Consider the following 240,821-nt stretch of genomic DNA (forward strand, 5'->3'; position numbering starts at 1 on the left):
TAGACTGCCGGAAAGCTGGTCCAAAGTAGTAAAGCCATTGGCTTGATATACTTTTTTATCTACCCAACTTGTTACTTGATCAGCTACATTACTTGTTACTTTAACATATACTGGTGCTAATTGACCACAAAAACACATATGATAGACAGTGCAATAACCGATAGCTTATAAACAAACCATCTTCCCACAACTCTATAATAGATTACTTCCAGCGAGTAAGATAAATACTTTCTAAAGTGCAGCACAAAATAAACATTTAGCAGCACAAAATAAACATTTAGAGCGACCACACTCTAAATTATTAGAGATACTTCACTGGTTTCAATAAAACCAGTTTGTACGAATTACTCACAAAAAAGTTACTACACTCTAGATTACTTAGAGACACTTAAGTGACAATTGATTTCACCCTAGATTACCTGGGATGTGTAAACTAACCAATTGACTTCTCTCTAAACTACACAGAGCACATAAGTAACAACTAATCCAAAATATATAAATTGGAGTCAGCCAAGTGATCAGCAATTGATGATAATTGCTGTCTATAAGGGATACATTGATTACTTGCTTAACTGCTGGGTAGATACATATTTAACATGTTTAACATGATGTAAGTAACTAGGAGTTTTTTGTACAAGTTTTTTAAAGGAATTTTTACTCTTTTTGGAACAAACTTAATAATATTTCATGGAAACATTTAGTTTTGGGAAAAAGCAGACTTAAGTGAAATTTATTTTCTGTGTTTTTTTTTTTGTTTTTTGTTTTTAAGCATACGCAAGTAATGAGTTTTGGTTAACTTGGTTTCGGTTTGGAATTGCTGAAAAAACAAGATTGTTTTTGTTTGAAATGCAAGAAAGTAGTTGTTATCAATGTTTTTAAATGCTAGAGAAAAAGATGTTCTTTTTTAGTTGTTAACCGGAACTTTATTTTGGGAAAAATTTTTTGAATTTGTTTAAAAAACTTTTAAATGAGAAAAAAGTATACAAAAATTAAGCTTTTTTATCGTAAATGGGAAGAGGTTATACACATCCTAATTTGTTGTTGTTGACACATATCGTGAATATATTTAAAAACCTGAATTAGCCCCTGCCTGTTATTTGATTTTTATACTCGGGTACTTGAATCAGAATGACGATATAACTATGCTCTCAAAAAACAACTAAAACTTTAGACTACATGTTTTTAATGTTACTGAAAACGCTACACACAGAAAACAGATTCGTGATAGCAACCGAATTTGTTGCCAATCGAATGATTCGGTTGCACACATAGCATTTTTCAGTTCTAACAAAAGAAAGTCAGTTTATAAGAAAGAATTTCAGTTGAGGCAACCAAACTTTAGTTACCCATTCCATAATATTGTAGCCACAACTGTAAAATTCGGTCACTAAGATAAAATCATTCGATTAGCAACAAATTCGGTTGCTATCACGAATCTGTTTTCTCTGTGTAGATTAATTTTATTCGTTCTGAAAAGGTTTCTCCTAGCATCTGTAGCACCTTTTTAGCATGATACATTTTCAGGTGGTCAACTCTATCATTTTGATGATCATGTAATTTTACAAAATTTAGAACGTAGACATTTATTTGTTGAAATTGCGGGCATTAGTTGTAAATTAGTTATCCATTGAAAGATCTTTTAAACAAAATTATAAGAAAACTTGAACAAATCTGAAATAACTCACTTTTTGTTTATTGTCCAATACACACATTTTTATGAAATGTTTCTTATATACATTAGGATGGCCCACAAAAAAAACTGTGGATTTCCCAACTAATATAAAACCTTTAATTGATTATCATAATTGTTGTTCTGAGTTAAGCATTTGGTGAGCAGGATCAAAAATAAAAATGTCCTTTTTAAGGTTTTTTTTGATTTTGTTCATATTTTTCTCACAACTAAAACATATTGTTACAAAAATGCTTTATTAATTTGAATAAATTGGTATGTAATCATGTTTATAAACATTTCCATCAATAAAAGCTTCTACTAATTAACAAATTGAACAAATCTGTGTTTTGTTTTTGTTACAATTGGGGTCTGCTATTAGTGATATTTTCATATATGTCCTAATATATTATAATAGTTGTTGTTGTTTTTTTTAATCAAACAAAAGTATTATTTTATGACAAAAGAATAAACATTGTTCAAATAGTCGTATTCCAGTAAGCACCAAAGCCCCAAAAATTCAAGCACTTGAACATTTTGTTGGAATTTGACTTGAATGCAAATGTAATTATACTTTAAACATGAAAAATATTTGAAAATTTATTTATTTTTCAAACAAAAAACATATGGCTTGAATTTATGTTTCCTTTTTACTGGAGAATGCTATTGAAATAAAGTGTAATACAACTGTAATTCAATTGCTTGACTATAATTCAAGGCTTGAATTACACTTGCTTTCAACTTGAATTCCAGTAAAAATGCTTATTGGGATTAGTTTAAAACTTTTTTGTTTGAAACACAACAAAAATTTTATTAAACTGTCATAATATATTAGGACATTATGACAATATGACCAAATAACAAAACACATGTAAAACACTCAAAGTACATGCTTGTACGCACATAAAATTTTCTGAAAATAAGCGAATTCACTTAATTGTGAATAAATCCGAAAACAATCAATAGATTTGTATGATCCATATCTCATTTTGTTCCTATTACATGTGGCTTTGCGATAAAGCAATATATACAATTTCTGCCGTTTTCGATTTTTCATGATTTTTTAAAAACAAAAAAAAAATTGATATTTTCACATAAACAATATATTTTTTGCTTCAATTTGTTATTATAACTCCGAAACTACTGAGCCGATTAAAAAGCAATATATATATATGAAAATTTGTAAATAGCATGGGGAAAATGTTTTCAACATTCAATCAATCGAAAGAAGAACATTAACGACTTAATTTTATGTATATCAAACAAAAAATTAAAATTTTGTAAAAATGATCCAATTCATTTAATTGTGAATAAATTCGAAAAAAATCAATCGATTTTAATCTACAATATCTCATTTTGTTTATATTATATGCGGCTTTGACAAGGTAATAAACCTGAACAATTTCTGCCGTTTTCGATTTTTCATGAGTTTTATACAACACAAAAATTTGCTATTTTCACGTAAAAAATATATTTTTTACTTCAATTTGTTATTATAACTCCGAAACTACTGAACCGATTAAAAGGCAATATATAAACAGCTTGAAGATTATGTAAATTTTAAATTTTCTAGGTTTACTGCAACAATATCGGACTAACGCCTTTTTAGTTATCATAAATTATGTGGCAAAACATCTAAAAAAATTCACAATTTTAGAAAAAAAAAGTTTAAAAAAAAATCTATCCAGAGAATTAAAAAATTTTACCATTTTTGTACTTAGGTAACCATGATGTATCAAATCTACATAGTGGTTAGTGAAGCCTTTTTTTACTGTTGGCTTGTATTATTCATGAGCAGGGAAACCGGAAATATGTTCTTAAAAAAGCGTTTTAGGCGCTTTAAATATGCAGTAAAAACTTTAAAATATGCTCTTAAAATTTAAAAAATATGCTCTTAAAAAAACAAACTTTTACATAATTTTTAACCAAAAAAAATTTACTTAAATTTTCAAATAAAAATCGTTGTCTATTGGATCTGAAAACATTTTTATACATAGAAAATGTTCTTTCGAAATCAACTGATGTTACAGGAGCAAATTTAAAAGACAATATTTCTTTAACACTTAGAACGGTTAAGTTTGAATTAGAACTAAAATTTGATATTTAGATGGACCTATTATTGCCGAATCTTATATACCCGTCACCTAATTATACTTCAAAATAAAAAATTTTAATATTTTTAGATGAACAAAAATTTTTTTTCAGTTTTTTAATTTTTTGGAAAAAAAAAATTTTTTTTTTAGGTGATAATTTTTTTCAGTTTTTTAATTTTTTGGAATTGTTATTTTAAATTTTAAAAAAAAATTTCTGTTTTTTAATTTTTTTTTATTGGTGAAAAGCCATCTATTTTTCAATTTTGAATTTTAAACAAAGGAAGTAAAACCTGTAACACAAGAGCGAAAAATAAGTAAGACAAAATTTGTTTTTGATAAACTCAAAATATGCTATTAAACAGTAAAATATGCTCTAAAAACGCAAAATATGACATAAATATGTTCTTAAAACAAATATATGCAAAAATATGTATTTAAGGGTAAAATATGCAAAAATATGCACTAACAAATCGATGCCAAAATTCTTAAATAGTTCTGAAACGTGTAAATATCTTATCCATGTGCTCATTAGACTCACCAGAAAAAACATGCATTTGCATATTTTGGTTTCCCTGTTCATGAGACTTCTAGAACATGGCGCTGTGTATGTAAATCGTAACAGCTCGCTGCATCACACTTATTTTATAAAGTGTGTATTAAAAGAGAGTGACTATTTAAATTGTTGTGTTAATTTACTGATCTACTACTGATCGCTATTAAATAATACGAATAAATTATTTACTTTAAAGACGAACAACATGATATTTTACACGAAACATTCACCGTATTTTCCCTCCATATAAAACGGGCCACCCTAATATACATTGATTTATTACCATTACTTACATAAACATTTAGCAGCACAATTTTTTTCCAACATTAAAAAAACTACAAAGTTAACAATGTCCTTTGGAAAAAAGCAAACAAGTGCAGCTACAAACAGCAACATTGCTAAAAGGAAAGATAAAAACTCAACAGAATTAATAACTGTCATAGTAACCATATATTTTTTCGCGCAGGAATTATAAATGGAGTTTTTTATCACTTTTTTTAATTTTATAATGTTTAAACCGTTTTGCTTGTTTGGATTTTGTAACGTTTATTGCACTTACTCGTTACCTAATGAATAACAAAAAAACAAACACAATAAAAAGGTGTTAGTTGGGTAAAGTAGAATATGAGGAACCTTAATAAGTTTTTAATTTAAAATATACAATTGGTCAGTTCACAATGTTTAAACATTGCACTTCCTATCATCTTATATTGTCATAATGTCCTAATATTTGAAAATGATTTATTGTCTTTCAAGCAAAAATTAACTTATAATATGACCTGAGCCGAACGCCTAAGAGTCGGTTAATCCGAGCCGCCGAGTCTTAAAATATTAGGACGTTATGACAATATGACTGATAGGAGACCCTGTAAATTGACCAAATGTACTTCTTTCAGGAACTAGATTATAATAAAATGTAATACACTTTATTTTTCTGTTGTACTCTAACAAGCTTATTGATTATGTTTTTACACGTTACAATCATCAGCACTAACCCAATAAACCCTCTCCAATAAGATGGTGTAGGGTATAAAAATATCGTATATACAATACTTCAATCCATTTGCTGTGTAAAATTTTTCACGATCGCGAAAATGTGAAGTCGCTGTTCTTAGTTTTTTCATGCCCCATGTACGTGTTGCAAATACAATAACAAAATCAATGTTTAAACATTGCACTTCATGGTAAAAAATATCTTTTATTAAATAAATAAGTAACAAAAAAACGGTGTTTGTAAACAACAATCACTTTGTTGGTTGTAGTTTCCTTGTACTTTTATTTTTTATCAGTATGGATTCGCACAATGATGACAACATGCGGATATCCGCTGGCATTTGCAACAAAAACGTATAAAATTTATAATAAAAAAATGTGTTCTATTAAATGGACTTAGTTCACACTGGCCATTTCAAGGAAACAATTTAATAAATTAAATCATGTTAGCATGATGAAATATTTCATTTGTTACAACTCAGTCTAAATTTAACAATTTGGTTATTCATCCTCGGATGATGAAGAAGACGATGATGAAGTCACTACTATTTTGGGTTTTATATCATTTTCATCTTTTATATCTTTCATAATTACAGCCTTGGAAAACTGAATATCCAGATTGAGTGGCTTTGGATCCTCTATTTCTATAACATTAGTTTTATCTATAATTTTTGCTACAGTTTTTCGCCTTTCAAAGACATTGCTTTCGGGTTTGGCCGATATAACTTCATACATCGGTGTCTGCAGATGTGTATCAGTGAAATCATAGCCCGGATCTTTGGCATCTTTTTCCCTCTCACGCTGCCTCATTAGTTTAATGAACTCTGATTTTTTCTTTAACTGCTTGGCTTGAGAACGTTTCAGGCGATAAAAATCCTCTCTTTCTAACTCATCCAATTCATCGCGTATATAGGTGACAGTATTTTGATAACGTGGCAATACAACATATTCCAGACCATTAACACGCATATTATTTTGTTTTACGGCTGCTTGTATAGCAGAAACCGAATATTGCAAAGAGGCTATGGCCACCAAAATCTTAAGAGCTGCTTGAAATTTCTCTCTTACTACTTGCACCTGTCGACCTCCTCCGGCTAGACCAGTAAAATTCAAAGCATTCGTCTGTCTTAACATCAATTCCCAGCTGGGCACTTGCATTCCCACAATTTTGGTATTTTTTACACGCAAATAAGCATCAGCTCTGTCGGGATTTATAACAGTGGCTGGCTTGAAATCTGTACATAAAAATTTTGCTTTTGCTAGAGAAAATATGGCTTCCTGCATTACGGTATTTAGTTGTTCACGATTTGCTTTTAATTCAATTGAAAGTTTTCTTAAATGAATTTCGAGGGCATCACGTTTTCGCTTTAGGAGACTCAAACCTTTTTGAGCGCTAACAATGCGCTGCTTCAGTAGGACAAAATTTGCTCTTGAAGGAAAGATTACAATACGATCGCGACCGGACATTTGATAAATTAGTTTAGTTCTTTGTTTGTAAATAAAAATTATGTGTATACAAAATGAATTTGATATTTTTATTACGTTTTGCTTCAAAAACATGATAAGCCAGTTTGAAAAAAAAAATGTATACAAATTTAGTTAATTACTCGTCGAGCCAGTGTTAGATATCCATCAATGGACCTCTATTTCTTTTATAATTATTACACGATATACCCATATTCCATAAGTTATTTCGTTCCCTTATTAAAACAATAGTGTATAACTTTTTTGCCATTTCGAAATATTTGAGTTTAAAATTTTTGTGTTAGTAGACATCTAGAACAAAAGTAATATTTCAATTGATCTTTTGACCAACTTTGTTATAGAAATAGAGGATCCAAAACCACTCAATCTGGACGTTCAGTTTTCCAAGGCTGTAATTATGAAAGATATAAAATATGAAAATGATATAAAACCCAAAATAGTAGTGACTTCATCATCATCTTCTTCATCATCCGAGGATGAATAGATTCAGTTTTATCAAATGAAATATTTCATAATGCTGACATGTTTTCCACAAAGTTGGTCATCAAATTTTGACCACATACAGAATCAGTTATGCAGATTCTTATCATGCAATAAAAAAATAATGGTGTATATGCTTATATACTATTGTTTTATTGAGGGGACGCGTCCTCTTCTGGCAACATATGGATTCCGAGCCAAAAGAACTGCTCTTCTTTTGAGGCCAAGACCAAATCCAGCTAATTTCGGATACTGTGTTCAAAGTGGAGCATATCCCAGAGAGAGCGTTCTGCATCGATCGAACTGGGCAAAGTCTGGACCATTAGGCGGGTGAGGCGAAACTTTTTTAAAGGTAGTGCAACATGTGGCCTAGCGTTGTCATGATGGAATATTACAGTTTCATTTGTGGGCGCATATTCTGAGCGTTTATCGTCAAAGACTCTCTTCAAACGAATCAGTTGCGTTCGGTACAGGTTCCATCTGATAGTCTGGCCAGATTTCAGCAGCTCCTAATAGATAGGACCATTTTGCTCCCACCAAATACAAAGCATTAACTTCGGCTGGTTGGCCGGGCTTCTCTTACGCTTCGGGTTAGCATAACGGATCCAATTTCCATCGCAAGTAATGATTCGGTGCAAAAATTATTTTTTTCTATATAGTTCAAACATCATTTCGGACATGTAAAATCGTCTTTAATGATCTCTTGACTTCAATTTGTATTATACCAAATTTTCTTACTTTTAGATGAAACCTGCTACTCGCAAACGTTTTGAAATTGCTGCTTGTGTAGCTCCCAATGATTTTGCATACTCTTGTTGAGTTTGAGAACAATCTTCATGGAGTAATGCCTCCAATTCTTATTGTTCAAACTAGTTTGGCTGGCCTGGGCGATCTATGTCTTCCGTGTCAAAATCACCACTTCTGAACCGAACAAACAATCTTTCGCACCTATGGCCAAAAATCATTAAAATACCGTTTCCGAAATAATACCAATTAGCGTTACCGGTACCTTTTTACCATTTTCGAATCGGTAGCCAACCTTGATATAAATTATAATAGAACTAGCTGATCGCCCCGGCTTCGCCCGGTAGCATTTACTAATGTTAGTTCTTCAAGTTTCTCCAACCCACGCACATCAGCCTGTTCTTATTTATTTGCAAATAAAATATCTAAATTTGAACTGCATACTTTAGGAAGCTATTTTATTACAGTTGACTGGACTCACAAAAAAAGATTTTCCGAGTTTTACAATCTCCTGAAAATTTCGAATCGAATAAAAAAAAATTCAGCCAGGAGATGACATTACATACATGGACCATTTCATTTTTATATATATAGATTTCAAAAAATTAACTGTATGTTGAAATCAACTGTCCGTAGCCCCCAAATAACTTACAGGCATGATTGATGCATCAATATATCGGGAATTCTCACGGCTCAATTTAATTAAAATCGAGAAAATAGGAAAAAACCGGAACAACCTCGATTTTTGGGCTACTAAGTCATTACTATAGACAATGTGGATATCTAATGATAGATATTTCAAAGTCCATTGTAACGATGTATATAAGGCTATAGTAAGTTGGACCTACAATGGGTCAAAATCGGAAAAAAAAATTTTAAACCGAATTTTTTTTCAGCAAATTTTTTTTTTGTAGTACATTTTATTTCACTAATAAATTTAAAAAAAAAAATAATTTCAACAATTAAAAAAAAAACAAGTAAGAGAGCTATATTCGGCTGTGCCGAATCTTATATACCCTTCACCAAATTATACTTTAAAATAATTTTTTTTTAAACATTTTTAGGTAAACTAAATTAAATTTTTTTTAAAATTGTTTTTCAAACATTTTTTTTTTAAATTGTTTTTTAATTTTTTTTAAAAAAAGTTTTTTCCAAAAATTTTTTTGTAAATTTTTTTTTTCCGTTTTTAAATTTTTTTTTTGATGAAAAAAAAATTCGGGTTAAAAAGTATTTTTCCCTATTTTGACCAATTGTAGGTCCAACTTACTACAGCCTTATATACATCGTTGCAATGGACTTTGAAATATCTATTATTAGATATCCATATTAATGACTTAGTAATCCAGATATAGATCAAAAATATGTCAAAAATCGAGGTTGTCCCGGTTTTTTGCTCATATCTCCGTTACTTATGGACCGATTTTGCTGATTTTAAATAGCAAACTTCTCGAAAGAATGTCTGACAGAATTATTGAAGATTTGGATTCCGAAGATATCTGGGGTCTTCAGAAAATTGATTTCAACAGACAGACAGACGGACATGGCTTAATCGACTCCGCCATCTATAAGGATCCAAAATATATATACTTTATAGGGTCGGAAATGAAAAATGTAGAAATTACAAACGGAATGACAAACTTATATATACCCTCTCACGAAGGTGAAGGGTATAAAAATGAAATTTTGTTTACCTAAAAATATTTAAAATTTGTATTTGAAAGTATAATTTGGTGAAGGGTATATAAGATTCAGCACAGGTCTCTTACTTGTTGAAATTATTTTTTTTTCATAATTTACAATTATTTCGTTAACGGTAAAGTAAATTTTCTCAGTATTTTAATTTTGTGTCAAGGAACTGCACTAAGCCCTTTAATAGCATAATCATACAGTGAGATAAGTGTTTTTAGGTCAGCTAATCTGTGTTTCAATTGGTAACAATTAAAACGTTTTGATAATTAATCTTTCTAATAAATAGACAGCATATTTAAAAGGATTTCCCAATTTGTATTACTTTCCACGAATGTAATGAATGACAACACTGCGTATAATTAATATTAATTCGGTTCAATTAGACGTATAATTAATGTGTTTAAAATCACAGTAATTAATAAACAATTACACTATTTTCATTGATTTATTATAGCAATTATTACATTTCTTTCTATATTATTGTACATATGTATATAAAGCAGAGTATGAGTATGCAGAATATATTACTGTGAATTTAATAAATATTTACTTTTACTTTAATCAAACCAATTTTCTCTTGCCCTTGTTGCTGCTGTACAATTTACAAAGAATGAAATCAATAATGACTTTTTAGTTGTTGCCGCTGCTGCTGTGTTGTTGTTGTAGTACATTTTATGGATTTAACCTTAAATGAAAAATTAAAAATTATAGTCTGTTAACAGTGATGGCGGTAGTTTGGTTTTGGCATGACCTTGACATTTTGACATCTTTACCTTGTTTTGGTTTAATCTGCTTCGTCTTCTCTTCAGTTTTTCACTGTTTGCTATTAGTATTATTTGTCTACAAAATATTGTACGAGTGTGTGTATGTTTGTGTCCTCGAATTTTTTTACTACTACAGCCACTACTAAACACAACAGAGAAAAAATTGGAAAAAATATAATAAAAAAAAAAGAAAACTTTGAAAAACTAATGTCATGTGTTTATTCGTTCAGTTGTTCGTTCATTCATTCATTCCTTCATTATGAACACGGTGAAAATAAAGAACAAATAATAATACAAAATGTATAAAAGTTTTGCTTAAACCTAGAGACGCGATAGGTGGAGGACGTATAAGGATCTGTGCTTCACGAAGAGACATGACAAAAGCAAGGAAAGAACGGGAATAAACATGTACAAAACATATTTTTACGTTTACCACTTGCAATCATCTCATCTCTCTCCCACTGCTACAAGCCTGAAACAATGGCAGCCAACTCGATTTTGTTGTATGCACACGACTAAAACAGCAACAATAAGAAATTTAACGTTTTTTTTTTTTTTGACAAAAGAAAAAAAAACAACAAAGAAATAATGTACGATTATTTTACCAACAATGCATATGAAAACAATGCAAAACAGGAGAAAGAGAGGGCAGGGAGGGATGTCTAAGAGAAAGAATAAGAAAAAGCGTTACTCGTATGTGTGAATTTATGTATGTATGTCTGCAGTAGTGTACACTGTGTATTCATTTCATTACACAGTGGGGCAGAATCAAAATTTTTTCGAAATAAATCTGGCATTTCTAAACCGCTGGACCGCTCGGGATAAAATTTGACGTGTGCGTAGCCAAGGAGTATTTGAGGTTAAGTTATTAAAATTAACTCTACATATTCTCTAAGCGCGGCGCTATGAGGACTCTAAGTAGGGTACCCTACTTTCCAAAAATATAAAAATCTTTGAAATCGGATGGGAAACAAACACGTAAGAGAGCTATTAAATTTTAAGTTTTTTTTTTTAATTAAAATTTTTTTTTTATTTTTTAAATTTTTTTTTGGTAAAAAAAAAATCGGGTTAAAAAATATTTTTCCCGATTTTGAGCCATTGTAGGTCCAACTTACTATGGTCTTATATACGTCGTTGCAAATATCTTTGAAATATCTACCATTAGATATCCATATTGTCTATATTAATGACTAGTAATCCAGATATAGGTCAAAAATATGTAAAAAATCGAGGTTGTCCTTGTTTTTTCCTGATATCTCAGCCATTTGTGGACCGATTTTGCTGATTTTAAATAAGAAACTACTCGAAAGCATGTCTGATTGAATTATTGAAGATTTGGATCTCGCAGATATCTGGGGTCTTCAGAAAATTGATTTCAACAGACAGACGGACATGGCTTAATCGACTCCGCTATATATAAGGATCCAAAATATATATACTTTATAGGTTCGGAAAATTATATTGCGGAAATTACACACGGAATGACAAACTTATATATACCCTTCTCACGAAGGTGAAGGTTATAAAAATGCCACATGTTAAACAATTTTACATATCGAAGATACCCTACTTTGAACTCCCATAGCGCTGCCCTCGAAGAATTTGTAGTGTCCATTTTAATAACTTAAACTCAGATACCTTGTCTACGGCCGCGTTAAATTTTATCCCGATCGGGCCAGCCATTTGGAAATGCCAGATTTATTTCAAAAAAATATTTATTCTGCCCCACTGTGCATTGTATGTTAGTATGAAAACCGAAGTATCACTACTAGTCTATTGTTAATAGTTGAAGCATAACTTGTTAGTTAGTTGTTGCAAAAATCTATGTAAATAATTGTGGTATTTCTATATAATATACATAAGTAAGTATATACATTTATTTGTGTACATGTGGCTGCATTAATAGTAGTTGTAGTAGCAGCAGTACTAGGTAGTGTTAGTCATAAAGATTTAACTAGCAACATTTGTTGGCTTACAAATTTATTTAAAGTTTAGTTTTGAATGTGCACACAATTTCACACACACCACACACACACACATAAATATAATAAAATATTTAAAATCAAATCTGCATTAAAGTAACCAAATTATATACTTTGCACTCAATAAAATTTCATGTTTAATTCAAACCAAATGTAGCAAATATTTTTTCCAAAAAACCATATTAATTAACCACAATATTATACGAATGTAGATGATGGTTTTTCATGAAATTTAAATGGAAAAATGCATTCATTAGTAAAGTTAAAAAATAAAATGCAACAGAATTTATTTAACCAACTTATTTAATTTTAATGTATAATTAGCCGAAAAATAATAATGATGAACAAATTGTTCATTATAAAAAAATAACTAAATATGTAATTTAGAAGGCTTACATTTATATATATTTCTAATGCTATTTTATAAATTGATTCTAATATTTGAAATTAATAAACTCATCTATACTTTTGAATGCAGTAAGAATCAACTATTTGTGGAAAGTCACTTATTCAAGACCGTATAATTAAATTACATACATGATCATGTTGTTTCTACGTTCATTATTATAGATATTTCAAAGGTACGAAACAGCTTTACCATGTCTATCTTTTATATATTCCAACTTTTTCAGGACAAAATGTGTTTGATTTCCTGCTCTAAAATATATTATTATAAACAAGAAAGAGAGCTATATTCGGCTGTGCCGAATCTTATATTCCCTATAGTGTTTATAAACCGGTTAACCGGTTAACCGAAAAACCGGTTTTTCTTCGAAATCTCAGTTTTTTGCGAACCGGTTAATTTAAAATGTTGATTTTCGGTTAACCGGTTTATCCGGTTTTTATCACTCGGTTAACCGGTTTTTAAACTTAAGGTCTAAAATTAGGAAATCTCATGGTTTTGTGCACTTTTTATATTCATTGTACATACATAATTGGTCTGATTTGAAACCTAAACTGCTGATTTACAATACAAACCTATTTAGATTGATATTTTTATAAATTACAATGATTCAAAATAGTAGAGAATGATGAGTTTATTAAAAACATTTTCAGAATAAATTGCACATAATGAAACTATTAAAAATTAAATTCCGCATAATTCTAGAAGTTAAGCTAAATCTTAATAATGATTCATTATAAACTTAGTGATGATTTTACCAAACGTTAATTTGAATTTGATGTGCATACCTTCCTTCAATCAATTCGTTAGCTTAGTGTACGAAGTCCTTTTCAGAAATATTACAGAAGAGACAAAAAATGTTCTAAAATCCGTGATTTTAAATATTTATGAAATCTGATATGATATGATTCATAATGACAAATAAGCACAGCTAAGAAGAAGTGCGTCTGCATCTTATAGGTCCTTTTTTGTGATTTGTAATATTTTCTGTTTCATATCAGAAAGTCGAGGTGATAATAAATTTCAAAATTGTCGAATATTTAATTAAAAAATTAATTTACATTTTTTGGTTGAAATTTAATGAATAAACCAATAATTAAAACAACTATTATATAGTTAGTAACATATTTATACTCAATTTCATTTGACTGAGATAATAATTTTGAAATTTTTACAAAATACAATGGACTTAGCACTTAGTATAATCATAGTTATTTAATATTAACCATTTCTGACTACTAAAAACTAAAAATGTTAAAGCCGCATGTACTTTATTGAACATTTTATGTTATCTACACATATATGACGGTTAACCGGTTTAAACGGTTTTTTCGATGTCGGTTAACCGAAAAACCGGTTTTCTTAAAAATGCCAATTTTCGGTTAACCGACAAACCGGTTTTGTAAAAAGTCGGTTTTTTATAAACACTAATTCCCTATACGAAATTATACATTAAAACTAATTTTTAAATATTTTTAGGTAAACAAAATTAAAAATTTTTTTTTTTTTCAAAATGTTTTTTTTTATTTTCGAAATTGTTTTTAATTTATTTTAAAAAAGTTTTTTCAAAATTTATTTTTTAATTTTTAAAATTCTTTTTTTTAAATTTATTGAAAAAAAAATTATAACAAAAACAAGTAAGAAAGTATGGTCCGTCAAGCACGACCATATAATACCCTACACTAAGTAAAATAGCAAAAACATTTTTCTTTTAAAATATCAATAATTTATATTGGTGACTGATTTTTTGAAGTAGGCCTTATATGGGAGCTATGATCAATTATGGACCGATCACCATGAAATTAGGTCGCGTGATTTATGTCTGTTTAAAGTTATTTATGTTGAATTTGGTGTATATACCGACTTTTTTAAGCGATTTATGCACGTTAAAGTGATTTTCGGAAGCGGGTCTATATGGGAGCTATGACTAATTATGAACCGATTGTAACAAAATTAGGTGACATGAATTTTGTATATATAAAACTTATTTGGAGCGGAATTTGTGGAGATACATTTATAAATTAAATATTTATGACCGATAAAGTACAATTTCGGAAGGACATTTGTATGGGGGCTAGGTGAAATAATGGACCGATTTCAACCAGTTTCAATATCTTCAAAATTGCGAGCTGTACTCTGCGTACAAGGTTTACATGGACAGCCAGCCAGCCGACCATCGATGTCCAAACGGACGGACATCGAAAAAGTGATTCTAAGTCGATCGGTATACTTTAAGGTGGGTGTTTTACCAATATTTTTGGGCGTTACGAACATCTGCACAAACGCATTATAACCTACCCACTATGGTGGTGTAGGGTATAAAAATTCGGGTTAAAAAAAGGAAAAATGTAGAAATTACCACTCATGTTGAAGGGTATTAAAATTAAAAAGGTAGGAAAACAAGTACCATTATACAACTTATTTTTGATTCACCAAGAAGCATGCCTGCAATATTTGTTGTTGGTAAGATGAATTAATTAAAATATTAATATATCAGAAAAGTACCAATAGTAGACCAAAAGTACCAATATAGTGCCTTCCAAAAATATATTTTCTTTTAATGAGTTTCGCATTTGTCGATGAATCTGAAATTTCTCTTCAAAATTTTCAAAGTAGCTGCACAGTGGAGGAATCGTAAAAAGTGGAAATAAATCTGTTACTTTTAAACGTATAGCGATTTTAACAAATTTTCCCATGGCAATAGAACAGGTGTTGATAAGTTTAAACTTTGAATTATGTAATTATAAAACCAAAGCGGGACCCAGCCACAATGCCCCAAAGTGAGGCACCTAGGGTATATCAAAATTTAAAAATAATGCCAAATTTTTTAAGCGGATAAGAAAAGTTATACAGATTATATATCAGCGTTAATTTTTAAAATACAATAAAAGTTTTCATTATAAATCCTTTTTAATGAAATTTTACACTTCCAAATCCAAAATTGTACAAGATATTTCTGTATTGTTAATGACAATCCCACATTTCCCAAAAAACTTTTCAAAAAATCCAAAATTGGGATTTATTTGATTTTTGGATCTATTGATGGCACCAAGCTCAGCGCTATGAAATCTCTTCGCACAATATTGAAGAACATATTTGGACATACAAAATAGGTCTTAATTTTTGGAAAGCAGCTATGCGTTTAGAGAAAATTTTGTCTAGATTTGATATTTACATAAAAAATTAGGTCTACTTCGGAAGGATCTGGACCACGAAATAATAAGAATTTGGATATTATTTTACTTTTATAATATTTCCCGAAATGTTATCTTTCAAAAAAATATTAATACTTTATATAAGTTTTTCCTATTTTCTGTATAATTTAAAATTAATGTAAGTACTTTTTTCGAAAAAAAAAATGCGAGAAACGAATGTTTTAATGCACTTAACTTTTGACTCAGTAGAGTTTTTAAACAATTATTTCTGGCTATCTATATATATAAAAATGAAATAGTCCATGTATGTAATGTCATCACGTGAGAACAGCTGGAGCGATTTAGCTGATTTTTTTTTATTCGATTCGAAATTTTCAGGAAATGGTTTGTAAAGAAAAAAATCAACAATTCCGGTTAAAACTCGGAAATTCTTTTTTTTGTGAGTCCAGTCAACTGTAATAAAAAAGCTCCCTAAAGTATGCAGTACAAATTTAGATATTTTATTTGCAAATAAATAAGAACAGGCTGCTGTGCGTGGGTTGGAGAAACTTGAAGAGCGAACATTAGTAAATGCTACCGGGCGAAGCCGGGGCGATCAACTAGTTATTAATAAATTTGTAGTTAATTCAAAGAAATGTTTCGAGAAATTCGGTTAATAATTGGATCCGTTATTAGCAAAAAAGCAGACCAAATAAAACTTTACTTTTCAAATGCGAGTAACTTGAAAACTATAAGAGATAATATAGTAGAGCCCATATATATATATGGGGCATTTCATGTCAAGTGAACCAACTTTTGAAATCGATGTCTTCCGATCGGGATGAAATTTGCACCAAGGTTAGCTCTATTGGATAGTAACTCAGACACAATTTTTCAACAACATCGGTCGAGAACTCTCTGAGATATAGGGGGTAAAATTTTGACAATTTGGTCAAACAGGGGTTTTTTCTTATCCATGTAACTTATTACCTATTGTTCTTAGCAAAATGTGTCCCAAATAGTATAGATAGCTATTTCTTCGATCTTTCGAAAAAAAATATTTAAAAAAAAAATAAAAAAAAATTTTTAATATTTTTTTTCCGAAATCAAAAACTTTTTTGACTTTTTATTAAAATACGTCCTTTTTTTTTTTTTCTTAAAATAAAGTTTAGATATTTTCCTTGAACACCTACTTGGTCGCTTAGTGGGATGCGAGTGGGATATCTATCAAAATAAATATTTTGTAACTCAAAACATACAATTTTTGACTTTTTTTGCAAAATCAAAAACTTTCTTGACTTTTTTTTTTCAAAATGGACAATTTTTTAATTTTTTTTTTTAGGTCAAACAAAAGCTTAGATATTATCCTTGAAGACCCTTTTGGTCGCTTAGTGGGATGCCAGTGGGATATCTATCAAAATAAATATTTTTTAACTCAAGACTTACAATTTTTGACTTTTTTTTTTGCAAATACGATTTTTTTTCCAAATGGGCCCTTTTTTTAAAATTTTTTTTGTAGTCAAAAGAAAGCTTAGGTCCATTCCTTTAAGATATTTTTAGTTCCTTAGTGGGATGCGAGTGGGATATCTATCAAAATAAATATTTTGTAACGCAAGACATACAATTTTTTAATTTTTTTTTGCAAAATCAAAATTTTTTTCCAATATGGGCCCTTTTTTAATTTTTTTTTTTTGCTCAAAAGAAAGCCTAGGTCCATTCCTTTAAGATATTTTTAGTCCCTTAGTGGGATGCGAGTGGGATATCTATCAAAATAAATGTTTTAACACAAAAATTGTATGTCTTGAGTTACAAAACATTTATTTTGATATATATCCCACTCGCATCCCACTAAGCGATCAAAACCATCTTAAAGGAATAGGCCTAAGCTTTCTTTATAGCAAAAAAAAAAAATTACAAAAAGGGCCCATTTTAAAAAAAAGTCAAAAAAGTTTTTGATTTTGCCAAAAAATCAAAAATTGTATATCTTGAGTTACAAAATATTTATTTTGATAGATATCCCACTCGTATCCCACTAAGGGACCTAAAATATCTTAAAGGAATGGACCTAAGCTTTCTTTTGACTAAAAAAAAATTTTTAAAAAAGGGCCCATTTTGAAAAAAAAATCGAATTTGCAAAAAAAAAGTCAATAATTGAATGTCTTGAGTTACAACATTTTTATTTTAATAGATATCCTACTCACATCTTCCTAAGTGACAAAATAGGTCTTAAAGGAAAAGACCTAAGCTTTCTTTTGAGCAAAAAAAAATTTTTAAAAAAAAGTCCCATATTGGAAAAAAATTTCGATTTTGCAAAAAAAAATTAAAAAATTGTATGTCTTGCGTTACAAAATATTTATTTTGATAGATATCCCACTCGCATCCCACTAAGGGACTAAAAATATCTTAAAGGAATGGACCTAGGCTTTCTTTTGAGCAAAAAAAAATTAAAAAAGGGCCCATATTGGAAAAAAATTTTGATTTTGCAAAAAAAAAATAAAAAATTGTATGTCTTGCGTTACAAAATATTTATTTTGATAGATATCCCACTCGCATCCCACTAAGGGACTAAAAATATCTTAAAGGAATGGACCTAAGCTTTCTTTTGACTACAAAAAAAATTTTAAAAAAAGGGCCCATTTGGAAAAAAAATCGTATTTGCAAAAAAAAAAGTCAAAAATTGTAAGTCTTGAGTTAAAAAATATTTATTTTGATAGATATCCCACTCGCATCCCACTAAGCGACCAAAAGGGTCTTCAAGGATAATATCTAAGCTTTTGTTTGACCTAAAAAAAAAAATTAAAAAAGGGTCCATTTTGAAAAAAAAAAGTCAAGAAAGTTTTTGATTTTGCAAAAAAAGTCAAAAATTGTATGTTTTGAGTTACAAAATATTTATTTTGATAGATATCCCACTCGCATCCCACTAAGCGACCAAGTAGGTGTTCAAGGAAAATATCTAAACTTTATTTTAAGAAAAAAAAAAAAAAAAAAAAAGGACGTATTTTAAAAAAAAGTCAAAAAAGTTTTTGATTTCGGAAAAAAAATATTAAAAATTTTTTATTTTTTTTTTTAAATATTTTTTTTCGAAAGATCGAAGAAATAGCTATCTATACTATTTGGGACACATTTTGCTAAGAACAATAGGTAATAAGTTACATGGATAAGAAAAAACCCCTGTTTGACCAAATTGTCAAAATTTTACCCCCTATATCTCAGAGAGTTCTCGACCGATGTTGTTGAAAAATTGTGTCTGAGTTACTATCCAATAGAGCTAACCTTGGTGCAAATTTCATCCCGATCGGAAGACATCGATTTCAAAAGTTGGTTCACTTGTCATGAAATGCCCCATATATATATAAATCTATAAAATCGGATCGCAAACAAAATTTTGGTGTTATAAGTTCAGATTCATAACTTAAACTTATCAACAAAACCTAAACTGATGCAATGTGTATCATGAGGAATTTTTTTTTAATTATTTGTTCCAATTTTAATGTTAATTTTATTATTTTCTTTCTTAATATACATACATATATTCCAAATGTTTGACGTCCTGGATTTTGTTCAATATTTTCCCCAAAGCTAGACGGACTAAACTAACAAACCAATATATGTTTCACATTATGAATACAACCCTTGTAAAATATTGAGAAGAAATTGTAAATATTCTCACATAATGGACTCAAAATTAAGCTCTATAGTAATTTCCATACTACTGCTTTATTTTCTTTTGATGATATGTAGGTGTTGTTACTACTAAAAGCATACGAGTCATATACAAATGTGTCAAAGATTTATAACAAAATTTCCAGGAAAAAATTCAGACTTACATTTAAACATGAAAACTTTTTGGTGTTTGGTATCATTGTTGTTAAACGAAGTAAATGTCAAACAATAAGACAAAGGAAAACTGACATCAAATCTGAAAAAATTGAATAACAAAGAACCCATATGTAAGTATACACCTGTAAAAATATATGTTTCATAGATACATGTATCCCATTTCCCATATGAATGCAAGTGTCTGTCTACGTGCACCAATTTTAACATTTGTATATGTCTAGATACACATAGATTTAATTTAATTTTATTTCTCTTGTATTTCTCTAAAAGACAGAGTGAAAAGTTTGTTACAATAATGCAATAAACGTTTACTACAAAAATGCATTTTGCAATAAATATATGTATGAGTTTTGTTTGTTTGTTTGCTGATATATTTGCTACAGCTGTGTGCAAGTAAAGGTAAAATGCTTGAAGAGAGAATAAAGCCTTCTGGCATCTTTTATATTTTAGAATATGCTTCGAGCTTTAATGACATTTACCATTTGCCACACTTAAATGCAACAAATCTGTGTTAGATCTGACTCTTACCAATCCAACAAGCATGCAAGTGATTCATTCAACCATTCAACCAACTACTATGAAGTACATCTACGTCTACTCAAACATTCAGTCATACATAACTATTTTTCACATACATTTTTATGTACATTAGGATGGCTGAGTTGCTGATGTTCCCCACTAAAATAAAATTTAAATTTTAATGTCAAAATTTAAAACTTAAAATTTTGGTTCAAAAATTACAAAAGTTCGATTATTTCGAAATAGCATTAAAATCGTCTCTTAAACACCTTTTACATGATACCAATATTTCACATGAGAGAAATATGACAAAATCATAAAAACCTTCAAAAAGGACACTTTAATCCTTTGATTCAGCTCACCAAACACTCAACACAGGACTAACATTTTAAGAAATGATCTTCTCCAACAAAATAAACTTTAATTTTAGTTGGTAATATCGACACCTTCTTTTTCCTTAATGCAAACGGAGCCACCCTAATGTACATAGGTATGTATGAATATGTACACAAATACAATAGTAAACAATTTATCATGTGTTTCAATTTAAATTTCTAGCTCGTTTTTCTGCAGTACAACTCAAGTGTATGCATACATATGTATGTGTTCGTGTTTGTGTTTGAGTCGGCATTTGATGATACAAATATAATTTCAACTTCTTTCTAATGTCGGCTACGAAACCCATTGCACTTTCAATACTTTTAAACAAGAATGTCTCTGGCTTAAAGCATCACCTTTTGCAGTTGTACTCGAATCACTGTTGTTAGTGGTATTAGTGTTTGTTGGTTTTTCACTACGTGTGTGTATGTAAAAAGAAGAGTCTATGTGTGTCTCTTTGAGTGCTTGCTCATGCTTACAGTCATAGAAAAACCATACATGATGTTGGCTTTTGAAGCTGACATTAAGTATCACATGTGTAGTTGTTGTGTTTTATGTTTCCACTATGTATTCTCCACACATACAGTTATAGATAGATAGATATGTATGCAGGAGTAGGTTACCAAGTAAAATTGTTACTTCTTCATGTTGGGATTTAAAGTGTATCCTTTTAATTCAAAGTACGAGTCCTAAATGTATGTTTACAAGTAAATACGTACATATGTATGCAAGTATTAGGGTGGCCTTTATTTTGCACTTTTTGTATTTTCGTTCTCCGTCATCTAAAAACAAATTGCTGAACAAATGAGTAAATTAGGATAAAAAAAATTTAAAAATTAAAAGTTATAGTTTTTCAATATTCAATAGCCTAAATACTAGGGAATTCATTCGAGTAATGATAGTTCGATTAATCGAATAATTTCTTACGAATAATTATTCGAACAATTAAAAAATAGCCATTTTCGAATAACGAATAATTCGAACAATTTTATGTAGAATAATCGAATAAAACGAATAAATGTTCATATATATTTAAATTTATTAAATTGCTTAAAATTCTTCATAATTCTTAATTTAAATAAGTAATAACGACTCACAAAAATTGTATTGTTTCTGAAATTCTACAAATAACTAAAGACAAATGGACATTCGATCACTGTAGATGAGTGTTCCGATAGCTCCTTCTATAAATATATAAATAATACTGCAAGAAGTTACAATTCTAAAAACAAGTCTTTCAAAATTTTTAACTTAGGACTTGAACCAATGAAAGTAAAAGGTACGGAATAAAATATTGTTATTTAGCTGGCGAAATATTAGAAGAATCGCAATTAATAATCAAAATTTTAACTTAGATTAAAGTGGAGTTCAATGTGATGGAGAATGTGATTTTGAAACGGTCGTCAAAAGTGATATTGAGGATGACATTTATAATGATTACATTGAAATAGATGAAGGCCATGATCTTAAAATATATGTATATAAGTGATGTTATTAACCGCGTACGTAAGTGTTTCAAAATATTTAATAAAACGAATGATAAACACAAATATTGCAACACAGAAAAAATTATATTTCAATTCAAACATTTATCCCATATTGAACTGGTTTCAATTATTTCATAATTAAATCATGTATTCATTTGCTCAAAAACAAAATTTCTTGATATTTTCTAATTGAAACACAAAAAATAACAAAAATGTGTTTTCAATTACGAAAATTATCTATTCAATAATTTTTGTATTTGAAATTCAACCAATAACGAAAATTGTATATTCAATTGTCAAAATAATCAAATTCAAAACTTAAAATTCAATAGAACATATCAAGAAATTTTGTTTTTGAGCAAATGAATACTTGATTTAATTATGAAATAATTGAAACGAGTTCAATATGTGACAAATATTTGAACTGAAACGGTTTATGAAATAGTTTTTTCTGTGAAACTAACGTTTTATTGCAAGAAAAGCATGGAGTTCGTCTTATACATGATTTCGAACATCTTTAACATGGTAATAAACTTTTTGCGTATTTGTAAATGCGTCAATCATGCACTGCCTGACTTCAAATTAGCCATGTTCACTGACAATGATATCAAACTATTGACAGATTCCCTTTATTATGTAATTCCCCAAGACCACTTTATTAAGCAAAGATTCTGCAACTTTGATAGAGCTTGATGTATAATACAATTTGTTATAAATAATTTAGAAATAGTGAATAATTAATTTACTAAAGAATTATTTACTCAATTTAAAAATCGAATTAATGAACGACATAACAAAGCTCTTAATACGTTTATATTGTATTTGAATTCAGGATCATGTCCAACTAACTCAAATTTTTTAAAGCATAAACGTTAACTAAAGTTTTTTGCTAGTCAATTGTTTTGTAGATTGTTCGGTAGCTAATCTGATCAGAATATTTCTGTTTTTTAACATTATCAATACTTGAATTGTTAACTTTAACGTAATTTTTTTTTGTTTTTCTTTAACAATAAAATATTAAAAAAAAACCAGTAAAAATGCTATATTCGGGTGTGCCGAATCTTATATACCCTTCACCAAATTATACTTCAAACTTTTAAATATTTTTAGGTAAACAAAATTTAATTTTTTTCCAGTTGTTTTTTTCAGTTTTTTCGATTGTTATTTAAAATTTTTTAAATTTTATTTTTTTTTTTTTTAAATTTTAAAATTCTTTTTTTGTTTTTTCAATTTTTTTTTGTGAAAAAAAAAATTCGGGTTAAAATTTTTTTTCCGATTTTGACCCATTGTAGGTCCATCTTACTATGGTCTTATATACGTCGTTGCAAATGTCTTTGAAATATCTATCATTAGATATCCATATTGTCTATATTAATGTCTTAGTAATCCATATATAGGTCAAAAATAGGTCAAAAATCGAGGTTGTCTTGGGTTTTTCCTCATATCTCAGCCATTTGTGGACCGATTTTGCTGATTTTGCTCGAAAGCATGTCTGACAGAATTATTGAAGATTTGGACCCCGAAGATATCTGGGGTCTTCAGAAAATTGATTTCAACAGACGGACAGACAGACAGACGGACATGGCTTAATCGACTCCGCTATCTATAAGGATCCAGAATATATATACTTTATAGGGTCGGAAATGAAAAATGTAGAAATTACAAACGGAATGACAAACTTATACATACCCTTCGAATAAATCGATTAATTTTAAAAGTCTGATCGAATTATTCGAACAATTTAAAATCTCTTATTCGAATTATTCGTTTTATTCGAACAAGAGAAAAATCGAATAATTCGAATACCCTAGTTTTTATATAAAAAATTTATGTTTGGTCTGAAATATGAGTGATCACAGATCGAGGTCTTTTCTTGAAACGCTTATTGGCCAAATTATTAGCGAATTTAGATATTTTGAGTTTTTATATAAAAAATCGAATTTTGGTCAGAAATATGAGTGATCACAGATCGAGCTCTTTTTCTTGATTAAACGCTTATTGAGCAAGTTATTAGCGAATTTAGATATTTTGAGTTTTTATATAAAAAATCCAATTTTGTTAAGAAATATGAGTGATTACACATCGTGCTGCTTTTCTTGATTAAACGCTTATTGGCCAAGTTATTAGCGAATTTAGATATATTGAGTTCTCATATAAAAAATCGAATTTTGTTATGAAATATGAGTGATCACAGATCGAGCTCTTTTTCTTGATTCAACGCTTATTGGCCAAGTTATTATCGATTTAAGCTATTGTATGTTTTAATATAACTAATCAAATTTCGGTCTGAAATATGATTCATCACAGACCGATGTATTTTGCAGATGTATTTAATAAGTGGGCGTATTAGTGGACGTGGACAATTTTTATTTATATAAAAACTTTTGCGGACTATGTATTGCGAACATTAAAAAAAATTTGTTAAATCGGTCCAGGCGTCCTGCGACCTTGTAAAAACATAAATTGGATTTCTATGATCATTCAAAAAATTAGCCAAATCGATGTAGCCGTTTTCCGATTTTAGATAAATAGAAAATAGAGGGTATAAAAGTGGGCGTGGCCAATTTTTCATTCCGTAAAAACCTAAGTTGGGCTATGACCAACATTTAAAAAAAAATTTTCTAAATCGGTCCGGCCGTTCTCTACTGATGTAATTACCAACAAACGACATTTGGTTTTTATTTATATAGAAGATAGATATTTGTCTAAATCGGTCCGGCCGTTCTCTACTGATGCAATTACCAACGAACGACATTTGATTTTTATTTATATAGAAGATAGATGGAAGAAGATTTATGGATAACAATTATTTTTAATTGAAATATTTTTTCAACTTTTGACTCAAATTATGAAATTTCAAATAAACAATGCAACCTGTAAACGTTCTCCGATTTTGTTACAGTTTTTCAGTATTTTGCAAAGTAATATATGCCATCCTAGTAAGTATGCACTTGATACTTGCAGTTATTCATGTGACTGTTTTGTTCATTTATCACATACATTTTTAAAATATTACTATCATTGTACAAAAGCATCATGTTCAATCGTCTTTAATATTTGTTTGTTTTCCTAGCATTTTTTTATACTATTTTCTTAAAACACGATTGACTTATATTGATATTATAAATCATTGTAACGTATGCCTTACTATATAAACCAAGTATGTACAGTGGAGTTTGGTTAAAACTAATTATGAATTATAACAAACACCGGTTATTGCCAAACCTTGCTTATACGAAGTACTTGCAAAATATATGATTATTTGCTTGGTAAATATGATTTTGTAAAGTTGCACTTAGGCTAAGTCACTTAGCCATACTCCACTCTATTTTTAATTATATTTTATATTTGAATTATTTTATAACAACTGAGAAACTTGATATTTTTTTTATAAATTATAAATTCTAAGTAATTTGATTGAACTACATAAAATGGACTGAGTAATAGCATATTGAATACAAAAATGTCTGTTAAAATAGAGCTAGATTGAACTTGTCATTAAACTTTCACTTAAATACTCAATTTGTCACACGTCTAACAAATACACAACAAGGATAGAAACAGTTAGACAGGCGAAACGAATCAACAAAAAACAAAAAATAACCACAGAAAACTCATTTAAAAAATCCAATAACCTTAATTTAAAAAGAATTTTTCTTTTCAGTTTCATAATAATTTTACACAACAAATGGACAAAGGAACTGGCAGATTTTCTCTAGAAGTGACAGGCAAAAATTTACACACACGCTCAGGTCCTTTTACATAAATAAGAAATAATAAGAATAAGTTTTAAAAAAGTAAAATATACATTATTTAAAATAATATATGAAATACTTTAAAAATACAGACTTAAAATTATTAAACTGTATATAAAGTAAATTTAAAATATATTAAAACAAAAAACAAAGTAACAATCTGTCACAGACAATATGCGCTACATTTACAAGTATGATGGATATTGTGTCACCATGTTTTCATTCTCGTAATTTTAAATTTGAGGTTTCACATTTTCTCTTTTAATTTTGTTGTAACTTAAGAATATATGAGCCAGTGCAGACAGTAGGATGATATTATGTTTGTTGCTATGAAATGAAACTCAACACTTAAAAAAGTTTTCCATATTTTTTTTCATCTACTTTCGCAAAACATCATCTTAAAATGAGAAATCTTTTTATAGTTATAACTTACAACTTTTTCTGTGCAACTAACTACATACATATTCGTACTAAAAATCCATCCACCAAATACCCCAAAAAACATTTTTGTTGAAGAAGTTGTAGAAAGAAAACAGTAAAATGCTGCAATTAAAAATAAGTTTATTTTCGTTTTTCTCGCAAAAACTTTTAGTTTATAACCTAAAAGTATGCTGTTGTAAATTGTTTGTACTCTTTAAAATTGAAAGAATGTGTTTTTGAAAATGTCTTTTCATTGTATGTATTTAATATGTATTGTAGCTGTAATTGAGAATGTGTGTTCTGGTGTCAGTGGTTGTGTTAGTGGCTGAGTGACTGGCGGACGGATGGAAAAAATGAAATTTATGAGAAATGAAGCAACTAAATGCATGGAAAACGTCTGTTTTGCTATAAAAGCTTGAGCACATATTTTTTCTATACTCTATGCAACCCAACAGTTCTGGGTGACTGTCCCATACTAGAGATTTTAACTACAATTTCGAATCAACACTGCACAGTGGGGCAGAATCGAAATTTTTTGGAAATAAATCTGGCATTTCTAAACGGCTGGTCCGATCGGGATAAAATTTTACGTGGGCGTAGCCAAGGAGCATTCGAGTTCAAGTTATTAAAATGCTCCAGGGGCGTCGATATAGGGGCTCAAGTTGGGTACCTTCGACATGTAAACTTTTTAAACACGTGCCATTTTTTTGTTTCCCATCCGATTTCAAAGATTTTAATATTTTTGAAAAGCGCTCGCCCATGCTTGCATGTGCTATTTATCTCCTCTAATTTTCTAGTTATAGGCATTTAAATATTTAAATTTGAAAATTCTTTTAAAAATATAGGGCGTAATTTTGAACCGAATGGACTCGATTTTTTTTTTTTGTTAGTTAGACAATTAAATTAGTAATAATATACAAACGATTTGAGGTCAATTTCCATTATGGATACAAAAATAAACGATTTTCAATTTAAATATTAAAAAAATAGTATATTGCTGTTTTTTGGGCGAAAAGGTGACTTAACTCTTTTTTTATTACAAATAAACTTTCTTTAAGAACATATAACAATGATATGTTTTTCTCTAAGGTATCTTTACGGAGAACATTTTGGTATAAAAAACATGTAAAATTTTTGAAATATGTCGCCCATACGCCCTTCGGAATTTGACCTATTTTTTATCAAAAATTCAAATTTGCGCCACATGTTCTGAAATCCCAAAGCTGGGATCAGAAAACAAAAAGCAGCTTTGGAAACCTGGATATGTTCCCTATTTATCGCCAAAGTATTTTCCCAGCCCCGAACGAAATGTGTACCCTATAGGCAAAATTGTAAAAAATACCATTTTTGGGATTTTCGCTCCAATTTTTAGGAATTGCGGGATTACTCTGAGCTATATTTTTTTGTTTAGATAAGTTAATTTTTGGTCTTTCAAGTCAATATCTCAATTAGATTAAAAAATATGCCACTTTAAAATTAAGTCTATCAAAAATTATGCACTTTTTCATACTAAAAAATTTTAATAAATTTTCATTTGTATGGCCCATTTTAATATCTTAAACTCGAATACTCCTTGGCTACGCCCGATTGGTCCAGCCGTTTAGAAATGCTAGATTTATTTCTAAAAAATTTTGATTCTGCCTCAATGTGCACTGGTTAGAGGCAAGTTATTTTAATACTTGGATGTCAATTGTGAATTACAATGATAATTCACAATAATTCAGGGTTGTAATGTACACTTAAAAACTAAAATTCAATTTACTTACCAGCATAGACAGATGTCAATTGACCCTACGTAGATTACAAAGAGAGTGTTCATAAATCTGCAAAATCGTGGGTAAAATAACCACTTTCTAAATTGCAGTACAAACAAATTTAAAGTTGCTAGACTACATTCTAGATTACTTAGAGACACTAAAGTGACAATCGATTTCAATCTAGATTACCTGGGATGTAGAAAGTAACCAATCGACTTCTCTTTCTATTACAAAGAGCGCCTAGGTGTTTAATCAGCCCAAAATATATAAATTGGAGTCAAATAAGTCCAAGCGATACATAGACTATTTGTAAAACTGCTGGGAAATTTTCAACTGAGATTATTTGGTTGTATTTGTGTATGTTTTATGCGGTTAAGTTTTCATGCATTAATTCATGAAGAATAAGTACAGAAGAGTGTCAAAAAAGAAAACTAGGTAAAGGAACTCAAATGACACAGATGACATGACTGCAGGAATTGTTTAACTTTAAGTGGTCTCAAGTAATTTAACATAAGTTTACGAAAACACTGTGAACTAGAAACATTATACAGTTAATAGATTTACTAATTAAAAATTATATTTATATTTTAGTTTAAATTATAAAAATGTATTTAGAAATGTTATTATAACAACTCAAAGAGATTTTTGTTTTTCATTATCCGGCAAGGTTTTTTTGAAATTAGTGTCTATTTTCCTATTTCCTTAACTCTTTAATTAACATAAAATGTAATTGTATATGTATACAACATTCTATACATCCTTTTAAAACAAATCTCCATTTTTGGCAAGATTTCAATATAAATATTTTCAACATAACTTTACCCTAACGACTTAATTTTACTGCAAATTTAACTAATTTTCCCTTAAAATAAGGAATGAAAACCCTCTTCAAAGGATGTTTCTATGTCTTACTTATTTAATGATGTTGTTTTATTTGCAGTAATTATTTGCAGAGCAAAAGTAAAATTAAAAAAATAAGCAAAGAAAACCAATAAAGAAGCAAACGTCATCAACATTTTACAACTCAAATCATTAACACTAACAACATTATCATTCTCAGCATTAGCTATACGAACATGAATAACAAATAGAAACCAGCAGACATTGATGAGATGGAAATAATGAAACCAGCTAGAACAATGAAGCAATATGTACTTATGTACGCATTTTCGATGCTCTAACTTTAAGAGCTAACTTTGAAAAGTTAACAGAAAAGAGAATTCAAATTCATCACTGTCTAAACGAATATCATTGTAAATTAATCACTCATAAATATATACAAAACCTAATAAAGAGAATAATGCAATTATCAAATATTAAATTTGATTTTAAATGCCTACTTTTTTATTTAAATGTCTGAAGATAAAAATATAAAAAAAGTATGAAAACTGGGTTTTCTCTCGTTTTATCCACTTATTTTTTCCATAAATTCAGATTAAGTTTGATTTTTGGTGCTTGTTTTGTTAGTACCGGAGATGCAGAGATACCGATTTTACCCGTTTTTACCCTCCCTAAAAATAAGGAGGTGCCTATATACAAAATTTCAAGAATTTACATAAATTCAATTTGGTAAAAATGTTTCTATGGGAAATTCGAAAGTTGTTCTTTTCTAAAATAGTAGTATTTCTACTACTTATTAAAAAAGTAGTATTTCTACTACTATTTTAAAATAGTAGTATTTCTAATAAAAAGTAGTATTTCTTTTGTTTTAAAAAGGAGTAGAAATACTACTTTTTTAAAAAAAGGAATAGAAATACTACTTTTATAAAAAAGAAGTAGTATGTATTTCTACACCTTTTTTTAAAGTAGTATTTCTACTCCTTTTTAAAAAAAGTAGTATTTTTACTACATTTTTACTACTTTTTTAAAAAAAGTAGTATTTCTACTCATTTTTTTTAAAAAAATTGTATTTTTACTCCTTTTCTACTCCTTTTTAATAAAACAAAAAACAGTATTTTTACTTCTTTTTTCAGAAAAAGTAGTAATTCTACTCCTTTTTTAAAAAAAAGTAGTAATTCTACTTTTTTAAAAAGAAGTAGTATTTATACTCCTTTTTTAAAAAAAAATTGTATTTTTACTTCTTTTTTTAAAAAAAGTAGTATTTCTACTTCTTTTTATACTTTAAAACAAAACAGTACTTTTACTTCTTTTTTTAGAAAAAGTAGTATTTCTACTCCTTTTTTAAAAAAGTAGTATTTTTACTTATTTTTTATAAAAAAAAAAAAGTAAATACTTTTTTAAAAAGTAGTATCTACTTAATAAGTATACTACTTATTTTTTTTGATAATTTCAGATTATGTTGGATTTTTGGTGCTAGCTTTATTAGTTGCGGAGATGTAGAGATACCGATTTTACCTGTTTTTATCCATTTGTATACCCTTAAAATTCGAACTGCCAAAAATCCCATCTTAGTGGATCTACACATTTGGGGAGGTTCCTATATACAAAATTTTATGACATACGCATTTAAAATGTTCAAAATTGGGAAAAATTGTTGTATGGGAAAATTTGAAAATAGGCTTCATGAATGGACTGCATGGACCTAATGCAGTGTTTTAGATGTCTCAAACCATCTCCACAAAATTTTCTTTCCAATGAAACCGGTTTGAAGCTAATCTGTAGAAACATTTTTTGTGTTTTATATATAGATAGATAGATGTATGATTTTTTATAGGTATGCATAAATAAGTTTTATATAAAAGGAAATCAAAGGAAATTGTTCAAAGATCCCATATTAGGATCACTTCCGAAAATCAATTTTAGGAGCATACATTTTTTAAAAATGTTTTTATCAACATACTTTTTAACAAAAACAAATTTCATATAGAAAGAAATCAAGCGGCCTGACTTATTGACGATCGGTCCATTATTGGTCATAGTTGCGATATAAGGACCACTTCCAAACATCACTCACGAAAAACTAATATTGAAATTTAAAAAAAAAAATATTTCCTCATATATTCAGTGTAGGGTATTTTATGGACCATAATTTCTTATTTGTTATATTTTATGTAAGTCGGCTCTTCCTTTGCCTACATGTTCATTCTTCAAGTATAGTATGTTGTAGATGTTTTAATTTGCGTATTTTTATTTTATTTTATTTCGTTTTATTTTTTGCATTTTATATATTTCTCTAGTTTCTGTTGGTTGTTTATTTTTTGTGTTCTTGCTTCTTCTTATGGTAATTAGCTTTTTCATATGTATGGCTCTCGTTTTTTTTTTCATTAAAAGAAACCGTACTTTTATATTAAAAGACATCTTAACAAACATATAAATTGGCAGTCATGGTTGTAAAGATAGCGCAGTTTTACCATTCATGAATTAATCTTATCAATCGAAAAGACATTGCAGTTTCAGGAACACCTTCAAGAAGCCACTGGAGGAGGCGGTAATTTATTCAGCTTTTAGACACTCTGTGACAAGTACCGATCCAAAAAATAAACTAGTTCTGTTTTGGATATTATATTTTGTCACATTTTGTCACAAGTTAAATTAAATTTTTAATTGAATTTACTTGACTAATCGGTATTACAAACAAGACGGAAAAATATGTCACGTTACAAATCGTACTAAAATTTGTAAAACAAAAACCAATGCAAACATTTCAACAAAACAATTTTCAATTGATATTTGGGGTATTCAAACTGTCTCCTATTAGGTCGTATTCTCATAATGTCATAAAATATTTTTTTAGTTTAAATAAATTTTTGTTGGGTTTCAAACAAAAAAGTTATAAACTAATAAGACTTTTAGAACTATGTTTATTGGTTTATCATAAAATAACACTTTTTTTTTTGCAGCACAACAAGAATTTGTTTAAACTAAAATAATATTTTACGTCATTATGACAATAAGACGTAATAGCAGACCGTTTGAATCCCCCCATTTTATTCTATTTCGCTGATTTTTCGAAGTATTGAGTATATTTTTTGTCTAATTTGGGAGGTCATGTTTATTGCTAATATTTTGGAGAACACTTATCGCCGAAACCTAGCTTTTGCACTAAGCGTATTGAATATTGCTATGTAAATAAGACAACTAATTTATTCAGATTTCTTTATTTTTTTCACTCCAAAGTCGTATGAATGTCGCGTTCGGGACACTGAAAATTTCCATATTTAATTTCAGATTATATCTTTGGGTAACTTATTTACGATTTTGCAGTTTTAAATTTCTACGACATTATTAACCCTTTCATATCTGGGGTCAAAATTATCCAAGACTTTTATAATTATAATTATAATCATTATAATTATTTTTTTATTTACTTTTATGGCAAGCTAGTTCAATTGTTCGAAGGAAATATCGATAGATGTCGGATAAAAAGTAAGTGTTTAAGAAAATAAAAAAAAAAATATTTTTATAGGAATATTTCTCAAAATAATTTGTTTGTTAGTTTGTTACTTTGACCCAAAACTCATAACTTCAAATAAAATGTCCAACTTCTAAACCTCATACGATTTCCAAAATTTTGTTCTTAGATGACGGAGAACTATATGGACATTTCCATTTCCATTATGACATGACGTGACATTTGTTCGACAAAATGTTAAAAAAAATAATGAAAAAGTAAAATTTGTAAAAAGTTTTTTATATTTGGGAAGTAATTTAGTACCACTTTATTCAGACAAAATATTGCACCAATTGACCCTAAGGAGTTGAAGATATCAGCAAAAATATGCGATTGCGTGACGTTAACAAAAACAGAAGAGCTTTTTGCCTTGCTTTACAAAATTTCATAAATCAGCGAATTGGGCATTATATCAATAATTTATTTTCGGAACTTGACGTTATATGGAAGCTATGACCAATTATGGAACGATCGCCATGAAATTAGCTGGCGTAATTTATGTCTATATGAAACTTATTTATGTTGAATTTTATGTTGACTAACACGCAACTCTATAACTTTAGTTATAGATTTGCTAACATTTCCCTCGAAGATCGAAATGCATTCTGACTTTTAGTTTTTGTTCTGTCTACTGTTTTGTGAGTGATGTCATAATTTTAGCACGTGAAATTTTGTGTGTAATTTTTTTTTTTTTTTTTTGGATCAAAGTTTTACTAAAAAAAATTATTCGACAAGTTTGCGGGATGGAGGGTTAAATGATTTTCGGAAGCTGGACTTATATGCGAGCAATGAATAATTATGTACCGATCATCATAAAATTACGTGATATGACTTTCTTATATATTATTACGTTTTAACATTTTCAAAACGTTGGTTTATTTCCTTTAAATAAACCGGATACTTTTTATTGCAAATAAAAGCCGTTTAGTAGTTTAAAAATTGTAACAACTCTTTATTTATTTAAAATGTACAACAACCGAATTAAATAGTCACTCAGCATTTTTTATACACGTTTATAAATTCGCAGAAATACTGATACTCTTTATAATGTACACGAATTATCTTGAAAATACAGCACACTTTGAGTGCCTTAAAGTGTGCTGTATTTTCAATGTTGTTGATGTATATTCGAATAGCGTCTCTGATAAACTCACTCACGACTGCAACCTCTGCCGCTATTTATAACACTGCCATCGGCACTCTAGATGGTTCCTTAACTATCAAAGCTCGTATATTCGAATTCTAGAGCTTTCGATGTCACTTAGTTTTGCCATACTTACAATCAATGATCAACTCAAAGCTTTTATTCAATGTTAATAATACCCACAGATATGTTACAGTTTAAGTTTAAGTGTTATAAATAGCACTGCTGTTTGAAATCAGCCGTTAAAATCGTTATATTTGAATTCAAGTACAATTTCGTAACACTATAAAACTTATATGGAGCGAAATTTGAATTGATTAACTTTTAATTTTGTCGATCTGGTTGGACTTTTCGGTGGAAATACCCATATGCTATTTATTTATTCCTGGCTGTATGTATGTTTTCTTTCTCAGTCTTTTGAGATGTTAATGTTTTGTTGTTGTTTTGTTAAGCAAATGAACAAAAATCCTAACGTTTAGACGCTCATAGAACAACCATACATTTATTTATTTATACATGATTGTATATGTATTCATATCTAAGTAAAGTATTTGTGTGTGTTGTTTATGAAAAACCTTAATGGCTGTAATATATGTACATAATTACATGCAATTAGTTAGTAACTAAATAAATACAAAAACACTCACTTACACTTGCACATTTACTCATACATTTATAATAATTGTCCACAAAAAGGTTAAAGTTAAACAGGATAAATAATTTAATTTATTATATTAATTATACTTAATACATTCACACACACACACATTTATATTTGTGTTAGTGTCTGTGTATGTGTATCGACCCAATGTCAATACGTTTGTATGTGTAATTTTGTGGAGGTTAAATGTTTCTGCTACTGAATTCTCAAAAACTTTCATCAGTTTTAATTGTTGTTTTGTAAAGTTTGTATTTCTAATGCTGCCAAGCAGCCATGACTGACTGCTTGTTGTTAAACTAATCTAGACGTTAAAGAATGTATTTTGTTGTTTTCTGGTAGAATTTTTTTGACATTCTAATTAATTAAAATTAAATCTTTCATAAAAACAGTGAATAACGACTAGATTTTTCTCATTTATGGCAAAATTTGTTTAAATGTTAATTTTAATTTGTATTCAAGAGCAAATTATGAAAATAAATACACTTTGAAAAATGGTAGTGGGAAAGTACACAAATCTACTTTAGATCACTTTCGTCCGTCTGGCTGGCTGTCCATGTAAACTTGTGCGCAATTTTGAAGCTATTTCAATAAAATTTGCCACATGTATTATTTTCGGTCCATGAACAAAGCCTACTGTAACTGGAAAAAATCTGTACATTATTTAACCCAGCCCCCATACAATTGTCCTCCCGAAATGAAACTTTAGCAGTCATAAATGCTTGTAAGTTTCATATACATATAAATCACAGCTAAAATTTTGTGGGGACCGATTCATAATTAACCATTACTCTCATTTAATGACCACTTCCGACAATTACTTTAAGGAGCATTAAACTCTTCAAAATGTTGATATTGTTACGAAATTGTACTTGAATTCGAATATAACGATTTTAACGGCTGATTTAAAGTTGCATAATGTTATTCGAAAGCAGTGCCTCTCAAACTGTAACATATCTGTGGGCATTACTACCATTAAATAAAAGCTTTGAGTTGATCATTGATCGTAACTAAGGCAGCGCTGAATGTTTGCTAGCTTTGACAGTTACAGAACATTGTAGAAAAATAACCAGAGATGGCGTATGTTCTAAGCTTCGAAAATACGAGCTTTGACAGTTAAAGAACAATCTAGAGCGCAGATGGCAATGTAATAAATAGTGGCAGAGGTTGCAGTCATTAGTGAGTTTTATCAGAGACGCTATTCGAATAAACAACAACTGAGTGCCTTAAAGTGTGCTGTATTTTTCAAGTGAATTCTTGTACATTATAAAGAGTGTCTATATTTCTGCGAATTTATAAACGTGTATAAAAAAACATGGAGTGACTCTTTAATTCTGTGGTTGTTGTACATTTTAAATAAATAAAGAGTTGTTACAATTTTTAAACTACTAAACGGCTTTTATTTGCAATCAAAAGTATCCGGTTTATTTAAACGAAATAAACCAACGTTTTGAAAAGGTTAAAACGTAACAATATGCTGAAAAATGTCCACAAAAAATAAGTTTCAAATAGAAAGAAATCATGCTGCCTTATTTCATGGCGAAAACTCATAAAAAATATTCATTATAATAAATTTTGGAATTAAAAATGAACAATAGAAAAACTATTGGGTGAATGACTTAATAATGCTGAACTTTTCCTATCTTTCTGGCAACATATGGATTTCGAGCCGAAAGAACTGCTCACCTTTTGAGGCCATGAACGAATCAAGCTAATTTCGGATACTCTGTTCTGAAGTGAGACATATCCCAGAGTGAGCGTTCTTCATCGATCGAAACAAATAGTAGTCGGAGCGTGAGACAAAAGTTCTCAACTACTTCATTCTCAATGCTTTTTAGCAGGTATTACAACATGTGGCCGAGTGTTTTGATGATGGAATATTACGGTTTCATATCTGGCCGCATATTCTGGGCGGTTTTCCGCCAATGCACGCTTCAAATGAATCAGTTGCGTTCGGTACAGGTTTCCTGTGATGGTCTAGTCAGATTTCAGCAGGTCGTAATAAACCCTTTTGCTCCCACCATATACAGAGAATTGCCTTAGCGCCATGAATATTTGGCTTTGGTGACAATTCGGCTGGATGGCCGGGCTGCACAATGGATCCATTTTTCATCGCAAGGAATGATTCGTTGCAAAAATGATTTTCTTATATAGCATTCAAGCATCATTTCGGATGCTTGAAGGTCTCTCGACTTCAATTCGTATAGTACCAAGTTTCCCTGCTTTTGGATGAATCCAGCTGCTTTCAAATGTTTTGAAATTCTTGATTGAGTAGTTTCCATTGATTTTGCAAGCCCTTGTTGAGTTTGGCAACCGTCTTTATGGTTCCAGTTCTTGGTCTTCAAACTCTTTTGACTTGTATGAGTAATCTTTCTCTTCCGTATCAAAATCAGCACTTCTGAACCGTAGAAGCCATCTCTCGCTCGTTGCACAGTGGTTTAGAATTTTTTTTTTGAAATAATTCAGTATCTCGGGAACTATTGGATATAGTGTTACGAAATTTCATATGGTTGGAGCTGAGGTGTTTTCGAGTTGACTTACGTTTGTTCAGCTTTCTAGCACTAATGGGGGCCAGGGCGTGTTGGTCACATCGGGTCTCAAATTTTTTAAAAAATCGCCAAAAATCCATTTATGATCCGAATGAGCTGAAACTAAAAATATAAATAGTCCTTGAGAATATGAAAAAATACCCTTACATGTGTAGGTTATCTCTATTAGTTGAAGAGATATTTAGGTTAATTGATTTATTTATGGTATTTTAGATGTGTAGGGCCTACTGAGGATCGACATTTTTATTTTAAATATCACCTGTATTGGCGATAAAATTCTAAATGAATTAAAAATAATTTGCTGACATTTATCTCCTCCCTATAAAAAGTTATACGCATCCAAAGTTACAACATGTAAAAATGGCCGTATTTTTACGTTTTTTTCCACAAAAAAGCCCATATATTTTTTCTTTTGTAATTTGGTGTAATTAATTGCAAACAGTGACTTAGCATAGTTTAATTTACTCAACTTTAATAAGTAATTTAAATAAGTTTCTTAAACTAAAGTTATCCTTTTGTATACTTGATTCATATGATACATTTCTTTAATTTCATCTTAATTAAAAGTTAAACTGACTTTAGTTTTTTAAATACAAATTAAACATGACATAGCTTGATAAAATGACTTGAAAATTTACACAAATTCCTTTTAAACTGTTGCCAACAATGAAGAAATTTCTTTCGAAAAGGAAAATGAACTAAAAAAAACAGGAAACTTTGATTATTTACCTGAAATGAATTAATCATGAATGACTTGACACTCATACCTTAAATAAAAACGTTCATATTTCTAGCTAAAGAAATATATATGAATGTTTTTTTTTGTGTAATTTTTTTTCAAAGTGTATTCGAGTGTAAATGAAGAAAAGATGAAATTAATGATTTTACATCATTTTCTTGTTCATATGAATTTTTATTGAAATTTATAATACGGCGATAGCATTATTTTTATTTAGCAAGAAGAGCAAAAAGAAGTTTTGTTATTGCAGTTGTTGTAAACTGTTTTATTTTATTCATATTTACATACTTGTATTTCGTTCGTTTTCGAAATTGCCATAAAAATACAAAATTTATCAGGTGATCTATAGAAACAAATGACAAGAACGTGACTTTCAATTTGTATTCAAATGCATAGATATACCACACATATATAGCAAACAATCCACACATACATATATTTTAGATACTAAGGACTTTAAATGCTTGAGTAAATGTAGAAAATGTACTATGTAAGTACATATTTATTTTTCTATGAAGGTAAGTAGAAGCATAAATAAAATACAAATTTCCCGTACAGGAGGGGTATGAGTATATGTATATGTGCTCGTGAGTGCAAAGTGTTTGGAAATGTTTTTTTATTTCCACCCATAACAAGTACTTAAGTACGTAGAATATTGTTTTTGTCATTTTGTTTGTAACATATTAAAGTACTGGCACCAGACCACTATCGATTGTATCCTTACAAAAATGCTAAGTAATGCAAACATATGGACATGTACACCATCAAGAACGCGACATTTGATAATAAAGATATAAGTCACTTCTTCTTTAAATTTTAGCACTACGGTTAGTGCAAAAGATAGGTTTTGTAGAGTTGTTGTTTCCAATATATTAGAAATTATCATGGCATCAAAAACGGTACAAACAATATAACTAGTTTTCGACTGCCTCTAGACAATTTGTTAATGCGATTTTGTTTAAACTAAATCAGAATAATGTAAATTTTAGCTAATAGTTATCATGTTGATTTAAAATCAATTTACAACATATTTTTACAACCTTTAGTATGATTTATCACGCGACATATTTTCCACTCACGTTTGTAATAAGTATTAGTTCAAGTAATTCCAACTAAAGGTTCAAATTTATTATTTATTGTTATGACATACTTTTTATACAAAAATGACAATCCCACAATTCCCAAACAAATATTCAAAAATCCCAAAAAAAAAATGGTATTTTTTAGTTTTTTTTTTTTTGACTCTGTTGACGGTACTAAGGTCCGGGCTATAAATTCCCTTTGCAAAATATTTAAGAACATATTGGGATATAGAAGAGAGATTTCAATTTGTTGAAAGCAGCTATGTGATTAGTAGGGTATTCAATCGATTAACAGATTAATTTTGATCGGTTAACTGTTCGAATAATTCAAAATTTTTTCAGTTCCCCCACTGTGGAATGTTTGCTTGCATCTACAAAGCAGAAACTGCTCTTTTTCATTAACACACTTCTTGATCTTTATTTATTGTGCCTTACTATTTGTTTTTGCCAAATTATTCGAATTCTTTATTCGTAAGAAGTGATTCGCTTAATCGAACAATCATTAATAGCATGGATATAAACCAATGGTGCTCATTTCGTATTCTCTTTTGTTTAGTCGTCACTGAGACAGCGACGAATGCACATGCTAAGCTATTTTTTATTTTTTTCATGAATATATTTCGAACTTTAAATAATCATTGATGTATTGTCTGGTTTTTTACCTCAATTTACTTCTGTGAACAATTTTTTCAGATATGAAATTAATTTAATCAAAACAACATAATAAAATAAGCAAACAAAAATATTCCATTAACACGAATTTGCCAAAAATTATCAATATCGAATTCTCTCAATTAATGAGCTATGATAATATGTCATATATGTCAATAATGAACATATTTTTCTTCTTTCGCTCACCAACACAACTGCAGTTTTAGCTTAGGACATCCCTGATATAAACTAAAGTGAAGGGGATATATGATTCGTCAACGCCGAATAAAGTACTTTAACTTATTTCATATCCACTACATACATATGTAATTTGTGTAGCCTAAATAAAAATTCAACTACAAAATTGGCAACGTTGTTTTAACTTAATTCAAATTTCATTTTGGTTTTATTTTTTTTTTCTAGTTTTATCTTTTTTTTGGAGAAAATTGTGGTGTCACATCAGTCTGAGGTTTTAGAATAGAAGATACGTGATAATTTTACTTAAAAATATGATGATTTTCATATGATTGTAGTAGTTTAATACCAAACTCGCTACATGTCACTCACTATCTTAATAAAACACGCAGACACACTCATACAGTTATTTAAAGATATTTACAAACAGTTGTGGCCAAATATATAGTCATACAATGTTATTATTAATTTTAAACTAATCCTGATAATCTGAACTTTATGACAATGACAAAATTATAAACAAAATCAGCCTAACCACAAAAGCCTTAAAGTCGATTTTAATTCCCTAAAAAAGTTCTATTTTAAAATAAGTTATTTAAAAATATTTACAAACAGTTGTGGGCAAATAAATCCAGATAATCTGAACCTTATTATCCAAAAAAAAGACAAAATTATAAAAAAAATCAGCCTAACCACAAAAGTCTTACAGTCGATTTTAAGTTCCTAAAGTTGACTATTATTTTAAAAAGTTCTATTTTAAAATAAAGTCGACTTTAACAAAAATTAACTTTAAAATTTTTTATAGTTAGGCTGAATGTTTTTAATTTAAATTTCAGCATTTTCAGTTTAGTTAAAATTTTATTATATATAGCGGAGTATATATAAATCTATTGCAAATTGCCAAATATTTTCTACTATTTTCCTTAACATTGTTTATGCTACGTACATCTCTGTCATAATGTTTGTAGTAACTGTCAGTTGTAGACATTTAATATGCGTAAAACAAATCTAAAACAAAAACCTTTTTTACAGCCTGATATAAATACATTACAAAAACAAGTAAGAAAGTATGGTTGGTCAAGCCCGACCATATAATAGCCTACACTAAGTAAAAGAGCAAAAACATTTTTCTTTTAAAATTTCAATAATTTATATTTTTGAGTGATTTTCGGAAGTGGGCCTTATATGGGAGCTATGACCAATTATGGACCGATCACCATGAAATTAGGTCGTGTGATTTATGTCTATATGAAAGTTTACTATGTTCAATTTTGTGTTTATACCAACATTTTTAAGAGATTTATGCACGTTAAAGTGATTTTCGGAAGCGGTTCTATATGGGAGCTATGACTAATTATGGACCGATCGCAACAAAATTTGGTGACATGAATTTTGTATATATAAAACTTATTTGGAGCGAAATTTGCGTAGATACATAGATAAATTAAACATTTATGACCGATAAAGTCCAATTTCGAGGGGACATTTGTATGGGGGCTAGGTGAAATAATGGACCGATTTCAGCCAGTTTCAATAGGCTTGGTCCTTGGGCCGAAAAAGTAATATGTACCATATTTGATCGAAATATCTTCAAAATTGCGACCTGTACTCTGCGCACAAGGTTTAATGGACAACCAGCCGACCAGCCAACCAGCCAACCAGCCAGACGGACGGACATCGTTTAATCGACTCAGAAAGTGATTCTAAGTCGATCGGTATACTTTAAGGTGGTGTTAGACTAATATTTTTGGGCGTTACAAACATCTGCACAAACGCATAATACCCTCCCCACTATGGTGGTGTAGGGTATAAAAAATCAAATAAAATAAGAAAACAACATATAAAAACTTCCACATTTACAATATTTGTAAAACATACGCATACAATTTTAAATTTGCGTAGAATTTCGTTTTCTCTTTCAGCTTAAAAAACTAAATTGTTTCTTCCTGTTTCCTTTCTTCTTTTTTTTAAAAAAAAATTGTGGTATAAAATTATCGTTATGTGAATCATGTACATAGAACAGTAAATGTTAACAAACAATAAGTAGTTAGTAGTAGGTGGGTATGTGTTAACAAGGGAACAGGAAATATACCTACACTCTCACTTATATACATACACATACATATATTTATGTTATAACAAAAATGAACACTTCATTTCCTTAACTTCCTGGTTTCAATTATTGTACATGAAATCACTTGCCTTATATCTTTTATTTTAGTATGCCTTATATCTTTTATATAAGTATTTGTTAATGACTCTAGAAATAAGGAAATGAGTGACAGATTTATATAAAAGTTTAATTCTATCAACAGAATGAATTGGTACAAACATATTATTTATTGTGGTAATTTTGTTTTTTAGAAAAGCCTTAAGGTATGCTTTACATTTGTGATATTTATTAATGTTTGACTATGTATTGGTTGGGAGTGAACGTGTTTTCGTTAAATAACTAGCAAATAGTGAATTAATTATTAGCGCCTCATTATGTAACTTGACAAGAAAAACATTTAAAAAAGGTATTTATGGAACTTATATTATAATAAAAACTACGGAATTATCTAGTTCATAATTAAAAACAAAAACTAATCTAACTTCTTCTAGAAACTAACGTAATAATTGCTTTGGAGACGCAGCTTTGAAATAAAATTTATGCAATAAAAAAAACACAACAAAAATAAAAAATAATACATACAGTGTCGATCAAAATATACAGGGAAAAATGCATTACGGGGAAAACAAATCTGAAACCTGAGAAAATAAAAAGTTACAATTCAAGTGATTATCTTTAAATATTGTTACGTTTTAAACTTTTCAAAACTTTGGTTTATTTCCTTTAAATAAACCGGATACTTTTGATTGCAAATAAAAGCCGTTTAGTAGTTTAAAAATTGTAACAACTCTTTATTTATTCAAAATGTACAACAACCACAGAATTAAATAGCCACTCAATGATTTTTATACACGTTTATAAATTCTCAGAAATACAGACACAATTTATAATGTACACGAATTTACTTGAAAAACACAACACACTTTAAGGCACACAGTTGATGGTTATTCGAAAAGCGTCTCTGATAAACTCTCTTACGACTGCAACCTCTGCCACTATTTATAACACTGCCATCTGCACTCCAGATTGTTCTTAAACCGTCAAAATTCGAATACAGAGTTGCCAACTTACGATCAAATCAACTGAAAGCTTTTATTTAATAATGCCCACAGATATGTTACAGTTTGCTATTACAGCACTGTTATTTGAAAGCATTATGCTACTTATAAATCAGCCCTTAAAATCGTTATATTTGAATTCAAGTACAATTTCGTAACAATATTGTAAAAAAATATAGAAAAACTAAAATAAATTAATTTTAGACCGATATAATTAAAATTGCAGGAACAGGTGTTAAAAATAAAGGATATCTGAACCGATCTACTTTCACTTATCATGATGTAATCCACTATTTTTTATCTTTATTTAATTATTGTTAAATTGTTTAATAATATTTTAGGAAATACTGAAATTAAATTTTATTTTAGATTGAATTTGTTGATTCTTTACTTTCTTTGGAATTGTAAAAACCACGTTATAATGCGAATTTTGTGCAATATGTTTTGACTGATACTGTAAATATGCAATTGTACAAATGATAAGGCTGTGGAAATTCCCTAAGCAATACAACATTCAAATATTTATTAGTCTCGGGCGTAATAAACAAACAGACACATAAATGAACGAAACAATAAACAAAAAATGACAAAGATGTGAATAAAATAAAACTAATTTCCATCACCTTTTTTATTATTGTACAAGTATGAAACAAATAAACAAACAAACAGGACACAACATCCTTGGGTACTTGTTTTATTAACTTTATATTTTTTTATATTTACATACACACACACTTTTAACACATGCATACATTTGCTATAAATTCCCTGGTTTCTTAAAGTTTTATTAAAAAAACACACAAATAAATTTCCTATTTTATACACATTCAATAAAGGACACACACAAACTAAAACACCTTTACATCTTTACTTGTATTTAGTTACAAACACTCTGCAATGAGCTTCAACTAAACTCAACTCAATTCTCTGGTAGTTGCTAACAAACTTTATGATTTTGTTGTTATTTTCTTTTTTATTTTTTTTTTGTTCTTATTTGGAATTTCGTTTAGAATTTTTGTTGTGTGTTTTTGTAAATTTTTATGTGCCATCTGCAACGTCATTACACATTTTTCTGTTTAAAATTTTAGTTCGATATTTTTGTTGTTGTTTTGTATTTTACATTTGTTTTTTTATTACCTACATACACCATTCATCCAAATAACCATCCATCCAGTCGTCGTTTGGTCCATTTTTCCTCATCCATCGCACGAAACAACCAAACAACCAACCAACCATACATCCATCTGCAATGGATGAACCTTGTCAGCAGCAACCACCGTGTTACTACAGAGCCAGCAGCAGCAACAACCATGTGCTGCGGCTGCTAATGCTGCTTCTTTTGCTTTAACAGTCCAAAACGAATGTACGAATGTGTTTTACATGTTTGCGGTGGTAGTGGTAACAGTGGTATCACTGCTACAAAAGAAACAACTAAACAAACGAACGAACAAGCCAAAAAAACAAAAAAACAAACGAAATAACGAATGTACGAACAAACAAACAGTTGAAATATTCACTCGTATATCGTCACATCATCCACAACATATGTTTTGTTGTTGTTGCTGTTATTTTATATATTGTATTGTGCATGTTATTGTTATTGCATGTTGTTAACCCAATTTTTGTCGTCATTGGTGTACGAAAGCAGAAAATTAACATTTGTTGTTGGTTTAACACTTTTAACATGGGTTTTTTTAGGTTCCATTGACTGTTATCTATTTAACAGAAAGCTTTTTCTTTGTAACCAGTGCTTTTCAAACTGTCTTCAACAGTGTTAAGTGTAAATTTCACATTTAAATTGAACCAGGGACCGTAATAATTATGAATTTATAATAAAAATCACAACTTAATTGTTATTTTCGGATTTTTTTTTTTTTTGTCAAAAATAATTGCTATTTTTTTATTTTTATTTTTTTGTCAAAAATATATGTCAGATTTCTACTTTTATTTTTTTTTTTGTCAGGAATATTTGTCAGACTTTGAAATTTGATATTTTTTTTTCAGACTATTTGTCAAACTATGATTTTTATTTATTTTTTGGCAGATATAAAAATGAATTATTTATTTTTATTTAGATATTTGTCAGACTCTTACAAATGTATATCTAAATAAAAATCAATAATTATTTTTATATCTGCCAAAAAAATAAAAATCATATTTTGAAAAATATGTCTGACAAAAAAATAACTATTACTTCTGACAAAAAAAAATAAAAATCAAAGACAAATATTCTTGACAAAAAAGATAAAAATCAAAGTTTGAAAAATATTTGTGATTTTATGAAATATATGTATGTAGTTGAAAGGGATTAATATGGTATGCATGACTTGACTCTCCGATATATTCTTGTGATGCCTTTTTTCCTTTGAAATTTCAAGAATAATTATTATTTTGGGTCCCTGAATTGAACAGTAAAATAAACTATGTAGATTTGGAATCTGTATAGTAAAATAATGCATTAAAATAAAAATATAATTTTAAAAAATAAATTGAACATATTAAATGCGTAATAATAGAGATCTATTTAATAGTTTTAATAAGTTTTAGTGTATATGTCCAACTTTTATTGAGAGTATGACTTAAAAAAGCGGGATTTACAACAGAGGGCGAATCGAGTTTTTCTTTTCCCGAACTTTTTATTACCCACGAAATCGGGATTCATTTTTAAATTTCCCGGGGATTCCTGCCTAGAACAGGAATGGTTTTAAAATGTAAAAAAACTAAAAAAAAAATATTTAATATAAACAGATAAACTGAATCGATTTCTAATTTTGGTTGTATAAAAGCCTACCACAATTTATCATTTGTATCGGAATGGCTGCAATTTCCATTAGATTTGGTACTACCTTACTAGATTTAAATTAATTCTGTTAATTCGCAAAAAATAAATGTTTTATTTTTTTTTATTTTGAATGTTTTGCTTATCAAAAAATAGGTAAAGATGTTAATTAAAACTTGAAGAAAACCCAATTAAATAATTTTCAATTCTACTTTCGATCGGAAACAAATTCTGTGACAGCCCTTGACATTCATGAGATTTTGGAATAATTTGAATAATAAACAGTTATTGGTCTATTTGGTTTAAATCTTTTTTGCTGTATGAATCTTCATCATTTATTTTGGAGCTTTAAGCATCTCTAAGAGAAAATCAAGTTCAAAAAACATCACATAAAACTAATGAAAATAATTCCCTGGAATTCTCGCTCATTTTCCCGGGATTTGAAGATTTGGAAAAACTCTAATGGCAATTTTGAAGGTTATATATCTTTTATTTATTCTCACTTAGTTATTGAACATTATAGTGTAAATAACTAAGTTTTTTTGCTTCGAAAATGTCGAATTATGTGCCAACAAAGCGTCAAATGCGGGAAGTTTAAATTTACTTTTTTAATTTAAATAAAAGTGACGTTTAAGCATACCGATTACTGATCAAAGCTTATGGTGAATGTGTTTCAGCGGTTCGGTTCAGATGTGGTGATTTTGACATGGAAGATAAAGATCGCCCAGGCCAGCCAAAAAAGTTTAAAGACCAAAAATTGGAGGCATTACTCCATGAAGATTGGCGTCAAACCCAACTTGAACCTTAAAATTATTGGGAGCTACTCAATCGTCAATTTTAAAACATTTGGAGGAAGCATCCAAATGTAGGGAAATTGGCTTTGAAAAACGATTTTATATGTACGAAATGCTGTTTAAAAACTATAAAAGAAAACCGAATCATTACTTGTGATGAAAAATGGACACATTACGATAACCCGAAGCATAAGAAATCGTATGTAAAACCCGGCCAACCAGCCGAATCGAAACCAAAGCCAAATATCCATGGCGTTAAAGAGTCCTCTTTTTTATGAGCTGCTGCAATATGCCAGGCCGAATATAACTCGTACACAGAGAAAACAGATTCGTTATCGCAACCGAATTTGTCGCCAATCGAATTTTGTCGGTTGCAGGTACTATCATACAATTCGATTGCGATTACTGAATATATTGGTACTCACAACTGTTCATAAAAAAATAATTCGGTTGGTGTAGTTATTAATTATACATGTGTTTAGGCGTTAGGCTTTCCCAATTAAAATACAGATATTTTTAAGATATTTGTTTATTATTCTTAGATTTTACATAAAATAACTCTAAAAGAAAATACATGGAAAATAATGTACATATATATAATGGAGTCTCAAATTCAATCATCTTGATGTTGGAAAACATGATATCCTTGATAGCAAAGTTGAAAAATTATAACTAACATCAATGTTTCATACAAAGATTTCGAAAAGTATTTGGTGTTCTTGAACAGTTTTGATCGAACAGTTTTGATATATCTATAACGAATGCTACAGGTCGATTGTTCTCGAGATCTAGAATTTTTACAATTTTTAAATGTAAATAATTTAATGATTTTATATGATTTTTTGACAAATTTCTTACCGTTATCGTTTGCATATAAAGGCTGGGAGTATATCAAATCTACAATCATGGGGCAAAGGGACTTATTTCGATATTTGGCAGCATAAATTGTATCTTCTAGTAATCTTATGAAACCTGCAATCATTCGAGGTCTTTCTGCATTTGAATATCACATAAGCACAAGACCAGTTAACATCGGTCACCAAATGCTAAATTCAACATCGGATTATTTCATGAAATGCCTGCCTTTCGTTTCCATCACAGTCCAAGTCTGTTGATAAAATGAATAAGTTTTCTTTAAATTTTTGCAAAAGTTTATATCTACAATGTGAACAATGCACATTTCTCCATCAATTGCTTACTTACCTTTACTAATACTGTTGATTCACTATCGTCGTTTATAAAAATTCACAAATATTTTTGAAATTTTTTATCTCGTTTCTGTATAAATTTTCTAAATTTAAATATTGGTTTTTATTTTATAATTATTTTTTCAAAAATGTCAAAAAACATTTTTTGATTAACATAATTATCAGTCGGTTGAGAACACCGTATTATAAGTTGTATGTATTAAAATATGAATTCAGTTAGGTTGCAATTGTAGAATCTATAAAATTTATTTTAATCAGACACAAATTGATTATGCTAACTATTCTAACAATGCTGCGAACCAAATTTCCATTATAAGAATGCTTTTACTGCTGTAATTCAAGAATATTTGTTAGAGTTATACATTTTCGATAATTAATATAGAATTTTGGATAACTGTACTATATTTTCGTAATTATAACCATTTCTCAACCAATCCTTTTTCTGTGTGTAGATAAACATAATTAAAATTTTTTTTATTTTTTATTTATTTTTTTTTTATAACAAAAAAATTTTCGGTGAAAAAAAATTTGGTTTAAAATTTTAATATTTTTCCCGATTTTGACTCACTGTAGGTCCAACTTACTATACATCGTTGCAATATATATCATTGGATATCCATATTGTCTATATTAATGACATAGTAAATTGATACATATATAGATCAAAAATAGGCATAAAATCGAGGTTATCCCGGTTTTTTCTTTATATCTCAGCCATTTATGGACCGATTTTGTCGATCGAGAGTTCCCAATATATTGATGTATGAATAGAGTGATCAAATATTCGACATATACAAAAAACCGGTTTTCGAATAATTCGAAAATGCGTAATTTTTAAAAACCGGTTTACGGTTTTTTCTATCAAAAACCGGTTCGAGTAACCGGTTTTTAGCTTTTTTTTGTCACTTTATGAATTGAGGTATAAACTTATTTTATTAAAACTTAAATAATTTTTTTTTTATTAAAACTAATTAAATCTTTTAAAAATTAATTTAACATAACTTAAATTTCTTAACATAACTCTAAATTTATTCCAAATTTTTGACATACGAATACTCAGAATGTTAAATCCAAAGTAATGATATATGAGGAGCCGCAGAACAAAAAGTACTTTTTCGATTTTTTTTTACAAATTGATTTTTTGATAATATTTGGGTTGAAATCTTCTAGAAAAAATCAATTTCCCAATATTTTTAAATTTTCAAAAAAGTACCTTTTGTTCTGCGGCTCCTCAAATATATTATTAATACATACTTTTATATAATACTAATAGTTAGTTGTATTTTTTAAAATAATATTTAAATAATATAGATAATCAGAATTCAAAAAGACACGACGCAAAATTGTCGAATGAAATAATATGAACACGAGCCTTAAGAAATAATGACAATGATACGCGAGTTGTTAATCAACCCAGACCTACTTTGCGATTCCGCCTTGGTCTTGATGTATAACTTGTTAATTCTTAAAAGTAATCGCATAATATTAAAATAAATAAAAAAATTATTCGATTTTGTCGAATAATTCGAGACAAAAAACCCGGTTTGTCGAATAACTCGAAAACCGTCCTTTTATATAAACCGGTTTAGAAATACCGGAAAATTGGAAAAAACCCGGTTTTTCGAATAATTCGAAAACCGGTTTCACCACTCTATGTATGAACCATTTATGTAAGTTATTTGGGGCCTACGGAATGTTGATTTCAACATACAAATGGACAGACGGACATCGCTATATCGACTTCTCTATCTATAACGATCCAGAATATATATACTTTGTGGGGTCGCAAATGAAAAATGTAGAAATTACAAACGGAATGGCAAACTTATATATACCCTTTGCACTCATGGTGAATAAAAGCTAAACATTTTATAAAATCCCGCATTTTTAAGCCATACACCCAATAGTTACATTTCATAGGTACATATTTTTCGTCGCATAGTGTAATTTATAGAATAATGGTAGACAAACTTAAAATTCCCCATTTTAATTCAGGATAACTTAAGAAGTAGTGTAAGTATACTTACTTTGCAATTGAAATATCACTCATACGCCACATAAAAACAGGAATTGTTCTACTTTACTAATTAAAAAACAAGTATACGCTCTGTTGCTCCAAGTAAAGATTTCTTGCAAATAATTTGAACATTTAAAATTTTGTACAAAATTCTTTATTTTAAATAATGATCTTTTAAATTATATACACAAAATTTTTAAATTAATTTAGACTAATTTTATTTTTTTCGCAACCAACATAAGTAGAAACAAACAAGGATTGAATTTATTAAAAGTAAATAAAAGTTTTGCATTAAACAGAGAAAATAGTTGGCAACTATTTTCCTCAATCCTAAACGTGGCTAAGTACAAACTTTTTACCATCTTACTACCTGGGAAGTTGGTGAAAGTTTAGATATTTATTTATTTATTTTCTTTAGTCTGGCAAATGATAACAACAAATAAACTCAATTAAAATAGTTTTTTTTTTGTTTCCATTTTCCGCTTTCCTGTCTTTGCTTCTCGTTGCAGAGTTCTTCGAAACTTTGAGGGCGAAGCAAAACAAACGATTCATTGCAACTAAAAGATGCAATTGGGAACAAAATAAAGAAATTAAATCTAGATTTCATGATGACGTGGATTTTTCATTCTTCACTCATACTACTTTGAAAAAGTTTTTTGTTTTTCTTTTCATTGCACAAAAATTTGCTTTATTCGGAGGTACAACCGGGGGTGCCATAAAGCAAATTGTCCAATTTTGATTTTCTATTTGTTTGCACTGGTGGTGCCCCATGGCCGGGACGACCCCAGAATGTATCAAATACCATGAAATGTTGATTACACTCATCCCTGTCGAGCTGTTGAGCCAAGCTAATCGAACGTCTTTTTTGTGCAACTTGACAATTGAGGTCATGCAAGTAACGCATATCAGTTGTTGCAACATCCGCAGCTGCAGCTGTGTGAAGTCTATTTATACAGATGCAATTCAATACAATAATAGTTGTAGTTGTAGTAGTTTTTATTGTTGTTGTTGTTTTGGGTGTTGTTGTTGGTTTTTGTAGTGGGTGTTTTTTTTTTTTTTTGTTTGTTTGAAGATTAGTACAAGTTGTTTAAAAAATACATAAATGTTGGTTAGTTTAGTTTAGTTTAGTTTTCTTTTCATATTATTGATTAATAAAAATTAAACTTAATGCAAGAAGAATTTTCATTTGCTTAAAGTAAATACTTATGCACTTGTGGGGCAGTAGTTTTGTTTTTTAGTTTCAAGTAGTTTGCAGTTGTTGAAACTTGTTGTAATTGCAACTAATTCTTTTGCAATTGTAATTTAATTACAATTGTTACTGTTCTGCTTGTATTATTAGAAATAAACATAAAACACGCACACAAATAGATAGTTACAGAGATACACACAAATACATGTACATATAGAAAAAGATTTACACAAGAAAAATAGAGGAAAAAAAAGAAGTAACAAAATACACACATAAATAAGTTTTAAAATTGATTTTATACGATTTAAATGGACAGACAAAAAGTGCATGCAGAACAATAATTGTGGTGATTAAGATAATGAGAAAAATAGATACATGAAATGATTTTGATTTTTATTTTGGAATTTATTGCTATTTATTTGGCTAATTATCGTTGCTGTCGATTAAGAATTTTGTAATTCGCTTTAAGTTTTTAAACAATTCTAAAATATGTACAGAAATTTCTTTTATGTTTGCAGTACGAAAACGAATAAGCAAACTAACTACTCGTTTATAAAAATTTTAATTTGAATATTTCCTTTTTCAAGCTTAATATTTATACCATATACCAGAGTGGCCTTTACTTTCCACTTTTTATATTATTTTAACTTGATACAAAAAACATCATAAAATGGCATGAATTAAATCTCAGATTTTATTAGGTGGTATGTCTTAAAAATTCAGGATTTACAGTAGATGGTTTGTTTTTTGAACGCGGGTTTTGTTTTATGACAATTTTAAGAGTACATATCTGTCACTTATTCTCACTTAGGCCTCTGATACTCGGTTGTCAGATCTTACAACGTTGTCAGAAAAATTTCTGATACTCGGTTGTCAGATCATACAACGTTGTCAGAAAAATTGTCAATAAATGGTTAACAACCATATGTTTCAACATAAGTTCACATGGTTATGTTAACCATTTTCTGAGCATTTTTCTGACAACGTTGTAAAATCTGACAACCTTGTACAGTGTACAATATAAAATGAAGTCTAGTATTTACAATAACAGTACAAAAATGGAAATTAACCCTTAATAGCACTTGGGGTCCAAATGACCCTGAAGTCATCACAGTCATTTTGACCCCAAGTGCTCTTAAGGGTTAATTTCCATTTTTGTGCTGTTATTGTAAATACTAGACTTCATTTTATATTTTTCTTAAGTTTCATCAAAATCGGCACAAATATATATAACATTTCGCTATCTCTCCATGAAAAATTCAAATATTGAAAAATTTGACCTTTGACCCTCAAGATTAAAGGCTCAGCATTTTCCGATTTAAGTAAAACTTTCAGACTATATTTAAAATTACCTGGAATATAATATTCTGAATAGCTTTTGCTTAAAAATCATAACAGTAAAGAAATTCGGCTCATTCGCCAAAATATGGCCAAAAACATAGTTTTTCTCGAAAATCTCAAAATTGAAATCGCAGGTACGGAAAAACTATAGGAGGTATTTTCATACTTTTTTCATATTTTTATTCCCTATTATGTTATCAATAAATCCCAATGTGATGATCAGCAAATTTTGAAATTTGTTTAACAAAATTTTTAAAAATTTGAAATTGGAGTTTTGAAAATGCCTTTAAAAAAATTTAATTTTTTTGGTCATACCTGCGAATAGGTTAACGGTATCCTACGAAGACAAAAACTCATATACAAGTAAATATGGATATATTTTAAGTAAAAATGTGCTTTTATTTTAATATTTCTCAAAATATGTTAATTTTGTTTCTACATTTCTTATTCTAGTGGCCTGAGACACGTAAATGGCCTGGCGATTTTTTAATAACTTTAACATTTTTTAACCAATTTTTGTCCTTTATATCTCATTAGAACGACAATATCGTACACATTTCGATTCTTTTAAATTAAATTGCAAAAGTAATTACTTAATAGCAAAATTTTTAAAAAACTGAAAAAATGCATTTTTTCCCCTTGTAAATGCACCTCAAAACTAAATCGATAATTGGCACGGGTTACCCTTCTTACAACAAGCTAAACATTTTTTTGGTGGTATTTTAGGTCATTACGAAAGTTTTCAGCGGGTACCTTTTCAACATTTCAAAAAATTAAATTCTAAGAGACACTGTAGTGTACACGTAGTTTTAGTTATTGAACATTATAGTGTAAACAATAAAGTTTTTTTACTACGAAAATGTCCAATTTTGTACCAACTAAGCGTCATATGCAAGAAGTTTTGTTTTACTTCTTTAAGTTGAAAAAAGTGCCACTAAAGCACACCGATCGCTTTCAATGTGCGAAAGATGGTTTGTGCGGTTCAGAAGTGGTGATTTGATGCGGAAGACAAAGATGCCAGCCAAAAATCCATAAAGATTATAATCATACTCAACAAGATCTTGCAAAGTAATTGGGAGCTACTCATTCAGCAATTTCAAAACGTTTGGGAGCAGCAGGATTCATCCAAAAGCTGGGAAATAGGGTACCATACGAATTGAAGTCGAGTGACCTTGAAAGATGTTGTATGTCCGAAATGATTCTTGGAAGCTATAAGAGAAAATAATTTTTTCAACGAATCATTACTTGTGATGAAAAATGGATCCACTACAAATACCCGAAGCGTAAGAGATCGTATGCGAAGCCCTTCTAACTAGCCGAATCGACACCAAACCCAAATGTCCATGGCGATAAGGTAATGCTTTGTATTTGGTGGAAGCAAAAGACGATCGTACATGAAGTCCGGTCATCGGGCTGAATCGACACGAAACCCAAATTTTTACTTATTTTTCATAATAATTGAACCATAATTAAAGTAAAAATGCAGTTATTTTGAATATAATCTTATACACATAAAACTGTGGCTGTAAGAATTAACGAGTATTTATAATGAAGTAGTTTTGAAGTTTTGTCTCACCCGCTTTATAGTCCAGACCGTACCCCGCCCGACTATTTGTTTCGATCGTTGTAGAACTCTCTCTCTAGGATACGCTTCACTTCAGAACAGGGTAGCTGAAATAGGCTTGATTCGTACTTGGCCCCAAAAGATGAGCAGTTACTTTGGCTCGGAATCCAAATGTTGCCAGAAAGATGGGAAAATGTCATAGCAAACAATGGCCAATAGTTAGAACAAATTTTTATTGTACAAATGTTGCATAATAGAAGCTAAACAATTTATAAAATACCGCATTTTTAAGTCATACATCTAAAAGATTTTCTTGATTTAAACAAAAATTTATATTTAAATCGTGAATTAATCAAGAGTTTTTCAAAATTAAATGAATAAAAATGGAAGTGAATAGTTTAACTCTCAAAACAATTGCATTTTTACTTTAATCAAGGTTAGTTTATTATAAAAAGTAAGAAAAAATTAATCAAAACATGAAAAAACCACTCCATTCCAAGGCTTTTTGTGGAGTGAAGTTACCGCACACTGTGGTAAATCACAAATCTAGCTGAACAAAATTAAAAAATAAATGTCTGGCAACATTCCTTCTGTTCATTTAATGAGCTTCTCAATACAATAGGGAACTGTAATTCATGTTTTGTTTTTTTGGTTTTTAGCTCCGATTAGGAAAAACTAAGTCAGTTGTTGTCAACAGGTACATTAAGATTTCAAAGAGAAGTGTATTTTTTGTGTGACTTTGGTTTATGATTAAAAAGGCTACGGTGATTTTATTGTCATCATTTTTTTATATTATTATTAAGTTCTATTTCAAGGAAATATGCAACAATTTTCATTTAATTATTTCCATTGTAGCTATTAAAAAAAAACTATTTTTTGTGAGAAGATCAGAAATTGGAAAAAATAAAATATTTCCTTTTTTCAAGTAGTGTTAAAGCTGTTTATTCCGCATAGTTCCGCTGTAAAACTATATTTGAGTTAATCTGTCAAGTGTTCACTTTAAGGTAAATCAAAAACATCTTGCGCATTTTTGCGACCGCCATACATTTTTTTCACTTTTCCAGTATGAACTACACAAAGAAAAAATAAAATATTCCATTTTTTCAAGTAGAGTTTAAGCTGTTTATTCCTCATAGTTCCGCTGTAAAACTATATTTGGGTTAATCTGTCAAGTGTTCACTTCAAGGTAAATCAAAAACATCTTGCGCATTCTTGCGACCGCCATAAATTTTTTCACTTTTCCAGTATGACTTCTACTTTTTCACGAAAGAAAATTTTTGAAGAATGGATAAAAACTCCCAAAATACATTGCGAAAAAAAAAGTTGGTTTTTTATAATCGTTTATATATTTGAACTCATTTTTAATATGATTCATAAGTGAGAAGTGAACCCAACGTGATTTATTAATTTTGTCCAGTTAGATTTGCGATCTACCACACTGTGCACCGTGGCGGTTGGCATTAAAAATTACTTATGGTAAAATTTTTTGTTTTGTATACATTTTTTTGAAATCGAATATTTTAGAAATTTTTTTCAGTAACACTGAATTCGATGAATAATTACACTCTGTGTTTTTTTATTGTATGCGCGAAAGTTTCTTAAAAACTGATTTTTACAATATTTTCATATTAATAAATTTATCTAACCAGAGCACCCTGACGGCAAAGCTTTGCAAAAAATCATAAACGATGACTTCAAAATATATAATTGTTTAGCAAAATGGCTATAGATGACAATAAACTATGTTTTAAAGACTATAGAAAATGTGGTTAGTAAACTAACCACCAAACCGCTAAGAGATAAAATCGGAAGACCCAAAGTTAATAGCATGTGGTTTGTCTGTGCTATTTGGTGGAATTCATATTATACCTCGATTATAACAAAATATCCTTAATTAAATAGCCTTAATTAAACTATCAAAAATTATGTATATTTCCAAAATATATCGCTATTTCTCTACACAACTAAAAGCAAACCCACTGTGCTACAGTAATATCCATATTTACATAAAATTCTTCTAATTGTTTGCATAACTAAATGCGTTAAAAGGCAGCTGCTTTAAATAACCATGAATTTGTCTAAAGAACTTATTAAACTTTTATAATAATGCAGCCAATTTCATAGATGAGCTAATTATGTAGCTAATAATAATAATAATAATCTATTCAAATACATTCTAAACTATGAAATGCTGTTATGATGTGCTAATTTTGCAGCCAAAAACTTTGGCATCACTTAAGTATTTTGTTTTTAATCCGAATTTTTGTTAAATGTTGGTATGTGTCTGTATGAGATTGTGAGGATGTGTTGGAGGGGGGGGGGGGGTTGTTATCGAAAATGTGTTGGATACATTTGTATCTAACGGATATGCAATGTGAATTTTTTCAAGCAACATGTAGTGCCATTTGTATTATTAATGTTGTTATTGTTATTGTTGTTGTTAAAGTTTTTATTGTATTTATTGTTGCTGTTATGGATGTTGTTGTTGTTACTATGCATGTTCAATTTGGATGCGTACCTATCATTTGATGCTGTACGTTTGGTTACATCCGTTGTCGATAAACTAATGGGACGTTCAAAGGCACGTCTACGTGCCAACAGCGGCACCAATTCAACGCCATGATTATCAGCCATTGCTGCCGCTTTCATGATACCACCACAACCACCCCTCATATTGGCACTGTTGTCTGTGGTCGTATCAATCGTTTTGTTGTGGCGCAACAAACGTGGGCATATTTTTGGTTTTTGCTCTTTGTTTGCATGTAAATTTGTTTGCTTTTGTATCGGTTTAAGTGGACTGGAATTTAAGATCATGGCTGGACATGTGCAAGTGCATACATCGCAACATCTTGTGGTTTTACGGGAAGCACGTGATTTACGAAATGTTGGCTTCTCTGCCGGTGTGGCGGGATTATCTTGATCCAGGTCTTTAAGCATTTGTTTGTTCGTCCAACCCTAATAAGAAACGAAGGGAGAATAAAATAGTTTTGAAAGACAATTCAAATGATATTAAAATAAATATTAAATAGCGAAACTATACTTAAATTTCATATATTAAGGTTCGATAGTTCGATGTTTCCTCCAAATTATCAACTAAGTATTCAACTTACCAACGACTTCATAAATGAACTTCCTACTGCCTTAGGACTACGCCACGGCTTGCCACCAGGGCCTGGCTTACCCCAAGGATCCTTGCTGGGCTATTTCATTTCAAAAAAACCAAAAAAAAAAACAATTTTCCAATAAAGTTTTAATTCTTCACACAAATAACTAGCATCTCACCGGCTTTTCAATTTTATCCAATGTTTTCTTTGGTCTTGTTGTCAATATTTTAGCTTCTACCTTGGCATTTTTGTGCTCCAACAACAAAGGACACTTGTCACTTTCGGTGACCACAATTTTTTCCAACATTGGTTTACCTTTTGTGGCAGCATTGGGTTTATAACGCACCTCTATGTCAACATGCCCCTTGTTGCGAAATGACATGGATGGATGATCTTTTAAGGTAATTTGCAAACTTTCAGCATTCAGTTTATTGGCATCGCTCTTAACACCAGCCGCCCCAATTGTAGTGGTTCCAGCTGCACCACCGCTACTAGTAGCTACAGTAGCCACATCACGTTCACATAGTGTTAAAGTGCTACTGGCTTGTATGGGACGTGCATTATCACCACTTATATGTTGCACTGCATGATGTGTGTGTGCGGTGACACGAGGCACCGAATGGTGCTGCTGCTGTTGCTGGTGGTGGTGATGATGATGATAATGAGAATGGGGATGATATGCCGCTACTGGATCTAAGCAACGTTTGTGTTTAGCAAAATAATCACTAAAACGACATGGCTGCAATGATGTCAAACGATGAGTGGTGGTCTAAACACAAACACAAACAAGCCAACAATAAATAACAATTAAAATTTCTTAATTACCAAATATTGTTACATCATACTCAGTAAGTTTAAGTGCTTTTTATACTAACAATTGGTGCAGTTGAGTGTAGACCCACAGCTGTTATATCCTTGCGCCTGACATCTATGTTGGGGGCACCGCCACCCGGTCTACCCCAAGGGCAGTGTTTAACAAATAATTCATAATACTGAAAAGTAAAAGGAAAAAATAATTAATTTTAATTTAAATTTCTATGTAATAAGAAAATTAGAATTTATTAATTTATTCATGTCTATAAGAATATTTTCCATTTTATTATTTTCATAATTTATTACAATGAACCATTGAGTTTGATGTTGTACTGTTTGCCAAACACGTGCAGACACCAATTATCCACATAAACATTGATTTTCAGACGGTCTACCTCTACTTTTTTTTTCTCATTTTGGGTTTATTTTTCCGAAATGTTCCTCAGCTGCCATGTTGTCAATTGTTGCAAAAGTTTTCTAAATTTAGCCAGTTATTGATTTGAATTTATAGGTTGTTGTTATAGTTGCAACTCATAATCACACACACAGACATATACATACATATGTTTATGTAAAGTACACACATACCAATATAGCCATGCAAATACAGACACAAATTTCGTCTGACTTTGCCAAAGTAGAATTCATAACAATCGTAGTCACGCAATTTGCCAAAAAAAAAATAAACAAATTTGATAAAATGGTAATTTTTTGCTAGTTTGTAAAAACAGGGTGATCTGTTAAATTATGTAAAAATATTCGTGCTAAAATGTCTGTAACAAAAGGCTGTCAAAAAATATTGATAACGAAAGGTTGGTAGGTTCAATTCCTGATGATGCAATAGACTAATCAACAGCTCCTTTCACAGTATCGTGTAAATAATAATTTCCAGATTTCAATTGTACTTTCCAAACATAAAAAATACGATCTACGTAGCACTTTTTATGAATTCTTACATATTTTTAAAAATTTGTAATAACATTTCTTATAAAAACACCCTGTATACTTGTATTTTATATGTCTGTGTATCTCATTTATTCAAATTTCGTTAAGAAAATAATGTTATTTCTATCTACTTTGATAAATTATCGATGTTGTCTTTTATAAAACATACATTTTAAATTAATTTTGTGACAAATTCATTCACATTTGCCAAAAAAGGTTATTAAACTCTAATAAAAACATGGGGAAGTACGCAAATACATCATTCTTTCGTTGTTTCCATATTAATATTAAAACGAAACACAACTATAACTGACATAATGACTGACAATACTTTTAAAAACTTTGGTTTTTAAGCAGTGAAATAAACAATTTTAGAAATAAATCGTTTAATTGACATGTAATTTTATAATATCGTATTCTAGCATATGTTTTAACAATTAATCTTACAGACCTATCTTTTTATACCCTACACCACCATAGTGGGTAGGGTATAATGCGTTTGTGCAGATGTTTGTAACGCTCAACAATATTAGTCTAACACCCACCTTAAAGTATACCGATCGACTTAGAATCACTTTCTGTGTCGATTAAACGATGTCCGTCCGTCTGGCTGTCCATGTAAACCTTGTGCGCAGAGTACAGGTCGAAATTTTGAAGATAATTCGATCATATTTACACTTAAGAAAAATATAATATAAACTACAGGGTTTATAATAACAGCACAAGAATGGAAATTAACCCTTAATGGCACTTGGGGTTAAAATCACCCCAAACTTTTAAAATCATAATTTTTTATGGTTTTAGAACTTTGGAGTCTTTTTAACCCCAAGTTTATATAGGGTTAATTTAAATTTTTCAGCTGTTTTTGTAAATACTAGGCTTTGTGTTATATTTTTGTTAAGTTTTATCAAAATCGGCCCAAAAATATACAACATTTCGCTATCTTTCCAAAAGAAATTCCAAATATTGAAAAATTTGACTTTTGACCTTCACGATTTAAGGTTTAACGTTTTCCAATTTTAGTAAAACTTTCAGAGTATATTTAGAATTATCTTGACTATAATATTCTGCATAGGTTTTACTAAAAATTCATAAAAGTAAGGAAATAGAGCTCATTCGCCAAAAAATGGCCAAATAATTGGTTTTTCTCGAAAATTTCAAAATTTAAATCACAGGTACGGAAAAACTATAAGAGATATTTTCATAATTTTTTCACATATTTATTCCCTATTATATCTCAATAAATTCCAATGAGATGATCAAAAAATTCTGAAATTTGTTTAACAAACTTTTTTAAAAATTTGAAATTGGAGTTTTGAAAATGCCTTTAAAAAAATTTTATTTTTTTGGTCATACCTGCGAATAGGTTAACGGTATCCTACGAAGACAAAAACTCATATACAAGTAAATATTGTTACGTTTTAACCTTTTCAAAACGTTAGTTTATTTCCTTTAAATAAACCGGATACTTTTGATTGCAAATAAAAGCCGTTTAGCAGTTTAAAAATTGTAACAACTCTTTATTTATTCAAAATGTACAACAACCACAGAATTAAATAGCCACTCAATGTTTTTTATACGCGTTTATAAATTCTCAGAAATACAAACACAATTTATAATGTACACGAATTCACTTGAAAAACACAACACACTTTAAGGCACTCAGTTGATGTTTATTCGAAAAGCGTCTCTGATAAACTCACTCACGACTGCAACCTCTGCCACTATTTATAACACTGCCATCTGCACTCGAATCTTACTAATACATACGCCATCTGTGGTGTACTTTCTACAATGTTCCTTAACTGAATATTCGAATTCGAATACAGCGTTGCCAACTTACGATCAAATCAACTGAAAGCTTTTATTTAATAATGCCCACAGATATGTTACAGTTTGCTATTACAGCACTGTTATTTGAAAGCATTATGCTACTTTTAAATCAGCTCTTAAAATCGTTATATTTGAATTCAAATACAATTTCGTAACAATACGGATATATTTTAAGTAAAAATGAGCTTTTATTTTAAAATTTATCAAAATATGTTAATTTTGTTCCTACATTTCTGGTTCTAGTTGCCTGAGACAAGTTAATGGCCTGGCGAATTTTTAATAACTTTAACATTTTTTGACCAATTTCTGGTTTTTATGTCTCATTAGAACGACAATTACGTATACATTTCTATTATTTTAAATAAAATTGTAAAAATTGAGAATGGCCAAAATCCAATTTTCGTTTTTTAAGGGCCACCCTAATGTATATGTGAAAATTTGTGCATACACGCAGAGGAAAAATATTGTTGTCCATGGTTACTGTAACCATTTAAATGGTTTTTGAACAATATTATAGTCCCAGTAACTATTTACATGATTGTGGTAACCATAATATGATTAATTTACGGTTCACATGTTTGATTTATCATAAATTATGTGGAGAAAAATAAAAAAAAAAATTTTAAATGTGGACCATATTTGTACTACTGGAACCACAATACATCAAAAATGTGTAGTGGTTTAATAAGCCTCCACCATTTTTTCGATTTTGTTGCCCTGTGTAATTGGTATTAATATTTGAAAATGTTTTCGTATATATGGACACCGCAGCAGTTCTTGACGAAGCTCATTTTGAACGTCCAATTTTGGGCCACTCATTTACTAGCCGACGAAAACCGAAGCAATTAATACATTAGATTTTATTAATTAGCTAGCCATAACTTATAGAGCCAACGAATTCATCTCCTTAGATTGCATCCGTTGCATTTACTCTCCCATAATACGCCGACCATAAACGATTCGACTCAAGGTCGGCGTATTATGGGAGAGTAAATGCAACGGATGCAATCTAAGGAGATGAATTCGTTGGCTCTATAAGTCAGGGCATCATTTCAATGAATCAACAAATTTTATTATTTTATATAAGTTTGTAATTCCGATTATTATTTCTACATTTTTCATTTACGACTCCAGAATGAATATATATTCCGGATCGTTATAGATAGCGTAGTCGATATAGCAATGTCAACTTTCCGTAGCCTCCAAATAACTTTCATACATGATTCATACATAAATATATCAGCTATAGACCCGGTTCAGTTGCTATTTAAAATCGAGAACATCAGCTCATAAATGGCTAATGTAGAAGGAAAACATCAGGACAGAATATTTGTATATTTTATATTTAAACATACATATCGATGGCTTAATATAAAAAAAGGCGTAACTATTTTTTTTTTAAATATCAATGAAAAAATGGTTATATTAAATAACTAATGAAAATAAAAAAATATTTTTTAAATGAGAAATAAAATGTGAAGATAGCTAAAAAACCTGGGCCCCGGATTGAAACAAAAACTGCATCACAAATATATATATATATATGTATGTCTATTTTGGATCCTTATATGTTGGGAAGTCGATGTCAAGATGTTCGTGTGACCATCATTGTGTGTTTTGGTATTGAAAATCGAAATTATCGGTACATAAAAATTACGATTACCTCGATAACTCGGGACTAAATTGTTTACAAATAACATATTTTTCTCAAACGGTTTTTAAATTTAAAAAAAACAAGTAAGAGTGCTATATTCGGCTGTGCGGAATCTTATATACCCTTCACCAAGTTATACTTCAAAATTTTAAATATTTTTAGGTAAACAAAATTTAATTTTTTTTCAAGTTGTTTTTTTAATTTTTTGGAAAAAAAAATTTTCGATTGTTATTTTAATTTTTTGTTTTTTTAAATTTTAAAATTTTTTTTTTTTAAATTTTAAAATTTTTTTTTTTTTTTTAAATTTTTTTGGTGAAAAAAAAAATTCGGGTTAAAAATTGTTTTTTTCCGATTTTGACCCATTGTAGGTCCAACTTATGGTCTTATATACGTCGTTGCAAATTTCTTTGAAATATCTATCATTAGATATCCATATTGTCTATATTAATGTCTTAGTAATCCAGGTATAGGTCAAAAATCGAGGTTGTCTTGATTTTTTCCTCATATCTCAGCCATTTGTGGACCGATTTTGCTGATTTTAAAATTCTCGAAAGCATGTCTGACAGAATTATTGATTTGATGATTTTGATCCCGAAGATATCTGGGGTCTTCAGAAAATTTATTTCAACAGACAGACAGACAGCTTAATCGACTCCGCTATCTATAAGGATCCAGAATATATATACTTTATAGGGTCGGAAATGAAAAATGTAGAAATTACAAACGGAATGACAAACTTATATATACCCTTCTCACGAAGGTGAAGGGTATAATAAAATTTGGAAAAAATATTTTTTTTTCCTCAAAAAACAGAATTAAAATAAATCGAAACAACACAGTTTTAAAACTATTTTCAAATGAAATTTCAAAGAAAAATTTAAACATTATTTAAAGAATTTGTTATAATTATTTTTTAAGCCAATAGTCTGTAAGGATATTTTGTAAATCCAAAGACTTTTATAAATAAAATGAATAAATAAATAAAATTAATAAAAAATGATTTAAATCTACAGTATTTAACTTATGGCGATTTCTTTTCTGGCATAAATGATGCCTTTATTCTGCCTTTTGCCCTTTTCTGTGTTCTTTTCTAAAACAAATGTAGTTTGGTAAGGGTATAACGTGTTCTTTTCAAATAATGTTGCCCTAAAACCCCGAAGATATGCTACACGTTTCACCCTCAATTTTATCAAAGGCTTAGAAATGCAGCACTTTTTAAACAACAAAATGTATAGTTTTACAACATTTAGAAGGTACGTAAAAGAAAATTGCATAAATGGTAATGGTTTTTGTTCTATTGAGATAGTTAAAAATGTAAAACATTATGAGGGTATGGGTAACTTTTAATAAATGGTACAAAATATGTTGGCAACATTTTGTATCAGAAAAGAAAACGCCATTAATGTTTTGTGTAATTATTTAATTTTGAAACAATTTAAATCATTTGATAGTTAATTTTAGACAAACAACCAAACTTTATTTATATATGTACTCGTAATAACCAGACTCCATTGCTCTTATTATTTATTTTAAATATAACATAATTTAAAATTTTTTCTAAGGTATGCAATACTTACTTCCTGTTTATCTTTTTCTTTACGTGCCATTTCTTCGGCCTTTCTGCGCCTCCACATCCTTAAACTTTCCTCGGCATTTCTACGTTCCACTAGACGCCTTTTCTCATCACACCACATCAGCGGATGTTGAATGTGGTCATGGCAAAATGCGGCCGCTTCATCACTTGTCGTCATTGTGTCTGCAATAAAATCTCACTCACATCACACTGGTTTTTCGTCTTGTCTTTCCCGCTCAATGGTCTAAAGACACCAATCGAAACCAAAATCAAAGAAGCGAAACAGCATTTAAATGAACTTTATGTTTAGCGAAATCTTTTGCTACGAATAACAACAACAACTATAATAATAAGAATAGCAATGAAATTTTCTTTAATTTTTGTCTATTGTTAAACTCGCAATAGTCTTTGTCAAGGATAATTTAACCGGAAATGGAAGTGGTGCGTTCAAGTAATAGTTTCAAACTAAAGTCTCGTGCAATATCTCCTACCAACAAAAAACTAAATTCCATCGAAAAGAAAACTATAGGATTTTGTTTTATTTATTTTTTTTTTGTTCGCCTCAAAGCAGACATAAAACCGTTTAAAGGCACCTTGTAGGTACCAGTTGGTAACTGGTAAATAACAAAAATTTTGTAATGCGCGCGCTTTATTCTCAGAAGGAAGTTGTTGGGTGGTGCTAAGGGAACATAGGAGCAAAATGCCAGTAAATATTTAGTTCCTTGTTATGAATCCTTTTATATAAAGCACGTGTAGTTATTGTTGGGGTTTTCTTATATACAGACAAACAGACAGACTATTGGCAGTGGCAAAATTAAAAAAAAAACAATAGACAACAGATTATAACATTTTGCTTATTTTGTTCATTCTTTTTGCATGATTTTTCGACAACAAATTCCTTAACAATACATGCATGCATGCAATGTCCTTGTAGATAAAATTATTATTCATAAACACCCAAATTGTTTATACCAAAATTAAACAAACACAATTACACACCTGGTATAAATGAATCTGGTTTCTAGCTGAAAATCTGCATTTTATTGGGGAGCTCTAAAAACAAAACAAGGGAAAGTTTAATACTTTTGCCCATTTATTATTGCCAGAACTTGTTATCCATAATACTGACCCTATTAGGAAAACTAAACAACAACGAAAAACACACACAAAATGTTAAAACATCAATATCAAGTTGAAAGTTTGATTGGCAGCATAAATTCAAAGCAAATATTTGACATAGTTATTATATGTACGAAACAGGTATTGGGTTAAATTTAAGCACTTCTGTCTGTTTATATAATACAGTGCACAGTGGGGCAGAATGATAGAATTTTAAAAATAAATAAGTAGTTTCTAACAGGACGTAGTAGAGAAATTCGAACATGCTGTTGAAAATTCAAGATTTATTTCCAAAATATTGTTACGTTTTAACCTTTTCAAAACGTTTGGTTTATTTCCTTTAAATAAACCGGATACTTTTGATTGCAAATAAAAGCCGTTTAGTAGTTTAAAAATTGTAACAACTCTTTATTTATTCAAAATGTACAACAACCACAGAATTAAATAGCCACTCAATGTTTTTTATACACGTTTATAACTTCTCAGAAATACAGACACAATTTATAATGTACATGAATTTACTTGAAAAACACAACACACTTTAAGGCACTCAGTTGATGTTTATTCGAAAAGCGTCTCTGATAAACTCACTAACGACTGCATCCTCTGCCACTATTTATAACACTGCATTACCATCTAGAAAGCTCTTTAATTGTCAAAGTTCGAATATTCTAGATCATACGCCATCTGTGGTGTACTTTCTACAATGTTCTTTAACTGAATATTCGAATTCAAACAAACTTACGATCAATGGTCAACTGAAAGCTTTTTTTTAATAATGCCCACAGATATGTTACAGTTTGCTATTACAGCACCGTTATTTGAAAGCATTATGCTACATTTAAATCAGCCCTTAAAATCGTTATACCTGAATTCAAGTACAATTTCGTAACAATATTTTGATTCTGCCCCACTGCAGTGATGGTGATAACCGATATGTGGCTCAGGATAGTTTTTCATCAGCCAAAACTCTGTAACTTTTGTACCGATAGAGATATTTTAGCATTTTTTTTGATGGACACGCAATTTCTTGAATTTTTCTCCAGTTTTAATTTCATTAAAATGATTTTCGGAAGAGGCCATTATATGGGAGCTATGACTAATTATGGACCGATCGCCATGAAATTAGGTCTTGTGATTTATGTCTATAGAGAAGTTATTACTGTTGAAATTTATATTTATACCTGTATTTTTAAGATATTTATGCTCGTTATAGTGTTTTTTCGGAAGCGGGCCTTATACGAAAGTTATGACTTCTTATGGACCGATCGCCATGAAATTAGGCTACGTGATCTATATCCATATGAAGTTTACTTTTGTTGAACTATAGGTTTATACCAGTATTTTTAAGATATTAATGCTCATTAAAGGGATTTTTGGAAGTGGGCCTTATATGGGAGTTATGACTAATTATGGACCGATCATCATAATATTAGGTAACATATATTCAGTTTATACAAAACTTATTTGGTGCAAAATTTGTGTATATACCTATATAAAATTTCAGCCAGTTTCAATAAGTTTCGTCCTCGTGCTGAAAAAAATGTATGTACCAAATTTTATCACAACATCTTCAAAATTGCGACTTGAACTTTGCCCCAGTTATATATGAACAAGTGTTCAACAAAGAGGTCATAAAAGGTCAACAAGTACATACATATGTTCTTAAAGAGGACACTTTGGCATTTCTCCTGGTAGTAAAATAAGTTTAATCCCTTTTGACACTGACTAAAAAAATTAAAAAAAAAATCATCCCATTATCGATAACAAAAATCAAATTTTTTATAAAATAACATAAAATATTTGACTTTAACAGTATACCACGCCCACAATTGCCAATATTTTTATATAATTTTTTTACTACTTTAGTTTCAATATATTTACTATTGAATGGCATTAAAAATTTTGAAATCGGAGTTAACAAAAAGTTAGACTTTAAGTTCTGAGCCACCATGAACCGGACTTTGCAAATTTGGCAAACATGCAAGGAGACTTGGTCTACCCTATAATGACTTCTGAAGAAGCTGTCAGATGAAGTAAAGGATGAGATCATTTGTCATATTCTTTGTCACTGCCCGGCAATATAAGATCTACGCATTAGTCTTTCAATAGTCTTTCTGAACTCATCTTAAGTAAATTATTTTTGGAAAATTTTGTTTTCATAAAAATTATAAACTAAAATAAACTGATCACAGTAAGCACCAAACCCCCAAAAATTCAAGTACTTGAACATTTTGTTGGAATTTGACTTGAATACAAATAAGGGACTTAGAGCACAAGGGGTTCAAGTGCCTTTTTTCTCAAATTGAGTTAACATATGGAGTTAGTAGGTGGAGCTCAGAGAAGTTCATAGCACAAGAGTTGAATGTGGGATTCTCATCCGTTAGCAAGATATGGCGACCAATTCTAGCACTTGTCAATAAAATACCTGTTTCGGTTGGAGCACAAGGGGTACATGAGCAATTAAACCCTTTGCGCTCTAAGCAAATATTAAAATTCATTTTTCACATGGACTGATTTATTGAATTCAGATGAGTGATCAGCTAAAATCTAGCGATTAATTCCATCACTTGTTATCAAAACACCTATTTGAAATACCTTTGTGGATCATTTCCCAAAAAAGAATCGAGTATATTAATAATTGTTGATTTTTATTATTTTTGATACATAAAATAAGTGAATCTGAAAATAGTATTGACGAATTTTCTGAATCTGATCATCTCATACCAAGATAATCTTATGAATGTGCAAGAAAACTTCACCAAAACAATAATATTTCAGAAATTCAAGAACCTACAGGATCTTCATCGCTATATACCACCAATTTACCATGAATGGTTTAAAGCACTTCCTCACGATAGAATGGAAGAAATTTCGGAAAGAATCGAAAGTCAAAGTCAGGATGAAGATGACCCTGATGATGTCATGGAATTTGATTATGACGACTAAAAAATGTATCAAAGAACCATAAAAGCTTTTCTTAATAAAATATTAATAAAACAAATTGAGTCTATGTGGTTTTCGTATTAGGTAATTCAGAACTTTAAAAAAAAATTAAAGCACAAGGGGTATAAGTGCGACTTTCCTCACTTCAAAAGTAATTTTTTGGTATTTGTATATGTAAAATATGGTATTTTTTATCGTGTTAGATTAAAATCTATCATCTAACATTTTTTTATTGTAAATTAACTTTAACCTCATTTTTCTCATTATTAAACATTAGTCACTTGAACCCCTTGTGCTCTAAGCCCCTCAAATGTAATTATGTTTTAGCTTGAAAAATATTTGAAAAATTATATATTTTTATACTTATAAACAAAAAAAAATATGGCTTGAATTTATGTTTCCTTTTTACTGGAGAATGCTATTGAAATAAAGTGTAATACAACTGTAATTCAATTGCTTGACTATAATTCAAGGCTTGAATTACACTTGCTTTCAACTTGAATTCCAGTAAAAATGTTTATTGAGATGAGAAAAAAATTGCCAAAAAATGGAAATGAGATAAATTCAAGTTTATAGTTTTTACGATAAAAATGTTTTTTTGAGTAATACATTACAATAAATCACTTTCAAGGATTAAGTTTATACAAATTGTACCAAAATATAAACAAAACGTAAATCCATTTTTTCAAATAAATCTCTAAATTTCATATTTGAGGTAAATAATCTTTGGAAAATTGAAGATAACTTTTTTGAGATATCCTTTGTTCAATATTGATTTTCTAGGCTATATACTGTGTTGATGATAAACGGATTTATAGGAAAGAACATTTAAATCCACGATCCATTAGCTTTAATATGAAATAAAAAATTAAAAAAATTCTGAGTAACTGTTGTAAAGTGATAAACAGTCTGGAGAACTTTTAATTGGCCATAGATAGCATACTATCGAATTTTTAAGAGTTAAGGTTCAAAAATAAATTTTTGTGATCGAAAGTTTCCATCTATAGGGACGATACACAACATTTTTTATAGATAAGAATGTTATTCATAAAAATTATTTAAGAAAATTTGTCCCGGGAGTACCACCGTACTTTTGATCATGAAATAGTATCAAAAAAAGTACATTTGTATGAACTCTTTCATACCTCTATACCATGTTTAAAAGTAGGATTTTAAACTTAGTTTTATTCATTTTTTTAATATTGCATCAATATCATTTTAAACAATATTTCAAAGCCTTTTTCGTTTCGAGTTTTATCAAATACAACAACAAAACGAATTAAAAAACAAGTAAGAGTGCTATATTCAGCTGTGCCGAATCTTAAATACCCTTCAGCAAATTATACTTCAAAATTTTAAATATTTTTAGGTAAACAAAATTAAATTTTTTTTCCAGATGTTTTTTTTATTTTTTGGAAAAAAAATTGTTTCGATTGTTATTTTAAATATTTTTATTTTTTAAATTTTAAATTTTTTTTTTTGGTTTTTCAATTTTTTTTTGGTGAAAAAAAAATTCGAGTTAAAAATTTTTTTTCCGATTTTGACCCATTGTAGGTTCAACTTACTATAGTCTTTGAAATATCTATCATTAGATATCGATATTGTCTATATTAATGTCTTAGTAATCCAGATATAGGTCAAAAATCGAGGTTGTCTTGGTTTTTTCCTTATATCTCAGCCATTTGTGTACCGATTTTGCGGATTCAGAATTATTGAAGATTTGGATCCCGAAGATATCTGGGGTCTTCAGAAAATTGATTTCAACAGACGGACAGGCAGACGGACATGGCTTAATCGACTCCGCTATCTATAAGGATCCAGAATATATATACTTTATAGGGTCGGAAATGAAAAATGTAGAAATTACAAACGGAATGACAAACTTATATATACCCTTCTCACGAAGGTAAAGGGTATAAAAATATATATTTTTTATAATTTTTATGTGAGATTTTGAAATTTTATTTTAAAAATACTCCAATCCAATAAAGGATATATGTATGTGTTTTAACCTCCATTATTTCCCAAAAAGTTGCATAATACATTTAGCATATAATTTGCAACATACATACATATGTATGTAGTATACAGTTTCCCCACAAACATTTATCAAATTTTGAATTTGAATTTGAATTTGAATTTGAACATGATAGGAGTAGGAAACAGCAACAAAAACTAAACATTAATTTCATTTTGATGTTTTGTAAACATGACAAAAACTCAAGTCAAAATGAATTTGCTTCAGTTTTTATTTCTGCCAATCAAAACAAAAACAACAAATAAATACATAGTTGATACAAAAACAAACGGAAACATAAAAAACATAAACATGACTACGACAATTTATAAAATGTTGTAGCATAAAGTGGTGGGCGAGTCCTTGCACAACTTTTTCTTTAAATGTTGAATATTTATTTGGCCCACTTTTCAATACAAACAAAATACTTGTGCATAATTTTGTGCTGGCAGAGAGATACTGGTATTATTAATAAAACATAAAATAAAAACAAACATAAATATAAATACAAACAACGCATGTTTAAAACGTGCTAAAATACTGTTTATATTTATTATAGTTTATTAGGGAGATCGGATTGGTTTTATTCGAAATTTTAACTGTCAATAACCGGTAAGTTTTACAAATATGTTTTTATTTTCAAATACATTCCTAATCAAACAAAAATTAAATTCACTGATTTACAAACCTGGGGACTAAATCTCGCATTCGTTACCAGCGTTCTGGTAAAAACTCTATACATTTTATTCGATATCGAATAAGAGAATCCCAAAAATACAACAACTCGAACGTTCGTATAAGTATTCGCTCGTATACGAATACGACAATTAACCTCCTGTCTTAATATACAAAATCGTAAGATTTCCAAAACATCTATTTGTCAATAACTTTTTTTTGAAAATCGTTCGTTTTTCAAATAACTCGATCCACGGAATAGGATAAATAAATTATTTCAATTTACAACAAATTAATCATTAAATAAAATATTAGATGGTTATGTAGCCTATTTGAATTTAATTAATCTGTGTGTTTACAAAAGAAAACAGCCTCTTTTTCACATACTGACATATTAAAAAAACCGAAACCCGGGTTTTGAAAAAAATCGAATAATCGTTCACCCTATTGTTAATACAGTAACTAAATATATTCTGATACTTTAATAATGTATCGGTTGAATCATGAACCAACATTCTTAAAACAATTGTGACCTGATTGATTCGAAAAATAAATTCAAATTAAATTTAATCCATGAAACAATACTTTTAGAATTACTTTAAAATGTTAGTTTGTTTATAATTTAGTTTACTAATAAAAATTCCTATTCAAATTCAATGTTGAAAATGGGAAAAACTCCCGCAAATTTTTTATTCATAATTGGGCTAAATATTTACTTATTGTATTTATTTATTGGAAGGTTTTCAAATATGCCTTGCCTCTCATACGAAAGACTGTATCGTTACCTTAATATAGAAAGGCCCTAACTCATGGTACAGAAGTACAAAAATAGTCTTAGTTTTTCTCGATCACTTCGTTTTAGTGAAATATCGGTATTCTAAAATGTGCAACTTAACTTCAAAGCATCATAAATATTTTCTTTTGAAACTAATTGTCTTTTAAACAGAAAACTATTTGTCAAAACCAGAAAAATTTCAGAAAATTTCAATTGTATTTCAAAAATTTCCATTCTAATTGCAATACCAATTGAAATTTCTAAAATACAATTGGAAAATTCTGAAATACAAATGGAAAGTTCTGAAATATAATTGGAATATTCTGAAATACAATTGAAAATTTCTGAAATTCGATTGGAAATTTCTAAAATTCAATTGAAAATTTCTGAAATACAATTGGAAATGGTGTAGTATATCTATCTATATATACAGTCGTTGACAATGGAAACTTTTCCAAATAGCCCAAAATTTAAAATATTTTTTTAAAATAAAAATTTTTTTTTTAGTATTTTACTTGTATAGTTTTATTTATATAAATTAACTGAAAAAACAAACAACATAATTAATTATATTCTGAAAAAAGGGAACAAAATTAAAAATATTCACTATTTCGCTACTGACAAAACAATGGAAACTTTTAAACTTCTGCAAGAAAGAAGTGTAAAACGAAAATAATATTTAAAAGAACGATGTAAAAAGCATCCTGTTTACAGTTATTTTATTTTATTTTTAAATTCTGGTAATTTTTCACAATTTCTTTTTCTAAGTTTTTCGCATAATTGCTTTTTTTCAAAGTTAACGTAAATGGCTAAAGTTAAAATTTGTGAAAACTTAAAAAATAAAATAATTAACGATTAAAGCTGGTTTAAAACAAAAAAGTATCTGTGACAAATATTCAATAAATAAATCAGCAGTTTCAAAAATTATAAAGAAATTTCGTGAGACCGGTTCTGTAAAAACTCAACATTTAGGTGGAAGACCTCGTAAGACTACTCCTAGACAAGATAATTTAATAGCGAGAGAGTTCAATAAATTCCCAAAAATAACTCCTCAAGAGGTTGTTAATAGCCTAAAATTAGAAATAAGTACCCGAACAGTTAGTCGCAGGGCAAATGATGCCGGTCTTGGTTGCTATCGTCCTGTAAAAAAACCACTCATTTCTAAAAAGAACCGTTCTGCTCGTCTACAATTTGCCAGGGATCATTTAAACTGGTCGATACAGAAATGGAATACTGTCCTCATTTCCGACGAATCCAAATACAATTTAAGGGGCAGTGATGGGAGAACATTTGTAAGGCGACCAAAGGGAAAAAGATTAGATCCAAAGTACACAAATAAGACTGTAAAGTTTGGCGGTGGCAATATTAAGGTATGGGGATGTTTTTCAGGGCAAGGTATGGGCCCAATTCATATTATAAAAGATACCATGACAGGTATAGGATACAGAACCATATTAGACGATGTTATGTATCCATACGCTGAGGAAAATATGCCCCTAGTTTTAGATTCCAACACGACAACGACCCAAAACACAACTCTAGGGTTGTTACCGAGTGGTTACAATCCAACGAGGTACGTGTTTTGAAGTGGCCTGCCCAATCGCCAGATCTCAATCCCATAGAAAATCTATGGGAAATTGTAGATCGTAAAATAAGGACCCAAAATTACACCAGGAAGGAAGATTTATGGGAGGCGGTTATAAATGAATGGCAAACTATTATTGAAAATTAAAATTGACTCTTTAATTGGTTCAATGCATCGTCGATGTGTAGCAGTTATAAAAAATAAGGGAAACCCAACAAAATATTGAGTTATTGCAAAGTTTAGACCATATTTGTTAAAACAATACCTAAGTTTCCATTGTTTTGTCAATGCCGTAATAAAGAAATCTTTTAATTTTGTTTTCTCTCAAAAATTCCATTGTTTTGTCAATAAAAATGAAATGGTCTATGTATGTAATGTCATTACGTGAACGGCTAGAGCGATTTGGCTGATTTTTATACCCTACACCACCATAGTGGGGAGGGTATTATGCGTTTGTGCAGATGTTTGTAACGCCCAAAAATATTAGTCTAACACCCACCTTAAAGTATACCGATCGACTTAGAATCACTTTCTGAGTCGATTAAACGATGTCCGTCCGTCCGTCCGTCTGGTTGGCTGGCTGGCTGGCTGGCTGGCTGGCTGGCTGTCCATGTAAACCTTGTGCGCAGAGTACAGGTCGCAATTTTGAAGATATTTCGATCAAATTTGGTACATATTACTTTTTCGGCACAAGGACCAAGCCTATTGAAACTGGCTGAAATCGGTCCATTATTTCACGTAGCCCCCATACAAATGTCCCCTCGAAATTGGACTTTATCGGTCATAAATGTTTAATTTATCTATGTATCTACACAAATTTCGCTCCAAATAAGTTTTATATATACAAAATTCATGTCACTAAATTTTGTTACGATCGGTCCATAATTAGTCATAGCTCCCATATAGACCCGCTTCCGAAAATCACTTTAACGTGCATAAATCGCTTAAAAATGTTGGTATACACACAAAATTCAACATAGTTAACTTTAATATAGACATAAATCACACGACCTAATTTTATGGTGATCGGTCCATAATTGGTCATAGCTCCCATATAAGGCCCACGGCTAGAGCGATTTGGCTGATTTTTATACCCTACACCACCATAGTGGGGAGGGTATTATGCGTTTGTGCAGATGTTTGTAACGCCCAAAAATATTAGTCTAACACCCACCTTAAAGTATACCGATCGACTTAGAATCACTTTCTGAGTCGATTAAACGATGTCCGTCCGTCCGTCCGTCTGGTTGGCTGGCTGGCTGGCTGGCTGTCCATGTAAACCTTGTGCGCAGAGTACAGGTCGCAATTTTGAAGATATTTCGATCAAATTTGGTACATATTACTTTTTCGGCACAAGGACCAAGCCTATTGAAACTGGCTGAAATCGGTCCATTATTTCACGTAGCCCCCATACAAATGTCCCCTCGAAATTGGACTTTATCGGTCATAAATGTTTAATTTATCTATGTATCTACACAAATTTCGCTCCAAATAAGTTTTATATATACAAAATTCATGTCACTAAATTTTGTTACGATCGGTCCATAATTAGTCATAGCTCCCATATAGACCCGCTTCCGAAAATCACTTTAACGTGCATAAATCGCTTAAAAATGTTGGTATACACACAAAATTCAACATAGTTAACTTTAATATAGACATAAATCACACGACCTAATTTTATGGTGATCGGTCCATAATTGGTCATAGCTCCCATATAAGGCCCACTTCCGAAAATCACTCAAAAATAAAAATTATTAAAATTTTAAAAGAAAAATATTTTTACTCATTTACTTGGTGTAGGGTATTATATGGTCGGGCTTGACCGACCATACTTTCTTACTTGTTTTTATTCGATTCGAAATTTTCAGGAGATGGTTTGTAAAGAAAAAAAATTAAAAAATTCCGGGTAAAACTCGGAAATTCTTTTTTTTGTGAGTCAATTCAACTGTAATAAAAAAGCTCCCTAAAGTATGCAGTACAAATTTAGATATTTTATTTGCAAATAAATAAGAACAGGCTGGTGTGCGTGGGTTGAAGAACTAACATTAGTAAATGCTACCGGGCGAAGCCGAGGCGATCAACTAGTTTTTAATAAAAGAAACAATATTAATTCTTGTATTCTTAAGAAAATCGCAATTTTAATGCATTTGCTAATAAAAGAAGTGCTAAACGAAGTGATTAAAAAAATCTCTAAGTATTTGCGAACTCTATGGGCTTCAATACAATATATTTTGTATATTTTTGGTGTAGCATAGTGTAATTGTCAGTTTTCGATTTCGGGTTTTTGTTATGAAAAAACGCGGTATCGGTAAAAACCAAATACGAAACAAATCTCTGAATTATTTGTGTAATTTGTTATTTATTACTCGTACTTTTTCTTTGCTAGATTATTTTTCTAAATAAATTCTAATAAATTCTTCTAACGGAAAGAGTTAGCTAATAAATAAAAATCTTCCAATTATTTTTGTACTTTTTTTATATAATTTGTTTTTACTTTATTAAAATATCAAATCAATTATTAAATTATACAACATTTTCAGTTTTTCTTGATTTACAAAATAATAAGAATTTCAATAGATAATTTGTCTTAATTTGCTTAATTTAAGAAAAAAAAAAAAAAGAAATAGATAGATAGATAGATTTTCAAATAAAAATAATAAAATTTAAATAATTTATTTAAAAATGTATTGCAAAAAAAAAAATTAAACAAAATAAATTGCAAATATTAAACAATAATGTTTTAAGAGCAACAAATTAGAAATATTGACTATAAAATTACGTACGTAGTACATCCATACAACTTTAACAAAATGTTTAAAAATCTTTTCAATTTATTGAATTGTATAATCTTATTTATTTTATTTTATTTAATGTATAATTTACTTTATTAACAACAATCAATAATAAGTTTTTTTTTATTATTTTCAAATTTTCTTATCAAAAAAAGAACACAAAAGAAAAATGAACAAGTGGTTTTTATGTTTTATTTAAGTTGGGGGATGTGATAATATGACTGTGTAGTAGGGTGAGTGGTTAATTCGGTTATTGTGAGTGAAATTTCTGGACACTGGGCTTTAAAAATTGACTACTTTTATTTTTATTTTTTGTAGATTTTTTTCACAAAAAAGAAAACATTGTTTTATTGTAAATATTTGTTCATTTTGTGTATATTATTATGTATGTATTTTTAAATATGTTTGTATATTATGTACATATAAAATTTGTTTTGTTTTGTGTTTCACTGTATGTACAATGTATAATAATTGTATATAATTTGTTTGTTTTTTGTCTTATCAAAGATTTGTTTTTCTTTAGATTTTATACATCATTTTATATGTTTCTTTTTATAAATTATTTACAATGTCAACAAGACTTATTAACTAGATTCATTATTTATGATTTTTGTTTTATTTAAATTTTTTTTAGATATTTTTTTCTCAAATTTGTTGGCTATTCTTTACAATCATGTGTGTGTGTGTTTGTGGTGTGTGTGGTGTATATAAAAAAGGAGTTTATAAATTATTATTAATAAATTTGTAATTATTAAGTATTTTTGTGTGGCCAAAAATAAGTTCTCAATTTTATATTATATTAAAAAAAAAAAACATAATTAGTATTATTTTATAAGTTTAAACGCTTTGAAAAATATTATTTCATGCGATTTATGACTAAATCTGCAACCACCTGAAGACCCTTCTGATAGGGTGACTCTGTCATATCTTGGGCCAATCGTATCGCTTCAATACAATGTTTCTTGGCTAAAAAGCGTGTTTGTTCCAAACCATGAGATTTGTGTACTAATTCAAAGGCACGTTCTACATCACCGGGTTCACCAAATCTGCGCATGATCATGGGATTCAGCTCGGGATACTGCAAAAAATAAATAACAAATTAATATTTTAAACATTTATTATCTTAGTTGTTATATGTATATTTTAATTTCTATTACACTTAAGATTATTTTTTTAAGTTGTCGCACACCCATAATTGATGTTATATTAACGCATTACAAAATTCCAACATATTTTAAGAAAACCAACAACAACAACTGAGTACATATTATCATCTATTTAATATGTTAAATAACGTTAAAAATAACTACAGCAACTGCCATAATAATGAAAATAAATATAAAAAATGGAGAAAAAAAATAAACAATTGTATTTTTTTTTTGCTAAATAAATAAACCCTCTTCAACATGAAGTTTTGCATACAAATCGTTTTACCATTTGTGTACTGTAATGAATTCTAATTTGCTGATGAACAATACCCAATAGGGGTATTCACTTAATGTTAAATTCACTCTGATTTTTCATTTGTTATAAAGTAAACAAAAAAACTGTATAATAGTTAAATTCTAACGGTTTAAAATTACTTACTAATTGTCGTGTAAGACGTTGGCTTATTACGCCATCGAACGTTTCATACTAGATTAAAGATAAAATGCAACGTGTATCTTCAATGTAGTACGAAACGCCTACACGATAAGGCTGAAATATCTCTTTGAAATATCTATCATTAGATATCCATATGTCTATATTAATGACTTAGTAATCCAGATATAGGTCACAAATAGGTCAAAAATCAAGGTTGTCCTGGTTTTTTTCTTATATCTCAGACATTTGTGGACCGATTTTCTCGATTTTAAATAGCAACCGAGCCGGAAGAATTCCGGAGATATTGATGTATGAATTGTGGCTTAATCGACTCTGCTATCTATAAGGATCCAGAATACATATACTTTATAGAGTCGGAAAATTATATTGTGGAAATTACAAACGGAATGACAAACTTATATATACCCTTCTTACGAAGGTGAAGAGTATAATTACAATTCTAGAAAACATTATAGCACTTTTAGAAAACTTTAGATAATTATATAACAGTTTAAACAAAATAATAACAGTCTTAAATGTATTTAGAAAGCTGTATAACATTTCCCAAAGAATATATAACAGTTATCAAAAAGTTTAAAAATACTAAATATCAGTTTTTTGGATATTTTAGAACAAACTAACTTTTTAACAGTATTAGAAAACTTTATTACAGTTTCAGACAAATTTATAACAGTTTTACACAACTATATAATGGTTTATAACAGTTTTAGAAAATTATGTACCAACTGTATGGCAGACCGATTTTAATAACAGTCTTAAATGCATTTAGAAAGCTGTATAACAGTTTCGGAATAATATATAACAGTTATCTTTAGTTTAGAAGACTATATATCAGTTTTTGGATATTTTAAAACAAACTACAGACAACTGTATAACAGTTTTAAATAATTGTATAACAGTTTGAGAGAACTTTATAACGATTTTAGTCATTGATATAACCGTTTTAGACAACTATATAACAGTTATGTACAACTGTATAACAGTTGTGTACAACTGTATAACAGTTGGGTAAAACTGTTTCAAACAACTATATAATGGTTTAGGAAAATTATGATATATTTAATAAGATATACATATGTATAACAATTTAAAAAAGATAAAAATTGGCTCTGCTCTTTTAAAAATTGTATTACGGTTTGAACGAATTCAAGATCTGAGTTTGGATTTTTTATTTAGATGCATGTATATAAGTCTTAGAAAAATTTATAGTATTTGTGAATATAACATTTAGAAAGCTGTATAACAGTTTTGGATGGCGATATAACAATTATAAAAAATGTTTAGGAAGACTAAATAACACTTTTGGATATTTTAGAACAAACTAACAGTTTTAGAAAGCTTTATAACGATTTTAGACAACTTATAACAGTTTTGGACAACAGTTATACCGTTTTAGACAAGTGTATAACAGTTTTACAGAACTATAAAATAGTTTATATGACAGTTTTAGAAAATTATATAACAACTGTACGACAGATCGATTTTAATAAGACTGTATGACAGTTTTGGAAGACTATATAACAGTTATATAAAAGTTTTTGAAGAATAAATATCGGGTTTTGGAACAAACAAACTTTATAACAGTTTTAGAAAACTTTATAGCAGTTTTACACAACATATAACAGTTTTAGACAGTTATGGACAACGGTATAACGGTTTTAGGCAACTGTATAACAGTCTAACACAAATATTAAGGGTTTATTAACAGTTTATATAACAGTTTTATAAAATTATATAACAACTGTACGACCTACAGATTTTAAGGTATATAACCGTCTAAAAAAGCTCAAAGCCCTACAGCTTTAAAAAATGCATTACGGTTTGAACAAATTTAGAATAAAGATATTGAAATGTATAACAGTCTTAAAAAGCTGACTTTTGATTTTGCCAGTTTGAAATGTTTGTATAACAGTTTTCTGTATCACCGTTTTAAAATATTGTTTAATGGTTTTAAAAAAAAATGTTTAACAGTTTTAACATACTCTATAACAGTTATTACGAACTGTATGAAAGGTACGAATCCGTGTTGGAACTCCATAAAAATGAAGTAAAGAAATTTGTGCGAATCTAATATATAAAATTTTTAGGACATTGATGTCAAATTTACAATATTTCGAAATACAATTGGTCAATTCACAAGGTCTCCTATCATGTCATATTGTCATAATGTCCTAATATTTCACAATGTTGTTATTGCCTTGCAAGCAAAAAAATTCCTAAAATAATACTACTCTGTATGCTATGTTTATTGTGTTATCGTAACCAAAGAGCAGAGACCTGCGCCGAACGCCTAAAAGTCGTTAAAGCCGAGTCATGAAATATTAGGACAATATAACTGATAAGAGACTTTGTAAATTGACCAAGTATATAACCTCACACAACATGTTTATATATGACAACTCTGCAAACTGATTTTAAAGGTTTAACTGATCTTTATTGATATATGAACTAGTGGAATGTATATTTTCTACAATATATATTACTATATTAGTGCTCAGGACTGTAAGGTGTAACAAAAATCATATTAATCGCAAATGTCCAGGTACATTTTTACCTTGATTCAGGAATATCCTTAATAATATTAGCTAATACCTCTTCTATTACGGCATAAACACAAAAACATTTTGTTTGTGAGCCATCAAAAAAAGCAGTAAAAGAACAATATGGCCAAGATCTAATCATAACTGAATAATTTTGGCATTGAAATATAGATTAAAATAAAATAAGTGCTCGGCAAATTACTACAAACATAGAATTAAATGAAATAAAAGTAAAATTCTAAACAAAAGAATGGAAATAAACCAAGCGTCAAGCGTTTAAAATTTTAAAATTGTCTACGCACTAAATCTGTCAAATTTAATTGAAGGACAGACAGTGAAACTTCAAGCATTAAAATTAAATTGTCTTAAATCAGACAAGAAGAAGCCAACAACAAACAAACCATCTTTGGTCAATATCTACAAAATCTTTAGCTTAATGGCTGATGGTTACTGGTTAATTAATTCTATCAGTCTGTGGCATACGAAAGCAGGTGGAAAGATACAGGAACAGTTAGACAGCAAGACAGTCAGTCAAGTCAGTCCAGTGACAGTAAGAAAATACATGTATGTACGAGGCTGTATGTTGATGACAATCTAACTACATATTGACGCATTTCAATATAAAGTCTGAGAATTGTAATGAATTAAGTTGCGTGGTGTGGTGTTGCGTTGTGTGGCGTTGCATTAAGTCGAGAATTGAATTGTTGAACAATTATGCATGACACGTGCACACTTCATTCACTTTGGCTTGGTTGGTTGTTTGTTTGGTTGGCTGGCTGGCGCATTTAATATTGTTGCTGTTTAAATGCATTTAGTAACTCAACAGACTGACTAACACGACAGACTCTGAAATGACAGAATGCCAGACACAAATTCCAATATGTATTGTTAATTGCTTAACGTTAAATTAAGTAAGTAAGTAAATATATGCAAATAACAATCAGCATAGTTTTCAAAAATGGCTTCCTACATTAAGAAGAAGATTAATTGCGGGCATTTTTACTGAGCTGAACACAGTAAATAATTGAGCTGCCAGTCTCCTTCTTACAGTTTTAAATTTAGACATAAAAACGCTTTCATTTTACTATTTCCAACTTAAGGGAAATCCATATGAAATGCCGTACGAGTCTCTCGTAATAATTTTAATTAATTTAGCTACATACGTCGTTTATAATACACTTTATTTTGAATAATTGCCAATTTTTGGTTTGTTTGTTTGTTTGTTTCGGTTTTATAGTATTATTACTTACAGTGAGCGAGTGCATTTTTACAATATTGATTGATAATTTATCGAAAACTTATATCAATACATTGTATGCATGTAAGAGAATAGAAATAAAATAAATGTTTATTTGTATGAATTTTTCATTTTTGTACGAATATTGGCTGCTATTTGTTTTAGTGCATTACAAATCGGTATGTATGACTTAATCATTAAATAATGTTTAATGATTTATTTTAGTATTTTATGCACGACTACTTGTATTTAGTAAAAAAATTTAAAAAAAAAATATAAATTAATAGTGTTGAATTCATAAATGGCAGCATTAAAGTGTTGCCAATTTTAAAATTATTTGTAGATGAATGAACTCAATTTCGACGGACATTTTTGGAGTGATACCACTTTCGCCTAATTAGACTTAAAGAAAGGCTTCGTTTGTTTGCAAAGTTATGGTACTGGCAAAGTATTGAACTACAAAACAGTCATCAAAGTTATGGTAATAAATATGTTCTTTTTCTAAAATGTCCACATCCCAAAAAAAAATAATTTAAGGACTGAGATTGAAAAATTCTTAACATACATACATATATCATAATATTAATAGGCAAGTTGATTTCTTTAGACCCCTTTTATGCTCACAATATACATTCAATTTTGGCAAGAAATATACCATTTTAAAGGAATTTATTCACAGAAGTGCAGAATATATATTTTATTGAAATCGGTTCAGTTTTTTAGGAGTTATAAGCGTTTAAAGATGTTACTAACACATATGCAAAAACGTGTACATGTGAACCTTAAGCTAAAATGTAAACAAAGCTATGTGTGTGTCCAATTTGTTGTTGTAAATAAATAAGAGAAACAATTAAACAGTATTGATTTCGCTCTGTTTTAAGTGAGAGTTGTTATAGAAAACAAAGAAGAAAACTTTAGTAATTCAAAGTCACTTAAAAAATTATATTTTGAAGTAGTTTTTTGTTTGTTTTCTAATTCCATATGCATACACAATTTTTAAATTTATCAAAGGTTTATAAAACAAAATTTCCATTCAAAATGTGTTTAAAAACCTTTGACAAATTTAAAAACTGTTTATGCATATGGGGGTAAATACTTCATACGAATCAATTTCTTATCACGACATGAAGTTTAATAAAAAAATCGGACGGGTCGGAACAAATGGTGAGTCACCTCCCATATAAATTAAATAGTAATTTCTAAATATTTTCTGAACTATAATTGCAAGATTCTTCAAATTCAGTCTAAATGGCTCATTTATAATTTTGCATAGTTTCGCTGAAATTGTTCGGGATTTGAATAGTGGGCGTGGCCCTATACAAAGTAAGTAATTAATTTCGAATATCTGTAGAACTATAAATGTAAAAGTGTTTAAACTTTTTACGAATTAATTTCTTATTACTGTGCGGAGTTTAGCTGAATATAGACGGAATTAGATTAAAGGGCGTAGCACCTCCCATACAGAGTAAATATTGATTTCGAATATCTGAGGAACCAAAATGGGAGGGGTCGGAAAAGGAGGTGAATCACCTTCCATACAGGTGAGGTGAATCACCTTCCACTGCAATGTTATTCAAACTGTGTCCGCATAGCTCCCTTACCATTTTACAGAGATTGTCTGATCCCTGTGCGAAGTTTAGCTAAGCGTGATCGGCGTATTAGGAATGACACCTCCCTTATAAAGGAAAGTTAAAGTAAAGCTTGATATAAGTTATTTTTTTACACAAAAGATTTAAAAATGGGTGGATCAGAACAGTGGAGTGGTATCTCCCATACCAAATTAGTTAGTTATATTTTGCATGTGTTATTTTCATACCATTGTACGTAGTTAGGTTGTATCAGAAATCATTCATATTTTTTAATTTTACTAGGGTAGGGGTAGCGAAGTGCACCGGGTTATGCTAGTGTTAATAAAAACAAGTAAGAAAGAATGGTCGGTCAAGCCCGACCATATAATACCCTACACTAAGTAAAAGAGCAAACAAATTTTTCTTTTAAAATTTCAATAATTTATATTTTTGAGTGATTTTCGGAAGTGGGCCTTATATGGGGGCTATGACCAATTATGGACCGATCACCATGAAATTAGGTCGTGTGATTTATGTCTATATGAAAGTTTACTATGTTGAATTTTGTGAGTATACCAACATTTTTCAGCGATTTATGCACGTTAAAGTGATTTTCGGAAGCGGGTCTATATGGGAGCTCTGACTAATTATGGACCGATCGTAACAAAATTTGGTGACATGAATTTTGTATATATAACACTTATTTGGAGCGCAATTTGTGGAGATACATTTATAAATTAAATATTTATGACCGATAAAGTCCAATTTCGGAAGGACATTTGTATGGGGGCTAGGTGAAATAATGGACCGATTTCAGACAGTTTCAATAGGCTTGGTCCTTGGGACGAATTGTTTAAATTTTATCGAAATTTATTAAATTTTATCGAAATATCTTCAAAATTGCTAAGTCGATCGGTATACTTTAAGGTGGGTGTTAGACTAATATTTGTGGGCGTTACAAACATCTGCACAAACGCATTATACCCCACTATGGTGGTGTAGGGTATAATTAAGCCACTGAACTTACAGTTTCGATTTTTTTTTATTTGATTGAAATTGAACCATTCCATTATGGTTTTTACAGGTTGTCCATCTCCGTTTAAAATCTACCACACTCTTGGACACCTTTTTTATGCTCTTCAATTTCTTTTAACAAGAGTCCAATATCTCTCCACTGGCCTTTTAGGATTTGCCTCTCTTGGTAAAAATTCCACATTATTGTTCTTTTAGCAATCTAGACCTTTCTTATCATAGTGACAGGATGCCAAATCAGGCCTAAAATTAGTGGAAACATTAAGAAGTCTTATGAATGGAAGCATTTCTTGATGTAAATTTCGGTATTTATAGAGCCTTTGGGGGTTACCGCGTAACTCAATCCGAAAACGGAAATGTTCGAAATTGTGTACTAATATACATTGTAATTCGAAACGATTTCCTTTCGAATCGAATTAGGTAGTAACCCCACTTTTTAACAAATGTTTGGCTTATTATGCCACAACTGCATATTGCTTGCCATGCCAACAACTTTTTGGAAAAATTGTCTGCTTTTGGGTGCTAAACTTTTCTACAACATTCCCTCGAGCATCAGCAACATAAAAATATTTACCCGGAAGCTGCGATAAAATGTTCATAAACCTGCATTAACTTTAACTTTTCGTACCAAATAGTCCGAGTACTGAGCTAACCGGACTGATTTCCAACCAGATGTGTTCGGAGCTCTTTTGAAAATGCTTTCTATTTATTGGCTTTAGAAACATCATGTGGACCATTATTTCTACCTGAACCAGGCCATTGATAGCTATGACACTTTCCCATCTTTCTAACTATATATGAATTCCGAGTGAAAAGAACTCCTCATCTTTTGAGGCCAAGACCGAATCAAGTGAATATCGAATACTCTGTTCTGAAGTGATACGCTTCCCAGATAAAGCGTTCTGCATTGATCGACAAAAATAGTAGTCGAACGGTTCACGATCTGGACTATAAGACAAAACTTCCCAACCACCTTATTCTATATAGGTTTTAACAGGTATTGCAACATGTGGCCTTGCGCTGTCATGATGAAATATTACGGTTTCATGTCTGGTCGCATATTCTGGGCGTTTTCAGCCAATGCTCGCTTTAAACGAATCAGTTGCGTTCGAAACAGGTTCCCTGTGATGGTCTGGCCATTAGCTTATAATATATAGGACCCGTTTGGTCCCACCAAATACTTAATATTAGCTTAGCGCCATGAATGTTTGGCTTTGGTGTCAATTCGGTTGGTTGGCCGGGCTTCACATACGATCTCTTACGCTTCGGATTATGGTAATGGATCCACTTTTCATCACAAGTAATTATCCGGTACAAAAATTATTTTCTTTTCTAGTGTTCGAGCATCATTTCGGACATGCAAAATAGTCTTTCAAGGTCTCTCGGCTTCAATTCGTTTGGTACCCAATTCCCCAGCATTTAGATGAATCCTGCTGCTCGCAACCATTATGAAATTCCTGATTGAGTAGCTCCCAATGATTTTTCAAGCTTTTGTTGAGTTTGACAACAATCTTCATTTAGTAATGCCTTAAATTCTTGGTCTTCAAACTTTTTTGGGTTCGTCTGGGCGATATTTGTCTTCCGTGTCAAAATCACCACTTCTGAACCGCATAAACCATCTCTCGCACGTTGAAACCGATGAAACACTTTCACCATAAGCTTTGGTGAGCAATCGGTGTGCTTCAGCAAAACTTTCCGAATATGACGCTTTCGACATTTCGAAACAAATAATAACTAAGTGAGAATAAATGACAGATATGTACTCTTCAAAATGGCATATTCAGAGAGCCTTAAAAGTGAGTAAAAACCAGCGTTTTTTTTTGTTTTTTATTTAAGATCATGAAAATCATTATAGTCCGACTTAAATCTTTTTTCAGAACCGAATCAATTATTCAACCCAATCACCAACAAACCGAAACTTATAAATTTTAATAGATTTTTTTTTAGGATTTTTCATTATCTTAAAAAAAAGTTAAAATATTAAGATTGTGATGTCCAAATTTGTTGCTAACTGAATGATTCCATTATATTGGTTCCACCAATTTGTTCAGTTCTAGCAATAGATAGTCAGTTGGTAAAGAAGCACTACGGTCGAAATAACCGATTTTTTTTTTACTAAACTACAATTTTTCAGCCACAGCTGAATTCATTTGGTTCCGTGTAGTTTTTGCGGAAAAAACATCACTGAAACCAAGTCTAAGCTTGATAAATACTGTGGGAATTCTGCACCATCAATTTCAATATTGGTTTACTGAAACGTTGTACATGCACGGACGATGCCGAATGTTCTGGATGCCCATTTGAAGTCTCCAAACCCGACACAATTGAAAAAAATCAAGATATGTTAACCGATCGGATCATTTGAGTATGAAAAAACTTTCCGCAAGATGGGTGTCACAACTTCGCAGGAGTGTTTGGAGATGTTCACCTGCAATGAGCAAAAACAGCAATCAACAAATAGTATGTTTCTCGAGGTGAATCGGTCATCAACCTTGACAAATCTTATTTTTTGGAAGGCATAACAAAATTGGAAAAACTTTGGACAAACTACATAGAGCTCAATGGAGACTATGTTGAAAAATAAAATGATTATTTATCATTAAAAAAGTGTCGGACTTATTGACCAGCCATCGTAATAACCTTTATTTTGCCATCAAAATCACGGTGTCATGTAAATCACCAGAATACAAATTATTATAAACCGTTTAGTTTCAGCTCTGCCTTTGGGGATTTTTAATTTAAACAACTTTAGCTAAAAAAACCCCACTAATAAAGGTTTTTTTTATGTATTTACCGCAAAAAAGAATGCGTAAATATTCTGTATTCCCGACAGCGTTGCAATAAAAACAAATAAATAAGGAAGTGCACAGACAACGCCAGCAGACACAACAAAAAATAGCGATTAAAAATAACGAATGACTATTTTTTAAATACAATAAGTGTTTACTAAAATAAGCATAAAACAAATACTTAATAACTCTATATATTTAAAGACTAAACAATAATAATATTAAGAGTTAACCAGACTAATGCCCAGTTTTTGACTTGTTATTTAAATACGTATTTAGTTAATTTTAACTTAAAATTAAGTTGTATTTAAATACAGTTTGAGTTTTTCAGTGCTACATAATTTGTCTTATTTAAATAAGATAAAAGTATGGTAGCACTACTAAATATCAACAATTTATCGATAGTTTTGCTTAAAACAGCTGTTCAACCAAAACAAAAATTGATACATTTTGCCCAATAAGAAATAAAAGTTTATTAAACAATAAAATTATTGGTAGGAAAATGCACAAAAGAAGCTCCAATTGCCCCGCATCGGAATTGTAGTTTTTGCAAGACGCTTTTTTTAGCAAGACGCTGTTGTTTGTTTTTTTTTTTACTACAATAGAGTGAAAAAAAAACCAAACAACAAAAGTCAGCTGTCAAAAACATATGGTAGTTTATGAAACTTAAATAGAATTTAAATGACCAACGTCGGCCATTTAAGTATCATTTAAAAAAGCACTGAGAAACTCATTTTCGCATTTAAATAGAACTTAAATATAATTCATATTTAAATACGAAGTCAAAAACTGGCTCTAATTATCTCACCTTTTCGCAGGCAAACAAAACGGGCGCCGTTGCAAGACCCAATTTCAAATCGGCTGCTGTTGGCTTGCCCATGGTCTCTGTGGAGGAAACAAAGTCCAGCATGTCATCGACTAATTGAAAAGCTAAACCAATATTACGGCCATATTGGAAAGCAAGTTCGGTTACATTTTCATCAGCTTCAGCAATAACCGCTGTCTGTAATTGTAGAATATTTTAAGAAAAGAAAAACAAATCAAATTAAAATGTTTATTTATTTAATTTGCTAGTAGGTTAAGGTGAAGTTTTTGATGTAAACAACTATGCCATGTATGTAGTTATATAATTGATTACATAGGTTGAACATGTAATCAGTTTTGTTTTATTAGTGTAATTTTATGCTTGATTGCATATCTATTGTTGTTGCAAATTTATTACTTACCGCTTTCAATGTATTGGCTATCAGTGAAGCCGTCTTCCTGTATGTTTTTGTTAAATAGTGGGCAAAACGTTCATTTTCAGTTTCCCTTGAACCCAGCTGCATAAATTCACCTTGTACCAAATCAGTTAAAATCTATAAAGACAAACAATTTAATAAAAAACAATTAATAAAAATCAATTTTAAGTGCATTGCAAACAAATTGTTAAAAACAAAAAATATAAAGTTTTATTACCAATTTAAATTAAAGCTAGAATATAAATTTTAATTAAAACGGAAGTTATAAAGTATGTATGTCTAAAATATTCCTAATGTTCATTTTTATACATCTCGGTATTTAATAGTTTTTATAATTGTTTGCGTTCTTTGCATATTTAAAGCATGCAATTAATTGCTTAATTAACAAGTTTAAGGTATTTCATTGTTAAACACAAAATTAACTTCTAAATTCGTGTAATTTTTGTTTTATTTAACCAGCAGACTTTATTTAACATCGATTTCTTTCTTGCTTAAAACAGCTAAAATTAAATATAGAAACAGCCTTGAGTTGGCTTTAAGGCAATAAAATTTATTTTACGCATTTACACATGAATGAATATTATTGCAATTTTAATTGTTTTGAACTTGATAAAAATTCATAAATTATACAAATATTACTATTTGGTTGCCAAAAATAATAAAAAAAAAATTAAATATTTTTATTATTTTTTTCTGAGTTGTTTTTTTTTAATTAATTTCTATTCTATGGTACATTGGTGCGTATGATTAATTAACGTACGGGTAATAAAATATCTATGCTAATATTTAAGGTGAATTAATGGTTTGTTTTAAAATGGTGTTTAACAATGAAACAAAATAAAAGTTTAGTTAATTTTTAGATTTTAAATTTAATTTTTTTCATGTTCTAGTGTCGCGTTTGTCATTGTTTGTTATCAGTACTATGCGATCGTTGTAATCAAGTCAAAATTTAGTAGCTTTAACTAAAACAAAGTTACCGCATGTATTAATAATCACACTAAACATTTGTCTTAAATTTTTAAAGTGTGTCGCGTTCCTTATCGTAACTGTATTTTATGCCTTTAAAAACCTAAATTAAAGAAATCTTAAAAAATGTTTTGTTAATTAATGTCTTCTATTGATTACTTATCTAAGTCAAACAGATTTCATTAAGAAAATAAATAAAATGTTGGAATTTACTTCTTAAAATAGCCCGAAGTTTGAATAATTTTGTCAAGCTTAATTGTCCACAAAAATTAATTCACACGTCATTTGAAAGCACAATCTCTTAATAATAATAAAAGGAAAAATTTCATTCTTCAATTTTTGGCACTAAAATGCTATAGTTTATTTAACGTACATATGTTTTTATAACCGGATTTATATATTTAAATTTAATATATATGAAAAAATACTGAGACAACATTGCTAATTGGCATTGGCACTAAACTTTTTATAAATTCTCCCTCTATATTTCATACATTTACAAAATAAACTGCCAAAATTAGAAATATCAGCTCATCTTCTACTTGCATACATACATAGATAATAGTTAAAGTCAATAGTGTCAACAACAATTTGGAATGTAAAAATCAGTTAGTTGGTAATAGTGAATATTGAAGGCTCTACGACAAATTAAGAAATTTTTTTTGTCTCGATTTTTAAAAATATGATTTATTTCAGATAGATTTATTAATTTTCAATCCTTAAGCCCCCTTTTACAATGCAGAAATTGAAAGGCAGAGAGACGAAGTTTGTTGGCAAGGGGTTGAAGAGGTAGAGTGTGTTTTACACAGGTCTGCCTTTCAATTTCTACATTGTAAAAGGAGACTTAGTTGTGATCAAAATCTAATACCAAATATACAGTGGTGGCCAGGTAATTAAGACAAAAATTGTTTTTCAAATATTTCCACAAATATGTGTCAATTCATACATATTCACTATGAACACATACAATTTTTCTACAACTTGACCAACAAATTTTTTTTTTAATAAACATATTTTCTCACATTTATATCATTATAATTTTATTATTATAAAATATTCGGACCAAATTTCGTATTTTTAGTTCCATTAGTTTCGGTCATATCATGTTATTATCGCTGAGGTGGGTCAACGTATTTCCACATATCTTTTTCCATATATGTTTTACCGATTTTTCCATTTTTGAGAAACTAGAAACATTAATAATAAATTTCATTCCCTTAGACGTCCTTTTATTTTGGCTCTATCGCACTTAAAATTCAGTTGATGAAAAAAATGCAAGTATTTGTCTTAAATTGCTGGCCACCACTGTTATCTATTTATCTTCTATCTTCTATCTTCTATCTTCTATCTTCTATCTTCTATCTTCTATCTTCTATCTTCTATCTTCTATCTTCTATCTTCTATCTTCTATCTTCTATCTTCTATCTTCTATCTTCTATCTTCTATCTTCTATCTTCTATCTTCTATCTTCTATCTTCTATCTTCTATCTTCTATCTTCTATCTTCTATCTTCTATCTTCTATCTTCTATCTTCTATCTTCTATCTCATATCTCCTATCACCTGTCTCCTGTCTCCTATCTTCTATCTTCTATCTTCTATCTTCTATCTTCTATCTTCTATCTTCTATCTCATATCTCCTATCACCTGTCTCCTGTCTCCTATATCCTGCCTCGTATCTCCTATCTCCTTTATCCTGTCTCCTTTATCCTGTCTCCTATCTCCTGTCTCTTATCTTCTATCTCCTATCTTTATACGAACCAATTTCTATCAGTGCATGACGTCTATCCAAAAATGGGACGAATAGAAAAGGGGGGTGTGGCAAGTCCCATACAAAGTAAATAGTTATTTACGAATAACTGGAGAACTATAATCGTAAAAGTATTTAAACTTTGTATAAATCAATGTCTTATCATTGTACGGAGTTTGGTTGAAAATGGGCGGGATTGGATTAGTGGGAGTGGCGCCTTCCATACAATGTAAATAGTTATTTTCGAATATCTAGAGAACTATAATTGTGAAAGTCTTCAAACTTTAGGTGAATCAATTTCACAGGTGGTCAGTGACCTTCCATACCAAGAAAATATTTATTTCTAAATATCTTGAGAACTAGATTCTTCAAACTTTGTCCGAATAGCTCTCCTATCATTTTTTGTTCTATAAAAACCTTTCACATTTTTTTATTTTACAACAATAGTGGTGGTGGTATATCCACTAAGAAGGGATTTAAAACTGATACATTTATAATTAATATTTAAAATGCATTTTTTTTAAAATCCAAACCTTTTATTTCGATATGTTACCAACTTAAAGACAAAATTATTATGCCATTTTTTACTGAGACGTATTTAATAATGGAAAATAAAGCATTTAGACAGGCTTACTTGAATAGCAAACCTTTAAAGCAATTCAATTCATTTAATTTAAACATTGTCACACCCAGCCTCATAATCCAAAGAGTAGAAGTCAAATTTTTTTTTAGAAATAAATAGAAATATTTCTGGTCAATATTTGTTCAATAAGTTTGCACCACTACGAGATTTGTTAAATAAAAGTAAACAAACGAAAAATAAAACTTTTAAAATTTTTAACTTTAATACATGACGAAGATAAAGAAGAGAAAAAAAGTCCCTGAATTAATGAATATAAATTATTAAAAAAAAAAAAACCAGAATGTGTCATACAGCCAGTTAGAAGAGTTTTACAATAAAAGAAGAGCAAAAAAAAATACAGAAAACAAATCAAATATTTTACAATGCAAGTCAAGCATGCGGAAATTGATTAGTTACGTTTACACAGACACACACTCACAGATACTCAGACATATTTAGTACATGCAAACTTAAACTCAAACTGAAATTCAAATTCATTTAAACTATTAATGAGGTTTGGCAATATCTTGGACTAAAACATGGTGTAAATATTTTGGAATTTGGCATCATCCAAAACCCAAATTCATAGCAAAAAAAACGCAAATGTTATGTAATAAGTGTTTAAATAAAACACGTATTTATGTTAAATACAACAACTACTGCCTAAATTTTAATTTAAAAAAAAAACACACACAAAACACATCTATTTATTTAACATCTTGGATAAAGGTGCGTTTAAACATAAGTACGAGTACTAGTAAGACTAAAACAAAAAAGATCCAACTTCTATTTTAAGCGTTTTTCTCATAAACAATTTACTGTCATAAATATTCAAATTTTAATTTGACACACCTTTTACACAAACACACTTGAATTTCGCGGCTTTTTTTTAAAATAAATTTCAAACTTAAACTCCCCTGTCTTATAGCAGTTGACCATATCTCTTTTTTTAATGAAGTTCATTTAATTTGATTTAATGGCTTAAACTATTCGCCTCCTTTGTTGTATGTCTGATATAAAACGAATCTTAAACATTTTATTGCCAAAAAAAAAATGTAAAAAAAACCATCAAGTACGAGTTTAAACATTAAATATGCTGGCTTTGTTTGGTGTTGCACAGTTGGATTCTTGTTTAAGAACTTGAAAATGAAAAATGTTGTCTCGTTTTCAAGGTTGTCAACTTTACTGTAACCACTTCCTGTTGCACTAGAGTTCAAGGGAATTTGTTGCCTCTTGTATGTTGTCTGTTTGTTTTGTTATTCCTTTTAAGAAAGAATTAAGTATCAAAATTGTGAATTTTTTTTTTGGAAAATTTCGAGTTTGGATCTGATCAAATCAGAAAATTGTAGTCAATTTTGAAAATGTGTATATGTGTTGCATTGACTCTAAATTTTGGAAATGCGATTACAAAAAGACAAATTCCAATATTTGCAAAGAATGTGTTATATCTAACACATGCGTCCCAAAAAAAGTAAATTTTAGGACCCTTTTGAAAACTATTTACAATTTAAAATTTTGTTGAATAAATAGGAGTAAAAATACTACTTTTTTTAAAAAAAGGAGTAGAAATACTACTTCTTTAAAAAAAGGAATAGAAATACAACTTTTTTTAAAAAAAAGGAGTAGAAATACTACTTTAAAAAAAACAAGTAAGAGTGCTATATTCGGCTATGCCGAATCTTATATACCCTTCACCTTTGTTGTGGATGCATTATTATTTTTTATAATTAGTATATATGTATGTACATTGCCCACTTTCAGCATACAGCATCCTAAATTTATCAAGAACACAAAAAACAACAACAACGCCAAACGAAACAAAACACCAAAAGAAAAAACAAAATACGCAAGGCAATGAAACCAACACACATCCAAACATACGTTTAATTGTATAAAAAACAACATCAACGCCAAAAGAAACAAAATACGCAAAGCATGCAGATTCAAACATACGATTTGTTGATTTTTTGTCAAAAAAACCAACACACAACCAAACAAACGTTTAGTTGTATAAAAAACAACAACAACGCCAAAAGAAACAAAACACAAAAAAAAAACAAAATACGCAAAGCATGCACATCCAAAAACATACGTTTTGTTGCTTTTTTGTCAAAAAAACCAACACACAACCAAACAAACGTTTAGTTGTATAAAAAACAACAACAACGCCAAAAGAAACAAAAAACAAAAGAAAAAACCAAATACACAAAGCTTGCCCAAGCATACGTTTTGTTGTTTTTTTGTCAAAGCATGCAATACATTATGTTTTTTGATGAAATTTTCAGAGGTTGTCTCGGATTTTTGCTCATATCTCCGTTATTTATGGACGGATTTTGCTGATTTTAAATAGCAAAATTCTCGAAAGTATGTCTGACAGAATTGTTGAAGATTTGGATCCCGGAGATATCTGGGGCCTTCAGAAAATTGATTTCAACAGACAGACAGACAGACAGACGGACAGACAGACAGACAGACAGACAGACAGACAGACAGACAGACAGACAGACAGACAGACAGACAGACAGACAGACAGACAGACAGACAGACAGACAGACAGACAGACAGACAGACAGACAGACAGACAGACAGACAGACAGACAGACAGACAGACAGACAGACAGACAGACAGACAGACAGACAGACAGACAGACAGACAGACAGACAGACAGACAGACAGACAGACAGACAGACAGACAGACAGACAGACAGACAGACAGACAGACAGACAGACAGACAGACAGACAGACAGACAGACAGACAGACAGACAGACAGACAGACAGACAGACAGACAGACAGACAGACAGACGGACATGGCTTAATCGACTCCGCTATCTATAAGGATCCAGAATATATATACTTTATAGGGTCGGAAATGAAAAATGTAGAAATTACAAACGGAATGACAAACTTATATATACCCTTCTCACGAAGCTGAAGGGTATAAAAACGAGTAAAAATACTACTTTTATAAAAACAGGAGTAGAAATACATTTTTTAAAAAAAGGAGTAGAAATACACTTGTTTTAAAAAAGGAGTAGAAATACTACTTTTTCTAAAACAGGAGTAGAAATACTACTTTTAAAAAAAGGTGTGGAAATACTACTTTATAAGAAAAGGCTGTGAAAATACTAATTTTTTAAAAAAAGGCGTAGAAATACAACTTTTTTTAAAAAAAGGAGTAGATACTACTTTTAAAAAAAAAGGAGTAGAAATATTACTTTTTGAAAAAAGGAGTAAAAATACTACTTTTTTTCAAAAAGAAGTAGAAATACTACTTTTTATAAAAATGGAGTAGAAATACTACTTTTTTAAAAAAGGAGTAGAAATACTACTTTTTTAAAAAAGGAGTAGAACTATTTATAAAAAATGGAGTATAATATATCTATTTTTTTTTAAAAAAAGGAGAAGAACTACCTTTAAAAAAGATATACTTACTTTTTTTTAAAAAGGAGTAGAATAGTACTACTTTTTTAAAAAAAGGAGTAGAAATACTACTTTTTTAAAAAAGGAGTAGAAATACTACTTTTTTAAAAAAAGGAGTAGAAATACTACTTTTTAAAAAAGAGGAGTGAAATACTACTTTTTTAAAAAAAAGAGTAGAAATACTACTTTAAAAAAAGGAGTAGAAATACTACTTTTTAAAAAAAGGAGTAGAAATACTACTTTTTAAAAAAAGGAGTAGAAATACTACTTTAAAAAAAATGAGTAGAAATACTTATTTTTTACAAAAGGAGTAGAAGTACTACTATTTATAAAAAAATCCAGTGCTTATTGAAACATATTTTAGCTTGAGCACATGAACACAGATTTGAATCGTTTGAGACATATCTCAAAAAATGTTGCCAAAATGGAGTACATATTTTGAAATTTCAAACTTGACGTATGTTCAATAGGATAAATTGGTACTTTTTCTTCTAATAGATATTAGATTATTAAACTTATATACATCATATTTATATAATATGATTCTAAGTAAAGAAAGGATACGTTAACAAAAATTATACTTTTTAGTTATTGAAAACGTACTTTTTGAGTTTTCTATAATAATGAACCTGGAATCAGTAAATTAAGCATGAATGATCCTGACTGAGTTAGAATCTACAATAAAGGGACTTACAGGTACATGTTTTCCATCTAATAGTACTTTTATAACAATGGACCTAAAAACATGACTGTTTCTTTTCACTCCAAACCTTTTTCGTTTTTCAAGATTCGAGAATAGCGGAGAGAGACAATGAAGGAGTTTGTGCAATATATCAATACTTCAGACGAACCCATTTTTATATAAATTAAGTTGGGACAAATTCCGAATATGTACATAAAACCACAAGTAATCATTTTTAAAACCACCACTTAATAACAAACGTTAAAACTTCCTGATGTCAATTAAATATAATTTATAGTTTTTTAAAAAAAAAAACAATAAGCACAAACAATAAAACAATTTACTTTTAAAGTTATTAATAATGAATTTGTCAATATTAAATACTCACTTGACTCAAAACGATTGTTACATCGTCACTTTTCAGACGGGCAATCATTATGGAAGCCACCGATAAAATATAATCACCAGCCATTGTAACCTGAAAATACGATACAAAAGAAATTAAAACAGCACATTAGCAACATGAGTAACTATTTTTAAAATCATCATCATCATCATCTTTGTCGTCACAGTCTTGTCTGTCTTTATCGTCATTAAAATAAAAAATAAACATTAATTAATTATAACGAAATATTTTTGCGGAATATTTGGGTTAAAAAGAAATCAATGAATGAGCGAGTAAAACTGAATGCTTAAATATAGTAAATTTGTGTGTATTGAAAGTTTGGAAAGAATTGAGTCATAGATTTGTGTTAGATTGAAATTTGTTTTGTTAAGTAAGTGAAACAAATTTTGCTATAACTATTTAAAAGTGGGTTGTGTGATAAGGTGTTAAATGTTTAAAATATTGACTTACTCACTTATTTTGTAAAACAATTCAAGTCACTTTGAAAATATTTCTATACAAAACAATATATATGATTAATCGAAGTAAAAAAAAATTTATTCGAATGAATAACATTTTTCAAATTAGAATATTGCAGTATTTCTACTGCTTTTTTTAAAATAAAAAAGTAGTATTTTTACTGATTTTAAAAAAAAAAGTAGTATTTCCACTCCTTTTAAAATAATTAGTATTTCTACTGCTTTTTGAAAAAAGTAGTATTTCTACTCCTGTTATAGAAAAAGTAGTATTTCTACTGCTTTTTTTTAAAAAATGTTGTATTTCTACCGCTATTTTTAAAAAAAGTAGTATTTCTACTCCTTTTTTTAAAAAAGTAGTATTTCTACTCCTTTTTTTTTTAAAAGTAGTATTTTTACACCTTTTTTAAAAAAAGTAGTATTTCTACTGCTTTTTTTAAAAAAGTAGTTTTTCTACCCCTTTTTTAAAAAAGTAGTATTTCTACTATTCTTTTAAAAAAAGTAGTATTTCTACTCCTTTTTTAGAAAAAGTAGTATTTCTACTCCTTTTTTAAAAAAGTAGTATTTCTACTATTTTTTTAAAAAAAAGTTGTATTTCTACTCCTGTTTTAGAAAAAGTAGTATTTCTACTGTTTTTTTTTAAAAAAAGTTGTATTTCTACCGCTATTTTTAAAAAAATTAGTATTTCTACTCCTTTTTTAAAAAAAGTAGTATTTCTACTCCTTTTTTAAAAAAAGTAGTATTTCTACTCCTTTTCTAAAAAAAGTAGTATTTCTACTCCTTTTTTTAAAAAAGTAGTATCTTTACACCTTTTTTTAAAAAAGGAGTATTTCTACTCCCTTTTTAAAAAAAGTTGTATTTCTACTCCTTTTTTAAAAAAAGAGTAGTATTTCTACTCCTTTTTTAAAAAAAGTAGTATTTCTACTCCTTTTTTAAAAAAAGTAGTATTTCTACTCCTTTTTTTAAAAAAGTAGTATCTTTACACCTTTTTTAAAAAAAGGAGTATTTCTACTCCCTTTTTAAAAAAAGTTGTATTTCTACTCCTTTTTTAAAAAAAAATAGTATTTCTACTCCTTTTTTAAAAAAAGTAGTATTTCTACTCCTTTTTTAAAAAAAGTAGTATTTCTACTCCTTTTTTTTAAAGTAGTATTTTTACTCCTTTTTTAAAAAAAGTAGTATTCCTACTCGTTTTTTAAAAAAAAAGTAGTATTTCTACTATTAGTTTACAAAAAAAGTTGTATTTCTACTCCTTTTTTAAAAAAAGTAGTATTTCTACTCCTTTTTTAGAAAAAGTAGTATTTCTACTGCTTTTTAAAAAAAAGTAGTATTTCTACTCCTTTAAAAAAAAGTAGTATTTCTAATACTTTTTTAAAAAAGTAGTATTTCTACTTTTTTTTATAAGAAATGTAATATTTCTACTCCTTTTTTTAAAAATTATGTATTAAAAAAAAGTAGTATTTCTACCCCTTTTTTAAAAGATGTAGTATTTCTACTCCTTTTTAAAAGAAAATAGTATTTTTACAAATTGTTTTTGGAAAACTTATGTTATTGTCAATTCAGCTCCTCTAGAACAGTTTAGAATGTAGAGAGTCGGTCAAAGTAAAAAAGGACGTGTTTTATTTTTAAAAGTATTTGTGTGATTGAAAGGAAAATAGCTTGGCTGTCCCTAGTGGTAATGAGAGAGATCATGTCGTAAACTGAAGAAGTTTTTTCACGAATTTTCTCATCTGACAACCCTCGCCTCAGACAGTAGTACATAGTGCAATACATTACATATTATTTCTGTAAATTGTTTCTTAATATTTCACAGACTATTGACTTCATTGTTCTGTCTTTGTTTAGTTTGAAAAAGAAACACCAAAAACTCTTAACAATTTAATGTGATTTAACAAATATTTGTTGCTTTTTCTGTTGTAAATGACTTGTTATTTATTTAGTAAATGCTTGTGGATCTAAAAAAAATTTATATATTTTATAATTGAGCATGTGTACATACATATGCCTGCTTTTTAAGTTTAAATTTTTATAATATTGTTGTTAATTTTTCTTGAAGGTTCTTTAACAACATGTTAAACAACAAAACTAACAACCAGATAAGACATATTTTACTTCTGTTTTTGTTTTTTTTTTGGCAGCATGTGTGGCAGTGTAACACTAGATAAATTACAAGATTATTATTTTCAGTTTTTGGAGTTTTATATTTTTCGCTAACAGCCAAACGATTTAAACTTACATGCAATATTAAGAAGTTTAAAAAAAAAAAAACTAAATTCAAAATTTGTATGTTGCAATACTGTTTGATTTGTTGAGAGCAGGTTGCAGCAATTGCTGCTGACCGTAAATAAAAATATACTTGTGTTTAAATTGGAGTAAAGTAAATACTACTAGTATTTACTTTATATAAGAGGATATTTATTTATTTGTAAGGCAATATTTGTTTAAACTTTCAAATTATTGGTGTCTTTTCTGAATGTGAATGTTTTACACATGGATGGAGAATTTTTTAGTTGTTATTACATATTATTAGAATCATAATTTAACATAATTTGTTTGGTCTACTCTTACTTGTTAAAACTTAAGACTTTTAGGACCAACTTTCAAATATGTCTACGTGTTTTGGATCTCAGCAGTCTATATATTTGGTCAATTCACAAGGCCTCTTATCATGTCATATTGTCCTAAAATAATACTACTCTGTATGCTATGTTTATTGTGTTGTCGTAATCAACCAGTAGAGATCTGTGCCGAACGCCTAAGAGTCGGTTAAGCCGAGCCGCCGAGTCGTAAAATATTAGGACATTATGAAAATATGACATGATAGGCGACCTTGTGAATTGAGCAATTATATTAACATTTCAACTTGACAGCAATAAAGGATTAAGTATTAAAACATCTGACATTTGAATTAAACATGTCATGTATTCAGTTGCAATAAAATTATATAATAAAATCAGACTATCATTGAACTATCAGACTATATAACTACATATTGTTAAATAATCTGTTGATAATAGCGAGGCCATTTATTTAGAATTTAATGCATTTTAAAACATACAAACATGTCACTCACGTCAGTCATAGTAACACTAGTAATTGCTGCATTTAAATCACAACATTTTGCGATTTATTTTTGTCCACATTCCTTTAATATATAACTTTTATGGCTTAAATTTAGGTCAATTTAAAGTAATTTGCAATATGCAAACAACAAATCCATTCAACATACCTTTTTATGATTCCATAATACATTCACACTTGGTTTGCCACGACGAAAATCAGACTGATCAATAACATCATCATGTACCAAACTGGCCGAATGCACCATTTCAGAAAACAAAGCGATTTGTCGTTGTTTATGCAGCAATTGTCTACAAAAATAAAAAATATAACAAATAAAAGTTTTTTTGAAAAAAACGCTCTATAAAAGATAAAAGAAAAAGAAAAAGATGACATAAAATCGCACAATCATTTATATCAAAAAAACCATCTATAAATGCAGGCACGAATAAATAAATTTAAATTGTATGAATACAATAGCGAATACAAGTACTTGAATTGATGTTTATTGGTTAGTATTGAAATTTGTTCAGATATTATTTGCACTAAATCATAAAAAATAAGGTTAATACGACAACTAATTACTTGCAAAGCCTATCAAACCAAAAATAAAGGAATGAAAAATTGCAAAAATTTACTCGTACAGTGTGTTACAAAACTGTTTTAAATCCTATTTTTATTTTTCATTTCAACAAAATATAATACTTGTTTTTAATTAAAATATTGTTACGAATTTGCATTAGCGATTTGAATTTAACGGTGTGTAGCAACTGCCAGCTACATTCATCGTGTTTATAAACATTTCCATCAGTAGAAGCTTCTACTTATCAACAATGTTGATAGCATGCTGTTGATTAGCATTGTTTATAAGTATGGTAACACTAACTGTTAAGCTGCTAACATTAATATCGAAAGCTCCAGAATTCGAATATACGAGTTTTGACCGTTAAGAACAATCTAGGCTACTCAGATACAGATGGCACTGTCTATAAATAGTGTCAGAGGTTGCAGTCGTGTATGAGTTCATGATATACGCTGTGTAAATAAATATCAACTGAGTGCCTTAAAGTGTGCTGTATTTTCCAGTGAATTCGTGTACATTATAAAGTGCGTCTGTATTTCTGCGAATTTATAAACGTGTATAAAAACACTGAGCGACTATTTAATTTTGTTGTTGTTGTACATTTAATTAAATAAAGAAATTTTAAAATTTTTTGGGCTATTATTACAACTTGCCGTTATAGTTAAAGTTAACTTTATGGGTACCTTTTTCTATTGCTTAAAGTCACCTTTAGCTATAAAGGCAAATTTTAATAATGGCCCTTAAACTACTAAACTGCTTTTTATTTGCAATCAAAAGTATCCGGTTTATTTAAAGGAAATAAACCCCCATTTTTTAAAGGTAAAATCGTAACAATATTATTCAAATGTTGTTCCCATGAAATATCCATTTGCCTCGAAGGGAAAATTGCTATCGTGATATTTTCATGAACTTTTCATTCACAATAGTTGATTTTGTTCGTAACAGCTGCTTATTGTTTACAAAATTCCATCCAAAAATTTCACAATATGTGGATTTTTTTTCATGTGAACAAAGTTAATGAACGAGAAATGGGAAAAAGGTGATTATGTGTAAGACTTAAAAATGCGGGATTCACAATAGATGGCGTATCTTTTGAACTCGTTTTTTTTAATAATTTATATGTCATTTTGAAGGGTACATATCTGTCATTTATTCTCACTTAGTTATTGAACATTACAGAGTAAACAACAAGGGTTTTTTGCTTCGAAAATGTAGATTTTTGTGCCAACAAAGCGTCATATACGGGAAGTTTTGATTGCTTTCCGAAGATTATGGTGAATGTGTCTCATCGATTTCAAAGTGCGACAGATTGAGGTTTGTGAGGTTCAGAAATGATGACTTTGACATGGAAGAGTTTGAAGACCAAGAATTGAAGGCATTAAGGACTGAGATCGAAAAATTCTTAACACACGTTTTTCATTAAAACTTTTAACCCAAGTATTATTTGATTTAGTTTGCTCAAGTTACCTTTGTAAAATTTTTAAATATTTTCAACAAAATCCAACTTGGTTCTACAAAATGTTGGCCAAACAATCAAAGAAAACCTGGTTCATGTAGAGCGAATGGTTCACATGATGTTTCTAAAGCCAATAAATAGAAAGCATTTTCAAAAGAGCTCCCAACACATGCAGTAGGAAAGCAGTCCGGTTAGCTCAGTATTCGCACTATTTGGTACGAAAAGTTAAAGCCAATGCAGGTTTAAAAATATACAAGGCTCAAAATGTTCCTGACAAGAACTCTGCTTAAAATTTAGAGGCCAAAGACAGAGCACGGTAATTGAAGTCATATTTTATACAAAAAATATACCTGCTACATAATGGATGACGAAACGTATGTTCCGGAAAATTTTTCGCAGCTTCCGGGTCAATATTTTTATGTTGCTGATCGATATAATTGATTTATAAAGGATTTATCCAAAAGAATTGAAGCCGAGAGATACGAATTGAGGCCGAGAGACCTTGAAAGACGATTTTGCATGTCCAAAATGAAGTTTGAACGCTATAAAAGGAAATCAGTTTTGCACCGAAACATGGAAGATCGTATGTAAAGCCCGTCAAACCAGCTGAATCGACATCAAAGCCAATTATCCATGGCAAAGGGTTCTATATATTATGAGCTGCTGAAATCTGGCCAGACCATCACAGGGAACTTCTACCGAACCCAACTGATTCATTTGAAGCGAGCATTAACCGAAAAACGTCCAGAATATGCAAGGCATGAAATCGTAATATTCCATCATGACAACGCTCGGCCACATATTGCAATACCTGATAAAAAGTATTTAGAATGAAGTCGTTGGGAAGTTTTGTCTCATCCGCTTTATAGTCCAGACCTTGACCTGTCCGACTACTGTTTGTGACGATCAATGCAGAAAGCTCTCTCTGGGATACGCTTTACTTCAGAACATAAATTGCTTGATTCATTCTTGGCCTCAAAAGACGAGTAGTTCTTTTGGCTCGGAATTCAAATGTTGCCAGAAAGATGGGAAAACGTCATAGCTAACAATTGCCAATACTTTGAATAAATTTATATTGAACATATATTTCAAAATAAATGTTAAAAATTTAAAAAAAAATTACGCATTTTTAAGTCATGCACCCTTTAGTTATAGTATTTTAAATAGAAACATAAACATTACATGGTTTGTTACTAAGGAAAATAATAACAATTTGTATAACCCCCAGTAACACGAAGTCTGGTTACGTGTTAACTAATAGTTAAACTGACAGTTTTCATATAAAAATAATTTTAACCGACAGTATAACTGTTAGTTAACGCCTAACCAAGCTTCGTGTTAATGGGGGTAAGCAACATAATTTATTTTTAAATCAAGCTTGTTTTCACTTGAATTTTCCAAACTTGTGTAAATCCCAATTCTATACACACTATTTTGTTCCACACTGTACATGTGCATGCACTAAATGTGTGTTCGAACACTTGTCTGTGTGACTGCAACAATTACAAAACTTTTATTATTTTTATAAGCCTTTTGGCCAATTTTTTATAGGGTCAATAACTAATATCAATACAAATACACACAGGTTTTTTCTTTTTTTTGCAACAAAAGTGGAAAAAATTACATTAAATTAAATTTAAATATTTATTTACAAAAAATCATTAACATTATACAAAAAAAAAAAAAAAGCACCGCAACAATAATAACAATGAAAAACATTGTGTTTCACTGATTGTACACAAAGTGATTGACTTAATAAATAAATGCAATTTGTTTTTAGTTTTTCTTTTTATATCCTACACCGCCATAGTTGGTAGGATATTATGCGTTTAAGCTGACGTTTGTAACGCCTAAAACTAACATGTACCAAGCCATTCAGAATCAGTTTCTGAGTTGATTTAACCCTTTAATGCATATTGTTGCCAATTGTTTACATTCCAGTTCCACTTAATTTTAGACGAATATAAGCTTGATACTAATTCAGATTCTAATTCAGAAAAATCAAATGGAGTACGAAAAGTTTCAGTTAAAGAAATTCTAAATCAAACTAAAGCTAAATGAAATATAATAAATAATAATCAACTAAATATTTGATACTTTATTGAAAAATAAAAGTAAAAATCATGCATTTAAGGGTTAACTTGACCGCAAGTCTTGTAATGAAACTTTAGTTTGCAACGAAATTCGTGAAGCCTTCTTATAATCGCCCAAGGATGAATCCTATTGAAACTGATTGAAATGTAATCCCAAATCAGCAGATCATTGGCAATGTGTTAAAAGGATAAAATTTATTTTTTTTCAGATCTTACAAACATATTTCTATGACAGTATGACTTCAAAATGCGGGATTTTTTTTAATTTTTAGCTATTTTGAAACATTTGAACGATAAAAATTTATTCAAAGTATTGGTCATTGTTAGCTATGGCCTTTTTCCATCTATCTGGCTTAGAGATGCTAATCGGGACTGATTTTTGAAAATCCCGGGGATCGGGATTTGGTAAAGAATCCCGAAATCCCGATCCGGGGTTTCGGGTTTTTTGGGAAATTTAAAATCCCGAAAATTATAAGAAAGAAACGTACATAATTATGTCTTTACAATTGAAAGTAAATTTTTTATTTAGCAATTAATTTTTATTAGACACTAAAAATCATACTATTGCATCTATGGTTTCGTCTGCCATTCTGGAACGAATTTTGTTTCCGACATCTGCAAGTATTTTCCTCTTGTTCCTTCAGAAATAAAGTGATATATTTCTTTTGCAAGTTGGAAATCTACATTATAACTTGGTTTCATTATTGTTATTTGGGTTTTTTACATTTATTAATATTATCTTTTAGCCTTTGAACAATCGAAATATTTTCATTTTGTTCGAGCTCCTCATCTGAGATAAAATCAATTTCGTTTGAAGAGGATTTAAATTGAGTTTTTTTAGATAACTTACAAAAAAAAATGTGAATAATTGATTTTCCAGAGCCCCACTCTAGGAAAACCAAAAATACCGCTTTCCTTTATTAACTATGTTGTAGCAGGAGTTGAGCTTAACAACTTTGCTGAACATCACTTTGCGATATTCGGGCATGTAGAATGTCGAAATGGATAAAAATGGATATTTATTTATGATAAACGAGATTTAAAATTAAAAAATCCCGGGCTTCGGGGTTTAAGAAATCCCGAAAACCCCGGGATTTTCGGGAACGGGATTCCCCGATTAGCATCTCTAATCTGGCTACATATGGATTCCGAGCCAAAATAACTGCTCATCTTTTTAGGCCAAGAACGAATCAATCCAATATCTGCTACTCAGTTCCAAAGTGAAGCATATCCCAGAGAGAGCGACCTGAATCGATCGAAACTAATATTAGTGATCGGGCCATGTTGTCGAATGAGGCAAAACTTCCCAACCACTCCATTCAAAATACTTTTTAACAGGTATTGCAACAAGTGGCCGAGCATTGTCTTGATGGAATATTACGGTTCCCTGTAATGGTCTGGTTAGATTTCAGGAGCTTATAATAGATAGGACCATTTTGCTCCCACCAAATACAGAGAATTACCATAGCGCCATGGATATTTGGCTTTGATGTCGATTCGGCTGATTGGTCGGACTCCATACAATCTCTTACGCTTCCGATTATCTCAATGGATCCATTGTTCATCGCCAGCAATGATTCGATACAAAAATGATTTTCTTTTATAGCGTTAAAGCATTATTTCGGATTCAAGGTATCTCAGCTTCATTTCGTATGATACCCAATTTCCCTGCTTTTGGATGAATCGTGTTTCGTTTTGAAATTGCTGATTGAGTAGCTCTCAATGATTTTGCAAGCTCTTGTTGAATTTGACAAAAATCTTAATGCAGTAATGCCTCCAATTGTTGGTCTTCAATTTGTTTTGGCTGTCATCGGTGATCTATGTCTTCACCACTTCTGAACCGCACAAACCATCTCACGCACGTTGAAACCGATGGAGCACATTCACCATAAGCTTTGGTGAGCAATCGGTGTGCTTCAGCGTCACTTTTTTTGTAAAAGTAAAGAAGTAAAGCAAAACTTCTTGCATATGACGCTTTGTTGGCACAAAATTCAAAGGAAAAAAATAAGTTGTTGTTTACACTATAATATTTAATAACTAAGTGAGAATAAATGACAAATATGTAGCCTTAAAAATGACATATAAGTTATTAAAACCAAAAACCGCGAATAAAAGATACGCCATCTACTGCAAATCCTGCATACGTTTCCCGATTTTAGTAAAATCTTCAGTATATATTTCCTATGGACTAATTAATAGTATTCTGACTTTGTTTATAAAATAATATACAGATCATAATTAATTACAGTTCCCATATAATTTCCATTAAACAAAAATCATTTTCAACACAGAAAAAATTATATTTCAATTCAAACAATTATCCCATATTGAACTGGTTTCAATACAATTTTCGTTATTGGTTGAATTTCAAATACAAAAATTATTGAATAGATAATTTTCGTAATTGAAACACAAAAAATAACAAAAATGTGTTTTCAATTACGAAAATTATCTATTCAATAATTTTTGTATTTGAAATTCAAACAATAACGAAAATTGTATATTCAATTGTCAAAATAATCAAATTCAAAACTCAAAATTCAATAGAAAATATCAAGAAATTTTGTTTTTGAGCAAATGAATACTTGATTTAATTATGAAATAATTGAAACCAGTTCAATATGTGACAAATATTTGAATTGAAACGGTTTAAGAAATAGTTTTTTCTGTGTAGTGAATAAATCTCATATTTTTTCAGTACAAAATTCTAAAAAATGTTAGGATTCCTTGATAATTGAACCCCGGATTATTTAATTGCATATCTAAGGCATAAGTCTCGATTTTACGTCTAATTCTTAATGGAACTCCATTATGAATATAATCGTAGGAGTAGGATATCATATGGTCGGACTTAACCGCTTAAATTTTCATACTATTTTTTATGTTAAAAATATATGTACGTATTTTAAACTAAAATCATCCGTAGCACAAAAAGTTAATGCATTTTTTCCAAAACCAAAAATAAAGAATAAATTTTTTACACTTTATTTAAATAAAATTTAAATTAAAACTAAGCGACAGCAGTTAAATGAAAAATCAGCTATTAAAACTTACCTTGATTCTTTGTTTAAGTGATAATTTATAGCTTTGGACATAAGCATTGTAACCATGGGCCTTAAGGCCTTGCCCTGGCCATCGAAATAGTATGTGGCGATTTTATCAAGTTCAGCTTGACTTGTACCTTGTGCAAGTAACTGTAAAGAGAAAGATAAGGAAACAAAGAATTAACAAACTTAAATAATAAAAAAATTAAATGTAGTTTAGCCTTGAGATAAGATTAAGTTTTGATTAACAAGTACAATTTAAATTGGCTGAGAAAATTCCCTATTTTTATAATTATCACTAAGTAAAAGTACAATATTTTAAATACTTTGTGCCAGCTTTGCAAAGCGGTCGCCAAAAAAAAGTGCAAAATTTTATCAAATTTTTTAAATGATTTTCATCTGAAATAGTTTAATAATTCTTTGGGAATTTACAAAAAAATAACTGCACTAAACAAGTTTATTTTAAATTGTTAAAACCAATCACATCTTTAAATGCTACATTGACATTAAAATGTAAAATAACCACTTAACAAAATGAAACGAAACAAGACAAGACATTATTACAACCATCTAACAAGACTTGCAGACTTGCAGCAATAGCAAATTAATTCCTTAAAAGGCCAAAATGCACCACTACCAAATATGATGCGTATGAATGAATGAAAGAAAGAAACATGGTTAATGGCCACAAAATCATAATAGATTTGATGGTCAAAGTCAATGTTAAATTGCAAACAGACATACGTGCATCCATAGTTTTATGGCTAAATTATAATTAACATTAACATTTAGTACTTACATCTCTAACATCATCATAAAAATATTTAAGTTCATCATCCAGTATTATGTAGGGATCTATTTGGATCTCACGTACAGGACCAGCCGGCTGTTGTGTATGAACTGAACTGTAATGACGGCAGTTTGTTTTCATATTTGAGCATTTCGATTTAGAGTTTGAGGTGGCTGTCGGACAATTATGCTGCAAAGGGAAAGAAACAAAAAAATCATTAAAATCATTTATTTATAAATTTAAATAAAGAAAAAATATAGCACGCTTTATGCTTGCAATAATTAAGCGTGAATAAATATTCTTAAAGTACATAATACTGCAATAATTTTGATTATTTTTTTTAATTTTGCAGTTTAAAATTTTAAACACATGTGATTTTAAAATTACTTTTAAAAATTCGTGTGAGTTAACAATTTTCAATTGCAGCAATTAGTTAACAAAACTAATACGTTTTAAATAAAAGAAAAATATTTGGATATAAAAACAGTCCACAGTACCAACAACCAGTGTTTAAAAAGCTAACAAATTTTTAACTGTTGCTACAACTACTGCTTCAAAAAAGTGTATGTAGCGGTAGCAGTAGCATTTGTCTTTTTTCGTTTTCTTGTTTTTTTAAAACTACTGCTACCTTCAAAATATAAAACTCTTAACAGAGCAGTAGTAATAAAACATGAATTGTAAATGGAGTAGTAGCATAAAAATACAAATCATTGCTACTGCTCTATATCGAGTTTTAATTTTTAAAGTAGCAGTTGATGCAGCAGTTAAGGTAGCAATAAAAGTAGTCAAAAAAGAAAATCTTCAGTCATAACACCAAAATTGACAGAATTAAACACTGTGTGTTGTTTTTGTTTTGAGAGATTTTGAAAGAATTATTCGATTTTATTCTACTGCTACTTAACTGCTACTTCTTCTACTACCTCAACTGCTACTTCTATTACTACTAAATTTTAAAAGTAGCAGAATTAATAAAAAACTAATGACTGATACATCAAAACTTTTTCTTTTTTAAGGTAGCAATAGAAAATAAATTACTCTGCTACTTTTAAATTTTTCTTTTATTAGTACTACTACAACTACTGCTACCAAAATGTGAAGGTAGCAGTAGTAGTAGTAATTATTGACTCCGAGTTTTTATTAATTTTTTAACTAGACTACTTGTGTTTTTTCGTTGCTACTGCTACTTGTAGTCTAGTTTTTTAAACACTGCCAACAACTACGTTGTCACTTATTAAATACCTACTCAGATAAAATCACAATTATAGCGATTGACTGCCGGTCACAGATTAACCATGATAGTACAATTCGTAAATTCATAATAATTGAATAATTATTATGAAAAAATAATTGAACATTTTAAAATCTTTCTATGAAAATTGTTTGTATATGGAGAACAACAAAGTGTCCAAAAAACCGGTTTCCAGTTTAACCGAAAAAGTGAGTTTTTGAAAAAACCGGTCGGGTTTTGTCTTATAAAAATCCCGGTTAACCCAGATATCGGTTTTTACTTCCAAAAAAATTTATATTAAATTTTTGAATTATTAAGGCTCTATCTTTATGCAATTATTTTATATCTTATATCAACGCTACAATTTTCTACAAAAAGAATCAATATTTTTCAAAACCGTATCAACGTTTTTCAAAAATATGTTGAAATGAGCTTTAGAAAATATATTTCCTTCAAACCGGTTTACCATCTTACTTTTCGGTTTTTCAAAAAACCGAAAAGTTAAAGAAAACCGAAATCGGTCGAGTTTACAAAGATGAAAAAACCGGTTGACCGGTTTTCGGTTTCGGTTTTGGATACTCTAGAGAACAAGTAAAAACTGCACAAATTTCTTTTACAAAATTTTCCTTTTTTTTAAAAAAAAATTAATAAAAAAAGCTGTTTAATAATCAAATATGTATGTAATTTATGTAATTTTAAAAATATTGAAAATAGTTTATTTTTATAAAAAAGTTAGCATTTTAAAAAAAAGCTTAAGTTGGCAGGATTAAGTTTAACAAAAAAATTCTAAACTTTTTCAATTGAAAAAAAAGTTTTTTTTTAAAAAAAACAAGTAAGAGTGCTATATTCGGCTGTACCGAATCTTATATACCCTTCACCAAATTATACTACAAAATTTAATTTTTTTTCCAGTTGTTTTTTTCATTTTTTGGAAAATAAATTTTTTCGATTGTTATTTAAAATTTTTTTAAATTTAAAATTTTTTTTTTTAAATTTAAAATTTTTTTTTTTTTTGTTTTTGAATTTTTTTTTTTGTGAAAAAAAAATTCGGGTTCAAAATTTTTTTTTCCGATTTTGACCCATTGTAGGTCCAACTTACTATGGTCTTATATACGTCGTTGCAAATGTCTTCGAAATATCTATCATTAGATATCCATATTGTCTATTATAATGTCTTAATAATCCAGATATAGGTAAAAAATAGGTCAAAAATCGAGGTTGTCCTGGTTTTTTCCTCATATCTCAGCCATTTGTGGACCGATTTTGCTGATTTTAAATAGCAAACTTCTCGAAAGCATGTCTGACAGAATTATTGAAGATTTGGATCCCGAAGATATCTAGGGTCTTCAGAAAATTGATTTCAACAGACAGACAACAGACAGACGGACATGGCTTAATCGACTCCGCTATCTATAAGGATCCAGAATATATATACTTTATAGGGTCGGAAATGAAAAATGTAGAAATTACAAACGGAATGACAAACGTATATATACCCTTCTCACGAAGGTGAAGGGTATAAAAAAAATAATAAAAAAAGCTGTTTAATAATCATAAAAAATATTGAAAAAGACTGAAATCGGTCGAGTTTACAAAGATGACAAAACCGGTTGACCGGTTTTCGGTTTCGGTTTTGGATACTCTAGAGAACAAGTAAAAACTGCACAAATTTCTTTTTCAAAAATTCCCTTTTTTAAAAAAAAAATAATAATAAAAAAAAGCTGTTTAATAATCATAAAAAATATTGAAAAAAGCTTATTTTTGTGAAAAAAAGCTTAAATTGGTAAATATTTTTTTAGGATTCAGTTAACAAAAAAATTCTAAATTTTTTCAATTTAAAAAATATTGAAAAAAAGATTGATATTTGACTTTTACGTGAGAAAATTATTTTTTTTTGTAAAATACAGGCTAAACAAAAAAATTTATCTTTGTGTGAAGAAAAAAAAGCTTTTTATTGTGAAAAAGCTTCTATTTAATTTTATGCAAATACAATTTTATTTTTTAGGTTATTTTTTTAAAAAAAACAAATTTATAAAAAATCCACTTTTAATGCATCATTTAAATCATTTAAAAACGATATTTGACTTTTTGTGAGAAACGCTATTTTTGTAAAAAACCATACGTAGAGAAAATTATTATTTTTAAGAAAATTTTAGCTTTGTTGTTTAACAAAGTAACTTTTTATGTTTAAAGCATATTTTATAAAGTCTATTCTTGGTAAATATTTTGTGAGTTTTGATATTTGTTTAAAAAAAAATCAGTTTTATTGTATTTTTTGGCAGAAAAATATCTCATTTTCGTGGAATAATTGAATAATAATTTTTATAAAATTCTTACGAAGGTGGGTCAATAAGTCCGTAACCATAGAGAATAGACATAGAGCGGAAACTCTGCTGTCAAAGACCTAACTCAGTTGTCAGAAACCTAAGTGGTGAGAATGTATTAGTAGAAAAAACTATGTGAAAACAAAAACAAACAAACACTCGTATGTGTGATTATTTTGAGTAATTTTTTTGTTTGAGTTTTTTTCTAGTTTCCGCTATATGTTTCTCTATGTCCGTAACTTTTGAAATTTGCCGCCTCTTAACTGAAAGGACTCCTCTCAAAATGTGTTTGTTTGTATTTGACAGCCATTGATAGCAAGTATTGTATTAAAAGGTTTGTCAAAGGTTATTTGAATGAAATTTTTTTTTAAATTATTTTAAAGCAGAAAAAATACTTTAAAAACAATATTTAACTTTTTGTGAGATAAGCGTCTTTTTGTTAAAAAAAAAACTTATAATGACAATAAGATTCAGTCTGTTAAAAAATTTCAAAACTGTTTTGGTGGAAAAAGATATTTCAAAAAAGCTTTTTCACAATTAAATATTTATGTTTGAAAGCTTTTATATTAAAAGCTGCCTTTTGATATTTGTGTCAAAAATACTGTTTTATTTTGTTAAGAAAAGCTTATATCCGCGGAATAACTTTTTGCTTATTTTGAGAAAAAGCTTATTTTTGTAAAAACAATAATTTACAATAAAAGTTTTCTAGCTAAAACAAAACTCATAACTCAGATATTTTTTAAATCAAATTGAATGTTTAATGTGTTTTTAGGAAAAAAAAATATTTTGTAAAACGCTTGTCAAAGATTATTTGTATGAAATAAGCTACTTTAAATAAAACGATTTTTTTTTTTTTTTTTGTAAATTAGGAAATAAACTTTAAAAATCATTTTTATCTTTTTGTGAGATAAGCTTATTTTTGTAAAAATAAATTCCGTTAAAAACGAACTATTTCGGTAAAGAAAGCTCAAAAAAGCTTTTTTTCACAAAAACAAGTTTTTTGTGAATAAATTAAATATTTTATTTTGAAAGCTTTTTTGTGAAAAAGCTTCTTTTTGATATTTGTGGAAAAAAATCCTGATTTTTTTTAGCTTATTTTCGAGGAATATCTTTTTGCTTATTTTGAGAAAAAGATGATTTTTTAAAAAATAATAATTTATAATCAATTTCACTGATTCGACCAATCTGTGCAATAAAGTAGTCTATGTCTGATCACAAATTCCATTTTCTTTAGAAGATTCAGTTTTATTACCACTTTTTTTCGATTGTGGGCGTCGTTATCAAGATATGCTAACATCATTACAACATCGAAATTATAATCCAAATCTTGTTTTCAATTGCATTATAGTTTTGGCATCACCGTTGTATAGTGTTTTTGGTTTACATGTGCTGTAGTGGTATAGAATTTTATAGGCACGCAGTATTTTCAGCGGTTAAATAATTTGTGGGTGAATCGAAAATTGTGAAATTGTGGTGTATAATATTTGCAAGCATCGTAATTTCTACTTGTGTTTTGCTATAATAAAATTATATAATAATCCACCCATCGTTAAACGTCTGCATTGTAATTAGACTTAAGGCAATGTTTCTCATATAAATGTCTATATCTAAACCACTATTAAATAGTAATTGAAAGTTGTGTAATTTTCAACAGATTGAATTTGAAATAATGTTGCCACTAACAAAACTACTCAATTCCTTAACAGCAATACAAACGTGAGTCAAGTTCATTAATTCCTTTAAACGGTTTACAAGACCATAAATGGACAAGACAAGACCATTAAAACAGACGAAAAGAAATGAAATAAAACAAAATAAAATCAGGAAAATAGCAGAGATAAAGTCTACAATTATAACATCAATAATAACAAAAAGACTTGAAAATAGTTATGTGTAACTTACCAATATTATTTAATGATTTTATGTCTGTAATTACATGTATTTATGTCTGTATTTTGTTAACCTTGACTAAGAAGATTTTACACAATTATTACACATTTATTTATTTAATAGAATTTACATATTTATGTGTTATTTTGGTTTCTATGAAGATGATGATTTCACTATGGATGCACAAATAATTTGCACCCTCCAACAAAACAACTAAAAATTTTATTTTAAAACATGTTAAGATCTATTCAATGCCATACTCTTGGTAGCTAATTTTTCTATTGACAATTTATTGTGACCAACTGACTTGTTGACAAACTCTGTCACTCTTCTAAAGCCATCATAATCATGCATAAATTAGTCAGGCCCAAGCAGTTTAATAGATAAAATTAAATGAAATTAAATAAAATTATGCAATATACAATTTGTTGTAAGTTATTATGGCCTTTTTAAATGAGTTTATTGATATTTTATTTGTGTGTATATTTAACATAAATAAAATCAATATTAAATAATGATAAAGAAAAAAAGCATCCACTAAAATGTCTACTAATAATGACAAAGACATTTACATTTAAATTGCTTGTGGCAACAAGAGCAAATGACAAATAATAATTTCAGTCACCATTTTGTCATTTATTTATAAACGATCAATATTTGTTGTCATAGTGACTGAAATCTTCAGTAGCCTACAATTCAGTCATTATTTCGTTCAACCACTCAGTCACTCAGTCAATCATTGATTGTTATTGTCTATCTATCAATTGCAAATAGAAAAATATTATTGAAATCATAAAACTTAACTTAAAAATATTAGGTTTTTTGGTTCAATTCAAACAAAACTAATCTAATATTAGACTAAAATATTGAAAAAAAAAAATAAAAAATGGTAAAGGGTCTTACAATAAGGACTTCCGAACTTTGACAGTTGATAGCGGCCATATTGCTGGCTGTCATTTATTCAGCTTGTTTTGCCAAATTGTTTTATAACAAGTAAGAGAGCTATATTCGGCTGTGCCGAATAGTATATACGCTTCACATAATTATACTTTAAAATAAAAATTTTAAATATTTAATTTTTTTTTAAACTTTTTTGGAAGAAAAATTTTTTCGAATTGTTTTTTAAAATTTTTTTTTTATACCCTTCACCTTCGTGAAAAGGGTATATATAAGTTTGTCATTCCGTTTGTAATTTCTACAGTTTTCATTTCCGACCCTATAAAGTATATATATTCAGGATCCTTATAGATAGCGGAGTCGATTAAGCCATGTCCGTCTGTCTGTCTGTCTGACCGTCTGTCTGTCTGTTGAAATCAATTTTCTGAAGACCCCAGATATCTTCGGGATCCAAATATTAAATAATTCTGTCAGACATGCTTTCGAGAATTTTGCTATTTAAAATCAGCAAAATCGGTCCACAAATGGCTGAGATATGAGGAAAAAACCAAGACAACCTCGATTTTTGACCTATTTTTGACCTATATCTGGATTACTAAGGTATTAATATAGACAATATGGATATCTAATGATAGATATTTCAAAGACATTTGCAACGTATATAAGACCATAGTAAGTTGGACCTACAATGGGTCAAAATCGGAAAAAAAAATTTTAAGACGAATTTTTTTTTTTCAAAAAAATTTAAAGACAAAAAAAAAAATTTTTTAAATTTAAAAAAAAAATTAAAATTTAAAAAAAAAATTTTAAAATTTAAAAAAAAAAAATTTAAAATAACAATCGAAAAAAAATTTTTTCCGAAAAATTAAAAAATTAAATTTTGTTTACCTAAAAATATTTTAAATTTTAATGTATAATTTGGTGAAGGGTATATAAGATTCGGCACAGCCGAATATAGCACTCTTACTTGTTTTTTTTTATATTTAGCGAAAAAAAACTTTTGGTGAAAAAAAAAATTCGGGTTAAAAAATGTTTTTCCGATTTTGACCCATCTTACTATGGTCTGACCCAACTTACTATGGTCTTATATACGTCGTTGCAAAGTTCTTTGAAATATCTATCATTAGATATCCATATTGTCTATATTAATGACTTAGTAATCCAGATATAGATATAAAAATCCAGGTTCTCCTGTTTTTTTCCTTATATCTCAGCCATTTGTGGACCGATTTTAAATAGCAACCGAGCCGGAAGAATTCCGGAGATATTGATGTATGAATCGTGTATGTAAGTTATTTGGGGGCTTCGGAAAGTTGATTTCAACAGACGGACATGGCTTAATCGACTCCGCTATCTATAAGGATACAGAATATATATACTTTATAGGGTCGGAAAATTATATTGTGGAAATTACAAACGGAATGACAAACTTCTTACGAAAGTGAAGGGTATAAAAATGGATATTCTTTGGTGTTTGTTTTTCATCAACAAATTTTCTTCAGCAAATCAGGCATATTTCTGGATGAACAAACAAAATCGTCGAATTTGAGACGAAAAATCAACTGTTTGGTGTGGCTTTTGGGCTGGCGGTGGGCGTTATCGGTCCATATTTCTTCGAGAACGAAGTTGGCCAGGCCTTCACCATCAATTGGCCTGAATTGGTTGATATGAATACCAACGATATGGTTTAAGCAGGCACATGCCTCATTGGACATTCTGCACGAGCGATTTGAGGGCATGGTTATCTCTCGTAGAGATGATTTGAACTGGCCACCGAGATCGTGCGATTTGGCCCCGTTAGACTTTTTTTGTGCGGTTTTATTAAGTCGCAAGTCCATGCGAATAACCCACAAACCACAACCCAATCGTATACAATATAAATTTATTCAAAGTATTGACCGTTGTTAGCTATGACCTTTTCCCATCTTTCTGGCAAAATATGGGTTCCGCGCCAAAATAACTTTTCATCTTTAGAGGCCAAGAACGAATCAATATCGAATACTTTGTTCCAAAGTAAAGCGTATCCCAGAGAGAGAGCGTTCTGCTTCGATCGGAATGGGGCATGGTCTGGACTATAAAGCGGTTGAGGCAAAACTTCCCAATCACTTTATTCGAAATACTTTTTTACAGGTATTGCAGCATGTGGCTGAGTGTTGTTGTAATAGAGCGTTTTCAGGTCAATGCTCACTTCAAACGAATCTGTTGTGTTCGGTACAGGTTCCCTATGATGGTTTGGTCATATTTCAGCAGCTTATAATAGATAGTACACTTTTTCTCCCACCAAATACAGTGAATTACCTTAGCGCAATGGATATTTGGCTTTGTTGTCGATTCTTATGCTTCGGGTTATCGTAATGGTACCATTTTTCATCGCGAGTAATGATTTGGTGCAAAAATTGTTTTCTTTTATAGCATTCAAGCAAAATCGTATTTCATGGTCTCTCGGCCTCAATTCGTATGGTACGCAATTTCCCTGTTATTTGTATGAATCCTGCTGCTCGCAAACGTTTTCAAATTGCTGTTTTAGAAGCTCCGAATGATTTTGCAAGCACTTGTTGAGTTTTACAACAATCCCCTTGGAGTAATGGCTCAAATTATTGGTGTTCAAGCTTTTTTGTCTGGCCTGGGCGATTTTTGTCTTCCGTATGAAAATCACCACTTCTGAACCGAACAAACCATCTCTCGCACATTGAAACCGATGTAACACATTCACCATAAGCTTATTTGAGCAATCGGTGTGCTTGGTCCAAAAATATTTGACCAAATTTCCCATAATTTCTGTCAAGTTAATTGCCATTTGTTAAGCAAGTTTTTTCTCTCAATGTATACTTGAGAGTAATTGTAAAAATGTATCTGTTTATTTATGAGCAGTTACAAGGACACGATTTGTAAGTAAAAAAAAAATAACTTTCGTTTAAAGTTTTCAACACATCCACTCACTCACATAACTACCGGTTTCATTCACATGATCATAAGTCGTCATCATCTTCATGATCATCTTCTTCAGCAATGAATTGCAGGCAAGCGCAATGATCCACTTGATATTGTGTTGTTAATGTTGATTTTTTTCTGTGGGTTGGTTGCAGCATGCATGTTTAGGGCATCCTCTTATGGCCGCGGCGTCATGTAAAACTGGTTACAGAGTGTATGAACATGTTGTAACTGCATTCTGGACACATGTGTGTTGCTGATGTGTGAGTAAGCGTGCAGAGATGCAGCATGTGTGTGTGAATTCCATTAATAATTGCAGGTATGCAAGAGTTAACTTGATGATTATCAATGCAATGGTTTTCTTTTTGCATTTTGTTATTTTGGGGTAAAAAAAAAACGAAACAAATTTATAACAATTTTGGAGGTTTCTGGTTTTTTGTGTGGTTGTTTTTTTGTTGCTGTTGTTGTCATAAATTATGGACTAAAAAAACTACGTGCTTTTTAACATGCGGTCAAAACGTGCTTTATCTTCAGGGGTAATTGAAAAGGATAAACAATTAAACACCTTAATAAAAATGTTTGTTTAAATGCTTTAAAATGTATTTTTTTTAATACTTTATAAAGGGAGGAAACAACAATTTCAGACAAGGCAGCGGACCTTACGCGTTCCAAATTTATTACAACTTGGTACACAGGTTCTTTATGGTCATACACGCAGAGAAAAAATATAGTTGTAAATGTTTACTGTAACCATTTCAACATTTTAAGTTTTTTAACCATATTATAGTCACAGTAACTATTTATATGATTGTGGTAACCATAATATGGTTAACTTATGATTCACATGATTGTGTCAATCATATATATGGTTGCAGTAAACAAGTAAATGCGTGTGGCAACCATTTTTATGATGAAGAATTTACCATATTATGTTGCTCTCGGCTTATGGATATCATAATCTGAGAACAACATATTATGATATAATGATTCATCATAAAAATGGTTGTCACAAACTTATACTTGTTTACTACAACCATATATATGATTGACAAAATTTTGCATGTCCGAAATGATGTTTATAAGCTATAAAAGAACATAATTTTAGCACCGAATCATTACTTGCTATAAAAAATGGATCCATTACGATAACCAGAAGCGTAAGAGATCGTACAATTACATTGTGGCAGTAATTTGTTTATTGTACAACAAATAATTACATATTTACACTTTATTAAACAATTTTACACTGCTAAACTCCCACTGTGCAACACAATTTCTTTAAAAAGCAAACCTAAAATTTTATAGCAATTTAACGTTAACATTTTATGTGAGACTGATAACAAAATGCAGCAATGCAGAATAACATACAAAAATGAATAAAAATACCATAAAAACCAACTTCCAAAACTATAAAAAACAATCATCACAGCTCATAAAAACTAAAAATAGTATTTTAGTGTAAATTGTAAATTTTTTCTCCTCTAGCTGTTTTTAGACATTCACAAACAATTGATTTTTTTTTTTTAAATTTCACATAAACTTTAATACAAATTTATTTTAAAAACTATAAAGTTTTATGTTTATTTTATGTGTCAGCAACACACATAAATGTCAAAATTTATACGAAATAATGTGACATAAAAAAAAACATACAGTCACTTGTCACAGATAGATTTAAAGGCAGCAGGGCGAATAATTTTCTAATTGTGGCAATTATTAATTATGAGTGAATCTTGTATGAGGATATGAGTTATAAACAAATTAACATAATTTAAGCTATTAACATTTTAAATTATATATTAATCGTTTTATTTTAATTTCAGTAAAAAAATATTTCAAAATTCTTGAGTTAAACATTAAACCCCGTCTATACTTGACAAATATTTATCATAACAATTAATGACGTTTTTGGTGAAGACAAAGTTGTCTGTGCAAAAGCACTAACAATTTAGTCATAACCCCCTGGTTATACCTGATAAATTTTTATCATGATAAACTTCAAAATGGTTGTCTAAATAAAAAATGATCAGGTATAGTCTCCATTTATTAGTATTATTTCTTCGTTATGATAAAATTGTTAGTGCTTTTGCTTAGATAACTTTGTCTTGACAACAAATGTCAGTTATTGTTATGATGAATATTTGTCAAGTATAGACATGGGGTAACGAAGCAATAATACTAATAAATGGGGACTATACCTGATAATTTTATTATCTTGACAACCATTTTGACGTTTATCATGATACAAATTTATCAAATTTATTTCATACTAACAATTTTAATTGTTAGTATGAAATTACTTGGTTTAGGCTAAAGTTAATTTATTATCATGATATTAAAGAATCTATTTTCAAGTACTACCAGAATCAAATCAATTTGTGATACGCTACGACCATCATCAGCATTCTTTGTACCCTTTAATGTACGATAAGTATTTTTATATTCTGGTAAAAATAGATTTCTTCTACTTCTCATTTATGTTATTTAGTTAAAAAGAGGATGTATATCACATAGATCTAACTTAAATTAATTCTATTAAGGAAAATTTAAATTTGTATAAAAAAAAACCAAAATTTCCTAGAAATATTTAAATTTTCAAGTACTTAATGTGGGCACATGTATGTTATTAATATTAAATCTTTTAAATATACCATTTTTTTAAAACAAAATTAGAGTCTTAATTAATATTCTCCCTTCATAATTCACATTATTTTCACCTACAATGTGTTTTCAACACGCAATGATCTCAACCTTTAAGTAATTGTATTGTTACTTTTGTTTGACGTAAATACCAAACAAAAAAAATAGTGGAAATCACAGACAAAAAAACCAAAACAATTTCATTAAGTAGATGTTAAATATTTGTGGTTTAACCAAAATTCCAAATACTTGTACTAATACAAATTGTTGTCACATTTTTCAAAAAAAATTGTCTGACGCTACTCATCATGATTATCATCTTTAACAAGTACTCTGACACACTTCATGGATTAACTTTTAATGTTAATTGCAAAAGGTGTTGCCATGACTGAATTTTGGATATTTTTGAAGTATCTTTTCAAAGCAATTCTTGTTTTTAATAAGATATACATATGTCATTTTGAAGGATAATTTTTATTCTCACTTAGTTATTGAACATTATAGTGAAATCAACAAAGTTTTGCTTCATATGCGGGAAGTATTGCTTTAGATTTTTAATTTAAAAAAAATTGTAGCTGAAGCACATCGAAGCTTATTTCATCGATTCCAACGAGCGAGGGATGGTTGGTGCGGTTCAGAAGTAGTGATTTAGATCGCCCAGACGAGCCAAAAAAGTTTGAAAACCAAGAATTGGAAGTATTACTCCATGAGGATTGTTGTCAAACTTAGCAATTTTTAAACGTTTGCGAGTAACAGGATTCATCCAAAAGCAGGGAAATTGGGTACCATACGAATTGTAGCTTGAAGTACGATTTTGCATGTCCGAAATGATTCTTGGAAGCTATAAAAGAAAATAATTTTTGCACTGAAGCAGTACTTGCAATGCAAATATTTGTTTCGATGGATGCAGAACGCTCTCTCTCTGGGAAACGCTTTACTTTGGAAGAGAGTGTCCGATATTGGCCTGATTCGATCTTGGCCTCGAAAGTTGAGCAGTTCTTTTGGTCAGGAAACCATATGTTGCCAGAAAGATAGATGAAATCTATATATATAAAACACAAATGTTTCTACCTACGTCCGTTATAGACTCTGAAACCATCCAACCTATTAGCTTCAAATTGGTTTCATTGGAAAGAAAATATTGTGGAGATGGTCCATTCGTAAAGCCGATTTTCGAATTTTTTCATAGAGCAATTTTTGCCAATTTAGAACATTTAAAATGTGTATCGCATAAAATTTTGTATGTAGGAACCTCCCCCGATGTGTAGATCCACTAAGATGGGATTTTTGGCAGTTTGAATTTTAAGGAGACACAAATGGATAAAAACAGATAAAATCGGTATCTCTACATCTCCGAAACTAATAAAGCTAGCACCAAAAATCCAAAATAATCTGAATTTTTTCAAAAAATAAGTGGGCAAAAAAGCAGTAGAAATACTTTTTTTTAAAAAATAGTAGTACATACATATTTCTAAAATTTTTAAAATTACTAAGAAATACTACTTTTTTAAAAAAGGAGTAGAAATACTAGAAATACTACTTTTTTACAAAAAGGAGTAGAAATACTACTTTTTTACAAAAAGGAGTAGAAATACTACTTTTTTACAAAAAGGAGTAGAAATACTACTTTTTTACAAAAAGGAGTAGAAATACTACTTTTTAAAAAAAGGAGTAGAAATACAATTTTTTTCAAAAAAAGGAGTAGAACTACTACTTTTTTTAAAAAAAGAGTAGAAAAACTACTTTTAAAAAAAAGGAGTAGAAATACTACTTTTTTACAAAAATTATCAGAAATACTACTTTTAAAAAAAAGGAGTTAAAAAAGTTGTAGATATACTACTTTTTCTAAAAAAAAGAGTTGAAATACCACTTAAAAAAAAGGAGTAGAAGTAGACATACTACTTTTTAAGAAAATGGAGTAGAAATACTATTCTTTTAAAAAAAGGAGTAGAAATACTACTTTTTTAAAAAAAGGAGTAGAAATACTACTTTTTTAAAAAACGGAGTAGAAATACTACTTTTTTAAAAAAAGGAGTAGAAATACTACTTTTTTTAAAAAAGGAGTAGAAATACTAATTTTTTAAAAAAAGGAGTAGAAATACTAATTCTTTAAAAAAAGGAGTAGAAATACAAATTTTTTAAAAAAAGGAGTAGAAATTCCACTTTTTTACAAAAATGAGTAGAAATACTACTTTTTTAAAAAAAGGAATAGAAATACTACTTTTTTAAAAAAAGGAGTAGAAATACTACTTTTTTAAAAAAAAGTGTTGAAATACTACTTTTTAAAAAAAACGAATTGAAATACTACTTTTTTAGAAAACGGAGTAGAAATACTACTTTTAAAAAAAAAGGAGTAGAAATACTACTTTTTTAAAAAAGGAGTAGAAATACTACTTTTTTTAAAAAAAAGGAGTAGAAATACTACTTTTTTAAAAAAGGAGTAGAAATACTACTTTTTTAAAAAAAAGGAGTAGAAATACAAATTTTTTAAAAAAAGGAGTAGAAATACTACTTTTGTACAAAAAGGAGTAGAAATTCCACTTTTTTACAAAAATTAGTAGAAATACTACTTTTTAAAAAAAGGAATAGAAATACTACTTTTTTAAAAAAAGGAGTAGAAATACTACGTTTTTTACAAAAATTAGTAGAAATACTACTTTTTAAAAAAAGGAATAGAAATACTACTTTTTTAAAAAAAGGAGTTGAAATACTACGTTTTTAAAAAAAAGTGTTGAAATACTACTTTTTAAAAAAAACGAATTGAAATACTACTTTTTTAGAAAACGGAGTAGAAATACTACTTTTTTTAAAAAACAGGAGTAGAAATACTACTTTTTAAAAAAAGGAGTAGAAATACAACTTTTTTTCAAAAAAAGAAGTAGAACTACTACTTTTTTAAAAAAAAAGAGTAGAAAAACTACTTTTAAAAAAAAGGAGTTAAAAAAGTTGTAGATATACTACTTTTTTAAAAAAGGAGAAGAAATACTACTTTTTAAAAAAGGAGTAGAAAAACTACTTGTTAAACAAAATGAGTAGAAATACTACTTTTTAAAAAAAAGGAATAGTACCTTTTTTAAAAAAGGAGTAGAAATACCATTCTTAAAAAAAGGAGTAGAAAGTATTATAAATACTACTATTTTAGAAAAGAAGTGAAATACTACACATAAACATTTGTTTATGTACAATAATAGGGCATATACTTTTTATCTTAATTGCACACGCCGGGTATCCGCTTGTAATTTTATATTAAACAAATGTTTCAAAATAAATGCTAAACATTTTAAAAAATCCCGCATTTTTAAATATTTCTGAACTAATAATGGGAATTTGTGGATGTTTCTTCAAAACAATTCTATTTAAATGCTAAAATAGCTTTTCTAGAATTAAAAAAAAATAATATTGGCAGCACTGATCATCATTAGAGCAGCAATTACCAGCATGTATGAAAATAAGAAAAGTACTTTAACAAGGTATTTTTGGTTAAATTAAAATATTTAAAACTATTTTTATGATCATAAAAAACTGCACACACACAGATAATAAAGATAGTTAAGGGAATGGTGGAATAAAGAAGAAGTTAACAAACAGAAAAAGAAGACAAGCTAAGTTAAAAAAGAAATGGTAAAAAAAGAGTTAAGATATAAAAAACTACACTTAAAATACAACTCGGCTATTGGTATTTATTTCTGTTGTAGTTGTTGTTATTGTTTTTGTATGTTATGTCAGCAAAAAGGGAAAGTTGTCCGTCCGTCATATACATATATCTACTACATAGTTGTTATTCATTTCATTCATACACAATGTTCATTACCGATGATGATAATGACGACAACGACGACAGCCATGATGATGAATTGATGGACAATATCAAAAATATAAATAAAAAAAAATTAAAAGACAAGACAAGAAAAAACCAACAAACATACGCACTCAATACCAATAACAAATCATTGGCAACAACAAACACGTCTAAGTGACCAACTTAACCATATTTTACTCAATCGTCAATACAACGGCATTTAGAAGAGAGCTAGACAGACATATTGAATAATTTTAAGGTTTTTTTTTGCTGTGTCTTTAAGAGCAAAATAACCTAAATTTTCTCACACATTTTTAGGAGAAAAAAAGACAACAACAAACTCACATAATTTCGAAAATAAACAAACACCTGCCGTTAACTAAATGAATTTTGACTGCCTTAAAAATAAATAGGTTTCTTTTTTTTCTTTATGTTTTTAATTTAAAAAAGTAGTTAGTAAAATTGTCTCTTTTTCTGGGCTTAAAAATATTTCAAAAATTTTGCATTCAGTTAACGTTAATTGTTGTCCAAAATCAATTCCGGTACTGATAAACAAACCAAAAAAGGCAACATTATCATGCTTATTAATACATTATAGGTATTACGTTGAGTTTTTTGTTGTGATTAGTTTAATAGGTATTATTTTTCTGCCTTCAAATGCGTTTTATTATGAAATAATTTCTTTTTAATTTTTCAAAAATTACTTCTTCTGTTTGAAAACAAACCAAAAAAAGCATTTGCATATGTTAATTATTGAATATTTAAACATTTTTGCACGTTTTAGCCATAAATCTATTGTCAGTCAGTAGTAGTAGTTAATTTTTTTTTTAAATAAATAAAAAACGATAAAGACTAATAATTTCGAAAATATTGATTAGATTTTAGAGACTGCATACCTACAAACAATGTCTATTTATTTAGTTAAAATTGCAAATTATTTCTATACAAGACTGATTTAAATGATTTAAGTTTATCCAATTTTGTATAAATTACTGCATATCTATAGAATTTGTTCTGAAAACCACAGGAAATTTTTTCAAATTCCACATAACGAGATTTTGTCATTTCTATATGTTTAATTCATATTTTTTGAATATTTTTAGAATTTTATAGATTTACTAAAATACCCTTTAAACTAACGTATTCTGTACAAAATGTACGTTTAAATCAAATCTGATTTTTAAAACGGTATTTCGCACCATAACTAGTTTTGTTTCAAACAACTGGTTACGCATATTTAAAGAATATAATATTTAAATTTATACAGCAGTTCAATGACTTCAAATAGAGTTGTGAAACAAATAAGAAAAGAAATTAAATTTTTACCGTTTTTTATTAGTTTTAACATAAGAAAAGTTTGGAGAAATTTGTTCTGTTCTGTATTATAAATTTAGGTTTATACTTTAAATCAGGGTTTACAATTGCTACTATATTAGCAGTCAATTGCGGTAAATATACATTTTTATCAATCTGCATACTAAAAATATAGTTACTATTATAATTTTGTATAACTCTGCTAATATAAATTGCTGTTACTATTCATATATTACTATACAAATTGCAATGTTAGTTTGCAATTTCTAGTAGCAGATACAAACAGTTGTCAACTCGTTATTGTAGCACAACAACCAAAATATATGTTCGTGCTATAGCAGCATACACACTTTTTTGCCGAACTAATATTGCGCGTCAGCATTCGTTTTTGTTTTGTTGTGCTAGCAATTTTCTCTGGCAGCAATTTACATTTCTTTGGTTGCTCTGCTATGGTTGCATTGATATTTCTTGTTTTTTGGCTATTTGGATGCTGCTAGTTATTTTATTGTCAAGTATGTTTTTTTTTTTTTTGTAAGACCAAAAATTAAAATATCTAAACAAGAAAAAAATGTTCGGAATAAATGTGGATCAAATTGTTCCTAATATGTAGGTATTTGCAATCCTATTAAAATTTTGATAAAAATTTTAGTTTTAGAAACTCAATAAATATGTAATATGTAATAAAATCTTTATTTATTAGCAAAACTCAATGAAATTTTCAACGTTTTTTAAATTTGTCATTCCAAATTACAAAGTGTAAAAAAACTTTTAAAAAGGTCAAAAGGAATCCCACAATTCCTAAAAATTTATGCGAAAATCCCGAAATTTCCTCCGGGGCTGGGAAAATACTTTGGGGATAAATAGGAAACACATCAAGGTTTCTAAAGCTGCTTTCCGTTTTTGATCCCAACTTTGGGATTTTAGAACATGTGGCCCAAAGTTGAAATTTTGATAAAAAAATAGGTCAAATTCCGAAGGACGAAAGGGCAACATGTTCAAAAAATAGGACATGTTTTTTATACCAAAATGTTCTCTGTAAAGTGACCTTACAGAAAAACATAAAATTGTTATATGTTCTTAAAGAAATTTTTTTTTTTAATAAAAAAGAGTTCAGTCACCTTTTCATCCAAAAAACAGCAAAAATCTACTATTTTTTGAATTCTTAAATTGAAAATCGTTTATTTTTGGATCTATAATCGATATTACTCTGAAATATTTTGTATATTACTGATAATTTAGTTGTCTAACTAACAAAAAAAATCGAGCCCGTTCGGTACAAAAGTACGACCTATATTTTTAAAAAAGCGGACCAAGGTATGGCAAAATTTTAAAATTTCAATTTTGAAATGCCTATAACTCGAAAAGTATAAGAGATAAATAGCACACGCAAGCATATTTTTTCAAGACATAGGCGAGCGCTTTCTAAACATATAAAACTTTTTGAAATCGAGTGGGAAACAAAAAAAAATGCACGTGTTTAAAAATTTTGCATGTCGAAGGTACCTTATTTTGAGCCCCCATAGCGCCGCCCCTGGGGCATTTGTAGGGCCCATTTTAATAATTTAAACTCGAATACTCCTTGGCTACGCCCGCGTCAAATTTTATCCTGATCAGATCAGCAGTTTAGAAATGCCAGATTTATTTCAAAAAAATTTTGATTCTGCCCAACTGTACATTGGGTGTGTTTACTGATATGTTGTTTACTGATATATGCACTTATCAAGAACAGCAACTGATAGCATCAATTGCAGAAATGTCAATTGTGCTATAGCACAACCACAGAAGTGTGTATTTTTGCTAGAAAAGTTTGCCAGCTCAACAAAATAAAACGAATGGAGTGCAATATTAGCACGACAAAAAAACTGTGTGTGCTACTAAAGCACGAACATATATTTTGGTGGATGTGCAATGGATTGTGTTTGCTACTAAAAATTGCAGACTAGCATTGCAATTTTAATAGTAATACGAACGAACAGTATGAATATTTATATTAGTTGATTGTGATGAAATGAGATAATTTCATATTTATTGCATAGTCAAATGTAAGCAATATGTTGCTAGAGCTGAATATCGAAACCCTGCTTTAAATAACCAATGTAAGCACTAGCCACCTTCAAATTTTTGAATCTTAAACTATGTATAATTATTTTCTAACAACATTTTTCGAGTTCTAACAAATACCCATGCATATGTTTAGAAAACTCTTCTAATCTAAGGCCATTTTAACTATTTAAATTAGGACAATATTTAGCCTCAGTATGGCCTCGAATTAAGAAAACACTAAACTGCAGTTGTAAATCAAATTAATATGTTGACATTTAAATAATTTAAATCTCTATTCTATAAAGTTTTTTGTTTGTAATAAATTTCCAATTATTAAAACTATGTATTTAAGGATCTACAAGTAATTAAACAATCAAATAATACAGTTTAATATTTTAACACAAGAAGTGTTTTTTTTGAAAACAATGATAAATTTATAAATGTCATTATACACAAATAGAGACAGACAGACAGGCAGGCAGAAAGACACTTGTTTAATTCACACTCTACATATAATTTACACACTCTGTCTTTCTCTATCTCTTTCCCTGCTAGATACATAGATAAACAGACATAAACACACAAAACTCTGTGCAATCATACATCAACATCAAATAAAACATTGTTGTTGACACGTATCATTGATGTTTATAGGGATGTAAGTGTTTGAGTGATATCCCAGCAGTTCTAGGAGACAGTCCCGAACTAGTGATTTTACTCATCATTTAGGGTGGGAACTAGTTACTTCAATAGCTAAGTGACTAAATATTTTAACATGTACATTGACCCTTTGTCTAATAGCTTGTCCAAAGTAGTCAACACATTGGATTCACATACTGGTTAAATAGCGTCAGTTACCTTACTAACTAGTAGCTACATAACTGATAACATGATCAGCTATATAACTAGTTATTTTAACATGTACGGATGCTAATTGACCTCAAATAGTCAGCTTAAAAAGACATATCATAGACAGTCTAATAAAGGATTGCTTGTAAACAAACCTTCCACCGACAACTCTTCAATGGATTGCTTTTTAAAGTGCAGTACAAAATAAACATTCAAAGTGTCTTCACTATAGCACAGAAAAAATTATATTTCAATTCAAACATTTATCCCATATTGAACTGGTTTCAATTATTTCATAATTAAATCAAGTATTCATTTGCTCAAAAACAAAATTTCTTGATATTTTCTATTGAATTTTGAGTTTTGAATTTGATTATTTTGACAATTGAATATACAATTTTCGTTATTGGTTGAATTTCAAATACAAAAATTATTGAATAGATAATTTTCGTAATTGAAAACACATTTTTGTTATTTTTTGTGTTTCAATTACGAAAATTATCCATTCAATAATTTTTGTATTTGAAATTCAACCAATAACGAAAATTGTATATACAATTGTCAAAATAATCAAATTCAAAACTCTAAATTCAATAGAAAATATCAAGAAATTTTGTTTTTGAGCAAATGAATACTTGATTTAATTATGAAATAATTGAAACCAGTTCAATATGTGACAAATATTTGAATTGAAACGGTTTAAGAAATAGTTTTTTCTGTGAGGTTACTAAGAGACTCTAAAGTGACAATTGACTTCATCCTTAGTTACATGGGATATCAGTATACCTAAGCAAAAATAACAAGTAAGAAAGTATGGTCGGTCAAGCCCGACTATATAATACCCTTAAAATTTCAATCATTTATATATGGAAGCTATGATCAATTATGGACCGATCACCATGAAATTAGGTCGTGTGATTTATGTCTATATGAAAGCTAACTATATTGAATTTTGTATGTATACCAAAATTTTTAAGCGATTTCGGCACGTTAAAGTGATTTTCGGCAGCGGGTATATATTGGAGCTATGACTAATTATGGACCGATCGTAACAAAATTTGGTGACATGAATTTTGTATATAAAAAACTTATTTGGAGCGGAATTTGTGGAGATACATATAAAATTAAACATTTATGACCGATAAAGTCCAATTCCGGAAGGACATTTGTATGGGGGCTAGGTGAAATAATGGACCGATTACATCCAGTTTCAATAGGCTTGGTCCTTGGGCCAAAAACATAATATGTACCAAATTTTATGGAAATATCTTCAAAATTGCGACCTGTACTCTGCGCACAAAGTTTACATGGACAGCCAGTCAGCCGACCAGCCAGACGGACGAACGGACGGACATCGTTTAATCGACTCAGATTCTAAGTCGATCGGTATACTTTAAGGTGGGTGTTAGACTAATATTTTTGGGCGTTACAAACATCTGCACAAACGCATTATACCCTCCTCACTATGGTGGTGTTGGGTATAAAAATAAACTGTATGAGAATTATATCAAAACAATTTGTATAAAACTAGTTTGTACGAATTACTCACAAAATGTTTAAAGTGATTACACTCTAGATTACCTAGAGACACTTAAGTGGCAATTGTCTTCACGTTGGATTACTTGGGTTGTATAAAGTAAAGTAACCAATTGCCTTTTATCTGCACTACAAAGAGCACATACGTGTCAAATCACCAAAATATATAAATTGTAGTCAGCCAAGTGATAAGACATTTGTGACAATTACTGTCTTTATGGGATACATTGACCACTTGCTTAACTGCTGGGATGTTATTTGGTTGGTTTGTTTTTGTTACTGGTGATTTGCCTATAAACTATTTTGCATTAGATTCCCTCCAACAGTTTAATTTAATTATTTTTGCATGAAATGAAATTTGTGTGTTTTACTTTAAATGATTATCGAAATTGTGTACATATGTCAGCACATACATACATATATGTACACATTTACTTGTTGTTTGTTTGTACAATGATGATAGTGATAATAATGATGGCTCGATATCAATTGCGATTTGTTACCAATGTTTATTATAAACCAAACAAAGACTTGTGTTAAATACTTTTATACATAAAATATAAATGGTTTTTCTATGGCTAACATACATACATATTTTGTATGAATGTAGCAATTTGTATCTGTACATTGTATTGTATGTAATTTTGTTATTGTTTAGTGTATTTAATTTAGCCTTTGGGGATTTTGTAATTGGGTTTTAGTTTACAAAGTGTTTACTACTTGTAAGTAGTTGTGTTAAATGCAGTAAATATTCATTAGTGTTTTTTTCTCTCTCTTCACCTCTTATTTGATTCAATGATACAATTTATCGAAATATTTTAAATATCCTACATAATCAGACATTTAATAACAGCTCTATATCATTGTTAATGCAAATTTTGCAGACTCAGCAACTAGAGATTCATTAAGAGTAAATGAAAGTACATATTTCAAAAGTGTTTGAAGTATTTATAATATTATTTATTTGTTATCAATAAATTTGTTACGGTTTAATTGTACGTAAAAGGTCATAACATATATTTTCAGGCAACATTCCAGAAAATTTTGTCATATTTATAATAAACAAGCGGATACGCGTCGTGTGCATAAAAATACATAAAAAATATTTTTATGTTGTAGTATTTCTACTCCTTTTTAAAAAAAAGTAGTATTTCTAAGCCTTTTATAGAAAAAGTAGTACTTCTATCCTTTTTTAAAAAAAGTAGTATTTTTACTACATTTTTTTAAAAAGTAGTATTTCTACTCCATTTTTAGAAAAAATATTTCTACTGTTTTTTTTTAAAAAAGTAGTATTTCTACGCATTTCAAAAAAAAAGAAGTATTTCTACACCTTTTTTTTAAAAAGTAGTATTTCGTCTCCTTTTAAAAAAAAAAAGTATTTCTACTCTTTTTTTAAAAAAAAAGTAGTTTTCTACTCCTTTTTTTAAAAAAGTAGTATTTTATTACCTTTTTTAAAAAAAAGTAATATTTTCACTCCGTTTTTTTTTAAAAGTAGTATTTCTACTCCTTTTTTAAAAAAAGGATATTTCCATATTTTAAAAAAAGTGTTATTTCTACTCGTTATTTTAAAACAAAAATTCTATGTCTTGACTTACAAAATATTTATTTTGATAGATATTCCACTCGCATCCCACTACTAGACCAAAAAGCTCTTAAAGGAATAGACCTAATCTTTCTTTTGAGCAAAAAAAAAAATTAAAAAAAGGGCCCCTTTTTGAAAAAAAAGTTCGATTTTGCCAAAAAAAATCAAAAATTGTATATCTTGAGTTACAAAACATTTATTTTGCTATATATCCCACTAAGCGACCAAATAGGTCTTAAAGGACTAGACCCAAGCTTTCTTTTGAGCAAAAAAATAAATTTAAAAATGGGCCCATTTTGGAAAAAAAAGTTCGATTTTGAAAAAAATTGCATGTTCTGAGTTACAAAACATTTATTTTGAAAGATATCCCACTCGCATTCCACTAAGCCACCAAATAGGTCTGAAAAGTAAATATCCAAGCTTTCTTTTGAGCAAAAAAAAAATTAAAAAAAAGGGTCCATTTTGGAAAAAAAAAAAAAGTCAACAAAGTTTTTGATTTTGCAAAAAAAGTCAAAAATTGCATGTTTTGAGTTACAAAACATTTTTTTTGATAGATATCAAACTCGCATCCCACTAAGCGACCAAATAGGTCTTCAAGGAAAATATCTAAGCTTTATTTTAAGAAAAAAAGGGCCCATTTTGAAAAAAAAAGTTAAAAAAGTTTTTGATTTCGGAAAAAACATATTAAATTTTTTTTTTTTTTTCGAAAGATTGAAGAAATAGCTATCTAAACGATTTCGAACACATTTTGCAAAGAACAATAGGTAATAATGTAACTTATTGAGATGAGAAAAATCACATGTTTGGCCAAAATGTCAAATTTTGGCCCCCTCTAACTCAGAGAGTTCTGGACCAATCTTGTTGAAAAATTGTCTAACCTTGGTGTAAATTTCATCCCGATCGGAAGACATCGATTTTAAAAGTTGGTTCACTTGACGTGAAATCCCCCATATATAGAAGATTTAATTTGATAAATTTTAATGGAAGCAAGTGTAAGAAAGCTTTAATCGGCTGAGTCAAATATGATATACCCTACTCCATAGAATATTTAAGATAACGATTAATAAAAAAATTGTTTGTTACAAAAAAAAGTTTTAAATTTTTCCCGAATTTTGTCCACTCATTTGATATGCATACTTTATATGTACTTGACTTAGTAAACAAATTCGAATTAAAAATTTTTTTTTGAACTCGATTTGTGACCGAAAACCTTCAAATCGAATCGGAATTTCGCAAAAAAAAATTAAAATTAAATTTGCAAATTTTATGATTTTCTTGGTAGGTACCAAATTTAATTTTTTAATTATTTTTTTAAATATTGCTATTTTTTGGATCAAAACTTGAAACTTCAAATAAAATGTGCAAAATAAGGGCCACCCTAATGTACATGACTTTTGACTTTATTTGTGGTTAGATTTTCAATAACAACCGAACTAGATCACTAACTGATATGTTGCAGTATCAATCAGTTTTCAAAGTTATTTGGGGGCTTCGGAAAGTTGATTTCAACATACAGTAGAACAGACGGAAACTGGAATAGTGTAGCTTTATGCCAAAAAAAATAATTTTTTCTTAAAAATCTAAATCGATCAGAATAATATTCTGTGAATTTGGAAGCAAAATGCTTAATATTATTGTAATTTCTGGTACATATAGAACAGAAATAACCCAGATATTAATCAAAATTATCTTGTTTAAATTTTATGAGAGAGATCTTGCAATAAATTTGATTTAATAAAAATAATTTAAAATATGAAATATATTTTATTTACTCATATGTAAATAAATAATTACACATAATAATTCAAGCTGGTTTACATATCAGTATTGCAGTAAATATGTGCCGCTGTGAAAAATTTAACACCATAGAGAAGTTAGTCGAATTTAGAGCATAGTTGTGGTATGCGGAAGGATTGCCCAGTTCATAATGTAACCGTGGTATTACATTTAAAATCAATAATGAAATCACACAGACATAAAAAACATGCATACATATATATATACATATATATATAGCACAGCAACAACAACAAATACAAAAATATACAGTGTAGGTGAAAACCATTTGAACAACTTCGATTTATATGCACTAATGAGAAAAAGTGCAATTATAACTACATGTCCACCGCAATCATTTCTATATTATTTATAAGTATTTATCAATATTATAGTCACTGCCATTATGAATATGATTATGGCAACCATAATATGTTAAAGCTACGATTCACATGATACTACATATATGATTGCAGTAATTAAGCATATGTTTGTGGCAATCATTTTCATGATGAAGATTGATACCATTTAACTCTGCTTTCAGATTTTGGTTATAATTAGCTGCTATCAACATATTATGAAGTACTGATTCTTCATTTTGATTCCCAAATATTTTGAACGACACTGTACACTCAGGTAGGTACTTGCAAATGTGGATTATAGACAAACTATTTATTCAGTAGCTCTCAATGAACCCACATACGAAAAACTATATGCACAAATATATTAAATGCAGCAAAGAGAAAAAGACGAAGACGAACAAGAAATTAAAATTGAAATCGAAATTGCATAAAAACCAGGCAGGGAAGAAACCAATAACTTGACTGAAAACAACCAACAAATAAAAATGTAAAAAAATAAAAGAAAAACACACTCTCTCATATTAACAGACACACAAAAAACATGATTATTATGTAATTAATAAATGCATTTTTGTTTTAAAAACAAATACATAAATAATAATTTTTATTTTTATTTTACTTGCTGTTGTTTAATCAAACTTCATGTTGACCGAACCGACCGCCCATTTAGCAATGATCTCAAAATGTTGCAAAGATCTCAAACATATTAAAAATTATCTAAAATTACCCATAATTTGAGCAAGAAAACGAAACTGAACACACCAATAAGAAATGCTTTTTTTCTTTCAAAAAAATATAAACAACAATACCAAAAAAAAAGAAACAATGTTTATGACAGTTAATTCAAGTGTTTATTTTGGCTAAAATTCAAGTTTATTTGGCGGCTCTGGGTTTGTCTCAAAACAATGTAAAAACAAATAAACAGGATTTCATTTTCTTCTTTTTTTCATTTTATAATTTTTTTTGTTTTCCTCTTGAACGTAATTAGTGCAGTCAATGTGCAAAAAACCCTGAATTAACAATTACATATAATAATTTTGGAAAAAAAAGAAAAATTTCTTAAAAAAAACAATGTTAACAAATTGGTGTTTTTTAAATAAAAAAACAACAGGATATAAAAAAATAATATACCAAAGAAGGAAATTCACTTGTTTCCATTTTCTCCTCAAGTCACGCGTTAGTCTGCTATCAATGGCATCTTGTTCAAATTTTGACAGGAGTCAACTGACAGATGACTGTTAACAGGAGCAGTGTTGCACTTTCAGCCTGTTGACAGCAGAAATCAGTTAAGATTGAAGCTTTGAACAAGTTGCGCCATTTAGTTTGTATTTGACAGACATTGATAGCAGACTACCTTCTCAAGTCACGATTGAGAAGAAAATGGATAAAGTGAATTTCGTTTGCTCATTAAACATTAGTTTTTGCGGGAAAAAAACATCTCTCAAAAAAAGATATGCTGTTGGCCGATCGTAGATTGAAAGTGCGAGATATTGTGGAAGCCATAAGCATCTGACATGGCTCTGTAGTTTTTAAATTTTGAATGATCACTTGGGTATGAAAGTTCATAGAGTTCAAAGGAGACTATGTTGAAAAATAAATAAAAATGTTTATCCTGTTTTTTAAACCTGTGTTTCCTCGTATTGTCACAGTTTTTATGTGAAGTGCGAGAAGTTATAAAAAACCTATCACCTACAATTAGTCACTTAGACAGTCATTAGTATTATTATACATACGCGCGTTTTTTCTCCAATGTAAGCAACACTGTTTAAAATTTCAACCAACCATTGAATTCACCATGAGGTGAGAAAGTATTACGAATGCTTTAATTTTTGTTTTTATTTTTTCTCAAAGAAAATGCAATGAAAGTAAAAGTTGAAAGAAATACAAACAGAAACAACTGAATTTTAAAAATGAAAATAAACAACAAAACTTTACAAAAACTTCAACAATAACAACAACAAACAGCATTTGTTTATCGATAGTAAATTTAAGCGCGCGAAAACTAATTTTCATTTACTTCTTTCATGAGAAGTTTTTTGTATTTGCGTGTATCTGTAACCAACGGCCTCTATTGTATCTACTAAAACGTACATGGCAGTATCTGTGTGTGTAAATTTATTACTGTATGACTATTTGCAGCGATCAAGTGATTTGGCTACTCAAACTACTACTTATTGCCAGAGTTAACAACATCAAGCAATAACAGACAACAACAATAACAATATTAGCAGCAAGTAACTGCATTTGACGCGTGCCACAAATTACCGCAATGTTATTGCACTCCACTCCACTCCAAGAGTTTTAATATTTTTTTTTGTAGCTTTTCTGGTCTATGAATTCATATACTTGACTCGTTCGTAAACGTATTCGTCATCTCATTACATACAAAATTGTTGGTGTTATTTTTGTAAGATTCAACTGAACTGCACGTACACATTTTCTTATATGATTTTTGTTTTTTCTGGTATTTTAAATCGGATTACCTTGTTTTTTTGTTGATTTTTAAAATAAATTATTAGACATGAGTTATAAATACATAATTCTTGTATTTAAATAGGAAATAATAGCTGGTTGTTTTAAGTGGTAGATCTAGTCTGGTGATATTTTTGTTAATTACAGACTTAAAGGGGATACAAATTAATTGAATAAGTGATACATGCTATAAATTGCATGTTTGGCTTATTTAAGAACTAATGTAATATTTACACATCCACCAATTAGCTACAGGATTTTACAATTACAAAATCCTATATAGTAAACAATTGTTAAAAGTTTGAATTCTCAATAGACTGAAATATAAATAAGGGATTGCCAACAAAGCGTCATATCTGCTTTATTTCTTTAATTTGAAAAAAAGTGCCGTTGAAGCTCACCGATTGCTCACCAACGCTTATGGTAAATATGTTCCATTTGTTTTCAACTAGGGTTTTTAATTTCGCGACCTTTTTTGATTCCCGGGAATCGGGAAATTTTTTTCTACATTCCCGGTTACCCGGCTATTCCCGAAATATATAATGACACTGTAAATTAGGAATATTATAGCCAAATTTTATATAAAAGCTTAGTGTTATAATTATTAAATATCAGATCTACGAATTTATTAATAAAATTTGAGCTTAATTCACTAAAATCTTAATCCGTAATTAAAAAATGTCAGCCTTTCATTCCATTAATCCCTTCCTTTGTTTAAACTGAATTAATTACATTAATAACAGAATTTATTCAAACTTTAAATGATAAAATTTTTGTTAAATCAAATCATTTCCAAAATTAATTGAAAAAATTGTCTTAAACCTTTTTGTACTAGATTTTAATTAAAGAAAAATTTAGTCATTTAATAAATTTTTGAAGCTATTTTGTTATGGATTTGAAGAAGAAATTTAAAGAGATTCAATAAGAAATAAATTCTATAAATAATGAATTCTCTTTTTAAATTTTCATAAAGATAAATAATAATAATAATAAGTGGTCTATTATGCAAAAAACTTTTCACTGTTTTTTGTTGCAAAAACAGAGTTCTAACTTGTTTTCTATGTATTTTCGTCAGTTTTTAATTCCCGAGATTCCCGACTAAAAATCCCGGGAATCGGGTAGTGAAAAATTGGAAAAATTCCCGAGAAATTTGTACCGGGAATTCCCGGGATAAAAACCGTAGTTTCAAGTTGCAAGATATGGTTTGTGTGGTTCAGAAGCGCTGATTTTGACACGGAAAACAAAGAACACCCCAGAATTAGAGCCATTACTCCACGAAGATTGTTGTCAAACAGAACAATAGCTTGCAAAATCATTGGGAGCTAATCAAGCAGCTATTTCAAAACGTTTGCGAACAGCAGGATTCATCCAAAAGCGGTGAAATTGAGTAGCATGCGAATTGAAGCCGAGAGAATTTGAAAGACGATTTTGCATGTCCGAATCATTACTTGCGATGAAAAATGAATCCATTCGGCCATCCAGCCGAATCTAAAACAAAGCGCTAAGGGTCCTATATATTATGAGCTGGTGAAATCTAGCCAGACCATCACAGGGAACCTGCAACATGACAACGCTCGGCCACATGTTGCAATACCTGTTAGAAAGTATTTAGAATGAAGTGGATGGAAAGTGTTGCCTTACCACGTCCGACTACTATTTGTTTCGATCGATGCAGAACGCTCCCTCTGGGATACGCTTCACTTTGAAGCCGACATTGGCTTGATTCGTTCTTAGCCTCAAAAGATGAGCAGTTCTTTTGGCTCTGAATCCATATGTTGCCAGAAAAACTGCCATAAATATTTTGAAATGCAATTGCTACATGAGAAACCCAGTATATTTTTTTCGTTTGCTTTAATATCACAATTAGGTTATTCATTCGACTAATGATCGTTCGATTAATCGAATAATTTCTTACGAATAATTATTCGAACAATTTAAAAAAGGCCATATTCGAATAACGAATAATTCGATCAATTTTATGTAGAATAATCGAATAAAACGAATAAATGTTCATATTATATTTAAATTTATTAAATTGCTTAAAATTTTTCATAATTTCAAATTTAAATAAGTAATAATGACTCACAAAAATTGTATTGTTTCTGAAATTCGACAAATAACTAAAGACAAAGGGACTTTCGATCACTGTATATGAGTGTTCCGATAGCTCCTTCTATAAATATATAAATATTACAGCAAGAAGTTACAATTCTAAAAACAAATCTTTCAATATTTTTAACTTAGGACTTGAAACAATGAAATATAATATGAAAATAAAATATTTGTATTTAGCTGACGAAAATTAGAAGAATCGCAATTAATAATCAAAATATTAACTTAGATAAAAGTGGAGTTGAATGTGATGGAGAATGTGATTTTGAAACGGTCGTCGAAAGTGATATTGAGGATGACATTTATAATGATTACATTGAAATAGATAAAGGCCATGATCTTAAAATATATATAACTGGCGTTATTAACCGCGTACATAAGTGTTGCAAAATATTTGATAAATCGAATGATAAAACACAAATATTGCAAACTAACGATTTGTTGCAAGAAAAGCATGGAGTTCGTCTTATACATGATTTTGAATATCGTTGAACATCTTTGTTTAACATGGTAATGAACTTTTTGCGTATCATGCACTGCCTGACTTCAAATAAGCCACGTTCACTGACAATGATATCAAACTTTGGACAGACTTTATTGTGTAATTCCCCAAGACCACTTTATTAAGCAAAGATTCGGCAACGTTGATAGAGCTTGATGTATAAAACAATTTGTTATATAAAATTAGTGAATAATTAATATACTAAAGAATTAGTTACTCAATTTAAAACCCGAATTAATTAACGACATACAAAAGTTGTTAATACGTTTATATTGTATTTGAATTCAGGATCATGTCCAACTAGCTCAAATTTTTTAAAGCATAGCTCCAAAACGGAAACTGAAAGGTTTGATAGTCAATTGTTTTGTAGATTGTTCGGGAGTTAATCTGATCAGAATATTTCTGTTTAAAATTTAATGATGGACTTTGTTTTCGAATGTTTTTTAACATTATCAATACTTGAATTGTTAACTTTAACGTAATTTTTTGTTTTTTAAACAATAAAATATTAAAAAACCGACATCAAAACTTCATTCTTTACTTTTTTAAAAAAAAATTAAATTATTCGAATAATTCGATTAATTTTAAACGTGTGATCGAATTATTCGAACAAGTTAAATCTCTTATTCGTTTTATTCGAACAAGAGAAAAATCGAATAATTCGAATATCCTAATCAATATGTAATTATGTCAAATGATATATTTTTTCAACAACGTATTTGAAATTTGTGTTGACAAATAAGTCAATTTCAGCAAAAATATAGTTGAACCCGACTTTTTAAAGAATATCGGAAAAATCTGGAAAAAAAAGTATTGTATACACTCTAATAAATTTTCATGTAAATTTCCTACTTTAATAGTAGGAAACTTTTCTCCTTCTATAATTAGGGTAAAAATACATGTTGTGTGTAAATTCAAATATTATTCGTGAGAAGGGTATATATAAGTTTGTCATTCCGTTTGTAATTTCTACATTTTTCATTTCCGACCCTATAAAGTATATATATTCTGGATCCTTATAGATAGAGGAGTCGATTAAGCCATGTCCGTCTGTCTGTCTGTTGAAATCAATTTTCTGAAGACCCCAGATATCTTCGGGATCCAAATCTTCAATAATTCTGTCAGACATGCAGCAAAATCGGTTCATAAATAACGGAGATATGAGCAAAAAACCGGGAAAACCTAGATTTTTGGCCTATTTTTGATCTATATCTGGATAACTAAGTCATTAATATAGACCATAAGGATATCTAATGATAGATATTTCAAAGTTCATTGCAACGATGTATATAAGATCATTGTAAGTTGGACCTACAAATGGGTCGGGAAAAATATTTTTAACCCGAATTTTTTTTTCATCCAAAAAATTTTTTTTGTCATAAATTCTTTTTTGAAAAAAAAATTTATTTTGTTTAAATAAAAATATTTATAAAAAAATATTTTTATGTATAATTTGGTGAAGGGTATATAAGATTCGGCACAGCCGAATATAGCTCTCTTACTTGTTTTATTGTCGATTGGAAAAGCCAGTTGATTACACAAATGATATAAAGAATTGGAGAATGTCTCACCGACACAGCTATTTCGTTTGTTTTGTTCAGAAAATTTTGTCAAAATGATAAGTGGAAACCTTTTGCTGTTTTTTTTATTTTTTCTTAATTTTCATAATATATGAACCCTAATTAAAGTAAAGGCTGAAAGAGTTAAAATATAATAGTTTACCGTATAATGCTATAATTTTGGAGATATTTGACTATTTTGTCCATAAATAAACTATTTTCATATTAAACCGTTGTTAAAGAAAAAACTCAACCAGTAACTTTAAATACTGTATTATAAAGATATATTGATAACTTCTTATTGATTATGTGCTAGTTATGTGCAATATGGCGTATGAGTAATATTTTTTTTAAATTGCTGTCGGATTTCGTTGTTAAACTCTTTATTACAGATTATACTTAAATGTTTGGTTTAATTTTAAGCATAAAACTAAAATTTAATGTTTACCTTAAGTTCTTTATAAATAAAAAACGTTATTGTGAATTTTTATTTTTAATTTCAATGAAATTTCACTTTCATGCAAAAACATGTTGGCAAGATCTTACAGGTATGCGAATTAGCACTTCCATATTTAAATCTGTTGTTATTCATTAAGAAGTCAAACAACACTTGGAATGTAAGCAAAACACTTTCACCACTTTTATTATTATTATTTTTAACTTTAACAAAAATTTTGACCAAAATTAAAAAAAAAAAAAAACGTCCAAGGCACAAATAATAATTATGGCATCTTTTAGTAGTCATGGTAGTTTTTTAAATTAAAATAAGCAAGCAATACAAAGGAATGTATAAAGGTTATATAATTTTATTGTTCTATTAGTAAATGAAATTAGAAAATTATGCAGATATTTATGTATAAAATTAAATAGACAAACAAACAAACTACTTATTTCACAAGTACTACATAGATATTTGGCTAAATACCTCATTTCACAAATACCAATATTTCACAAATGTTTACCCTGACTTGTTAACACAGAAACATCTTTTGTTGAAGAGTCTCTACATTTAAACATATGCATACATGTATCTAACTAAGGTGTAGAGTAGACATGGTTCCAAATTAATAAATTGAATAATATTATTGGCAGTTTGTTGTAGTTACAACATCTACTTATTATCAACAACAGAAATTATGTATGTACCTGCCTGCATTTTTATATAAAATACACGAGCCCATATTACACCTGTTTTATGTTTGTTATTATTATTATTTTGCTTATTTTAACTTGAATAATAACTTGAAATTGAAGTTAAGAGATCGTTAAATAAGCCCAACTAAAAGAGGTCTACTATATTTAAGAGAGAGAGTATGTGTGTGTAAACTTACACACACTCAAACACTTACATTTATTCAGGTGGAAAATTATTTACCAAGTGTGCAGGCAGGGGTTCCTCAATATTTAACTGGATTTTATTTTGGGTTTCGCTTTTATTTCGGCTATTTTTGTTGTTGTTGTTTTTTTTGTTTGGACTTGCTGACCTAATTTCAAAAATCACTTAAAGAAATGTCTATAAACTGGTTTTCGTTATTGACCAAATATATACATATTTCTTGCAGGGTAAATATTGGTTTTATATTTGGTTCTTCAAAAAAAAAAATTATAATATAAAAAAATCACATGCCAACATAATAAAAATAAAGATATGAAAAAATGCGTGCAATGAAATTAACATAAAACTGTTTAAATATGCGCTCTTTTCTGGTATTTGTTTTAATTTATTCATGCAGCAGCTTTACGTTGAAATACACGTACTCGCTCATTTCATTTCTGTTCAGTTCAATTCAATCCACATCAATACCTGTCGATCAATCTTTAAAGTTGTTAAAACTGCCTGACTGACTGCCTGCCTACCTACCCGCCATCCAGCCTATTGACTGTTTGAATGGCTGTTTGCCATTGATGAAATGCATTGATAAATGTTTTATTTGATTTGAGTTTGAGTTTAAGTTTATGTTTTTTGGCCAAAGATTGTGTGCGTGTGAAACTACACATCAATTGTATCTTGGTTTGTTGTTATTTAAAATATTGCATAAGTCTAGGTATTTGGCAGTAAAGATCTTCCTACTTATTTATTTGTTGCTTTTGTTTTCCCATTGATCAGTATCGATTTCATAAAATAAAATCCATAAAATTTGTAGATTTTTAACGGTTTTAGGCCATATTCAAATGAAAATGAAAGCGTTTTAATTGTGACCATTAAGCTGGCTTTATTTGTTTACAATTTGATTACAATTTAAGCTAAATTGATTTCATTTTAAATTTACATTAATTTTGTGATATATTCGATGTTGTAAGTATGTTAATTATAACCGATTGTGTCTTACTAATAGTGTATGGTGATAAATTTCCATATGTAAGTATGTAAATATATGATTACGTTTGTAATTTCTACAATATTCGATTTGCGAACCTATAATATAATATATTCTGAATCCTGGAGTCGATTTATGATGTCTGACATCATGTAGAAATATGTTTTACGTAAGCTCAAGATGTAGGAGAGAGGGAAAGGGAGAATTTCAAGGACTGCGGGTCGAATAATAGTTAATCTCTAAACATTTGAGTCAAATCGGATAAGGTAAGCCATGCCCCAGATCAGTTTTGGTTTGTAATTACCAGGGAAACCGGAAATATGCTCTAAAAAAAGCGTTTTAAGCGCTTTAAATATGCAGTAAAAACATTAAAATATGCTCTTAAAATTTAAAAAATATGCTCTTAAAAAACTAACTTTTACATAATTTGTAACCAACAAAATATACTTTTATTTAAAAAAATCAATACAATTCATTTCCAAAAAGGTAAAGCAACATAAAATAAACAAAAATAACATGAACTAAAACAAGTATAACAAAAAATAAATACTACATAAAAACAATTGGAACTTAAGCTTTTAAAAACCCCTCGAGAGGTATTTTTTGATAATATTTTATATAAATATAAAGTCACTTCCTCAATTAAGGTTATTATTGCAATAAATTACAAAATATTGACTTAGATTTTCAAATAAAAATCGTTGTCTATTGGATCTGAAAACATTTTTATACATAGAAAATATTCTTTCGGCATCAACTGATGTTATAGGAGCAAATTTAAAAGACAATATTTTGTTAACACTTAGAACGGTTAAATTTGAATTAGAACTTAAATTTGATATTTAGATGGCGCTATTATTAAAATATTGCTTATTTTATATTAAAAAAAAAGCCATATATTTTTCAATTTTGACTTTTAAACAAAGGAAGTAAAAACCTGTAGAACAGCGAAAAATAAGTAAGACAAAATTTGTTTTTGATAAAGCCAAAATATGCTATTAAACAGTAAAATATGCTCGAATAACGCAAAAATATGACATAAATATGCTCTTAAAACAAATATATGCAAAAATATGCATTTAAGGGTAAAATATGCAAAAATATGCACTAACAAATCGATGCCAAAATTCTTAAATAGTTCTGAAACGTGTAAATATCTTATCCATGTGCTCATTAGACTCACCAGAAAAAACATGCATTTGCATATTTTGGTTTCCCTGGTAATTACACTGGGAAACATTTTTTTTAAGATTTTCAAAAATCCCAAAAATTTGATTTTTGACTCTATTGACGGTACCAAGGTCAGATCTATGAGTTTATAAACACAGAAATATTTGTATAAATCGTTGGGGAAATGGTTGAGTTACGGTAGTTTAAATTCAGGATGCTCGCCAACTAAAGCAAAGTACTATCAACTTTGTTTCAAAAAAAATTTGTAGCTTTAAGAATATTTCACTACATTTACTAATAAAAAAGTACTAAACGAAGTGATTGAGAACAAATAAGAAAGTATGGTCGGTTAAGCTCGACCATATAATACCCTACACTAAGTAAAAGAGCAAAAACATTTTTCATTTAAAATTTCAATAATTTATATTTTTGAGTGATATTCGGAAGTGGGACTTTTATGGGAGCTATGATCAATTATGGACCGATCACCATGAAATTAGGTCGAGTGATTTATATCTATATATGTGTATACCAACATTTTTAAGAGATTTATGCACGTTAAAGTGATTTTCGAAAACGGGTCTATATGGGGCTATGACTAATTATGGACTGATCATAACAAAATTTGGTGACATGAATTTCGTATATATAAAACTTATTTGGAGTGAAATTTGTGGAGATACTTATATAAATTAAACATTTATGACCGATAAAGTCCAATTTCTCGAGGAAATTTGTATGGGGGCTAGGTGAAATAATTGACCGATTTCAGACAGTTTCAATAGGCTTGATCGAAATATCTTCAAAATTGCGACCTGTACTCTGCGCACAAGGTTTACATGGACAGCCAGCCAGACGGACGGACATCGTTTAATCGACTCAGAAAGTGATTCTATGGTTTATATCAATTTTCATTATCAGCCAGCCATATGAATAAAAACAAGTAAGAGAGCTATATTCGGATGTGCCGAATCTTATATACCCTTCACCAAATTATACTTAAAAATATTTTTTTTTTAAATATTTTTATTTAAACAAAATCAAAATTTTTTTTAACGTTTTAAAATTTTTTAAAAATTTTTTTTTTTTTCCCAAATTGTTTTTTAATTTTTTTTAAAAAAAGTTTTTTCAAAATTGTTTTTTTTTAAATTTCTTTAATTAATTTTTTTGGAAAAATAATTTATGACAAAAAAAAATTGTTGATGAAAAAAAAATTCGGGTTAAAAAATATTTTTTTCCGATTTTGACCCATTGTATGTCCAACTTACTATGGTCTTATATACGTCGTTGCAAAGGTCTTTGAAATATCTATCATTATATATCCATATTGTCTATATTAATGACTTAGTATCCAGATATAGGTCAAAAATAGGTCAAAAATCGAGGTTGTCCTAGTTTTTTCCTTATATCTCAGCCATTTGTGGACCGATTTTCTCGATTTTAAATAGCGACCGAGCCGGAAGAATTTCGGAGATATTGATGTATGAATCGTGTATGTAAGTTATTTGGGGGCTTCGGAAAGTTGATTTCAACACACAGACAGACATGGCTATATCGATTCCGCTATCTATAACGATCCAGAATATATATACTTTATGGGGTCGCAAATGAAAAATGTGGAAATTACAAACGGAATGACAAACTTATATATACCCTTGCCACTCATGGTGAAGAGTATAAAAAATAAAACTATACAAAAAAAATTTCTTCTACAATTTTTAATTTACAAGGTAAATTTTATGGAACATTTTTCGACAAAGTTTAATAACTTTTGCAAGTATAAACCGATTTTAACAACTAATATCTCGTTTTTGTCTATAAAATACTGTGCAAAAAAAATAGGGTTTCATAGACAAAAATTAAAATAACTATTGTTGAATTTGAAAAATTAGGGAAAAAAAATAAAAATGAATGCCAAACTATTTATAAAAACACACAATTTCAAGGAATAAAGATCTTATACATACATTTTACGAAAGCTTAATTCTTTACCTAACTATAATTGTTTAAAATTTTGAAATCGATCGAAAAATGTGTGAGTTAGAGGTACTAAAGTACTACGACCTACCCTAAAACAGTTTTTTTCAAAATATATCAAAATTTTTAGGGTGTTTTAAAATCTTTGAAAACGGTTTTATTATGTCCTCACCTAGGCCTGGAGGCTGTACCATTAGGTGGCTTTTCAAGTTCTGACAAAAAGTGTCATTTTGTAGCAGAGTGTAATATACGATATATTCAAAATAAAATTTGTAATTAAATATTTTGTTTGTAATAAAACTGATTAAAAATATGATAAGTAAATAGTACATCTTTTGAATTTATTATTTAGTAATAGTGGAATTTTTTTTATTTAAATCTAAAATGTATTTTTTTTATATATTTATACAAAGCGGTATTTTTGTGTGATATTCAGATGACACATAATTCCAAATGATTTTAATATTTATAAACATTTTAATACTGAGAATATATTTGATGATTTTTGTTTTGTAAAATTATAAATATAACATGAAATCAAAACTTGTAACCTAAATGAAAACAATTAAAAATAACACTTTCGATTTTTAACAAATGGAACAAATATTAGTTAGACAAAATTAATGGAAAACATACTTACATACATACATAAATGTATGTATTTGTTTAGTTATTAGTTATTGATTTCTATGAATGAAAATTAGTTAATTTGGAAAAATTTGTTAACAAATAAAAATAATTTCGAAATAATTAAATTAATTCCATTCAATTGGCATCAAGGTGTTAATCGGAACCAATTTGGAAATTGAAAAAACTTATATGTCTGTATAGGTATATAAAATAGGCGTGGACAACAAGTGGTCATTTAAAAAACAACAATATCTACTATGTATTTATGTATTTGTATTACAAAAACTAACTAACAGAAAACAATTTAGAGATTTAGTTAAAGATTGCTAGTAGTATAAAGATAAAAAGCAACAAATACAGTTACAGTTAGAGATTAATTTCAATGTTAAATGTTAAAAACACGCACGCCGTAAAGTGTTGAAATCAGCCGAAACTGAAACCGAGTGTAAATATGTACCATCTATATCGATAAATTATTACAACACACAACATTTCAGTTTGTTGGGAATTTATAATACGAGAGAAAAAACCATTATAATATGAATGTACAATATGCATAGATAGATGGGAATTTAAATAAATGATAAATATTGATATCCAGGGTAACCATTCGAATAATCAAACACGATCTTACGAATAATTATTCGTATAATTTAAAAATTGCCATTTTCGAATAACGGATAATTGCAATAATTCTAAAAACATTGTATTTCTTGTAAATTTACTTTATAATAAATAAATAACAAATGAAAATAAATAAATAAATAAATTGTTTTATTTATAATTATTTTCACAATTTTTTTATAACTTTAAATTTAAATAAATATTCACTCTTATCGTGGTTGGCGTTGCTCACCAAATCTTATGGTGAATGTTGTTAATCGGTTTCAACGTGCGATAGATGGTTTTTTAGGTTTAAAAGCCCAGGACAGCCAAAAAAAATATGAAGATCAAGAATTTTGGACATTACTCCGTGAAGATTGTTGTCAAACTCAACAAAATCTTGCAAATTCATTGGCTGATACTCAAACAGCAATTTCAAAATGTTTGCGGACAGCAAGATTCCACCAAAAGCAGGGAAATTGGGTACCATACGAATACCCAAAGCGTAAGAGATCGTATGAAAAATATTCATGGCACTAAGGTAATGCTCTGTATTTGGTGGGAACAAGAGGGTCCTATATATTATGAGTAGGGTTTTTAATTTCGCGACCTTTTTTGATTCCCGGGAATCGGGAAATTTTTTTCTACATTCCCGGGTACCCGGCCTTTCCCGAAATATATAATGATACTGTAAATTGGAAATATTATAGCCAAATTTCATATAAAAGCTTAGTGTTGTAATTATTATATATCAGAGCTTCGAATTAATTAATAAAATTTGAGCTTAATTCACTAAAATCTTAATCCGTAATTAAAAAATGTCAGCCTTTCATTCCATAAATCCTTTCCTAATATTTAATTTTTTATATTCATTCCAAAGCCTTTTTTTAAACTGAATTAATTTTAAATTTAATTAATAACAGAATTTATTCAAACTTTGAATGATTAAATTTTTGTTAAATCAAATCATTTACAAAATTAATTGAAAAGCCTTTTTGTACTAGATTTGAATTGAAGAAAAATTTAATCATTTAATAAATTTTTGAAGCTATTTTGTTATGGATTTGAAGAAGAAATTTAAAGAAATTAGAATGATTCCATAAGAAATAAATTCTATAAATAATGAATTCACTTTTTAATAATAATAATAATAAGCCTCGGAATTCATATCCAACAATAGCCAATACCTTGAATAAATTCATATTGTACAAATGTTTCAAAATAAAAGATAAATATTTGAAAGAAAAATCGGCAATTTTAAGTCATACACCTTTCTTCGGATCGACCCCACTGTGCCGGATTTGGACGGAATTATCAGGGGTTTTGGGACCAGCATATGTTAGGAGACTACAGGAATGTTATGAGGGAAACAAATGGAACTTTTAAAAATAGTTCCACTTGTTTGTTTTTAATTTTTGTAAGCGAATAGTTTGTTTAGAAATTCGTCAACTTTATAAAACAGACATTTTAATTATTCGAACAATTCGATCGAATTATTCGAAAAAGTTAAAATCTTTTATTCGAATTATTCGTTTTATTTGAACGTAAAGAAAACTGAAATAATTCGGATACCCTAGCAGATAGATACTTATTAACACACACTAACAAACCATAAACGATTTAATAAAAAAGTGAAATTTAAACATGATGAAATGATTTTATCGCTGAGAATCTAAAAATCTGTAAATTGTTGCTGTTTGACATAATTTCGAAATATGGTTATTTAGAAATTTCAACACAAGATTCTAAAATAAAATATTTTTGGAAATCTGTGTAGTATATTATTCAATATGGCAAAGTATTGCTTGGCAACACTTTCATGATTTGCATTTCGTAGTACGAATCGAAAAATTGTTATTATGATCAATTAAATATGAATGAAATAGAAATTCAAAGTATTACGAGTAAGAAACAAAACACAATACGATATTCGAAATTCGTATAAAAGCAACGTTAAACATTGTTGGCGTCTTTGTTTCTCTATGATGTGACCGTTGTTTATTATTATTATTATTATTGTTGTAGTTTTTTTTTATTTTTTGTTTTGTTTCTGGTTTGTTACCGTTAACAGCAACTTGTATGGCTGAGAAAGTGTTTAACCAAAAAAAAAAAAAAAAACAATTTCGAAGTTTTTTTCTTTCTTGACTTATTAAAAAGTTTTGATTATTTTTTTGTATTTTTTGGTATTTTGAATTGGTGATCTTTTGTGTGTGTTTAGCACAGGGGGAGTTAGAGGGGAGGAAGGGAGGAGGTAATGGCAATACTATGTTTTTGATACTACCATGGCATATTACTGGTCATAGTTGTTATTAGTGCTGTTGCTGTTACTGTTACTGCTGGCACTACTACTGTTGGTCTGGTCTTGAACGTGAGCTTTCTATTTGCGTTTATTTATTGTTTACTGATGATAGATGAATTCGTTTAATTTCATTAAATTTTTTATTTTATTTTTTTATTAAAATTCAAACTTTAAGCTTGAAAAAAAAAATCAAAATATTTCTGCCTGTAAACATATAAATACATTTAACATTATGAATAAAAAATAAGCAACAACTACTGCATAATAAAATATAATTTTTTCTGAATGGATTTAGATGGATAGCTGGACATCGGGACAGACATTTGTAGAAAACAGCAAAATATTAAATAGAAATATATGTATGTTCGTTGTTAAGTGGTGTCAACTACATTTAGCTACTTGGGTTTGTTTTTATAAATTTAAAAATAATTTTGTTTTTTTTGCATATGGGAAAGTTTAATAACACACAAACATACTTGTAAAATTGTAATAATTTTATCAATTATTCATAACCTTAGAAATTCAAAATGTGTCCAATAAATATTTCAAAATAAAATAGGCAAACAAAACATTATAAATGCATTTCAAGCATGTCATCGACTAGCAAAAGGGCTTTCAATTAAATTGAGGCCAAGACAAGTAACCATTAAAATTGTTTAAAAATAAAATTAAAATATTATAATTTTATAGCAGTTGGCAAGTACGAGTACGTATTTACGTAGAAAATATCAAAACAGTTTAAGGTAGTGTTAATTAAACTTTATAATAAGTTCATGCTGTTGAAGAGTATAACACTGTTGAAGTGTCATAAAATTATATACATATTTTAATGACATTTAAACTTTTCTGTATGGCTGACACATCGACTGACTGATTTTAATTAAACAAACAAATAGACAACAAAGTTTATTTAACTTACAAATGCCATGGCCAATTCTTAATTGTTTTACAAGTTTAAGTTATTTTTTTATTTGAAAATTTCTATTTTTTATGAAGAATTTGTTCATAAAATCTAAAATGTTTAAATTAAGAAATTGAAATTAATTAGTTAATAACAGTAAAATTTATTAAGCTCATAGGTTGTTTATAGATAATCAGATATCAGCAAAATCATGACAATAAAATATTAAAAACTACGTATCTATATCGAATAAAACATTTACAATATATCGAGCAAAAATCATGTAAACATTTATTTTTCCAACTCTACATAAAGTTTTAATTCATAGTTCGGAAGGTATCATAGAAACGAGACTTAAAAATGTGGGATTTTTAATAACTTATATGTCTTGGAAATTGGGAACTATACGAATTGAAGCCGAGAGAGAATTACGATTTTGAATGTCCGAAATAATGCTTGAACGCTATAAAAGAAAATCATTTGTTGCACGGAATCGTTACTTGCGATGAAAAATGGATCCATTACGAAACGTCCAGAATATACGGGCAGCCATGAAACCGTAAAATTCCATCATGACAACCCTGGGCCACATATTGCAATACCTGTTAAAAACTATTTGGAAACAAGTGGTTGGAAAGTTTTGTATATAGTCCAGACTTTGCTATTTTTAAGATCGATGCAGAACGCTCTCTCTGGGATACGATTCACTTCAAAACAAAGTATTCTGATTTGCTTTGATTCGTTCTTGGCCTCAACAGATGAGCAGTTCTTGTTGCCAGAAAGATGGGAAAAGGTTATGGTGAATATGTTCCATCGGTTTCAACGTGTAAGAGATGGTTTGTGTGGTTCAGAAGTGGTCATTTTGACACGGAAGATAAACATCGCCTAGGTCAGTCAAAAAATGTTTGAAGACCTTGAATTGGAGGCATTACTCCATGAAGATTGTTGTCAAACTCCACAACTGTTTGCAAAATCATTGGGAGCTACTCAAGCAGCAATTTCAAAACGAGTACCAGGATTCATCCAAAGCAGGAAAATTGGGTACCATACGAATTGAAGCCAGCCAGCCGAATCGACACCAAAGTTAAATATCCATGGTGCTAAGGTAATTCTCTGTATTTGGTAGTAGCAAAAGAATCCTAACTATTGTGAGCTGCTGAAATCTAACCAGACTATCTCACGGAACCTGTACCGAACGCAACAGATTCATTTAAAACGAGCAATGGCCGAAAAGAAAATGCCAGACATGAAATCGAAATATTCTATCATGACAACGCTCGGTCACATGTTGCAAACCTGTTAAAAAGTATTTAGAATGAAATGGTTTTGACAACGTTATATGTCGCAAAATAAAAGTAAAAATAATTTTAACATAGCGTTTGCTTGATTTGTTTTGATAAAGACAGCATTGCAAAATATTTTAATATTTTGGAACTCATCCTTTTATTTATTTTACTTATTTTACCAAAAATTATAGCAAAACTACTTTGTAAACAAATTCTACTTGTTTTAATAAAACAACATCATTAGAACTCTTTAAATAATTTGATACATACATTTCTTCAAGTGTATTGCACGAATGTTTACAAATTAAGAGAACAAAACAAAGAATAAACAAATTAAATGGCACACAAACCGTATGCAAGAAGAAAGTTTAAAGCAAAGAGAAGAAAACACATCAACAAAACAATTTACTGAGGAACGTTTTCTTTTACCTTTTTTTTCGCTTAATAAGTAAAAAATAAATAAATTACATAATGCAGAAATATTTATAGCAAAAAAAAAGGCAAAACTGAAAACGAAATGAAGAGAAAAGCCGCCAAAACTAAGTAAAGTATGTGAAGCTTTACAAACAAAAAATAGGTACCTATAACTGAAAAAATATTAAAATTATTTTAAATGTAAAAAGAAATGAAAAGAAAAAATAACTACGGCTCCTAATTGGCAAAGTAATAAATAATAAGGTGAGTTTTTTTAATATTTCAAAAAAAAAATCATATTAAATAAATAAAAAATTAACTATTCTTTCAACAACAAAAAAAAAACAGACAAATAACATGTAACTAAATAAAGATAAATAAAGTTAAAGAAAAATATTGTTGCTTTTGATGTGTGTGTTTGGGGGAATGAGTGTCTTATAAATTTCACTTTCATTTACAAACTTCAACTGAAGCAACTACTTACTACAACTTAAATCCAAGTTGCTTGAGGTAGTAGTAAATTTATACGAAAGGTAAGCAACAACACACTTCAGTTACAACAAATGTAACATGTGGTTGTTATTATTGTTTTGTTTTTTTTTCTATTTATTTGTATTTATTTATTGCCAGTTGTATAAAAACAACAAAAACTAAAAACTTTAACTGTTAAAACACCGTTACAGCAGTGACGGTGTTGGCCATGCCACAACTATTTTAGACTTTGACCAATTTTAAAGCTGAACGTTTTAGTTTTAGTCTCAACTTGACACTTTTTCTTCGTTGTGGAACTTATTGCGTTTTGTCTTTATGCCACACGGAAAAATATAAACATTAATGTTTAAATGTTTTATAGTTTATGGTTTTTTTTTTTGGGCGTTACATTGAGAAATACTAAAATATGTAAATTTATTTCTGGTTAAATTTTGTAACTAAGATTTTAAACTAGAAGTTTAACAGCGTTGGTGTGAAATATTGTCCAAGTTAATTAATTAATTTTTTTATTTAAAATATTCAGTGATTAACTTAAGTTATTTGATTAATTCAAAACGGGTTAATTTAGCTTTATCTATTTAGGCAGACATTACGTTTTTCTAAATAAAAATTTCGTGGCAATGTCTTTAGCTGTACGCCTGGACAGTTGCACGTTTTGCAAATTGTATAAGTGCCAATAATTTGACTATTAGATGTCAAAAAATTTTCCCCAAAAGGAAATTTTTGGCATATGTTGGCTTAAAAGCAAAAATGTATAGTTGCTGTTGTTTTGAAAAGTTGAATTTAGTCGATTAACTTTATATGGTTATGTTATTTTTATTAAAATATAGAAACAATTATAATAAAAATGTTTAAAAAAAAACTATTATTGCAATACTAATTGCAATCAATATGAGGTAATATGCCCCAGATTAAACTGATTACATAGATAGACATATGAAATGAAGCTATCGAATCAAATTAGAAAGTTATTGAAAGTATTGCAGGCTGAAGAAATATGCGTAGAATCATTTAAACATAATAAATATTTTAATTTAAGTTCTCTAGCGAATCTGAAAATTTAAATATATCCTATATATTGGGCTGTCAGTCAACTCTTCAAACATTATTAATATTATTTGCCAAAAAAAAAGCATAAAAATTCCATTAAAAGAGATTTGAACAAAAAAAAAATGTTCAAATAGAAACAACTAACCAATTTAAATTTCACACAAATTTCAAAATTGGATTTATTTGTTGATTTTATAAATGAGAATTCGCCAACAGAGATCATCATAATAATAATAAAAGTATAAACAGACAGACAGACACCTGCTACACAAAAAATCAGACAACACATTTGAAGATTTCTTTTGTTGTCGCACATAATCGGGTTATGCTTTGAAATTTAAATAAATTAAAATATTGTTTTGGAATGGAATGATTTAAAACTGAATAAAAGAAGTTTATTTAAATAATATTTGTGTAAAAAGTTTAGGTTACACACAGCATATTGCAGCTTTTTCTATCAATTCTTTTTTATATGTTAAGAATATAGATAGAGATAACTAATTAGTTAATCAAAACTATCTTTTTGATACTTTTAATGGAAATTTTATAGATTTTTACTATAAAATAAAACAAGAAACTTACAAGTCATTTTTGATTTTAAAAACAAATCTAGCTTTAATAAAAGAAATGTTCAACCTTTAATTTCACGAATTAAAAAGTTGAAGAGAAAACTTTAAAAATTTAACAAATTATGATTTAGTTAAAAACAAATCAAAAGTTTTATTATTTTTAACATTTAAAAATGTATCATAAAACATATTAAATAATTTCTTTGAAACGAAACCAGACTTTCATATTTATTTATTTATTTCATAGTTTTTTTTATTATTATTTTAAGCTCTTTTGTTGGTTTTAGTTAAGTTTTTCTTTCAATTTGTCTGACTTACCATTAAATTGAAAACACTTGTTGCTGCTGTCGTAGTATTTTTGTTAAATCCATGAAAATAACGTTTAGGCTGTTGAAAATGTAACGGTGCATTAGACAGGGAAGCGGAAGTGGTGCAGCTCAACAACCTTGAAGTCGTCGTAGCAGTGGAGCATTTAGTATTTGCCATAGATCCACCTAAATTTTTTCGATGATTGTTTTCTTGTTGTTGCTGCTGCAACATAAGTTGACATACAAAACGATGATTGTGATAACGACGCGATCCGACTGCCACGAACAGTCCTTGGCGACCGGAAGTACTTAAACATGCCATTTTTTAGATTTTTATTTTAAATTGGTTTACGTATACAAAAAAAAAACTATTAGAACGTTACACGGTTTTAAGCTTTTTTACAACTTATTTAAATTTTTAACTCTTTTCTATTTTTTTAATTTTAAAATTATTTTTTTTTTATTTTAAAACTGTTACGACTTCATTTGTAGGATGTTAATTTTTATGGATTTACTTTTAAATATTTTAAATTTTAAAAAAGCTAAAATAATTTAAGTTTTATTACACTTGCACTTTTTTTAAATGAAATTTTCGTTTTATTTCTTTAATTTGGTACTTGTTATAACTTTTTTTATATCGAAAAAAGTATTTGACCATAACGTCTGAAAATGAACGTTTGTCTATTTTTTTAAAATATTTTTTTTATTGTATTGTTACACGACTAAGGACGGCTTAAAGACAACAAAATCGAGCGTTGCGTTTGGCTCCAACAGCTTCAGCAAAGTGTTTTTTTGTTTTAAGCTGCAAGTGCCTAAGAGCTTCAGTTTAATAAAATAGTTGGTTGCTTGTCTGGCTGACTGACTGGCTAGCTTGCTATTTGGTAGGTTGGTTGGTAGATACGACGTCTGTTATGTTGACTGTTAAGCTTGACTTTAGAGCTACACTCATGCGGGTTATACACTAGCTAAACTTGTTTCGTAGCAGAGGCGCCTGCGCCTATGTTTCGTTTTTGGCAATTTTTCGTTCCCAAAAAGAGTAGCTTAATTTGTGGTGAGTTTACATGCACACATGCTCTCTCCGGCTTTTACATCTGAGTTGGATTTCTTTGGATTTTTATGAATTTGAACTTGACGTGTTGAATATGCATACGTTTCAACTGAATGCCAAAGAAAACTTTATTTGATTATCAAAACTTCTTAGTAGTTAAGCACCTTTGATCATTTAGAGGGGGTTAAGCAACAGTTTCGTTTCACCTTGGTCCAAAGTTAATCAATCACCTCAATCGTAATCACTCCGCTTGTTGTTAAACATGTTCTGCTCCACACTTTGTATTTTTCAATTATTTCACCATTTCTTTATTTATTTCATTTATGTCTTGTTAATTTCTTTTATTTATCTATATTTTCAATAAATTTTATTTGTTATCAAAGATGTTGCTTAATAATAGGAACTTTTAAGAATTTCTTTTGGTTTTTGACATTTTTGACGTAATTTTTTTTTCATCAAACATATGATTGCCATTTCCCCCACTTACGAACATGTGTTTGACGAATATGCGTAACAAAACAAAAACAAATGAAATGCTGCCAGATCTGCTAATTCAGTAAGGAAAGCTTTCATTAAATTAGTAACGGTAAATATTTCATAATTAATTTTTAAATTTCTAAAACAAAATTATTTAAAGAAAGTCAATAAATAGGTGCCAAATTACTTTGATATTTTACATTGTAGAAATATTATTAAATATTTTGTAATTTCATTAAAATGTTCTTTTGTATTTTAAATATTATGGAAAGTTTTTAATTACGCTTCTTTTGTTTTTATATACATATATCTTTTACTTGCATGAATTGACGTTTTTTGGGTTCTATGCAAGTAACCTTGTTTGGCAGACAAGATATTTAACGATTTGTTAATAGTTTACAAAAATCAGAAATTTAAGAAATTAACTATGAGTTGTTTACATGTATTTAAAGTAAAAACTCATAAATTAATTACTAGTGAGCATTAGCGAATTTTTTTACATATATATAAAATAAAATTTGTTTATAATTTTGGCAAGCTGATGAAATTATTTTCAAAAAAAATTAAATACTGACGGCCAATAAGAGAGAAGTGGTATCCAAATTCCAGTATGTATATTTGGAGACTTTGCATTTAGATTTTCCACCACTTTAATGAAGCCCTATCTATGCTTTTTCTATGGTCTTAACATAGGAACAGAAATTGTTTAATTATAAACTATCAAAGTGCAGAAGTGTGGTTACGCTTGGTGATACGAACCCACTGCGCTGAAGACAAGTCCTGTGTTGTTGTTTTAGTAAGTATGTATTAACAAAGCATTTTTTTAATTTTTATTTAAAAAGAAAAGTTTATTTTTTATTTAGAAAGGAAATAAGTGCTTTTGCGATGCAGTCAAGACTATCTGCCTTCTTCTTTTCTATTGCAATTAGCTCTCTTTCATTTGCCTCACATTTCTTAAGATGCTCCGATATGGCGGTGGACAACTTCTCAAAATTTTCCAATTTTCTTTTCTTCTTCGTATGTTCTGTTGATGAGGCAGGCGTACCTATTTCACCAGGTGCTGATGAAACTGGTTGTAGTGGCGAGGAGGGTTCAGTCAATGGTGTACACGGTGACGGCAATGATGATGATGATGTGGAAGAATCTGTACAAATTAAAAACAGAATATACAATTTAGTTTGATTTTATTATAACTATTATTATTAATAAATATTTAATAGAACAAAAAAGACTCATACCATCAATGCTTTCAAACTTCAACTCGGTAAACAAGTTTGTTTTCAAGCCTCCAATAATTTGGTGAACTCTTCCGTACTGCGACCATGTAGAAGGCAATCCTCCAGTTACCGCTTTTTCTTTTCTGGAAAAATTTAATTTTAAAATAATTTTTTATATATTATTGTTTTTTTGTAAGGAACAATACGCGATTTTGTTACACTTGTAACTTTATTCAAACAAATCTTTATGTACACTACTATGACCTACATGAAAAACCACATATCCTGTGGATATACATGAAAATTTGTTGTATTGACACTGTGTCAGATGGACGGACGAATAATGTAACGACAACAAAATTTTCACAATCTGTGTACTAAACCCTTATAAATAACTCGTAACGGTTAGCTATTCATGGTGATTTTTATTGGCAGCAAATTTTCTCAAAGCGTAAAAACAGTAATACCCAGACTTTTATTGTAATGTTCATAAATACATACCTGTACCGCTGTGTAAAGTTTTGCAACTTTACATGAACATCTCGTGAGCTAAATGAGAATCCCAGCTTCGATAGCTCGTCTGCCATCTCTGCATAGATGTGGCCTTTTTTCCTTTGTTCACGAAGCTCTCCCAATCGACTTGGCCATAAGTCAAGCAGAACTTCTTCACTGGCCTTACTCCACGCCAGTCTCTTCCTCTTCAATTTGTTCGCTATTTGTAAAAATTATAAAATAATATTAATTATTAAATTTTTTAAAAATAGCAATTAGTTCCCTTTGCATTTGCCTCACATTTATTACGATGCTCCGATATGTCGGTGGACAACTTCTCAAAATTTTCCAATTTTCTTTTCTTCGCAGGTTCTGCCGATGAGGCTGTAGTACCTGCTTCATCAGATGCTGGTGAAACTGGTGGTAAAGACGAGGAGAGTTCATTCAACGGAAATGATGATGATGTGGAAGAATCTGTATAAATAAAAAAAATATTACTATTTTGTTTGATTTTATTATAACTATTATTATTAATAAATATTTAATGGTTATTTTTGGCCTTTAAACAAAATTCATTAAATTACAATAATACGTTTAAGTTTTCATACCATTAATGCTTTCAGACTTTAACTCGGAAAACAAGTTTGCTTTAAAGCCTCCAATAATTTGGTGAACCCTTCCATACTGCGACCATGTAGAAGGCGATCCTGCAGATGCACCCATTGCCGCTTTTTCTTTTCTGGAAAAAAAATAATTTTTTATCTTTTATCGGCTGACTTTGTTACACTTGTATAATTTAACAAATCTGTATGTATACAACTATGACCTACATGATAAAACACATATCCTGTGGATATACAATACTCAATACGATTGAAAAATGTCAGCTCATTTTAAAAATACAATTTGTTGAATGGACAATGTTTCAGATGGACAGACGGATAATTTAGCTACAACAAAAGGCCTCCAATTTTCACAATCTGTGTACAAAGCCCTTATAAATAACTCGTTACGGTTAGTTATTCATGGTAGTTTTTATCGGGAGCAAATTTACTCAAAGCGAAAAAACAATAACACTCCGACGATATTTTATTTTTATGTTCATAAGTACAAACCTGTACCGTTGTGTAAAGTTTTGCAACTTTACATGTACATCTCGTGAGCTATACGAGAATCCCAACTTCGATAACTCATCTGCCATCTCTGCATAGATGTGGCCTTTTTTCCTTTGTCCACGAATCTCCTCCAACCGACCTGGCCACAAGTCAAGCAGAACATCTTCACTGGCCTTACTCCACGCCAGTCTCTTCCTTTTCAATTTGTTCGCTATTTGTAAATCATGTAATAGATTTTATTTAAATATTTACTAATTATTATATTAGTTTATAAATTTAAAGAAACTTACCAACAACTTCGCCGGACATTGTTTTTACTTTTTGGTTTGTTTATTTATTTTTTTTTTGACATTTGGCATTGCACAGAGTTTTTTCTTCTCACTGAACATACTTCTCAGTAAATATACTTGCGACAAGGGTTGCATTTCGAATTTTACTCACTTAATGACGCAATTTAGTATTAATTGAGCAATTTATTAATTGAGTTTATAAATTGAGCTCAATTAAGGCTTTAAGTAAATGTTCTTAATTGCGTAATTAAGGTGCATTACTGAAAATAGTATTATTTATTTTTTTATTTATTTATTCAATTGTAATATATGTAGCCATTTGGCCAATAACAAATTATATTACAAGTATTCTTATTATCTATGAGAACTTCCATACATCCTGACGACTCCTACAAATATATGTTCAATTAAAAAAAAAATGAGATAAGATTTTAATAACCCCAATTATCAGTATAAAGTCAAATATCATTCAAATTAAAAAAAAACAATAAGTTTACGCTTAAAAGTAACAACTGCCATTGTTACTTATATTAAGGTGTACGATGACCAAACGATAATGGTTGCTTAAGGCTTTTAGTAATAATATTTGTCGAAAACTTATGTATCATAATACAATTTCATAGTCTAATGAAAAATTGTATTCGATTTTCAAATACAAATGATTTTTTGACTTACGGTCGGTATTTATAAATTTGCTAAAACAATTCAAAAAGTTTTTATTTCCATATGTGTTGCGTATGTATTTATAAATACAAATAAGACAAACAATTAATGTGAACAAAATATAAAAATAAATAAAATTTGCAGAAAAACATCAACAATCAATACAAAAATATTTTAAATACTGCCGTGTAAACATGAAATATATTTTTCAAAATGATATCTTGGCAACTCCTTATTTGTTTCAAAAAAGCTTTTTCAAAACAACTCTGTCTTAGATAAAAATTACAGCTTATGGCCACCTCAACAGCTGTTTCATTATTTCCAATTTCTGTTTTCGTAATAACAGCGTGAAAATAATTTTTTTTCAATTTATTTACCGAAATTAAATAAAAATGTCACGCAATTTAGTATTTTACTTTACAAACTTCATTAACCGCTTAGAGTCTCTATTGCCCACCATATTTCAACAAAATGCAGGATTTCCTGGTAAGTTTATGGCGCAATAATCACTGCGGAGAAATTTTACAAAACCATTTTGTTTTAGCTTTGGCCTTAGCCGGTATGCCAAGTACCTCTGCCGGTCGTTATGGCCAAAATGAGCAATCCTCACAGCGTTCCCTGAAGGATATTATCGGAGATGGCATTTTGTGGGCTGTACCCAAACACAGACGTACTGTAGAGAAACGTTTGAGCCGTAAATTTGGTTATCCTGAATACAACTGGAAACTATTGCGTACTAAGACCCATTTGCGCACTTGCAATCAATGTGGCCATGACCATGAAGCTGGTATTTTGTGTCCTCATTGCTATAACAAAGTGCGTGAAGAAACCAAACTAATGCAAGATCAGATACAACAACAATTAGGTTTAGATCCTGTGGAACAAGATGTTGTAGTCTTGTATGAAGGAGAACGTTCTGAACAGCCTTCGGAAATGTTAAATGGCAAACGTATTGTGGAGATGCCCAAGCCCAGGCCTTTGTGGTTTACCAAAAATCTTTTGCAAAAGACTACACAACAACCTTCAAATTCCAAAGAAGTCAAGCCAAATGATTTAGCTTAAACTAAACTCTTACAATTTGTTATTTACTAATTAGAAATGAAACAAAATAATAATGAATTAAAAATCGTTAACAAGAAACAGCCAATTTATTACAATGAAATTTCATTTCTTCTTTAGGCAACTTTTTTAAAAAGCCATTATTGAAATCTATGGCCTTCATGGCTTTTTTACCCTCTATACGTAGTAAAAAAACTTCCACAAATGTGTCCTTAGCACATTTTACTTGCAGGCATTTACGTTCTTTGCAATATTCCAATGCACCATGGGGAGATTCCATCGAAAATGGTGATTTAAGAGTAGAAGGTGGTAATTTCGCATCTAATATTTCTACAGATTTGGTTTGAAATTTGGCGATTAAAGCTTTAAATGTAAATAACGCCCTATGGCGGTTGTATATATCCTGCGCTAACATGCTCTTCCAATCTATTTCAGTTACGGCTGGTGTAATTTTGGGTGCTAAAAATCACAATTTTTAATTAAACACAATTTGATGTTGGTATTTATTTGTTTAATGAAATTTACCATATGAAGCCTCTTCTTCGTTTTGTTTTAAAGGGTTTTTAAAGGTTTGGGGATAACCTTTGACTACTTCCAATAACAAGTTTGCTCCTTCCCCAGCCAATTCTTTATGTAATTCCGGCATATATACATCGGGTTGAATAGTTACAGGTTTTTGGGCAAAAATCTAAAATTACAAAATATTGAAAATATATCCAAATGTTTTTTACTTAAATACCTACATCACCAACATCAAAACGTTTAGGTTCTATACGCATTATACTAACACCAGTTTCCTTATCACCATTCATTATGGCATAAATAATAGGGGCAGCTCCGCGCCATCTGGGCAATAAACTGGCATGCACATTAATCATACCTCTGCGAAAGAAAACCACATTAAAGCAATAGTTATATAAATTAATTATTTAGAACTCACAAAGGAAATGCTTTAATTATTTGAGTAGGTATTAAGTGGCCAAATGAGACAACAACACCTAAATCATATGCACGACAATCTTCCGCAACTATAGGCCATTTATATAAACGTAACTTTTGTTGTTCGGCATACTGCCGCACACAATTTGCGGGACTTTTAAATGAGGTAACAACTCCTAAATTTTTAACATCACTGTAAAATAACAAATTAATTATTATGTAGTCACTATAACTCAAGATTACTGTCTGTTCCAAACAACTAACCTATTATGCTTGTGTAACACTTTAAGACTGGGCAATGAGAAATTGTCAGTTCCAAAAAATAAAACTTTTAATTCATTATTATCTATCTGTGTAGTAAATGATCTGAAATACGTCAGTTTTCTTTTATATTTATAAAAATTTATTGAAATACCCGAAAAAATCATAGCGGTCTACTAAATCTAAACAGCTGTCTTTGTTTTCTTTTGTTTCTCTTCCTTCTTTGTGTTCTCCTAAAATTACCGCTAGATGTAGCTGTTGAAAACAAATTTGCCAGGGTTGTAGTTGACCACATGTAATTGTTGCCAGATTAAAATATCAAAAAAACCGAATCCGTTAACTTTATATTTTTATGAAAGGCTTGAATTTATAGTGGGATCTATAAATACAAAACTATTAAAATTATATACATATTTTAATAGTTTGAATAATAATAGCTGTATTCAGATATCATTTTAGATGGTCTCTTGTTGCCAGAGTCACTTGTTATTGGAATAGTCTGAAATTAGAGTTGCGTGTCTTCACGCACAATAACAATGTTTAGATTTTTAAACATGATAAAAATCCCAAACTATTAATTATTATTTAAAAAAATTATATGTTCTAAAATTAGCTAATTTTTAAATTAAAACTATTGGAATATTTTACTAGCCAAATCGTCATTTATTCGGTGTTGGTTTGGTTCCACTATCACTAAGTGGACTGTATTTTATTTACTTTTGTTACAATCTTAATATACTTATACTATTGTTATTTGAAATGTATGAACTATTTAAAATCTTGTTTTATATATTAAGGTTTTTTGTATTACTATGTAATATATTCTTAAATTTGTAACTGAATCTAATAAATAAAATATTAAATATTACTTGATTTTTAATGAAAGTTCAAACCGGAAAATGCTTTTAATTTATGTTTGCTATTGAAAAGTTAGTCTCACTAATATCTTCAAAATACATAACTCGCAGTAATTAGCTTCATCTTGTACTTTTCTCCGGCTTATTTAGGCCTTAGCTATTAATCGGGAGAAATTTGGATTCGCTATTAAAAATCGTAAACTGTAAGAGATACTATATAGCTATAATGATTATTTGGGGTCTTGAGACTGCACCCGACCCCTTTAGTGCTTAGGTAGGCCAATACTTAGATAGATTAACGTTACCTTTTTTTAGTTTCAGAAGAAAAAGTTTTTTTCAGAGCATAAAAATAAACGGGGTTGTTAGTAATCTGAAAAACACAAACTGGAAAATAATTTAATAGGCGATTTTTAAACAAACCATTAAAACACGAATTATCTGTAAATCTGGCAACACATTTACTAACACAGAGTTGTTAACTGTCATTTATGTCAATTCAGCGATTTTTTCTTTTGTTTGTCGTTCATAGTTTTTATTTTTGTTGCAGGGAAATTTTCCTTTTATTATTGTTAAACAATTACTAATACTAAAAAACTTATTTACATCAATAACGTAAATGAATTACAAACTCCGCGATACGAAACTGCGTACTGTTATTTGTCGATAAAAACACAAAATTACAATGGACACCTTATCACCCGGAAACCCCAATAGCAGTAATCAGAAGCAGCATTTGGCCTTACGTGTAGCTTTGGATACGATGAAAGATCGTTGCATTTTACAACAGAAAAGACTTTCAGAATTGGAAGAGGAAAATCAACAGTTACGCGAACGTTTGACACAAAACAACAAGTCGAGCGGCAATGCGTCACATAATGCTGGTGGAGTGGCTGAAAATTTTCAACTGCGCTTACAGGTCTCCGAACTGCAACGACAAAATGTACAGCTCAATGCCCACATCAATATGGTGTCGGCTGAGAACCGTAAGCTCTGGCAGCGTCTGTCACAAATGGCCAAAGACCAAAGTAGAACCGTAAAGGATAAGGACTCAACGCTAACAAACACTAGTGGTGGCGGAGGAGTGGTTGCCAGCGATGAAGGTTTGAGTCCTCGTGGCGGTAATGGTTCTGCTAATCAAAACCTTATTCGCTCTAAGACATTCACACAGCATTCTCCAAACCCAAATTTACGACATAAGTTATTGTCGACCGATAATTGCGGCTCTAGCGAAATGTTGGATGTCAGTTTGGAGGCAGATGTTGCATTAGAGGTCTTTGGTGATGAGAGCGCCAGACAACAGACAGGTGCTGACAATGATACAGGTGTAGCACAGGTGGCTATGGGTTTTGGTTTTTTAAATGTTGATGACTCAGCATCAAATACATCGTCGCAGGAGCAAGACTTTAATATAGAGGCTCGTAAATGTATGGAGGGTTTGCAAGAAATGCGCCGCGAGGCTATGAAACAACAACAGGATCTCAATTCGGTTTTCGCACTGCTAGAGAGTCGTATTGGTAAGTTTGTTGGGGCTTTAAATTTCATTTTCACAGTGCACTGTAGGAAATTTCACCTGCCTATGGTATTGTCCATAATTTATTACTGCCAAACGCTTGGATCGATTTAAATATTTTTTTTGGATTTTATCTATGGAAGTATTGCTTAACATTTTACAAACTCTAGAAAATTACAGAATACATTTGTTTGTTCTTTCAGATTTTTATCAAAATGTTAATTGCGACCGTCCAGGTTTTAATTTAGTAGAGCAAAGCTTCATTTCATCCTTTTTGTCGAAATATTGCTTTTAAACTACACAGCAGGCTGATTTTTTTTTTATACCAATATTATTAAGAGTTTTAGGACAGTTAGATTAATTTTTGGATGTCGACCTCATATGGGAGCTATATTCAATTCGTATTCGATTCAACGAACTTCCATTCATTCAAATGAATAGCTGTATTTTTAAATTCACACCGCTTTTTGCTAATTTATTTAGAAACCGATAAAGAAATATCGAAATAGAAATATCCTATAGATCTGTGTCCTTGAAAATCACATTAATTACACAATGCAAGCATACAATCCTATTAATCTTCATTTTCTCATTGTAGCTCTTCAACCCTGTCCGGAGTGTGTTAAAAAATCTAATAAACCTGAAATGGCTGACAAAAGTCTAGAAACCGATGAGAGTTTTAATGATGTAACAAAATACACCAACACTACTACTACAAACGAGCTAAACAGTATTTACGCTGATTCATCAGCTAAAGTAATACCAATGGTTCAAAGCAATCACATGAACATAATACAGGAGAAAATAATAGCTGATGAAACCAACAATATGTGTCCTATGTGTGGTAAAATATACGGCAGTCAAGTTACATTTGAATCATTCTGTGAGCATGTCGAAGAACATTTTCATGACGATAACATACAGGATGTAGATCACAGTATGGAGCATAATTTTGAATTAATATCCCATACGGTGGGTGATTTCTGACCCACCAGAAATCGTATATATTTTTCATCCGATTTGTAATCAAAAGTAGAAAACGCGAATAATTTGTAAACTGATATAAATTTTTCATTCACACATAAATAATTTTTCCAATAAGATAAATATTAGAAGAATGACATTGATGTGAATGTTTGTATGGTGGTATTGAATACATGTGACAAATTTTTGTTTTTAAAGTTTTAAATATATGAATTATCTTAAAATAAGCCGGCGACTGATTGCAAAGTTATATTAAGGGCATTCATAGTCTTTAAAATAATTGGTCATTCGATAAATTGTTTTCTTTTATAGTTATATACATTTAACTGTGAATCCCCTTAATAATTTGTTTATGTTACTTTAATTATAATTATACATAAATAATAAACACACTCTACATACATATTTTTCATACTTATTTGTATTTCATTTCTTCAGATTATTTACTTTTTATATATATAAAATTATCTATCAAATATTACATCTACATTTTACTTAAACTATGTTAAACATAAAACAAAACTCAACTAAAAATATGAATAAAATAAATTAGTAAACAAAAACTAAGTTTGATTTTTAAAAGGGGTTTGTTTAAATTAACTTTAATTTGATGCAAAAAAAAAAAATATTTTGCTTAAAATCAAAAGAAATGTTTGCATTTACTTTGTATATTTTGCTGTGTCATTATTGAATGTGTCATTTCATCAAACTAAATGACAAATGCATGAAATTAACAACCTTCAAATATGTATGTATAATAATAAGTGTGTTTTATTTTGGATTTTTTATCCGGAACGGCTCGAGTCAGACACGGCCAAAGCGGAAGAGTTTTCCCCAGGAACAACAACCTGCAGGTGTCTGCTGCATTTAATAGAATTGGAAACTATTTCAATGCACCCTACGACCATTGCCTGAAGTAGGGTGCAATTTTATTTTGATATAGAAATGTATAGTTAAAATTTTTGTAGCTAGTTCTTATCAAAATTACAAATTATTTTAAAGTCTTCGAGAAAAATTTAAATTTAATTTAATAATTTGATTATCACGGCTTGGCCAAAGTCAAGGTAAAAATCTAAAATTTCAAAATTTAAACTTAGTGATATAACAGGCTCTACACAGCTTTGCAAACTAATGGGGGTCAACTGGGAGACCCTGTATCTCAACTTGTATTCCTGTACGATTTGTTTGCACATCATTTTGCAATCGAACCAGCAGTTGAGAATAGACAGGGGCCGAATTACCGCATTCGCGATCGTAAAATGATTTCGATATCGAAATTATAACAAAATGTACAAAATCCCTACTCGATATCGAATGCCATAATCTCAAATATGAAAATTACGATCAGTATCGATATTGAATTCGGTAATTCGGCCCCAAATTTAGTACCTCTTCTCTTCCGATCGACCTCACTGTGACGGATTTGAACCGTCACCCTGAATTATCAGGGTTTATGGGACTAACATATGCTAGGAAACTATATTTGGAGTGGCGTTAGGTAGACAAATGAAAATATTTATAAAAACAGAATTAACACTGCTTATTTTTTGTTCAAATTTTATGTTATTTTTTTATATTTTCTTTCTTAAAAGTTTGACTTCTTGGATTTTTGAAAAATATTTTCCCCGGAGTTGTAAATTTCAATTATCCCGAGAAATCTCCATTGGTCCCATTCAGAATTTCATATACAATTTTAATAGTACAATGGCTTATATTTTATTAAAATCTTGGGAAAATGGAAGATACTTTATTTGAAATATCCTTTGTTTAAGGACGATTTTGATTTTTGATGAGAAACTTTCTAACAGTTATTAACAATTTTACTTTATGTATTTTGCACGCATCTACTTTGAGCTAGAGTTCCTAATAACCCGACTTTTTCCTTTCCCTGGAAGAAATTAAAAAATAGTTTCATTCTTTTCATTTAGATATGCCCGTCCGTCTGTCTGTTAAAAAACGACAGGCCCCAAACGAAGGAGCTATCTGAAATAGTCTCTGCTGATAAGGTTTGTATGGTATTGAAAATGGGCCATGATTACACCTAGCCCCCATAGAAATGTTCCCACGGAATAATGTTTGAGCAGTCCAAAAAATTTTAATTCTAAATTCTCTGAAATTATACTGTAAAGTATGACGAAAATCGGGCAACATTTGTACCTATTCCCCATACAAGGTCTCTCTCAGAAAATTACTTGAACACTCATAATTGTTTCGTGATGAATGAAATTGGACATAAACAACTTTTATATGAACATAAATCTTTTATCAACTTTTGTGGGGATCGGTCCATAATTGACCCTACCCCTATATCAGAAAAATATTTTATTGTCATATATTAATGATGGGTATACAAGAGATTTATAAATTAGCATCAATTCTAATTCAAAACCTAAAAACACAAGGAACACAGCTAAGAACTGAATATTTTTTATTAGTCAAACAAAATGTTAATAAATCTTAACCAGTAATTAATATAAAGTAAACAAAAAATTCCCCAAAATCACATTAAATAAATAAATGTTGTTGCTCTTCATTGTGTTTCATAAACTTTGAACTTCTGCGATTTTTTTCTGTTAGATTTATTAATATTAAACAAATTAACATCATATTATTTTTTTGTCAAATACTTATAATTAAAACTGTATGTATCTTATGATTTGTCAAGTTTTGGTTAAAATAATCGAATGTATAATAAAATTGTGTATGTTTGACATTAAGTTATAATTTCCTTTAAAATATTCATTTAGGCATTTTATTATTTTTTTGTTAATTTAAGATTTGTTAACGTATCTTTGATAGAGGAGTGTAGGTGTGTGTTCTCAGGTCAAAGTTTCATTTATTGTTTTTTATGTTTATTGATCTATTATGTCCTACTTATGACCACATTTTGTACTTTACTCTAAAATAAAAAATGAAATTTATATTTATTTATTTTAGAAATACCATACTTGTTTGTTTTTATTAATGTTGTTTTGGCTAATTCCTCAAATTTATCAGCTAAATTTTTAAATATTATTTCGTTGTTACGACCACAAAAAGTGCTACAATATACAAATAAATGTTCAAATTATTTTTATTATAACATTTGAAAGTTCTAACTTCTTTAAAACATATTTGATCCAATTTATTAAACTTAACATACAAACCTTTGGAGCAGGGGTTTTTAGAGTTGTGACGATCTTCCATAAAGTATGTGATAATGTTCGCTTTTCCCTAACTCTACTGTATGATCAATAAAAGTTGGCGCAAAAAGTTATTTTTCACTAACCGCTTAATCAACGATAAACTTGTTTGACATTTTATGTAGGTAAATCAATATGTCAAACTATGAAATATTTTTATTATTGCGACTTGCTTTATGATTGAAAAGCAAATACCCTTTCCGGATTTTAGTCGGAAGTGAAAACAGAAAATATTTTTAAAAACTCGAAGGAATTAAATCGATAAAAACATACCACAAGTAAAATACAAAGTCTAATTTTTAGGGCATTATTATAAATGGGTTTTTTTGCAAATAACTGGTTTGATTTATTTTTGTTTTGATTTTATGTTTTGCTACACTGCTATACAGGGTGATGCACAAGAACATGCTCGCATGAAAGCCGTAAGTTTTAGAAAAACGTGACCTACTCTAACATTTAGGGTTTTCAAAATTTGTTATTGATAATGAAATAATGTTATCAACTTGTTTTTGATGCGTGTTTATTGAACTAAGCATTAATTAGCATAATTAAGTAATTAAAATAAATTTAAAAAAATACTATTAGTTTTTGACCAATAGAGTTTTTCTATTTTTAGATATACTTGTTATGATAGGCGAAAAATCTAGATACATTTTGTATAAATTGATTACGAAAATAATAATGTACAGGCTCAACGACCTCCACAAACAAATTACGTTTATTTTTTAAAGATTCATTGAATTAGTACTAACTAGGGCCACTATCAATAAAGATATTTATTATGTCATTCCGTTTGCAACATATAAAAATATTTGTCGCAGACCCACATTAGTATATATATTGTGGGTCCTCATAAGATTCAAAGACGTTGCAGCTATGTCCGTTCGACTATTTGTGTGGTGAAAACAAGTAGTGCCCAAACGAAAGGAGGTACCTAAAGGATACTCTCTGTTGATAAGGTTTGTTTGGTATTGAAAATCGGCAATGATTTCACCTAGCACCCATACAAATGTCCCTCCTGAATACTGTTTGCGCAGTCATAGATATGTTGATTATGAGGCGATCCTGATAAAATTTTGCACAAATTAGTTCTAGGTACTCTGAAATTATAGTATGGCGGAAATCGGGCAACATTTGTCTGAAAGTTACGGAATTCCGTTCGTTTACTTTTAAAAACTTGTAAGTAAAAAATATCAAATCTAAAAATATGAAATATGTTTAAAACAAATGCAAACAAAACTAAAAAGTTGAAAATTAATACAATTTACAAAGTTTTGCAAAGAAAAGAAGTAAAATAGCACAAAACAAATGTTTTAAATTAATTTATAATAAAATACAACTTATTTTTACAAATTGTTGTTCGCGTACTTTTTTTTGGTTACTTTTCAGATTGAGAGTAATTTATTTTTACTCTCTAAAATAAAGTTACTTGATATTTTTTACTGGAAAGTAAGCGAAATCTTGATTTTCAGATATACTGACTGAAATAGCTACACATTGTCTGGGATTATTTGCTGCATTTATATTGATTAATTATATATTATTGTTAATCTGCATTCTAATTACTTATATTAAATATGAATGGTATATGAAGATGAATTGTATTTTTATTTTGACAATTCGTGTTACTGATTTATTTCAAACTTTTTTTTTCTATAAATATTGTTAATTGTTAAATTTTTACCCTGAAGATGCTACTCAATGAAGTAGCGAAATATCGTAAATAATATAATAATTAAACATTATTTTTATATGATACTGACTTAAAGCTGAATAAATTATTATAATCTTTATTATTTTTACTTCATTTTGATCATCTGGTGTTATATTTTATTTATCATCTAAAAGATGAAGATATCTTTTATTTTTCACCTAGAATATTATCTGAATTAATTCATTTCAAGAATTGAATGAAATTTGAAAAATGAGTTGCAATTGTAAAAATGAGTTGCATGCAATTCGTTTCCAATATGTAGAATTCGTTTCTAATTCAAATGAATTTATCAAAGAGAATTACAATTCATTCCAAATCAATCTAAGAGTAATGAAAATTGAAAATATCTCCTACTAAAATGAAAAATTCAGTACAAAAAGTCAAAACAAATTTTATAATAGTAGTAAGAATTTCGAGTAAACAAACACAGCTTTGACAGGAAAAAATTGAAGTTTCTTTTAGCAAACAAACAAAATTTCACATTTTGATATGATTTTCACCGATACCAAACTATACTGTGTGATATACAAAACGAGTGTAATGTTTGCTGTCTTTTATATTCAAAATTAGTTGAATAACAGTGATGCCTACTGTAGATTTACTTACAAAATCAATTCAAATGATTTTTAAATTAATTGCAAATTCTTTTTTCTAATTCATTTGAATTAATTCCAAATCAATTCAAATGAATTGGAAATGAATTGCAATTCACTTTAACAAATTCATTTGAATTGGAAACGAATTGCAATTAATTTTTTACCAAATTCATTTGAATTGACTCAAATTTAATTCAATTTTTTGTGTGAATGATTCGCGAATTAATTCAAAAATTAATGATTCATTTGCAGCTCTGCATTTGGATTACTTAACGTGGGAGAACACTACAAGACGAATCTAATTACTGTGAGTTACTTATTTTAAACCCATTAATAAGACTAATGGAATCGATAAAATATACATATTTGGTCAATTAACAAGGTCTCTTATCAGTCATATTGTCATAATGTCCTAATATATCACGACTCGGCAGCTCGGCTTAACCGACTCTTAGGCATTCGGCGCAGGTAGCTGCTGGTTGGTTACGATAACACAATAAACATAGCATACAGAGTATTATTATTATTTTATGAAATTTTTTGCTTGAAAAACAATAAAAACCATTGTGAAATATTAGGACAATATGACATGATAAGAGACCTTTAGAATTGACCAATTATATATCAAAATGTTGGAAATTGTAGCTTCATTTCAAAAATGTTTAATATTTTTAATAATTAAAAATCCATAGAACATTTTTTAGAACTAATGAATACAGTTTTCGGGTGATTTTTTTTGAAACTAATCGATCGTAACAGTTAGTAGTCGGACGGGGCAAGATGTGGACTATAAAGCCGGTGAGGAAAAACTTCACAACCCCTTCATTCTTAATAGTTCTTAACAGGTATTGTAACATGTGGCCGAGCATTATCATGATGAAATATTACGGTTTAGTGTCTGGCCGCATATTCTGGGCGTTTCTCTGCCAATGTTCGCTTCAAACGTATCAGTTGCGTTCGGTACAGGTTCCCCAGTAGTTCATAATATATATGACCCTATTGTTCCCACCAAATACATAGCATTACCTTAGCCCCATAGATATTTTGCTTTGGTGTCGATTCGGCTGGTTGACCGGGATTCATATACGTTCACTTCCTTTATAGCGTTCAAGCAGCATTTCAGATATACAGACTCGTCTTTCAAGGTCTCCCAGCTTCAATTCGTATGTTACCCAATTTCCCTGCTTTTGGATGAATTCTGCTGCTTGCTAACGTTTCGAAATTGCTGATTGATAACTCCCAGTGATTTTGCAAGCTCTTTATGGAGTAATGCCTTCAATTCTTGGTCTTCAAAAATTTTTGGTAGGCCTGGGTGATCTTGGTCTCCCGTGTCAAAACCGCAACTTCTGAACAGCACAAACCATATCTCACACGTTGAAACGGATGAAATACATTCACCTTAAGCTTCGGTGAGGAGCAGAGTGCAGCGCAGACTAAATTTCACGACGGCGGCGGCTGACTCCAAAAATGGTCGGCGGCGGTTCAATGCCGGCTGTCAGTCGACTAAAGAATAACTACTTAAATTCTAAATAACTAAAAATTTAAAAAGTGAAACTCGAAACCCGAAAATTTTATGAAATTACTATTGAACTTTTTTCAAAACGGCGGCTATTTTCAAGCCGAACAAAATTTCGGTGGCGGCGGCTTGTAAAATTTATCGGCGGCTCGGCCCAGCCGGCTTACAGCCGTTCGGCGCTGGTCTCTGGTGAGGAGTCGGTGTGCTTCAGCGGTACTTTTTTCAAATTAAAGAAGTATGTATCACCCAAAAATGTACATAGGCTTTGTAAAATAGGTCAAACAAAAATATTTTGTTTTTGTTTAAAAAATAAATAAATAATTTATTTTTTTTATTGTTTTATTTCAGTAAATTTATTATCAAAGTATTTAGATCGCCTATATGAAGACATAAAAATAAATTGCGTAAAATGATTTAAGGGCTCTAAAGAAATAAGAGATTTTAAGATTAAAATTAAAGGTACCTGCTCTCAAAATTTATTACATAATTACGGTAAACAAATATGATACCTGAGATTAATGGCTGAAATAAAGCAAACTTTAAACAAAATATATTTTTAAAATAAAACAAGGCGTGATTAGACATAAAACTCATACATTTCGAATTATATTTTTACTATTTTAGTATATAAAATAAAAATTAGATAATAGGAGACTAAAACAAACATAATCAAATAATAGAAAATAACATAAATATTGAAATGAATACATGGACTAATATTTATTTATTTAAGCACTTAATAAAACATGATTTAGCTTATTTTGTTTAAACCACAGTAGTAAACGTGAACTTAACCTAAAGAAATATTGTTAAAACAGACATTAAATTTTAATAGTTTTTTAATAAACTTTTTCTTTGTCCTTAAAAATATTTCGCAAATAAAAAACTCTATAAGAATTTAGTGTTGCCCATTAATTTGGGAATGCAAAAAAGGAAATATTAAACAATTAACCATAAAAGTGAAATTGTATCGAAAGTACTTCTTCTACCAGAAAGAGTTTAAAGTTTATTTAAAAATTATGCATAAATTAAACATAAAAGAAAAAAAGAAGCTATTAAATATTATATTTAACAGATACAAACACACAAAAAATAAACATTATCAATCGATAAAACAAAATAAAATACAAAACAAAATTTGCATGTGAAATAAAGTTGAAAGATTTTGTATGAATTTTACTATAAAAACTCTTGACCAGTGATATACATTTTAGTCACTGCTTTGGCGTGTATCAAAAAACTACCTTTAACATTTTTAGCAAAATACAAATAAAATATAAACTCTAAAATACGCGTTTATACAAATTTAAACAAACAATTTTTAGCTTCAAATCATTCATTAGAAACTAATCATTAATAAAAAAAAAATAAAACATTTAAACAAATAATTAAATAAAAGTTAAGTGCAAATATGGTGGCCGGCAACCAAACTCTTCAAAAGTTATTTCTACTATTGCCACTTGCACTAAGCAGAGGTAATAAAATATTTAAAAAACCTTATTTTTTTGTAAAAAAAAAATAATTAAATTAACAATTAAAAAAAATTTATATAAAAATAGTTAAAATTAATACTTTTTAAGCCACATTTAATTATTTAATTGTTTTGTTTGCAAAAAAAAAAATATTTGTGGTTTCAAATAACTTACTGTTTAATTTTGCATTATTTGAAATTTAAAAAATAAAGTTCTTGTTTTGCAAAGAAAAATAAACAATTGAACATTCTTGCCAAAAGTTTTTTGTTTAGGTTTTTCTTTGTAAGTTTAGAGATTTTATAATAATGTTTTCAGCTACAAAATAATCAAAAAAATTATATATAATCGTTAAGTTTATTAAGATAGGTTATAGTCCTGATCTAGTACTTCATCAACCTAGTATTTGAAATTTTGAAAATAATTCCAAAATCTACCATCAGTGTCAAAAAAAAAAAAAATTATTTTATTGTGACTTCGCGTTCTCAGCAAATTTTAATAACACAGTGATTTCGAAATCAATTTAATATTTTTAAAAATTCATGAAAAAGGAAATTTTTGGGCCTTATATGTCATTTTGAAGGGTACATAGCTGTCATTTATGCTCACTTAGTTATTGAACATTACAGTGTAAACAACAAAGTTTTTTCTTCATCTAAAATGTTGAATTTTGTATCAACAAAGCGTCATATGCGGGAAGTTTTGCGTTACTTCTTTAATTTGAAAAAAGTGCCTCTGAAGCACAACGATTGCTCTCTAAAGCGTATGCTGAATGTGTTCCATCGTTTTCAACGTACGAGAGATGGTCTGTTCTGTTCAGAAGTGGTTATTTTGACATGGAAGACAAAGATTGCCCAGGCCAGCCCAAAAAGTTTGAAGACCAAGAATTGGAGGAATTACTCCATGAAGTTTGTTGTAAAACTCAACAAGTACTTGCAAAATTGTTGGGAGATACTCAAGCAGCAATTTCCAAAAAAAGTTTGCGAGCAGCAGGCTTCATTCAAAAGCAGGGAAAAATTATTTTCTTTTATAGCGTTCAAACATAATTTGGGACATGCGAAACCGTCTTCCAAGGTCTCTCGGGTTCAATTGGGATACCATACGAACGATTTTGCATGTCCCAAATGATATTTGAACGCTACACAGAGAAAACAGATTCGTGATAGCAACCGAATTTGTACCGTAGTGACCGAATTTTACAGTTGTGGCTACAACATTTTAAAAGGGTAACAAAAGTTTGGTTGCTTTATCCGAAATTCTTCTTTGTTAACTGACTTTCTGTTAATAGAACCGAAAAATTCTATGTTTGCAACCAAATCATTCGATTAACAACAAATTCGGTTGCTATCAAATCTGTTTTCTCTGTGTACGCACGCAAACTTTTTTTGGAAATTGCTGCTTGAGTATCTCCTAACGATTTTGCAAGTACTTGTTGAGTTTAACAGCAGAGAGAACTTGAAAGATAATTGTGTATGTCTGAAATGAAAATAAAAGAAAATCAAGTTTGCACCGAATAATTACTTGCAATGAAAAATGGATACATTACAATAACCCGAAACATAAGTGATCGTATGTGAACCAGGTCGAACAGCCGAATAGACATCAAAACCAAATATTCATGGCGTTAAGGTAATTCTCTGAATTTGGTGGCGTTTGCCGAAAATCGCCCAAAATATGCGGCAAGATATGAAACCGTATTTAAAATAAAGTGGTTGGGAAGTTTTGCCTCACCCGCTTTATAGTCCAGACCCATGGTAGGCGTTCATATTGTTCAGGTTACGATGATTTTCGTCAAACAACCCGAATGTGAACAAAAGAGCGTAATAGAGCGTAAAAATACACACAATTCATTCAGTTTCTTGATGTTGTTGTGGATATTTTATTTTTTACCCAAAAGAGCACACAAATTAAATGACTCTTTTTGCCTACCAATGGTCCAGACCGAGCCACATCCGACTAATATTTGTTTCGATCGATGCAGAACGTTCTCTAATAGTATCCGAAATTGGCTTGATTCGTTCTAGGCCTCAAAAGATGATCAGTTCTTTTGGATCGGAAACCATATGTTGCCATAAAGATTTTTTCCCACGATTATTCGAATAAAAATTATTCGAATACAAAAATTTTTTATTCATAAGAATAAAATTTTTACAGTTTTGAATAAAAAATTATTCGATCAATAATTGTCGAATAATCGTTTAGTCGAAGCTAAAATTAAAAAAAAAAAAATTATAAAAAATTTTATTCTTACGAATAAAAATATTTTTTTCCACGATTATTCGAATGACAGCCCTGCATCTCCATTTCTTTTGCAATGTAATTTAATGTAATAAAATAGTAAATTAATTAGAAACTAATTAATAAATGTGTTAATTTATCTTGCCAACACAGTTATTATACGCTATTATATAATTATTAATTGGTTTGTTGTCAAATTTAACATAATTAAAACATTTAATTAAAATTTATTAAATATTAATGATAATTTACTAAATTTAAACATATTTAGCAATGAAAGGAAATTGTAACAATTTGTTATGTTTTGGTTTTTAGGTCCAGATTGGTCTTATGAAAATCCCCAAAGCTGGGGTATTGAGTCACCTCAGTGCAATGGCAACAGACAGTCTCCCATACATATTAGAAGTACAACGGTGAGTTTTATTATTTATTTTGTTTTTATTATGAATAAAATTTATACATATTTGAATATTTAATTATGTTCGGGGTTAAATAAATAAAGTTTTTGAAGATGCTGCAAGCAAAATATATGTTAATGGCACCGGTTACTCGACGGATTGACTGACTAACTGACTCATTAATAAAAAAAAAACGTTTGATTAAAAAAGCAAAAGTGATTTCGATCTGCCAAAAAGTTTTATTTTTAACTAATTTAAACAAAATGCTTTTAGCTGTTTAATAACACGTTTTTGCATAATAGAGAAGAAAAAACTAAATAAAACATGACATATTTGGAAAACTAAACCAATACGAGGCCTAGTCTTAAAGTTTATGGTGTTTGGTGTTTGAAGAGTTCATTAAACCGTTTAATTTATACAGTTTTATTTTGGCAAATCTTAAATCATTTAAATTTCAAGGACATATTTGTTGTATATTTAAATTTGATTAGAAATTGTTTTATAATATGAATAGCTATAAGTAAATAGTTTGGAAAAATTAAAATTTATTTTAATGTATTTTTCTTTATAACTTTTACGCAAACACAACTTTCCTTAATCGTCTCCTAGTTTTTTTTTTTTAAAAACTATTTTAATTCTATTTTAATATACAATAGCAGAACATGCCTGTTTGAAACTATCTTAAACAAAAACATTCATACATATATGCTTCCTAGCAACTCAATTTTATTTGCTTCTAATTATGCATATATAGTAGGTAGTTTTGCAAATTCTTCCAAATTTTCCATAAACCAAATACTGGTAGGTCTAGTAAACTTAAAACTACAATAATTAAAATTCAAAAATACTTGTTTATTAACTAAATTAATTATAATTTTAAGATTTAATTTTAACATAAAAAAGAAAGTATTGTCACAATAAGATACCCTACAAACAGTTCTATAAATATTAAATTAACTAGTAATTATGCTCACTTATTTCTTATGTTTAGAACACTCCTTTTTGACTTAAATTCAGTCGCAAAAATACAGTTTTATTTTATCTTTTTATTTAAAGGTAAATTTATTATTTATCAATATTTGGCTTTAAATTTAGGAAGGAAACAAACATTTTACTCAAAGCATTGGACCTTCTATTATTGGAAATAAATGTGTCAGAATCTAAAAGACCTGTAGCTGAAACAAAAAGTCGACTTTTCGACTTTTTCCGTTTTTTAAAAAGTCGACTTTTCGAACTTTCGACTTTTGGTAGTTTATGAAAAGCCGACTTTTTGACTTTTTTGGACTATTTTCGACTTTCTGACTATTTTTGACATTTTACCATTTCTTGTAAAAATTACATGGTTTCTACATTTATTGATGCGCCTTTTGTAAAGTTTAGCAATAAAAATGAAATTTATCAAGGCGATAATAGTTAGAATATTGTTGTAAGAATTTTGTGTAGAAAAAAGCTTTATTTTATAAACATTTATTTATTTACTTATATTAGCATACACTACAAAAAATGCAAGTGCAATATTTTTTTTAACAATCTAAAAAGTCGACTTTTTTCGACTTTTATCGACTATTCGACTTTTATCGACTTTTGAGATAACATTGTTCGACTTTTTTCCGAACAAAAAGTCGATTTCGACTTTTTTCAGGAAATAGTCGATTGTTCGAACAATCGACTTATAGAACCCTACTAACTCCACAAAATAAAAATTATAGTAAATTAGTGATGTTTGAAAAATTGATTTAAAAAATTTATGAAAATGATAAAACGGAAAAAAATGGTTGTAGCCACTCCTCATAAGTTAAAATAAATAATAGAAGAACAAAATAATTTTTTCCAAAAGTTCACAACTGATTAGATAGTAATATAACAAAATTGAGAAATTTCGAAAAAAGGAGTTAGGCTTTTTAGCTTTTGAGACATCCAAATAGTATTCGGACGGGGCATAGTCTGGAATATAAAGCGGGTGAGGCAAAACTTCAAAATCACTTCATTCTAAATACTTTTTAACAGGTATCAGGCCAAGCGTTCTCATAATGAAATATTTCGGTTTCATGTCTGGCCGCATATTCTGGGCATTTTTCGGTCAATACTAGCTTTAAACGAATCAGTTGCGTTCGGTACAGGTTCTCGGTGATAGATTGGTCAGATTTCATAAGCTCATAATAAATAGAACCCTTTTACTCCCACCAAATATATATGGCGCCATGGATATTTGGCTTTGTTGTTGATTCGGCTGGTTTGCCGGGCTACACATACGATCTCTTTCGCTTCGGGTTATAGTAATGGATCCATTTTTCATCGCATGTAATGATTCGGTGCAAAAATGATTATCATTAATAGCATTCAATCATCATTTCGGACATGGTAAATCGTGTTAATCGTGTAAGGTCTCTCGACTTCAATTCGTATGATACACAATTTCCCTACTTTAGAAAGAATCCTTTCAAACGTTTTGAAACATCCGATTGAGTAGCTCCCAATGATTTTGTAAGCTCTTGTTGAGTTTTACAATAGAGTTCGTGAAGTAATGTCTCCAATTCTTGGTCTTCAAACTTTTTTGGCTGGCCTAGGCGATCTTTGTCTTCTATATCAAAATCACCACTTCTGAACCGCACAAATTAAAATCGATGGAAAGCATCCACCATAAGCTTTGGTGAGCAATTGCTGTGCTTCAGCGGCACTTTTTTTTAAAGTTAAAGAAGTAAAGCAAAACTTCCTACATATGACGCTATGTTGGTACAAAATTCAATAACTGAGTGACAGATATGTAGCCTTCGAATATTATATAAGTTATTAAAAACAAAAACCACGTTCAGAAGATACTTCATCTATTGTGAATCTGGCATTTGTAAGTCATACACGCAATAAAAAATATGAACTTTGAGACAACATAAAAACTAAACTGAATTTCGAAATTCTGGAGAACTATACATTTTGTATGGCCATGGCAAATATGTATACCAAATATTATCGAATTCAGAAGTGTAAAGGTTTAAAAATTTATTTTTTTGATAGAAATTTTTCTTTTCGTCCCTTTATCTATCGTTGATCATATATTAACGCTTCGTAACTGGCAATTAAACTTGAGTTAATCATGAGCTAACAACTTCTCTATCATACTTTGGCAACCTTAGAGCTAGTTTTTTGTATAAAGATAATCTATAATCGTTGTTTAACCCTAGCTTAAGCTAAAATTTTAGTTTTTCACTTATTATTCAACATTCGTTGTTTAAACCTAAAATAAGCTAAAATTTGAGTTTTTCATTTATTATTTAATTAGTTGACAATCTAGTAGATAAACGAAGAAGCATAATTGGCCAGTTAATTTTTTAAGGTATTGCTATATTTATATGAAACAAATTAAGGAATGCAGATGTGATTTAACTGAAAAGTTTGGTAATGCTAACAAAATTGACAGTTTATAATCCAGATCATAACACAATCATTGGTTAAAACCCGCTTAAATTTAGTTTCGCGTTTAACTTAACAGCATGTTATGCAGCGTTTAACTAACAAGCAAAAAACAAGATCTGAATCTAACAAGTAAAAAACTTGAACTTAATCTAGTTAAGTATTGTTCAGTTGCGAAAATTCAGCGGAAAATTATGTTTATAGGTGCTAAAAACCTAGATTTGATTAATTAAATTTAAAGCATTGGTTTTTAATTTACTAATTGAAAATCACCTTTAATATGTATTCATATTTATAACTTAAGTGTAAAACTTCAAAATAACATTAACCTTAAACCTCAAAATTTTATGTATTTTCCGCAAACGTAATTACAAATATTTATATGTCACACAAGAGAAAAATATTTACACAATTACATTTGTAAACATTAAATTGGTGTAAATTATTGTAGTTTAAGTAAAAGTTAAGCTAAAAATAACATAAATCTTTGAGCAATTTATGGAAGGTTAAAAGATAAAAACAATTATGTATTTTGTGACCCAAGTGACAGGGGTTAACAATTTTCCAGTGTAATATTATGCAGGGTTTGGTTTAATTGCCTTAAATTTTATTTTCTTTTGGATTTTATAGCTAAAACGACTAAAAACAGCAATAATTGTTATTCGTTTAATCAGAACTTATATGAAAAACATATGTACATACATATGTCAATTTGTCAATTCACAAGGTCTCCTATCATGTCATATAATAATGTCCTATTATTTCACAATGGTTTAAAGATGTTGTTATTGCCTTTCAAGCAAAAAATTTCCTAAAATAATGTATGCTATGTGCAGACACCTGCGCCGAACGCCTAAGAGTAGGTTAAGCTGAGACGCCGATTCGAGAAATATTAGGACATTATGACAATAAGACATGACCTTGTGATTTGATCAAATAAATTTTCAATCTTTTATACATATGAAAGTGCTTGCAATCTAATTCTGTAACACTTTTAAAAAATGACAGCAATTTTCACGCTTTTTAATAAACATAAATTTAATATTTTCCCCTCTTTACACATTTATAAACTTTACAATTACACTTATTATTTATTATTCAATTATAAATATTATTAATAGATTTAAATTACAATATATTAAGTACTATACAACAAATTTAATAATGTTTAATAACAAACAAAACACGCATTTGTTTCGTTTAGAGTTATATTCTACCCATACCTCCAATAAAATTCGGCAATTATGACATTGCGCTGGCTGGCAATTTGAATTTAACTAACAATGGTCATTCAGGTGGGTACCGTGTGCTCTAAATAATTGTTTAAATCAATTAAATAAATCAAATAAATATTTTTCAATTCACAGTTGAGTTTGCTGTGCCGTTAACAACTAATGGCCAACGTCCCTTTATTAGTGGTGGCCTTCTGAGAAATAAATATGAAGCGGAAGCAGTTCATTTTCATTGGGGCTCGGCTGGCTCTAAAGGTTCGGAACATGTTATTGACAATCGTCGTTTTGATGTGGAAATGCATATTGTACACCGAAATGTAAGATATTCCACGGTAGAAGAAGCGGCCCGCAATAGAGATGGCTTGGCAGTTTTGGGCGTTATGTTTAAAATAGTCAATGTAAGTAAAAATAGTAACTTTAATTAAACTGTGATCACAACAACTAAACTATTTTTCTTTTTATTTGTTTTTAGGTACCTGATCGTATTTATCCCGGCTTATATAGAATCTTTAATCAATTGCCAGCCATAGTGAATTATCAATCATTTACTAGTGTCGTTGGTCGTGTGTCTTTGGGTCAAATGTTGGGTGATTTGAATACTAAACAATTCTTTAGTTACAGCGGTTCTTTGACTACACCCAATTGTGCTGAAGCTGTCACCTGGCATGTTTTCCCCGGAGCATTGCCTATTGCCCAAGAACAGATACGTAAATTCTGGTCCCTTTTGGATGTCAATGGCAATGTTGTGATCAACAACTACAGACCACTACAAAATCGTAACAGACGTCCAGTATTTTATCGTATCGCTGGCAGAAGTGGTTAAGTTATAAAAACCTGCTAAACATAAATTACTTTTAACTCATTCATTTTATTAGTTATTAAGTTTAAATCATTAATTTCCATATTTATGTTATTTATCATGTTGATCATGATTTAGTTAATAATTTAATAAATTATTTATGTATATTCGTATATTATTCCATTAAAATAAATTGAATTATTATTATTATTATAATTATAATAAACTAAATATTAAAGTGATCTGTTTTATTTCCCAATAATTTGTTTAAAACTATTTGCACGATATAATTATCTGAAATCACGATTTTTTTATAAAACCTTAACAAATATAGTTTTTAGAAAAATATACATATGTGTATTTATTTTTGAATTCAAATAAAACGGCAATTATTCTAACCTATCTATTGTTAAAGTGCAGTCAATGTTTTAGAAACAGTATAGAAAATAAATTAAATCTAAAGAAATGTTTAAGAAATTATGGTGAATTATGGTACAATTTGGTTAATTTTCATATTAAAATTAAATTTTATAATGTGTTGTAAGTATTTTAATGTAATTAAACATTATTTAAGAACAATATAAAGTGCTCATATCAAGGCGGAATGAATTCAGGTGACTGCGGGCAAATTTATATTCGGACGGTGCAAGGTCTGGACTATAAGGCTTCCCAACCACTTCATTCGAAATAGTTTTCAACATTTATTGCATAATGTGGCCGAGAGTTGTCATGATGGAATATTACGTTTTCATGTCTGGCCGCATACTCTGGGCGTTTTCCGGCAAATGCTCGCTTCAAACGAATCAGTTTCGTTCTGCAGCTTATAATATAAGCTGGCTTTGGTGTCGATTCGTCGGGCTTCATCTACGATCTCTTACGCTTCGGGATATTGCAATGGATCCATTTTTCATCGCATGCAATGATTTGGTGCAAAAATGATTTTCTTTTATAGCTTTCAAGCATCATTTCGGACATTCAAAATCGTCTTTCAAGGTGTCTCGTCTTCAATTCATATGGTACCCAATTTCCCTGCTTTTGGATGAATCCTGCTGCTTGTAAATGTTTTGAAAATGCTAACTGAGTAGCTCCCAATGATTTTGCAGAGCTCTTATGAGTTTTACAACAAACTTCATGTAGTACGCTTCCAATTCTTGGTCTTCAAATTTGTTTGGCTGGCCCGGGTATTGGCATTTATATGAACAAAATTGAGGAATTCGGAATTGATTTGACTGAAAAGTATGGCAATGCTAATCAAATTGACAGTTTATAAACCAGATCAAAACACAATCATTGGTTAAATCTCGATTAAATTTGTTTCGAGTTTAACTAACAGCATGTTAAACAGCGTTTATCTAACAAATAAAAAACTAGATCTAGTTAAGTATTGTTCAGCTGTGATCATCGACGAAAATTATGTTTATAGGTGCTAAGTCCTAATTTTTATTCATTTAAATCATGACTGTGATTATATTGTTTTTAATTTACTAATTGAAGAACTACTTTAATATGTATTTACACTTATAATTTAAGTGTAAAACTGCAAAATTACATTAAGCTTAAATTCCAAAATTTTATATATTCTCCGTAAACGTAATTACAAATATTTATGTCACACAAGTGAAAAATATTTACACAATTACATTTGTAAACATTAAATTGGTGTAAATTATTTTAGTTTAAGTAAAAGTTAAGCTAAAAATATCATAAAAATAGATTTGTAGTAGCAACCGAATTTGTTGCCAATCGAATGATTCTGCCTTGGTGACCGAATTTTACAGTTTGGTAGCTTCAACCGAAATTATTCCTTATTAACTGATATTCTGTTGATAGAACCGAAAAATTCTATGTGTATAGCTGAATCAACAAATTTGGTTGTCAATATGAATTTTTAATTTGTACATTTCTATATATAAAAATACTTTTAATTTAGCAAGGTTTCAATTTGTTGTCTCCTATATCAATAAAACAATCACATGTGTATATAATTGCAATAATATTAAAAATGTTTTGAAATCGATTTTCAAAACTCCTTTTTTTCAAACACACATTCTATGTGTTGCAAAAGAATTAGATTGTATAACACAATAAAACGTGATGTTTATCATTAAAATAATGATAATTATGTGTCATCTTCATCCAAAACATATGGTATAAAAACGTGACTTGTAAAGCCTTCAAGGAATCCATTCCAATTTGATTATGTATATTAACAGATTTATTCATGACTTAACTAGGGTTTCCCTAAAAAGTTGTTAAGAATAAACGTATTTACAACTATAATTCCAAGTGATTGTATTGTTCTCCACACCTACATATTTTATAATGCATATCTAGTTAATTTGTTTAAATTATAAAATCACGTTGCTATTGTTATATTTAAATCCGTTATTGTTTTGAAACATAAACATATGCATTATTAGGGTGTCCCTTATATCGATTAAAAAATTTATAGAAAAAAAAATAAAATATATAAATTTGTGTTACAACGTTGTGATATGTGCATTTCCACATTCGTACGCTTTTGAAGTGAGAGAAATAAATAAATTATAGGAGATATTTACTATCATATATAATAAATTTAAAGTCCTATAACTCCTAAATTTAGAAAGAGCAGACAAACATTATAAGATTTTAAAGCTTCTAATTGAAATGCAAGTTGTTGTTATAATTTTGATTTATGCCGAACGAGACACACTTTCTATATTAAAATAAAATGTTTAGTGTGATTATTAGATGTTGTAATTTCTTTTTTGAAGTTAACGCTTTAATGCATATTGTTGCCAATTGTCTACATTCCAGTTCCACTTAGTTTTAGACGAATATAAGCTTGATACTAATTCAGATTCTAATTTCGAAAAATCAAATGGAGTACGAAAAGTTTCAGCTAAAGAAATTCAAAATCAAACTAAAGCTAAAGGAAATATAATAAATAAAAATCAACTAAATATTTGATATTTTATAGAAAAATAAAAGTAAAAATCATGCATTTAAGGGTTAAAACCACTAAATTTTGATTTGAATTAAATTTTTCAGCCATTTTATTAGAAAAATCTCGGAGTACTGGTAAGAAACGATGATTTGGGCACCGGAACGCGACATTGCAACATTAACAAAATCAAATGAAAAATTTAACGTTAATTGAGCTTTGTTCGGCCTCTTTCAGTTTTTTCTCCAATTTTCTCATGATAACAACTCAGATTAGCTGCAAATACATTATAATATAGAAACATAGAGAAAACACATAGAGCGGAAACTCTGCTGTCAAAGACCTAATTCAGTTGTCAAAAACCTAAGTGGTGAGAATGTATTAGTAAATAAAACTATGTGAAAACAAAAACAACACTCGTATGTGTAACTTTTTTGAGTAATTTTTTTGAGTTTCCGCTCTATGTTCTCTATGTATAGAAATTTCAAAATTGGTTTATAATGATAATTAATTGAGCAAAGAATAATTGATTAGTTTGAAAATTTAATAATTTCGTGCAGTTACAGAAGAATATCCATCAACTTACGTAATTAAAAATAAAATAATATATATTAGTTTATTAGTAGCAAAGTATACCAAATCCAACTCTCAATTTTTTTCAAATTACTCTCTCACATATACGGGTACCGTGTGAGCTCAGAGAAATGTAAACAAATGAAATGTCTTGAAATTTAAATTTTTGATAAAATAACGTTTTTTTACACATATTACATTAACACATATAATTTTATATTTTTTTTAAACACTTTTAGCACACTTTCATTGTTAAAAAGTTTCTATTTTGCACAAATCAAGAAAAAAATATTTTTGTAAATTCTGACATGTAATTTTATGTTATTGTAGAATTTAAACTATAGGACAGAGTTACAATTTTTGGTATTGAAAATTCATACAAACTCAAATTTAGAACATATTTATAAAACTCTGTTGCCTGTAGAAAATTTAAAAGTTACCAACATATGTGTAATTTATAGAGTTAGGTACTGTTGTCAAAGTGTTGGACTACTTGTTATACTTTGATTAGTAGTATATTCGTAATAATACCGTAGTTAAAATCCGTAATTAGCCGACTGAGATTCGAAGCATTTATTGTAATATTCAGCCGACGAGAGCTGAATAATTTATCTCCTCAATCCGTAAGCTATATTTACCAATAATTATCGTTATCCGAAGAAAATCCGAAGCATTTATCTCGTCGGATTGTGACAACCCGTAAAATGCAATATCTACGTCATCTAACGGGAAATCATTCGCAAGGCGTAAGTTTATTATTCTTGGCGCCATCGAATTTATCTCCTTGGATTGCACCCGATGCATTTACTTCCCCATAATAAGTCGTTAGCCAACCGAGAGTCGAAACGTTTATCACTCCGAATCCACTACTACTAGCTTCGTTCATTAACAAACACATTCCAAAGATACAAGAGAGCTCTATGGTAATGAAGATTTTAAATGAAGCAGAACCTGGAGACCCCGGATGGAAACAAAAACTGCATCACAAATTATTTGAATTTTGCATAACTTTTGATTTTATACCCCTAACAAGGGTATATATAAGTTTAGAATTCCGTTTGTATTTTCAACATTTTTCATTTGCGACCCCACAAAGTATATATGTATATTCTGGATCGTTATAGATAGCGAAGTCGATATAGCCATATTCATCTGTCCGTCTGTGTGTTGAAATTAACTTTCTGTAGAACCCCAAATACCTTACATCCATGATTCATACATCAATATATCGGGAATTCTCTCGGCTCGGTTGCTATTTAAAATTGAAACAATCGGTCCACAACTGGATGAGATATAAGAAAAAACCAGGACAACCTCGATTTTTGACCTATTTATATATAGACAATATCGATATCCAATAATAGATATTTCAAAGACCTTTGCAATGGCGTATATAATGTCAAAGTAAGTCGGACCTACAATGCGTCAAAATGGGGAAAATATTTCTTACCCCGAATTTTTTGTCATCACTTTTTTTTATAAAATTTTTTTCACAAATTTTTATACCCTTAACCTTCGTCATTCCGTTTGTAATTTCCACAATATAATTTTCCGACCCTGTAAAGTATATATATTCTGGATCCTTATGGATAGCGAAGTCGATATAGCCATGTCCGTCTGTCTGTTGAAATCAACTTTCCGAAGCCCCCAAATAACTTACATACACGATTCATACATCAATATCTCCGGAATTCTTCCGGCTCGATAATTTAAAATCGAGAAAATCGGTCCACAAATGGCTGACATATAAGGAAAAAACCAGGACAACCTCGATTGTATTTATATGGTTATCTAATGATAGACATATGTATGTATATAAGACCATAAGTTGGACCTACAATGGGTCAAAATCGGAAAAAATATTTTTTAACCCGATTTTTTTTTTCACCAAAAGTTTTTTTTTTTTAAAAATTAAAAAAAATTAAAAACCAAAAAAAAAAATTTTTAAATTTAAAAAAAAAAAATTAAAAAATGTTTATTTTGAAATATAATTTGGTGAATGGTATATAAGATTCGGCACAGCCGGATAAAGCTCTCTTACTTGTTTTAAACTAAAAAAAAAAAATTTTATTTTTTTTTTAAATTTTGTGTACCTAAAAATATTTAAAATTAATTGATTAATCATAGTTTTGGTTAATCAGAAATTTTACTGATAAATCATTTAATTGATTAATGTTGACTATTCACACATCCCTAGAAAAAATCAAATATAATCACACTAAACATTTTTCAGCCACGGTGGTTTACAAAAAACTGATTTTTATGACCTTTGACATACAGTATCTCAATTATCCTATTTAGAATCAATGATGGCCTAAATACAATTTTTATTTCACTATCATTCGTTCCACATTGAAACACTTATTGGACTTAACTATAAACGCAAGTTTTGAACACCTTATCTCTATCAATACAATATACTAAATCAATATTATCTAGGACTAATAATGAGTTTTGAAGGTCTTGATGATTTTTGTATACTACACATACTATTTATGCATTTAATATTTGTCAATTCAAAAGTCATTATGAGGGGACAGCCTAAAATAAACTAATCCACATTTAATAGAGAACCCGGGCAAATGTTAATTAAAATTTAATCTTTTATTAAGTGTCGCAGACAAAGAACATTACAATTTGCAAAAACTGCACTGAAGGTACTTTTGCACACAATTTGTGCAGCAACATTTAAGTATTTCATTTACTTTTTCTTAATTTTACAACTATGAGTGGTTTTTAGGTTTATGATAATTAACTCTTGAGTGCAGACTAACTTGTGTACCTGTGTGGTTTGTTTTTGTTGTTAAAGTCATAAAGGTAAATAGACTTACAATTTGTTGGTATTTGAAAAGTTATTGTCTTTTAAAATGTTTATGGTTTTGAGGGTTTGAGTTGAAAACCTTTTTTCTGTGACAAAACCATGATAGTGGTACGTTAAACAGATGAAAAGACAAAATGACTCTAATGCAAAATGAGTAGGTTTTTGAATGTATGTTTATGAGTGTAAGTATGTCAGTGTACCGGCAAATCTTTTGTTTAATTTCTAAGAGATGTATCTAAATACAAGTTCGTATACAAGTTGTAAAAGAAACCACATGCAGCAGAAATAAACATATTTACTCATATTATTCACAGCATAACTTAATATTTCAACTCAAAATTTATCATAAGATTGAAGAATTACATACATTAGAGTTTGTTTAGTTTTGAGTAAAAATTGAAATGTATAAAAAATAATGGTAACAAAACATTTCGAGTTCAGTACATTTGAAATTGTTAACGGAAGATAAACGCATTTACAAACTAAATACTTAATACGGTAGTGTAGAGGTGGTTGTTACTCGTAATTACAATACAACAAAACCAAAACGTATGTAACTGAAATAAAACGTTACTATTTGAATATTTTAAATCATTTATCAATTTTCTGTTTTCTATAATTAGATTCACCTTTTCTGTGTTACAAAAATAGAAATAAAAAATAAACATAATAAACATTTAAAGTTAAAGCAAAAGATAATTTATTCTTAAGAATTATTAAAGAAGTAAAGAATTGTCATGAGTTATCCGGTGCTCAATAATTTCTATCAACGTCTGCTGTTTCTGCTGCCATTAGCTTCGGGTATGTAATCAATAAATGACAATTGTGAACAAAATTAAATAAATACAAAAACACAAACAAAAAAAAGCAATAAAAACAAATTGTAAACAAAATTTGAAAACCGCCACATAAATTATTCTATGAAATTAATCAGGTGTAACGACAATAACAAATGCAACAAACTCTTTTAAATGATTGTACTCGTTAACGGTATGATTCCAGTAGCTGTGACAAACGTACAATTTAAACTTGAAATTTTAATTGCTGCCATTAGAAAATACCCATAAAATGTCTGTATTTGTTGGTTTAGAAATGTCCAAATGTATTTTTGGAAAAATACTATTATAATGTTAATTTGGGTCAGTGAAATGTATAATATTTATTAAAAGTTTTCAAGATATTCTTTAAATCATTTCCTAGGAACTAACGAAACAGGAATTGGTATCTAAAATTTAATAATTGTTATTTATTAACTGACAACTATAAATAAACAAGCAACGAACAGTGGGGTCAATCGCAAAAAAGTGGTTATAAATTTGAATCTTCTAAACCTTTGATGAGATTGGAAAATTATGTATGAATGAATCTTAGAGAAGGACATTGGCTTTAAGAAAATCAAGGATATTATTTTCTAACAAAAACAAAATATCAAAAACTTGTCTATTTTTCATGAAAATTCAAACGTTTTTATTTTTGATTTCATAATTTGTTTGACTTCACCTCTTCAAGTGTCAAGGTAATGAAATGCCTATTTGTTTCACTAGGATACCTAAGTAACTTAGGTACAAGTACCTTTAAAATGTTCGTTTTCTAAATTCACTTTATTTTGTTCTTCTCAAATATCTTCGGTAATGTTTGTCCCAATATTTCTCTAAAAACATTGACTTATTTCCAATAAATTTCGAAAGAACATGAACATTTTTTTCTACAATATCTCATCCGCGTAGTCTTGAAAAATAATCAAAGTCAAAATTTGGAAATGAGTTTCAAAACTGGAGTTTTAAATATTTTTCAAAGACTTTTTTAAATATTTTCAATATTTCTACATATTTGATGAGAACTGGCTTCAAATACTAACTAACTAATAAGAAGTTTATCAATCGATATATATTTATATGTTCCCCACTTCAGGTAATGGTTCAAAATAGTGAATTTTTAAACAAAAATTCAAAGTTTATCATTCAAAATGAAAAATGTCTCATGTAGTTTTTAAATTTTTTCTACAAATTATTAGGTGTATGACTGTAAACTGCGGAATTTTTTCTAAAATTGTTAGCTTTTACTTTGAAACATTTGTACAATATCCATCTTTCTGGGAACACATGCATTCCGAGCCAAAAGAACAGCTCATCTTTTGAGCTGAAGTTAAGCGTATCCCAGAGAGAGCGTTATGCATCGAGGGAAGCAAAACTTCCCACCACATCATTCTAAATAGTTTTTAACAGGTATTGCAACATGTGGCCTAGCGTTGTCATGATGGAATATTACGGTTTTGATGTCTGGCTCGCTTCAGTATCAAGGCGAGATTTCAGCAGCTCATAATAGATAGGACCCTTTTGCTCCCACCAAATACAGAACATTACCTTAGCGCCATGGATATTTGGCATTGAACTTCACGTACGATCACTTACGCTTCGAGTTATCGCAATGGATCCATTTTTCATTGCAACTAATGATTCCATGCAAAAATTAGTTTCTTTTATAGTTATCAAACAACATTTCAGACATGCAAAATTGTCTTTCAAGGTTTCTCATGCTTCAATTCGTTCTTGGTCTTTAAACTTTTTTGGCTGGCCTGGGCTCTTTTAGCCTTCCGTGTCAAAATCACCATTTCTGAACCAAACAAACCATCACTCGCACGTTGAAACCAATGGAATATATTCACCATAAGCTTTGGTGAGCAATAGATGTTCTTCAGTGGCACTTTTTTTTCAAATTAAAGAAGTAAAGAAAAACTTTCCGCATATGACGATTGCCACAAAATTCGAAATTTTCGGACCAAAAAAATTTGTTGTTTACATTATAATGTTCAATAACTAACTGAGAATAAAAGATAATTCACTATTTTCGAGCATTGACAGTCTGTCTATATTCATTTAAAATTTCTTATTTGTCATGTTTGAAGCCAGTGCTTATGAAATATGTAAAAATACAATACTCATTTGCAAATTTTGACAATGGCACAATCTGGCGGTGTATGTATTATTTCTGAATTTATTAGAAATAAAATATGATTTAAGAAAAATATTTAGACATCCAGTACCGAAAATATTTCTGAAAACCAAATAAAGTCAAGGTAAAAAATGAAAATTTGAAAATGTTTACTTTAATATATTTTAAACTGTAAGAGATAACTTAGTGAAATAAGCATTTGCTTCATTTATTGAAATCTGTAGCTATTTGTGCAACTTACAAGCTGTAAAATGTTATCCTAAGTAGATGTGTTCGACTTTGACAACCTGTAGCTCACTTTGTATTGTAACAGTTTGCTCAAATATTTAATTTTCTTAAAGTTTATGACCGATTCTACAATTCGTTCATACATCACTTTGCCATCAGAGCAGTAGTTTACAAGATTCACATTTATTACCATTTTTTTACAATTGTATCCACTGTGCTTGACTTTTAAGCTAAGAACAAAAGAGTTAAGACATAAACTTTTAATTACTCTGCAAATGCTAGCATTAATGTTTATGTCTTCAGTCTTTTGTTTGTTTATTTGTTTTATTTATTTATTCTCTTTCAAATGGCTTCCACATCTTTTAAATATTATTTTTCCATTAAAATGTTATTTAAAGTTAATTAGATCTTCCGTAAATAGTAATTTGTTTTGCACTTAAATAGATAAATGAATTTTTATTTTTAACATTTTTTGGGGATGTTTTAGAAATAATAGCAGAAAAGATGAATTTAATTATTGGCTATTAAAATGAGTAATTAAGCTTAAAATAAAAACGTGTTATAGTGTTTAAATTTCTGTTTGTGTGTGCTATTATGTGCTCTCTATTAAAACACCACTTAATTAGTGACCAATTGTTAGCTAAATTTAAAGTATTTTTTTAGTTTTTTGCTTCATAATGGAATTAAAGAAAATTGTTTTTTATTTATAAATTAATTATATGTATATGTATATGTAAATATTTATATTTTTTTAGAAGCTTCTTCTTTTTGTCTTTAAATTTTTTGGAAATAAGTTTTCTCCTCCCAAGCCATATAAAACAATTAATATTTGGAATTTCCTTTGGATCCGCGTCTGATTGAATACTTTTTAAAAGGTATTGCAACATGTGATAGAGCGAGTCATGATGGAATATTACAGTTTCATATCTGGCCACATATTCTGGTCATATTTCGGCCAATGCTCGCTTCAGAAGAAACAGTTACGTTCGGAATAGTTTTCTTGCGATGGTCTGGTCAGATTTCAGCAGCTCATAATAGATAGGATCCTTTTGCACTCACCAAATACAGATAATTACCTTAGCGCCATATATAGAGCTTTGGAGCCGATTATGCTGGTTGTCGGGGCTTTACATACGATCTCTTATGCTTCGGGTTATCTTAATGGATCCATTTTTTTATCACAAGTAATGATTCGATGCAAACATTATTTTCTTTTATAGTACATAAGCATTAATTTGAACATGCAAAGTCGTCTTTCAAGGTTTCTCGGCTTCAGTTTATGGTAACCAATGTCTCTGCTGTTGGATGAATCCAGCTGCTTGCAAACGTTTTGAAATTGCTGCTGAAGTAGCTCCCAATGATTTTAGTTTTTTTTAATAATACATTCTCAGCACTTAGGTTTTTGACAACTAAGTTAGGTCTTTGATAGGAGAGTTTCCGCTCTATGTCCTTAGTTTTTTGAAAATTTCAAAAGAAAACTATTTTGATTTTTTTTTAATTTTTTTTTAGTTTAATCACTCTTTTGGGTTACCCTCTATATGAAGAAAACTTGTTTAATATTCTAAATGGAAAAACGTATTTAAATCCTTTATTTTCAATAATATTTTAAATTTGAAAAGTGTTAATACTCAGTATTGCCGTCTATAAATACCTTTAAAGATTTAATTTGCTAAATAACAAAAAAAAACAACTCTGAATTTTATTTTCACTAAATGATTTCAAATTTATTGCTAAGACAATTGATAAATACATAAAACAATAAAATAAATTAACAATTATTTGCTAATAAAACTAATTAAGAAACCTAATAAATTTTGGCATTAGTTTTAAAGTAGCAGACATCATTTTTAAATTTAAAAAACTTGCATCAGTTTTGCTGAATTTAAATAAATTTAAAGGAACAACATTAAAATGTTGTCTCGTAATGGTCGCTGTAACAAAAGGCTTTACTGACTTTATTTGGCAAAAACTGTTATTACTACCACTCCATAGTGACAAATTACGTTTTAAATGATTTAAATCAGTAGAATTTCCTTGATTTTGCAAAAATTGTTTTGACGATATGCTTGATTCAAATCTGCCATAATTTATGGGAGTCTGCAATATGGCTTTACCTTCAGCTATGGAAGATTTACTGCAAGGGTGGTAAATAAAAACAAAGAAAAATAATAATAATATGAATTATAATGTAACCCATTTAAATTTTATTACTTAATAGCAATTATAAATTGCAAATATAAATTTATGTAGTTTAGTAAGTTAGTAAGTAAGTAAGTTGTGTGTGGTTAATCTCTTGAAAGCGCTTCAATTTAAGTTAAGTTAATGTAATGTATTGTATGTAAATGCGAAAGTTTGAAATATGAATGTTTGTACAATATGTAAAAAGTGATTGCTTTAATTATATAATTGTTAGTATGCATGCTTTTTTTGGTTTGTTTGTTTTTGTTTTATATAAATATTGCCAAAACTGTAGCTAACTTGCGTGTCAACTGTCAGCATTTACTCAGACATTTAATTTTATTTATTTCTAAATCTTTTTTTCTATTTGTTTACTAAACTAAACAACAGTTTTAAAATCATTTTTCAAAACAACACCATCACCATCATCGTCATATGCAGATATGATTTAGTTCCTCATACTGTCATGATAAACAATTTTATTTTCTATTAAGTTTTTGTTTAAATTTTTGCACTAAACTCTAGGCCTCGATTTAAACTTTAACTACAGACACAAAACGAACCAAACTTTAATAAAATTTTATTCAAATGTTGTAATAATTTGTAATTGTGGTGGCTGTTAAAAAAAATTACTCTAATTTTTAGTTTATTATTGCCATAAAAAACAGCTTGTTTTTAAATATTTAACATATTTAACATAATTTGTTTATTTATAGATCATTTTAACTATGATGAACCAACAGAATGGTTTAATGAATTTCCACAGTGTGGAGGTCACAAGCAATCACCAATTGCTATAACAACTCACAAGGTAAGTAATATAGTACTAGTAGAATTAAGTAAAACTTTTAAACATTAACAAACATAATGGTACTTTTTAAGCACAATTTGTTTTTTAAATATTTTGTTTAATTTTTTGTGCTAATTGACCTATGATTAAAAAAAACAGAATGTAATGGCAAGTATTAAATAAAAATTAGAAATTTATTTTTTAAGAAATAATCCAAAGTCAATATCTTTGCTATAAGTTTCACCTCAATCATTCCAACTCGAAATAAAAGTAGTTCTGTTAAAAAATCAAATGGATTTTGAAAATTTGGTTCGAATATAATTTATATGGAAAAATTAAAAATACAACAAAAATGAGGTAAATATTTGTGGTCAAATATAACGAAACAAGCGGATACCCGGCGTGTGCTAAAAAGTATGTGCCTTATTACTTCACTTCATTTCTAAAATAGTAGTATTTCTACTACACAGAGAAAACAGATTCGTGATAGCAACCGAATTTGTTGCCAATCGAATGATTTTATCTTAGAGACCGAATTTTACAGTTGTGACTACAGTATTTTTTAAAGGATAACTAAAGTTTGGTTTTCTCAACTGAAATTCTTCTTTATCAACTGACTTTCTGCTGTTAGAACCGAAAAATTCTATGTGTGCAACCGAATCATTCGATTGGCAACAAATTCGGTTGCTATCACGAATCTGTTTTCTCTGTGTACTGTTTAAATATGTAGTATTTCTACTCCTTTTTTTAAAAAAATAGTATTTCCACTCCTTATTTAAAAAAATATTATTACTACTTTTTTTATAATAGTAGTATTTCTACTCCTTTTTTCAAAAAGTAGTACTTTTACTTCTTTTTTAAGTACTACTATTTCTACTACTTTTTAAAAAGTAGTAGAAATAGTAGTACTTCTTTTTAAAAAAAGTAGTATTTCTACTTCTTTTTAAAAAAAGTAGTATTTCTACTTCTTTTTAAAAAAAGTAGTATTTCTACTCCTTTTTTTATAATAGTAGTATTTCTAATCCTTTTTAAAAAAAGTAGTAATTTTACTTATTTTTTAAAAAAGTAGAAAGTAGTATTTCTACTACTTTTTTTAAAAAGTAGTATTTTTACTCCTTTTTTTAAAAAGTAGTATTTTTACTCCTTTTTTAAAAAAGTAGTATTTCTACTCCTTTTTTTAAAATAGTAGTATTTTTACTCCTTTTTTAAAAAAGTAGTATTTCTACTCCTTTTTTATAATAGTAGTATTTCAACTCCATTAAAAAAGTAGTACTTTTACTTCTTTTTTAAAAATGTGGTATTTTCACTACTTTTTAAAAAAAGTAGTATTTCTACTGCTTTTTTTTAAAAAAGTAGTATTTCTACTACTTTTGTTAAAAAGTAGTATTTTCAATACGTTCTTTAACACATTGACTGCCACGTCGGACACATATGTGTGACACTGCACTATGCGGTTTACGCCACGTCGGACACATATGTCTGACACGACCTTTATTCTCTCTAGCCATGTCAGACAATAGTGATGGATTTTAAGAATTTTTTCGATGTTGTCTGGAAGTTCCTCATCAAAACTGTAATATTCACATTCTTCATCACTTTCTGAACTTGTACTGAGTATTTTTTCTAAATCAGTATCTCATAAAAAATTCTTTTTCGCCATTTCGTAAGACCCTCTTATTTATAAAAAAAATCTGTTTCTAAGCAGATTAATTCCAATATTGACGTTTTTGAAGAGATTACGCAAAGAAAATGCTGTGGCCCCAAGCATCTTATTTGCTGAAAGTGCCTTGGCAGTCAATGTGTTAAAAAAGTAGTATATATTTCTAATACGTTTTTTTAAAAAGTAGTATTTTTACTCCATTTTTAAAAAAGTAGTATTTCTACTCCTTTTTTTAGAAATGTAGTATTTCTACTCCTTTTTTTTAACAAAAAAAAAATATTTCTATTCCTTTTTCTAAAAAAGTACTATTTCTACTCCATTTTTTTAAAATAGTAATATTATATTTAAAGGAAAAGTAGTATTTATAATCCTTTTTTTAAAAAGTTGTATTTCTACTCCTTTTTTTAAAAAAAGTAATACATATTTACTCCATTTTTTTAAAAAAGTAATATTTCTACTCCTTTTTTCAAAAAGTAATATTTCTACTACATTTTTTTTAAGAAAAATAATATTTCTACTCCTTTTTTTAAAAAAAAGTAGTAGAAAAGTAGTAGAAAAAAAAAATTAAAAATTTTTTTTTTACAAAATTTTGAAAAAAAATTATTTTATTATTGGAGCATAAACTGCTCAAATACTTTGATATATTATATGTTTAACTTACTAATTGTCCTCTTTTCCTCAACAACAGACTATAGACGTTATAGCGCCACCCATATTATTTGGTTTATATGACGCCCCCATGTCACAACCGCTAAAAATGCGCAACAATGGTCACACAGGTATTTATTACACTTTTCTTTTGCTTAAGTAAAACCAAAACTTAAATTTCATGCCACCAATATCTCTCATTCATTTATTGAAAGTTGAATTTAATGTACCACCGACGGTATTGGGTGACAAGCCATTCATAACGGGCGGCATATTGGATGACATCTACGAAGTGGAACAGGTGCATTTTCATTGGGGCTCAACCCTGCGCAAGGGTTCCGAACATGTGCTAAATGGTCATCAATACGATATAGAAATGCATATTGTGCATAGAAATAAAAAATATGACAACATGAAGACGGCAATACATTTTGAGGATGGTGTGACAGTGGTCGGGGTTTTATTTAAGGTGGTAAAGGTAAGTAATCTTTGTTTGTATAGCTTCAATATATAAAATAACAAGTAACATAATTATTTATATAGACCGATCAGGTGTATTATCCCGGCTTAAATGTGGTCTATAGTAATTTACCAAATGTGCAGCAATTTAACTCTTCCTCTACGGCAGAAGAACTAATAAGTTTGGGTTCATTGTTGGGCAACATAAATCGTGAAGATTTCTATACCTACCAGGGCTCATTGACAACGCCACCTTGTGCGGAATCGGTAACCTGGGTAATATTTTCGGATATTTTGCCAATTTCCTATAGAGAAGTAAGTAATATTTTTATAAACATTTTTAAATTAACTTTATAAATATTTTTTGTTTTTTTTTAAATTTGTTTTCAGTTACCAAAATTCTGGGATGTTTTAGATGAACATGGCAAGAACTTTGTCAATGTTAGACCCATACAAAATAATGGTTTCCGCAAGATCTATCATCGTAAACCTCTGTTTAGATTTAAATATTTTGGCTGGCAAAAGTAAATTTAATATTAATATTTTCGAATTTATTTATATATAAGGTATATTATAACGATTTACAATATATTTTATTAGATTTATGTTTTTTTATATAAAAAAGTATTAAGTATATTTAGCCAAATATATTATTGTATTATAACAAATTATAATATGAAATTTAACTTAATTTAAATAAAATAAAATATTTTTTATGTTAATTTGTCTTTTGTTGCCATTCATAGGCTTTTTTTACAGCTTAGGCTTTTAAAGTCAATTTAATTTAGTCTGAAACTAAAGTAGTCCAAGTTCAGCTGAATGTATTTGATTCTGGTCCATTGTTTTTTTATTTGTTTAAAAGTATGAAGCCACTTCAGCTGTTGGAAGTTATGTTTTGTAAAAAAAAACTAAAATCATCAACAAAAAGTAAGTAAATGGAGGCAAATGATTTATATCCCAATTAAAATGTCTCTTTTTATTAGGTGATTATGGCTGTAATTTTGAGTGTCCAAATAAGTAAGTAAAAATACATCATGTATGCAGATGACTTTATTGTTTTATTATTTTATTATTTATTATTTGAACAAAAACCAATTTGCTTACACAGCGAAGAATTATAATTGAAATCTTTATTGAAATAAGAACTAATTAAAGCTGGATTATTTGTATACCCACCTCAAAAATGATGGGAAGTGTATTGATTTTGTCATTCCGTTTGTAACACAAAATATTTGTCGCATACCTACACTAGTATACCTGTATATGGGTCCTCATAAGATTCTAAGACGATCTAGTTATGTCCGTCCGTCTGTCTGTTGAAAATACGATAGGGCCCAAACGAAAGGATACAAATACACTCTTTTAATAAACTTTGTTTGGTTTTAAAAATGGGCAATATCGGTCCTAGTCCCCATACACATGTCTCCCGGAAAACTTTGTCAGCAGCCATAAATATCATAATATTAATAGGCAAGTCGATTTCTTTAGACCCCTTTTACTCTCACATTATACATTCAATTTGGGCCATTTTAAAGGGATTTATTCACAGAAGTGCAGAATATATATTTTATTGAAATCGGTTCAGTTTTTTAGGAGTTATAAGCGTTTAAAGATGTTACTAACACATATGCAAAAACGTGTACATGTGAACCTTAAGCTAAAATGTAAACAAAGCAATGCATGTTTGTCCAATTTGTTGTTGTAAATAAATAAGAGAAACAATTAAACTGTATTGATTTCGCTCTGTTTTAAGTGAGAGTTGTTATAGAAAACAAAGAAGAAGACTTTAGTAATTTAAAGTCACAAAAATATATTTTGAAGGTGCTTTTCTTATTTTCTAACTCCCATATGCATAAACAATTTTTTAAATTGATCAAAATTAAACAAAATTTCCATTCAAAATTTCTTTTATAAACCTTTGACAAATTTAAAAACTGTTTATGCATATGTGGGGTGGCGGGGTAAATATGTAATTGTACATGAGTAAATATTTATTTTTAATATGTGCAGAACTATAATTGTGACGGTTTTCAAACTTTATACGAATCTATTACTTATCACTGCATGAAGTTTAATCAAAAAATGGGACGGGTCGGAATAAATGGTGAGTCCCCTCCCACTCAAAGTAAATAGATGTTTCTAAATATTTTGTGAACTATAATTGCAAGATTCTTCAAACTTTCGTTTCGCTGAAATTGTTCGGGATTGAAATAGTGGGCGTGGCTTACCCTATACAAAGTATATAATTCATTTCGAATATCTGTAGAACTATAATTATAAAAGTCTTTAAACTTTTAGCGAATTAATTTCTTATTACTGTGCGGAGTTTAGCTGAATATAGACGGAATTAGATTAGAGGGCATAGCACCTTAAATGGGAGGGGTCGGAAAAGGATGTGAGTCACGTCCCATACAAAGTAATAATTACAAGGTTCTTCAAACTTTGTATGCATAGCTCCCTTACAATTTTACACAGATTGGTTGAAAATGGTCGGGATTGCATTAGTAGTTGTGGCACAAAGTAAATAATTAATTTTGAATATCTGGAGAACTAACTATAATTCTAAAAGTATTTAAACTCTGTATCAATCAATTTATTGCCATTCTACGGAGGTTAGCTAAAAACGAATTTATTCCTTTTCCCTGTTCGAAGTTTAGCTACACAGAGAAAACAGATTCGTGATAGCAACCAAATTTGTAGCCAATCGAATGATTCTACAGTAGTGACCTAATTTTACAGTTATGGCTACAAAGTTGTCCCTGGTCCCCATATATGGCCCCCCTCTGGAAATAACTTAAATATTCATAATTGTAGTTATAGACAGAGTCGTCGATGTATACATGTCCGTCTGTCCGTCAATATCAATATATCGGGAATTATCGGTTGCTATTTAAAATCGACAAAATCGGACCACAAATGGCTGAGATATAAGGAAAAAAACCGGGACAACCTTGATTTTTGCCCTATTTTTGATCTATATCTGGATTACTAAGCCATTAATATAGACAATATGGATATCTAATGATAGATATTTCAAAGTCCATTGCAACGATGTATATAGGGCTATAGTAAGTTGGACCTACAATGGGTCAAAATCGTGAAAAATATTTTTTAACCCGAATTTTTTTTTCTCCAAAAATTTTTTTTTTGTTAAAAAATCCTTTTACCAAAAAGAAAATTTTTTAAAAATTTAAAACAATTTGGAAAAATTTTTTTTTTTTAAAAATTAAAAAAAAAAATATTTTGTTTAAATAAAAATATTTAAAAAAAAAAATAATTTTAAGTATAATTTGGTGAAGGGTATACATATAAGATTCGGCACAACCGAATATAGCTCTCTTACATGTTTTTAATTATACGTATTAGATTTATTAAAAATCCCAAGTTTTTTTTTAATGTCTGCTATTTAATTGAAAGAATTACTTTCTATTATTGTTGTGGTTTATTTAAATATTAACAATTTAAAAATTTAGATTAAAAAATAAATTAAAAATATCCAAAAATACTACCAGGCCGGTTCTTGATTTAATATAAATAATGTTAATTACTATTTAGTGGATTTCCCCTCAAATATATTAAACATTAATTATTTAAAATTGTTTGTCTTAAATATTCCGGGATAAAAATACCAAATTTTTTTGGTGTAAAACAAAAATAACAAATTCACTAGTTTAATTAATCTTTCTGTTTTACTTAAACTCTATAAATCATTGATAAAAACATGTCTAGCAAATATTTAGCGAACTTTAGTCAAATGACGCAATAATGAGTAGACAAAAAATTTTAACATAAATTTGCTTAATTAGCATTAATTTATTTATGTATCTTTCTTTCATGCATATATTTAACAAATAAAGAAACAAATATCTGCATACTTATCATTTTTAAACATCATTTTAGAATTAGAAAAACTGTTTTTCAAAGATGTTAATATTTCAGAAAGTGATAAAAGTTTGATAAATGGTTTAAGCAGTCAACTATTTTTAAAAGTTCTTGAAAAGCTTTATATAAACAAATCAATTTGTCATTCCGTTTGTAATTTCTACATTCTTCATTTGCGACTCCACAAAGTATATACATTCTGGATAGTTATAGATAACGGAGTCGATATATATGTACATTTCCGTATGTATGTTGATATCAACTTTCCGTAGCCGCCGAATAACTTACATAGATCAGAATATATATCCGCTACAGACCCGGTTCGGTTGCTATTTGAAATCGAAAAAATTTCCCACAAATAGATATAAAGAAAAAACCAGAACAACCTCGATTTTTGACCTATTTTTCATCTATATCTGGATTACTAAGTTATGAATATACACAATATGGATAACAAATGATAGATATTTTAAAGACCTTTTTAACTGCTTATATAAGGTCATAGTATGTCGGACCGACAATGGGTAAAAATCGGGAAAATATTGTTCAACACGAATTTTTTTCACCCAAAAAATTTTTTGTCATAATATTTTTTTCACTAATAAATTAAACAATTTTCTTTTAATTATTTTAAAATTTGAACTAAAAAAATTTTTTGTAATAAAATCATTTCACTTATAAATTTAAAAAAATTTGAATTTTGTTTACCTAAAAATATTTAAAATTTTTAATTTAAAGTATAATTTTGTGAAGGGTATATAAGATTCGGCACAACCGAATATAGTTTTAAATCCTTTGTTTTAAAACCATCATAATCCCTTGGTTTGGATAAGAAAATCCAATTAAATTAAATACTATCATTTATTTAATTTAAAAATTTGTAAGTAAATGCATACTATTGCTGATTGTTTGTTTTAATTTGCAGCTCTAATCAGTTTTCATGAATGTGTTTAGGCAGACTAAATTAATATTCATTCATTCATTGATTTGTGTTGTTTTGTCTGTCAATCAGTCGATGTGTCTCTGTATTATTTGTTTCTTTTTTTAATGCATAATTTATATATTTGTATTTCTCTTTTGTTTAGGGCCACCTAAGGTATTAATAATTTAGACTTGTTATTTTATTTTTTTGTAAATTTATATTAAAGCAACTTTGCACTTATTTAAACCACAACATTATTTGTTTATAGCAATAACAATCATAATGGCATAAAATTGTATGTTGCAACAGATGATATACAATAATATAAAAAATGTTGCAATAAAAAACAAAAAAAAAAAAATAAAACTAAAACAAAACAGTTGGGTGTCAAAAATGATTGAAAAAGCCCCAAATTAGAGGTTATTTTATTATATTTCTTTGTATTTATTTGCATTTAACAATACTAACTAACCTTTGTTCCAGATGATATCTCACAATCTCAATCAAGTGTAAAACACTCAAGTTGTGATTATTTTTACATTTTCAAAACCGCACTCATTATGAGACATCTAAATGGAGTATGAGAAAAAAACTTATAAAATACAATATGAGTATGTATTATTAATTAATTAATGTTATGTCTATTTCTATGCTATACATTGATACATTGGGATCAGCATCTCAATTCGGACTACTTTATAAATCTTGTTCTCATGTTAATCAAAGTATTTTCTGATAATTCCACTAAATCTTAGAGACAGACCAGATCATGCTGAGGCTCATACCAATACATCTTAGTCTGCGCTCTTGTATTGCTCAACATAGAACATTTTGTACTGATTCCTTCTCATCTTCATTCTGCCATCATCTGCATAAATTATAACATGGCTAAACAGTAGATTCTGACAAATTTCCAATCATAAAATGCCCAGTAAGTATACCTACCTAGATCAAAGTGAGTCCTGGTCCTTTTCCGTAACAGAGCATTTTCGATATTCTACAACGCCCTCTCATCCATAATATTCGATACGTCAACTCATACTAACTCGACACTAGAGTGTCCAAAAAACAGGCTAATTTAAAAACCCGTTTTCACCGGTTTTCATTAGTATCTTTTAAAAAAACCGATTATCCGGTTTCGGTTTTTGTCTTCAAAAAAACCGGTTAACCGGTTTATTTAATTCAATATGGAAAATATGCTAATTTAAAAGTTTTGAATTCTTAAGGCAATTATTTTATATATGTATGTATTTTACGAAATGCTACAATTTTCTATAGAATTAATCAATATTTTTAAAAATGGTATCAAAATTTTTCAAAAATATGTTGAAATGAGCTTTTGAAAATATATATTTCATTAAAACCGGTTAACCGTCTTACAAAAACCGGTTTTTCAAACAACCGAAATGTTAAAGAAAACCGAAACCGGTCGAGTTTACAAATGTGAAAAAACCGGTTGGCCGGTTTTCGGTTTTGGATACTCTACTCGACATGTTGTTGTCTAAACTGTATCAGATAATGATTGAAATTTAGATAACATTTCGAACTTATCTAGATAAAATAAGCTCAATCAGTGATCACTCATATTTAATACCAAGAATAGATTTTTAGTATAAATAAACTCAAATATCTTAAATCGTTAATAAATTCGTATATACTCTGATTCTAAATAAAATAAGCTCAATCTGTGATCGCTCCAAATCCACTTTTATGTGCTGTTTTTATAATACAAGCGAGTACTTTGTGTTAAAATTTGACATGTATGTTTTTGTTACAATAACAAACATGTAAATTAACCACTCAAAGTACTCACTTGTATTATAAAAACAGCACATTATTATAAAAAACTCAAAAATCTGCATAAACAGTTTGGTATTTTTTTGAAATATGAATTTTAGTCAGGCAATTGATAGTCCTTTGTTCGTGGACTTTAGGTATTTTGCACGCATCTTTTAAAATAATGATATTAAAATATGAACTTTGAACCTTTAATCGGTCGTAACTTTAAAAAGTACCAAACACGTTTCTGCTTTATTTTGATCAGTTATTAGTCAGTACCTAACCCTATGTATTCGAATTAGTTGATGTATTTCGCAGATGGGTAACCTACAGTCATACTTAATATGTTTTGGCTAGACGAAGTTGAGATATCCTTTGTTAACGTTACTCTTTTAAAATTTCATTATTTCTAATAAAAATGGCCAAAATACTATTATTACCTTCTTCCCTAAAGGGTTTAAATTTTTAATGTCTGCTTTTTTTTTAGGTTAGATGAATTAGTGTATTAAAATTTTACTATGTATTACTATCTAATTCATTCGAATTACAGAAATCCCCCTTTACTGGATGCACTTTGCATAAGAGGAACCTACAGTTTTGTCTGGACGAAGATAAATCAGTCAGTTTAGTAATGTTACTTTTTTAAAATTCAAATTTTCAAATACTTCTGTCAATATAAAACGAAAAAGTTTATCAATACAGTCAAATGACAAATTACTTGGTAGGCAACAATTATAAACTATAGTAGAACTAAAGTTAGACCCCTTTCACACTAGGCAATTTAGTTGCGCAAGTCTCTTGTGTTTGTTGATGCCAGAGGTAATGTCGGGTTAAGGAGACGAAAATTTAGCATGCAATTTTGTTGTTGGGCAAGAGACTTGCGCAACTAAATTGCCTAGTGTGAAAGGGGTCTAAGTAAATTGTTTGTGTGAACAAAATGTCAAACTCAATATTTTTATTTAAACAACGTTTGTCTATAACTCGTATATACAAAAAAAACTTGATATCTAATACAAATACAAATTCTAAGTTATTTAATTTATTATTGCGTCTCCTCCTTTAACTAAAAAAAATAAAAATTTTGGGTTTTGAACTCTCTATGCAGAGAAAATAATGGGAATTTTGGTAAAATTAAGTCCGGGAGAAATATTAATCTAAAAATACAAGAATACAATATTCTTTTATTTATTAACTCACCTTTTTTGATCAGTTGAAGAAAATATATCATTAATTCCACCGTACATCATCACCTAAAAGTTTACCTTCAGATTTAGTTAATTTTTGACACAATTAAACACTATGGAGCCATTTATTTCATATTTACACGTCACTACCAATTACTTTGTTCGGTTATTTGCATACCCGTCATAAGGGGGGTATATAGATTTTGTCATTCCGTTTGTAACATATCGAAATATTCATCGCAGACCCAGAAAAGTATATATATATATGTATTCTGGGTACTCATAAGATTCTAAGACGATCTATGTGCGTCTGTCTATTGAAAACACGATAGGGCCCAAACGAAAGTAGCTAGCCTGAAATTTTTTCACAAAAACTTGGTATTGAAAATGGGCAATATCGGTCCATTATTACACCTAGGCCCCATACAAATGTCCCATCGACTGGAATATAAGACTTCTAAGTCTTTTGTATAGAACAACAAACTAATAAATTCTGATTGAGCAGTAATAAATATGTTGATTATACGGCAATCATGCTACAGTTTTGCACAAATTAGTTCTAAGTACTCTGAAATTACACTCTAAAATATGTCGAAAATCGAACAACATTTGTTCAAGGTCCCCATACAATGTCCCTAGAAGAATATGACTTGAACATTCATAATTGTCGTGTAATAGTTAATATTGCGATGAAATTGGACATAATCATGTTTTATACGAACCTAAATCTTTCTTTCTACCACTTTTGTGAGGATCGGTTCATAATTGACCCTACCCCCCATATAACACTTATATCAGAAACATATTTTATTGTCAATAAATGAAAAAAAAATACCCACATATTGGCGGTGGGTATACAAGATTCGGCATTTGCGACCCCACAAAGTATATACATATATTCCGGATCGTTATAGATAGCGAAGTCCATTGCAACGATGTATATAAGGCTGTATTATTTTGGACCTACAATGGGCCAAAATCAGGAAAAATATTTTAAAAATTAAAAAAAATGGAAAAAAAACAATTTCGAATTTTTTTTTTAAAAATTCTCCAAAAAAAATTTTGAAAAAAAAATTGTACGTGTTGGAATTTAAATTTTAAAAAATAGCAGAACTTCTTGGCCCAGAATAATTTTTATTGTGCTGTTTACTTATACAGTGACGGACAATACAATAGAATCACTACATATGAATTCGATTAAAGCGGTAAAACTATAAAATTTCATTTCAAAATTTAAAATTTGTTCATTATATATTAATGCTCATAACGTAAACAATAAATAGAAAAAAATAAGACATTCTTATGTTAAAAACGATGTCAAATCTAAAAGACTAAATAAAATATGCGACATTCAAATAGAATCAGTCTTAAAATGATTAAAAATAAAAAATCATCATAAGAATTCGTTGTTTTCTTAATATTGTTTTCTTAATAATAATCAATTATTTCTAATAACAGCATCAAATCTTTTGGGGATTGAATTTAACAAACTTTCGCATGTAGATCGGGAAATTGCATACCATATTTCCTGAATTTTCTGCCAAAGTTCTACCTTGTTTTTAAATTTTTCAGGTCCGAGTTTGTCTTTTACTATTTTCCATAGGATTTAAGTCTGGTTATTGAGACGGCCATTCCATAACATGAATTTTGTTATATAAAAAACATTTTTTTGGCAAGACCTGACGTGTGCTTTGGGTCATTATCTTGCTGGAAGAGACATTTTAAGGGCATATTCCATTCTTTATAACATTCTCCAAAATATTTATGTACATACAAGTGCTTATCCATATTTTCTTTAATCCAATAAATTGGACCAACACAATACCAAGAAAAGCATCCCCATATAATAATATTTCCCCAACCATGTTTAAACGTTTTTGGTTTTTGCCATTTTTTGGACGTCTAACCCATGTCTTATCATTACTACCAATTTTTATATTTTCTGGCCCACACCAATCCTTATAATTGCTCCTGGTTTTAAATGAAATATTGGTAGTGATTCTATTGTAATGTCCGTCACTGTATGTATATTTTATATGAAAAAAAATATACATATTTACTTAAACTTTGATTAGGGCTTAACTATGTTTAAAATTTTTATAAGTTACCCGGCCTTAATATATTAATTTTTTTTAAAAATTATCAAAAATGTATCAGGAAATTGCATTTGCATGCACTTTTAAATAAATATATTCTAATGTATTTATATAATTTAAATAGGACATAATAACCTTTCATATGGTTCCTCAATCAGCCAAATCGGAACACAGTTTTACAAGATATTCGAATTTTGATACTTTTCAATAACTGAAAAACTTAATTTAGGAAACGAGAGAAAATTCGAAAAATTGAAATGTCAAAATTTACCAAAATTAATTTAGCCACCCTCGCATTGAACGCAATACCATAAAATAATAAAACAAATAGCGATAACAAATTTTAGGCAAATAGTAAATACTTGCATACATAGTGTGTTCAAAGTTCTCATCAGCCAATAATTATGCCACTTGAAATAATTGAAAATAAAACAGAACAAAACAAAACAATGTGTGCTAAATGTTTTGCTAGTGTTTTAATTAAATATTATTAAATAAATTTACTTACACACATTTCTGTTTGTATAGATGATAGATAATACGAGTAGTAATAAACAAAGTCAACAATAAATAAATAAATAATTAATAAATATTGCATAGTTTTTGGGATTTAGTTTATCTATATAATAAATTTATTTTCACAAATATTAACTAAAATTGTAATAATATACTATATTTTTTTAAATTTGTTTCATTGTTGTTTATAAACTAAAATATGTTTGTATTTTTTGTTTGTGTATGGTCTTTTATACAATAAAAATAAATTGTCGTCCTTAATTCGTCTGTTTGTTTTGTTTGTTTCTTTGCTTTTTACTTAATAAATATTTAATATATTTCATTTGTTTTATTTTAATTTAGGTACTTCTTCGTTTTTTGTTTGTTTTTATTTTAATTTTTGTAACAAAAATACATATTTAGTTGTAAAAGTGTTGTTTTACTTACTTACAACTTAAATATAGTTTTAAAAATATAATTCTTTTGTTGGTTAAAATAAATGATTTTAGTACAAGGACAAGTTTGCTACTTTTAAATTGAGAGGAAGTTCAAGATATGCCTTAAAATTTTAGGGTGTTTAAAAGACATGGTTTGTATTAGATTTAAGCACCTTTTTGTATTTAATTAATTTTGGTTTAAATGTTCAAGGCAATCTAATAAATTAAATTGTGCTGGTGTTTTTCTTCTAGGTTTTGTTGTTGTTGTAAAAAGAAAACAAATCACAGTTTATGCGTTTAAGTTAAAATGTCTAAGCTTTTTTTTTGGTTAGCTGTTTAAAAGATGTTATTTAAATAGGTTTTTTTTAGAGATTTTTGGTTTTTAAATAATTTAGGCAGATTCTTTACAAATAATTTATAATTTTTGCCTGTGGAATAAAAAGAGAAAATAATAAGGTTTATGAAAAGGAAAGGAAGTTCAACTCATCTACATTTTAGGCAATGACAAGCATTACATTTAACATTTAAAATAAATTTTGCTGGCCAATTAAGAAACTGATTTTTGGGATTTTCTTCTAGAAAAATTTTATTTATCAACTATAAAAATGGTTTTCATTTTAAAATTTTGTTTTATAATGCATGTTTTTTTATCATATAACAATTAATTACACTTTATTATGTACAAAAAATAGCAAAAGAATAGAGAAATAAAAATGTATTAAAATTAGAAAATAATAAAAAAAAGAAAACAATAAATGATGATGTGTTAAATTTGCTTTAAAAAAAAGCATATTAAAGTAAGTCCAGTTTATGGGCTCAAAAGTCTGTCTCAAAACAAGGCATACTTTTAGGTGTTTATATATTTCAATATAGCTAAAAGTAGGCTGTAAAACTTTGAGCCTCTTAAACTGTTACTTGTTTAAGATTGAAATAATTTTTGGTTTAAACTTAATATGATTCCGTAAATAGTTTAGTAAGTCAGGTGTTTGTTTGAAGGTGGTGCAAGTGGAAAGTATAGTGTAACATGTTGCTGTTCAATTAGTTAGCATTTAGACAGTAACACACTATTAGTATTAGGTTTGTGTTTTTTTTTTTTTTTTTTGTTATTTTTAAGACTTGTATAAACATGTATGGCTTTTGTTTAAGGACTGGGTAACAACTTATTAGAGCTTTGGTGCCGGCAGTGATGATGATGATTGCCTAAAAACAAAACAACAAATGATATTAAAATATTATGAATGTATTATGGTGTCAAATGATATTCATTAGGAGCTATAGCTGCATGATAGGAAGGAAATAAATTAAAATTTACAAAAAAGAAATGTACATATTCTCATAAAATTTGATTGTTTTTGATTGGTTCCTAATAATTTGAACATTTTGCATTTTACATTTTGGTTATTTACAATAGTATTTTTCAATTTTCTTTTATTTTTACAACACTTAGTGCAAAATGCTTGAACAGTGGGTGCAGTTTCACAATTTCGTTTAATTAGGTTTCAATGTTTTACATATAAATGAATTTGAAATTTATTTTTATGACAATTGTGTTGTAAACATATAAACTAAACTAATTGCTTTCGTTCTGAATCCTGTAAGAATGATATTTAAACAATAATTAAAATTTATTTAATTAGTTACAATTTAAAAACAAAATGTTTAACTAAAATTATAAATAAATCAAATATTACACGAGAGATTTTCACAGTTTGGAGCAAATATATGAGCACAGTGATTAAACACAATTTATATTGTAAATTGATAGTTTTATTAAACTAAACTTTAGTTAAATTCTCCTTAAAATAAAATTCTATATTCTAAAGACAATTGAAGCATGGACTAATCCATTTCTTTCTATTTAAAAACCCGTATTTTTCTCAAAAAATCTAATTCTACATTACAAATTGAGAAAAGACAATTTAAAATGCGGATTTTTCATTGCAAATTCAGAAAACAACTTAAAATTAGATTTTTAAATCAGAAATCAACAACTGGAAATGAGATTTTCCATCCCCATTTAATCTCAATTGTTCTATATCGAATTTGAAATGAAAAATCTAATTTTTAAATGTTCTTTTCGGAAATTGCATACTCAAGCAAAGACTAATTACACTGTAAAAACGTTAAATTGACATCCAAACGCCAATATACGTAATATTAATTTTGGGTCGTAGAATCAAATATCAATTCAAATTCCCTTTTAAAATATCAGTTCTTAATAAGAAGATATCGCAGATATTCATTTTACGAATCTATACAAAGTGGAGTCAGTCAAACAGCTGACTACTTTTTTTATACTTTTTGGTTCTAGCGTCTTTCAAATCGTGTTTTTTATTTCAATATCAACATACTTTACGCTTATTAACAAAATATTTATTAGACCCTACACAACAATCACTATCTGAGTCGATCGAACAATATCCGTCCATCCGTTCTTCATGTCTTTTCTTCGGCATAAGAGAAAGCCTATTGAAACTGTCTGAAATCGGTTCATTATTTCACAAATGTCCTCCCTAAATAGGACTTTATCGGTCATAAATGTTTTCTTATCTCTTTATTAAGTTTTAATACACATTTTTTAATGTTTCATTTCCGTTTTTACATTTGGTAAGTCTTGTTGTTTTTGTAGAACTGACACCACCTTGTATGAATTCGCTTTGATGTAAATCAATGTATTTTGTTGTTGAGTCATCCATAAAATATAATATTTTACTCTCAGTTGAGCGTCTAGTTCTACCCTATGCCTTAAAATATAATCCAAATTAATCATAGGCAATACAAACTTAAAAATGCAATATCTCATGATTTTGACCTGATCTTTCAACGATCCAAAATTAAATTTGAGTGTCTCGACATTTTTATGTTTCATTTCAAAAGTTGAAATTTTACATACTAAACCTATGGGAGAATCCATATCAAAATGGACAGAAAACTACTATTTTCCGATTTGACATCTTCGATTTTAATGAAATATTACGATTCCAAAGGGTTCCTCAAATCAATAACTTTTTCATCGGAAACCTATTCATTTTAAAAGTTGAAATATTATTTACAGTGTTATTTCTAAACCTATATACTTATTTAACATTACTTCTTCTCTTATGTTGTTTTTACAATCAACAAACAAAATAAGCAGCATTTAAAGAAAAATCAAAGTAAAATTTTTGGAAAACTTAGCTTGAAGCTGGATTTAAGTTACCCCGAAATAAATAATAAAGTTAAACAAATATGCTACATTTCAGCTTAAGAAAAGTAAATTTCGTTAAAAAAAAAGAAGAAAAGCTAGGCTAAGATAACTTCAAAGCTGCTTTAAGGTCAACGCATTTGCACCAAAACGTGAACTCTTCTTAAATTGTTTTTAGCAATTCGAAGAAATCAAGATAGACACACAAATACAAATTAAATCAAATTAACAGAAAAAGAAGAACATTTACACAGATTGAAGAAGTACAACTTACATATGCTCGGGATGAATGCGTATGCATTCAATTAATTCTTGGGGTTTGAGGGCACCAGAGCAGATTTTATTAACGGCGGTGAACAAGGGGAACCTTTAAAGAAATTTAATAAAAAGAAAATTAATCATATAACAATTTCAACTAAAACAAAACCAATTAAATCATACTTGGCTTCCAAATTTTTGTTTTTCAACATGTAGCTAACTTCTTCGGCAGTAAGAGGTCCCTGTAGTTTTTGTCCATTCAACATTTCAGTCTCCAATTGTTGAATGGTTTTACCAGATTTAACAAAAGCTTCGCCAACCTTGCGATTACGGCCACCATAGCAGGTGGTAATTAAATCAGCCACACCACAGCTTTCAAAGAAGGTGGATAATTTGCTGCCGGGATACATGATTTCCACAAAGCGAATCATTTCCATTAAACCTAAACGGATAACAGCAGCCTTGGTGTTGTCGCCCAAGCCCAAGCCATCAACGAAACCAGCACCCATGGCCACCACATTCTAGAAAGTGTTTTTAATTAAGTTTTTTATATAAATTGAAATAGAATTTCCAGTTTACCTTCAAAGCACCACAGATTTCTACAGCATCAGAGTCCTCAACCACCACAACTCTAAAGTGATTGGCCTGGAAGAGATCACGCAAGATTTTGGCGTATTTGGGGTCGCGACAACCAATGGTTGTTTCGCAAAATTGTTCCTCAGCCACTTCGTTGGCCAAATTGGCACCCATAAGTACGGAGCAGGGAATTTTCAGATGACGTGTAATAATGTGTGAGATCAAGTCAATGCCACCACCTTCGGCCTTATCAAAGCCCTTGATTAGGGAAATTGCTTGGGCATTGGGCTTAATTTTACCCAAAAGTGTTTTACAGAAATTGGGAATAAATTGATGGGGCACAACGAAAATTAAAACATCAGCATCTTTGGCGGCCTCTGCCAAATCGGGTACAGCAACCTAAAAATAATAATAAAAAACACATTCACATGAATTTATTTGTTTTAATAAAGAACTTTAGCAATAGTTTATATGCATTGTACATATGTAGGGTTAAATTTTATTAGAGGAGATAAGGAATCTGTAGACGTAAATAAGTGTTATTGATATTTTGGCATTTGAAAACAAAAATAGCTAAAATATAATTGTCCATTCACAAATACATGATAGATAAAGTTAAATATTATTATTTTGGGTGTTGCTAAGAAGTATTTGGATGATTCTGTTTAAATTAAATTAAGTATAGAGGCGTTTTTCGTATGGCTTCATATACATACATAGTTTGGAATTTGAAATTTGTTTAATGTTTTTTTATCAACAAATATTAACGGTCTAATTCTTTGATGATTATTAAAGTTATAAAATTTGTATAAACAATACCCAACGATTCAAACCAATGAAAATATAATATACACATCACCACTTAGGTTTTTGACAACTGAGTTAGGTCTTTGACTGCCGTTTTAAGTAAAATTTTAAGTAAAACCTATACAGAATATTATATGCCAGATAATTCTGAATATACTCTGAAATTTTTACTAAATCGCAGGTACGGAAAAACTGTAGGAGGTATTGACATCTTTTTTTAATATTTTTATTTCTGTGTGATGATCAAAAAATTCTGAAATTTGTTTAACAAAATTTTTAAATGGAAATTTGAAAATTTAAATTTGAACGTTAACGTTAACGAAGACAAAAACTCATATACAAGTAAATACGTATATATTTTAAGTAAAAATTAGCTTTTATTTTAATATTTCTCAAAATATGTTAATTTTGTTCCCACATTTCTTGTTCTAGTGTCCTGAGACACGTTAACTAACTATAACATTTTTTAACCAATTTTTGCCTTTTATATAATTCATTACAACGACAGTTACGTACATATTTGGAGTCTTTTATATTAAATTGCTAAAGTAATTATTTAATGGCAACATTTCTACAAAAACTGAAAAAATAGCATGTTCTCACGAACTTTAACCCTCTGCGGCACGGCAATTTTTAACCGATTGAGCTCAAACTTTTGTTAAATTTTTTTTATCCTAACCTCACACAAAACTGCCCTTCGTTTTTGAAACAGATGAGTTTTAAATTTGTCCATACATTTTTTACTAGTTCAATTGTGGCAAACATTTTATTATAATATTCAAAACAGATCAGATCCTTTGGGTTCGTTCCGCGACCTGTCCTAATACATATAAAGGTGTCAATTTACACTTGCCTAAGACATGATGTTAAATTTACAGGTCATCTTCATATAAAGTATAGGAGCAAGAACCAATTTATACAACTTTGGAACTAATCATACCCCTAGGGGAAAGAGAATTCCCCTAGGGGCAATTTCTAATTTATATAACAGTTATATACAAAATCCAAAATAACACAAAATTTATTCAAATTCATATTTGATCATTAACTTGACAATCAAAATCGCTGATGTGCAAATAGAATGTTGGCACAGAAAAAATTTATTATACAAATAATGAGGCTATGATTTCACACAGAAAAAACTATTTCTTAAACCGTTTCAATTCAAATATTTGTCACATATTGAACTGGTTTCAATTATTTCATAATTAAATCAAGTATTCATTTGCTCAAAAACTAAATTTCTTCATATTAGGTCTGTTCATTTACTTTCCCAGTAAATACTTGCAACGAGAGATTAAAATCAAAATTTACAAAATTACTCTCTTAAATTCTTCAAAAATAGTAAAAAGTAAATGAACGCTTTTCCAGTAACAATTGTTTTATACACACTATTTTCTTATTTTATTCCTTTTAAAATGTATAAATACTCACATTTTCTTTAATTTTATTGAAAATTCTTTTGTTTTGGCATTTTTTCACCACAAAAATAAAATTTTAAATAAATAAACAATAACACAAAACATATAACATATAAAATATAAGCTGCTAACTATTACGAGTTCAAAATAGAACTCGTAATAGTTTGCAACGAGAGAACACTCTCTAAAATTTATACGCTCTTGTTTTTTTCTCTACTTGCAAGTTTTTGAGTTAATGAACGCAATTGTTACTAACTAGTAACAACTTTTAGTTATTGAACATAGCTATTTTCTATTGAATTTTGAGTTTTGAATTTGATTATTTTGACAATTGAATATACAATTTTCGTTATTGGTTGAATTTCAAATACAAAAATTATTGAATAGATAATTTTCGTAATTGAAAACACATTTTTGTTATTTTTTGTGTTTCAATTACGAAAATTATCTATTCAATAATTTTTGTATTTGAAATTCAACCAATAACGAAAATTGTATATTCAATTGTCTAAATAATCAAATTCAAAACTCAAAATTCAATAGAAAATATCAAGAAATTTTGTTTTTGAGCAAATGAATACTTCATTTAATTACGAAATAATTGAAACCAGATAAATATGGGATAAATGTTTGAATTGAAATATAATTTTTTCTGTGCATGTCATACCAGAATTGGATATTGCTATTGTCTCCACTTACTGATGTGAGAATAGCAGAAGTCTCTGATAAGTAGCCCCAAGTGCATTTTATTTCCCAAAGTTCCTCAATAAATTATTTCGAATCTGCCTTTAACCCTCTATTGAAAATACAACAACAAATTTCGAACCATAAATTACACACAGAAAACAGATTGGTTGAAAATCGGTTGTAATTATCAAAATTTAATTACGTTAAACAACATTATATTCTAATCAATAAATACCTGTATATTTAATCGTTTTTTAATGATTAGAACTGAAATACAGTTATTGTTGTGGAATTGTGGTTGCAATAACTGTAAAATGTTGGTTTGTGTCTTTACTAATATAATTTTGGTTAATTTGGAAATGACAACCAACACTATTGGGGTTTGTAGTCGATAAATTCGGTTATTATATGAAAAATGCCAATTCGGTGTTCTCAACCGACGGAAAGTAATGAAATGATAGATTTTACTGACATTCGTAAAGAAACAAAAAACAATTAAAATGAATTTAAAAACAAAAATTATTAATCTGTGAATAAATTTTGTAACAAAAATTAAATTATACGGATGTTTAAGTAATTAACACCAATTTATTTCCTAAAATATAAGTATGTTTCATTAAGGACCTTCTAATATTTTTTTTAGGAGTTTAAAGAAGAAAAAATCGTGAGTGGAACCACCGAAATAGACCGAAAACTAATTCTCAACTAGCCAGAAAACAATATTTTCCCACTATAAAATCTATTAAGTGAAAAAATAATGTACAAAGCTAAAAAGTATTCAATTGCAGTTCAGTGGTTGTCACTTATTGAAGTGATAGTGTTCAAAACACGCTAATAACCTTAACATTGCCCAAATGCTGAGGCCAACAAGACGATCAACCAACATCCGTACAAGTACATTTAAGTTGACTCTGTCAACTGAAACCAATTTTACTGAAGGCACATGAATGATACTACTCTGGATAGTTGCTAGATGCGAGCATAATTCAGTGGCTGCAGGAAAAATTAAAAAGAAGGAAGAACAAACGGATTGCTAACTGTAAATCACATCATACTTTAAAACACTAAAAACAATTGTAATTTATGTTTATCTTTCTTTAAGATGCATACATAAATGTTTATTAAATAAAGGTATTTTAAAAAAGAAAAGTCAAATTATTTTGAAATTAATTCACAGTAGTCATTGATACGTTCTGTCCCTTTCACCGAATTGTATTTGAAAACAGTTACGAGTACTAATAAATTCAGTAATTTCAATCGAATTTTGAGATAGTTATTGCAACCGACAAAATTCGATTGGCGCCAAATTCGGTTGTGAACACGAATCTGTTTTCTCTGTGTAGAAATTAATATATTGTCCTTCGAACTGGTTTAGAACCTATGACTTATCAATCCGGTAAGATCTACCACATAAATAATGTCTCTCTTATGGTTGGAAATTTCTTGTTGCAGTATTTTTAACAAAATTGCTGTTTATTTTATTAAGAAAAATACCTTATTATATGTTTGTTTAACAACTTTTCTGGTTAGCCAACTGTTCAAACCGAATTCCGAGGGACATTTGTATGGGGGCTAGGTGTAATCATGGATCGATATTGCTTTTAAATACCAAACAAATCTTATCAACAAAAAATATTTTTGCAAGCTATCTCCTTTCGTTTGAGCTGGATCGTGTTAGAATCTTACGAGAACCCAGAATGAAAATACTAATGAGGGTATGAAACAAATATTTTGAGGCGAAACAAACGAAATGAAAAATTAATATACTCCCATTTTTTTGAGTGTGGGTATAATTATCTAATTTTTTAGAAATAAATAAACTTTAAGTGTTTCTACTAACATTTTATTTACAAGTATTTTAAAATGAATTTAAAAAATAGCCACTACTCTAGCACAATAAATTATTTAAGTTTTTAAACAAATAATTATATTCAGAATAAGTGTGTTTATCATTAAAATTAAATCAAACTGGTTATGGAGCGATCTTTTGTATTTCTAAATGTCACATTATTAATTTATTTGGAGTGAAAGATTTCCAGTTGTATTGAAAACTTATCAATAATAAAAATTTAAATAATTCATTTGTTTTGTTTCTTTGTACAGAGAAGTGTAAAGTTATAAATAAACAAAAGTTTTTTTCTAAGCACTTTAAAACTCTCAACCAAAAATGTGTTTTGTTGATAATAAATAAATAACGTCAAATAATAATAATGAGACTTACTTAATAAAAACAAACACATCTACATATTAATATAATTGACATACATTCATATTCAAAATAAAATAAAGCGATCACATTTCGTAAGTTGTATTTGGTAATAATAAAATAAAATTATTTTAAACAAATACCCAAAATAGAAATAATGTATACATAAATTTGTATGTAGTAGGTTCTTATCTTCCTGGTTTAAGATACGATTGAGTTTTTATTAAAATAAGCATGAATGTTTGTTTAGTTTTCAAAATGGTCTTTGAGATTGTAGTGTATTGTTGTTTAGATTTAATTACATATGGTTTCAAATTTCAGTAATAAATTAGTCAAATCGTATTAAACCCTTTACCATTTTCGGTATAATTAAAACAAATATTTAGGGCCTATGTTACTAGGACATTTTCAATCTTCAGCTAAGTTGTATTTAAATATTTAAATATGTACATACGTTAAATGAATTACTTCCTAAATTTATTTAAAAGAGAGTTTATCAACAATTTATAAAGAATCTTTATAGATTTACGTGCATGACAAGGTTATCAGATGAGTTGAAAAGGTGTAGAGTAGAAGAGACATATTTATATAAACAATAACATTTCAGAATGCGCACATGTCATTTTGAATTTATTTCTATTTATGAATTTATACTACATATGTATGTATGTATGAATTTATAAACAAATAAGCCAATTTTTATATGCAGTTTTCATTTCTTGATATTATGCCAAAATAATGGAATGCAAATTGAAAATAAAACATATATACAGCCTTTGTCCACAAAATAGAAATCTTTATGTTAGATTAAACAATTAAATATTTCAGCATTAAAGTTCATTGAATTTTAGAAAATTTGTAATAAATTTAAACAATTTTAAATAAGTTAATAAAATTGCGTTATATTTCAATTGAGTTTATATTTTTTCTAATTACGACAACTGTTGTTCATATATTTAGATCCAAATATGTTTGTATATTAGGTTTGACCCGTCAGCATGGAGCCAAAAAACATAATCGATGTTTCCAACTAAAATAAAATATAAAATTATTTTAAAATATAGACGAATCGAAAAATTTCGATTAAAATCATGCATTTATGAACCTTTACTCTTCAGAATTCGATTATATTTGGTATTCATGATTTCCATGGACTATTAAAATTTAAAGTTCTCCAGAATTTCGAAATTCACTTTAGTTTATTTTTTATACAGGTTCAAAATTCATATTTTTTAAAATAAATAGAGTTTTTCACGGGAATTACCGGCACGCGTTATCCCGTGAATTCAGCAAAATTTACAATCCCGAAATTCCGGGAAATTGTGCGAGAATTCCCGGGAATTATTTTCCTTAGTTTTATGTGATTGATTTTGAACTTGATTTTCTCTAAAATAAGCTTCAAAACAAATGCAGAAGATTCATACAAGAAAAAATATTTAACCCAAATATACCAATAACAAGTTCATTATTCAAAATATTCCAAAAATTCGTGATTGTTCACGGCTATCCCTGAATTCTATTCCGATCGAAAGTGGAATTATTTTAGTATTTTGCTTTTTCACAATTTTTGGAATAAAACCACCAGCCGTGCATTTGAATTTTGTTTAATATTATTGGGTTTTCTTCAAGTTTTAATTAATATCTTAACTTATGTGCTGTTTTTCTATAGCGAACGAGTACTTTGAGTGGAAATTTAACATGTGTTTTGTTATTGTAACAAAAACAAAATACATGTAAAACGTCCACTCAAAGCACTCGTTCGCTATAGAAAAACAGCCCATTAATTTTTTATTTATTAAGCAAAACATTGCCAATTAAAAATTAAAACAAGTAACCAAATTATACTTTAAAATAAATTTTTCAAAAATTTTTTTTTTCGAAATTGTTTTTTAATTTTTTTTAAAAAGTTTTTTTAAAATTTTTTGAAAATTAAATTTTTAATTTTTTTTTTTTTTTTGAAAAAAAAATTTATGACGAAAAAATTTTTTTGATGAAAAAAAAATTCGGGTCAAAAAATATTTTTCCCGATTTTGACCCATTGTAGGTCCAACTTACTATAGCCTTATCTACATAGTTGCAATGGACTTTGAAATATCTATCATTAGATATCCATATTGTCTATATTAATGACTTAGTAATCCATATATAGATCAAAAATAGGTAAAAAATCGAGGTTGTCCCGGTTTTTTGCTCATATCTCCGTAATTTATGGACGGATTTTGCTGATTTTAAATAGCAAACTTCTCGAAAGCATGTCTGGCAGAATTATTGAAGATTTGGATTCCGAAGATATCTGGGGTCTTCAGAAAATTGATTTCAACTAACAGACGGACAGACAGACGGACATGGCTTAATCGACTCCGCTATCTACATGGATCCAGAATATATATACTTTATAGGGTCGTAAATGAAAAATGTAGAAATTACAAACGGAATGACAAACTTATATATGCCCTTCTCACGAAGGTGAAGGGTATAAAAAATAAAATATTTATTTTTTGCGAATTAACAGAATTAATTGCAGTCTAACGAAGGTAGAACAAAATCTTAGCCATTCCGTTACAAATGACGAATGGTGTCAGGTTTGTATATAACCAAAATTGTAAATCGAGTCAGTTTATCTATTTATAAACTGACCACAACATAGTCTTTACCCGTTTTCTCCCCTAAAGGATTCGAATTTGAAAACATTAATTGTTTAACTAGATAAAGGAGTTTCAATTTTTTTGTATATAATTGTCATTAATGTCTGATCACTTGGCTGACTTCAATTTATATACTTTGGATCATTTGACACGTATGTGCTCTTTGTAGTGCAGTTAGAAGTCAATTGGTTACTTTATACATCCCAGGTAATCTAGTGAGAAAACAATTGTCATTTAAGTGTCCCTAAGTAATCTAGAGTGTAGTCTTTTAAAACGTTTATTTTGTACTTCAGTGTATAAAGTAGTTATTTTACCTAAAGCTGTAATCTATTGTAAAGTAGTCGGAGGAAGGTTTGTTTATAATCAATCAAGTTATTGGACTGTCTAAGAGATGTGTTTTTAACTGACTATTAAATATAAATTAGCAGCCATAAATGTTAAAATAACTAATGGTATAACTAATCAAGCTGTTTTTGTCAAATGGTATCTTAAAAACACACAAGCATTTATTTTAGTTGGGATCGATTTTTTAGGGCCACCCTAATGTTTACAAGTAAATATATCTGCAATGTGGTTAGTAGATACGACGATTCACCTTGTAGGCTTAAAAAATGTTATTTATAAACAAAAAATTGCCCCTCCTTTACAATAAATAACCAGTAATTCTTAGATTATTATTTCAAGAGGTTTTCTTTTATTATGATTACTTTTTTTTGTTTGGTTTTTTTTACTTATACAACTAGTATTTAATGTTTAATGAACCTTTAAAACGATTTTTAATGCTACTTCGATAACATTTAATACCTACAATTTATGCATACACTTTGCATTTTGTTTGGGCATTTATAAATTTACATGCATAAATAGATTTCGTAGCAAGTTTCGGATGTCCAGTAAATATTATTTTGTAAGGTGGCTTAGGAAAGCAACAACACATGGATATGAAGTTCAATAAACTTGTGATATTGTTTATTATTTATTTTGTTAAAAAATATAAATCAAGTAAAAGTGCCAAATACCAGCTTTTTTTAAAAAAATAAACAATAATTACAAATATAATACATGTTTAAGCTAATGGTTACAATTTCGACGACAGGCGACAATTTTAAATAAACAATATCAGAAGTCTCTGGTGAGTTAAACCAATTGGATTTTAGCTTCCCAAAATTCATCATTAATTAATTTTGTTTCTGTCTAACACACCCTCCCCTACAAGTTTTCTATCATAAGTCTGAAATTTGTTTATGGTCCTTCGAACTGAGTCTGGACAAATAAATGAAACATATTTTTAGCATGTAATGGTTGGAAACTTGTTGTTGCAATAAGATTGAAAAGGCTAAAAATCCAATTCTTTTATTAGAAAAAAGTTAATCACAGTAATTTTCTTTTTGCCAAGTTCAATATAGGTCATCATAATTTCTATATTTTGAGATATTTTGCCTCTTGTTAATTTTTAGAAATTAAATTTAAAAATTCCAACAAACAAAATTCAATTACATTTCCTAGCCGTCCGCTTGCGGTTTAAATTGTATTTGCACTAGTAAAAGAAATTTTGTTGACAAATTTGTTGTTGTTTTACTTTGATAGGCATCAAAACATACGATTGTTATGACTGATACATGTTTTTGTTTTTATCATACAACAACATTTATATTTGAAGGCCATCAACAATTCGAAATTCCAAAAATATTTACTTTTTTAAAGTACTTAGATTTTTGTTCTGTTGAAATGATAAGATTCTGAACAGCAATAGTAAGAATCTGCTAAAATTTACTTTCTTGCTATTTTTTAGTCAAAAAAAGTATATAAATTAATAGATTGTAATTTAATTATAGGTACTTAGTGTTCTCTTGGAATATTGCATCCATCCTCAAATTGTTGACCTGGATCCGTGTCTGATATGAACACTTTAAAATTACATATGAGCAATTCTATGTCATCGTACGTGACATTTGTACGCCTATAGAGTGGAATTGATTTTGCAAAAATAAGAGTACCTAAAAATAATTTGGTCTTTATGTTCCATTTAGAGGGTATTTCAAAATAATAAAAACTTCTTTCGAAACATTGTTGTCCAAAATATCGAGCTAAATAAGGGTATATCGTACGTGACATAAAACGGAAGTAATTTTGTGGTACATGTAGAAATATGCGAAATTATTCGAATCGTGAGAGGCGTTATGTTTTCTTTTAATTTCTTACACTAAACGAAATATTTTTCCTTTACAATCCATCATATTTAAATAAAAACAAACTTTGGATGATTTTATAATAAATTAAATTTAATATCGTACGTGACAGATTTTTCTTTTATAGTAAAACAATATATATTCTGTAAATATATGTATACAAAAACTACAAAAATAAATAGAAAATATATATTCGGTTTCAATAAACAATCTGATAATAGCAAAAAACAATCAGAGTCAAATTCATTTCATATTACATGCTAATTGGGTGCTTTGTTTTCGCCGCCATTAACATATTGTAATAAGCTCTAAATACTTTCACATATTAACATAGTAACATCCTATTCAAATCATCTTGAAAAAAAATTTCAAGGGTTTTTGAATTTCCATTGGTGGTTGTCATTCTCGTGGAATTGCCCATATACATAAGTTATTAAAGACAAACCCCGCGTTCCATAGATACACCATCTGTTGTGAATCCCGCATTTTGAAGTTATACACTCAATATTATTTATTTACAGAACTAAGTATCCGATATCAATACGAAAATACTGTTCGCAGGATATCTAGGAGTTTCGGAAAACGTATTTCAACCAACTGACATCGTTATGTCTACTTCCGTACAAATGACTATCCAGATTATATACATATGTATGTAACATTAAAAGCAAAACAACGTAAAAACGAATAGTTAATAGATAATGATCAATAACTTACAAAGAAAATCAAAATCTTAATTTGGACATGTGTTTGTCATTCTGTTTAAATATTAAATTAGAGAAATTAAGTTTATATCAGATATAATTTTAATTTTTCAATGGTTATTTTCCCATCAATTTAAAATTGTTAAAATGATGTTACCTTATTTTGGGAGTAATAATTTCAAATGAATATGTATTTAGATTTAAAGCGTATTAATTGGTTTTCTTAAATTGTCTCGGAATAATTTATGCAAATTAAAAAAATATTTCCAAAACAAATAATAAATTATCATGTCAAAATGACAATTTGCGAAAAATTAAGCAAAACAATGTTGGGAAAGAAACCCTACCAACATCATGTCTATAACAGGCCAACAACAACAGACACATTTTAATGTTTGTTATAAATTTGTTTGGCCTTGACCTACAGTTCTTACCAATGGCATTAATGCATTTGCAAGTAGATATGTTTGTATATAACAAACAATGAAAAAGAAAAGAAGAGAAAACATCTCCCTCTTACATTTAAGAGAGGAAATTGCATTAAAAATATGAAACATACACACATGCATCTATGCAAAGAATATTTATAAATATACTTTGTATCTATGTAACAAACAATTGCAATTGAAAATAGTAAATTTTAGTCCTGTTCGGGGATGATTAAAATTGTACTATTTCACTACTTTTTGATATTGTTAAATTCCTCAGCTGTTTTAAATCTGTAAATCAAATTACGTTACAAACAATTCAATACTTTTAATCTAAAAAACAGTTTTGCAACATTTCAAAATTCTTAATGTCTTGATACATGATGACGTCAAGAGCATTTGATTGTTACATGAAGCAAAATGAAAGAATGAAATGACAACCATTCATACTGTTGGCCAATGTGCAACATTGAAAGTAAAAAAAAGAGAAACTAATGAGAAAATGTTTCTTTCTACACTTGTAGATACATACATATCTTATTGTTTAAAAATAAACCATCGTAACAATGAAATATTTCAATGTCAATGTTTTTTGTATTAGGTAATACATATTCGAACCGGGGTACAGTGAATGCAGCTACTTGTATTTTACTTTCATTTAAAAGAAGAGTGAGTGCTACATCATGCACAAATGTATGGAAATTTTTTACGTAAGATGTAGTAGAATTGATTATTAAAAAAGTGATTTTTTTTATTAGAAATTTGTTTGTTAAACTGTAATAATAATTGCATGTATGTAGCACTTGTGTGTATTTAGAATTTATTTGTGTAAATAATATAAATGAGAATAAAGTGTAAAGAAAAGCTAAACCTAATGACATGGAAGGGTTGCCAAGTTATGCAAATATTTACTTTGTTCCAAAATATAGGCAAAAATATTACCAAAATTTAGGTAGTTTGGGTTTTGGGAAAATACATATTATAAATATTCTTACAAGTTTTAATGTTAAGTATCTTAATAATTCTTTTAAGAAATTAAAATTTAAATTTGTTTTAATTCGAAGATTTTTCTCTTTTTGTCACACATATGTATAAAATAGGTTTGGTTGTGATAACCAAATTTATTGCTAATTATTCAATATAAATGTCGAAATTTTTTTGTTATGGCTTAAACATTTTTAGTTGTAGGTTACTTAAATCATAATTCTTCGAAAAAAATCTATGAATATAATGTTATAATTCTGTTTTATCTGTTAGAAGAAGAAATCTTATAAAGAAATTACCGAAATTTATCGAGAATGAAAAAAAATACCGGCAAATTTTTCTCAATTAGAACACTACTTACAATGTTAGTTTGTTTGTTTTTATGTTAGTTTACATCAAAAGAAAAACTGAATTTTGAACCTGTTCCCGCAGACCTAATAGCTTGAAATTTGGCATTCAATCATATATCCGATAACAATGCAATATTTTGTTCGATAATTCGAAATTAAGTTTGAACTTTTTTTAAAGCTGTTAAAATATTTTCTAAATCTTCAGGATTAATAAAAAACTAATTTAGTTTTTTAAGGCTTACATTTCTTTCATTTTCCAAAACCGAACTTAAAATTAAAAAAAAAAAATCAAAATGTTTATGAATTTGAAGGTATTTTCAAACTAAATTTTGAACCAGTTTCAACAGACCGAATACTTAGACAAAAATTTGGCATTCAGATGACAATGCAATATTTTGTTCGATTATTCGAAATTAAGTACGAATCTTATGGATTCTTAAAAAAATTATTTTACATTTATTTGAGGCCAATTTCATATATTTTCCTAATTCAAACTAAAAAATTGGAAAAAAAAAATATAAATTTTCATGAATTTTAAAATATTTTCAATGTAGTTTCATATAAGCTTTTTAAAAAATGTTTTGGAAATTCGAAATATTTAGAGTGCTCTAAAAAGAAGAAAATAAACTTAAAATTTTAAAGAAAAAAATTCTAAATTTTCATGAATTTGAAAGTATTATCAATGTTCAAAAATTCGAATTTAAATTCGAAATCAAAATATTTATTAGATTATACAATTTTACAAGCTCTATATCATAAAATAAATTTTATAATGTAATAAATAGTTTGAATTAATTTAAAATTAATTTTCTTCTTTCAATAAAAACATGTTTAAAAAATAAATTTTATTATTAATTTATTAAATTGAGAATTTCAATCATAAAGCTGAATGAAATTGGGTTAATTAAAACATATGATATCAATCAATGTTTGAATCTCTGTATTCATTAATGTATAAAACAACAATTTTAAATTACTGCATGATTTGAATTTAAAATTTTGTTTCATAAATTAAGTTTAATGCTAAAACAATGTATTCAGCACAAAACCATAACAAACTAAAAAAACACAAGGGTTTAGATACAAATTTAAACAGATTCTTATTTATAATTTTATTTACATATATATCATTAGAATTGTCAAATTGTAGAAAAGTCATCATGTTATAATGAATTAAAAAAATTCATGTTTTGTTAATAAAATTAAAAAATCGAAAAAAAAATTTTAACACCAATTTGTTAAAATTATTTCTTGTTTTTTATAGTTAAGAAAATGTTTGTTTGTTTACTGTTGCAGGTGTAAATAAAATTAATATTTAATTGATTTGTATAAATTGAAAATATTTATTAAAATGAAATTTGGCAACCCTTGTGTTGCATGCACAAATAAAGAGATGCACTCGACAAATGGCATTTGTTTTGTTTCAAGAGCATTGAAATGTTTAGCTTTTTACATTTTCACATTTTTTACAAACAAATAATTTATTACATAAGAAATCTAAATAAAAATAAAAAAACTGAAAAACCTAATGTTGTAACAAGATAAAATGCTAATAAAGATAAAAACTTATTCGAATGATAATAATAACAATAATAAAAAAACGACCTACACAAAAGCAAAATAAATTTCCATTAAATATTATTTCTTTTAGATATTCAAAGTTTAATTGTTTAATGGTCATGGTACAAATATTATCAGTTATGGCCTTATTAAACAATTAGTCATTGGCTAATTCAATTTTAGCTTTTAGATTTAATTTCTGTTTTTGATCGAACACTAGAGCAGTTGTTTTTATGTTGATAAGAAACTAAAGTTTTCCATAAATGAAATCATAAATTTTTATGAAAAAAAAATAATAATAAAATCCTGAACCTTGAACTTACCACATTTGGGGGCAATTTGTGTCCGGGTAGATATTTAACATTCTCATGGGTGGTATTAATGATTTCTGTCAATTTCTTGCCATCGATCATTTCTTCATACACAAACATGGTAACACGTTCCTCGAATTCGGGCAAATTAGCACAATTGGCACCCACAATTTTGGCTATAGCAGAGCCCCTGAAAAACAAATTATAAAAGTATAACAATTTACAAAAGGAATTTAAATAAAATGTAACCATATTATGCAAACAAAGTTATATAACTATTATTAAATACAAATTTCTAAAACAAATTAAATGCAATAATTGAAATAAAAATAATTATAACTTACCAGTTGCCAGAACCGACAATGCATACACTTGTTTTTTGAGCCATTTTTAGTTAATGTTCTTTGTTATTTTATTTGAAAAGTTTCTAAGTTTCTTTTTTTTATACTGAATGCAATTTTTTACGATTTTGCACTAATGCGTTAGATTTTCTGTTAATGTCTCTAAAGTTTTTTATTTGAAACCAAAAAATGACACGTTAAACACCGCCGAAGTAGCAACTACGACTAAATTTTGTATTTTTTTGTTAGTTAGTAAAATACTTAATTTTACTCTTTGTTATCATTATTAAATGTTTAAATATTTATTAAGAGAGCGAGTAAGAGCCAGAGTGATAGAGAAATAAACAGCATTAAAGAGAACAATGGAGATAAGATTAATAGAGTGTAAATTATTTTTTATTTTTGCTTTCAATTTAGCGTTTTTTAAATTAATTTTTTAGATTAATTTAAATTGTTTTACTTTTTATTAAATATAATCTTCATTTGCAAACAATTCATATTCTATAAGAGTTAGAACTAGGATTAAGACGAAATAATTTAGAATATTTTAAAGACAAAACAAAAAAAAATTGCTTCAAAATTTGCAGAAATATGCACTAAAAACAGAAATAATCATTATAAAATGTAAAACATTCACAAAAATATGCATTAATAATGAATTATGCACTAAATAATTTTAAAATGGATGTTTCTGTTATTATAATTACAAAATAAATAATTAAAACACATTTAAATTTTGGTACAAGTTTAAGTAAAAAAAGAAATATCGTTAATAATTGAGGGGTATACAAGCAAAGATCCACTAAGTTTTTGTAATAAATGGGAAAACGCTGTATCTCTTAAGATTAACATTTTTATTATATTACAAGTTGACCCGACCCTAGTTGATTTTTGTAAATTTTATCAGTCATTATAAGAAAACTATTATCGATAATTTTGTTATGTTATTTCAATATTTAAGAAATAGAATAATGTGTGACTGTACCGTTTATACCTGCTGTGTTATTAAATGTTTTCTCAGGTATATTTTAGTCCTTAAGAAATGGTATGACGTGTTGCTGTGCCGTTTTTACCTGCTATGTTTTTAAATATTTTAGTAAAATTTTAATTTTAGAGGAATATTTATGTATATCTTTTAAGGATCAAAAGGGGTTAAACTAATTTTACTATCAGAAGAAAGTGTTCTCTTTAACTCCATAATTAAATACCAATCTGGAGCCGTCAGTAGAACACATTCTCCATTTGAATTCCTATAAGTCTCGGAAAAATCATTAGATAATACTGATGCAAGAATACGTTTCATGGAAAACATATTAAAAATCAATTTTGATTTTTGGACCTACAGGATAAATAAGGATCTAAGAAGTTTCAAACAAAAACATGTTCAGGACGAATTTCTCAAATATGGCTTGATTATAGATCCACTAAAACAAGGATCAGTCAATACGAATGATGGGAACACAGCAAGAAGTTTCTTTTCAAATCCCGAAAAAGCATCTGAAGTAACAGCTGTTGATATACATTTTATTTCAAGATTTAAAAAAATTAACGATGTACCTGGTGCAATTAACAAATTGATGCTAGAAAATTTGGTGATTATGAGAAGGAAATATTTCTGCAACAGTTTACAAAATCCTTTATCATGAAGAAGATGGCATTAAGAATCATTTAGTACCACTTGGAGATCTGTCAGAGGAAGCCAGGAAGCACAATTCCAGAAAATTATCCATAAATTATATAATTAATGGTCAATTCACAAGGTCTCTTATCAGTCATATTGTCATAATGTCCTTAGGCATTCGGCGCAGGTCTCTGCTGGTTGGTTACGATAACACAATAAACATAGCATACAGAGTAGTATTATTTTAGGAAATTTTTAGCTTGAAAAACAATAAAAACCATTGTGAAATATTGACATTATGACATGATAAGAGAACTTGTGAATTGACCAAATGATTTATTTTATGTATTACTGGCAACGTCAAATTTGAATTAAAAAATATAAAAAAAAAAATACTAATCTTATAATTTTCGAATAAATATTTCACTTTGGTTAAATTCAGACGTTTTGAAACTGAAAAAATTTGTTCATAACAATAATTGGGGGATTCAAAAGGTCTGCTATTAGGTCGTATAGTCATAATGTCGTAAAATATTTTTTTAGTTAAAACCAATTCTTGTGCTGAAAACAAAAAAGTGTTATTTTATGACAAACCAATAAACATAGTTAAAAAAGTCTTATTAGTTTATAACTTTTTTGTTTGATACCCAACAAAAATTTGTTTAAACTAAACAAATATTGTATGACATTATGACAATACGACCTAATAGGAGACCGTTTGAATCCCCCAAATAATTAGTTTACAAAAATTTCAAATTCGAAGCCAAAAAATTATGAATTTTTTAATATATTACTGCAACGTCAGATCCGCTCATCTCTAGCATTCGAAGTCAATGGAAAGTAGAACATAGGAACTTAGATGATTTTAAATAAAAAACAAAATAAACGTTAATAGTTTAGTTTAAATTAAAGATATTTAATTCATAAATGAATTAAAACTATAAAAAACAAATACTAATCTTATAATTTTCGAACAAATATTTCAAAATATATTGAAATTGAAAAAAAATTATCATAACTTTAATAATAAATACAGTTTACACAAATTTCAAATTCGAAACTAAAAAGGTACGAATTTTTTGGAAAATATGGTGATATTGTTAATAGAACTGAAGTCAAAGTAAAAGCTAATATAACCAAGGGACGTTGCTGTCTTTGCATCAATAGTTAGTTTTTACTATTGATTTACCTATATTATTTAAAAGCGGATTTGGTATTGGTATATTGATTAACCACAAGCATTCATAAAATGTAATTAGATGACATTGTTAAATAAGTTCACAAAAAAATGGAGATGGCAACCTTTAATTCTTACATCTCAATTATGAAAACTTAGAATATAATTTTAATTTGTTTAAAATTATATTTTTTTTAATTGCATACCAAGGCGGGAAAAGTTTTTAAACATTTTCAAATATGCAAATTATATGCCCATAAATGCATTTATAACAAGATATGCAAAAATATGCAACATCAAATCGATGCCACTTTATTGCAAATCGGAAAAGCAATTGTGAAAAACCGGCGACAGAAACCCTTCCAAATTGACAACACTTAATATTTGTTTACTTTTAGTAATCTATCTCTCTCCCGTAGCAGTTTCCCTTAAATAAAAAATTCCATCAAATGTGGGGGGTAGTAAGTAGTGAGAACATAATAAATAAATTCCATTCGTATGCACTTCGAAAAGATAAACAACAAAATAAGAAAATGAATAGAAAAGAAAAAGTCCAAATGAATGAAACAATTTTGCGATGGAAAATTCACAATTATAATAAAATTTTAACACACTATAGGTATACATATATGTATATTAATACGCATATTAGAAATTATATATTCAACAGCACTTTCACGATTTTAAGGAAAATATATTTACATATAAACAATTTTATTATTTTTTGCAAGCTATTACAGCACACTTTTTTCATATATTTTTATCATGTATTTAAATTTCCACACATATGATTATGAAAACATTATTTAGCAAAAGGTGTGAATTTTCTTAAAATATTTTCTTTTTGTTTACAGATACATATCTTTTATTTATTTAAACATTTGTTGGTGATAAAACACTTTATTGTAAGCATACTTTTTATTTATCACAATATTTACTTATTAATTATTGCCGATGTTTTTATATTTCTATTAGATAAAAATACCGCACTAAAAACTTTTCTCGCAAAAAGACCACTACTAAACTAACACAATTGTTTAAATATGTATTAAAAACATGATATTATTTAATACTTTTTATGCAACCATGTATTTTTGTACTCTCTCCCTTCAATTGTTTTTCTCTCTTCTTGTGCTGCCAGATGAATCGTTAAAGAAAGACAATATATCACTAGCGACATCTATTAACAAACTGTGGGTTAATGCTGTACTTCCTTCCGTCGTACTTTAAATCAAACTTAATAAATACAACACTGCGTAAATATAAGCTTTAAGTTTGATGTTAACTAACGATAGTATTGAAAAGAGCGGGAATTGTTTGTTTAGTCTGTAAATATTAAAAATTGTGTGGGATTTTTTATACAATTTTTTTATTAAAGATGAAGTAGAGTTTTTCTCTGTGTATTATTTTACTAATAATAATTATATATTTTTTACGCCAAAAGAAACACTTAGCGATTTTCCTCATTTCCCCTGCAATTACTATTTTTCCTTAATATACATACATATATAAATGCAAATGCAGTATACTTCCAATTATCATTAGTTCTAAATTAATCGTAAATAGTCGTAAATACTTATATTTTCGTGGAGATACAAATCTAACTCTAAACTATTTACTTCGCTGACCTACTTTTTTCTACTTGGTAAGAATCCATCCTTCAAGCAATTGAATAAATAATTCGAAAATATCCTAATTATTTTGTTTTATTTCTTTCTTTTTTATTTATTTGTGCAATTGTTCTGAGTAACAAAATCTAAACAATTTTGTTTCGGCTCAGAGAGTTTGAACATCTCTTCCAATTATCCAGCCTTTTCCCCCTTCACCCAGCTTTTCAGCTTAACATATATAATAAAGGTTTAGTGAAATAAGCTAGAAAAGAACTCATGTTTTATATTTTTGAATATGCATATTTAGTCAAGTATCTGACTAGTGTTTTGGCATTGAATAAAATTAGATTTAACATTTCTTCATTTGCAAAATAAACAATTAAGAGTGCTATATTCGGCTGTGCCGAATCTTATATACCCTTCACCAAATTATACTTCAAAATTTTAAATATTTTTAGGTAAAAAAAATTTAATTTTTTTCCAGATGTTTTTTTAATTTTTTGGAAAAAAAAATTTTTTTCAATTGTTATTTAATTTTTTTAAATTTTTTTAATTTTAAATTTTTTGTTTTTAAATTTTAAATTTTTTTTGTTTTATCATTTTTTTTGTAAAAAAAAATTTGGGTTAAAATTTTTTTCCGATTTTGACCCATTGTAAGTCCATCTTACTATGGTCTTATATACGTCGTTGCAAATGTCTTTGAAATATCTATCATTAGATATCCATATTTTCTATATTAATGTCTTAGTAATCCAGATATAGGTCAAAAATAGGTAAAAAATCGAGGTTGTCTTGGTTTTTTCCTCATATCTCAGCCATTTGTGGACCGATTTTGCTGATTTTAAATAGAAAAATTCTCGAAAGCATGTCTGACAGAATTATTGAAGATTTGGATCTCGAAGATATCTGGGGTCTTCAGAAAATTGATTTCAACAGACAGACAGACAGACGGACATGGCTTAATCGACTCCACTATCTATATGGATCCAGAATATATATACTTTATAGGGTCGGAAATGAAAAATGTAGAAATTACAAACGGAATGACAAACTTAAATATACCCTTCTCACGAAGGTGAAGGGTATAATAATATGCATCCGTAGAGTAGTAGGAAATGTTTATCTATACATCACTGCTAAAATTTACATATGTATTTATTAATGAATTCCTGAAACATTAGTTTGTCATGGAAAAACAATCAAATCTTTTAATTTTAGGAAATTAAGTTTTCAAATGAAAAGTGTAAAATATTTAGGTAAAATTCGAATATGGTTGGACTTGATTGGAAATTTATTTAAGGACATTTTATAGGAATAAAAACTAAATTTATTAGTCTTTATTTGATTCAGTTCGCCAACTACATATGCTAGAGTAAACAATTTAAACAAAGTAATCTTTAGTTTTAGTTGAGAATACAAAATAGTCATTGCAACGCTACCATTGGGCTGTAAATTAAAATAACTTCACTAATGCGAAAAATCTTAAAGTTCAAATCGCAGGTACGGTAAAATTTTGAAAAATACAATTATTATTTAAAGTATTGGTCATTGTTATGATATTTTCCCATCTTTCTGGACACATATGGATTCCGAGCCAAACGAACTGTTCGTCTTTTGAGACCAAGAACGAATCAAGCCAATATCGGATGCTCTGTACCAAAGTGTATCCCAGAGAGAGCGTTCTGCATCGAAACAAATAGTATTCAGCTTCGGCTTATTGTACGGCTTCACATACGATTTCTTACGCTTCGGCTTATAGATCGTAATGGATTCATTTTTCATCGCTTTAATTTGTATTTTTTTCTCTCAGATTCAATTCGAATAGCACCCAATTTCCCTGCTGTTGGATGAATCCTGCTGCTTGCTAACGTTTAGATATTGCTGCTTGAGTAGCTACCAATGATTTTGAAAGCTATTGTAGAGTCTGACAACAATCTTCATGGAGTAATGTCTCCAATTCTTGGTCTTCAAACTTTTTTGGCTGGCCTGGGCGATATTTGTCTTTCGTGTTAAAATCACCACTACTGAACAGTCTAAACCCATGGTAGGCGTTCATATTGTTCCGGTTACGATGATTTTCGTCATACAACCCAAATGTGAACAAAAGGGCGTAAATATACACACATTTCGTTCATTTGCTTGATGTTGTTGCGAATATTTTATTTTTTACCCAAACATGCACACAAATTAAATGCCTCTATTTGCCTACCAATGGTCTAAACCATTTTTTTAAATTTCTAAATTCTTGTTTATTTCAAAACACTAAGTTTTGCAAATGCGTGTTTTAATTCTTGAATATTTTATTAAATATTTTTCAGAATTTTTTTCTTTAAAGGCCATCTCATGTGTGTATAATTTTATGGTCAATTAATTTCCACTAAAATAAACAAAAACGGAACTTAACTAATTATTGAAAACTTAAGTTTTGCATCCAATTAATAATTGACATTGACCCAATATAACTGAGATATTTGAACTAATAATTTAAATAATTATTGGGAGTGTAATGTTAATAAATAAATAATCAAATAGTTGAGCTTAAGGCATTTCTGCGACGATCTAATGTATTTAATAAAGATGACGGCTAAAAGTCATTAACTCAACATTGATTATTTATCATGGTTTAGTATTATTTAAGATTTATGGGTTATTTTTAATCAAATAAAATTTAAATTTTTCATTGTACACCTTATTTTAATTTATTTTCATTCCTATTTTGTACTATACAGATGTAATGTAAGATCCATACGTTGAGGAAAATATACCCCTAGTTTGGAGATGCCAACACTCTAGGGATGTAACAGAGTTTTTACAATGTAATGAGGTATATACGTGTTTTGAAGTGGTTTGTCCTATTGCCAGATTTCAATCCCATAGAAAACCTATGGGACATTTTTCTCTGTTCAAGGCCTTCACTGGTTTAGCTTCAGACTCCTTATATTTTTTCTTCTCTTTTCAATCTCTCTTCTAGCTGTTTAAGGGTCGATAAGTTATGCCTAGAGAAACTTCAAGTAATTATTCTAAGATTTATAACTAATATTTGCTAATACTTCCGCATGCAACCACTCAAATATTATTATTAAATTCATAGTCTTATCAAAAGTTGACCTTTCCTACGTAAAGTCTTACAATGAGCGGCAAATGCTTTCGTTTGTATAATTTTTGTTTATTTTTATAAATATGCAAATTATAACAAACTTATTAAAAGAAAACTATGATGATGACGATGACCAATACAACAATTTTAAAAATGCATTCAACCTACGCGTATTTATCGTAAAAATATCAATAAAAAACTGTTAAAACTAGTAATAAAATTCCGAAAAATTATAAATTATTTAACAGATCACAGAGGTGAAGATGGAAAACACTTAAAAATGTCTAAGCTGTGGAGAGATGATATTGCAATGGCCAACAATATCAGCAAATACAATGAAATGATGATGCACAAACACTCCCTTCAATAAATCGATTAACAAATCAAATTTGAACATTAATATCAAAACAAATGCAGATTTAAACCAGTTGGTGTTGTATTGTTATAATTCTTCTTAATTGAATTTTAATTTTCCATCTACTTGTAAACATCTGAGTGCATTTGTATCTATTTATCCACATATTCGTATTATAACTATGTTCCATACAATCTAAATTTAATAATAATTACTAATTATTACATATTATGAAATATGACGAATGATTTTTTATTTATTTCTTTCTGCTTTACAAAGGTTTAGCCGAGATACAAAACAATGTCCAACATAAATTTTATTTATTTATTTTTTTTCTATGTGTATTGTTGTAGTATCGCTGCATTAAATAATAGTATTTGTGTTTTACGATTTTTATTATCATCATTTTTTCAAATATTTGCCATTGTGTATTGAAAGAAACTACAACTATTGGCTGGGCTGCTGCTGGCTGTTTAAATTGTAAACTGACTAACCTACATTATACACATAACCCTGGGAAAACATTAGAGTTTTTTTATGTGTAAAATAATATGTATTTGTAATAATATACAATAGTTTCATCACCTTGATTCCTCCTCAATTTAAAATATAAGATAGAGGTAGAAATACTTTAATTATCATCCTAATTAATTCTTTAATAATACTACTTTGCTACTGAAGTAATAGCATATAACCACTAGCGATCGATCGAACGATCTGATTTAATTTTCAACTGCTTTCCAATGTTCCGAATCCCTGTAATCTGCATTACATGTGGACGAGAGCAAGTTCTGCAAAAACGTAGAGTGCAGACCTTCCAATTGATTATTTTAATAACTCAAATTTGAGCATACGATTCAGTCACAATAATATTTTTGGACACATATTCTTCCATCCCAGTTATTATTGAGTACGCAAATATAGAGAGATGCAAATTTTGTTCGCATACTTCTCAATTTTATTAAGGTAGAAAAACATACTAAAGTAAGTAAGCATTACAATGACACTGTCAGCCATGATACTCTCTTTCTAGTCCAAATGCCAAAAAGTGCGAAAATCTGCAATAATATATACAAGAGTTCAACCACTAGCAGCACAAGTGATTTGTAATCCAAAATTTCGCCAATTTTCCATTACTAAAATTAATCTAGGCATCATAGGGATGACTCATTTAGAGCTTTTTTTTGTGGATATTGTGTGTCTTGTAATCTTATTTTAATTTAGTATTCTTTGACTATCACAACAATGTCTCTAAATTATCCACCAGCAATGGCTGTTTTGAAAAATCATTTTGGAGAGTTAATTTCGTTGTCCGGACTTGTCAACTGGCAACCTAGATCGTGCATCATCACACCAAAGTAGTAATTCACAAGATGCATTATGCAAATTGGACCTTCCGATGGGACACCTACAGCGTAGTCGTGGCCAACATTTGGAAAGAAATTATCTTTAAAAAGTAAATGTCAGAGATTGTTCTATCGGATCATAGTTAATATAGATTCCGACATCCAATTCTATTTAAATGTTTTATTTCAAATTAAAACGAAACTCTAAATGAAAGCCTTTATATCAAACACCTTAAGGTATTTATAGACGGCAATATTGAGTATTAACACTTTTCAAATTTAAAATATTATTGAAATCATTCGGTATTTCAAGAAATCGTTTCAAACAAACATTTATTGTTTACACGATACTATTACAAATATTTTATTTCTTTGTTGATTGATATTTTTGTGAAAAATTTATTTTTATTTTATATTTTCTTGACATTTTTGTTTGCCTTATTTTTATTTATAAATACATACCCCATACATATGAAAATAAAATGTTTTTGAATTGTTTTAAACAAATTTTGAATACCGACCGTAAATCAAAAAAATCATTTGTATTTTTGGAAAATCTAATACAAATTTTGTTTAGACGATGAAATTGTATTATGATACTTGAGTTTTTGACAAATATTAATATTCAGTATTGCCGTCTATAAGTACCTTTAGAAATGAAATATTTTGGATTAATTTGAGGCATGGTTAAAACATCATTGTTAATCAATTAAAAAACTATTTTTAGTTCAGTGGTCAATTTGCTAAATGACATCAAATAAAGACTTGAGGACCATCACTAAATAAATTTCCTTAGAATACCATCTATAAGAAATTGTAGGTGCTTTTTAGAAGATATTGACGTTTTTAAAAAATATATTTAAATTAAGCTGAAGAAGTGTAGAAAATCGATTTAAGTTTTATCTAAAATAGCTTGTGTCCATGAAATCAAATTTTAAATTTTTTGAAGCGTCTCCTCGATTTTAGAATAAAGTTTGTCAAAAGCTTACTTACTATTGCGTTCAGTTTTGAATGTGTCAGAGCAAAATGTGCTGTGATAAAAAAAATGTATCTCGTTTTACGTTTAAAAAAATTTATTAAAATAATCTTAAATCCATATGACTTCAGTAAGATGCCACAACTCTTCCAAAGTGTTCTATATTGTTGGAACAAAAGTATGTTGTATATTTTGTGAAAATTTTGTATTTCAAAAAAGAAAATCTAAATTTACTCACAGATATTTCAAAAGCCTTTGCAACGACGATCAAACTCTGCGAAAATATTTTATACCCTTCACATTGAGTGGCAAGGGTATATATCTAACGATACAGAATTTTCATTTGCGATATATATTCTGGATCGTTATATATATGATTCATAAATTAATATATCGGGAATTCTCCCGGCTCCGTTGCTACTTAAAATCGAGACAATCGGCTCACAAATGGCTGAGATAAGGAAAAAACCAGGACAACCTCGATTTTTGATCTATATCTGGATTACTAAGTCATTAATATGGACAATATAGATATCCAATAACACAGGGCAACAAAATCAAAAAAGGCTTTTAAACCACTACATAATTTTGATATATTGTGGTTCCAGTAGTACAAATTTTAAATTCTACGGAGAAGTTTTTTTTCTAAAATTTTGAATTTTTTTAATTTATGATAACTCAAAAAGGTTTAGTCCGATATTATTGCAGTAAACTTAAAGTTAAAATTTACATAACCTTCAATCTTTTTATATATTGCGTTTCAATCGGCTCAGTAATTTCGGAGTTATAATAACAAATTGAAGGAAAAACAAGTAAGAAAGTATGGTCGGTCAAGCCCGACCATATAATACCCTACACTAAGTAAAAGAGCAAAAACAGTTTTCTTTAAAAATTTCAATAATTTATATTTTTGTGTGATTTTCGGAAGTGGGCTATGACCAATTATGGACCAATCACCATGAAATTAGGTCGTGTGATTTATGTCTATATGAGAATACTATGTAGAATTTTGTGTGAATACCAACATTTTTAAGCGATTTATGCACGTTAAAGTGATTTTCGGAAGCGGATCTATATGGAAGCTATGACTAATTATGGACCGATCGTAACAAAATTTGGTGACATGAATTTTGTATATATAAAACTTATTTGGAGCGCAATTTGTGGAGATACATATATAAATCGGCCCAAGGTTTCGTCCTTGGGCCGAAAAAATAATATGTACCAAATTTGATCGAAATATCTTAAAAATTGCGAGCTGTATTCTGCGCACAAGGTTTACATGGACAGCCAGCCAGTCAGAAAGTGATTCTAAGTCGATCGGTATACTTTAAGGTGGGTGTTAGACTAATATTTTTGGGCGTTACAAAAATTTGCACAAACGCATAATACCCTCGCCACTATGGTGGTGTAGGGTATAAATATATTTTTACGTGAAAATAGCAAATTTTTTTGTTTTAAAAAACTCATGAAAAATCGAAATCGGCAGAAATAGTTTAAATTTATTACTTTATTGCAAACCCACATATAATAGCAACAAAATGGGATATCGATTATATTTCGAATTTATTCACAATTAAGTGAATTTGCTCATTTTCACAAAATGTTACTTTTTTGTTTGATATACATAAAATTGAGTAGTTAATGTTCTTCTTTCATTTGATTGAATTTCGAAAACATTTTCCCCATGCTATGAACAAATTTTTACATACATATTGCGTTTCAATCGGCTCAGTAGTTTCCGAGTTATAATAACAAATTGAAGGAAAAAATATATTTTTACGTGGTTTAGATTTATTGCTCTATCGCAAAGCCACATGTAATATCGATCATAAAAATCGATATATTATTTTTGAATTTATACATAATTAAGTAAATTCGCGTACTTTCTGAAAAATTGTTTGTACTTTGAGTGTAAATTTTACATGTGTTTTGTTATTGTAACAAAAATTTTAACAAAAACAAAACACATGTCAAACGAGTCGAATAAAATAGATTTAAAATTAGTTTATACAAATTATAAATTTTTTTCAGTAATAAATTAAAAAAATATTTTTCTTTTTTGAAAAATTAAGACATTTAAAAAAAGAAAAACAATTTTGTTTACCTAAAAATATTTAAAATTTTTATTTTAAAGTAGAATTGGCTGAAAGGTATATAAGATTTGTTTTTATCAATTTATTAATTTAAAAAAAAGTTACTCCTTGAAAGTCCCTTTTTTAAACCATAAAGAAATACACATAGAGCGGTAACTAGATAAAACTCAAACAAAAATATGCAATACATTCTCTAGGTTTTTGACAACTGAGTTAGGTCTTTGACAGGAGCGTTTTCGATATATGTGTATTTATCTATGGTTGTCATAAAAATTGCACTCAAAATGAGATTCAATGCAATGTAATTGATATCATTAGAAGATATGGAAACTTACTAAGACATTTTGAGATTATCCAATATTTCCTAAAACAAAACAATGATTTATTACTTATTTTAGATACAATTTAATGAATAAACTAATAATTAAAATAAATTTAGTTTTGAATGAATTTCTGCACCTTATTTATCATAAAAATAATTTGTTTTTTTTTGTTTTTTATTGCTTCAACAACACTGCCGTTTATTAATGACGAATGAAAAGACCCTCCGTGACCTTTCGAAAAGTTTAACTGCGTTACAACATGCATGTGTTTGTAATTTTGCATTCACCAGCAATCGCTGGTAATTAACAGGTTGTGCGAGGGACACGTGTTTTATACCAGATAAATCTGTGTAAATATGGGTATCGCCACCTAAATACTTTGACTGACTCGACTCGACTCGTACATACAAATTACTTACAAGGCATAGATAGTGTAAGCTTGAACGTGTGTGTGTTTGATTGTGTGTTATGCATTCATTTCAACGACCTTGATATCATTTTCACTATGGACCCAATAATAAAAGTTTGATTTGTTTTTTACTTCTTCTCTCTTTGAATGTTTGAATAAAAACAAGTGGGGTCATGATTTTAACAAAAAAATAAAAACAGATACAGACGCACAGCAAAAAACTACATAAAACAATATTTGAAATAAACCAAGAAATCATTGATGCTGAAGATGATTTTGGTGATAACAAATGGTGGAGAATCAATGATCTCCACCATGATGAAAAAAAAAACACAAGACAACAGGCATATAGACGAATTTTTATGGTTTGAAATTATTATTTGATGTGTGTTAAACAAAATACAAGTATTTAAGGCCAATATTTAGTACGCAATATTTAGTATTTAAAAACCAACAAATATATAAATGTTTTAAACGTTTTTTAAGGCAAAATTAATAAACCAATGAATGATGATGTTAATGCTGCTGCTGATCATGGTGATGATCATGATGTTTTAGTGTTTTTTTATTATAAAAATGAGTACCAATATTTAAACACGTTAAAGTCATCAAACAAACATTCATTTACTAATCCATTGACTAAATTTTGTTTTCTTTCCCATTATTATTATTAATTATTAATATTATTAATTATTTTTACCTTAAACCCAAAATTATTTTTGTCCAAATTATTATTTCTTGTCTACATCTAAGAGGGAAAACCAGTTCTTGACTTAATTTCAGCAAATAGTTAATTTAACTATGGACATGAAGTAAATACTTAGAGTTAAACAAAGAATACACAAAAATCCCAGTCTTAATATAAAACAGGTTAAAATAAAATCCTAATTTTATTTGAAATTTAATGAAAAAATAAAAATAAATGTTTAATTACTCACTTGTACGATGTCTAGTGTTTGTTTTTATGGCTGTTGATAAAATTCGTATCTGTCAAGTTTAATAATTCATCCGATACTCGTAATAATTCAAGTAATTTATGTTGGGTGTGTTTTATTGTTATATTCATATTTTTATAGTAGTAGTTTGTTTTTTATTTTTTTTTTTTTTAAATTTTGGTAAATTATAATTTATCCCACACAATATGCTGAGCTTAAGCTGGTTGATACTAACGAACCAAAAATTTAAATCTTTATTTTGTTTCGATTTTTATCAGTTCATAACTATATAATTGCTAAAAGTGTATGGGAATTAAATCTACAAATTAGCCAACTTTGCATTTCTTAATACTAATTTTAGTTACACAGTGCTGCAGTATATTCTGAAATAAAATATAAATAAAAATAAATAAAAAACAAGGTTTTAGGATTTAGGATGAATATTTTCTTTATTTGGAGAAGTGCTAGTTTACTTCTTAATTTGACTTAATTTGAGGAATAGACAGAATTTTAGTTAGGAGAACCAACGGAAACATCATTTAGACATTTTGACAGTTTAGTTAAGGCCTTATTTGAGACAAGGACAGATATATTTACGTAGCATACAGCTACCATATATGTTGAACACATAAAAGAAAACATGGCTCATCGCAGTTATTAATACCAAAAGGCTAGATAAGACCTTTTGGAATTAACATCAAGGAAGGATCAACTTTAAACACATGATCAACTTTTTGTACTTTTGTACACACAGTGCAACACGAAAAAAAATAACCATATACGGACACCACTACGTGATAAAACACCAAAAAAAAGACCCTTGTCTCCCAGTTTTGCCCAAAGTCATGTACTTTTTTGTTATGAGCCCCCAATGATTTGGGGCCTCGGTGTCTTTTTTCAAAAAGTGATAATTATCTCAGGCTCATATCTTGCAAACAGTTCGGAATTTTGTTTTACTCTCTGAGGCAAAATTGTAGCACCTGTCATAAAATACAAAAATTTTGGACATATAAAATTAAAAAAACTTAAACTTCTAGATCAAAATTTCAAAAAACTTTAAAAAATTAGATTTTTTTTACCTTTTTCCCCTATTCAGGTACATAGGTAGCAAACCGTTCAAAATTCAAGGAAACAATCAACTACAAAAATGTACCTAAGATCTCAGTAAACAACTTTCTAGAACATATGAACCTCCTAGGAATGATTCTTAACACCGTTTAGGTAGGTCAATATAAGTTAGTAAGAAACTATTAAATTATTATAAACTAAAGCCTACTTTTAGGCAGCTTTAAAAAATGTATTTCTAGATTTATTTCGAATTTGATCTTGAAGATGAAGTTTTTTTTAGATTTTATATGTTTACAATTTTTGTATTTTATGACAGGGGCTAAAATTTTGCCTCAGAGAGTAAAACAAAATTCCGAACTGTTTGCAAGATATGAGCCTGAGAAAATGATCACTTTTTGTAAAAATGACACCGAGGCCCCAAATCATTGGGGGCTCATTACAAAAAAATGCATGACTTTGGTCAAAACTGGGATAATAACAGGGATTCTTCCAACTGTAGGCTAAGATATCTCGAAAACCTGATATGATGGCTATATTCTGATACTCTACTCCCTTTACTTTAGTCCATTTTTTTCAAATTTTGACGGCCTGTGTTATTTTATAAATAGTTCAGTTACGCAATCATAATATTGTAGACTGTTAAATAAATATGCATATGTCTAGATATCTAACACTAAAATGATCATCAGACAGCTTGTCACAATGAAAAATTATTATTTCTATATTATATTCTTTCAAGTGCAAAGTAAATTGCTTAATACTTGCTGTTAAAAACGGAAATTAAAATACCAAATCATTTAGTTTTTATCGTTTACAATTTGTACAGATAATACTGTCAATAAAAACCACTCAAACATTGTAAGGTGTCTAACAAAAATGTGATCTTGAATTCATTAAGATGTGTGAAAAATTTTAAATGTTTGAAACAAGTTTTACTTAATTAAAATTTAGTTTTTTACCAAAAATGTACATATGTATGTACATACAATGTTTGGAATAAAACTGTCTATTGTGTGAAAATCAAATCAGAACAAATTTGTTTCCTAAAATCTTAAACATTAAACCAGTTAATTGTAATTCC

At 28.8% G+C, this 240,821-nt stretch overlaps 10 protein-coding genes across 12 annotated transcripts; 3 read left to right on the forward strand and 7 right to left on the reverse strand.

Moving 5' to 3' along the window:
• Positions 1–5,715: 5,715 nt before the first annotated feature.
• Positions 5,716–6,828, reverse strand: LOC135960470 (V-type proton ATPase subunit D-like). Its single transcript, XM_065511768.1, has one exon. It carries the CDS (start codon positions 6,773–6,775, stop codon positions 5,810–5,812), a length of 966 nt encoding a protein of 321 aa, XP_065367840.1. The 5' UTR covers positions 6,776–6,828; the 3' UTR covers positions 5,716–5,809.
• Positions 6,829–50,171: 43,343 nt separating this feature from the next.
• On the reverse strand, positions 50,172–53,862 carry LOC135954046 (uncharacterized). The gene is made up of 2 exons (XM_065504099.1): positions 53,858–53,862; positions 50,172–50,427 (listed from the first exon to the last, which is right to left on the reverse strand). The coding sequence occupies exons 1-2, from the start codon at positions 53,860–53,862 to the stop codon at positions 50,172–50,174; spliced, it is 261 nt and encodes an 86-aa protein (XP_065360171.1).
• Positions 53,863–55,935: 2,073 nt separating this feature from the next.
• On the reverse strand, positions 55,936–63,677 carry LOC135960479 (uncharacterized). Its single transcript, XM_065511782.1, has 5 exons — positions 63,504–63,677; positions 57,557–57,673; positions 56,860–57,450; positions 56,688–56,777; positions 55,936–56,532 (listed from the first exon to the last, which is right to left on the reverse strand). The coding sequence occupies exons 1-5, from the start codon at positions 63,675–63,677 to the stop codon at positions 55,936–55,938; spliced, it is 1,569 nt and encodes a 522-aa protein (XP_065367854.1).
• Positions 63,678–75,261: 11,584 nt separating this feature from the next.
• Positions 75,262–154,074, reverse strand: qless (decaprenyl diphosphate synthase subunit 1 qless). Its single transcript, XM_065498098.1, has 8 exons — positions 152,593–154,074; positions 106,759–106,938; positions 105,970–106,109; positions 98,953–99,094; positions 95,254–95,343; positions 87,409–87,540; positions 86,991–87,185; positions 75,262–76,489 (listed from the first exon to the last, which is right to left on the reverse strand). The coding sequence occupies exons 1-8, from the start codon at positions 152,902–152,904 to the stop codon at positions 76,268–76,270; spliced, it is 1,413 nt and encodes a 470-aa protein (XP_065354170.1). The 5' UTR covers positions 152,905–154,074; the 3' UTR covers positions 75,262–76,267.
• An 857-nt stretch (positions 154,075–154,931) lies between these two features.
• LOC135960487 (uncharacterized) lies at positions 154,932–157,137 on the reverse strand. The gene is made up of 6 exons (XM_065511793.1): positions 156,932–157,137; positions 156,425–156,555; positions 156,117–156,290; positions 155,826–156,036; positions 155,346–155,467; positions 154,932–155,251 (listed from the first exon to the last, which is right to left on the reverse strand). The coding sequence occupies exons 1-6, from the start codon at positions 157,015–157,017 to the stop codon at positions 154,956–154,958; spliced, it is 1,020 nt and encodes a 339-aa protein (XP_065367865.1). The 5' UTR covers positions 157,018–157,137; the 3' UTR covers positions 154,932–154,955.
• A 1,060-nt stretch (positions 157,138–158,197) lies between these two features.
• mRpL32 (mitochondrial ribosomal protein L32) lies at positions 158,198–159,024 on the forward strand. The gene is made up of 2 exons (XM_065511816.1): positions 158,198–158,370; positions 158,429–159,024. The coding sequence occupies exons 1-2, from the start codon at positions 158,277–158,279 to the stop codon at positions 158,944–158,946; spliced, it is 612 nt and encodes a 203-aa protein (XP_065367888.1). The 5' UTR covers positions 158,198–158,276; the 3' UTR covers positions 158,947–159,024.
• On the reverse strand, positions 158,999–160,356 carry LOC135960497 (methionyl-tRNA formyltransferase, mitochondrial). The gene is made up of 5 exons (XM_065511804.1): positions 160,147–160,356; positions 159,884–160,075; positions 159,687–159,825; positions 159,469–159,631; positions 158,999–159,402 (listed from the first exon to the last, which is right to left on the reverse strand). Exons 1-5 carry the CDS (start codon positions 160,308–160,310, stop codon positions 159,014–159,016), a joined length of 1,047 nt encoding a protein of 348 aa, XP_065367876.1. The 5' UTR covers positions 160,311–160,356; the 3' UTR covers positions 158,999–159,013.
• Positions 160,357–161,498: 1,142 nt separating this feature from the next.
• spn-F (Protein spindle-F) lies at positions 161,499–164,057 on the forward strand. The gene is made up of 2 exons (XM_065498099.1): positions 161,499–162,514; positions 163,109–164,057. Exons 1-2 carry the CDS (start codon positions 161,683–161,685, stop codon positions 163,495–163,497), a joined length of 1,221 nt encoding a protein of 406 aa, XP_065354171.1. The 5' UTR covers positions 161,499–161,682; the 3' UTR covers positions 163,498–164,057.
• Positions 164,058–171,840: 7,783 nt separating this feature from the next.
• Positions 171,841–195,809, forward strand: CAH6 (Carbonic anhydrase 6). The gene is made up of 10 exons (XM_065504108.1): positions 171,841–171,977; positions 174,525–174,622; positions 179,220–179,310; positions 179,383–179,645; positions 179,720–180,065; positions 192,435–192,535; positions 194,863–194,953; positions 195,038–195,300; positions 195,366–195,596; positions 195,672–195,809. The coding sequence occupies exons 1-10, from the start codon at positions 171,914–171,916 to the stop codon at positions 195,807–195,809; spliced, it is 1,686 nt and encodes a 561-aa protein (XP_065360180.1). The 5' UTR covers positions 171,841–171,913.
• A 9,935-nt stretch (positions 195,810–205,744) lies between these two features.
• Gpdh1 (Glycerol-3-phosphate dehydrogenase 1) lies at positions 205,745–224,949 on the reverse strand. 3 transcript variants are annotated; one of them, XM_065498102.1, is made up of 6 exons: positions 224,731–224,949; positions 224,399–224,576; positions 210,098–210,493; positions 209,702–210,039; positions 209,535–209,627; positions 205,745–206,504 (listed from the first exon to the last, which is right to left on the reverse strand). In XM_065498102.1, the coding sequence occupies exons 1-6, from the start codon at positions 224,772–224,774 to the stop codon at positions 206,492–206,494; spliced, it is 1,062 nt and encodes a 353-aa protein (XP_065354174.1). In that variant the 5' UTR covers positions 224,775–224,949; the 3' UTR covers positions 205,745–206,491. The 3 variants fall into 3 exon arrangements, with proteins under 3 accessions (XP_065354174.1, XP_065354172.1, XP_065354173.1); XM_065498100.1 differs by lacking the exon at positions 205,745–206,504 and adding an exon at positions 206,636–207,276 and having other exon boundaries at positions 224,731–224,946; XM_065498101.1 differs by lacking the exon at positions 205,745–206,504 and adding an exon at positions 207,546–207,668.
• Between the last annotated feature and the right edge of the window lie 15,872 nt (positions 224,950–240,821).

This window comes from Calliphora vicina, chromosome 1 (assembly GCF_958450345.1).
Source record: "Calliphora vicina chromosome 1, idCalVici1.1, whole genome shotgun sequence".
In the NCBI taxonomy this organism is placed as follows: Eukaryota; Metazoa; Arthropoda; class Insecta; order Diptera; family Calliphoridae; genus Calliphora; species Calliphora vicina.

Bases quoted from the DNA above. Each gene is read 5' to 3' on its own strand.
- LOC135960479 (XM_065511782.1), bottom strand. From the start codon at position 63,677: ATGACGACAAGTGATGAAGCGGCCGCATTTTGCCATGACCACATTCAA. The intron at 57,674-63,503 runs GTAAGTATTGCA...TTTACTTTTCAG, and splicing joins AAGAAAAAGATAAACAGGAA to TATTATGAATTATTTGTTAA. The intron at 57,451-57,556 runs GTTAGTATAAAA...GTTTGTGTTTAG, and splicing joins TACACTCAACTGCACCAATT to ACCACCACTCATCGTTTGAC.
- LOC135960487 (XM_065511793.1), bottom strand. From the start codon at position 157,017: ATGGCAGATGAGTTATCGAAGTTGGGATTCTCGTATAGCTCACGAGAT. The intron at 156,556-156,931 runs GTTTGTACTTAT...TTTTTTTTCCAG, and splicing joins AACTTTACACAACGGTACAG to AAAAGAAAAAGCGGCAATGG. The intron at 155,252-155,345 runs GTATGAGTCTTT...TAATTTGTACAG, and splicing joins GAAGTTTGAAAGCATTGATG to ATTCTTCCACATCATCATCA.
- spn-F (XM_065498099.1), top strand. From the start codon at position 161,683: ATGGACACCTTATCACCCGGAAACCCCAATAGCAGTAATCAGAAGCAG. The intron at 162,515-163,108 runs GTAAGTTTGTTG...TTCTCATTGTAG, and splicing joins ACTGCTAGAGAGTCGTATTG to CTCTTCAACCCTGTCCGGAG.
- LOC135960470 (XM_065511768.1), bottom strand. From the start codon at position 6,775: ATGTCCGGTCGCGATCGTATTGTAATCTTTCCTTCAAGAGCAAATTTT.
- CAH6 (XM_065504108.1), top strand. From the start codon at position 171,914: ATGGTGGCCGGCAACCAAACTCTTCAAAAGTTATTTCTACTATTGCCA. The intron at 180,066-192,434 runs GTTAAGTTATAA...TAATTTGTTTAT, and splicing joins TCGTATCGCTGGCAGAAGTG to TTATAGATCATTTTAACTAT. The intron at 195,301-195,365 runs GTAAGTAATCTT...TTATTTATATAG, and splicing joins TTTTATTTAAGGTGGTAAAG to ACCGATCAGGTGTATTATCC.
- Gpdh1 (XM_065498100.1), bottom strand. From the start codon at position 224,774: ATGGCTCAAAAAACAAGTGTATGCATTGTCGGTTCTGGCAACTG. The intron at 209,628-209,701 runs GTATGATTTAAT...ATTTCTTTAAAG, and splicing joins AACAAAAATTTGGAAGCCAA to GTTCCCCTTGTTCACCGCCG. The intron at 207,277-209,534 runs GTAAGTTGTACT...TTTTGTTTTTAG, and splicing joins CGCATTCATCCCGAGCATAT to GCAATCATCATCATCACTGC.
- LOC135960497 (XM_065511804.1), bottom strand. From the start codon at position 160,310: ATGATTTTTTCGGGTATTTCAATAAATTTTTATAAATATAAAAGAAAA. The intron at 160,076-160,146 runs GTTAGTTGTTTG...GTTATTTTACAG, and splicing joins GTGTTACACAAGCATAATAG to TGATGTTAAAAATTTAGGAG. The intron at 159,403-159,468 runs GTAAATTTCATT...TGTGATTTTTAG, and splicing joins CGAAGAAGAGGCTTCATATG to CACCCAAAATTACACCAGCC.
- mRpL32 (XM_065511816.1), top strand. From the start codon at position 158,277: ATGTCACGCAATTTAGTATTTTACTTTACAAACTTCATTAACCGCTTA. The intron at 158,371-158,428 runs GTAAGTTTATGG...ATTTTGTTTTAG, and splicing joins ACAAAATGCAGGATTTCCTG to CTTTGGCCTTAGCCGGTATG.
- qless (XM_065498098.1), bottom strand. From the start codon at position 152,904: ATGGCATGTTTAAGTACTTCCGGTCGCCAAGGACTGTTCGTGGCAGTC. The intron at 99,095-105,969 runs GTAAGTTTTAAT...TTATTTTTGTAG, and splicing joins CACTTAAACAAAGAATCAAG to ACAATTGCTGCATAAACAAC. The intron at 87,186-87,408 runs GTAAGTAATAAA...CTACAATTACAG, and splicing joins TAGCCAATACATTGAAAGCG to ACAGCGGTTATTGCTGAAGC.